Genomic DNA, 243,793 nt, shown 5'->3' with positions numbered 1-243,793 from the left:
AGGGTCTTGGAACATATTCCCCAAGGATAAGGGGGGACTACTCTATAATGAATATTATTCAACCTTAAGAAGAAAGAAAATTGACCCATGTTGCAACATGGATGAGGCTTGAAGACATTATGCTAGATGAAATAAGCACAAAAGTACAAATACTGTATGATCCCACTCCTATGAGGTCCTTCTAGTAGTCAAAAGCAGAGACAGAAAGTAAAATGGTGGTTGCCAGGCATTAGAGGAAAGATAAATGGAGGATTATTGACTAAGGGGTAAAGAGTTTCAGTTTTGCAAAAAAAAAAAAGTTCTGTGGAAGGATGATGGTGATATTTGCACAACCATGTGAATGTACATAATGACACTGAACTGAACTTTAAAATGGTTAAAATGGAAAATTTTATGTCATGTATATTTTACCATAGTTTAAAAAGATAACTAAAAATGTGTGTTCTAATTCATGTGAGATTCTCAAAAGAGGCTATATCTAAAAGACAGATTCATGTTTCATGTTCCATGAAGCTTAGAAATTGGAGTAAGAGACTGATGAAACATGACAAGTGAACGCATCTGAAAACAATGAAGTTTCACACAAATGTATGGATTTTATTGACAAGTGATATTTTCTTACAGTAATAAATATAATGCAATCTTCTTAAGAGTCAGTTTGGAGTTGGGAAGGCAGTGTACCCTTGATGGAAATAGTCAGACTGGTGGTACCATCTTCTTCAGAACTGTATCTAAGAGGGAACCTGTATGCTGGCTGCGAATCATACAGCTGTGGGAAACAACTGCATCAGCCCCAAGGCTTCCCTCCAGACCTAAAGGTGATTCATGGCCCCTGGTTAATATCACCCTAGGTTCTCCCCTGTCCCAGTTTTAACATAATATTTCATAAAAATAGCTAGTGCCATAAAAAGTCATTTCAAATGTAAAAATTATTTTATACAAATGTAATTCATAATCATTCTTTTAAAATACAGCATTGTTATATATGTTTGAAACATTATTAAAATAAATATTTTCTGGAGAAAAAATTTTGCTTCACAAAATTATAAAACAGAAGCATATAAAACTAATTCATGATTGGTGCTTCTTCAGTGTGTCTCTCATAGTGTAGACAGCATGAAGTACATACATCTAGCCTGAAAACATACCACCATCACCCTATACATCTAAATGCTTGGACTTCATGTGTGTCTACCCACAGTGCCCATGGCCTATCTACTTACACACCCTCTACCTGGAGCTTCTGTGGAAAGAAGGGCTTTCCTGTGACAATTTGCACTAACATACTTTTCCAGCCAACCTCTAGTTCAGAGGTCTGTGAGCTTGTCACTTTCTGGAGTTTGGGAAAAGGCATATCAACTTCATCAAGGGAACCATCCTGTCCCCTGTGTAAGACTATAACAGCCCTTTTCCCAGGCAAGGGATGTATTGTGATTATCTGAAATACTGAGATTTTTGGTAGACCTGGACAATACTAACCCTGATTTCCAGGATCTGGAAGTTCTTTTTCCTGACTGCTCACTAGATGTTGAATGGGGCATATTTTGATGTGCAGTCTTGTGGTTCCTGCAGTATTCTAATACTTGCTTGGAAATGAGATAGTTGGAATGCTTAGCAAACAATATAGTTGTGTTTCTAAACATCATGGGGAGAGGATAGAAGAAGGAATACAAGCTTATATAAACCGCTGAAGTTTCCAGTTATCATTACTTAATCATAACCCTAAGAAGTATGATTTCAGTTCTTCTCCAACACTACAAATTAACGAGTTTCACTAGACAATAAGCTGATCAACTAGGCTGATTGACATTTATAGCTGCCTTTCCAATTACTAGCACATGGCAAGGGTTTTCAGGAAAATCTGGCTTGCAAAACACAAGTGGTAAATCTTCAAGGATTTGAAGTACCTTTCACACAATTTGACTATTGCCAGGAAGCCATTTATCCAGACCCATATCAGTGTCCTCAATTCCCCTTACCAAATGTTTCTTTTTTAAAAAAAACATAATTCATCCTTGTTTTCTGAGGCAGAGGTGACTGTTCCACGAGCTCCAATTCCATGAGGTGACTGTCCCACGAGCTCCAATTCCATGAGCAAATGTCCCATGCCAACATTTACGCTGCTCTCTAAAGCCTTGTATCTTGCACCTCTTCTTCTGTCTCCTCTTTCAGAGCAGCAATTTGGGGCTGAGATTTGCCCTTGCTTGAGTTCCGGTGGGGAAAGAGCTTCACCCTGTCGGAGGGGCTGATGGCTTGCCGGAAGAGGCTCCTCTCGTTCAGCAGTTTCTGGATGGAATCGTACTGCCGCACTTTATTCTCTTCTATGACCTAGGGAAATGGCTGTTAGTGAGATCTGGGACAGAAGGCAAGTCAGACCAGAGCAGGGACAGAAACTGGCACAGGCTCAAAGGAAAATAAAAGTCAAAGAATGCAATGTCCAGAGCCTTGCATTTTGAACAATCAGGTATATCACATTTAACTGCTGTGTCCTTTTGCTCTAAGGAGGTTCTACCATCTGTGAAATTAGCTGTGATTTTCTACTCAGCAGCTGGAAGATTCTTCAGGGAGGTTTAATGGAACTGAAGATGCTTTGAAAACAAAATATTAGGTCCCTATAAATTACCTAGAAAATAAGTGTAAGTCTACAGCACCATAAAGAGTTGAGCCTCTTCCACAGTGATCTGAAGCTTAAGAATTCCAAATCGGTCAGGATGTGCCTGAGTGTAATACACCTCCTTGGCTTGTTCAGGTTGAGCAAATCCAAGATCAGACAATAGAGGACTTTACTTAGATTCTTGAACTTGTCCATGGCAGGGCAAGAGGTTGTGAGTCGGCCCCCCTAATTTGTTACTTCAAGCTTAGTGATAATCATGGTAATAACAAGCCTTCAGCAAGGAAACCATTTACCTCCAGGAGGCTCAAAAGCCTGAACAGAAATGACGTGATACATCATCCTCAGAACTTCCTTGTGACTAAACCATAGAGAATTTGTAAACATCACTTGGAAGAATCTATGCCAGTTTTGTTTTGTTTTAATAAAGACAGATGGGGCCTCACTATGATGCCTGGGCTGGTCTTGAATTCCTGGCCTCAAGTAATCCTCCCACCTCAGCCTCCCAAAGTGTTGGGATTACAGACATAAGCCACTGTGCCTGGCCATGTGACAGTTTTTTAAGAACAGTGAGAAGGTGGTTGAGAAAGGTACTACCTGAATGCAAATCACGGCTAGAAAAATGAAATGTGCCTCTCGACTTTGTCATTAATACCATAAATCAGACTGTAAGACAACTAGGCCTGTCCCAGACCACATCCATGGGAGATTTAGTTATTGAAAGAATCATAAGGACCTTTTTAAAAATCTTAAACAGTAGAGTATTTTGTATGACTTGGTCCCCAAATAAAGGGCTCAAAAAGTATATATATCCTATTTATAAATGTAACTTAGTAATATGCTGCTATTTTAGATTTACTGTATTTCAACTTCACCACATGGCTCAGATCAAAGTGAAAAACTTGTGCAGCTATTTTGAGTAAAGCTGGATGGCTGTATGACACATATTTTTGAAAAGAACTTGTACATTGTTGCAATTTGCAGGAACTATCACATGTGAGATTGTTATCAAGAATTACAAGGGAAATGAGATCTTAAGTAAGTTATAAAGACTCACTAAAAATTGTTGACATTCCAGCATTGCTTCTATCCTGTGTTCACAGAGGATTACTGTGCAATCAGCAAATGCTTGTTTTAGAGTTCTTCTAATTATTTGGTATGTTCTAGAAAAGAAAGAAAATACCACACATAATATCACAGAACAGTAATGATCTGTATTTACCTTGATAATATGTCTATTGTTCTATTAATTTATCTCTTTAAATTACTTCTTTCTTTAAGTTCTTTTCACATTATGTTGATATAGCGTTAGCCACAATCAGCTTTTCAACCATGGGGCAGATTCTAAGTATCCATAAATAAACAGGACAAATATTTCAGAGAAACTTTAATAAATGAGTACATTTTTCATTATGTAGAATCACCAGTACTTCTTCATTTGGGGGCTATAAACACGCTGATGGTATAAATGGGATACAAAGGCAAATCATAAGGATCAGATTAGGCCCATGTATTTAAAAGCTTCATCATGTGTTGACAAGGGGGAAGAGTTTGTATGAAACTAAAAACTACCTTCGGAAGAAAACACAAGACTCTTAGCAAGGAAATATGCATTTATGCTCATTTCCACTGGGCAATTATTTCATATCCTGGGGGAGGCCCCCACTCACAGACATGACAGCCTAATAGAAATATGTGTCACCATGAAGCAGGCATAATGATTCTGTTCCCACTGTGCTATTAAGTAACAGAACTTCTGAAACTCACACTGGATCCAAATGAGCACTGGGTTCATCAAGCAGCAAGATCTTCGCCTTACTGAGAACAGATCTAGCCAAGCACATCAACTGCTTGTGGCCATGGCTTAGGACACAGCCCCCATCCACAAGGACAAAGTCAAGCTTCCCAGGAAACTGTTCTATCACAGATCTGAGCCCAACCTGCAGTTAGAGAAGGTAGTTCAGATACCACAGAGTTAAAAACACTGAAGCAGTTGACATTCTAAAAATAAACACAGGAGTTCTGAAAGCTTATGTTTTTCATACCAATCCCTCTACCCCCACTACCTGCCACCATTTGAACTTGATTGAGCAAAAGTCTATTTACAACTTTGACAGCTCAAAAGAATCAGTATATAACTTGTTTTATCTTTGTACTTCATTCATTAGGAAACTTTCAATGAGTGCCTATTACGTGCCAGGTATCCCAAAAGGTAGTAAGGAAACAATACATGGTACATGGCTCTTGTGAGGCTCAGGGTTTATAAAGGTGTACATAAATTATTCCAACACAACTGAATGCATGCTGGAAAAGATAATACGTATATGTTGCAGATATGCCCTCTAGTATGACATCTTATGTAGACAGAAGACAGAATGTAGCATAAAGGATGGAAGTATGACATCATCCTTGGTGCTACCTCCCATCTTCTACTCTGTCATGATTGAGGACAAAAGACAGCATAAAAAAATCAACTGTGGGGTTTTTAAAATTACATATGGAAAATTGCTATTCATCTCTTGAATTCATAAAAACTAACTGTAACAAATAGATGAAACTATGAAGTAAAAAATACTGGAGTTAAAATAGTGGTATAATACTAGGAGATATAAAGCCTCTTAGATATTGGGGTAGAATATGAGGGCTGTATTAGGGTCAATGGCTTTTTTTTTAAGCTAGACAGTAAAAGTAAAGTTTGAAAATGCAAATGAGATATAGAAACCCATTCTATCAAAATATGACAAAGTTATTGAAGTATTGGATCTTACCAATTATTCAAATAAATGTGCATTAAATGTTTATTTTTGGCAAGTACTCCTGAGTGTATGAAGGCCAAAGAGATATACAGATGATTGTCTCCTGCCCTTGAGAAATCTAGAATTTAGTATGAGGAGGTAAGATGGGCTCCACTTGACTGTAATATAGAATGAGATAATGGCTCAGAAAGAATCTTATGATTTCAGAGATAAATTCAGAAATGGCCCATAACACTGTGTTTGTTCATAAAAAATTAACTGTGTGTCCATCATATTACCAGGAGATTTTAAGCCTCTTTGATATTGGGGTAGAATATGAAAGTTGTGTTAGGACCAATGGCTTGTTTTTTTTTTTAGCTGGACAGGAAACAAACAAGCAAAAAACATTTGAAAGTATATTGCAGATGATACTCCTTTCCTTGGTTGGTTTCTCATTAAAGTAATCTCACCTTGTAGAAATTCATTAAAGTTTGAGAAGAGTTTCTGGTATGGTAGGAAATGTAAACACATTTATTAGACAAGGGGGACTACTCTGATGTATCCCTAAAGACACAAACATAAAACTTAGAAATACAAATCCTGAGAATATGAATAACGGGCACTGGGCAGGGAGTTAGAGGACCTGTGTCTTTCTTTGTGCCTTCAACTTTTTTATTGTTTCAGTCTATGAAGCTGCTATGGTCTATCTTTTTTAAAACACAAAAACAAAATCCCTCCCTTGTTTCTGGGTTCTCCTTTAGCTATCATTCAACATCTGTCCATTTAGTCATCTAGAAATCTCAAGAAATTAATGTGCATCTGTCGTCTCTACTGCTTCCCACCGCAAGAATTTTTCTTTCTTAAAACATCTATTCCTTGGCTTAAGAGAAACCACACACTCTATGGCCATTTCTTCCTATTGTCATGTGTGAACAACTCTCCCTCTTCCTGCCCCCTTGAATATTAGTCTTTGTCATTTCCAACTCTCCAGATTCTCCTCTGAGATCCCAGTCATTTTCAGTGTATTGATGACCACCTATAAGCTAATACTTTTCAAATGTTTATCTCCATCCCTAGAATTCTTCCAATTACTTTTTAAATCATTCTCCTCCTTACCAACTCTATTACAGTGACCCCAGTCTGGGTCATCATCATCTCTTAAGCATCATCCTACAAATCTCAACTAGTCAAATTGCAAGGCCACCATACAAACACCCCAGGGATCTTCCTAAGATGTAGTTTTGACCATATCATTTCTGTTTTAAATCCTATGGTAGATCTCTTCCTGGTGGAATAAAATCTAAGGTCTCTCACCTGGTGTATGAGGCATCCAAATGGACCCCCCTTCACTCTTATTCCCAGCAGCACCAAACATTTTGTAGTTCCCTAAACACCTTGATGCTCTCAAGTGATGCCATTGCTAAGCCTGACATATCCTTCTGAATATCACTGATCATCTCTTAAGCCATTCACCCAGGCACCTAGTGATAGCAGTATTTGTGCAAGTTCCCTGGTTAGACTAAGCTTCTTGAGGGTAAAAACGTGCTCTTCAGCCCTGTGTTCCTAATGCCAGTCCTGGGTAACTGTCAACCTCAACAATTCATTCATTTATCAAATATGTACTGAGCTCCTAGAATGTGGGTGGCCAAACAAAACAGAGTTTTGATGAATGATAAATGAATCAAAACTTGAGGATGAACGACTGAGCACTGCCTTAAGCTCTGCCATTGTAAAATGTTATCTAAGACAGATCACTTTGCATGTGAGTATTCAAGATGCTATAAATTTCTCACAAAATCAAATTATAAAATTAAAAGTTCCCTAACACTGATAGAAATGTTAGTACTTTAGATCAATCAGCAGTATTTGAGGGTTTTGTTGTTGTTGTTGTTTTTTTTTTTTTCAGTCAAATTAGCCAGCAAGAAAAGGTCTGGCTAAAGACTGCAGCTCCAGAGTCAAACACAATCTGCTTTGAATCTGCCCTCCTCAGCTCATTTGCTGATGATATCAGGTGCATTATTTTAAGTCTCATTTATCTCATATGTAAAAAAATGGAGAAAATAATAATATTGATGTCAAAGGGTTGTTACAAGGATTACCAGAGATAATTTGTGGAAAGCAGCTCCCACAGAGTATGGCACATGGTAAGCACCTAATGTACAGTAATTATTAGTATTATTGGAGCCTGGACAACTCCAAGGACATGGGCTCAGTAACTGAAACACTACCTTCATGTGACAACAGCTTTGTAAAAATTTTCCTTCACAAGTTGCCTTGGGAAGTAAGTTAGCAGGAAGTACTGCAATACTGTGAAGTTAGTGATGGCCATAGTAACAGGGTGGAGATTTTGGTCAGAATGTGTATGCTCCCTCTAGATTCACCCCAGTCATACACTAAGTTCCTAAGGCCATGCTAGGAAAGCTACTTGACTGTCTTAGACTTTGCACTTGCGGCAAAGAGCTGAGCAAAGTATGTTTTTCCCCAGATGAAATTCTTTATTAGAAGTAAATAATTACATAAATTTATATATAACTGTCAATATTCAGAGAACAGAATTTTTAAAATGAATGACACTAAGACTGACCAATACAGGGGATATTTTGCAATATTCCTATCTCACTGTTTTATTCACTATGAAGTATAGTAAAAAGCTTTTTAGAATCATCTTCATTAGCGAAAAGTCAACATAGTTAATAAAACTTAAAATTGAAGTCAGTAAACATTTAAGAAATTTATTAAGTATCTATTTTCTGCCAGACATGGTAATAGGCTTTGGTGAGATAATGGAAAGCAAGATAGATTAGTAATTGTTTTTGAAACGTACAAAGTTATTGTTACCAATCACATGTGCTGATAAGAATTCTCCTACGGATCTTTTGGATGTAAATGGCTGCTTAGTCATATATTTCTTCAACTGGCTCTTAATGAGAGTTTATTAAATTCTAGGTACTCTGACAGACCCAAGATTCAAAGATGAATAACAGGAGGCCCTGTCTTAAAGGAAATTATGGTCCAAAAGGGGAGAAAAATAGTGGAAAATTACTATTCAAAGAGATAAGCACTATGGGCAAAAAACAAACAGGAAATTGCTAGAGATCATCTGATTTAGTGATCTGTGGCAGCAGAATCCTTTATCCTTTAAATATGTATATATACACACACACACACACACACACACATATATTCCCAATATAATCTTTCTTTCTTTTTGAGACAGAATCTTGCTCTATTGCCCAGGCTGGAGTGCAGTGGTGCGATCTGGGCTCACTGCAACCTCCACCTCCCAGGGTCAAGCAATTCTCCTGCCTCAGCCTCCCGAGTAGTTGGGATTACAGTGCCTGCCACCATGCCCAGCTAATTTTTGTATTTTAGTGGAGAGGGGATTTCTATATGTTGGCCAGGCTGGTCTCGAACTCCTGACCTCAGGTGATCCACCCGCCTTGGCCTCCCAAAGTGCTAGGATTACAAGTGTGAGCCACTGCGTCCAGCCCCCAGTAGAATCTTGTTAATACTATAATTAGAAACCATTTTTCAATAAATTTTTAAAAAATGTACAAACTTTAGCTCAGTCCTGTCCAAACTAAGAAGACTTCAAAATTACTAGAATCTAAAGTTTTCTAATTATTTTCATTACAACCTAGCATTAAAAATAAATAAATAAAAACATCAACAGTTTGTAGATATAAAGAACTTTAGGAAAAAGAATTTGCCAGCTTCATGCTGATGAGCTAATAAATAGTATGTACTTCCCAAACTGCTGTGAAAAAAGAAGAAATTTTGTTTTGTAACATATTAAACTAAAAAAAAAAAAAGTCTAAGAGTTTGTAAAGGATTCAAAATGTTGACTTTTGCTATTGCCGTACTCTGGAATGTTATTATGGAGCAAGAGTTTGCTCTTGTGACAGAGAAACATGAAAAAAATCATAAAAGTGAATTGCGGTTTTACTGAATAATCCATAAGTGACAGTTATAAAAATAGACACAGTCAACTCCTTTTGATACTGTTTGCTACTCTGTAGATTTTTCAGGGTAAATTTTCAACTTAAAAGGCCACTATTTCTGCTATTTAGCTTGTTTTCTAAAATAACTAACCTTACTATCAATGAGTAGGGATGGAAACTATTTTATAAGTAATTGAAAAAGCAAACAATTACCCAAAAAGCCTTCATTCCAAAATCAACAGACATTGTACTTAGATTACGGACAACCCTGAGACAGCCCACCGGGGTGATACAGCTCTGCTCCTGCATCTGCCAGCTGTCCCAGTCAAGGCCCTCAGACATCTCAAGGCTCTGAGTCCTCATTCTAAAGTGAGGATGGTAATACCTGCTGTGTATCGATCACAAGGCTGTTTCCATGATCTATTACATACGAAATGAAAGAACTCCTTATTCATTCAACCAATATTTATTGAATACCATCCATGTATGCAAGACTACTGTAGGCACTGGAAATGCCACAATTAATAAGATATAATCCCTGACCTCCAGGAACTTCCACTCCAACGGGGGACATGGACAAGTTAAAAGGTAAATCTCCAGCCAGAATGAGAAATGCTATGAAAGGGGTGGAGTTATAGGGTACACCTAGGAAACTGAGACCTGGAGTGTCAAGGCAGATTTTTGGAAAGAAGTGATGTGTAAGGAGAGGCCTGAAAGATGGTAGAAGGAGGCAGTGAAGGGCTGGGGGAGTTTCCCAAGTAGAGAACAGCATGTGAACAAAAAGGCCTCTGCAGAACAGAAAGCACATGTGCTTTAGAGAACCAAAGAAATTCAGTATAACTGAATCATGGGACGTAAGGGGAAGTTGGGCAGTGAGTGTAGAAAGCCAAACAAAGACAAAATCATGAAGGACCTGGTAAGCCACCTTAAGCAGTGTGGACTTAGTCCAGAAGGCATTAAGGAGCCATATGAAGGGAAGAAACAAGTGATCAGATGTGGGGTTTGGAAAGATCACCAGAGCTGCAAAGAGCAGAATGAACTATTGGGGTTCAGTGAGGGAAATGAGCCAGGAACCTATTTCAGAAATTCATGCAAGTGTTAATAGTGGTGTCAGGTGGAAATGAAGAAAAGTGAATATATTTCAGATACTCCCCAGGGACAGCATTGACAGGATGTGACATGTGGGTACCCATGGAGGAACTTGAGAGTGAAAGATGAGTCCCAGGTCTTGGCCTTGGGAAACTGGAGGGTGGGATGCCATTCAGTGGAATTAGGAACACAGGACAGGTATGTAGTGGGGCAGGGAAGGAACTCACTTATTGACATAAAGTGCTTTTCATGTGCTGAGATATCAGGTGGAAAGCTCTGGGAATAGGCAGATATGGAGGTCATCAAAATAGAGATATTAATTAAAGCCAAAAGGACACATGAAATTTCCCAGGGAAACTAAGTAAAGTGAGACAAGAACTAGGATTCTGTCAGACACCATTTAAAGGATGACCAAGTGAAGTCCAGATTAAAAAAACATGATTATAGTTATTTTACTTAGTACCTATATTTGCCAGGCACTGTGCTGGGCCCATTTTACATGTAAATTTGAAAAGTCACAACAATCCTACCAATTTATTGGGCCACAATGCCAGAAGTCTTTTTTTTTTCTTCTTCTTGGGATTCAGTTTCTTTTAAAATTCTCTTTGGTCTACACAGCTGGTAATTTCAGTTTGGCACCGATCTTGGAGAGAAGCTGTCTGGGCCTAAGCTGTTTTGGGATGGGTAAATTAAACTATCCAAGTTCTAGATTTTAGAAACTCTCTTTCCTTCCCTTGGACTTGCTTTAAATTCCTCCATCAAATGATAGGGCAGAGTGCCATGGTAAAGGTCTGGACCCAGGAAATAACGAAAAAGGAGGCTCTCTGGACCAGCTTTGGTTCTAAGCCTTCCAGCTAGTAACTAGGCACAAGTCTTCATGGCTTCATGAGATACAGTCCAGATCAGCAAGGATAAGATTCTACACTGGAGTTGGAAGCCAAGTCCAAGCTAGAAATAAAGCATTTCTTGGCCTGGAATTATCACTGTATATATTTTTAATTTCCATTTGGGATAATGAGGAATTATGTAGGAGGTGCTGTTGGGATAAGATTAAGAGTTTGGCTATTTGTCATAACTCTGTTCATTTACCTCTAGAGATACTAGTCACGGCAAGGACAAAGAGAGGACTAAGTGAGATGACATATATCCTGGTTTGCCCCGGAAAGTCCTGCTTTACACTTTTGTCATAATGTCCTGTCCAGTTTAGTGTTTGACACGCCCAAAAATGTCCTGTTTGGCCAATTATATTATCAGCTGTATTAGACTAAAGCCTAGGCCTTGTGACTTTAAAACCCAAATGCCTTTTCTGCTTCTCTAGGCTGATACTTGCTTGTTTGTTTGTATGCTGCTAGCAGGCTTCCTCATCAAAAACCTATCACTACTAATCAAAAAAGCACACTACTACTCAACAAAAACTTAGCATTACTACTCAAAGCACTCATGACATTAAAGTTAGACTAACATCATCATCTTTGTGAATGGTAAATTATTAAAAAGGAGAACAGTAAAAGTATATACCTAAATATGAACTGATTAAATAAAAATCTAAACAGGTAAAAATTTTGCATTATATTAGTATTTAAAATCATAACCACAAGTTCTAAGATTTTAGATTATATTTATGATCCTGCTTTCCTGTAAATTTTATTTTGATTTGGCAATACTTACAGATTTTATAAAGGCTAATGTCTTCCCTCCCAAGTTTCCCTCCCATTGCATTGTGTTCCTATAGTGCATTCTCTGAAGTCACATCAAAGATCTTAAAATGTGTCACTTGCAATTTAGTTAATGTTTTCTTTAAAGCCCCTGTGTTTGTTGGGTAATAAGGAAACTTTGATAATGAAAACGGTTAATCTAAGTACATTTTATTAGGGGAATGTTAAGGTTGGGCACTCAATGGGTAAGTGTTTAACACTTACAGGCATTTCAAAGCTCCTGGCAAGGTCCACTGTGAAGGGAGGCAGAAAAGGGGAGAACATTTGGGATAAACAGAAATTGGGCTACAAGGACCAAAAGTGCTAATAGTGGAATACAGTTGTTCTCTAAGAAGACCTTTGAGGCTCAACATTTTAGGTCCCCTGATCCTATTCTGCCATAATCCAGACCTTTGGACTTAAGTTTAATAAAACAAAATAATTTATGTTCCCTTTTCTTTAACATAATGCTTACGTTTTTAAAATTATAAGTTTATAGCTAGAGTATTCTGTTAAAGAAACCCAGAATTTCGAGAATTTCTCCAGCTCTCCTCCCCACCAAATTCCTCCGTATAATGCCCTCTATAATGAACCACCTGTTGGATAAACATAAGGTGTTATTTAGAAAATTTTATTCCATTTTAGTTAATATATTTCCTATATAATGTCCTAATGGCTTCGAAGGATGGCATATGCCTCATCTAGGTCATATGGCATTTTGCCCGGCAGTGCTCACAGCCACATACCCAAAGGCAGACGATTCCTGGCAACTTCGAAAGAAAACTATTGTCATTTGCAGGTGCTCTAGAATGAGCATCACTCTTTTGTGCTAAACCTATGTTTCCCAGAGAAGTATACCAAGTCAAACCAAAGCCTCCTTCTTGTAGTGGAGAGCTTCAGAACTCAGATAGGGAGTAGATGAGAAAGTGTGGAGAGATGTTACCTTATACTGGGAATAATCCCAGTGTAGTGGAGTCACCTAGGTCTCTTATAACTCATGTTTCATTGATGCAAATTGATTAGGGAAGGACAAAGTAGTGCTACCTATGGGGTTTGCTATAAACTGAATGCTTCTGTCCCCCTGCCAAAGTCGTATGTTGAAATCCTAACTTCAAAGATGCTGGTATTAGGAGGTGGGGCCTTTGGGAGGTGATTTAGGTCATGAGGGCTCTACCCTAAACCCATGATTTGGATTAATGCCCTTATAAAAGACATCCCAGAGAGCTAGCCTGCCCACTCTTCTGCCATGTAACAACACAGCGAGAACACAGCCATCTGTGAGGAAGCAGGCCTTCACCAGACACAAAATCTGTTGGCACCAGATTTTGAACTTCCCAGCCTCTAGAACTGTGAAAAATAAACTTTACTGTTGTTTATAAGACATCTGGTCTATGGTATTTTGTTGTAGCAGCCCTAATGGACTAAGACAGAATATTGGTACTGGGATCTGGGTACTGCTGTAACAAATACTCAATGTGGAAGCAGCTTTGGAACCAGGGAATGAGTAGAAGCTAGAAGAGTTTTCAGGTACATGCTAGAAAAAGCCTACATTGCTGTGAATGGACAGTTAAAGGCAATTCTGGTGAGGGCTCCAGAGAGGAGGAGAGCTGTAGAGAAAGCTACTATCTTCTTACCAGATACCTAAGTGATCACGAGCAGAATGTTTGCAGAAATATGGATGGTAAAGGCCAATCTGATGGGTTTTCAGATGGAAATGAGGAACATGTTATTGGACAATGGAGGAAAAGCTATCCTTCTTACAAAATGTCAAAGAACTTGGCTGAGCTGTTTGTGTCTTGGTGTTTTGTGGAAGGCAGAACTTGAAAGCAATGAAATTGAATATTTGACTGAGGAAATATCCAAGCAAAGTTAAAGGAGCAGCTTAGTTACTCTTGACTGCTCATAGTAAAATTCAAGATGAGAAATGACTTTAAAATGGAATTATTGATCAAAAGGGAAGCGGAACTTCAAAATTTGGAAAATTCTCAGCCTATCCATGTTGTGAAAGATGAGAAAGCCTGCTCAGGAGAGAATACAAAGGGTGTGGCCAAATTTGATAAGTAAATTACTATGGACTAGCCATCTCAACAGAAACTAGGTTCTATGCATTAAGACAGTGGGGATATTAGTCAGCCACCTAAATAGAAGCCAGAATTTATAGTCCAAGACAATGGAAGAATGACTCCAAAGCCATTTGGAGATCTTCCAAGCTGCCTTTCCCATCATAGGTTCAGAGTGCAGAAGCCTGGGGTAGGGCAGAAAGATTTCAAAGGAGGGGCTACAACTGCCCCGTGCCACCTCACATTGCAGACTTCACATTGCCACCTCACACTGCAGTCTTTGCTCCTGTATTAGCACATTTTCATACTGCTATAAAGAGACTGGGTAATTTATAAAGAAAAGAGGTTTAATTAACTCACAGTTCTGCATGGCTGGGAAGGCCTCAGGAAACTTACAATCATGGCAGAAGGGAAAGAGTTATGTCTTACAGGGTGACAGGCAAGAAAGAGGGTGCAAGAGCAGGGAAAACTGCCTTATGAAACCATTGGATCTCGTGAGAACTCACTCACTATCACATGAACGGCATGGGGAAACCATGCCCATGATCCAGTCACCTCTCACCAAGTCCCTCCCTCAACACATGGGGATTATGGAGATTATAATTCAAGATAAGATTTGGGTGGGGACACACCCAAACCATATCAGCTCCCCATACTCCATTGCCATGCATCTCCACCACCCTAGGTATAGCTGTAGCAGACCCCAGCACTCATGCACTACACTCAGCAAAACTGTAGGGGGATGGCTGCCTCCACCTAGATTTCAAGAACCCAGAGAGTCACAGGGCCCAGGTAGAGGCCCAGGGGTGAGGTCACCACAGAGAGCCCACATTAGGGCAATGCCCAGTGGAGCTATGAAGGCAGGGCCACCTATGCAATCCCAGACCAGTAGAACTACCAGGCATGCAATTGCACACTCAGGGAGCCATAGGTGTGGGATTGGAGCACAGACCTGCCACAAAGAATGAGACACTCAAATCCATGAGGATAGAGCCTCCACCCCAGTGTGTCCAGAGGTGAGACACCACCCCAGTGAGCCTGGAGGCAAAGCAAAGCAAATTATTCTCAAACCTTAAAGTTTTAGACTTGTAGAGACCTGTCACTCCTTTTTTCTTTTCTATTTCTCTTTTTTGAAATGGGACTGTCCAGCCTGTGCCTGTTTCACCATTTTGTTTTGAAAGCACATAATAGGTTTGATTTCACAGTTTCATAGTTGGAGAGCAATCTACCTAAAGAGGAATCACACCTTAAGTCCCACTCTACCTGATTTAGCTGTTTGTGCTGATTTAGCTGATAATTAGATGAAACCTTGGACTTTAGCCTTGTAAGTTGATGCTGGAACAAGTTAAGACTTTGGGGGCTATTGGGATGGAATGAATGTATTTTGCACGTGAAGAAGACATAAACTTTGGAGGTCAGGAGTGAAATGCTATGGTCTAAATATTTGTGTCCCCCCACCCCCTCAAATTCATATGTTAAAATCCTAACCCCCAAGGTGATAGTATTAGAATGTAGGACATGTGGGGGGTGATTAGGTCATGAGAACAAAGCCCTCATGATGGGATTAGTGCCACTTTAAAAGAGACCCCAGAAAGGTCTTGCCCCTTCCATTATGTGAGGACACAGCAAGAAAGCACCATGAACGAACCAGGAAGTATGCTCTCACCAGACAACAAACCTGCTGGCACCTTGATCTTTGACTTCTCAGCCTCCAAAGATTGCTTATAAGCAGCTCAGTCTTTGGTATTTTATTTTAGAAGCCTAAATGGACCAAGATAGGGCCTGATGGTTGGAGCCTTACCACTGAGGAGAGAAGTAGGTTCAGTCAAAAGTACCTGTTGCGCCAGGTATTTTAGGGTACTCCATTTTAAAGTTGTGCACAGAAATACACACACACAAAGTGTGTAGAATGATCTTAGCCATATCAACCATTTGTGTTGGTATGAGTTACCTCTTTCAAAATCATTTCAGTTAGGGGTAGGTCCAGTCAAAAGTACCTGTTGCTCCAGGTATGTTAGGGTACTCCATTTTAAAGTTGTGCACACACATACATGCACACAAAGTGTGTAGAATGATGTCAGCTATATCAAGAGCCCATTTGTGTTGGTATGAGTTACCACTTTCATAATCATTTCAGTTAGCAGCCTTACCTCATCTGCAACTTTCCATATTTCTTGATCACTCCACTGTTCATAGGGATCCAAGTTTTTTCTAAATGTTCCAGAAAAGATAAATACTTTCTATAGCAAAAAAGAAAAGAAGAAAAAAGTATGAATAGCCTAAATATCTTTTTATTTTTCCCTTATTGTATTGTAAAATATTTCAAGTAGAAAAATTATTTTAAAATAAGAAACACCCATGTACTTACCATCAAGTTCTCTCAAATTTTAATATTTTATCATGTCTGCTTTGTATCATTCTTTTAAGAAACAAATACTACAGCAATATTTGGAGTCCCTTGTGAACAGTTTTCTAATCCCAATGTCTTTAGAATAAAGAAATTGAGAAAATTGTAAGTTGTAGAATATTAAAAAATTTTATTCCTAGCAATATTCCTCATTATAAGCAAATGTAATATAAAATTAAAAAGTAAAAAAAAAAAACCCAGTAAGTTTATGAGTTATAATTAACCTGCTAGAACAAATTCCTAGTTTGTTAATGTATTCCTTGGATTTCTCTGATAAGCCTAGCTTCCTAAGGGATTTTGAAATTTCTTTAACCTATGCTTATTCAAATACACATGTTTATCTCATCTATAAACCAAGGCACAACTCTACTTATCTGATCAGACAGGCACAAGAGAGAGCCTCAACTTAGAAATCAGTGGAAGAGCAGAAGTCAAATAATTGTTTAACTGAATGCATGTTCCTGGTAAGGAACAAAATGACGATCTAATTCCCTGCATGGAGCATTGCACAGCTATCACCCTGAAACATCTACTTACCAGATCACCATCTACTTAATTCTGTCTATATTATTTTAAAATGTCTTAAAAGAAAATCACTGTCTCATTGGGGAATGCCGGTGCAATAGCAATAATAATATTTAGTTCTCTGTGCCTGGGGTGAATTAAAAATAATATTTTTGATATTAACATTTAGAATAATTTTTTTTCCCTTTTTTCTTTTGCCTTTGGTTAATAACATCCACTAAAGGGAATTAAGAATGAAATTTCTTGAAGTGTAGTTTTTACCAATTGCCTTGAAATGAGAATATTTAATGGCCATCTGGTCCACAAGGAACCACACAAGTCAAGTCAATCCCCAATTAATCGTGTCTGTGTCTCTCAGGCAGATGGAGAGTATCCTCAGCAAGGCAGCCAAGTTTACTGAGGGTCATGTTGGAAATTTCATACCCCGGGGCATAACTTATGACTTAAAGAAAAAGTTGTTGTCAAATGTCTCAGAAACTCTCTAGAGAGGTCAGCTAGGACCTCCATGCTGATATTTCTCAACCTACATCAAAATCACCTTCCTGAAAGGTACCTACATTGCTTTACAGAGGGAATATAAGAGATGAGCATATGACTCATAGGATCATAAGATATGTGAGGGATATGTTTGTGTATCCACCTCCGAACTTCTTTGTAAATAAAAGTAATTTCTGAATAAACTGAAGAGAGTAGACAAAGGTCATTATTGGAGAATTCTGAAAAACTAAAGAGAATTAAACGAGAAGCAGTGCTGAGAACTTGAGTCGGTTCATTATTTAAGCAACTGGATTTATTTAGTATATAAAGTTAAAAAACATTGCCAATAGAATTTTTCCATTTGCTGTTTTTTATATATTTTTCATTTTATATTGTGGTTCTTTAAATAAAAGGTTTCTAGCATTATTGAGAAGAACAGGAAATGATAATTGTAAGGGTTAACCAAGTATCAAACAATGTATTACCTGCTACGGAAAAGTTATCTCCTCCAAAAAGATGGGACACATAGCTCACATTTATGGCAGACTTATCATGAACCATGTCCTGGGACAGGCTTATTCTATATATTATCTCTTTCAATCTTCATGTCAACCTCATGAGGTAAATCCTACTACGTACATGAAGAAACAGCAGGTTAGAGAAGGTAAGTGACTTGTCCAAGGTCACTTAGCTAGGAGATAGTAGGAGCTGGCATTCAAACACAGGAGTGTGTCTCTAAACCTGTGCTCCTCATCACCACAGCAAAATGGCTCAAATTCTTTGTGGACCATTTTTTTCTTCCTATTTAAAGCTCAGGAAAGATTAAAGGTTGGGCAGCGGCAGTCTGATGGGTACATAAAGAGCCCATCAGTACTCAGCAGCATGTTCTTTATTTAAACAATTATCCATCCCTCTAGCCACAGTCTCAGTTCCTGGAGAGATTAGTTTCCTCTTCCTATGCAGGACCTGAGTTGAAGGGTTTCATATGGCCTACAGCCTCATTATAACTTTCAAGGAGACTTACACATCCAATGGAAGCACACAAATTGAAACGGAATAATGGCATTATCATGGAGGACTGCGGGAGGATGGTGGGGGGAAGGCCAAAGATGTTACGGCATCAACACCGACACAGAGTTATGAAAGGCAATGTGGCTTGCAAAGATGTTGTAGTAATGCAGTTCTAGCCTGGAAGGTATGTCTACAAACAGGAACCCAGCCTCTTTGATCTTCCATGTTTTATGAAATGGGGAAATCCTACCTTTCTTCTCAAAGCTACTCTACCCCTAGGCTTTCCCATCTCAGTGTATGGTACCTTCATTTCCTCAATCCAGAAACTTGGGAGTCATTCATGACTTATCTTTCTCCCTGATCTTCCCAAATAAAATTAATTATCAGTCCTATCTGGAGCAGGGCAAGAGCCTCCTAATTGATTTCTTCCCTTTCACTCTTGCATCTCTACCCATCCATTCTCATTCAGCAATCAAAGCAATTCACTACAACAGAAATTAGAACATTTCATTGACCTGTTAACAAACCTTCAAAGGTTTTCCACTACACTCAGTCCTTTAAGATGGCCTACACGACCCTACATGGTTTAGCCCCTCCTACTTCTCTGGCTCATTTAGTGCCCTTCTCCATTCTCTTCCCTTTCTTCCTGCCACCACACTGGCTTTCTTTCACTCCCTCAACTTCTTCATACATTGGATTCCTCTTGCCTGGTAATCTCATTCCCTACCTTCTTCCCATGGCCAACTGCATTCTTTAGGTTTCAAATTAAATATCACTTCCTCAGGGGTAGATCTCCCAACATATGGTCTCATAATACTCACACTCTGCTTTCATAGCTTACAGTGAGTATTAAGATTATATGTGCATTTGTGAGCATTTTGTTTTTAACATCCATCTCTCCTACTAGACCATAACTGCTACGTACCCTGTCCTTAGCAAAAGCTGTGTTCATAATATATGCTCAATAAATTCTGCCCGAATAAATAAATGGACTGATACGAAAATAGGAAGTAAAATACAAAAACATCAAACTCAGAGTTCAGCACATGTTGTTTTTCTTCCTTCTGAAAGAATAGCTATTACAACCTAGTATTTTGTTTTGGCTCAGAAAAAAAAAAAAAATATATATATATATACACATACACACACACTATATATATATGTACAGATATATGTATGTATGTATATATACACATATGTATATACACGCACAGATATATGTGTGTATATATAGATATACACGTATATATCTATCTAGATGTGTGTAGATATATATATCTCTACTGCCATATAATATATATATACACACACACATATATACACACACACACACGCCATGTATAATTCTATTAAAATGTGGCCAAATATTTATTAGTATCACAATCTTTAAAGAAATAGTGCTAACAACCCATTAAAATTTTGATCGTTCTTTATAATTGCTTGGGAAATGGTAGGTCTTTTACTCATAATGCTATAATAGTTTATATAAAATATCTACCAAAGTATATTGATATATATTAAGTTTAGCTAAAATAGATACATATATATTAAACATTATGAAGAAAGAAATCTGTTGGTTGAAATTAGACATCCCAAAGTTTTAAGTGTGGTGAATTTGATACCATTCAGAAATTCTGTAGGTCTTTTGTCTGCACTTTACTGTCTAGTGTTAGGTACTGAAGTAAGCACTCTAATTGAAAAAAAAATTTAACTGAAAGAACTGGCTCAGTTAGAATTCGATTTCATACAATTAGGCATTTCATTCCTGTATTACAAATAGTACCTGGCACTCTCTTGCTTCCAGGGGTGCCGGTGGGTGTCTTAGTTCTATTTTCTAAACTGTTTGAACTTTCCACAAACTCATCTCTAAATTTGAAAGGTCTTTGGAGGTCACCCAAGTCCTTTTCTCTGGTTTACAAATGAAACAGTCAAGGCCCTGAGAAGTTAAGTGGTTTGCCCAACGTGGTACACTTGGACTGACTGTGCAGCAAAAAATATACCTGAAACTATCAATCACACAATGGCCCTTTATCTCTCTTTTAAGAAACTTCACCAACAGGAAAGTTAGGATGTGCAAATATCTGACATTTATTTAACGCCATATATGTCATAAAGAGCACTTCTTGAGACCCAGAGAAAAATAAGGGCACCATTACTCACCCTGTGACAAACCTTTTTGCTACAGCTTGACTCCTCAACTCAACTCAGTGGCAACAGGTGAGGCTATATGGAGTTCTCAGGGTTGCTCATGTATATTTCACTGCAACAGGCATTATGCTTTAGCATTGGATGTCAAACAAAAAACAATAAAGCAGTTTGGCTGGTGTGGTGACTGGATGTAATATAAACTACATAAGTGGGAAGTGTGACTGTTTTTCTTTAAGCATACAGTGCTGTTTGGCTTTGGCTCAGAAGGGAAATATATATACGTGTGTGTGTGTGTGTGTGTGTGTGAGTGTATATATACACACACACAGTAGGTAGGTAAATAATGTGTATATATACATATATAAATACATATATATACATATATATAAATAATGTGTGTGTGTATACACACACACACACACACACACACACACACACTCCATGTATAGTTCTATCAAAATGTGGCCCAAATGCTTATAAATATCACAGTGGTTTGGATCTCCCTTTTTGACAATGTCTGCAACATTTTCTTATAAATTCAATCTGTATAATAGAAATCTGTTCAGTGTGAACAAATCAAGATCCTAAGTTTATGGTAGAGAATGTTTAAAAACAAGTATTGGCCAGGCACTGTTACTCATGTCTGAATTCCCAGTGCTTTGGGAGGCCAAGGTGGGAGGATCACTTGAGGCCAGGAGTTTAAGACCAGCCAGTAGAACATAGTAAGACCATGTCTTAAAAAAAAAAAAATTTTTTTTTTTTTAATTAGCTGGTGGTATGGTTTGGATCTGTGTCTCCGCCCACATGTCATATTGAATTGTAACTCCCAATGTTGGAGGCAGGGCCTGGTGGGAGGTGACTGGATCATGGGGGTGGATTTCTCATGAACGGTATAGCACCATCCTCTTGGCGCTGTTCTCATGATAGTGATTGAGTTCTCATGAGATTTGCTCATTTCAAAGTGTGTGGCACCTCCTCCCTCACTTTGTCTTGCTCCTGATTCGTCATGTAACATGCCTGCTCCCTATTTGCCTTCCGCCATGATTGAAAACTTCCTGAGGCCTCCTCAGAAGCAGATGCTGCTATGCTTCCTGTATAGCCTGAAGAACCGTGAGCCAGTTACATTTATTTTCTTTATAAATTACCCAGTTTCCGGTATTTCTTTATAGCAATGAAAGGATGGACTAATACAGCTGGGCATGGTAGTGCGGGCCTGTAATCCACCTACACAAGAGACTGAGGTGGGAGGATCACTGGAGCCCTGGAGTTCAAGGTAACACACTCAAGCCTAGGTGACAGTGCAAGACTCTGTCTGCAAAAAAGTGTTGCTTTGTTTTCAAGAATATCTATTAGTTAGAACAAAGTAGCCATAAATAGATGAATAAAATATTCCTCAGTCAAAAATATTTAAGGTTTGTAACTAATACAGAATAATTTTGTAATATTTACATATATTTGCATATAAATAATTGCATGTAAAATATCCAAATATTGTTTCCTCTAAAATTACTTAATGCTTTACAACCTTTTTATACTACAACTTTTTAGTATATACATTTTCAGAGATAGCATAAAAGAAAATACTTTCCTGGTCTGACCAAATAATCAAAAATTTCACATTTTTAGGCTCAGAAATAATAAAATTGCATTGTACCTACTTCCATACCAATTATTTTTCTCTCCTCCCTTAAGTTCAGTACTCCACCCCTACTGTCCTTATTTTAGTCCAGACTCATCACTTCATAGTTGGAGAGTTTCCTAGCTCATGTCCCTGCCTCTCCTGCCACCAACACCCCATGCCACCAGCAGCAGCAGGGTCCTCCACCACCCTTTCACCAGCCTCTTCCTCACTCAAAAAGACCCAACCCATTCCTCCTGAAGCCATGTTGGCACTTGTCAAGTATTAACTTCTTTTTCCTAATACTCCCTAACTTGTGGCCTCCTCTGACCTTTTGCCCCTCAACTTTTTCTAGTTCCCATCTTAGTACTTATCCATAATCTCCCTGCCTGGCATCCTGGAATACCCTCTCCACATCCTCATTCCCCCACATTTCTAAAATCTACAAGCTTTATGACCCTTTATGAACCACCTTAATTATCACTTTCCTTGTGAAACTATATTCTTTTGTTCACTACTATGGTATATACCTCCAATATAATACTAAGATGGGGACATTATTTCTTTTGCTCGAGGAACTATAAAAAATAATCACCACCACAGCACAGCATATTGTACTTACTATGTGCCAGGGAGGAGTACTAGTTATTAACTCATTTAATCCTCACAAAAACACAATGAATTAGTTACTACCATTATACTCATTTTACAGACAAGAAAACAGAGGCACAGAGAAATCAAATAACTTGCCTAAGATTACACAGACTAAACTCCAGATAGTGATGAACCACAATCTCTTCTTAAAGAAATCAAGCATTTAGTGATTCAGCACAAAACAACGTATATTGAATTCTTATCAAGCAAGTTATTGTGTTATGCACTCTATAAGGGACAGAAAAATTAGTAAGAAAAAAATCTATGTTTTATCGAGCATTTCTATTACATTCTTTATCTACCCTGCTTTAATCGGTGATGATTTTGTGTTTAAACCTTGCTTTCTTAACTAGGATACCTGCAAGTATTTACAATGCTAAGTGGAAATTAAACAAATACAAGGATTACTCTAATATAAGATATATTAGAAGTGTCAGGTTTATAAACAAGGCTCTAAATCCCATGTGGGACTGGAATGTGGGGGTGGAATGTTGGGATTAGTCAAAAACCCCAAATTCACACAATGTTAATGTTGCTTTGAAAAGTCTAATTTGTGTGACTCATATAACGGAGGGATGCAAGGGAAAAGATGAGGAAGGCACTGCAGTAGGAGTAGAAAAAAAGGAAGGATCACTGATGTGGGGAAGTAGCAACAACAGGGCTTGGGAGCTGGCCTTTCATAATTACCCACATCACACTCCCTAACTAGCCCATGCCTTGACCCATGACTATATTTAATCACCTATATTTAATTTATCATTTTGGTTAAATCCTTTCTTCCTTTGATCTCTGACTTATGACAATGAGTGTAATTTTGAACTTTTCATTTGAAGCTCATAGGTTGGATTGGGACCTCACTGTGACAGATCAAGGACAAGTGCTATGTACACTTTTTACGTAACCACAGAAGCTATCATACTTATAATGTTAAGCGTGTAGGAGTTTAATAGTTAATTATTAAGTTGTTAATTATTATAAAATGAGTGAGAACTGCTACACTGCTGAATCATCATTCAAATCTACAAACACATGTTTTGATCGCATTTGATATCTCCCAGAGCAAAAGATGCCCCAACTTTGAGGTGGGAGTTATGTGTGGACATAGATTCTTTTCAGATCATAAAGACTCGTTGCAAGAATAGGCCTAATCGTTTCCTCAGAATAGTTTGTCACCTTTCAAACTTGTAACTGAAGCTTTAGAAATATACTTAAAAATGTTTTTTCTGTTTTTTATGAATTAAGTGCTTAACACAATTCAAGGCTAATAAACCATTTTAGATCTTGTTGTTCTAATTGCCTAAACCAATGGGGCTCTTATGATTAGCCTCATTGTCTCCTCTTCATGACCTCACAGCTCACAGGTAACACAGAACAAATTAAAGGAGGCTCCACCTTGAAATTTACACAATAGTCTTCCAAGCTGGCACATTCTCCAAGACTGCTGTCTAGCTACAGGAGGGAAGAACATTAATAAAACAAAACAAAACACCTGCAAGGACCTGCCAAAACTAATGACATGTTGTGATTCCACAGCTCTTGTCTCAGGATCACTATGAGAAAAAGAGGGGAAATTTCTTGTTCAAAGTTTCTGTTTCATATGTCTGAAAACAAATGACCCATTGATACAGAGATCTCTAATGTCTCAGTGTCAGAGATCTTCAGAACTATGCCCTTGCAAAGTCCCGGAGTTGGAAGGAAGAAAAAAATGGAAAAGCAAACAAACATAATTTTCTTTGGATTTTTAATTCCTTCTTCCTTCTTTTTTTTTCTTTTTAAAGTTTAAACTTTAGGACAGGATAAAATTACTTAATTTGAACTTTTAAAGAAAAGTTAGGAAAATAAAAGCATCTCTTGGTTTCGACATCAAAAATATAGGAGAAGTTTGCCCTCTTTTGCTCTTTCTTGGACATTCACATAATGTTCAAAATTTGTCACAAAGAAGAAATAGCATATTCTGTTTACAGACATCTTTGTGATACTGAGAGACAGCCCTAGAACCAGCATCATAAACACATATATGAGAAGCATCTATATCAAGATCATCCAGCATTTCTGAAGGAATCTCTGAACGTATTTTTTTTGTTTGGTTTATATAATGCTAGAAACCATAGAAGAGTAGAAATGAAAAAAAAAAAAAAAGACAAACTTGGGAGACTCACTTTGGCAGAAAGGCAAGATAAAGAATTTTCAAAACTCTGGCCCACTAGGTTTTCCTCCATGTCTTGCATATGTACGTTCCTAAGTCAAACATGCAATAAAACAAAACCTCTCTACTACATAGTAGATAAACTAAAGGATTCCCAGTGAAATTGAAATTAATTTTTAGAGCTTGGCTTATTCTAATGGGCAGATTTGTGTGAACAAGAACAACAAAAACCAAAAAGTTCACTACTTTTCATTAAAAATGGGACCAGAAGACTTAAGTTCTACTGAATAACAACACTTCTCTATCAACCAGTTCTTTTTCGCCTTTCAACATTTTTATTTTGCCTAATGCTATCACCTTGGGATACTTGTATTTCCAGTATTTCTTTATTTTTAGATCATCTGACAATCCCTTTTTTCTTTCTGAAGAAACAATACTGTTTTCAAAACTCCAACCAGGATAAACCTTCTGGCAACATGACAAAGTCTAGACAAATAAACTAAAAGCACCAGTTGAGCAGTTACAATATTTAATGCCTCTTTAGTTGAAAGGAGCAAATGTTCCACAAGGTAATCTGTTAAGAAATACAAGCTTTCTTTTCAGTCTAGATTTATAGTCAGTCTACCTGGAGATGCTCCTGGCATTTTAATTTTGTGTAAAAAGTAGAGTAGTATTAGAAAGAACTATGGTAGTGGAATGGATTCAGTGCCCATTAGTACAAAGGGAGAAAAGTGATCATTAAATGTGAATATACCCAGAAAGACTAGAGAAAATACCAGCAAAAATACAGTAAATGCTGTCCAGATTTGGTCCCAGTAAAGACATTTCTTGGTTTCCATTTATATCACTTTAAACTGGAACTGTTGCTATTTCTCTCATATACAAGAAGTACTCTTACACAGTAACACATTCTAATTTGTAGAATGATACTAAGGCAATAAGGCTAGAGATCCTTTGTGACCCAAATCAGAGTGACATTAAAAAAAAAATGACTACAGACTAATCTGACATGGTTCATCCATCCAAAGAACAAAAAACAATCATTACACTTTCTATTTTCAATTCCACTATCTCATGATTCCAAGTGTTTGTTATTTCAGGAGCATCTTTTATGTCTTGCAAAGCATTTCTCAACCTGGCAATTGCTAACTTAGAGGTCAGGCCACTGAAGCAGGAACAAAAAAGAGCTGTTAAAAAACAAAAGCCCAAGGCTCCCACTGTAAATTTGGTCTTCTGAAAAACACTATCAAAGCTATGAACATTTCAATAACCAGAATTTGAGGATTCCAAACTTTTAGAGACATCTTTTCTGCCTATGAGAAAACTGCATTGGAGAAAAAAGACAGCAATGCATAACAAATATATTTTGCACAGTAATGTGAATTTCTTGAGTACAAGTATCAAATAGCAGTAAAAAACAATTTAGTTGCCTTTTTTTCTGGCTAAGTCCTTTTGCTCACCTGCGGTATCACTCCAAAGGCTTTCCTCCACTGTTGCAAAGTTATTGAATCCCAAGACACACCATCGATCTGGATTTCTCCTTCGGTGTTCAGTAGTCTCAAAAGAGCTGATAACAAAGTACTCTTCCCTGATCCAGTTCTTCCCAAGAGGCCCACCTATAAGGTAAAAGTGATGGGATCACTTCTGTGACATATAGATACCATGCCATAAATGTGATTCAGTATTGTACTTCAATAAAAACCACTGGAATATTTTATCCTGTCACCAGTGGAAGATTTTCACTTATTCATTCAAACCTTGTTGCACACTTTCAATCCTGACCAGTGTTGATATATGGAGACAAACAACCTTGGAACAGAATAGAAAAACTGGCCATAAGGAATTGGACCCCTGATGCAGACTTCCTTTATCACTGACCTTTACTAATGACAAAAAGATTGAAAATGGCCATTTTGCATAAAGGAAAAGCAAAGAGTGTCTTCATGCACATCATCTCTAAACATAGGCTCAAGCCAGAAGCAGAGACCTGCAATTTGATCTAGTACCCAAAGTGTATACAACTTAAAAATTAATCTGAAATAGTTCTAATATTTAGATGTTGACCCTAATAAATTAATTTGGTCAAGTTCAAGCCTGGCAATAAACAATGATATGTTCAGGCAGCAGTATATTCCCAGAGAAGGCAAGTTGGGCGAAGGCCTTACCACTACTCAGTGAATGAGTACTTTGGACACTTGTCAAATCACATTCTGACATTCACCCAGATTGGCGAGAAGTGAATGTCAGGAAGCAAAATGTATATTAAGGAAAAGAAAGAAAATTATTCTTGTTACCTAAAAACCATAAGAACATAGCATAGACGTGAGAGCACCATGCACTGCATGAGGAGATCAAGTGCTAGAGGTGGCCCACAGACAGCCCCAACTCTGTGTTCTCATGTCAGCTTAGATGCCAGAACATGAGGAGGGTGCTTTGAGCAAGGTAGAACACTACTGCAGTCATTAACTGACCACTGAAAAAACTGGCTGACAGTTAGTGGCACTGAATAAATGGTTGTTTCCTTCTCCTTACATAATTTCTTTTTTTTTTTAAAGTCGTTTGGCCTTTATATACTATAACTGAGCAAATAGTCTTTTAGTAAATGCTTTTCAATCTGTAGTGAAGGACAGTTTTGTCTTCTTTTTAAATTTCTAATTCACTACATATCCATACTTTAAAAATATATAATAAAAATGAACTTCTAAATATTCACTCTCAATTTCTATACTATGTCATCATAGACAAGTAAGTTTGTAAACCAGAACCAATGAAGGGACCACAATAAATGTTTTAGAGTACACAACAACCCTTAATAAGAATAATTTATTGAACACTATTTGCAATCTGGTAATAAACTAGGTCTTTGGGATAAGCTGATAAGCAATAATGACACAGTTGACCCCCTATCCATCATAAGAACTCTACAATGAGATTTTCACAAATGTTTGTTCTCAGACAACTGAGAAAACCAGATCAATCAAATGTTAAGTACAATACCCTGTTGAATTTCTTCATAGTATTAATCACAATCAGTACTTTTTAAATTTTTTCTTGATTATTGCTTTTGTTTGTACCAAAAATATAAGTTCAACAAGGACAGGGGAGTCTATCTTGTTTTGCATTGAATTATTAGCACCTGGCTTACCCAAAGTGCCCCACAAATATTTATTTGAATTGACTAAGGGACAGCCAGATGGAAGAATGGATGGATTTATGAGCAGATGAATGAACTTATGTAATTTAGCTGATCTAACAAATAATGGATTTAATCAATTTTGTTCAATTGCTAAACTCCTAATTTTAAAATATTGTGGAATTTCAATCCACATTTTCATTTATGAATCAGCCCATGTTGCACAAACACATTCATCATGTGTCATGATTTTTCTAACACAATAGTAAAATGTTGTATAAGAACCTGAATATGCCCAGTGCAGGTGAGGTATAGGGGAATAAAAGAAAGGCAAGTTCAATAGGTGAAAGTAATTTGCTATAAGGTCATATCAAGAATTTTGGTAAGAAGTGCTTGAGGTCTAAATCCTTGTTATCATTAGTCAGGTTTCTAATGAGGACTAGACAAATGTCCATGTTCCCTTTTCTTCAGAAACAAATACTAAAATTTTTAGAGAACTCAGTTTTTAGGTTGGGAAAGACTGGATGAAGAGGCAATTTGCAAATCTTTGGTTTAGCTTTAAAGGTTTTAGCTATTACTCTGGTTTCCTTATATCATTGAACTGCTGGTAATGGATGATATCTGATACATTTTTCAAAGGCAAGGAATCACTGGTTTGTACCCAACAAAGTCTTCTTGTTTATATAATTGGCACATAATAATTAGTTTCCGGGATTTGTTTTTCCAGGCTTCTCAGTGATCTGTTGAATAAGGCTAGAGTACTTCCCGCAAATAAGCTTTTAAGACATACCCTAAATCTAAGTCAGTGTTTTCTAATAACTTCAATGTACCTCCTCCCCGAGAATGTTGGATCAAGATAAATCAAAATAATATGTTGAAAGTTAAACAGTGTTGAATTTGGTGCTAGCTGTAATTGCATTGTACCATGAATAGAACATTCCTTTCAGGGTGTCTTACTCGCCATTTTAATACTTCAACAGATGGAAGACTCTTGTAATTATTTTTCATTACCTTGTGGTCTCCAGAAATCAAGATGACAAGTCAACTGAAATTTAGATCCACAAGGTGATTATAATTGAATCTTTTATGTGTTCATATATCTCTATTAATTATTAATGAAACATAGTATTGAGAATATGCTGCTTATACCCACTGAATGATTCACCTACTTTACACCAATTTTTATCAAGATAGAAAATGGGTTATGTGTTTAACAAAGCAAACAAGTATTTAGGTGTTTGTGCTGATATGATTTGAATCCTTGATATTCTTATAAATTATTTCTGGCATTTCTGTATTTTGAAGAGACTACAAATGGAGAAAGCAGTTAAGTTCATCCAAAAGTATAGACCTTGAAGTACTATCAAATATCTATTTAATCAGAGGACTGTCCAGTACTGTGATATATACAATATACCATCTGAGGAATTTTGATTAAGTCCAGATTTATCATGAAGAATCTGACTCCAAATTAAGTTCCCAGTAGGCATTTTGAGAGGAAAAAGAAAAGACAAAAAGGATGAGATATTCTAGTTGTGGGAAGGTGCTCTGGCTATTACAATTTAGATAAAAAGTCAAAAGATTTTAACAAAAAAACTATTCGAGATTAAAAAGAAAAATAGGTTTTAAAAGTAAAGGTTGTGAAATAGCTGCTACATTTTTCATGCATTGATAATAAAAACTTGTATAGTATAGGTTCTTTAAATTAAAGGCCTCAGTTAAGAGCAAAGAAAGTAATACCACATCTTTTCCATAAAGTAATTGCTATGGAAAAAGTGCTTTCACATGAAGACTGAATAATTTTTCTGCACAGAATATTTATTCTTTTCACCTCTTCACCATAACCAACAATATAGAAATCCATTAAAAATTAAACGAGATGCCCACTTGAGTCCTAAAGTTCAACTGCTTTTTTTTTTCCGCAAGAAGAGCAGCCTAAAGCTGAGCTGGCAGTGTTTTGGGATATCCAAAAATATTACTAGTATACTAAATTTGAGTCGACTTCTTAATTCAGCACATAAGAAGTATGTTTGGAGCATCTTGTGATAGTTTGCAAGATGATCTTATAAGTTCTAAAGGCAAGGCAGTAGAATTTATATTCTTCAAAGACTGCTCAGAATAACATTTTTATTTTATTTTATTATTTTTATTGTTTGTTTATTTATTTATTTATTTTTGAGATGGAGTTTTGCTCTTGTCGCCCAGGCTGGAGTGCAGTGGTGTGATCTCAGTTCACTGCAATCTCCACCTCCCAGGTTCAAGTGATTCTCATGCCTTAGCTTCCCTAGTAGCGGGGATTACAGACGGCCACCACCATGCCCAGCTAATTTTTGTATTTTTAGCAGGGACAGGGTTTTACCATGTTGACCAGGCTGGTCTTGAACTCCTGACTGCAAGTGATCCGCCTGCCTTGTCCTCCCAAAGTGCTGGAATTACAGGCGTGAGCAGAATAACATAAGAATCGATTCCTATTCTAAGGAAGCATATAACCTAGAAGTAGATACAAGCTATGCATTCACTTATTTAAAATGTATTAAGATAGGTAACATTCTAAACAAAGGGGTAAAAAAAATAAAAAAACAGGACTTCCAGATTCTGATCTGGTTTGTAGAAATTCTGTAAGTGGTTGGCTTCATTGTAACAACAATTAAAAAGCAGAGCACTCTGAAAAATCAACAACTTTTCTTAGATCTGTGAGAGAAGTGAGGTCACAGGGCAAACCACTGCCCCCCAAAATGGAACACAGGCAACTAGGTACAGAGAATCACAACTTACAGAACAGAAACCAATAAGCAGAAACCTCTGAGAGAACCAGTACTAAGGTAGGAAAACCTAAACTATAAGTGAAAAATTGCTGGAGATTCAGTGTGCATGATGTGAGAGCAAGAAAATTCCAAGTGGGTCCAAGTCACTGGGGGACTTCTATACTTTCATGAATTTTGCCTGTAGGATGTTTACCAGGTTCTCACAGTGAAGATCAGAGAAAAAAAAAGGGAAAAGTAACTATTTTGAAATATGCCAGAGCATTCTTTTTTTTTTTTTGAGACGGAGTCTTGCTCTGCCACCCAGGCTAGACTGCAGTGGCACAATCTTGGGTCACTGCAACCTCCACTTACTGGGTTCAAGCAGTTCTCCTGCCTCAACCTCCTGAGTAGCTGGGATTACAGGTGTGTGCCACCACACCTGGCTGATTTTTGTATTTTTAGTAGAGATGGGGTTTCACCATGTTGGCCAGGCTGGTCTCGAACTCCTGACCTCAGGTGATCCAGCTGCCTCAGCCTCCCAAAGTGCTGGGATTACAGGTGTGAGCCACTGCACCTGGCCCCAGAGCATTCTATTCTTATAATAAGGCCTGCCCTCAAAAGAGACTATTTTACCATGCCTAACCTATCAGGGTTTTTTCAGAGCCTAACTGACCTAGGGGAAGGGAAATACTCAACTCCTGCTCACACTAGTCACTATGTCCCACCACAAGGGGTGAAAAAACACTTCACAAGTGCTCCTAAGCTGCAGGGGCACAGGCTCACTAAAAGACTAAAACCTAATCATAGGACTATAGAATACTTCCCTCACCCTCTGCTACACCTTTCACTATATTACTAAAGGCCTATTTACTACAGTTCCTTTTACCCAGCACATCATGTCCACCTTTCAATAAAAAATTACAAGGTTTACTAAAAGGCAAAAAAAACACCGTTGGAAAACACAGAGCAAGCATCAGAACCACAGTCAGATATGACAGGGATGTTGGAACTAACAGATCAGGAATTTAAAACAACTATGATTAATACGCTAAAGGCAGGGCATGGTGGCTCACACCTATAATCCCAGCACTTTGGGAGGCTAAGGTGGGCAGATCACTTGAGGTTAGGAGTTTGAGACCAGCCTGGACAACATGATGAAACCCCATCTCTACTAAAAATACAAAAATTATCCAGGCATGGTGGCAGGCACCTGTAATCCCAGCCGCTTGGGAGGCTGAGGCAAGAGAATCACTTGAACCTGGGAGGCAGAGGTTGCAGTGAGCCAAGATCACACCACTGCACTCCAGCCTGGGCAACAGTGAGACTCCATCTCAAAAAAAAAAAAAAAAGCTAAAGGTTTTCATGGAAAAAGTAGGCAAGATGCAAGAATAGATGAAAAGCAGAAGAGAAATGGAGATTCAAAGATGGAATCAAAAGAAATTCTATAGGTCAAAAATTCTGTAATAAAAATGTAAAATGCCTTTGATGGACTCATTGGTAGACTGAACACAGCTGAGGAAAGAATCTCTGAGCTTGAGAATATGTCAATAGAAACTTCCAACACTGAAATGCAAAGGAAAAAAATACTGAAAAAAACAGAATATCCAAAACAGCGGGATGACTACAAAAAGTGTAACATACGTGTAATGGGAATACCAGAAGGCGAATAAAGGAAAAAAAAAAAAACAGAAGAAATATTTAAAGTAATAATGACTGAGAATTTTTCCAAATTTATGTCAGATACCATGCCACATATCCAAGAAACTCAGAGAAAACCAAGCAGAATAATGCCAAAAAAATCCGACACATAGGCATATCATGTTCAAAAAGAAAGGCATATTATGTTCAAAAAGAAAGGCATATCATGCTCGTAAAGAAAAAATCTTGATAGAAGCAAGGGGAAAAAACATCTTACCTATAGAAAGGCAAAGATAAGAATTATATCTAACTTCTCAGAAAGAATGCAAGCAAGAAGACAGTGGAATGAAATATTTAAGGGTTTGAGACGAAAAAAATCACCAATATAGAGTTCTGTGCCCTGTGGAATTATTCTTCAAAACTCAAGAAGAAATAAAGTCTCTATCAGACAAACAAAAATTGGGGAAAATTGTTGTCAGTAGGTCTGGCTGGTAAGAAATGTTCAAAGAAGCTGAAGAGAGAAAAGGAAAATTATACAGGTCAGAAACTTGGATCTACATAAAGAAAGAAAGTGTATTAGAGAATGAATAAATGAAGGTATTTCATTTTATAATAAAATTAGAACTTCTATTTTTCTTACTCTTAATTGATTTAACAGATAACAGGTTTTTCAAAATAATTTCATCAATATATTCAATCATAAATATGATAATGTATATACTTAGGTATACACATATATGTAGGTGAACTAAATTATAGCTATAATACAAGAGACTGGAAGGTGGAACTGGGAGTGTTTTATTAATAAAAGGTACTTGCACTACACATGAAATTATTTAGTATTATTTGAAAATGGACTTAGATTAGTTGTAAATGTATATTGCAAACTCTAGGGGCAACCACTAAAAAATGTTTTTTTTAAAGAAGAATTACTATGCTAAGAAAAGAAAATGGAAACATATAAAATGCTCAATTAAAACCACAATGGAAAGAAAAAGAGTAGACAATAAAAATATGAACAAAGAACAAGTAGTGTAACAGATAGAAAACAGTAATAAATACAGTAGATGTTTATCTAACTATATCAATAATCACTTAAAATATCAATAGTCCAAATATACCAATTAAAAGACAAAGATTGTCAGAGTGGATCGAAAAACAACTCTGAACTATTTGTTGTCTACAAGAAACGCACTTTAAATTTAAAACCACATATAAACTAAAAGTAAGGGGGATAAAGAAAGTTAAGTCATTTTAACTCCAACCAAAAGAGACCTGGAGAGGCTATATTTCTTTCAGAGAGAACAGACATCAGGGCGAGGAAATAATGAGGGGCATTATATGAGGATAAATGGGTCACTCTCAAAAAGACATACCAATTCTTCATGTGTATGTTTCTAGCATCTAGCAACAAAGTATCAAAAGACACGAAGCAGAAGTTGATAAAACTGTAACAAGAAATAGAATATTCACTATTAGAGTTGGAGACTTCAGTGTCCCTCTACAAAGAATGGACAGATCCAGCAGGTGGAAAATCAGTAAGGACATAGTTGAATTTAAAAGCACCATCAATCAAATAGACATAATTGATGTGTACAGACTACCTCATTCAAAAAGAGCAGAATACACAGTCTTCCAAAGCTTACACGGAACATTCACCAAGATAGACCACATTCTGGGCCATACATCACACCTTAACAAATTTTATAAAAATTAAAATTATACAATATATGCTCTCAGACCACAATGGAATTAAACTACAAATCAATAACAGAAAGATAGCTAGAAAATTTTTAAAAATGGTGATTAAACAACACACTTCTAAGTAACACATGGGTCAAAAGAGAAATATCAAGAGAAATTTTAAAATATTTCAAACTAAATGAACATGAAAATACAACTCATGAATATTCGTGAGATGCAGAAAAAGCAGTGCTTAGAGGGAAATTTACATCATTGAATGCATAAGAATGCAAAAGGATCTTAATAATATAAGCTTCTGCCTTGGGTAACTAGCAAAAGAAGATCAAATTAAATCAAATGTAAGCATAATTTAAAAATCATGAAATTGAAATCATGAAATCAACAGAGAAAATCAATAAAACAAAAAGTTGGTTCATCAAAAACATCAAAAATAGAGATATCTCTAGCCTAGCTAACAAAGTAAAATAAAAGATGTGGCACAAATTGCTAATATCTATAAAACGAAAAAGGGGACATCACTACAGATGCCTTGAACATTAAAAGGATAATAAAAGAATACTATTAATAACTCTGTCGACATATTTGATAACCTAAATGAAATAGACCAATTCCTTGAAAGACAATCTGCTAAAACTCACACGAGAAAAAATAGGTAATCTGAATAGGCCTATATCGATTTTAAAATAATTAATGACCTTCCAAAACAGAAAGCACCAGGTCCAGATGGATTCACTGGTGAATTCCACAAAATATTTAAAGTAGAAATTTTACCAATTCTCTTCAATCTCTTCTCAAATGTAAAAGCAGAGGAAATACTCCCTAACTCATGCTATGAGGCCAGCATTACCTTAAAACCATAAGCAGATAAAGATGTCACAAAAAACTACACACCAATATTTTTTCATGAACACCAATGCAAAAATTCTCAAAAAGTATTAGCAAATTGAATTCAACATGTATGCAAATAATTATATACCACAACCAAATGGGATTAATCTCAGGTATAAAAGGTTGATTCAGCATTCAAAAATCAATTAATGTACTTCACATCAACAAGCTAAAGAAAAATAAAGTGCTCAAATCAATAGTTGCAGAAAAGCATTTCACAAAATTTAACACCAATTCCTGATTCTTTTTTTTTAAAAAAATCAGCAAACTAAAAATAGAAGGAGACTTCTTCAACTTTTAAAAAAAAACTTCTACAAAAACCCTCCAGCTAAAATCGTACTTAATGATAAGAAACTTGAAGTTTTCCCACTACGATCAAGAACAAGACCAAGATATCCCCTCTCACCACTACTTTCAACATCATACTGGAAGTCCTAGCTAATGAAATAAGAAAAGGAGATAAAAGGTATACAGATTGGGAAGGAAGAAATAAAACTAAGTTCAGATGATGATCATCTATGTAGAAGATTCAAAATAATTGACAAAAAAATCCTTGAAACTATCAATAATTGATTATAGCAAAGTTGAAAGATATAAGGCTAATATGCAAAAAAGCAATCATTTTCCTATATAACAGCAATGAAAAATTGGAATTTGAAATTAAAATCACAATACCATTTACACTGGCATTCCTTAAAAATGAAATACTTGAACAAAATATAACAAAATATGTAAAAAGACTATATGAGGAAAACTAAATTCTGATAAAAGAAATCAAAGAATCAAATAAATGGAGAAATATTTCATGATGATGGATAGGAAGCTTCAACATTGTCAAGATGTCAGTCCTTCCCAACTCCATCTATAGATTCAAGCCAATCACAATCAAAATCCCGGCCAGTTATTTTGCATACATTGGCAAACTGATTCTTAAGTACATAAAGAGAGGCAAAAGACCCAGAATAGCCAACACAGTATCAAAAGAGAAGAAAAAAGTCAGATAACTGAAACTACTCAAGTTTCATGGGTTTAGCTTATAGTTGAATTAAAAGATTGAGGCAGCACAACACAAATATCTTCAGTTTCCCAATTCTGTGCTCAAAGGTTCTCTTTAACTCCACTTATCTCCTTTCCTCCTATCTTGGAGAAGATAGTTTTCTCCTCAGTGCAGAGGAAAATGCCTCCATATTGCATTTGCTATGACCATCCCCCACATAGCAGTGCTCTTGCTTTCTACTTCCTGCCACCAACACTAGTGTTCTACATAGCTTCTTATTTCAGTAACCACTCATTCCCTAACCTTTTGCAACTGGTCTTTTACCATCACTCCTTTATACCTAATGGTGTTCTTTTTCATTTTCCTTTCTTTTTTCTTTTTCTTTTTCTTTTTTTTTTTTTTTTGCGACAGTGTCTCACTCTGTCGTCCACGCTGTACTGGTGCCATCACAGCTCGCTGCAGTCTTAATCTCCTGGGCTCAAGCGATCCTCCTGCCTCAGTCTCCTAAGTAGCTGGGCCTATAGGCACACACCACACGCCCACCTAATTTTTGTAATTTTTGTAGAGACAGCATTTTGCCATGTTGCCCAGGCTTGTCTAGAACTCCTGGGCTCAAGTGATCCTCCCACTATGTCCTCTCAAAGTGCTCGATTACAAGCATGAGCCACCACATTTGGCCCTAATGGCCTTCTTAAACAAGGGAGGGCTTTCATGCTTGGGCAAGAATGCATCAGCACGGTCTGGAAGTTGTGCTGAAATTCAGACCCCTGTTCACACCCTCAGAATTTTTAATTCTTTGTTGGGGCCCAAGAATGAACATTTCTCATAAGTTCTTACGTGTTACAGGTGATGCTGTTTCAAGGACCACACTTTGAGAAGCCCTGCTCTTGAAGATGACCAAAGACCACTAAAAAAGGAAAACAAACTGTTTTCCCTATCCTACTGACAATACTTCTGACACCAACAATGTGGGTTTTTGACACCAAGCAATGCTGACAACTGTCTGTTATTAGCATAGACCCTACAGGATAAGGGCTCATTCCTCTAAGACTGCCTCCCAACACACTTAAAATGCCAATGGCAAGCCCAGATTGTCATCTGTGCTTCTGACTGTGCATCTGTAAGTTGCACATATCCATGAACTCTTTAGGTTTGATCATTTGCTAGAATGGCGCACAGAACTCAGGGGAACAATTTACTTACTAGGTTACCAGTTTATTATAAATGGATACCACTCAAGAACAGCCAGATGGGAGAGATGCATAGCAAAAGGTATGTGGGAAGGGGAACAGAGATTCTGTGCTCTCTCTGGAATACCACCTTCTGAGCACCCCAATGTCTTCACCAGCCTGAAGGCTCTCTAAAAAAGTTCCAGTTAAGGCTTATCAGGTGGCTTCATTACATAGGCATGGTTGATTAAATCACTGGCCATTGTTGATTGTACACAATTTTCAGTCACTCATCCCTCCCTGGAGGTCAAGGGGGGAAGCTGAAAGTTTCAACCCGTCCCCCTGGCAACCAGCCCTTCCCCACTCCTGTCTTTAGGGACTTCCCAAAAGCCACCTCATAAATAGAAACTGGGATATGGTTGATAGGGGCTTGATATGAATAACTAAGGATGTTATTCACTTATATTTCTCTAGAGCTATTTCAGGAACCAGGGGGGGAAACATATAACAAAAGATGCTCCTGTAGCTCTTATCACTTAGGAAATTCCAAGGGTTTTAGCTCTGTACCAGGAACCAAATAGCACCTAATAGGAAAATCTACCTGGATTATCTGAGTTTTCAACTATATTGCTTTAGCTCTCAAAATCCAAAATTGGAGGTTGGGCACAGTGCCTCATGCCTGTAATCCTAGCACTTTGGGAAGATGAGGTGGGAGGATCACTTGAGGCCAGGAGTTTGAGACCAGCCTGGGCAACATAGTGAGACCCTGTCTCTGTATTTATACAGATAAAAAAGAAAAAAAAAATCCACAATCTCTTATCTATCTTGCTCCAATCTTGTCTCCCATTACTTCCTTTGGCATCCCCCAACCTGACTGAACCAGTCACTGTTTTCTGTGCCTGCCCCTTGCCTCATGTTATGCCCTTTGCCTGGAGCACCCTTTCCCACCCACTGAGACAGCCAAATGCCTAGGCAGAGAAAAAAAAGAGGGTCCCAGAGAATCTCCGAACCACCCCACAAGTGTTTACATCAGATGCTTTTCCACAGATGAGGGAACCTGCCCAGGGCTTGTCTGGGCATGCCCACAGTGGACTGGAGCCCCACATGCACACCAAGGAGAAGTGGGTGGAGCCATGGGCAATTTGCACCTTATGCAGGGGAGAAGCCTGATCTCTTAAGTTCCTGTGTGGTGGCCTGGGATTCAGTCTGTGAGCAAGACTCCATCTCGATTTGCTGAGTTTTTTTTCTTTTTTTCCTTTTTGCCCAATAAAATCCTGCTCTACTCATGCTTCAATGTATCTGTGTGCCTAAATTTTCCGGATCATGTGACAAGAACCCGGGTTTTTAATTGAACTAAGGAGGAAAATTCTGCAACACCACCTTTACTTGTTCAAATACACAGCTCAATTCTCAAAGCTTCATTCTAAATGCCACTTCCTGTATAAAACGTTCTCTTAATAGCCTAACCCTCCGCCAACTGATACTAACTGCTTCCTCCTCTGAATTCCCATAGCATTTACCTGGATATCTCTTATTCAAGGGCATTTCAAAGATTTTGGGTGCCCAAAGCTTGTAAATTTGGAGGCAGGGCTCTGTTCAAGAATAAAGATTATAGCATTATAAATACAAAATTAGATACAGGGCCTTCAAAGTTGGCTCAGGCAAATGAAGTTCTGTGAAACTTAAGCTTTGTTATTGCCACAATAAATCTGCCTCAGGTTTCAGTGGATCTTACGTTTCCCCTTTTAGATTATCATCTCCTGGGACAGAAACTTTATCTGTTCCCCTGCCCCATGTTTTCTGTTCTTCCACCTTTAAAGAGGAGCAATGGTATCTGGGTTTAAGATCCCTGCTCCCTTATTCACTTAATTGAACCTCAGTTTCCTCCATTGTGGAAAATAAAAGCAATCATATCTTCCTTTAGGGTTATAATAAGATCAAATGTAATAGCAAATAAAAGTGTTTAAACAGTGCTTAGGATATGATAAGCTCTCAATAAATATTAGAGTCCCTCTTTGGATGTGTCAAACAAAAATTATAGGAAGTCATTGTTTTAGATTAAGCTCTCTCACAAGGCCTCAACAGACCAGACTAAAAGTAAAAATGGAATCACCCATGTTCACCAAAGTAAAACTGAGTTGTTACCCGGCCTTCCAAGAAATCAAGAAAGAAGACAGCCTGATTTCCCAAACAGGTCAGTTTCAAACTTCAGTCTTAAAGTTCCCTCTGTTTTAATTCTTAATCCAATGTTAACCAATCAGTGACTTTTCTATTATTCTGTCTCCTTGTCCCCACCTTTCAAGAAAAGTAACTTTGAAATGACCAATTCTCTTTTTGTTCTTTGTTTCTGCTTCCTTTGCCCCTTTTTTTGGGTCTATAAAGCCAAGCTCCTTTGCTCAACTTATTGGAACACTTATTCCAATTTATGAAATGAAGGATTGTCCAAATCTAGAATAGAAAATAAAGCTGACTGAGGTCTTTAAACTAAATTTGTTGTCATTTTGTCTTTTGACAAATGGCACAATCCATAGCCTTATGTGAGTAATTTCCAGTTCCCCCAAAGTACCTAGAGAGTGCCTTGCAGTGAATAGTTACTGAACACACATGGCCTATTTTGTATATACAGGTTCAGAGAAAATGAAATACCTAAGCATATTACTTCTTTCTTATTTTGCTACATCTCTAATTACTAATCTCACATCAGGGAAACTTCCTATACTAATGAGGACTCCACAAATTCTATTACTTTACTAGGGCTTGCTTGAATTTAATTTAGTGGAGAAATGAGCATCAGCAAAGCAAAGGGGTGGCAGGATGTCAGGAGGAGAGAAAGTCAATTTATCAAGGCTTTCTACCAGGTTTATACCAACCTATTCTTGCTATTGTTTATAATAATGATATCACTTTTGGCATTCACCTTGACGACCCCAGGAAAAAACACTTTCAGCTACCTATGGTATGCACTGATATGAATACCTATGGTGTTCTGTTTTAAGCCATTTCACATGATACACAGGGACTTTTCGCACATCCTATATATATGTTTTCACAGAATTTGTACAATGCATTAAATGTTTATCAAATATTCTAAAATCCATGGGCAAAATCAAACTCATATATTCTGAAACTCATGAGCAAAACTGTTTCTATGTCAGTGTTAGTAACAGTGACCTAACATCTTTACTAACTGTATCTCTCTATATATTTTTGTATCTGTGTTTGCAAGTAACCACAGAGAGATAAAGTTTTAAAATTCAGTTTTCAATTCAGTTTTCAGCTCCCTTTTATTTTATCTAAAAAAAAATCAATCAAAATATATAATACTCTTGTCTAGATTTATAGAGCAGTCCAGAATTAGGGATTTGAAAGCAATTAAGAACTATGTTTATGGAGCCTGAAGTATATGGATAATGACCATCCCTGTCTCCAAGAATAAATTCCAGAAATCAGTATCTATTAAGTTCCTTCTATGTGTTCAGCCCAGTGCTGGGATCCATAAGAAGGATTTCAAAATAATGTAAATTACTCATGCTTAATAAATATAGTAAATAACTAGGAAAAAATAATCTATATCTCAATTAAAACTTCAAAGAAAAAAAAACAAACAAACTGAAAAAAGCTAGAAAAAAGTATCACTTGTTTGGCAGAACGGAACTTAGATAAAATTTAAGACAATAGATGGAGTCAGCAATAAGATATTTTTGGAAGATATTTTCAAGATGGAAAATCTAAAACATGTTACAATTTTGATTTATTTAATGGCCTCTTTAGTTATTAACCTAGCAATTAATTAGATATTCTGCAAGTACAATCACATTTAAAATAAACCCATTATATAGATTCAGGACTCTGCAGGTTAAATTTCATATTAAAAATAATGACTCCATATAATAAAACATGTGTGTTCAATATTGATTCTACTATACAATAATAATGTTACAAGTAGATTCTACTAACACATTGCTTCAGGCTACTGGGATTCACTTACTGAACACAGTCTAACAAAGCAAGCAGTGTTCAAATCTCACCCTCTGGCCAGGACTTATTGAGAAGGAAATGTTCTCTAATATGGCATTTCCACCTTCTGTGTATTTTGCTGAGAGATCTTTGACAGTCATTTGGCCCCCTGAGGGCCAGATGTCATCTTTCTTCACATGTGAATTCTCAATAATCATAACTTTCGAGAGTTGGCCATTCTTGTATGGTTTGGTTGACTTGGTAGGTTTACCTTCTGTTGGCATGTCAATGAACTTAAAGACTCGGCTCACAGATCGCATCTGAAATAAAAATATCAACATTTTTGTTTTTAAGAATGGCAGACAATTTCACAATTAGTTTGATGCTTCCTAAAAAATAACTTGTAAAATGTGACACTTGCTACTCGTCACTTGGTTATTTGCCGAGCTTTTCGATGAACTAACAGGAAATAATTGGATATAATTAAAAGCTTAACTGAAGAGAAATAACCAGGACTTATATAAATGGGCTCTGTATAGGCCTGTTTATTTTTGTGATCACCTAATTCTCAGTTATGTAAGCCACACATAAATAGCCAAACTATTCTCAAGGGAATAGATGACGTCAAAGAGAAAATTTATTTCTACTATGAGCAGCACTGCACAATGCTGTATAACTGGTATATTATAATAAAATGTACCACACCTCAAAACCACTACTGAAGATTCTTCTCTTTCTCTCAAACTACCTTAGTAACTAACTATAAGTTTACGTGTCAACCAAGTGGTTAAGTGAACTCTTGATGATTAGACAATTTTAAACAACTTCGCTATAATCTTCAAACAATTTAAGTCATTGGCATATATCTGCATTTAAATAATTACACTTTTAATCTAAATTACTTAAATATTCATTTTTAGTGCTAAGGAAAATGTAATTGCATATAAGGGTTATATTTGAAATTAAATATTTATCTGCTTTATAAATCTATTCATGTAACATTTAATAAAGTTTATCTTTAATGCATACAGAAATAAAAGGACTTGATAATTTTTAAAGGTGTTCAATTTTTTTAAAAAAAACATGCATCTCTGAATAATTATGACTTACTGGAATTTGGAATATGATTTTAAAAACAACTTGGCATATAATAAGTACCCAATAAATATTTGAAAAATAAGTGAATAAAGGAATGAATATACTAATGAGTAAATAAATATAAATGAATAAAAAGAAAGAATTTGAAGACTTTGAATTCAATCAACTTCTATTTTTAAAAGATATCATCTTTGATCCTGTGGCTCAATCCTTCCCAGGTATTAGTAGCTGACTAGACACAATTTTACTGCTCTTATTTTTAGTCTTACTAGTAATTATTGATGCTGGCTTTATTCAGTCGAAAACTTAACTAGCTTTCCTTTACAATATTAACGCATCATCTTATTTACAACAAATGTTTAGACTTCAAAAATTATTCTTTTTGGAAAAAATTGTGGGCAAAAGTGTATTTGCTTCTGTTATTTCTATTTTTCATTATCAAAAGGTGAAATGGGAACAATTCTTCATCTTTAATATGGAATGATTGGTGGATAAAGCAGAGGAGTTTAGAGATAGATCCTTAATTCAATGTTAAAATTCCATCTTAGCAGTTCTAACTGTATTGCCTGTTTTCCCATGCCATTGATCAAGCCTGCACTGTTTGTGAAGTTCTTTTTTCATTCTAGTGATTCTATGCTTCAGTTTCCTTCATCTTGAAAATATCTTCAAATTGTCTTCAGCAATTATTCAAGATTCAAGAAAATAATCCTTTGAAGTCAAGCCCACTATTAATGGATGTGAAAAGGACCCAAAGCCCACACCCTAAATAATGATAGAGAAAGTAAAAGCATATAGTCACGATTGTTCCACATGTAATATTTTAAATTGTGAATTATGAGTTACTTTCAGGGGTAGCTAACTCTTGACTCAGTCATTCTTGATTAACTTTGAATTAAAATACACTCTTACACTGTCATTAATTTTCATAGAGAGCTGCTAGTCTATAATAAGGTCTGGGAGATAAAATTACAACTACTATTGAGATGAAACTGCCAGAGATGTAGTTACAATGCATTTAAAATATCTTATTGTATTTATCCTGCATAAAAATAGTATCCCTCTCTTGAAATAATTGAAGGGTATACACAAATGTAGTTAAAGTTGAGACTTGATATTTTTGCGTATTAATTCTATACACAATTCTAAAGTTATATTTTATTAAGCAAAATAGGAAAGACACTATATAACAAAAATCCTTCGCATTTTAATACTTCCAAACAATCTATAAAACTAACTGTTGCTATCTAAATGACTCAAAATTGCACATAGTATTATTAGAATATAAGGACTTTCAAAACCACTATTTTGGTAGCACTGGAATGTAACATACAATGTTTTCTGTTTAGGACTTGTGTTTGAGCATTACAAATTACATTATCCATTAGTGAAGCTCACCATAGAGGGTGAATCCAGAACTTCTAATGTCAAACGTGACAAATGGAATGTACCAATCAAATTTAGAAAATATAACTTTCCAACTCATTGTCTTTCTTACAGTCTAGCTGCTTAATGTGACTCTAAGACAGCCTATTATAGCTCCCTATTACAGCCTATTACAGCATGGCCAAATATGCGTAGCCAAGAACATGTGATTTAATCTTACAACTGGGCACTCATTCACAGCATATGAGCAGACAGTCATTCAATTCAGTGGGTGAGAACATTTTCTGACAGGAAGAAAAAGTGGCTTGTGCAGACACTTTCACCATGGTCAGTTGTGCAGCCACTGAAATGCCATTACTAAATAGATGTGGACAGATAACATTATGAATTACTAACCAATTCCTTGTAGTCGCGGGCCTTCCAGCTTGGATATTCTACCTCCAGTACCTCTGGAAGGAGAGGCCACATCAGAACCAGAGCAGAACAAATCAATTCTGGTCATTTAAGTTTCAAAAACTGGCTTTTGAAACTCAAGTCAGATATAGATCATTTGAAAATTTTGAACCATGTGAATATTGGCCATTAAGCACCAAAAGCCAAAGCCTAAGGACTCAAAACATAGTGTTTATGCAAAAACAGTAGCCATAGACAAAATTATGATGGATTAGAAGCAGTCATTCTCCTCACCCCATAAATGGGGTCCATAAATGGGGGTAACAAGAGGGTTTAGATACTAGGTCCTCTAAGAAAAGTTCTGCCTTGCAACCAAATCCTGGTACTATCCTCAAGTAGATTTGGGGAATTTTAGAACAAAGGAGGCCCATGCCTGAATTCCAAGGCAAAGCCCAGGAAATACTCATGCCATAGTGAAGCTTCCTGTGCCTTGCATGACATGGGAGCAGTAGAGTGAACATGGTTGCTTGGAATGTCTACGCACAGATGACTTGATATAGCTTCAGATTTGAATCTTTTTACCCTTCAGGGGCATGGAAGAAGCTGAAGAAGGTTCAGCAAGGGAGAGTTCACAGTGAGAACAAGAAGGACAGACTCCATCTACCTGGACCATGCCCCTCTAGGTCACATAGGAACATCAGTGCCTCAGAGACAGTGAGCACGGACAAAAGGTGATGTAGGGCAACACACTCCTTAATCCCTAATATCATGGCATTCTGTAAACTCCACTTGGAACCCAGCAAAATCTCTGAATTCAATGATATTATTTCTTTCACTCAGTGGAATGCGTACTCAAATAGAAAATAAACTCAATCACAGAAAAAGTAAAGTCATATTTCTTGTACACTTAATTTCATAGTCAAAGATTCAGAGCTGCTACCAGGGGTGGATCCAGGTTTTGTGGAGCCTGAAGCTTAAGTAATTTGGGGAACTCTTAAAAAAAAAAAGAATCCAAATCCAAATTATGCATATAAAATTAAGTATAGGGCCTTCAAAGGAGTTCCTGCACGTGAGAGGACGTGTGGCTTATGTCTCATAGGCTTCCTGTTAAACCAATTCTGCCTATTATAGTAACCTCATTCAAAGCATTTCTTGTTATATTCAAACAATGGACAGTTCAAAACATCCCTCCCCATCTAGTGGTTAGTACCATGCAGTCACTTAATAAATCTTTGTTAATAATAAATGAATTCATTATTCTACCTCCTATGCAGAAAGCAGTGTCTGTGCAGTAAGAATGACAGTGCTGCAGGTCTACATTAGCCAGTAGTCCAGGCTGCAATTTTACCCCTCAGCTCCTCAGCCTCAAAATATTCATTGCTATTTGGATCAGACCGAAGTTACAACCTATTGAACTATTTTTAGTCTCATCTATTTGTTTTCATTGAGCTTTTAACCTCACTTAACCTTTTCTCTCATTTAGAGTGCCTACTAAACATTTTCACCTGATACATAAAAACTACTGTGCCATTGTAGCTACCTAGATTGTGCTGGATAGAAATTCATATTCAGCAATTATCAGAATGACTGGATTGGAAAACTCCTTAACCCCAGCCTGCTGCTTCCTGTGCACAGAAAAGAGTTGTCCAAGGAGGATCAAGGGATATCTCTGTGTAGAGCAGCAAGCTAGCCTGCCAGCAGCAAAGTCTCATGAGAGCCAACACCCGCTTCGGTAGGAGCACTTTTCTTAGACTTTGAGAAATAGAAGATGAAGCCAAAATGAGACCCAACCAATGACACAATGAACCCCATTCTTCATTTGTGGGGAAGAATACTTGACATAATTTGTGCAGATCTTTGTACACTAGAGTTTAGCCCAAATTTGATGGGATTTTTTCTTAAGGATCATGATCTGGTTTAAATTATTGGTTTCATTATTTAATTTTATTATTCTCCAAAACCTCTTCTGAGCCCCTTGAGAAGGGGTCAATCCTTAAAACTGGACCTCACCATCTTTATAAAAATGCTTAAAGTTACTAACCTAAGCATTAGAAGAACAAAGTGTTTTGGGATTATGACAGTCTTGACAAAAAGATCGCTTCACAGCCTGATATCAGCCTTACTTTATAAGGGATGCATTTAAGCCAAGAAGAAAATAATTCTTGATTTTCCTTGTCACTTTGTGTGACAAAGAGGGAAGAGGAGACTTACAGGCTTTTTCTAGAGTAAGTCAAGAAGCCAGACTCCTCTCCCTCACAAAAATATCTGTTCTATTTCCTTTCATCCTTTTGGTTGTTCAGAAGCCAGAACATCAAGATTAGGCATTAACACCCAAACTATGTGCTATCATACTCCAAAAGCCATAATAGAAAATACACTTCACACACCTGAGACCTGGCTGGCAACACTATAAAGAGACTTCGTGACTGATAGTTATGGAAGGATTGTAAGAAATAAATATGACAAGAGTCATCTACAAAACTGGCACAATGTAAAAAAGTCACACATTTTACAGGAAAAATTTTCTAAGTATGAATTATATAAAAGGGGAGCTTTAGGGCTTTTAAATCATAAATCCTTCCCAGTAGGCAAAAACTATGCTTTTCAATACTCGCTAACACAGACCTGACACCCAAGACCAAGGTAGATCCATTAGCATAATCTTTAGGCCATGAACATAAACTTAAGAGATAATAGCAAGAAAACAGACTCTGCCCAAAACATGTTCTTGAAACTCTGGTCTATGTTTCTACATCTATTACTTACACGACTAGAGCACATAAAAAGTCAGTCAAATGCCATGACTGACTTTTTATAAATGAGTTATTTATATTATACTATAAACCTAGCCCTTTAGTATATTATTACAGCTTGCTCTCTACAGAAATGGTTTACATATTTCAACCTGTGTCAACTCACTTGAGAAGTCAGTGTCTCTTTTTGTATCAGAAGTGACAGAGATGGTAACCTTCACAAAACAGAAACAAAATCTATTTGCAACATGACAAAAGGCATATCCCAAGTTAACACCAACGTTTCAAAATGTGCTGGTGCCCATTTTCAATAACTAAGAACTTTGGTAAACATGATACTAAGTGTGTCAATGGGCAAAGGAAAACTCAAACTTACTCTTCCATGTAAAAGGTCGGACATCACTCATCAAATCTATTACTTACTCTGGAGCTTAATTACAGTCTAGCTTGGTGAATGCAATTGGATCTATATAGCTTCCACTGAAAATATTTCAAAATAATTTGCAAAAAGAGGAATCCAAAACAACAAATCAAAATACCTTCTCACAGTTTTCACTATTTTAATATGATTTTTCTCCAAGCATCTTAATTTTGCAATATTGTGTCTTCCCCAAAGTACTCTGTCATTAAGCCTCATTCTTACATGTCTCATAGAGATTTATGTATGTATCATTGATTGGTACAGGACAAAAATCATTTGCTGGTGGTCCATCAATTCAAAAGGAAATTCTATGACATAGACCAGGGGTCAGCAAAACTATGGCCCACAGGACACGTCTAGCTACTCCCATTAGTTTACATATTATGTACAGCTGCTTTGCCCTACAAAGACTGAGTTGAGTTGTCATAAAGACAATACAGCCCACAAAGCTGAAAATATTTACTATCTTAGCATGTATAGAAAAAGTTTGCTGAGCCTTCTGCTATGACTCACAGAAAATCAGAGCTAAAATGAGTCTTAGCATGTAGTTCAGTGGTTCACAAGTCTTGCTTGATACACACTAGAATCACCTGGAGCACTTTTAAAATTACAAACATCATGGTCAGTCACCCTGCCCCCTACCAAGAGAACTGACTTCACTGGTCTTAGTGGACCCTGAGTAATCTGTGTTTTTGTTTTGTTTTGTTTTGTTTTGTTTTGTTTTGTTTTGTTTTGTTTTGTTTTGTTTTGCTTTGTTTGTGATGGAGTCTCACTCTGTCACCAGGCTGGAGTGCAGTGGAGCTATCTCGGCTCACTGCAACCTCCATCTCCTGGGTTCAATCGATTCTCCTGCCTCAGCCTCCCCAGTAGCTGGGAGGCATGTGCCATCATGCCTGGCTAATTTTTGTATTTTTAGTAGAGACAGAGTTTTGCCATGTTGACCAACCTGGTCTTCAACTCCTATTCTCAAGTGATCCACCTGCCCCAGCCTCTCAAAGTGCTGGGATTACAGGCATGAGCCACCACACCTGGCTACTCTGTGTTTTTATAAACATTCTGCATGTGCTACTAGAATGAGAACTTGTGATCTAATCCATTCCTTCATTGCAAAAATGAGATTATCTAAACCCTGGAAGTAAAATGATAGGCACAAAGACCAGTGAATTTTCTAAACTTTTCAACCTTTTTGTTTGTTTGTTTGTTTTTAACATTCCAGCAATCCCTTAGGGTTCTCATTAAACCTCTTCTACGAATTCAAGACTCTAGAACATCATAATGGCATTTTCTTTGTTAGTTCTAGTAACACACTGGTTCAGAGTTCTTTGATCAGCTCTGATAATTGCAGCAGTGAATAACTTAATCAATAGACTCTAGCATTCAGGGATAGTAGCAGAAATGTGATTCCTATAAGGATGTGGAATAATCCCTGCCTACATGCTAATCAAGAGTTGAAATTTTTCATGGGAAAAAGATCCAGAAGAGAGAGATTGTCAAAGCTGGAAGGAACTTTAGAAAACTCCTCACCAAACTGTTTCATTTTACAAATGAGAAAAATAAGACCTTCAAGGAGGCTAGGACTTGCCCAAGGCCACACGTGGCAAGGCCAGAGTGGAATGCAGGGCTCTTTCCACAGACACTCTACAGGATGAAATGAGAAGAGATGGATGGAAAGAAGTCTTGAGACAGAGGTCATGAGAGGAAAATATACCACAAAGATTTGTGAAAACAGAAAAACAAAGATAGACATGATCAAGAAACCGTTAAAAGGAGACCAAAAAAAAATTGAAGAAATGACTCCTCCCCTCAGATTCTTACAGCAAAAACTACTTTCAGTACAAGAAAATTAGGCATCAGGAGTAATGCAGAAAAGCCAGCTTCCCCTTTTCTCCACACATCAGGCTTCTTGTTGGTCATTGTACAATCAGTCACTTGTCTTTACTGGAACCCAAAATAAACACAGGCAATAAAAGGACAAAGGAGAAACCCAGGGAGTTTGTATTGACAGAAAACTCTTCTCAGATTGCATCAATCTTGGAAGAACTTTCTAGGGCCTCACTAACAGAAATCTATCCACAAGCCTTGCAGATTCATTGCCTTCCCTGCTCACCCTGGTGGCTTTCTTCTTCTTATGTTATTAGAAACACACAGCTGAACAGGGTAGACAGCTAACAGAAACAGGGATGGTTTATCTGCTGCTTCACTTGGAGAATTAAAGAAACAGAATAATATTCACATGCTCAGAATTAGGCATCAGGAGTAAGGCAGAAAAGCCAGGTTTCCCTTTTCTCTACACATTAGACTTCTTGTTGGTCATTGTACAGTCAGTCACTTGATCAACAAAACAAACAGTAAAAGACAAAAAGTAGTCTTTTAGTTGTGCTCAATATGTGATAGTCGTGAAACAAACTGAATTGTCAATGGCTTCTTTCCGACAATGTGATTATGAGCGTGAGTAATTTATCAATCGCTAGATGGCTTGGTATGGTTCAGTTTGAAGCATCACCTTGTCACCCTATCTAGATCTTATTTATTTAATCTTTATTCATTCATACAGATAGGAATCTTAAGTGCTTATTTAAGCTACATAATGCTTAAGTAGCTAAGAATAGGAGAAAGAGAAGACTTATGTTACTAAAAATGGAAGGCATCTTATGAGTCCAAAGAAAATAAACCAGCACATAGCTTTGTTTTGGAGGAAAAAATATAATTGCTTTAGCAATAACAACTATAAATTCATATAGTATTTGAGGTACGAAGTTTTAAAAAATTAACACTTTTCTTTTCACCCTATCTATAGAATGGTGTGAGAAATACAATTGAAATGAATATAGATAGCCACAATTTATGTTAAAATAAAGAGTGAATTAGTAATAGAAATAAACAATTTTTAAAACATTGAGATATCAATTGAAATAACTGGAAATCCCCTAACATGGGGTGTTCCAATAGGAATTATTAAATTAGATTCTGATAATTTTACTATTTTTTAAATTGCAGGGGTGATTCACAAACTATTAAACTATATTATTCATAAAGTGACAATGTTCAGATGACTTTTTATCCAACCTGCCAAATAAGGCCAGACACATTAGTAAGTAGAACAGAAGCTTTGTCCTGTTTTAATAGTCTCCTGAGACCCTGGGTATATTTTAAGGAGATATTGAACAGAAACTCATGCCTTAAAATGTCAAGCCTACTGAAAGACATTCTATAATTGTGTTTTATGAACATATGATGGTGTCAAGATGACAGTTAGATACACATTTAGAGAGCAGGATAGAGGTATAAACTAGAGACACAAATTTATGATTCATCAAGAGATGGTTTATTTTCTTTGTGTGTGTGTGTGTGTGTGTGTGTGTGTGTGTGTGTGTGAGATGGCGTCCCCTCTATTGCCCAGGCTGAAGTGCAGTGGCACGATCTCAGCTCACTGCAACCTCCACCTCTCAGGTTTAAGCGATTCTTGTCCTCAGCCTCTCAAGTAGCTGGGTGCATGCCACCATGGCCAGGTAATTTTTGTATTTTTAGGAGACACGGGGTTTCACCACGTTGGCCAGGCTGGTCTCAAACTCCTGACCTCAAGTGATTCGCCTGCCTCGGCCTTCCAATATTCATCAAGAGATGGTTTCAGAAGCATGGGTTTAGAAAATAACAGCTAGAGAGTGTCAGTAGAACAGGGCTGAGATATAGCTGATGTTTAGAGATCTGAAAGAGAGAAGGGGCCAGGAAAAAGGACCAAGGAGGAGCCAGAGAGGTAGAAGGAAAATGAAGTGGGAGTAGTGTCATGGAAGCAAGAGAGAAAGTATCACAAGAAGAATAATTTGTCCATGGCATAAATACTGCTGGAGCTGTTAAGGGAGACAAGGAAATTGGCTCTGGCAAGATGTTGATCCTGAGTTATGGGGCTGATGGAAATAAAATGAAGTAGATTGTGGAAAGAATGGGTTGAGGAAAACAATGAAATGAAAGTGGATTGAGAAAAAAATGGAAGTAGGTTGAGGAAAACATGGAAAGTGGTCCTTTCTCAAATATTTTGCTATATATAGGTCAAAGAAATGGGGTAGCAGCTGGAGATCAAGAGAAAGTATTTTTATGCTAATGAGAAAGATCCCACAAAGAGGGAGGTATTGCATATTACTTGCTCCTGAATATAGGAGCAAGAACACAGGCAGAAGGTGGTGCATGAGGAGAGGTGCAGTAGGCTGGTGCAACTGGTGGAGAGAAATGAGAAAATTCTTTCTGGTTGCATCAAAATTTTTTTTTTTAGATTTTTAAAAAAGGATATAATAAAGTCACTGGCTGCAGGGGTTGGAATTACTGGAGCACCCGAGAAGGGAGAAGGGAGAAGAAGGTGGGAAAAAGCTATCTTAGGGAATATAAGGAATTTCATAGGAAAATCTAATAAAAAAGGTTGTTGTACAGTTTTGTGTACCAATATTTGAGATATGTGATCATAAACACAATGCAACTCGAGGTTAAATGTTATCTAAACATTACCTTTATTAGTTGAGAGCTGAAGAAAGCTGGGCACTTGGGCATAAGCGCCAGGTGGAAGGTCAAAAAAAAAAGCCACACTGTCATTTTCATAACTTCAGAATTCTGTTGATATTTGACTCTGTGTTCTTGTCTAAACTAGGCCAGATGGGTAAATAAACTATTCTTTCCAAGTATAAACATTTTTTTCTGAAAAACTAAAAGTATACATCAAACTAAACACCTTGTTTACTCCATTGTAAACTCAACTCTAAATTCAGCTAACAATTCAGTAAGTAAAATGACAACACTGAGTTTTTACTTCAGAAGTCACAAGGACCTTTAGGATTAACATCATATAAACGTAAAATTTGAGGGCATAGTCCTATCTATTTCCTACTCTCAACATATGCTAAGGTGAAAACAAAAAAGTTACTGTATAAGTTTAGCAATGGCATGGGTAACAGCAGTATGATGGGAATCATTAACCAGATAAATGCCCATAAACACCCAGGAAAGGCTACTTGTGCTATTTGGCAAGGAAATCACTCACATATTAGCTTTGATATTCGAACAAAAGAATGTGATTTTTTAAATGTGATCAAATGCAAATATTGATATTTTTCATAGACTGTATTATAACATAATAGGTCCTTGCAAAGATCCTTCAATGCCACAAGATGAAAGGCACGATATCAAAGCACAGGTCACGAAGCCAGGATGCAAATGTGAAAAACTAGAGGAATGAAAATACCTTACAGAAACTTCCATGGAGATTGAACATGCAGAGTAGAAATGCACCAAACAGAGGTTTTGCCATCAGTGTGTAGAGGCTACTATGTAAACCAAGAAAATTAATACAGCAAAGAGAAAGGAATTGTACACATCCATGGTGAAAAGATGTTTTTAGGTAAAGAAACATGTAAATGCATGAGGAGCTTAAATGTAAAGTCAAACTTGTAGAAAGTTGGGCAAAGAATTAAATAGATGTAAGCACAATATTTATTTAATATTCTCCTGCTGTTTTCCAACAGAAACATTTCTATACATTTATGAAACCCAACTCCAAAAGCATACTGGAATGGAATTAAAGACAGAACTACAGAAGCTAAAGAGAGCTAATCAAACTAAGAAAAAAAGTTAAAGAAACCAACTTTAGTATAAATCACGTTCCAATTAAATTACAGCTCAATAGGCTATGAAAATGCTTAAAGAAAATAAGAAGACACATGGACCAGAAGAGAGCATTAAAAGGGTTTTCTTTTCCCTGGAGATATTTTTTATAATGATGTTTGTTCTGATAGGAGTTGATCATACAAATTTTATAGCTGAATAAACATGTGTGGTTTGGGAACATGAACACTGCCTCAGAGAACAAGGAAAGAAACTTAAGCAAAAAGTATAATTTTAAAAAGTAAAATAATATTGTTGCACAGTCATTCCTAACTTGGGTTTCTAAACCATCTACAAAAGCAGTGGTGAATGAATAATTTTAAATACAGTAGTACAAAAATACTTTAAAAATTCAATGATGAAGCTATCCAGACCAACCATGTAGTCTGATTGAAACATATGCATTTGGTTTTTTAAACAAAAATAAGTAAATGTGCATCATTTCCTTTAATTTTGCAGTCCGGCTGCAATGGGATTTGTGCCCCTGATATGGTATTAGCACATACGCATTACTGTAATATTAATGGCTCTGCATTCTAGAAAACCAAAACAAGAGAAATAATACAACTAAAATGTGGTCTTTGTACACACTAATAAAGTATACAAATGTGTGGCAATATTTATCAAGCAAAAAGAGAGAAGGCAATGATAAACACTTTAGGAATAAGAAAGGCGCTATCACTAAACAATGTGAAAAAAATTTAAATAATAGTATGAAAATGTTATGCTGCTAAATTTGAGAACCCAAGATAAGGAAGGAGTTCTTAATCAAGATATCAAAAGCACAAAACATAAAGGAAAAGACAATAAACTGAACTTTATTAAACTTAAAAGCTTCTTTTCATCAAAAGACTCTATAAGCCAAGCCACTGACTGAGGGATTATGTTTGAAATGTATAGAGCTGACGATCGATCCATAATTCATAAATTCCTACAAATTAATTAAGGAAGAAAAAACAATCTAGGTGACAAATGAGTAATCAACATGAATAAGAAATTAATGTAAGAGAACAGCAAAAGCCAATAATTATGTATCCAGCTGCCCTATATTTTTAGTAATCACTTCACATCTATCAGACACCAAGTGTTGTTGAAGATATGTAGCTATCAGAACTCTTGTACTTTCTTGATGGGGATATATGTCAGTACAACAGACTTGAGGACAATTTGGCACCACTCAGTTAAGCATGGGTGAATTCTATGACCCAGCAATACAACTCCTAGGTATTTCTCCTAGAAAATCCTGAACAAGGAAACAGGTGAAAGAATGCTCACTGCAGTATTAGATCTTCATAGTGGCTATCTATGAGAAGGAAAGAAGAGATAAGGATTTAATGAAAGATACACAATGACCCTCAATTTATCTGTAATGTTTTATTTCTTGAGCTCAATATAGGGTATATAGTTCTTCCTCATGCTATTACTCATACTTTTTTACTTGTCTGAATTTTTTTCATAAAAGTTAAAAAGATGATAATGACTTACCAAGCTATCCACATCTATGCTGGAGTTTACAGCCCACTGCAATGTACTCATGATATTCATGGCTAAAGTCAAGATAATACCAATTCTTCCTTCTCCTTCTCCTATAGATGCAAAAAAGACATAAATGAACCTCATATTATTTCTCTCTTCTGTGAACGACTTTATTCACACTTCTCCTAGGGCACATATCACATTAAATTTACATTTCAATTTTATGCTAATTTTAACAATTTTTAAGTCTCAGTTCATCACAGCATCTACTAATAGAATAATGCTCTGCATGTAGTAAGTATTCAACCAGGATTTTAAATCAAAGAGTGATTGAACATTAGGAAAGTGTTGCCCTTTTTAAAAAATGTTACTGGCGTTGGAGGTGTTGTTGGTACTGGGTAGGTACCATATTTGTCTCTTCTACTATTATTCTATAAGTAATAGCAGTAACAAATATTAGAATGGGCAATGGGGAAAAGAGATCCTGTATCCAGATGAGCTCCTCTACGAAGAAACCAAAAGCAGGGGAAGAGTGTCCAAACAGCATCTGCAAGATGTTTAGATGTGCTCTGTGCCTTTGCAAGGAGGACCTTTGCTAATTGCATGCTATCGGGAAGTAAGTGGACTTAGAATTTCACCGGACAGTCAGAAAACTAACAGGTCTGCCATTTGGAAAGAGAAAAGATTACCCTCCATGTAAAAAAAAAAAAGAAAAGAAAAAAAAGATTAGTGTTCCTGGGAAGAACAATACTTAAGTGTTTAATTACAATAAATTTTTTTTAGGGCTAAAAAGGACCGCTAATTAAAATTCATAAGTGTTCAGTATTATGGCCATACAAATTCTCTAAGAGGAATGTTCTTAAATTATTATAAAGTTAGACTATCAAGTCCCAATCAAGAGTTCTTACATCTGTAATGCATGATAAAACTGTCAAAAGGTTCTACAATTAGGAGGAATAATTCATCTTATTATTAATTGAAATTTTTGTTTCTGCAATTCCTCTAACAGAAGGCATAATATACACAGCATATATCTGCATGTAGTACTAAATTATTTTAATATAGGTAAGATTTATCTAGACCCCAATATATTACTTGTTCTGAAGGTTAAGCTGAGAAGATAAAATTTTAATAATAAGTCAGATAACATTTATTTAGTATTTACCATGGACCAGGCACTATCCCAAGTGTTTCGGACAAATTATTACATTTACTATTCACCCTACACCCATGGAATAGGTAATATTATTGTGTCTATTTACACTTGAGGAAAATGAGGGGCTTAGAGAGTTAATTAGTGTTTGCAAGTTAACACAGCTGAAGACCAACTGAGCCAGGGATAATAATAGCTGGGTGGCCAACATCCACTCTGGCTGAGCATCTGATTTGATTGGTAAGTTCTGTACTATAATGATTGTTAAATGTTTTGATTATTGCCCCTAATAAATCAAGTCTCAATCACACTCAACCATGTTATAGCATGTGTTATATTGGTTTGAATTAATTGTTAACAAATCTTCATTTATGTAATTCAGGCTTCTTTGATCCTATTTTCAAATAACTTAAAAGATTTTTTAAAGTTGCTTAAAATTACAGTACTGATGAGGATTAGTACATTTGCCTGCCCATGTATATTCCTTTCATAGAGTCATTTCCCACTGCCCTAGCTGAGAGAACAACAAAGGTGGCGAACCCATTATCCTCATAGCAGCAGAGTAGACTGCAGTTGGACCCCTGAGCCAAAAGGAACCTGTTTTCTGTTCTCTCCAAGACTTTGCGTTTGTACAGAGGAACTCTCCTGTTAATTCAGGAGGCCAGAATGGAGACACTACATAAAGTCAATGTGGCATAGCCCTGGTACACCAGAAAAACCAGTCTTCAGAGAGAGAAAGGAATGAAGCAGCCACAAAAAGGAATGGACCCAGGACAGATATAGACTCAAGAAGAAGAGCTGCAGCTGACTCTATTGTGCCTGTTGCAGCTTCTTTAAGAGTCAAATGGCACCACCTTCTCGGTGTTCCACGAGGCCTTCCTTTAACTCCAACAAATGCCTGCTTTTGGTTTGAGTAGAATTCTGTTCTTACAATCAAATGATCCTACAGATTTGGCATTGATTTGGCATTTGCTCTGCCAATATTCACTGTCTCATATAACAAGTTACTTCAACACTTATCATAAATACTCAGAAATTCAAATTCTTAGAGAAACAAATTTACCTACATAGATTTTTATTTTACTTATTATGAAATACTTTCTTTTTCACTAAAGATCGTAAAATCAATCCAGAAAATTTGTATTTGAAAAACATGGCACTTTCTTTTCTTTTTTTCTTTTGAAACACATGACACTTTCTTTCTTTTCTGTGACAGTTTTTCTTTGTGCAAAACTCACAATTCGATAAATTTTAGTAGACATTTAAAAAAACAAAACTTACCGACAAAGGGAACTCTGTGTGTGTGTGTGTGTGTGTGTGTGTGTGTGTGTGTGTGTGTGTGTATGTGTAAATGCGGATGTTTCATTTCCCCTCTTTAGGGATCTATTAATTTTGAAGCTAGGACTCTTCACCAATATGAGTATGAAGAGGTGACATTTTTTCCCCTTCAGCCACAGAATTGCTATCTGACAATCTGTGTGCATCGGTTTTTAAAACTGCGAAAACAGGGATAATACTATATATATATATATGTATATCCAATTTCAAGGAAATTATTTGTTTAACAATAAAAAATGGAAATTCAAAGAAATCATTTGTTCAATAATAAACCAACAAATTTGTTAATTATTAAACTCTAAAGATACCGAAAATTGATAACCTATAAGAATGCAGCATTTTATTCATTAACAAATTTTTTACTTAAATGCTTAGCTAAAGTTAATGAGTTCATAGTACCTGTTGTTAAAATGGAAATGAAGGTAACAGCAATGAAGAACATGACAAAAATCATTTCTATTCTCATTTGGAACCAGCGCAGTGTTGATAGGTACAAGAACCAGTTGGCAGTATGTAAATTCAGAGCTTTGTGGAACAGAGTTTCAAAGTAAGGCTGCCGTCCGAAGGCACGAAGTGTCCATAGTCCTTTTAAGCTTGTAACAAGATGAGTGAAAATTGGACTCCTGCCTGTGAAATATTTCCATAGAAAAATTGCAAACAACATAAACACAAAATGTAATTTCACAATACCTTGTACCTGAAAAAGACTAAATTAGAGTAATCATATCACAAATGCCATTGGTTAAAAAGGTTTTTTTCACGCTGGTGCCATTCTTTGAATAGATGTGATTTGTTATTTTATTAATGAGTTACCCTCCTTTTTCCCTTGGCTACCAGAGATGGAAACTTAAATAATCACCACCAATATTTATTCCTCTTTCTTGGCTACCACTGGGAGTTTCTGGCTAATTCTAAATTAATTATTACTGAAAAAAATTTTCTTTTAAGACAATTTTTTCAAGTATCTAAATTAAGGAAGTTTATGTGACTTGATTTAGCTAATAATCTACAAAGCAGAAATACACTGAAAAAGTATTGCCTGAAAATGCACCCACACTAAGGCTGTCACTGCAAAATGTGATTCCGTAACAGTTCAAGTAGAGTTTGGGGGCACACGAAATGGCAGCTCCAACACATGAAGAAAGGGTGTCTGAAGACAATAAGCCAAAGGGACAAATTTGGTCAAGTATCATTTGGGAACCCAGAGAAACCTTTAGTAATAGCAGCACTATCCTTTTTTAATTTAATTGATATAAGTTTATTATAAATGAATGTCCTGTACACCAACTGTGATAAGATTCTATATACCTATTTTAAAACCAAAATGAAGTCACATGGTCATTAATTAAGAAAAAAAATCCATGTGTACTTTGTAATATAGTTTCCTTTTATATACACATACATGTAGAAAAAAATTATTGTTATATGATGTAAAAGTTTAAAAGCAGAAATTTTTTTTAAAGTAGATTAACAATAAAGAATCTCAAACAGCTCTTATAGCTTTTTTACAAGATGAGTATTGCACATTCACTGTCATACCTTCAGATTCCAGTTGTTTGAGTTGCTGTGAGGTTTGGAGGAAATATGCTCTCAACATAATAAAAGCCACTATCACTGGCACTGTTGCAACAAAGATGTAGGGTTGTAAAACCGCAACAACTGCTATAGCTCCAATCACAATTAATAACAACTGTCAGATCAAAGAAAACATGTTGGTGAGTAAACGTTTTCACACGGCAAAGTGGACAAAGTGTGTCAGTGATTTATTTCTAAATACTCTCCCCATTCTATTCCTAGTCAAAAAGTAGCCATTTGCAAGTATGAAAATTTTAAAAATTGTTTAGGTCACTGATAACATTTTTGAAGTTTTGAAAACATGGTGTTCTTTGATCTTGGGATATTTTCATTTCCCAGACACTTTAAAGTATTGTATGATAAATACATTTTAAGTGAATATTAATTTAAAATAAACTATTTTTAAATAATTTTAGTATGAAGGTGAATCTTAGGATTTATTTTGGTTAGACAGTTTTTGAAAGTTGGGCATTCGTCTTGGAGTCTTTTGATTCAGAAAGTTCTGCTTGAAATATAAGCTTGTCATTTAGGCAAGCTATCTAACCTTTTGGAGCATATTTTCTCATGCTTAACATTGAAATAAATCATACTTAATAAATTTCTATATTTCTACGTTACACCAAATACATACATTTTTAAAAGGTACAAAGTCTGCTAACACTTACTTCACAATAACCCATTTGAATAAAGTGTAAATAAAGTAACTGTCAGCAGAAAGGATTAATAAAAAACCACTTTATAACATCCATATGCTATTCAGTGAGCAGTTCTCTACCTGTTTCCATAAGTGACACATGTATTTTCAACTGATATAACTTTAGAACTGAAAGGGACCATTATCAAGTTTATATTCCCCATTCTACAAGTGACAAACCTGAGACCCTTCAAGATAAGTGTCTGCTCAAGGTAAAACAGTGGGAATCTGCAGAAAATAACCCAGATTTTCAATTTTCACTATACAGTGCTCTAATCCAGAAAGCAAATTTGTCAGAACATTGTCAAAGTTAGAAAATAGAATGAAGATGATATGAGATATCAAAATACTCAAACTCAAAGAAGCAAAGAACAGAACCATGAGTAACAGGATGGGGAGAGAGGGAAATGGGGAGTTACTAATCAACAGGTATAAAATTTCAGTAGTGCAAAATGAATAAGTTCCAGAGATCTGCTGTGCAACATTTTACCCATGGTGAACAATATTGTATTTGACACATAAAAATCTGTTAAGAGGGTAAATCTCATGTTAAGTGGACTTGCCACAGTAAAATTCAAATTTTAAAAAGAGAAAAATAATAGAAAATAGAGTGAACAGAGACTTTATTTTAAAAAAAGAAAATTTATAGGTACGCTTTATTTTGTGCAACAGATCTGCTTCTGAAATGTCATTAATAGAATGAAATTTCATTTGTTTGAAATTAAGTATAATCAGAGGTATAACATAAGTATAACCAGAGGAGCTCACCATTTAAAGGACCCCCGTGATTAATTATTTAACAAAATCAAAATTAACCAAATTTGTACTGTATTTGGATTGTCATATATTATGCTTCCTTAATATGAGACTCTCTTACAAATAAAATAGGTAAATTAATATAAAAGACCTCTGCCTAATCACTTGTGAAACAGCAACAAATGAATCTTAGCATTAAAAGTTGAACAGGGCATGGTGCAGTGGCTCACACCTATAATTCCAGCTCTTTAAGAGGCTGAGGCAGGTGGATCACTTGGGGTCAGGAGTTCAGGACTTCAAGAGCAGCCTGGCCAATGTGGTGAAACCCCATGTCTAGTAATAATACAAAAATTATCCAGGCATGGTGATGGGCGCGGGTAATCCCAGCTACTCTGGAGGCTGACGCAAAAGAATTGCCTGAACCCAGGAGGCAGAGGTTGCAGTCAGCCAAGATTGCATCACTGCACTCCAGCCTGGGCAACAGAGTGAGACTCTGTCTCAATTAAAAAAAATTTGAGCAGAAATGATTCAAATTGGTGTAAAAGAAAAAAATTGAGAGCCATCACATATGTCAAAAATGTTAATTTATAAAATGCATATTTAAAAATTAACTCTTCCAGAGGAGTTCTGAAGTAAGCCTCAAATAATTATGAAGAGGCACCACTGGCAAACACTTTCACAATCAAGTTAAGAGGTTCACATTCCAGTTTTTATCTGATGTAATAATATTATATTTGGGACCAGTTATTTACACTCTTAACATGAAAAACAAATATCAGCATTTAGTGACACAGGACATGTTTCTTTGAATGCATGAATTCAACGCATGGATTTAAATATTCCATCAGCTGCTTCTAAGTTATATCTTTAAACAGAACAACTGAAGGATATCCAAAATGCCAAAGTTCACTTGGAACTGTAAATATATTTGTTTGTGTCAATCATTTCAGATGAGGCAAACTGACAGTCTGGTTTTTCTGCACCTGCCAATGTTGGTTATATATACACACTTATGTGATAATCCTTCTTTTGTTTTATATGTTCAATCAAATACAGTATTACTATTTTGCAGGGGTGGGGAAAGAGCAAGAGGGGACAATGACTCATCCCAATATGGGCAGCATCCTATTCCAACTGTTTCTCTAAGGAGATCACTGAGACTGTGGCATTTGCTCGCTGGAGCTTGACCTGAACCAGTCAGGAAGCTCAGGAAGCTGTGCTTAAACCTGGTCCAACAACCACAGCTTACAACACTCCTTATATCCTGTCACTTATGGAGACCTAATGTCCCAAGGTCACTTTCATCTCCTCCACTCCCCTTTTCTTCTCCACTCTCACCACCAGTCAGTCACCCCAACCCAAATAGTCAGCCTCTGAACCAGCCTGCCCTGGAGGCCTATTCACATCTATCACTCAGGGACAGCCCTCATAAAACCCTAGATTTTTCTTTCCCCTCTCTTTTGTTCAAAAACTTATCTTTGCTTCTGTCCCTTCCTTATGGTCCTTACTGTGGGGGAATGGGCTAGCTAATCTGTGCCAAAGTGTTCACGGGTGAGGCTAGTTTCAAGTGTAACCCACCCAGGGAATCCATCTTCATTCTAATACAGGCCTTTTGGGGGGAGGTTGGCTTCCATCAAATAGTGATGCCAATGCCAAAATGTCACACTTTGTGGCCAGTGATTTCGGGAAAGATGGTCCTTTGTGCCTCTCAAATCACTCCCAAGTAGACAGCTATTACATCTAAATATGGGATTGCCTCAGGTTTGGGCCAGGTAAACAGTTCTGACTTACTATTGAATTTACTAAACTTATGTCTATTTTGAAGGCTTTGGATAATTACAAAATTAATGCAATAGACAGGACTTCAAATCTCAATCAAATAAAAAATGAAAACAATCACATTTGCTTTTGTTATTTTTTTAATAATACAGACATACTTAACAGTACTTATTTTTACATACCTGGATGAAGTCAAATATGGTAAGAGGTAGAAGATCATCCAAAATTGCTATATCTTTGGAGAATCTATTAAGAATCCCACCTATAATATACAAGATGACAAATTCCTCAAAATACAGTAATTTTTTAAAGATATATCAATATATTCAATATTAAATTTGGATAACAGTAGATGCATTCAGAACCCAAATAAGAATTAGCAAATAGAATCAGATAAAGACTTAGAAATTTTCATTTCTTTCCAAACATTCTAAATAATTATGTGTTCAAGTTATTGTCTTGTACTTTAAAACCTTTTAAAAAGTTTCAGATTCCTGTAAGATTCAAGTAACAACCAATGTCTCTGAAATAGCTTTTACTATAAATTATGTCAGGAATAGGTGGGTACTCATCCTGCTATTACAATCTTATTTTTGCAACCTTGCATTTAATGACAACTTAACTGTTGTCATCATTTCCCTTCCATTTGTATTCCATAACATAGGGGTCTCCTTCTCCTCTAACTTCCATATCTTTTTGACATACCTCTTCCGAAACCCTGGCTACTCTCTCTCCCTGCCTGCCACACTGTCTTGTCCTCCTTTGTCATACTCTCTTTCTGCCCTCTTCGCGGACAATCTACATTTCAACCTGTCATCTGAATCACGGATTTACATTTGTAAGGTTGATAACTTGTTGCTTCAATTAAAAAAGGTTATATACAAGTGTCCACTATGTACCAGGCACAATGCTAGGCACTGAAATAACAGGTGAATAAGCCATGCTCCTTGCCCTTGAGGAATTCATTGTCTAGACAGGAATTAAGCAAACAGTTAGATAAAGTGTAACATAATACTGTACAAATAAAATGATATTGAACCTTATCATTTACCCCCCATAAACTGCAGGATAAAGTCCAAAATTCCTAGTTTAATATTTAATGCCTTTCATAATTTGGCCTCAACCCACCTACCTAGTACAAGCTTCCTCTGCTCAAATATCCTGTTTCAGCCAAACTGGTCTATTCTTCAAACACACTCTACACTTTCCTACCTCCCTGCTTTCCCCATGCGGTTCCCTCCACCTGAAACCCCTTTCCCCTCAGCTCTCATTGTCAAAATCTATGTTTTCTCCCTTTCTCAACTCAAATGCCCCTGCTGCAAGAAAGCATCAGTGTTTCCTCCAGCTGGGATTAATCTCTTCCTCCTCTGGACATACTTAATACATCTTGTTTGCACCTCTGTTATAATGACATTATGCATGTCTTATATCACAGGAACTTATAAACATATCTTAACTCTTTTTCTAGGTTATAAATTGCTAGAGGTCAGTGGGTTCATGCCACATTTATTTTGTATCACCCATACCCCAAGCAAAAAGGCCTTATATGTAGGAATTATTTAATACATATTTATTAATACATTCTTTAGCATATTTAATTAAACATATTTGTATCTTTTCATAATAATCAAAAATTGAAAACAATAGCCATTGATATTTATATACAGTGTTTAGAAAATGAAATTTGCTTTGGTAGAAAGAAAAAACCATCCTGGTGCTTATTATATTTCAAATGGTTTGTAACCAACTATGAATAGCGTTAAAGGGAATGAGGATCTTGGAAAAGAAGAGGTGGAATGGCCAGTGCACCCTCTGTGGGAACAACACCCCATAAAAGGGAACCATGGGGAACTTATATTGATTTCCCATTGGCTATGTAGCAGGCAAGTAAATTTCATTCTCACAAAGATCTTCTGAAATATTCTTTTCCCCACTTAACAGGTGAGGAGGCCAAGGCTCAGAAGAGTCACTTGCCCATGATCACTGCTCTTATAGCACCAACTCAGAGCTCAGGTAATGCTCATGTTCTTTCCACTGTGCCTCATGGCTCATGTCTGACTCTTCTAGAAATGTAAATCTCCTGCCTTCTCTGGGTCTCAGATTTCCATGAAAAATAAAATCAACGGATCAAGTTAATTGGACATCTTGAGTCTAAAATCCTTAGCTCCAAAACAGAGGATGGTGATGAGTATATCCAAATGAGGCAAGATTTCTGCGACACACATGGGCTTCAGAATAAATATCGAGATCTTCCTACATGCTAATAACACTGAAATTTTGTAACCCAGAAAATATGATGGGTTTTTCTTATCTTGAGTTTTTTAGATTTCTGAAAATTTTAGTCTTAGAATTTATTCCTTGCTTTATATCAAATGTTTTTGTGTCAACTCCTCCTCTCACCTGTGACCTCCTCCAGGGCAAGAACTGTGCCTTACTCATCTTTTCATACCATAAATGCCTCAACAGAGAAAGTGTTCACACGTTGCTATGAAAAAACTTGGGGAAATCCTTATTAACCTCAGTCTTTAAGTGCAAATTTGTCTAATGAGGAATCAACATAATTTATTTCTTTCAAAGTACCTTATTAGTTTTTAAAATTTTTAGTACCTTTATTCTACTACTCTGACTTTCTATTACTTCAAATATGATGATATAAAAATAGTTTTAAAATGCATTTGGGATTCCCCCCTACCATATAACTTTGAGCATGAAATTAAATTATTCTACCCCATCAAAAGACTTAATCAATAGAAAAAATATATTTTCCTTGCTCACTTCAAATCTCCTGCCCTTTTGAGCAATACTATATATTGGCAACAAGATGCCCAGAAGAGAGCTAGACCAAATATTTGAAAACAGAGGTATGACTGACCCATAAGGGACTTCTTGTGCTGCTACAGTCCCACCAACATCACATTCTTACAAACCAAGCTACTCTATCTAACACAGAAATATTAGGAGCAACAATATATGATGACCTATAATATCTGAGATATGTGCATGCCAGTCCAAAGGAGGTTCAACAAAGGGCAGATGCCTCTGTGCAAAAGCCAGCACTGCCATTAGGAAACCAACAAAACCACAGGCCCTATTGATGGTGGATCAGCAGTTTCATTTCTTAGACCTAGTAAAGTACCTGCTTTCAACGTGTTGAGGGTTGACATAGGTGCTTGAAGAACAGAATGTAACATTTTGTGGTGTAAAATTTTCGACACTGTGATCAGAGTATGCACCAGTGGTAGACCTCTGAAGAATCCCATAGCAAGCAAAGTGTCGGCTACTCCCACGTAAATGTAAAACACATAATACGAACTGGTGCTGGTGATAATCACTGCATAGCTGTTATTTCTACTATGAGTACTATTCCCTTTGTCTTGAAGAGGAGTGCTGTAAAGCAAAAGGGAAATTGTTATTTGGCAGCCAAAGTTACTTACTGAATTTCCAATACATGTAAATGGAACTAAACTTGAGTCTAAAGAAATACAATATATTGCATTAGAAGAGCACACACCTTTAACCTCAAAATCGTACTATTATTGCAAGAAAATAGATGTTTTCTCACTATTGATATTGAGTTGTTCTTTATTAAATTAAAATATTTGAAGAAAACCCTAAATATGTAATGTTATTTCAAATACTTTTATTGTGTTTCACAGAAACTGAACAGAACTATATTCTTTAGAAACTGCAGGAGCTGCACATGCTCACAATTTATTCATTTTATTTTATTTTATTTTAGATATAGGATCTCGCTATATTGTCCAGGCTGGAGTGCAGTGGCTATTCACAATGATACAACACTACAGCCCTGAACGCCTGGGCTCAAGTGATCTTCCTGCATCAGCCTGTGGAGGAGCTAGGACTACAGGCATGTGTCACCTCACCCAACTAATGGTCATCATTTAAACAAAAAACCTTATTTTTCCACTACCATAATGCTTGGGAGAAATGAAACAAAGTGGATTTCAATACATACAAACATAGTGGATTACAATATTTAATCAACAGAAATAAAACACAATCTACCCAATAAGATATGGAATACTCACTTTCCAAGTAGCCACAGCACAACCAAAGAAGCAGCCACCTGGAATGGAACAAGACACAGTTGATTTTTTTTCTAACATCTTCACCTATTCCTCCCATGCCCACATCTAAATTCACATCACACCATTTGATGTGTGTACCAATATCAATGTACACACAATTTCATCTTCCTTTGCTTTGTGTTCCTGGGTCCAGCAGCTGTACTAGTTGTTCTAAGTACTATTATTTGTGATGAGACCACATTAAGTTAATGAAATTCAAATTTCACTGAAGTAAATTCTTTGCCATTTCTCTCCTTTATTCAACAGAAACTATTGAACCTCACAAGAAAGCCAAGATCACAGCTGAATGTTTTAAATAATAAACATTTTTTAAAGAAACTAATCTCAGCCTGCTGGCAGATAATTAATCTGTTTATTTGCTATAAATAATTTCATTTGCCATTCAATGACTATAGGGGACTAATACCTGTGAAATCAATTAATTATTGGAAAAGGTGAGATTAATATTAATGGAAATGAATTACGAGTTTCAGGCCAGGCACAGTGGCTCACACTTGTAATACCAGCACTTTTGGAGGCCAAGGCAGTCAGATCACTTGAGGCCAGGAGTTTCAGGCCAGCCTGGCCAATGTGGCAAAACTCGTCTCTACTAGAAATACCAAAAAAATATTAGCCAGGCCTGGTGGCGTACACCTGTGATCCCAACTACTCAGGTGGCCGAGGCACCAGAATTGCTTGAACCCAGAAGGTAGAGGTTGCAGTGAGCCAAGATCACACCACTGCTGCACTCCAGACTGGATGACAGAGTGAGATTGTCTTAAAAAAAAAAAAAAAAAAGTTTCAACAGTGTAAAAAGTCACAGTTTACGAATAAAGATAAGGTACATTCAGGTTAAAACATATTATTGGTACTAGGACTACGTAGACTCTCTATAGCTTTCTCAAGGTGGAAACATTTGGCTGAGGAACAAATGTACTGCACCATATATAAACAAACAAAAAACCTTTATAAACAACTGTGATTTTTGTAGTTCTTTTTGTATTTAGATCATTTGTGCTCTGTTCTGTTTCAATTTGGCATTCCATTCTCATAAACCGTGTAGAGAAATTTAATCTTGTGTTGATACTATCACAATTGGAATATTAGAAATGACACTGAAATTATACAATTAGCCAAATAATACCTTTACCACAGAATGAAATAGAAAAAACAAACAGTTGTGAGTAAAACAATTTGGAAATGAAGGCAGAATAAAAATAAAATAGGAGAGAAACAAATATGCTTGGAATAAGATATCGATAAGTCTTATTTTATACCTGAATTTGCCTTAAATATTTAACAGTACTTAAGTATATATAAAAAAAACCTTACGGGGAACACTTAAATTAAGAAATTATGTTAGGAAGTACTATACTTTAATGAGGTATATAAGTTTTAGTTAAATTCACATATCAGATAGTATAATGATGAAAAATCTAATGGCATTTTTCTCACCTTCCTACTTTTCTTCATTGTACACAGAGCTTCTATGCACTGTATCAGTAAAAACTATCCTTGTTTCCTTGAAATTCAAGTTAATTCAAAATGAAAAGACACCCAGAAATAATCTAGCTATTTCAAAAGTCTTTGTTCTAGCATAAAAGTGTATTTCCTAAGAATAATCGAATTACTCAGGATCCTAGATAAGGGTGTACATTCTAAGTCACTCTTTATTTGGCTATTATTATGTCTTGTTATTATATTTCCCCTTTGTTCTAACTAGAGGAGTGTTAATAATGTTGGCATTGCCAACATTCTTTGAAGGTGAGTAAATCTCAGAAATAATTATAATATTTACTAATGGAACAATAACCAAAGCAATGTTCAAAGACTGGTCTAGTCATCATAATATAAATTTCCTCGCTGTTTCCACGTAGAACAACCAACCTAAACAGCTTATATTGATTAGAACAAAATATTTTCAAGGACTTAACATACTACTTTTAAAAAATATTTGGTGTATATAGAAGCAATTGAGTAAGCAAGTTCTGTCATTTCCTTTCCAAAATGTTTTGAGGTTATAAAGTTTATGCAGTTTATGATAGAGTGACAGTCGTAGGTGATTATGGTAAAAAGGAAAAATATTTTTATTTTCCATTTTCTCAGGGCTTTAAGAATCATTCCATACCACATAGAAAACAGTGTGCTTAATAGCCAGATTTCAATGCTTCACAAGTCAAATGACACCCTAAAACATAAACCAACTGTCATAAAGCTGCCCTAAAATAATTACTATTAGTCAATAGCAGCAGTGGTGTTATGGGAATATACTACATATCTACTGTACTAATAATGTAAAGCCGCTCAGGGATTTCTAATCAACAAACAGAAGGGAAGTCATAAAGAAACAGGATACAGCAGTTCTATCACATATTCTTAACAATCATAGAATGAAAGCATTAAACAGGATCTTCAGATATTCCAGTCAACAACAAGACTCTCCAGTTGTTTTCAAAAGAACCAGGAAACTGCTTCCTAATGTATTATTTTCATTTCTTCTCCATCTAGTCAATGATGCAGTGCCAAGCCGGGGTTCTAAGAATTAACATAATAGAATTTTTTTGCATATTTATTTGGTGCTAATATCTAAGAACTTACAGAAGATACTGCCCTATAGTAGGGAAAATGTTACAAAATACAAAAGTAGAGTCACTCTCTTTCCAAAATGATAAGTGCTAACAAACTGAATAGACCAAATTAATTTTTTTTTCAGTTTAATAGCTTTGAAGAAATTTTTTAAAAGACTACATATTTCATATTGCAAAAGGGAAGCATATTTTACCTAACCTATAAAAAACATAAATCTAAATGGAAATATGACCCTTAGGAAAACTAAAAATAGACAAATCACTTACATCAAGGAAGAAATGTATCTTAACCTTTCTTTAGGTTCTCTGCTCATGAGTATAAGGCTCTCAATTGGATTTAAAAGAACTAAACTGTCATCCTGGATTAGGAGTTGTACCAGAATGTGACATGCCCACGAGACATTTCAATGGTAATGAGAAATGGGCACCCTGGTATCATAAAGGAGCTTAGTCTAAAAGAAAAACTATGTAAATTTTGATTTAAAGAAGGCAATAGAATTGTGAACACTGGTGAATGAATTGTTTAGTTGTATAATGGTACACATACTTTTAAAAAATTACTATTTTTCTACTATCACCAAGTTTTTATTATTCAAAATTTTGAGAGCCAGTTAGCTGGCAAGGTCTAGAGGATATTGGCCAAAAATATTCATCATATATTATATTATTTCTTTCCCAGAAAAGGGCAATATCAATTGTTTTGTCCACTAAAAGGTAATTTTTTGCAATAATTGTGACAGTTCAATAAATAATAGATATTTATATGGTATTTATAATCTCTGTTGTAATTTAGTTTCTTTCCCTAAAGGACCACTGTTTTCTTGGTTTAGTGAGCTAATAATATTATACATATGTGAAGCAGATCAACAATTAATTAAGTATATACCATTTTAAAGGTGCATAAGTTCAGGAACTCCATGGAGCTGCATGAGACAAAGGTCCTATAAATTTACAGAAATCACTACCACATTCAGATAAGTTGAAGACAATCAAGTAATGTGATCTTTCAAGGCAGAGGTTCAAATCATTAACAATTATAAAGGCTTGGTTAAGATTAAATGGGCAAAGACTGAGTTTTATTCACATTTATGTTGGTCATTTGGCATGACTGGCAGACATTAATGTGGTAAATTTTAAATACATTTTAATACAATATTTATTACTCATGTAAAAATAATAAATTACCCAATCTCGTATTTTTGTTAAAGTATAAAAGGAATTATTAAAATTTTCATTATATTGCTGTTATGAACTTGTTCACCTCGTAGTATCTCAAGCTTTGTAATAATGAGAATTAAGGATATTAATGATAACAGCAACAAACTTTGATCATTATGCGGCAAGCCCTACATTAAGTGTTTTATAATCATGATGTATTTTAAACCGCAAAATGGCCTATGTAGCTGTACTATTAAAATCTCCATTGTATAAATGAGAAAATGGGCCCAACGAGTTTAACTAACTTGCTCAGTTTCATGGTGTTAATAGAAGAGTTAGAATTTACACCCTGAGTAGTCAGAGTCCAGAGTTGGCACTATGCTACACTGCATCTTGCATCAAGCCTCCATTTGGTTTGTTTATTTACAATGGCAGGGAAAATAACATGTATTACCACATTAAGAGATCAAATGGAAACAAATGGTTTATTGGTACAGTAGCATACACAAATTTTTGGTACGTATGTTTAGGTATTCCTTGACCATTCAGATGTTACTGGACCATGGTGGAGGGATCAGATGTTACTGGACCATGGTGGAGTGATGATAGTTTACAAATATCATCAAGCCTTCTTAATTGAGGTTAGCAACAGCCCAATAGGAAAAATGTATAGTTGTAAGTTTGGGTCTCAGTTATTTATACAATTTATACTTCCTTAGGAGAGGTGGTTCTTTTTCTGGGTCATTTATTCTCTGAAGGTAGCATGGGCCTTAAGTTTAGATTTAGGTTTTGTATTAGGACATACCCAGGGGTGTCCTCTGGAATAAATATCTGCAGTAATCATTCACAAGCTGAATCCAAGCCACAGATGTGTTTTGTTGTGCCCATACGGTGTTCATTCGTTTGTTTTTATTTAATCAACTACCCATATTTTAAAATAGGAAATAATTACTCCAAAAAAGCTGGATCTCTGTCTTATCCTGATACATAAAAAGATCTGGGAAACCTGATCCCCAATTCCCTCATGGGAAGGCCTTAGCTGGTGCTGAGTGACAGCTGCCTTCTATAGATAACTGAAGAACAAATGCTCTCCATTCAGCCTCCCAGCCACATCACCCACATCACCCACTGATGCTTCCTGCCAGGCCCTTTTAAGCATTTATGTGGCTGCTCGTGATCCAGAGAAAAGTCTCATCCACTGCTTCAGGCACCTCTTGTGTCGATGAGGATCTGAACTTGTGGTGTACCATGCAATTTTCATTCTGCACCCCCCCACCTTGTTTTTTTTCAACTTGGTGATGTGAAGAACAGTAGAGGCTTGGTAAAGAAACCACAATGGGGACATTGAAGACAACAAAATTTCTGTAAGCAAGTGTGTGATTTGAATCTCTAAAATGGTTGTCTAAAATGAATGCTAAGCCACTAATATATATTAATCTCATTTTGTGAAGAAATCGTCATTTAAACAGTAATTGCCTGCATATTTAATAATAAAATAGCTAGAGCAGCTGTGTCCAACCTTTTGAATCAGAGGACAATTTTGCTTATCTGTGGTGGCAGATATCACAAAGATTATGCATGCACTTTTTTCTTTTCTTTTTTTTTTTAGCTCATCTGCTATAGTAAGTGTATTGTATGTGTGGCCCAAGACAACTCTTTTCTTCTTCCTATGTGGCCCAGGGAAGCCACAAGGTTGGACACCCATTTTCTGGAGTCAAATTGTGTCCAGAATTGGTGGGCTCTTGGTCTCACTGACTTCAAGAATGAAGCTGCGGACCCTCATGGTGAGTGTTACAGTTCTTAAAGGTGGCATGTCCGGAGTTTGTTCCTTCTGATGTTCCGATGTGTTCGGAGTTTCTTCCTTCTGGTGGGTTCGTGGTCTCGCTGGCTTCAGGAGTGAAGCTGCAGACCTTTGCAGTGAGTGTTATAGCTCATAAAGGCAATGGGGACCCAAAGAGTGAGCAGCAGCAAAATTTATTGCAAAGAGCAAAAGAGCAAAGCTTCCACGGACCCAAGCGGGTTGCCCCTGCTGGCTCAGGCAGCCTTTTATTCTCTTATCTGGCCCCACCCATATCCTGCTGATTGGTCCATTTTACAGAGAGCCGATTGGTTTTACAGAGAGCTGATTGGTCCGTTTTGACAGGGTGCTGATTGGTGCATTTACAATCCCTGAGCTAAACACAAAAGTTCTCCACCTCTCCATTAGATTAGCTAGATACAAAGTGTTGATTGGTGTATTTACAAACCCTGAGCTAGATACAGAGTGCTGATTGGTGTATTTACAAACCTTGAGCTAGATACAGAGTGCCGATTGGTGTATTTACAATCCCTTAGCTAGACATAAAGGTTCTCCAAGTCCCCACCAGATTTAACTAGATACAGAGTGCCAATTGGTGCATTCACAAACCCTGAGCTAGACACAGGGTGCTGATTGGTGTGTTTACAAACCTTGAGCTAGATACAGAGTGCTGATTGGTGTATTTACAATCCCTTAGCTAGACATAAAGATTCTCCAAGTCCCCACCAGACTCACGAGCCCAGCTGGCTTCACCCAGTGGATTCCGCACCAGGACTGCAGGTGGAGCTGCCTGCCAGTCCCACGCTGTGCGCCTGCACTCCTCAGCCCTTCAGCGGTCTATGGGACTGGGCGTCGTGGAGCAGGGGGTGGTGCTGGTTGGGAGGCTTGGGCCATGCAGGAGCCCACTGTGGTGGGGGGTGGTGGGGGAGGCTCAGGCATGGCGGGCTGCAGGTCCTGAGCCCTGCCCCACGGGGAGACAGCTAAGGCCCGGCGAGAAATCGAGCACAGCAGCTGCTGGCCCAGGTGCTAAGCCCCTCACTGCCCGTGGCTGGCGGGGCCGGCCAGCCAGCCGCTCCGAGTGCGGGGCCTGCCAAGCCCACACCCACCCGGAACTCGCGCTGGCCCACAAACACACGTGCAGCCCCGGTTCCCGCCGGCGCCTCTCCCTCCACACCTCCCTGCAAGCTGAGGGAGCCGGCTCAGGCCTTGGCCAGCCCAGAATGGGGCTCCCGTGGTGCAGTGCAGGGCTGAAGGGCTCCCCAAGTGCAGCCAGAGTGGGCACCAAGGCCAAGGAGGCCCCAAGAGCCAGCGAGGGCTGCGGGGGCTGCCAGCACACTGTCACCTCTCCAAATGAATTCAAAATTTAGTACAGATTTGCTTTCAATGTTTTTGTTGTTGTTGTTTATTTATTTACTTATTTATTTATTTAGAGATAGGGTCTCTCTCTGGCACCCAGGCTGGAATGCAATGGCACAATCACAGCTCAAGGCAGCCTTGACCTCCCAGGCTCAAGCGATTCTCCCACCTCAGCCTCCTTAGTAAATGGTAGCATACAGGCACACACCACCATACCCAGCTAATTTTTAAATTTTTTTGTAGATACAGTGTCTCACTGTGTTGCCCAGGCTGGTCTTGAACCCTGGGCTCAAGCAATCCTCCGCTCTCAGTCTCCTAAAATTCTGGGATTACAGGCATGAACCACCATATCTGGCCTTTAATTTCAATCCAAATAAAAGCCTTCTACTTTCAGTTTTTTAATCTCTTAACATTTATTATAAAATCTATTAAAAACTCTTATCTTTATATTTAAACATATTTTATATGTAATATGAAATAATAAAATATCAACAGTGATTCTAATTGTTTAATTTCAATCCAAATAAAAGCCTTCTACTTTGAGCTTTTGAATCTCTTAACATTTATTATTAAAAATCTATTAAAAACTCTTCTTATATTTATATTTAAATATATTTTATATGTAATATGAAATAATAAAATATTAATAGTGGTTCTAATTGTTGATTTTTCAGAAGCTAAGAACTATATGAATCTATACCATTATATACTGTAAAATCAAAAATATATGTAATATATACATATATACATATACATATAGTTATATATGTGTGTATATTGCATACTTATACATTTATACATATATGTATATACACATATTTATATGTGTGTGCATATATATGTATACATCCCCAAACTATCTTAATTTAACTTTAAATCCAGTAATACTTTACAATAGAACATTCTTACCTCTGCCAGAAAAATTACTAAGCACCAAATTAGCACAAAAATTAAGCTCTTGTGGACAGTAATATATCGAAGGTATGTGTTCCATGTAGTCACTGCTGGTATGCTCTCCATATCATCAAAAAAGCACTCCTGAATAAAAGAATTATGGCTATTACAATAAGACAGTACAGTTTCAGGCCACCATTGTGGTTTTATTTTTAATATATGAAAATAATAGTATTACTTGAATATAAATGTATTTTAACAAATATAAATCATTATAAATGCCATGTATGATGTCATTCTATAGCCAGAATAATGTCTACTGGAGCAACACAGCTTTATTAAAAATGAGAAACACCGTAATTTTTCAAAATTCTAAAAATGTATCACTGATTATATAACTGTATTATTATTGGACAATTTTACCATTAAAGGCTTAACAGTGGCATACATTTTATCAAATGAATGATACCATCTAAATGAAGTTTCCCAGAACTCTCTTTGATTTAACCTGTTTCTTCAGGGGTCCATGGACAAGTACAGTTCAGTATACTTCTAGCTATAAAGATCTTCCAATAGACTGAAAGCCCATTTGTGTTTGAACATTTCTTAGTAACTTAGGACTCTCTCTCTTTCCAGCTGTGATTTAAATTACATAATTCTCATCCTAGGCATATTCCTCTAGAAATCTTTGTCCTTTGGCATACAGATACATTTCAAAAATTTGAAAAAGAGAGATTCCACATAGTCCAAAGGAAAAAGATAGTTTTGTTTCTCACAAAATCAACAAAACTCATGGGAAAGCACTATGAATCACAAAGAAGGGCTCATATGGAATTGGGATATAGTGCACTGGTTAGGAGTATGCATTTTTTGAGTCAGACAGATCTGGATTTGAACCCAACCTCCACCATTAACATCCTAGGAGTCGCTTGAATTCAAGCATGTTGTGGAACTTCCCTGAACTTTAGTTTCCTTATCTGCAAATGTGAAAAATTTTAAATACCTTCCAGGGTAGTTGTGGGGACTAAATATATGCCACCTAGCACTAGATGCAATCCATAAATAGAAACTATTATTAGTCAAGGATATCATTCTTTACAACTAAATTTTTAGGCTCAGGATTGAGAAACTCATTTAGATTGATATTAAACTATATAGATGGGCTGGGCGCAGTGGCTCAGGCTGGACATGGTGGCTCACGCCTGTAATCCCAGCACTTTGGGAGGCTGAGGTGGGCGGATCACAAGGTCAGGAGTTCAAGACCAGCCTGGCCAACATGATGAAACCCCTTCTCTACTAAAGATACAAAAATTAGCTCAGCGTAGTGGCGCATGCCTGTAATCTCAGCTACTCAGGAGGCTGAGGCAGGAGATTCGCTTGAACCCAGGAAGCAGAGGTTGCAGTGAGCCGAGGTTGCGCCATTGCACTCCAGCCTGGGTGACAGAGCGAGACTCCATCTCAAACAAACAAACACACACAAAAAAACACTATACAGATGAATTATCATTTAGGAAACCTTCGTAAAGTATAGAAATACTAAAATTACACACTTTAGGGATCTGTTTTATTCCCTCATTTTACAAAGAAGGAAACTTCCGCCTACAGATGTTAATGGCTTGTGTCTTGTCAAAGGTCACGTTATTCACAAATGATCTATACTATTAAACATATCAATTCATTACAACCCTGCCCATGGCTCATTTCATCCAAGGCATTAAGTTTTCTACTAAAACAACAAAAACTCTCCTTTTTATATTATTTCCTGTTCTAAAAATAAAATGCTTTTATTCTTAAAACCTAATATAACAAACTTTCTGTCTGAAGACTGGCACTAGTACATGTTAAGCTTCATATACATTCTCTAAAAGAAATCTTTTCAGAAACCCAATGTATAAAGCAAACTCACAAGATAAAAAAAGCCCACACTAGCTAAATTCAGGCAAGGCTGATATACAAACCAGAATGTGAGTTAGTCCTATCAAGAGGCTAAATATTTATATACCTTATATATGCTACTTCCATGCAGATTATTTTGTGAGCTATAAATAATGAAAGCTACTATTTATTTATACAGTTATTTATACTGCACCTCTTCCCACAGAGGGTTCAAGATGGTAATAAAGCAGATGCTTTCTAACTTATAGTCACAATTATCACTGGCTTAGTAAAGAACCGAAAACTAAATCCTTTCCCCTTTTTTTTTTTTTTTTTTTTTTTTTTGAGATGGAGTCTTACTCTTTCTCCCAGGCCAGAGTGCAGTGGCGGGATCTCGGCTCACTGCAAGCTCCGCCTCCTGGGTTCACGCCATTCTCCTGCCTCAGCCTCCCGAGTAGCTGGGACTACAGGCACCTGCCACCGCGCCCGGCTAGTTTTTTGTATTTTTAGTACAGACGGGGTTTCACCGTGTTAGCCAGGATGGTCTCAATCTCCTGACCTCGTGATCCGCCCGCCTCGGCCTCCCAAAGTGCTGGGATTACAGGCGTGAGCCACCGCGCCCCGCCCCAAATCCTTTCCCATTTTATGGGAAGAGATAAGTCCATTGCAAAAAGAAATCATTTGTTATTTTACATTTTAAAGTTGCTTGCATAATTAATGAACTTCATAATTTCTGAGTTTTAAGATACACCTTATCCTAATCCCATGATTTGAGTAAATTTTGTTACATGCTACATATTGCATTCTACTCAATTGCACTCTGTGGGGTGAAATACCCCCAAGCGATGTATACCTACCTTTAAGTCTTCTTCATTAATTTCTTCACTTATTTCCAAGCCAGTTTCTTGAGATAACCTTCTTGAATATATATCCAGTTCAGTCAAGTTTGCCTGAGGGGCCAGTGACACTTTTCGTGTGGATGCTGTTGTCTTTCGGTGAATGCTCTGACCTTGGTTAATTGAGTGTGTCATCAGGTTCAGAACAGACTGCCTCCTTCGTGCCTGAAGCGTGGGACCAGTGCTGATCACACTGATGTGAGGTAGTATCGCCTCTCCCTGCTCAGAATCTGGAACTAAGGACAGCCTTCTCTCTAAAGGCTCATCAGAATCCTCTTCGATGCCATTCATTTGTAAGGGAGTCTTTGGTACAATAGAAAATTTTCGTATAGAGTTGATTGGATTGAGAATAGAATTCTTCCTTTTTTCCCCAAACTCTCCAGTCTGTTTAAAAGATTGTTTTTTTGTTTCTGTCCAGGAGACAGGAGCATCTCCTTCTAATGAGAAACGGCGTAAGGTCTCAGTTAGGATTGAATTTCTTCTTTCTGCACTAAATTGGTCGAAAGAATCACATCCCATGAGTTTTGAGCTAAAGTCTGGCCGTAGATTTTGGAGTTCTGAAAATGTCCCATAAAAATAGCTGCTACCTTCGTGTAAAATTAATATTTTGTCAGCTTTCTTTAAATGTTCCATTTTAGAAGTGACCAAAATCCTAGTTTTGTTAGCCATCAGTTTACAGATACAGCTTTAAGATATAAAAAGATATAAATATCAATTTTATAAATTATTTTAGCATTTTAGCATTTAGTCTTGCATTTTAGCATTGTATTAATGTTTTATTGCATATAATCTCTATCATACAATTTTATTATATTTTAAATGATTCTATAAGTACTCCGTAGTAATTAAATTGGTACCTTGTGAATTCTGATAGCATGAAATAACATGCTATATTGAAAAGTTGCATGTTTACAGACCGAGAATGATATTAAATTTCCTATATTAAGTAGATATTTGACTTTGAGCAAATCATTTATCCTCTGGGTCTCTCAGTTTATTTATCTAGAAAATGAGGAACTTATTAGATGATCTTTAAGGTCCCTAGAGATTTGTACTTCATTTCTTTTAAATGTCAGAGCTTTACTGCTCTTTAAATTTTCTATTAATTTCTTTTTTACATTTTAGGTTGACCACCTATTTATTTCTCAAGTGTTTACATTAAGACTAATCTGTTTCACTAAAAATAAAACAGCAACAATAACAACTGAGAATTCTATAATTAATTTGACTCTCCTCAAATAAAATTTTAATCTATTCTAGAAGTAAATCCTGACTAGAATCATCTAAGAAATATCAGTTTTTTAGGCATTAAAATGTCATATATCATATAGAAAGATACATTGCTCTAGATTATACTGTAACACACTAACACAATACAAATGTAATAAAGTTTATATTGATAGAAGTTACTTTTCACAATCTCAGGGTTGAAAAGATAGTATCTTGGATATTAAATTTAACTAAATTCTAAGAAAGGTATTTCTAGGAATAACCCAGCCATTTTATATACATATACATCATTGCTTAAAATCTTTATTTTTAGAAGAGTATAATAACTGTTCTCCTAATAAACAACTTGATAGTCCGTTAAATCATTTTGAAACTTTGAAATCAAGCCATATAACTGACTGACTGTCTGTCTGTCTAGGGAATTTCATGTACATTAGACCCTAACGGGAGTTCCAAGGAAATATAAGTCCTGAGCTCTGTGTGATTGAGGAGATCTCCAAGGAAGTATTGAGGTAGATGAGTAGTCTAAGCATTCACCTACATTAAACCAGTAAAACACTTAGCATATGTATTTTCTTAAGAAGTTTACTATCTATGGAGAAGACAGAATAAAATACTAACACAAAAAGTGAATAAAAATGTTAAGTATAATAATCAATTAAAGTAATATATATCACAAGGCAATGATACTGCAAAAACTACATAGATAGCAATTGCTATAACAGTATAGCAATGGGAGAAACTGGTTTAGCATGAGGCGGTCAGAAAAGGTTTTAATGGAAGTAATCTTGAATCTTGGCCCGGTAGGGAAGATCAGATTTGAGTTAATACCATGCTACATTCTGCCATACCAACAATGGTGAACATATTTCTCAAGAGGTAAAATGCAATCTATGATGGGATAGTCTTTCTTTCTTGTATTTTAGCATGAGCATTATAAGTAAGGTATTCAAAGAACATACCTTTCAAATATTTCTTTTTCTGTTAAAACATCTAGGTATCCAAAAGGAGAGTCTAATAAATACAAATCAGCATCTTTGTATACTGCTCTAAAAAGAAAATGGAAATTAAATTACATTTCCTCACTATTTCCTTGTCTTTTAGTGTAGATGATTTGCCTTAAACAGTTCACTACGTGCATTACAATATGGTCACCACATCGATTCACTGAAATAACACTATTCTCAGAAGTGGTGCAGAAGTAGCACTTTTATACATGTTTTTACTAGGGCAGATTATTTTAAATGAGGAATAAAGGAATAAGTTGCAGAAGATTTTTATCACTTTTCACAACATTCTAAGAACTGCTGAAGTGGTTTTGCTAACTGTAAGTGGCATAAACTAGCAAAAGTCACAAACTGAATTGTACCATAGCATACACTTTAAAATATTGCCTTAAAAAAAACCTTTTAACAATAGTAGATAATTTAGAGGCAAGTACCATTCTATGTGCTCAAAATACAATGGCAAAAATTATACAGTTCCTGCCCTCAAAGATGTTGGGTTTTGGTGAGGACACCAAGAAGAAAATAAACTATTTCAAACTGTAAAATGTCAGAGACAGCTAATAAATTACATTACTTATGTGAAATTATTTTAAAAATGTTTTTCTAAGTGTTAACCACTATCAACAAATTGATAGCAGTGCTGCCACAACTGTATAATTGATACTGCATTTTGTTCCTTGTAGTTTCAGTCTCTATATCATATTCATAAAAGTTCCAAATAAGGAAAGTATGAGTAATTCACAACAAAATGTATATCCATATTATTTTACTATTTAGCTAAAATATGAAACTATAAGCAAGTAAAATCTACATTGAGTTGACCTTAGAACAGTAATAAAGATGAAGACACAGTTCCCATATTAATAGAAATGAGATAATTTCTTCATAACATTTAAATTTTTCAGGTATGATTGTTAGTAACCTTACTTATATCTCAAGTACATAGGATTCTGTGTTTATACATGTAATTGTTGGTACTTCTGTAAAAAACAAAATTGTATCAGCACACAATTAAGAAATTTTTAAAGCCAATTAAAAAATTTTTTTAAAAACCAACTGCAAAACTTTAAAAGTCTAAAACAACCTTTATAGTGCAATTTATTTTTGAAGACAGTACGCAAGAGCTACATAATGGATCCCATCAAAATGTACAGTTTCTTCCCCACACTCAGTTCTTAATGCTCTCCCTCACATCTATCACAAGCTTCTTATGAGATCAGAAATAAGAAATTCATCATCCAAAACTGGACAACACATTACACATTCTGATCAGAATAAGAATAGACAATTATTTTTAGTTCTTCAAAGTGTGTGCACCTTACAGCAAAACCAAATCTTAAACTGATAACACAAAGTCAATTCTATGTTGGATGTCTAGAAGCCATATACTCTATCTTATCTAAATTTGTGGAATGCTTAGAATAAGTCTTACTTTGGCTCACAGATAAAAATAATCAACTTCCATTTATTTAGAAGCCATTATCTTGTCTGTGAATTAACCATACCTATTGATTTATTACCTTACAGTGTATTTCCAAGATCAAAGCATGGTTTAATGTAAAGAATCAAAAGGACTTGGTTCAAATTGTGACTCTACCTAATTTTCCTGTGTGGCTTTTGGCAAGTTAACATCTAACAGCCTCAATTATCTTATGATCTCTTCTGCAAAGCAGGGAGAACAATTCTTACTTTGCAGAGCTGTAAGAGGATTACATACACACAAAAGCACACCCACAACTAGAATACTACCAGGCAATTGCAGGTGCTCAGTGAGGGTTAGTTTCCTGTCTCAGCTTTTGGAAAGCAACAGAAAGTAAGGGAAAGGAGCCAAAACATCAATGAGTCAATGTGATTTCTTGTTAACGACTTTGGCAACAAAGTGAGAAGAATTTTGTTCAGATAAAGCTTGAGAAACATTTGACATCAGAGTCACCAATAACTGTTTAAACTGAAAGTTACAGTTTAACTACAAAGCTCTCTCCTTGACATACATTATCTATATTTACATCTCTTTGACAGCTTTAAAATGCTTGGACCAAGAGTGTTTCTACTAAGGGACCTCCTCCCCCAACAATGTTAATGCATTTGTCCTGTTTATTTTAAATATTATAGATTTTAAGCCAAGTGACATCATCTGCCTTCCTATTTTGTTATGAAAATTATGATGAAAAATTTGAAAATGTATGTTTATCTATATCAAGAAGCCTAAAGCTGGTGTGTACATTGGAGTGGCAGGGTCTATGATGGAACTAACAGATATTTACATCTTCTCTTTCCAGTATTATGCAGAATCCTAGAGTTTTCCATTTGTAGTAAACTATACTATGAGGCAAACAAATATACAGACACCAAAATATGGGCACGGATTCCGAATAACCATAATCTCTACCAAATCTGGATATTATACCATTATTTATAGTTCTTAAATGTGATTCTTAACCCACTAGCTATAAAACCCCAGGATTTTTTCAATTCCAGAAACAGAATATAAAGCAATAGAGAAATGTCTGTAATTTTTTTACATGAATAACATTTACAGCAAATGCTTGCTAGACCAATAATTAGTTATTCACCTTGCTAAAGAAATTCTTGCTCGTTGACCTCCACTCAGTGTGATTCCACCTTCTCCAAGAACTATATTGTCTTTCTCTGCAAACTTGGAGATGTCCTATTACCAAAAATAGGAAATTAGAGAGTCACTTTTAGTATGCTCAATCTGAATTTGAAAGGCACATCTTCCTTCTAATGTAATCATATATCACACTATTGCTTTAACCACAGTTGAAATTTTGAACATTGCATCTCCATTATTTCAAATGCAATTTATTTAGTTAGTCAAAAACAACATTGCTGAAATTTTAGATGTAAATTTTTCTTTAATTTTTAAAATGTCGTGAATGATCATTAAATAATAATTATAAAATACCAAAAAGTAAAATATGTGTATATTTATGGGTATATAAATATGTGTAGATCATCCATAGGTCCATTTTACAAATTCAAATGTTATCAACATACTAAAATACACTTTTCTCCAATTTAAGTTCACTCTTTTCAAAAGAAATCTCCCAAAATGAACAAACCTCCTAACAAGAGAAACTAAGAGAACACTATTCACACCCCTGCAGGATCTAAGTATCTTCACTGGGCTTCCATGGGTCCAAGGCAATTTCTTTCCATACTTCTCTCACCTATCCTCCCAACTAAAACAGCTTTCTTCCTCATCCATCCTCAGCACCTCATTCTCACGACCTCTCTTCATTCATTCTGCCCCTCCTGTCATCCTTTCTCCCAGGAAATGAACATTTCTGTGGCAACAATCATTCTAGGCATTGTAAAAGAAGACTGGAATTTATGCGAAATAGTCCTTGACTCTTAGGCATTGTATGTCTAATTTAGAAGGTAAGTCATAATCCTGGAGAAAGCTAAATACTATCCCAAAGATTTAACTAACCATTTTAAGATAGTTTATAAAACAGTTCACAATTAATTGGCAAATTAATTTTGTACATAACAGAAGTATACAATAGATAGAATACCCTGGAGGCTTTCAAACAGATGGGATTTGGTCTGAGACTTGAAGAATATGAAGAGTTAGATAGGTAGTAAACTCTCATTAGCCTTAAAAAAAAAAAAAAGCCTCTCTCCCTTTTCTCCTCCCATCCTTCTACATTTGTTTCCACCTCTTCCTTCCTCCCCTCTACTAAAACTTCTCTTCCATAGGCTTCTTCCTTCTTCTTTCACAATCCAGAAATAATACAATATTATCTATATCTAAAGTGTCAAAATGGTTACTTCTGTTATTCATTTGTTTCATTTATCTACCATATGGACATAAATAGGACTTCACATTCAAAACTCCAAATGCACAAAGTAAATAGATTAATAAGTAGTCATTTATACTAAGAACCGTTTGGTGGTTCCTGTTGGCTGGAATCATGCCAGCTGCTGCCCTCAAGGAACTGTTGCTATCAACATTTCTGATCTAGAGTAACAAAAGGCCTGTGAAAAAAATGCTGACATGTTGGAGGAGATGTAGCAGGACTCAGTGGGCTCGGCTACTTAGGCGCTGCAGAAGTAAAATATAGAGAGGTCATTAATACCCATAAGCATTGCTTATGAGAAGGACCTTCAGTGGTTATGAGACATGTAAAACATAGCTCTTTGTTTCTTTCTACCTGGTCTAAATGAGCATGCTTTTGTTCAACTCATGAACTGGACCACATACCTAGGATTCCATCCAAATAACAAGAATTGCAGTAGATTTCACTCATAATTTAGAAGTTAGACTTCACACCTAATTTAGAAGGTAATAAGGTAATTTAGAGGTGTTCATGCAAGTGCTCCTTTAGCGAGGCTGAAGATTTCAGTTTTACAGCAATTACAAGACAGCTCATGTGTGTATTTCTTCTCTCCTGCCTCATATTTTTCCTTTTTCAAATCGTATTCTCTTTTTAAAAACTAAATCTGGTTGGGCATAGTGGCTCACTTATAATCCCAGCACTTCAGGATGCTGGGTGGGAGAAATGCTTGAGATTGGAAGTTTGAGACCAGCCTGGTCAACATAGCAAGACCCATCTCTACATTTTTTTTTTCTTTTAAATTAGCTGGGCGTGGTAGCATGCACCTGTAGCCCCAGCTACTCAGGAGGGTGAGGCAGGGGGATTGCTTGAACCCAGGAATTCGAGGCTACAGCGAGCTATGATCACACCACTGCACTGCAGCCTGGATGACAGAGCAAGACTCAATATCTAAAAAACAAAACAAAACAAAACAAACAAAAACCCCTTAAATCTTTTGGAGAAAAAAAGAGAATAAAGAGAATGGTTTGCTTTTGCCTTGTATGAATAGATTCACTGTAGGCTTTTGAAAAAGAGGCAAATTTTCTAATATATTATTAAAAAGCAGGAGGCTGCTAGAATTATTACAGTTTTCCATTTTTTTTCAAATTTGAACTCAACATTGTATTAATTAAATTGGTTAAAATTTCAAAGTATCTTTAAGTATTAAAAATAAGTAGTTATCTTGACAGTACGATTATAACACAGTTGACTATAGAAAATAGATTATTGATTTAGAGGGTATAGAATCCTAGCCCAGTGCAGTCAATTAATGAAGATTTATGGAAAGAAGGAAGAGAGACAGGGAAGGGAAGTTAATCAAATATTAAGTTAAAAATAAAGAAGTACATAGAAGAAAATAAATAAATATGTGCAGAGGAGAAAAAGAAAGAAAATTGGAAAAGCAAAAATTGCCAGAAGGAGAAGTAGATATCTATATATTAAAAAGTTAAAAAGATAATAGCGGGAAAAAAGGACAAGAATACTGAAGGGAACAGTAAGAAACAGATAGAAGATAAGGAACTACAGTCTATACTTTAGAAAATGTCCCTGCTGACAACAACCAAGCTGAGAATCAAATCAAGAGCTCAATCCCTTTTACAAGAGCTGCAAAAAATAAAATAAAATAAAATAAAATAAAATAAAATAAAATAAAATACATGAAAATATACTTAACCAAGGAGGTTAAAGATCTCTACAAGGAAAACTACAAAATGCTGCTCAAAGAAATCACAGATGTCACAAACAAATGGAAACACATCCCATGCTCATGGATGGGCAGAATCAATACTGTGAAAATGACCATACTGCCAAAAGCAATCTACAAATTCAATACAATTCCTATCAAAATATCATCATAATTCTTCACATAACTAGAAAAAAATCCTAAAATTCATATGGAACTAAAAAAGAGCCCACATAGCTAAAGGAATACTAAGCAAAAAGAACAAATCTGGAGGAATCACACTACCCGACTTCAAATTATACTACAAGGCTATAGTTACTAAAACAGCCTGGTACTGGTACACAAATAGGCAAGCAGACCAATGGAACAGAATAGAGAACCCAGAAATAAAGCCAAATACTTAAAGCCAACTGATCTTTGACAAAGCATACAAAAACATAAAGTGGGGACAGGATACCCTATTTAATAAATGGTGCTGGGAAAACTGGCAAGCCACATGTAGAAGAATGAAACTGGATCTTCAACGCTCACTTTATACAAAAATTAACTCAAGATGAATCAAAGACTTAAATCTAAGACCAGAAAACATAAACATTCTAGAAGATAACATTGGAAAAACTCTTATAGTCATTGGTTTAGGCAAAAAGTTCATGACTAAGATCCTAAAAGCAAATATAACAGAAACAAAAATAAATAGATGGGATATAATTAAACCGAAAAGCTTTTGCACAGCAAAATAAATAGCACGGTAAACAGACAACCTACAGAGTGGGAAAGAATATTCATAAACTATGCATCCAATAAAGGGCTAGTATCCAGGATCTACAAGGAACTCAAACAAATCAGCAAGAAAAAAAACAAATAATTCCATCAAAAAGTGGGCAAAGGACAGAACAGACAATTCTCAAGATATACAAACAAATAACAAACACAGGAAAAAATGCTCAACATCACTGATTATCAGGGAAATGCAAATTAAAACCACAATGAGATACCATCTTACTCCTGCAAGAATAGCCATAATTAAAAAGTCAAAAAATAATAGATGTTGGCATGGATGTGCTGCAAATGGAACAGTTTTACACTGCTGGTGGGGTTGTAAACTAGTACAACCACTGTGGAAAACAGTATGGAGATTCCTTAAAGAACTAAAAGGAGAACTACCATTCGATCCAGCAGTCCCACTGCTGGGTATCTACCGAAAGGAAAAGAAGTCATTATATGGAAAAAAAAATGCACACTCATGTTTACAGCAGTACAATTCATAATTGTGAAAATATGGGTCCAACCTAAATGCCTATCAATCAACAAGTGGATAAAGACAATGTAGCATATATACACCATGGAATACTATTCAGCCAAAAAACGGAATGAAATAATGGTTTTGCAGCAACCTGAATGGAGCTGGAGACAATTTATTCTAAATGAAGTAACTCAGGAATGGAAAACCAAATATCGCATGTTCTCACTTACAAGTGGGAGATAAGCGATGAGGTTGCAAAGGCATAAGAATTATATAATGTGCTTTGGGGATGATAAAGGAAGGGTGGGGTGGGGGGGATAAAAGACTACATATTGGGTACAGTGTACACTGCTCAGGTGACAGGTATATCAAAATCTCAGAATCACCACTAAAGCACTTATCCATGTAACCAAAAACCACCTGCAGCCCAAAAACTATTGAATTAAATTTTTAAAAAAGAAAAAGAAAATATCCCTTCTGGATTTAACTGTCCAAAGACTACGAATGCAATTTTATTACATTATTTTTTTAAGACAATAATTAAGAGGCTGTTTCAGTCAAATTTCTATCTTAGGTGTCTATAACACTTATATTTTAAACAAGTCAAGGAAATGGGAGGAGGGAGAATGAAAATAAAGTATTCCCCTCCTTCTTTCCCACATGAATAAGGTGTAAAAATATTAGAGAAAGAGATCAGAAGAGCTCATGTGAACTCAGGCTTTGCACACTCAGATCGAATGGAACATCAAATTCCTCCAAAGACCAGAAACAGCCCTCCTTTTAGTCTTATTATTCTTCAAATCCTAACTTAAAGCTTGTTGAGGAAAAGGAGAAAATGCTTTAAGAAAATGAGGGATTTAGGGAAGGAATTGCTAATAGTTTCTTGGTACCATGTTAATCTGTCCATTTCAATTATAACCACAAGCTACTCTGATTCTTTTTTATTTTAAGAGTAGTGTCGTGTGTCCCAGTGCCTGGTCTTTTCAACACTTTCAGTCAGTAAGCCATGGTATGCATTCCAGGAGGGTCCAGGCCTCCCTGGGGAGATGGCTGATAAGAGACAGTACTCTCCTCCCCCTTGTCCCAGATTAGAGGGAGTGGGATTCCTCAGGGTGAAACCTTCCCCCGTACTTGGGAGATCTTCCAGGTTGTTTGTACCCTGGGAAAAATGCCATAAAGAAATGCATCCAAGTGTCCTTGCTCCTGAGTCACTGCTGAGTTGAAATCTGAATTATATTTGTAAAATCCATTTTGAGAGCTATCAGATGTCATGTAAACTGTGCTTGTAGTGGTTGCTCAATAAGTAACAAAGCTGGAATATTGAATTGGATAATGTGAGACCCAGAATTTGAACCCTGGTCTGTCTGGCTTATTGTGAAATCTCAGTTACTTAACAGCTCTTTGACTCAATTCCTCTAACAAAAACGTGGGTCCAATAATAGTTTATGTTTCATAAAGAGTGCTAACTATGAAAATTAAGAAAGTGGCATTTATAAAGTAATTCTATAAATATAAAGCAATGAGATAAAATGTAACATCCAAGTGGAATTTTTTTTAATTCTAAAATAAAGCTTGGCCGGACATGGTGGCTCAAGCCCGTAATACTGGCACTTTGGGAGGTCAAGGCAGGTATATCGCTTGAGCCCAGGAGTTCAAGACCAGCCTGGGCAACATAATGAAACCCTGTCTCCACAAAAAATGCAAAATTTAGCCAGGTATGGTGGCACGCACCTGTAGCAGTCCTAGCTACTCTGGAGATTGAGAGGTGGGAGGATCGCTTGAGCCCAGGAGGTCAAGGCTGCAATGAACCGTGATCACTCCATTGCACTCCAGCCTGAGTGACAGAGTAAGACCTTGTCTCAAAAAATAAAGTAAAATAAAATAAAACTTTAAACAAAATACAAAACATGAGTAGTAACATTAGTCAAAGAGCAAAATGACCTGTTTTCTAGCCCTGTCTCCATTACTGGACTAACAGCTTTGAGGAAGTCTTTTCTGGCCCTAACTTGTCCATCTATAAAATGGGTATAATAATATCTTCCTTTAACAGTTGTAAAAATTTGAAGTAATTTAATATAAAGGGCTGGCCCATAATATACACTCAAATATTGGTAACTCATAATTTTGTAATGAGATGTTTGTCAGTGATCTATATATGACATTCATTTCCATTTATCCTTGAATAGAATGTTTACCTGACGTGATAATATGTCCCATTCTACCATTACAAAAAGAAGCAGATTTTTAAGGCCTGATCACATAGCTTTTAATAGCATATCATCATAAAAAATATACAAGAGATGATGTACAGAAAAAGCACTGGACTTAGAATCAGAAGCTCAAGTCCCAGGTTTGCATGACCTTGCCAGATGTACTGTTGTTGAAGTTGGTATGTATGTAGCCATGTGATTTTAAACTAAAGGCTAGGATTCTTAAGGGTGAGGTCAAGGTAGACATGATGTTCCCAGACAAGATCTTGGCTTCTTTCACCTTCCAAGCACGACCACACTAGAGATGACCAATTAATTTTATTTTACAATGCTAAATTGTGCTATATTTTTATTCATCTTATTACCTTAGAAACGAATTGAGGGAGGATATACAAGTTCTTTACCTTGTCTTTTCTGAGAAAATGTATCTTGCTTTTAGGATGACTAATCGTTTTTTTGAAATTTCCACTAGAATATGTTTCAGCAGTAAAAACAAACAAGAATATCTTTAAATCCCCACACTTGTTGCTAATTGAATAACATACTACTGAATGAAAAATACCTAGATACATAAATATTTTAATAATCAACACCACAGTAACCTTCTTGATAAGTCAATATCAGGATACTGTAAGAAAGTAGATTGATGATACCTGCCTTCAAGCACTTCTGTGCTTGAATTCACTTGCTCACATTTATTTGCAGTCTGGACTAGACTAGACTGAAAGTGTAAGCTTTTGTAGTTCATAAATACGTTTATTAGATGCTATGTGATTTACCCTGGCATTTACTATCCACACCCCTCCTCATAAAAAAAACCTACTAATAATATCATTGCACATAAATCTCTATGATTTTGTGATCTTATTTTTCTAAGACATACTCTCATGTATGGGATGGCTAGGTCAAAAGTATGCATTTTCTTTATTTTTAAAAGATATTGTCAGGTTCCTTTACAAAACAACCAAAAGAATTATATTTACATTAGCAAGCTTTGAAAGTACCCTTTTCACCATAATCACCACCACCAATAGATATTAATATAATCACACCTCAATTTTTGCTAATTTGCCATTTTAATTTGTATTTTCCTTAATACCTATGAAATTGTAAACACTGGCCATCTGAATTGCTCTCCTGTGAAATGCCTACTTTTATTTAAGTCTGTGTTATACATTCATTTTTATTTGTATGTAATAGATGTTAAAAACATTTTTTGCTGCATATGTTAAAAAACATTTTTTCTTTTCTCTTTTTCTTTTACACTATCCATAGACCATCTATCATGTGCACAGTTAACATTTCATGAAATCATTATATCTGTTTGAAATTGGAATTCCTGTATTTGTTTGCTGTCTTTTTCTCTTCTAGTATTTCAAGTGACAAATTCCTATATTTGTTGAAAAGTACTACCCAACCTTCAGGTTATACATTGAGTATCCTATATTTATTTTCAAATATTATTGCTCTTTTTTAATTAAAAAATTTAATCAAAGTACAATTTATGTTATATTTGGTATGAGATATGAATCTAATCTCATTTTCTTTTACTTGGATAGCAAGCATGATTTATTAAATTAATATTTTTTATACTGAATTCATTTAGCATCTATTATATATCATATTCTCATATTTCTTAAGATCCATTTCTGGCTTTTCTGTTTGTTTCCTCTGATTCATTTTTTTATTCCTATATTGACATTGTGCTAGGTTTTTTGGCACTTTGTTTTTTTTTTTAATGGCTCTAATATCTAACAAAGTATAAATCTTATTCATAAATTTCTTGACTCTCTTTTGTCATTTAGTCTTCCATATAATAACAAATATTAACAATACTAATAACAATAATAAGAATAGCTAATGGATATTTAGTGCTTACTATATGTCAGGCACTGTTTTAAGCATATCTATAAGAAAAGATGAATGTCATCCCAAAGATAACATAGCTAATAGATAATAGAGCCAGGATTCCGACTAAGGCAATTTGTCTACAAAGCATGTACTCTTTTCTTTATTTTTTCTTCTTATATGAAATTTAAGTTCCAATTAACAAAATTTCAAAGCCAACCTCATTGGGATGTATTTATAATTTTGTTAAATGTGCATATATTTGGATAGGGTTCACTTTTTAAGATGCAAAATTTTATTAAAAATTATGATCTTTCTACTCATCCAGGTCTTATTTTATATACTTCAATAATGGTTTATTCAATTGAATTTTCTCCATATATGTCTTATAAATTTCTTAGTAGATGTATGTCTAAATATTTTATGGTTGGCTACTATTATGAATCAAATAGTTATTAGGTTTCCATTTTAATTCCCAAAGGGTTATTGCAAGCAGAAAATAAGCCACATTTTCTATATTTACCTCTTATCCAGCCATATTATCATATAGCTAACATGTTTAGTCAGACATTTTCAATAGCAACCTTGTTGAAGTATGACTTTGAAAGAAGAAGCAAAGCAACTGTTAAAAAAAAAAAGTTTGACTGAGAGAAGAGTTATATTAGAAGGGTTTAACATATATCTTAAATTTTTAACAGAAATTTAGATATCTTCATTAGTGGAATTTAAATATTTGGCTATTTGGTTGTGTTAAATTTAGCTTAAAAGAGAGATTTTCAGAATTACTTCAAAAAGATCTAAACTGACAGGAAACTGAAGATGTTTCAAGCATTAGACAAGATTTTACCCTTAGAAATGCTCTCCTCAATAGTATTTAATGGCCTATAAAATGTGAGTTTCATTTACAAATATAGTACATCTAACCAGAATTTACCACAGCTGATATCCAAAATACCAATTACAACTGACCCTTGGACAACGCTCTTGGACAACACGAGGGTTGGGGTGCTGACTCCCCATGCAGTCGAATATCTACATATAACTTGTAACTACCAAAAACTTAACTAGCAATAGCCTACTGTTGACCAGAAGCCTTACTGATAACATAAGCAGTAAATTAACACATATTTGGTATATGTATTACATATTATATTATTACAATAAGGCAAGCTAGAGAAAAGAAAATGTTTTTAAGAAAACCATGGGGAAAAAGAAATGTATGTACTATTCATTAAGTGAAGGTGAATCTTCATAAAGGTCTTCATCCTCACAGTTTTCATGTTGAGTCAGCTGAGGAGGAAGAGCAAGGGGAGGAGTTGGCCTTGCTGCCTTAGGGGTGGCAGAAATGGAAAAAAATATATATATGTATAAGTGGACCTGCATAGTTCAAACCCGTGTTGTTCAAAGGCCAACTGTACAATAACTTGGCTATATAAACATATACATTTGAATATACATACATACATGTACATGTATATACACATATAAGCAAGTGTATATATGTATATGTGCATGCATGTGTCCTATATAGCCATATATATGTACATGTGAATGTATTCATAGAGCTTGATTCCTATCATTCACTATTATGGTGCTAAGATAGACTTGGTATCCTGCATAAGTAAAAGGGGATGATTATTTTCTTTCTGAACTAGGTTACTACTTCTTATCAAAAAAGTAAAACATATGTGGAAGATATGGAATTCATAAGAATTTATTTGCCCCACTTTCCAAAGATTTATCATCTTCAATCCTGTTACATAATAACAATGGTTATGTATTATGTTATGTAACATGTTCAACTACATGGGGAATCAGCACCCCTAACCCCCACATTGTCCAAGGGTCAATTGTATTGGTATTTTGCAGAGCAGCTGTGGTAAATTCTTGTTAGATGTACTATATTTGCAAATGAAAGTCACATTTTGTAGGCCATTAAATAATACTGAGGAAAGCATTGCTAAAGGTAATTACAATGGTTATTATGTTATGTAACAGGATTGAAGATGATAAATCAAGAATGCTTATCATATATCTCATGACTGCAAAATTCAGGAAAGCCATTTTTTCCTCAGTTAATAAAGAATATCTTGGTCAAAGAATAACTGTAAAACAGTAGACTGTGTGATCCACTTTAAACAATTCAAGTTGTTCATCATTCAAGCTGATCATGTCATGCTTCTGCTTAAAACAACACAAAACAAAAAATATTGGATCCATGTGAACTTCAGAATAAAGTCCAAACTTTAAAAAATGGCATAAAAAGACATTTCCTAGCTTATTTCTTCAGCCTCACCTCCCAGCACTCCTCTATATCCACCTTACCCTTCAGCCACATTGAAGTTTTATAGTTCTCCAAACTCACCATGCCTTCCATCACTTTGTGTTTTCACATTTCCTGTTCCCTTTGTCTAAAATGCCTGTCCTCTACTTCATTTGGCAAACTCTTTCAAGATCAATAAAAATTTAATTTCTTCTGTAAAGTCTCCAATGACTTCTCTGACAGTCATGCATTTCTGTTCTCGTGTCATCCATTTTCTTATCTGTTCACATATCTCTACCTTCGAAGACTGTGAGCTTCTCAAAGGCAAGGGGAGAAGTGTGATTTGCTCTATGCTTTGGAAGCCAGGGCAGGCTTAATTATTGCAGGCAATATGTTCCAAGCAGTGAGTGAAGTATTGTAGATAACAGAGACAATTAAGGTATAGCCTCTGATTTCAAGAGCTTACAATCTAGTGAGGGTATAGAGGACAACTTAATGAAAGAGCTGGCTTCTGAGCTGCACTTTTGCTTCATGCGTAGGAGATCTGTTGTATCTTCCTCTGCCCAGTCTTACTGATCCTAGCCCTCACTTGTCTTTATGGCCAGCTTGAGACACTATGATGCCTCACCAGAGGAAATTCTCTAATCCTAAGTGATAAAAAAAGTTAAATAATAAAGTTATTGTTATTTCAAAAGTAGATACTGATGTGAGATTAAACAAGTAGATGATAGAATAAATACAGTTGTGCCTTGGCATCTGTGGGGAATTGGTTCCAGGACTCTCTGTGGATACCAGAATCCATGAATGCTCAAGACCCTTATATAAATGGGGTAGTATTTGCATGTAACATATGCACATCTTCCTGTATACTTTAAATCATCTCTGGATTACTTATAATACCTAATACAATGTAAATGCTACATAAATAGTTGTTATACTATATTGTTTAGGGAATAATGACAAGCAAAATGTATGTACATGTTCAATTCTGCTGCTTTTCTAAATATTTTCTATCTGTGGTTGATTGAATCCATGGATTCAAAACTCGCAGATACAAAGGGTCAACTCTTCCATAAAGAAACACATGCATAGATCAGAACCTAGAAAAAAGATGTCAGAATGACAATTAGGGGAAGGAGAGACTACTCAAAAAATTATCTTGGGACAAATGGCTTTCCATATGGAAAACAATGAAATTAGATTCTTAACTTACACAATATACAAAAATTAATTCTAATGATTGCAACTTTCAAACTTTTGGCAATATAGAATAATATATTTATGAATTCTGTTAGAAAAGATATGTTAAAGACATAAAAATATAAACCATAAAGAAAAATATGGATAAAAGTGACTACATAAAAATTTTAAAACTCTCTACAACAAAAGATCCCACTCTAGAGAATGGTAATGCAATGTATAGAACTGTGTTAGTCCAGGACCTGCAGGTTGCAAATAGCAAAGTGGTACTAAATGTACAAGGATTTATTAGGGGAAATATTTGTATAAAAGGAAATAAGGAGGGAGGCAGAGGAGGCTATGAGACCTCAATGTAAATTCAATCCCCTAGTAAAGGAAAGAAGGGTAGAAGGCTGGATGGAAGATGTTAGAACACTGAGCAGTCTGAGAAAGGTTTGGCAAAGTCATTATTAGCCAAAACTCAGCCACTAAAGAAGTCTCATATCTCCCAAATACACATCTGCTTTAGTATCCCAGCTGTACTCATTCATTCATGTGCAAGGAGAAATCTTGAGACAAAGGATTTTAATACACAGCATCTGGGGCTCTCATTCAATCACATTCCCTCCAGCAAGGCCTCTGTAAGGCACATCTCATGGCCACCACAATAACTTACCAAAAAGATAATCGGCAAAGGATATGAAATCAGAATGACTAACAAACATGAAAATATATAGCATCTTACAAGTAATTGGAGAATTGCAAATTAGAACTAGAGATAGAACAATAGAGATTCTGATTTACAAATCAGAATGGCAAGAATTAATATGTCTGTTAATAACAAGAACTTTCAAAGATTTGAGGAAGTGGGAACTTTCATAAGTGGCTGGTGGTACTATAAATTGTATGGCTATTTCAAAGTGTAAATTGGCAGTATCCAGTGAAATTTAAAATGTGTGTATGTATCCTATGAACACACAATTCACCTATAGATATATATGTCAGAAAAGTCTCTTGAATATGTGCAAAAGAGAAAAATTCAAATATTTTCATTGCAGTATTGAGTAAAATCCTGGAAGAATCTAAATATCCATCAGGAACAGAAGGTATAAATAAAATGTGACACGTTATGGGTACAAAACAACAATGAAAAAAGAATGAAATAGAATTCTACATACCAGCAGCATAGCTAGATCTGAAAAAGATAACCGTAGCCAAGAAGGCAAATTAAAGAAGGATGTGCACAAATTATACAATTTATGTAAATTTTAAAGCCACACATAAAAAAGCTACTAAATATTGTTCATAGATAACTATATGTATATATGGGTGTAAATTTATATAAATGGATTGGAAAAGTACATGTCAAATTCATAATAGTGATTGTCTAAAGCTGGGGGTTTTGTGAAAGAATGATGGTAAGAAGAATAGGGTAAAAAGTCCTTCTTAGAATTTGTCTTGGCCCCTGTCAAGGCAGTTAAGAAAATAGGAATGTTGTCATATGAAAGTTTTCTGTCTATAACAGACACTAGGAACACAGATTACCTTTAAAAGTGTGAAAATAAAAGATTCCCACATCTGAGAAGATTTGTTGTTCTGAGCTAATGTATTTGGCCTCCTTTTCTGGACTGAAACATTTATATAAAGAGAAATGTGTACATTTGGATAACTTTAATAATAAGTGTTTCAGAGATCATGACATGAAGCTGCTGAATCTGGAATAAAATAAAATAGTGGGGGTAGGATGAAGAGAATTGTAATTAAGTTCATTATTTTTAAACAAAATACATTAATAATACCAATATCCTGCTATTAATGTCTGTACCTGTTCTGATTACCTAATTTATTGTTCATTTGTAACCATGTTATTAGTGTTTGGCTTTCTCTATTTGATTTAACATAAAACACTTCATTTTGTATGCACTGTTAAACATTTATCTTTGCTGATTACTAAGAGCGCTCAAATCTGGTAATGTATTTATCTTAAGAGTGTTGGTTTTCCAGCCTTCACAGTAGATCTTCCCTTCCATGAAAGTATAATCTAAAAAAAATTAATTCCACTTGGTGCTATCATAATTTTTTAAAAAAGCAGTATGGGAGCCTGTGCTGCTTAGAGAAGCCTTACACACAGGGACAAGTTCTACTTCTCTTTGTTCACACTACAACTTCCTTTGAGTTCCCTTGGAGTTATCCACAAAAATTGTTGTGGGAAATCATTCACTGGAATTAAGATGCTGGGTATGAATTGACCTGTTACATAAAAATTACTGAGATTTAAAAACAATGAAGGCCTTAGTCTTAAATCAAATATAGAGTTTTAATATTGTGTTCAATTAATTTGCTTGTTGAAAGGGCCCTGAAAAACCTTTCTTTCAAACCATCCTCCACTGCCATTTCAATTTTTAATAATTTCCTCAGCATGGTTTAATCTATAGATAAAAAGTCAAATTATTTGGATCATTAGTTCTTAGTATGTGGTCTTTGGACCAATTTCAGAATCACCTGGGGAGCTTATTTAAAAATGCTTCACCTACTCTTACTCAGTAGAATTTGGACAGGATAATCTATCTGCATTTTGACCTGTGATTACTATGTGTACTAATGTTTGAGCTACTCATCTAGATACTTGTTTTTTTGGCTGATTTCCTTTACAACAAGCTGGTCAGAAAGGCAAATGTCAGCTTCAAAGGATTCTGTGCATACAATACATTGGGTCTGTTTGAGATTGTAAAGCACTTGAGAATACTTAGATAAAGAGTACTAGAGAGGGTCAAAGTAATATAATAAGTGTGCAATAAAGATTAACTTACTTTATTACTAAGGAGTGCATAACAACATATCCAATGTGATATATGCATTTTTCACATAAATGTTTATAATTTTATTTTTTAAGTGCTTACATTATTCGGCTGGACCAAACAAACCAGAAGTTGTTAAGGAGTAATTGCTAATATAAAGCTTATTAACTCTGATTTGCACATACAACAGGGCAATGATATAGGGTGTTGCTATATTGACAGAAAGAGAGACAGAGAGAGAGAGAAAGGGTGGAGTGTTACATTTAATGGTCCTGTGTAATTTTGCAATATTTACTGAGTACATTTGAGCTTCCTGTGACTTTGTAGATAGGAAAATACCATAAACCCTCTTTTAATGGCTGGCTTATTACTCTTTATAACAATCTTGACAATATAGATGCTTGTGGTAAGGGAGGAGGGTAAGAAGCTTGGTTGGGTAAAGGAAACATGAACTTTAGAGGTAATGCCATTCAATAAAGCATGTCATTAACACTAAATCATTGGGTGGTTAGTGTCATTGTTATTAATATTTAATAATTACTAAGCACTTGTGTTGTCCTTTATGCACAAGGAAAATGGACAAGGGGGGAGTAAGTGTGGTAGGAGCAGAGGGAACAGGTAGAAAGAACAGAGGAAGGGAAGAGTAGAGTGTGTGAGAGAACGTAAGAGAGCCAAGAGAGTATTATAAAGAGAGAGAGAATGAAGTAACATTTTTGTATACAGCTACTATACATGTGAATGTGTAGCTGAGAGTGTTACATGGCCCTGTATGATATATATCAACATAATTCAACTTCCACAGCAGAAAATAGATAATAAATAATTCAGAAATTAAAATTGGGGTTCTGTTTTTTAAGGAAAGATCATTTGTTGACCTAAGTCAAACATGATTACAAATAGCTGTATATAGAAATACTGGCTAAAGATTAATCACCACTAGAAAGCATGAGAACTAAGAATCTTCAAACAGCTTAAAAAATAAAAAGGGGCCAGGCATGGTGACTTACACCTGTAATTCCAGCACTTTGGGAGGCCAAGCCAGGCAGATCGCCTGAGGTCAGGAGTTCAAGACCAACTTGGCCAACATGGCGAAACCCCATTTCTACTAAAAATACAAAAATTAGCCGGACCTGGTGGCAGGTGCCTGTAGTCCCAGCTACTCAGGAGGCTGCGGCAGGAGAATCGCTTGAACCCCGGAGGCAGAGGTTGGAGTGAGCCAAGATCATGCCACTGCACTCCAGCCTGGACAACACAGCAAGACTCCATCTCAAAAAATAAGAAAAATAATAAAATAATAAAAAAAGGTTTTTCCTTCACTGATAGGAACTGACCAAATATATAGCAGAAAACTCAAATTCGAATGCAATTTTTACTAGACCAAACAAAAAGTACAAAAAGCACTAATATAATGGATGTTACAGATTTTGTCACTAATATCAAACACTTAATATTCGGTTTTATATATAATATATGTGTATGAAGTTGTAAGTATATATAACTCTGTTTAATATCTTTATGACTCTAATGTTTATTTCTGTATGTGTGCAGATCTGTATTTGTTTTTGAAAACTAATAACCATTTTTAAAAGAATGGCTATAGAATGCAGTGATTAGGTGTTTGGGGTAGGTTCAGAAGTAATATTGGAAAAGATACCTGAAATAAACTAATTATTTTATTTTTCTTATTCTGGCTCTACCTTAAACTTACCTAGCTATAGATTTCTGGATTCCAGATTTGAGAATCTCTCAAATGGCCCTTAAAAAGTTTGGTTTCTGAAAGCTTTTTAGATGATTTTGATTCAACTGGTCTAAGAATTGGCATTTAGCAGCTGCTAATTCCTTAGCTATCTCCTCTAAGTCTGACCATTTAGAAATGCCCAAATGCTGCCTAAAACGCTAGAATAAATCCAATCCGTGAGAAAAAACTCTTTTATCAGTACTTCATTGCTATATTATTGTGCTATCTTGAAATCTGTTCCTCCTCTGGATTTCCTAACATGTTTTCCAGCTCCCTAGTAAATAAGTCTTCTGCTTTGTAATTTAGATCTTAGGAGCTGGCCTTCATACTTACCTACCCATTACTTCTGAAGTTCCTACCAGATCCTTATTCTGTCAAGAGCTGGCTTTGTAACACAAGCTTCTCATCTTCCCCTTTGCTGACTGTCCACCACCTGGACTTCCATAGTTTAAATCTGATATTATGAGGCACGAAGAGATTCTTTCCCAAGGGGAGAGGAAAAAGAAGAAGATAATGTGGGAGAAGATCTGGAAAAAAAATTCCTGACTTATTTAAATTTCAAGTGTGTTAGAATGGGTGGTTTTCCCAAATATACACTTACTTAGGATTATGGTAGCTTGAAAGCACCCTTTACACAAAACTAAATATCCTGCAAATATTTTTCAAAATTATGTCAGAATTCTCAATATCATTAGTTCACTAATCTTTGGTATCATAATCTCCTTTATAAATAGAAAATTTATACTCTTGATAGTTTAATAATACTGCTACCCCATAATTAAATTAACTAGTATGAAGTTCTAACTTAAAGTCATTGGTGTTCAAAGAACAAATCATTAGTGTCTGAGATAGAATTTCTCTTCTAATATGAACACTAATAGGGCATAGCAAAAAGATAAGTAGTGAGATTTGGATTGTATTGCTGGTCCCACCAATTATGAGACATGTGATCTTAAACAAGTCTCTTAACCATTCCCCCTTTTTACTTTAAAATGTGAATAACAATATTTCATAAAATTCTAACCACAACATTTTCATTGTCCCCTTCCAGTTTGCATATTGACAATAGATGAAAATTCCTAAAATATTGTTTGGGCTATAGAACTTCCCCATAAAGAAAAGCAACTGCGGGGAGAAAATTTTCGCAAATTACTCATCTGACAAAGGGCTAATATCCAGAATCTACAATGAACTCAAACAAATTTACAAGAAAAAAACAAACAACCCCATCAAAAAGTGGGCGAAGGACATGAACAGACACTTCTCAAAAGAAGACATTTATGCAGCCAAAAAACACATGAAAAAATGCTCATCATCACTGGCCATCAGAGAAATGCAAATCAAAACCACAATGAGATACCATCTCACACCAGTTAGAATGGCCATCATTAAAAAGTCAGGAAACAACAGGTGCTGGAGAGGATGTGGAGAAATAGGAACACTTTTACACTGTTGGTGGGACTGCAAACTAGTTCAACCATTGTGGAAGTCGGTGTGGTGATTCCTTGGGGATCTAGAACTAGAAATACCATTTGACCCAGCCATCCCATTACTAGGTATATACCCAAAGGACTATAAATCATGCTGCTATAAAGACACATGCACACGTATGTTTGTTGCGGCACTATTCACAATAGCAAAGACTTGGAACCAACCCAAATGTCCAACAACGATAGACTGGATTAAGAAAATGTGGCACATATACACCATGGAATACTATGCAGCCATAAAAAATGATGAGTTCATGTCCTTTGTAGGGACATGGATGAAACTGGAAATCATCATTCTCAGTAAACTATCGCAAGGACAAAAAACCAAACACCGCATGTTCTCACTCATAGGTGGGAATTGAACAATGAGAACACATGGACACAGGAAGGGGAACATCACACTCCGGGGATTGTTGTGGGGTGGGGGGAGGGGGAAGGGATAGCATTAAGAGATATACCTAATGCTAAATGACGAGTTAATGGGTGCAGCACACCAACATGGCACATGTATACATATGTAACAAACCTGCAGATTGTGTACATGTACCCTAAAACCTAAAGTATAATAATAATAAAATATACTTAAAAAAGAATTAATTAATTAATTAATTTTTTAAAAAAAGAAAAGCAACTGCTGAAGACACAATTCCTTTCCTTCCAGGCCCTTTCCTGTGCTACAAAGGCTAGAACAGTAAGCACTACGCTTCCCAAACCCTTCTATAGCTAGAGTGCTGTAAAATAATTGGATGTCACTGGTTACATGGCACATGAAAGTTAGTGGAGGACCTTCTGTATTTCTGCCTCTTTTTTTTGTTTCTCGAGTTTTTTTTTTTTTTTTTTTTTTTTTAAGTAAGGAGATGGACACCTTCACCCTCATCAGGTAGAAGGCTCTATAGTAATAATGTGATGAGTACTATACTGGAAACATAAACAAAGAGAAGTGGCAGCATGGATGAAGGAGTAGCTTATGACACCAGGAGAGGAAAGAATGAAGAGGTCCATGAAAGCACTTTCCCTGGCACTCTATACATCACCCTAATTTTTTATTGTTAATGCTGAAACATCATATTATTGACTTTTTAACCTATTTATAATCTGTCTTCTCAAAGTAGAATGTAAGTTACATGACAGTACAAACTGGCTTGCTTATCACTGTGTCCTTCGTTTGTAGAATGATGCTTGCCACACAGCAGTAGCTCAATTAAGTATTTTTGAATGAATGATTAAATATGAATTCGCTTAACTTCCCATTACATCCTACCTCATATTTGCATCCACACACATTACCTGTATTCATCCTACTCCAGAAAATGGTCCCCACTACCTGTTTGAGTCTTATCCTCCAAACATGTTCTATGGTTTCTGTCTCCTTTTTCTATAAGTCACCTTTTCTCTTCCGTACTGAAATTTCAAATGCTCCCTCTCCGCAGCCTCCCTCATGCTGTTATTTAGTCATGCCCATTGTTGTTTTACTTTTCTTTCATTATATATCAGATTGAGCACATTTGTATATGTTGAATACTTTGAATACTTTTAATTCATTTTCTTCTTATATGCTTTATCTATTTTTGATTATCGGGTTATCATCTCTTTATTACTGATTTGCATAAGTTTTTGTAAGATTAAGGACCTTGATCCAATGGGTACTTAGGAATCTTACTTGGCCTCTCCAAAGTGGATACCATTATTGAGCATTGCGTATCATTTAAAATGTTATCTCTTCTTCTCTTCCATGATGCAATACTCTCTTGAAAGTTTTCCCTCCTGGCTCTTAGTCTCCTTGGTGTCCTTCACAGCCCCTCTTTTCTCTGCATACTTCCTAAGTATTGAAATTCCTTGGAAATCTGTCCTCAGTCCAGTCTTCTTATATTACACTCACTGTTGGTGATATCATCCACTCCTGTGACTTTATTTACAATCCACATGCTGAAGATTACCTGATGTCTGTTTCCAGCCCAAACATCTCTTCTAAGCTCTAGATCCAGACAGATTCCCTTGGAAGTTCCCTGGTCACCTCAGCATTTCCAAAAGGGAACACATTGTTTTCACCCTACCAACTTGCCTCGGCAGATAGTACTACTATCCATCCAACTGACCAAGATGGAAACTTGGCATGGGGAGGAGAGACGAATGGGAAGATGTTGGTCAAAGAGTACAAAGTTTTAGTTAGGCAAGATGAATAAGTCCTGGAGCTCTATTGTACAATGTGGCCACTATAGTTGGTAACAAATGTATTCTATACTTGAAAATTGCTTCAAGAGAGTAGATCCTGATGTTCTCACTGCACACACACAAAATGTTAATTATGTGAGTGATGGATATGTTAATCAGCTTGACTATGGTAGTCATTTCACAATGTATACATAAATCAAAACATCATGCTATAAATGACATATACCTACAATTGTTGTCCATTATACCTAAATAAGGCTAAAAAAATATTTAAAAATAAATAAGTTAAATTACTTTTAAAAATTGGCATCATCTTTGACATCTCCTTTTTTTCCCCTTCTATACCAAATAGTGACCAAGTCCATCCATTCAATCTTCTAATTATCCACCAGGAAGCAATTTACTCCTTCCTATCTGGCAAGTCATTATCACCCCTCACCTAAAGCCCTGCGACAGCCTCCTAAATGATCTCCCTGCCACCAGCCTTGCTGCTCCTCCAATACTCCATACTTCATGTTGCAGTCAATGACAATCTTTGTAAAATGCAAATCTGGTCATATCACCACTCTCAAATTTAATGCCCTTCAGTGAGTCCCATGGCCCCAAATGTAAAGTTCAGTCTTCTTACTGGAGCATATAAAGGTCCTGATATAACTGTCCTCTCCCAATTCAGATCTCACAATATACCCCTTTCTTTCCAGACTCCAACCTTACTGTAATACCTACAGCTTCCCCAAAGGGCAAAGTGCTCTCTTGGGTCCAGGCTCATTTCATTCTACATCCCAGCCACACAGAACTGACTATAGTTCCCCAATGCAATGAATGTTCTCTCTTGGCATCAGGCCTCATACATTTTGTTCTCTTTCTGGAATGTTCTCCCTGTTGTTCACTCAGATGACTCCTATTTATCCATCCTCTCTCAGCTTAAATGTCACTTCCTCCAGGGAAATCTTTCCTGACCTTCTAAGACCAGATTAAATGCTACTTCTCTAGACTTACATAAGAACCCCACATTAACCAATATCATCTAATTTACCAAACTGTACTGGTTTTCATCTTCTCTACTAGAATGAAAGCTCCTTGAGGACAGGGATTGTGTCTCTATCATCAAATATGTTCCTAGAGTTTGGCCCAGTCCCTAGTTCAAAGTTTGCACTCATAAGTATTTACCAAATGATATCTTTGCCCCCCAAATATCTGTAAATCATAAATTCGTTACAAATACGAACTCCTGTTATACTTGGAGGCAACATCCCTGGTGCCAAACACAGTGTGTCCATACTAGGAACTCAACAAGCATTTATTGAAATCTATTTCTTTAATTTATAAAATCCAATTCAAGGATAACTAAACGTGGTAAATAAAAAGTAGGTATTAATGTCTTGATTCTGAAATATAATAATGGGAATACAATCTGCCATTTCAAGAGCTGCTTTGTCTAGAGAATACTTGTACTCAATTTTTAGAAATACCAACATTCCCTTCCTGAAATGTCTTCATGAACATTTATCTATGGCTATAGAGTCAGAAGCCTAGTGACATGATCATCTGCAGATGTAAAGATTCAGCCAGAGATTTCTGAGGTTCCTTCTATGTCTAAGGTACCATTAAAAAATAAGTATAAGATTTCTCATGACCTCCTTAAATTAGACATCTGTTCAATATAGAAAACGCTAAGAGTGTAGAGTCGAGAATCTCAATTCTTCAAGAGGGTTGAAACATCGGGCATAGATATATGTGTCATGATACAGTATGGCTTTTACCTTTGGAAAACAATGATTTTTTACTTTGTGTTTTAATATGAAAACATGGCTTAAGTGTCTTAATTTTATTATCTCTTCATAGGATAGTTTGCTCCTAGACAGCTATAATTATATTTGTATACTACTGTTCCATTGACTGGCCCAAATCCTACTGGGAGGGACAGACTTAGGGCTATTTTGGTTTTAGAGACATAAGAACTCTCATTTGTTAAGCTAATAATTCGTTCCAGAATTGTGATTAACTTCTAAAACCTAGCTCACACTTTTGGAATTCAGCACATTTTCACTTTGACTGCAAACTCTGGGTGAAGTTTTCACTAAATAAATGTAAAGTGAGGATTTAATGACCAGTTCATGAAAGGTGCTTAGCACAGTACTGATGGGTATGTTCTGTTCACAGATGTTAGCTAGCATTTATTTTCAAGTTCTAGGGCTCAAATGAAATAGCAGTTTAGTTCACAAAATGCTGTGGCATTCCTGTTTGGTTCTGGTTCAATAGCTTTATTTTTTAAAAAAAAAGTTTTTGCTTCATATTACAGTAAATAAGTGTTAGTGCTTTCAAGCTTAATTACCTATCAGGAGAAAATTACAGGTAGTTCAAGGTACAGTCATTTAGTGATGTTTATTCTTGTTTAAGGGACATAGTTCAATGTGTTTCAAATATATGTTTTATTTTATTTTTGAGACAGAGTCTCACTCTGTCACCCAGGCTAGAGTGCAGTGGTGCAATCTCAGCTCACAGCAACCTCCGCCTTCTGGGTTCAAGCTATTCTCATGCCTCAGCCTCCCAAGTAGCTTGGACTACAGATGTGCACCACCACGCCTGGCTAGTGTGTGTGTGTGTGTTTGTGTGTGTGTGTTTCAGTAGGCTGGTCTTGAACTCCTGGCCTCCTGTGATCCACCCACCTCGGCCTCCCAAAGTGCCTTTATTACAGGCATGAGCCACCACACCTGGCCTCAAATACCTGTTTCAGATGTCCATTATGTCTTGGCTACTGAATGCAAATGTTAATTCCTATGGTACTTCTTTATTTTCAGTTCTCCCCATTGAACATTCATAAATTCTCCTACAGTGGTGGATTGACCATCCAAAGGCTAAGTTTCAAGTTCTTACAGATTAGTTTTTACCAGACCTGGAAAGCAGGAGGTCAAATTCAAATTTAATCAGTCATGTGATATCTGCATGATAGAGTTTATTTTCCAGAACAGTCATTAACTCATTTATTTGCTTACTTCCCTCCCAAGCTTTTTCATACTTCTTGCCAATTTCCCTCCCAAGTATTTTTTTTCTTTCAGTAAATTCTTGTCAGCTTCCCTCCCAGTTTTTTTCTTCTAGTGGCTTAAATATGAAAATTGCCAAGCAGAGTTTAGAAACTACATCCAGATTTTACCTTCTTCAACTTACACAGTAAATAAATTTTTATTATAATGCATATGTAATGGCTGTCATGACAGACATTTACTTAATGAAGACAATTATGTGGTTCCAAAAGTATCACAACAACTTTGTGGAGACCAATTATATATCCTAAAGCTCTGACCTCCTTCTCACTCTCCCCACCCCAACCCTCCACCCCGCACCCCTTATAAAAGCCAATTACTTCTCCAAACTCAGGTACATTTACAGAACAGTGAGTTGCTGGGTAAAGACAGTCCAATTACTCACTCCTCAAACACTGGCCTGCCTAGAATTCTCCTCCTGTCAGCCACGGGACTACGTGGTAGACCATGGTATTGTCAAGTGCAAGAGAAGTGGTAGTCTGGAAATTAAAAAGGCAAGAGCACAGTGTACTCTGTCCCCCTTTTAATAACAAAATACAATTATAATCTCCTAAGAGATAAGTAAATTAACGAGGGCTTAATTATGTTGATTTCTCCTTTTAAACTAGCAAAGTCTCCAGTGCTGTTTACAATAGCTACAAATATTTAGGAGATTCTAAAGGTGGTTTGGACACAGGGAAGAAAAATGGTAGGATAAGTTAATGGGCACAGGGACACATAATAGTATTTTTAAATAAGTGTCACTTTGCCTAGAAATTCATTCTTCTATAATCTAGATTTAAAGTAGGATATGTAAAACAGGACATGGAGCTGTTTATGAAAGAGGAGGACTGAAGGTGAAGAATCTGAACCTGACTTCTCACTCATGGCTGTACATTACAAGTTTTCTATCAACACAGAACTATCTCCATGCCTTTCCCTGTGATAACGTCTTTAAGCTATCTCAGTGAGTGAATAATTTGGAAAAACAAACTGAAATCAGAAAACTATGTGAAATATGTTGTGCATGCTTTCTCCTATCCAAATTTACAGTTACCTGCCTGCTCCTATGACACCAAGCATCATTACATACGCAAGTGATTTGCAGACATTAGAGTTGAACAAAAACACGAAAATGAGGAAGATAATATTCTGTTCTCATCTCCAGTTCCAAGTCTAGATGTAATATATTAAGAAACAGATCAACTTTGGCAGTCAAAATGAAAATATATTGAATCATGAATGTTTGCATTTGGTGATCGGGGCTTCATAGAGAACATATTGAGGGATTCTTGTGCTGGCACCAGCTGCTTAACCATCAAGGATTCTGTAGGTATTTCAAGTTCTTATGATCAAAACTCCTCCACACTTAAAAAAAAGGGGGGGGAGCACCTTCATTTGGCACACAGGCATTATACTGTATTGAATTCTTATTGGCCTTTTCAAAGGTGAGAACACTTATTTAACAACAATACCAAAAACACAAAAAGAAACTCTTAAGTCACTGAAAATAGGGGACACTTTTGATTTTGACTGTCAAGATAACCGAGCACTTTTGGTTACTTTTGTCTGTTACTCCCAGCAATCACGTGCTGCCATGTAATCATCTGCCCATTGTCTGAGACTGGGAGACAGAATAACATTTGCTGAGCAAACTTTTTGCAACTGACATGCCTACTTCAAAACACTTTTGAAACAGTCATCCAACAAAAGTTTAAAACTCTCTCAATGTGCTATGTGGAGTATACAAAAATAAAGAGTTTGGAGTTGATATTTTCAAGCAATTGACTGTGTAGTTGTATAGAAAAGAACATGTATGAAACATCCAGCATAGAGAAGAAAACAGCATATACTAAGTTGCTCATTGTATTCATTACATTTGCTTAAAATTCATTACATCCATTACATTTTTTTAAAATACAAGGAATGTAGGAAATACCTGGGTGATTTTTTCTATCATAAGATGACTAAGGAAGCCTAAATCAGTTCCAAAAGCCAGCAGGACAAAAAAGGGAACAGGGACTCAGGGATACTTTGAAATAAAAAGCTGAATGTTTTATTTGACACTTAGGCAAAGAAGAAGCATAAATTGTTTATTTTTTAAATGGAGCTTATTGTCAACAATTATTTGTTAAACCTCACCTAGTGGCATCCTCCACTAGTACTTTGTTAGCAAAAGCTGTGATCCCTCTGTCTTGATCAGATGTCTCAATTCTAAGCAATCCACCTCTGCATTCTTCCTTCCTAACCCCATAGCATTTCTACCTGTCTTCCCTCCCAATTTCTGTTATGCATGGAGTTCTTAATCTTAAACCAATTTCTCTCCTCTTCTAATTTCTTGAAGGAAAATAATCACTCTTTCCTGAAGGATCATTTTTCCTGATGCCTTTTCCGATGGATGCAAACAGTACATAAACATGACATTTCTTATCTTCCCATAATTCCTCTATGTAACTCTTGTCTCTTCCTGTCCATCATGACTACATCTGGATTCCTGAAATAGCTTCCCATTAGTCTTTCTCCTTCTAGTCAGCTATAGCAAATAGTACCATCAACAATAATAATAATAGCTGTTTTATTTTCTATTATATATGCCAGAAGAATCCACAAAACTCTACAAAATAAGCAGTATTATCTCCATATTGCAGAGGATAAAACTCAAGACATAGCAAGGTTAAGTAACTTTCTCCAGTAACCTAGGTCTGTCAGCTTTCAAAATCTATGTTCTTTCTGCTATTCACAAAGCTTCTAATCATGTCCACCTTAATTCTCCTCCTCACTATCACAGTCAGTGATATATCTACATTTCCAAGCTGATTACATCATTCCCCCGATAAAAACTCTCCACAACCAAATTCCTGAGACTGGTATACAAGGCCTCCATGACATGGCCTTCTGGCTTATTTACACTCTGGTTCTGTCTGGTTCTAGGCTGATGATACCCTGCACCAACCAAGTAGTTTCATGTCCTGTGTTTCTGTTCATACAATTTCCCCTGTCCAAAATACATTTTTGTCTTTGACTGAGCCTTCAAGGCGTCTGCTTTTAGAGATCCCTGAACTGTCTAGCCAGGCTAAAAGCCATCAGCTAGGCCTCTGTAGTGCCCTAAGGGTACCTCTAGCTCAGCACGTCATATTGAAATGGTCTCTTTCCGCCAACCAGCCTACAAGTTCTTTGACAGAAAAGACAATAAAGTTGTCATTTCATACCCACCATGCTCACTACACAGTGAATAGTGTCTGGCATAAGATACTCACACAAGTAATATTTATGTGTCTGAAAGGGACATAAGGTGAAACCACTTCCCAACCCCATTGCCATTTCTTGAGCATGGAGCCAATGTACCCACAGTTCAAACCTTCAGGATCTTATGCTGTTTTATTCCACACGATATACCAACTTCTGTAAATTTTGTCACACAGAACTACCATATTTATAAGTGACCATCCTTATAATTATCTTTTATAACCACTTTGTCAACATGAAAATTCATATTGATGCTTTTTCGTAATACTTTGGCTTCATGGCTTTCCTTCACTTTAATTACACCAACCTCCATCTTTTCTGCACAGTAGTCACTAATAAGAACTGGCTCTCAGGGGTATTTCTCCTACATCATGTTTTCTAACAGTATTCTTCACCTCAAAGGGAGGCATAAGCAGAAGAAATACTATCAGTAGTAGAAATACTATTTCTAACAGTTTTCTTTACCTCAAAGGGAGATAATACAAGCTAGTCTCTACTGAACGGCTACTTTGTACAAGACGTTGTGTTAGGTACATTATATGTACATCTCATTTAATCTTCTCAACAAGCCAGTGACCATTTACTCATTAATCTCCTACTTCTTACCATCAATCTAATCTTCACTCTGCTTTATTGGCAGCTCTTAATCAAAATATTCCTTCAAGGCCCTAAATTTCATTCTTGTCACCCTTAGAATTGCATGGTGAATCATTCCATCAGAGGACATTAGCCTTGTGCCTCTTTGTGTAAGGAGGTTACTCCTCACATCATGCAAACCCAGATAGAGTCCATGCTACCTCCTTTTACTCCTGTAAAAATGCCTCTGTCATTTTCTATTACATCACCAATTCGACTTGTTATTGATATGTTAATCTTTCCCACTAGTCCACGAATTCCTGAAGTATATGATTCATGTTCTACACATATTTTCATCTCCAGCTCCTAGCACACTGTATAAAATATAGCAAGTCTTAATAAATATTTGCAGAATGATGATTCCTTACCTTCTTCTTCTTTAGAAGCTTATTTAGGCACAAAAAACCCTATTGTATTATTTCATTTATGTGAAATGTCCAAAAGAGACAAATTTATAAAGACAGAAAGTAGATGGGTAATTGTTTAAAGCTGGAATGGGGGAGACTCAGCTACAAAGGAATGGTAATTGGATGCTAATAGGCACAGGATTTCAAGAGGCCAAAAATATGGTGAGGATCATACAACCCTGTGAATATGCTAAAACAACACTGAATTGTACACTTCAAAAATAATTTTAAGGCTGCCCATGAAATCAGAAAAACAAAGATGTTCTTCCTCTTCTCCTTTTTTCATTATTTTTAACAACCTTATTGATATATTATTCATATACCACACAATCCTTCATTATTAACACAGGGGACTCTGCTATAAACCCTTCAGAAAATAGACTATGTCTTATTCAATTTGGTATTCCCAGGACCTAGCACAGTGTTCAGAAATTAGTAAATGCTCATTTTGAGAATGAGAGACCCACAGTACTAAATTTATTACTAGTAATATATTTAAGCTATATTTTGGCTAAATATACTTTCAAAGGTTGACTTGAGGAAATCAAACCACCATTTATAAATTAATTACTATGGGAAAACACATACTTAACGCAAAAGAAAAAAAAAGTCTGTAAGGCACCTTCCAAAATTTTTCCACTCGCAAGTAAATAAAGCCCATGATTTATCTTGCAAGGCACTACCACTCCTACAACCTAGTCCCCTCTTAGACGAATATCTGTGTCCGCTAGAAACACTCAGATTTTTTGGTAACAAATCCAGATTTTTCCAACCTCCGGGTTATGAAATACTATTCTTGGAAGAAGGCCTTTTGAGGAATGAAGCATATCCTCTTTGAGGTAAGTCCAAAACTTTTGCAGGATATCTTTTCTTTTCATTTTGCTCTCAAAGTGTATAAAAAATAAGAATGGGGCTCTAAAAAAAGCTGTTGAATGACTAAGTATATACGTGGAAAGCCATTCATATAAGCATGCAACTCTTTTTAGAAGAATTGCCATTTCTATCTAATCTACGGTTTGCCCTTTTCCACTTTTTTGGATACTGTATTTTAAGCTACATTTTATTTTCTCTGCAATTTTTTTCATAAAAGATTATACAAAAGAATTGCAAATGCCATCTATCAAAGATATTGCTTTTGAATCAAAAACACTATTTGGAGTATACTGCCAATAAACTAAATAGTAACATATTCCCTGCCCTAACATTTACAGCAATAATTACTGAACGCACTATCACACAATTTACATAGTGAAGAGCACAAGATCCATATACTGGTTTCTCTTGGAATACTTCATGTAATTTTCAGATAATTAGCTCATTCTCCAATATTGTTGTGAAATGAGTAATAACATCATCTTCATTTTGCCTCTGCATCAAAGAATTGCAGTCACTAGAAGTTATATGGTTATTTGTTCAAAGCCAGGGATACAATATCATCACAATTTTACCCTTCTAATTCTCTGCTGGCAGATCAATGCTCATTCCATTAGGCTATAGTATTATTAAAATTATTAAAATCATCTTAATAGTTTTTGGAGTATATTTTTAAAGATGCCTATTTTGTGGTATCTTTTAAAAAGATACCACATATCATTTATATGCATGCCATATAAATAACCATTGAGGACGTCTGTCTCACTAATGAGTGAACAAAATTCTCACCATTTCATAAAATGCATTTATTGTGATCAAATGAACCCATTATTTAAAAAATAAATTGCATTTATTTCATGTGTTTGCAAGCTTCTTAAAGCATAGGTCATGTGTTTTATTAATCGACCCATTCACGGTAGCTTACCCATAGAGGAAACATAAATATATGTAGACTAACTGACTGAATATGGAGCCAAATATATGATTTGGGTAGTGCGAAGGGTTCATATGCATAATCAAAAATTTTTCACATAGTTTCTTACCTCTTCTAGTTGGCATGCTTTGATGACACTTCTGTATCTATATTCATCATAGGAAACACCAAAGATGATATTTTCTTTAATGGTGCCAGGCATAATCCAGGAAAACTGAGAACAGAATGAAATTCTTCCGCTGTGCTTAATTTTACCCTCTGAAGGCTCCAGTTCTCCCATAATCATCATTAGAAGTGAAGTCTGGAAATAAAATCCATCATTATTAGGTCATTATCAAATCACGCTCAGGATTCACTTGCCCCCAATTATCATCCTAAGCAGAAGTGTATATTCTTATTTGTAAAGATTCTATTAACTCATTTGATTCAAAATATTTAAAATACTTCCTGTTTCAGGTACTCTGCTATGCACAAAGATACAAAGGAAAGTAAAAGAGACAATTACAATACAGTGTGAGAAGTATTATGATAGAGGTTCACAGAGAAGGGGCACCTGATTCAGATAGTTGGAATAGGTTTGGAGAAAGAATGGGAAAGGTTAGTAACAGCTAACAGTTGCTAAGTGCTCACTCTGTGTCGAGTGCTGTTCTATGTGCTTTAACTATATTAATTTATTTAATCTTCACAGAAATCCTACAAAGTAGATTCATTATCTTCATATTATTAGGTACAGATTAAGTAATAGAGACATATTCAGGTAATATTGTTCCCATGAGCTTTTCTTGGAGTATAAAGTCATCTAAGAGATGATAGTACAGAAGGACTATCAGTGAACAAAGATTTATATAACTGTGAACAAAAATTAAAACCAATGGCAGAATTAGAGTTGAAGAACAAAGTTTAAATATGTTATATGTCCTGACAATAAGAAAAGTTAGAAGTAAAAACCAAATAAACAAACAAAGGAAATGAGGTGTAAGTGTGGAGTGTAAAGGAAATTTGCTGATTGCTTTATTAAGAAAAGCTGAAAGTCAAATGGTACCATTTAAAGCTAATAAATAAAGTAATAGAAGCATAAGCAGGTTTAACAACACAAAGATAAATCTGAAAAAAGATAATACTACTGACTAAAATTGAGTAGAAGGAAAGGAGGTAGCAGAGGAAGAAAAAGCACTGACTTTATTTATTTATTTATTCATTTATTTATTTATTTATTTTGAGACAGAGTCTCACTCTGTTGCCCAGGCTGGAGTGCAGTGGCGCGATCTCGGCTTACTGCAAGCTCCGCCTCCTGGGTTCACGCCATTCTCCTGCCTCAGCCTCCCGAGTAGCTGGGACTACAGGCACCTGCCACCACGTCCGGCTAATTTTTTGTATTTTTAGTAGAGACGGGGTTTCACTGTGTTGGCCAGGATGAGACGTCTTGATCTCTTAACCTCGAAAAAGCACTGATTTTATCAGAGCTCATATTAGTGAACTAGAGTCACATGGAATGAAAAATTTAACATAAAGTTATTCGTATAAATATAGCCACTGGAACACAAATATAGACTTTTTTAAAAACCATAATACACACATATACACACACACTCACAGATACACATAGCCTACAGACAATACAGTGACTTCATAATAAAGGAAAGAAAAACATAAAACAAAACATGATAAGACAGCTCAGATGAAACAAATTTATAAAATTAGTAAATAAAAATCAAAAGGAGGTGATAGTTGCACAATTATGTGAGTATACCTTATGCCACAGAGCTATGCCCTTAAAAATGGTCAAAATGATAAATTTTATGTTATGTACATTTCACCACAATTATTTTTTATAAAAATCTTTTTTTTAACAAATTCCAAAGTATATTAGCTAATCTATTAAAAAAAATTTGTGGAGGATATACTTGAAATAAAAGTATATAAGTCAGTTTTATTTTTCAATTGGTTTAACCCATCTATTAAGAGGAAAAGACTTCAGGTGAAATTAAAGACAAACCTAACTTTATGCTAACTGAAAGAGACACACCTAAAGCAAAGAATGCATAAAGGTTGAAAATGGAACTTAAAACTGTAAATACAAACAAAGAAACAAAAAAAGGCTATAATTTTCATGTTAGACATATGCAGGCCCAAATTACATTCAATGAAAAAGAAAAGGCTATTTATAATGCTAGAGTGTAATTATAAGTATCTACACATTAAATTTAAAAAGCAATATTCTTGAAGCAAAAATTACAGAACCTATAAGGAATAGCAGGGAGAAACATATGTAGTAGAAGCCTTTAATTCAACTTTATCTGTTAATGACAAAGCAAGTAGAAAAAAGATAAGTGAAGATGTAGAAGACCTAAATATCATGAATAATGATGTACATTTAATATCTGAATTGAACTGTAATCTATTAATAGAAACTACACAAATATATTCTTTTATGTGGTCAGAGAGCAAGTACAAATATTGACTATTTACTGGACACACAAAAATGATAAAAATTCCAAGCAGCAGAAATAATTTGAACAACATTCTTGGAAAACAAAGAAAATTTGTTTTCTTTCTGGAAAATGTTAAACTTTTCCTTAGGATATCTTAGGTCAAAGAGGAAACAAATATAAATCAAAGCCACAGATTTTCTAGAAAACAATGTAATGGAAACACTATATATCAGAATCCATAATATACAGCTAAAGTATTACCCAGAGGAAAATTCACAGCTTTTTAAAAAAGCATCAAACATCTAACTCAAAAACTAGAAAAACAACAAAAAAGCAGAAGAAAAATAGAATAATTAATAAAGATAAAATTATAAATTAATGAGTTACAATACAACAGAACAGTTAAACTAATAAGTAAATCTAAAAGCTAATTCATGGAAAGCTTGTTTGGTTTTAGTAGAAACCTAATCAGGAAGAAAAGTATCATTAAAGGAGTTGCAAAAATACAATATAAGAAATGAAACAAATAAAACATAGAGAAAACTCATAAGGGACCGCTTGGAAAAAAAATTCAAAACAGGTAACTCCAGTGCTATTTAAACAGAATCAGGGGAAAAGAAGACAAGTTTCCAAATTTTTTTTATTGGGTAATAATAATATTAATGGCTGTGCACAGTGGCTCACGCCTGTAATCCCAGCACTTTGGGAGGCCGAGGCAGGCAGATCACGAGGTCAAGAGATCAATACCATCCTGGCCAACATGGTGAAACCCCGTCTCTACTAAAAATACAAAAATTAGCTGAGTGTGGTTCAGCATGCCTGTAGTCCCAGCTACTCAGGAGGGTGAGGCAGGAGAATTGCTTGAGCCTGGGAGGCAGAGGTTGCAGTGAGCTGAGATCGCACCACAGTGCTCCAGCCTGGCGACAGAGTAAGACTCCCTCTCAAAAATAATAATAATAATATTAATAACAAAATCTTATGGAGATTACTTGGAAATATAGATTTAATCTTATTTATAAATATAAATACAAAAAAATTAAATAATATACCGTTGACCCTTTATCAACATGAAGGTTAGGGGTGCCAACCCACTGTATAGTCAAAAATCCATGTATAATTTTTGACTCCACAAAAACTTAACTACTAATAGCCTATTGTTGACTGGAAACCTTACGGATAACATAAACAGTCAATTAACACATATTTCATATTTTGTATTTTGCAAAAAGTGCAAGACTTCACACCTGCTGGCATAGCTGCACTGATGGTTTCACATTTTCTTTTCTTTTGTTACAACAGTCTTTATACTGGGTTCATTTATCTCAAAATTGCAGGCACCTGTAGCTGCAGACCTCAATATATGGTAAATACCAAGCAATTCAACTTTTTTCTTGTACTGTTACAACTTCTCCATGCTTCCTGGAAGCACTCCCAGCATCACTAGTGGCACTTTGTATGGATTGCTTGATGTTATTCAAGGTTTATGGCATTGCACTAAACATGATGAAAATTATGTGAGAACCACTAGAGATCACTTTTTACTGCAATACGCAATTTACTGGAGAGAGAACTGCTCACATGGAGATGATTAGCATCACGTGGTGTTTTAAATGGCTACCCACGACGTTTGGGCTTACCGTAACAGCAACACGAAGTGGCTACCAAATTATTACAGTAGTACCATATGTACTACAATTAGTTTTATGCCTTTATGATTTAATACTACATTTTTATGTTTATTTACATTTCTCTTGACTGTGAATGGTGCCAGGTAGGGTAAGTGTTAGTGTGTGTGTTAAGTTTTGATAAATTTTAACTTTTATAATAGATTGTGTATATTTTATAGTAGTAAATGATAAAATAGGCTAGTGTCTACATATATTTTATGCATTCATGGTATATCTTACTTTTTCTTAATTTTCTCGATATTTGTAGGCTACACAGTTTGTGAGTTTTTTCAAATTGTCAAAAATCTCCAAAAATTTTCCAACATATTAATTGAAAAAAAATTCACAAATAAGTGGACCCATGCAGTTCAAGCCTGTACTGTTTAAGGGTCAATTGTATTAGCAAGGGGACTCCAGGAGTATATCAAAAGAATAAGGCATCAATGGTTGTCTGTATTTGGTCTTTTCTTTCCTCTTGTTCTTTCTAATTTCATTCCGGTCAAGTTTGACCTTCTCTACTATTGCTTTCATTAAGTCACGAGTTATCTCCGCATTTCAAGACACTGGTTAATTATCACAGTTTCATCTTACTTGATGAATGAGCATTTGACCCTTCTGCTTGACATCAGTTGAGTTCCAGGATACCACATTCATTCACTAGCTTTATCTTCTCAGACTTTTATCTTATTGGGTTTTCTTCACCCACCTCCTTAACCGCTGATACTTAGAATGCCCTTAGGCTAACCCTTACACCCCTTTCTCTTCTTATCAACCCTCTTTCCTTTGGAATCTCATCCAGCCCCATCTTCACACTACCAGCCCCCTCTTCCTTGAAACTAGACTTGTATATTCAACTAACATCTCTATTTGGATGTCAAATAGGCATTTCAAACTTAATATCCCCAATCCAATCTCCATCCAAAACCTGTTTCTCCCATTATCTTTCTAGTAAACGGCACCTTTATCCTTCCAGTTACTCGGTCCAGAAAGCTTGGAATCATCTTTGACTCCTCTATGACTTTTCTTATATGCCATTGTTCAACTTATCCATTAATTCTACTGGATCTTCCTTCAAAGCATGTCCTGAATCTGATCACTTCCTACTATACTACTTCCACCACTACCTGGATCAAGCCACCATCATCACTTGCCTGAATTGGCACAATAGACTCCTAACTCATCTCCTTGCTTCCTCCCTTGTCTCCCTATAGAATAGCCTAAAAACATTAGCCAAAGAGGCCCTGTTACTTCTGTTTAAAACTCTCCAGTGGCCTCTAATCTCACCCAGAGAAAAAAGCCTTAGTCTTTACCAAGCACTTTATGGTTTACCCCCTACCTCCACCACCAATTACTTCTCTGACGGTATTCTACCCTCCCTGTCTTACTCTATGCCAGCCTCAGTGACCTCCTTACTGTTCTTCAAACCAGACAGGTATAGGCAGTCCCATCTGAAAGCTTTGCACTTGCTTCACCTGCTACTTGGAAGACTCTTCCCAGAGTCTACATTCCCTAATCCCTCACCTCCTGCAAGTCTTTGTTAAAATGTTACCTTTCAATGTTTAAAGGCCACTTATATTTTTATTTTTGATGAAATATCTATTCAATCCTTCGTACGTTTTCCTAATGAGTTGGTGATATTTTTCATTATGATTCTAGGATCACTTTATATAGAGAGAAATTCCTCTTGTGTATAAGTTGAAATGATATTTTACACTACTCATAATAAAAGAAATGCAAGTTAAAAATACATTGACATACCATTTTCCCTATAAGATGAGAAATTTTAAATTAGATAATATCATCTGTTAGTAATGCTATGGGGAAATCAGCACTTTATTTAGAGTGTATGGCATGAGTATGAATTGGTACAAGTTTCAGGGAAGGACATTTGACAACATCTACCAAAATCACAAGTACACAAATGCTTGACCACTTATAGGAAGCCTACTGATACAATTGCAGATGTGCTAAATGGTATGTATATAAAGTTATTTATAGTGTTGTTCTTTGTGTTAACAAAATATTGGAAACAACCCAAATGTCAATCAATAGTGATTAATTATATCATAGAATATCCATCCATATGATAGAATACTATGCATCTATTTAAATGTGTGTGTGTGTGTGTGTGTGTGTGTGTGTGTGTGTGTGTGTCCTTGTTCAGGCTGCTATAACAAAATACCATGAACTGTGTGGCTTATAAACAACAGAATTTATTTCTCACTGTTCTGGAGGCTGGGAAGTCCAAGATCAAGGTGCCAGCAGATTTGGGTCTGCTAAGAGACTCCTGATTCCTGGATGGCCAGCTGTCTTCCTCCTGTGTTCTCACATGGCAGAAAGGGGTGAGGGTCTCTCTAAGGGGTGAGTGTCTCTCTAAGGCTTCTTTTATAAAGACTCCACCTTCATGGACTAATCACCTCCCAAAGGCCCCACCTTGCAATACCATCACCTTAGGAGTTAGGATTTCGACATATGAGTGGCAGGGGAGAGACACAAATATTCAGCAGTGTGAACGTATGTGCAAGTCCTCTGTGCTTTGAATATGGAAAGTTGTCCAAGATAGTGGGAAAAGCAAGAAACAAAACTCTGCATATTGTTACATAAAAAGAGAGGTGGGGAACAACAAACAATAGGTATTGATTATATATAGAGAGAGAAACATCTCTGGAAAGATACTAAAAAAAATTACCTGGATTGGCTACCTTGGTTGGATGAGAGAATGCAGGAGAATGGAAAATGGACAGATGAGAGACAGTAAAGAGAGGAATAATTTTCAACATTTTATATATTTTAATTTTCATTTTTAAATTTTAATAAATAATATCACCTAAAATATATTCAGAAGAAAGGAAGGTCATGTAATAGATATCTTCTTGATATTTGTTTCAGTAAATTTTACAATTCTTATTACATGGGAAAAATCTGAATTACCTCATTTCTATGTAAAATTCTTTTGTACAAAATTAAACCTAGAAGTGACATTTTCACCTAGTACAGCTTTATAAACCTAAACACAATATAGCTCTGATAATCCAGGTTAAAAATATACATATACATATTGGACCAGACACAGTGGCTCATGCCTATAATCCCAGCATTTTGGGAGGCTGAAGCAGAAAGGTCACTTAAGCCCAGGAGTTCAAGGTTACCGTGAGCTATGATCACAACACTGAAGTTCAGCCTGGATGACAGAGTAAGACCTAATCTCTAAAAAGAATAAAATTTTAAAAATTAAATAAAATAAATCATGTATAGTGTCACAGATATATGTGTGTGTGTGTGTGTATATATATATATTCAATGGTGTTTTTAACTTCATATCTCCCAAAATTCCAAAATATTGATAAAACTCTTTGCAGACATGTATTCTGTATAAAAAACAAGCAAAAACATGAACTAATAGCTTATTTTATACATATGAGTCCCAGTTATTACAAGAATAAGCTAAAACTCAGCACCATAGTGAGGCAATAATCGATAATAGAGACAAGGTGGTGTCAGGAATTGTCAGCAACAGCACTGCTTCAGCTGTGATGCGGACAACAGAAGGACTGAAACTCCCCACGCACTGGTGAGATGCCATAAGCCAGCTTTCAGTCAAGGGCATCCAGTGATGCAAAATTCTATACTAATATTGCTTCACTAAAATAATTCAAGGAAGTTTCATAAGTGCAAGACACTTAATGTAGACTAGAAAAACTGCAAACAAAAATCTATTTCCTAAAGATATTCAGTTAAATTTCTATAATATACCTGTCAAGTGCTAGGCACTTGTTGACAGTCCTTGGAATATAAAAATAAAGAAGACATGATCCTTTTGCAGCCTACATGATTATTAATAGGGGAGAGTGATAAAAGTCAACAACGTTATTACTTTATCAGTAAAGTAACAAAGTAACAGAAAATCTAGAAATATAAAATATACCCAAAATTTCAGAGATAACAACTTGATAAATTTATCCTTCTAGATACACATATATACATAGACATATGATTTTATGAAAAATGGATCATAATGTACATAACATTTTGTAACTTGTACATAACATTTTGTAACTCTTTATTCACTTAAGAGTATATCATATACATCCATCACAGTCATTCTTTAACAACCCTTTTACTGGCTGAATAACATGCCATTATAGAACTACACCAAAATTTATCTAATCAAACCCCTATTATTCAACATTTATGGGACTCCTCCTAACCAATTTTTGGCTTCTGAAAGCAATGTTATAATGAAGAGCTTTACATAAAATCTCTGCAAACATATTTGGGTAAGTTATAGAAGTAGAAGAATTATTAGGTTATCTTTTAAGCTTCTGATACAAATTACCAAATTGTATTGAGTGGGTAAGATTTAACTTAAAATGTTAATATTTTCAATTATTCAATCTTATATTCTAGCTAGATTTTTTGTCCAAAAAAAACTATAAAGTGTTCCATTCCTAATACTACTAACAGGCAGTCTCCTAGATTGAGTTGGTAAACTCCATTTCTCGGAAGTGTTTAAATATTCCCAAGGGACCACTGCCTTCCTCTAACTCTGCCTTCATAGCTGCTTTTCATAAGATACAATTGCAATGTCAGCCAGTAATTATCTGCTCATGAATTTTTAATAAAACTGCCTGAAATTTAATTGCCAGTAAGTCTTGGAATTTGTAATTCCAAAGCTATTTTTGCACATCTATCATAGAATTGATCTTGAAGACATATGCAGAATTAATTTTAAAAATTCTATGAAACACAATTACTACCTTTTTATAAATAAATATCCTTGTTTAGATCATTGCTAACTTATTTAGTATCAGCCCCTCCTATGGTATAATTTTTTAATAGTGAAAACTGCTAGTAATAATACACAAGATATAGAAGAAAAATAATAACATTTTAAGAAAGAAAATGTTTTTGTAAGAAAAAAATGCACAATTCCAGCTACTTTGTTTTAAAAGCCTGTTTCATATGCAGGAAAACAACCAGAGAGAGAAACAACCAAATTGTATTATTAGAATTGTGAACAACAATTTTTTTTTATTTTTGAGCCTATCACCTAGGCTAGGGTACAGTGTTGCAATCATGGCTCACTGCAGCCTCCACCTCTCAGGCTCAGGTGATCCTCCCACCTCAGCCTCCCGAGTAGCTGGGACTACAGGCACACACCACCACACCCAGCTATTTTTTTTTGTTTGTATTTTTTGTAGAGGTGGGGCTTGCCATGTTGCCCACGCTGGTCTCAAACTCCTGGACTCAAGCAATTCACCTGCCTCTGCCTCCAAAAGTGCTAGAATTACAGGTGTGAGCCACTGCACCCAGCCTGACACCAAATTTATTGAGTGGAAATTTTTTGTGGCATTTTGTTTCCCAAGTCTCATATTCAATTCTTCAAAACATAGTTCTCCTCATCTTAGATATTGATAAATAATTGCCTTTCAGGAGTCTTTCTTAATTTCTATTTTCATTAACATTTTTACCTACAGCAGCAGCACTGCTTCCCTCTTACTTACTTCCTTCTTTCCTTCCTTCCTCCCTACTTCCTTTCTTCCTCATTTCCTTCTTTCTTCCTTCCTCTCTTTCTTTTTCCGTTTGTCTTAGATTATTTGGTATAATTCTAGAAAGTATTTTGAAAAGCTTCAAGAGACCACTAAACTTTTTCTTACATTTCTACAAAGTACCACAGCTAAAATGACAGTCAAATGGGAACAAGGAACCATTTTATAGACTTCTGAAGCAAATACCTATTGCCTTTTAGCCCATTCTAATATTAGAAAGCTCTTTCTCATCTCTAATTTGATTCTTTCATGTCTTTTAAATTTATTTCCTTAACAGTTAAAAGAGAGCAAGTGTTTATCATTATCTACACAATGGGTTATGTTCTTGAAGATCACTACAAAGTCTTCTCCTGACAATAAAGTTTGGTCCTTTTGCTGTTTTTCCTTTCTAATCTACTAGTTTTTTCGGATGTATCTCCAAATATGCCAGGTTAAGTTGTTCTTAGGGTAGGATATGGAGAAGAGGTTGAGCACTGAATAAATTAACATTCCTATGTATTTCCTCAAAAAACTATCCCACTAAATAATTTTTCCTTATAATATATCATAAGCAAATCTAAATCTATTCTGAAAATTCTAATGTTAACAAAAATGGGGACCTTTTGCTTATGTGGTTACTAAGGCAAAATGTAAGTCATGATTTTCCTAGACCAGCTCTGAAAAAATGTCTGTTCTGGTTAAGACTGGGTAAAATGGATGATTTGTTTATTCAATAAAGTTATTCAATGCTCGCCATGTGCAAGACACAGTGTTGAATGTGGTGCAAAATATAAAGATGTGGAAGAAAAAGCCACTGAAAATAATATGAGGAAATAAAAAACTAGAGTAAATTATCAGTGGAATAATTTCTATTATACAAGACATTATACCCATACATTCTCCTAATGCTCATGTAAGAATTTCTCCAAAAATACCTTCCAGCACTACAAACTAGAAAAAAAAAAGAGACATGGATACCAAATTAAGCTCTTAATAGTGAAGAATAAAAGAGACTACCTTGCCTGCTCCAGTAGATCCAGCGACCGCCAACAACTGTCCTCTTTCTATCTTGAAATTAATATCTTTCAGGACAGGAGTACCAAGAAGTGAGAAATTACTGAAGAAGAGGCTGTCATCACCATTAGAAGTTTTTCTATTGTTATTGTTTTGTTTTGCTTTCTCAAATAATTCCCCAAATCCCTGTTAAAAAAAAAAATACACACACACATCAAAAATAAAAGATGAGTTTGTCAAATATTTTCAATAGATGCTTGTTTTATGTACGATTAGTTTGGAAAGCACATGGCCCATGATCCATTACACTGTATACATTATTACTTTATAGTACATAATTATATAGCATACGGTTTCTAGAGGACATGATCTAAAACTCAGATATTTGCCCATTATCAAGTTAAAGATTTTTTAATTTAAGACTGAATACATACATGTATACATACACACACACACACACACACACACACACACACACCCTCTTCTCCTATAAGCATGGTACATAAACACTATTATTTAATCTTCAGCATTAACATGAGATAGATTTTATAATCCTCCTCTTTCAAAGCTGTAGACTGTGACTCAGCAGTTAAATGACTAAAGTCACATAGCTTTAAAGTCACAACCCAAATCTTAATTCTACTCCATCACACTGGTAGCACCCTCCTCTGAGAAGCTCAAAGCATTTCTTTAAGTAATTATTGTTGAATACAAATATGAAGAGATTGCCAGATAATTCAAATGAATTCATTTCACAAAAGTAGCTAGGAAGTAGTTCCCTTTTAAAAATTCCTTGCCTCACTATTGCCCCCTTGGGAAGCTTTAGCATAGTGGTCTTCAAATCAAAGTAAACAGTCCTAAAAATTGATCAGGAGGAAGCAGATGCACCTTGTTATAAGGGACTCTATTAACTCTTTCCTAAAATTAACCTGCCTGAGAATCTATCATTTCTCCTGACCTACTTCCCTCTCATGAGTCCTTCCCTCATTTTATACAGACAGCCTTCTCACTTACCATTCAAGGGAGTATAGTACTAGTCTTACTACGTTGCACTTTCTTTTTTTTTTTTTTTTTTTTTTTTGAGACGGTGTCTTGCTCTTTTGCCCTTTTGCCCAGGCTGGAGTGCAGTGGCGCGATCTCGGCTCACTGCAAGCTCCACCTCCCAGGTTCACGCCATTCTCCTGCCTCAGCCTCCCGAGTAGCAAAGACTACAGGCGCCCACCACCGCACCTGGCTAATTTTTTGTATTTTTAGTAGAGACGGGGTTTCACCGTGTTAGCCAGGATGAGTCTCGATCTCCTGACCTCGTGATCCACCCGCCTCAGCCTCCCAAAGTGCTGGGATTACAGGCGTGAGCCACCGCTCCTGGCCACTACGTTGCACTTTCTGGTGTAGGAAAACCTCTGGGACTCAAACAAGGGGACCATGAAAGAATGACTTTTTCTTGAAAGAGGCTCCCATAAAAGCAAAGGCAGAAATACTGACGGAGGCAGTATCTTATTTCACCCAGATTTCAAACCTAAGGCAATCTATGTGTCTTATCTATTCTTAGAGTCAAATTGCAGAAATAAGTAGGGGAATAAGACATTTTAATTAACAAATTATTTAATTATTTTAATTTTAATAATTTAATAAATTAATTAATAATAGTTATTACTTATCTGTATTTTAAAGTCAGACTTTTCCTGACAGAAAGCAAGTTATATTTAGCTGATTGACTTGACAATGAGAACCAATTTCATAAATTCATTTCTTTTCCATAAATTGAATGTACTGAAACTGCAGCTTCAAGGTTTTGAAGAAATCCATGTAGCATACTTAAGCAGTATAAAATACATAAGAGCCGGGCGCAGTGGCTCACGCTTGTAATCCCAGCACTTTGGGAGGCCGAGGCGGGTGGATCACGAGGTCAGGAGATCGAGACCACGGTGAAACCCTGTCTCTACTAAAAATACAAAAAAATTAGCCAGGCGTGGTGGCGGGCGCCTGTAGTCCCAGATACTCTGAGAGGCTGAGGCAGGAGAATGGCGTGAACCCGGGAGGCGGAGCTTGCAGTGAGCCAAGATCGCGCCACTGCACTCCAGCCTGGGTGACACAGCAAGACTCCGTCTCAAAAAAAAAAAAAAAAAAAAAATAAGAAACTACACCATTTGCCACCACTTAAAACTATGTTGAAAAATTTATAAGTTAACTTAAAAGTGTGTCAGGGGTACGTAGGTTTTCAAAATTCTTTTAAGGCATACATAAACAATCATGCTTGAAGACTACTGCTTTTAGTTTTTTATTATATGGGTAGCTAACAATGAAAGCATTTTAAAATGAGACAAAGGCATTTGTTATTCCCTTATTCATATTGAGTATAATCTCTGTATTAGAAACTACTTCAAACATCCTACATGGGAGAATGATAAAAGAATTAATATTGCAATGTGCTTGGTGCTACAATTGAAATCACACCACGTCATATGGCAGTACATTCAAGAGAACAACCGACTCACCCTTGACCAAGTAAATGATATACATGCTAGGCTATGAAGGATGTAAGTAGGATTTCACAAGACTAAGAAATGGTTATAGGTGTTCCGGGAAGATGGATCTGCATGCACAGTGATTTAGGCACAAAGGAACAAAATACATCTCAGGAATGGTGTGAGTGGCTGGATCAGATATATATGGCAAGGTGACAAAGGCTATTAACTTAAAAGTTGTGAGTGTCATGCTTAGAAGTGGGACTTTTATCCAATAAGCACTTGTACCAATGGAAGACTATTGTTACTAATAACTTTTATTTCTAATTACAGAAGACACATTTCAAGACATTTGGAAAACATAGAAAACCAGAAATAAGAAAAGAGAAATCACCTGTAGTTGTACCACTGAGAACTATGTTTAACATTTCAATGGATATCACTCCACACATTTATATTTATATTTACATTTAATAAATATGTATATTTACATTTAATAAATATGTATATTTACATATACTAAAAATCATATATACAGGCCAGGTGCAATGACTCATGCCTGTAATCCCTGCACTTGGGGTGTCCGAGGCAGGATTGTTTGAGAACAGGAGTTCAAGACCAGCCTGGGCAATGTAGTGAGACCCTGTCTCTACAAAAAAATTAAAAATTAGGTAGGTGGCCAGGCGTGGTGGCTCACACCTGTAATCCCAGCACTTTGGGAGGCCAAGGCAAGTGGATCACGAGGTCAGGAGTTCAAGACAAGCCTGGCCAAGATGGTGAAACCCTGTCCCTACTAAAAATACAAAAATTAGCTGGGCACAGTGGCAGGCACCTGTAATCCCAGCTACTCAGGAGGCTGTGGCAGGAGAATCGCTTGAACCTGGGCAGCAGAGGTTCCAGTGAGCCGAGATCACACCACTGCACTCCAGCCTGGGTGACAGAGCGAGACTCCGTCTCAAAAAAAAAAAAAAAAAAAAAAAATTAGCTAGGCATGGTGGTGTGTGCCTGTAGCCCTAGCTACTCAGCAGGCTAAGGCAGGAGGACCACTTGAGCCCAAGTTCAAGGTTACAGTGAGCTATGACTGTGCCACTGCACTCCAGCCCACGTGATAGAGCAAGATTCTATCTCTTAAAGAAAAAAAAAATAAGTGATGATATGCTGAGTGAGAAAGGGCTTTGGAGTCACAGAAGCCTAGCCTGACATTTTAGCTCTGCCCTAGCTAGTTGTGTAACCATGCTTGAGTTACTTAAACTGTCTAAGCCTCAGCTTCCTAATATGTTAATAGGAATGTTACTTACTCTGAGGTTTGGAGCCAGGGAGGACTCACCAGGGACTTGCCTCTCAGGGATGCTATCAAAGGAGATGGAGAATACACTAAAATGAGTGGGTTTATGAAGCTTGGGGAGTGATGAACAAGAACCTTGAGGTACACGCAGGAAATCTGGAAACATGTATGATGTTCAAGGAAGAAACTGAAGCCAGAGATGTGCATTTGAGAGTCATCAGCACATTGATATCACTTGAGCCTGGGAGAGGTCACCCACAGAGAACATAAAAAGCCAAAAGGAGGCTGATATGGTTTGGCTATGTCCTCACCCAAATCTCACCTCGAGTTGTAGCTCCCATAATTCCCATGTGTTGTGGGAGGGACCCAGTGGCAGATAATTGAATCATGGGGGTGGGTCTTGCCCATCCTATTCTCATGATAGTGAAGAAGCCTCACAAGATCTGGTGGTTTTATAAAGGGAAGTTTCCCTGAACAAGTTCTATGCTCTTATCTGCCCCCATGTGAGACATGCCTTTCATCATCTACCATGATTGTGAGGCCTCCACAGCCACATGGAACTGTGAGTCCCTCAAACCCCTTTCTTTTGTAAATTGCCCATTCTTGGGTATGTCTTTATCAGCAACGTGAAAACGGACTAACGCAGAGGCCTAGGTGGGGACCCAGTGGCCCATCATCACTTAAGTGGCAAGCAGGGCAGACTTAGGCCAAAATAATCTGGAAAGAACGGTTCACTGAAGCTAAATTGAATGATAAATTCCACAAGAGTATAACAGTTTTAATAGATTGGTGATGGCAGAATCTATGTTGTAGTGGGAAGAAGTGAAGAAGTGAGAACAGCCTTGACAGCAAAGGGAAGAAGAGTGATAAGGTTTTGGACATGAGGTCGCATGAGCAAAAGTCAGGAAAGAAATTGTTTAACTTGAAAATATTTAAACATGAGAAGGAGTCAGTTGACAAATGACATTAAAGCTTCTGGAGGAAGAATAATTGCTGGCCCCCTGTTCTGAGAAGATGAAGCAAAATAGAATAGTTTAGACAAGGATAAGAGGAAGCATACATCTTTCTCTTAGACACAAAAGAAGAAAAAGATAATTCCAAGGGTGAAGAGAGAACTTAGAAACATTCAAATATGATGGTGGCCTCTATTTTCTCTATGTATTGTGGGAGACAAGGCTATCTACTGGGGGTGAACAGATCCTGGGAAAAGATGGGAATTTTGTGAATGTGATAAAAATCTGGAATAGCCTTTAGGGAAATGGTAAAGGAAATTAAAGACAAATGAAAGGATTTCCCAAGAAGGATTATAGATCCATATAAGGTTTAAACAATAAATGTATAAAACTTACAGTTGACTAGAGTCAACAGATAGCACTATTGTTTCCCAGATAGCACTTACTTCTCCAAAACTGATAAAGTAAGTGTTCTGTAGGAAAAAAAACAAAAGGAAAAGGGAATTGAGAGTGCAGCTGAGAGAATGAAATTATTGTTCTTCGAATAAGCAGAGGTTAAATCAGGAGGAGTCCAAAAGGAAGAATTAAAGAGACTAGAAATCCTGATGAAATGGAAAGGCAGTAAATGTAGAATTAAAAGACTCAAACAGTTGGAAGATTAGGAAATTCCAAGCTGAGAAAGAGATTTCAGAGTGCAACATTCCCAAAGTGAGGTAAGTCCAGGTGCTAACAAAACTCAGGATATGACTAAGAGAGAAAGCTTCTGAAGAAGTCACTACAAAATATAAGTTCTAAGTACAGTATTGGAAGACTCGTTTATATGGATGTTGAAGTCTCAAACAGGAAGTTTAACAAGCATCGCCATCATAAGTAAATGCCATCAAGGGGTGCCCAGAGTTTAGGTGACAAAGACTGGAGGAGGAGGATGCCACCAGATGGAAGACAACAGTTTAGTGAAAGGGCTCTAGCCTATGACATTTGGGACTAAAATCCATTTTCAGTCCTTGCCAGTTGTGTGAGCTGAGCCAAGTCCCTAAACTTTTTGAAGCCTCCATTGTATTATCAGTGAAATGAAAATATTAATTTTATTTAGGTCATAGAAATGCTGTGAGAATTAAGTGGGACAAAACATATAAAGTGCTTATCCCAGTACCTGGCACACAGTGAGGGCTCAAGCATGCTACTTATTTGATTAGATGGAGTGAGACAGGAATTGAGGATTTTTGCACCAGTATAGGAAAATAATGACCTGAAAGTAGTAGAAAATGTCAAACTGCATATTTTTCCTTCATGCCTACAAAGACACTTGAAATTTCTAAAATCAAAGTAAAATAAATCTGATCCACAAACTTTTCTACAAAACAATTTTGCTAGGCAGATGGGAATTACTCTTACTATATCTTTAAAAAATGAAGTAAAATGAAGCGCTAGTGCTCAAGTTACTTATATAAATGAATCCAAAGTATGACATTAAGAAAGATTTAGACCTAGGACATTGGTTTTATACCTCCTACCTTTACACAACCCATATAAGTGAGAAGAAACTAAAACTTCAACAGCTGTGCTCAATAATCAAATATTGCATTTCAGAGACTAAAAATCATTGATAATATTTTTATGTGGAGCAGTATGATAGAATTTGTAACAGTCTATGAAAACAGGTTTAAAATGGTAGAAACAATACACTGGTATATCTCTCCCGCATCCTTTTATTGACTGGTGTATATAAAGCACTTTGGACTGGAACTTGCAATCAGAGAAGCTAATGTTTATTGAGGAACCACTGTGTGCATGGTACTCTGATGAATGTTTTACCTAAATTCTCTCCTTCAGTCCTCACAACAAATTTGCAAGGTAAATATTAATATTCTCCATTTTACACATGGAGAGTCAGAGGGCCCACAAAGTTAAGTAACTTGACTTAGATTACACAGAAAGTAAATGGCAGAGCCAGGATTCAAACCCAGCTCCAAAACTTATGATCTCTGTATTATTTCCTGATCTGTTATGTGAAACAAATTGTATGACTTAAAAATTAAAAAAGCTTTTATATTGCATTTAATATTCCTCTACTTCTTTTTTTTTTTTTTTTTTTAGACAGAGTCTCGCCTTGTTGCCCAGGCTGGAGTGCAGTGGCGTGATCTTGGCTCACTGCAACCTCCGCCTCCCGGGTTCAAGTGATTCTCCTGCCTCAGCCTCCCGAGCAGCTGGGACTACAGCATCTGCCACCATGCCCAGCTAATTTTTGGTATTTTTAGTAGAGACCGGGTTTTACCATGTTGGCCAGGCTGGTCTTGAACTCCTGACCTCAGGTGATCCACCCACCTTGGTCTCCCAAAGTGCTGGGATTACAAGCATGAGCGCCTGGCCATTCCTCTACTTCTTAATCTAGAAAATAAGTGAGTGATCCTCCTTCCAGTTCTACCAGTTATATCATCATTCTAATTTTATTCGCCATTAGGATGAAATCCATATTCACAAAGAAGAAAACAGTTAGGTGTTTAGAGCAAACAATTTTTTAAAAATTCTGACCTCCTCCCAGAAGGCTGTTACATTCTCCATCACTACTTCTGTAGTTGTTAAGTTATATTCCAATGTCTTATATTCTTGCTTTTGTAAGAAATCCTATTTATAAAAGAGAGCAAAAACATATTACAGAATCAGAATAGCATTAATGCATTATTACATCTACTTTATACTCTCATTGTGCTACATCTTATATATGAATTTTAATAATGAAATAGTAATTATTTCTTAACAAAACAATTTTATTACAGTGTTCTAAAGTTAATTTGCCAAGCGCTAGGATTCATCGTATTTGAAATATACTCTCTAAACATATGATACTTTATAAAACTTTTTATACATTAGATTTAACATACAACTGATTCTTCCTTGTACTATTACATGCTAACCTTAGTGATGAATTTATAAAGCAACCCTGAATTACCCACTAAGGTGCCTTAATCCAACATTAGATGGAGAAAAAAATGAATGTCTTCATCTTAATAGCACCCTCCTTATTAAGGGCCTCATTAGCATCACTTCTGTGGGTTAAAGAAGCATGTGAAGGTATATAACTAGTTTTAAGGCATCAAACTGTGATTCTAAAAGAAGGGCTCTATTAGAGACTCTAAATCAGTTTTCCTAGGGAAGGTACGAGCATAAGGAAGAATTAAGTCCACACATCCTGAAGTCTTGGCCATAAGAAATAATGAAAAAGCCTGGTCCTTGCCTCGCTTCTTCATTTTCTTCTCTGCTCCTCTCTACCTCTCTTTTGGTTTCTCTCATTTTCTCCCAGTTTGGTTTTCTAGATCTGTTTCTCTGTCTCTATGCTCCCATTCAGTGATTCTCCCCAGATCTGTTTCTTCTTTCTTTCTCTCTCAATGGGTTAACAGAAGACAAGATGATTCCCAGAGCTACTTACTATGATTCAGAGCTAGATTCACCACTTTGTCTAAATCACAGATCTCAAACTCACTTAGTCTCAGACCAAATAGGTGATATAATTAAGAAAAGGGACTGAGAAGAGAGCGTGATGAACTGGAGAGGGCAGGTGCTCTGTGAGCAGGGAGCTGTCACAGCTTGTGGAAAAGGAGGACGCAGTTGACTAGTTATTCCAATTCTTCAAAAGAGGCTGCACACATGAGTGTGTGTGTTTATGTGTGTGTGTGTGAGACATCTCCCAATTTTTAATTGCTGGCAACCAATACAAATTTTTTAAATGAAAGGTTAAATAAAACAGGTCTAGGAGCCAAAATTAGTTCTATGGGCCACCATTTGCAAGCTCGGGCCTAGATTTAAAAATGCCAGAACTACCTAAAAGTGGCTCACCCTTCTCTCTCATTTTTATTTCTGTCACAGTGACTTGTTTTCTGGGTTAAATACTTAAATAAACAGCAAAAAAGCATAAGTATTTATTTGCTTCTTAATCATACACAAGTTTATCCGATTAGCTTTGTATAAATTGTGTCTTATCACCTGAAAACTTTAGAATTTCTCAAAGCTGCTAGCTACATCAGTATTATTGGGATTTTAAGATAATTTGGCATAAAAGGCCACTCTCATCCATCATGCTGTCCAGAGAAATGCTAGGAAAAGTTTAAGGTGAACATTCCTAGTATTAGCTGGCAACTTTTATAACTTCCTAGTGAAGGAAATTTCTTTTTCTATCTTTTTGCACATTTGCAAAGTTCATTAGAACTGATCTATTGACTGATTATTTAAATCATAGTATATAATGCAGCATTATGGTACATTACCTGTATTTTGTTTATTGCTCCAAGAGAGTCATACCATGTTTGTACAGCCCAGGGAAATTGCCGAGTGACCGCCATGCGCAGAACAATGCAGAATGAGATGGTGGTGAATATTTTTCGGAGGACGATTCCTTTGATTAGTGCATAGGGAAGCACAGATAAAAACACCACAAAGAACCCTGAGAAGAAGAAGGCTGAGCTATTGAAGTATCTCACATAGGCTGCCTTCCGAGTCAGTTTCAGTTCTGTTCTATAAAAAAATAATAATAATAAAATTCAGGATGTTATTTTATTTTTCAAATATCAGGGATCTTGGAATGTAAGATCTGAGCATGGTCTCTAGAGTCTTTCTGCCTATATTTTTAACCTGGCTCCACATCGTATGACCTGTGTGACCTTGGGCATGTTATTTAATCTCTCTGGGCCTCAGTTACCTTATATGAAAGGATAACAATGAAAGTACCAGTGTTTTGCACATAATACTTGTAAATATTATCTTTAAATTATAATTAATAATTTGTTATTAACATTATTATGACATTATTTTTAAACCTTTACTTCATTATTAACTTGTAAGATTAGTTAGACTAATCATTTTTTGCTTGTTGGTTGGTTGGTGTTTTAAGTAATTAAGTATGGAAATGAGAACAACGTTGCAAGATTTATAAAGGAAAAAGACAATTCTGTGATTGTCTAATGGATTCTTAACACTTTGGAAATTCTAACTTGGCTTTGAGGAACATTGAAAATAACATATAAGCTACAGAGAAGTGGTTCTTAAGCCTTAGCATGTGTAAAAATCACCTGAAATGCTTTTTAAAAATACAGTCTCAAGCCTGCCTCTTAGAGATACTGATTGAATGAGTCTCAGTAGGTTTCCAGGATTTGAGTTTGAAAAAAAAAAAAAAACCCAAGTGGTTCTTTTAATTCAAGTTGCAGGTGGGTTTTGAAAAATTATGAGAGTAAATACTACATCTTCTCTGTCTCATTTCAATATAATTATTTGCAATCACATTACACTACATGTTCAATCTTCTAGTCTGAAATGCAAATGGAAATTTTTTTTTAATACATATGTGAGGCTTCAATGCTCCAGGAGACAGAAAACAGGGAGTGCAGAGGACAACACTGCCTTCAACTCAGTCCCAGTCTTTCCGAAGCCATACAAATTGGAGTCACTTGTGATTCTCCCCACCCAGCTCTTGCCCAAGGAAAGGTCAACCAGGATACAGAGAGAGGGCTCTGGTGAAAGGGGGCAACAGCTGTGCCACGGCATAGTGCATGTGGGTACCTGGCATTTGGGCATTAGTTCTTCTTCCTTGTATAATTCAGAAAAGCTATTCTCATTCTCAAGTGCAGAACTAAGAGGGAATCTTTTTTTCCATTTTTAGTCTGAAAAGTAAAATGTAATCTGAGCACATTGATGAAGAAAATGGAGTTTAATGTGCCCAACCCGGATTGCAATTCAGTCTATTTAGGTCTAATGTTTACCGATTTCAGTAACTTGACACTGAAGACAGATTATGATTTTGGCATCTCACCTGGCTTTGAATCCTAGTTCTGCCAGTTACAGCTATGCCATCTTAAGCAAGTCACTCTTCCCTCTAACTTTACAGAATCTACCTCTATAGAAGGAAAACATGTCATCTCCTTTGTGGAGTTGTTGCCAAGATTAAATAGCACAGTAGAGATCTACATTTGAATTTACAGTGTGTGTCCTTTCTCCTCAACAAGAAAAGGAGTAACATGGACTAGGCTGTTATTTATAAAATGATAGAAAATACTTTTTATAAAAATGTTAAATTTGTTGAACTGTTGTTGAAATATATTAACTAGAGTTGAGAAAAATGGGAAGAATAGGTACTATAAGAAAAAAAAAATGGATCCAAGAACATTTGTAAGAATCACCCAGAAAGTAGATTCTCCATAATATAATCGCTAACATTTTATGAGTCATAAAAATATTATATCAGTTTGTTATTTTTAAAATTGAAAGTGACTTTATTACTAAAGAGCAATAAAAGAGTGGATTTTCAGAGAGCTTTGCACAGCCTTTTGACCAGTACAACAGTGGCCCAGGCTGAAGTAATAACTCCTTTGATGTGAATTCTGCCAATCTCTTCCAGAACATTATATTTACTCTCTTGAGTAGGAGCAACTCTTGCTGTCCCATATATACGTCAACACTTTCTAGCCTTTTTGAGTGACAATTTCATGCCAGATTACACAGGTTACAACCAAACATTCCCTATATATCAAACAGAAATTCCAAGTAAGGGGGATAGATTTCATCTTTTGAGGAAGAGGGAACAATAACAACAAAAACCAAAGTAAAATCAGCACCAAGAATGACCCAGCCATGAGTTTATCATGAGTTTGAGAAAACCAGACCCTCTGATATCCTTGTCATCACCCTTGCTATATATGTGTTTGCAGAGAGAAGAGTAATGCAGAGAGCAAGTGTGATGGAGCACTCACTTGTTAATGAGAAAAACAACATCTAACAATTGAACAATTCCCCCAAGAACTTCTTTTCTGGAAAGAAAATGCAATTCCTTTCCTGGATTTATCTTGAAAGGCATAACAAAAACAGGTGACCAATAATGTTTTGGAAATAAATACTCTTTTACTCTTTCTATTTACATGGCAAAGGACTTAATATTTCAGCATTTCTTTTGTTGTTCCAATCACACACCTGCAGCTCAGTTACCATTGTATACTGGACTCAGCAGCCTGAATTCCTCATAACCCATATTGACACCATCCAAAAGGGTACTTCTCTTTTTAGTATATTTTTCCCTGTGAAATTCCCATGTGCTGAAATTATTTGTTCCTTGAACAGTGTATCAACTTTCACTGAGTCTCCTAGAACCTTTTTTGCTTGGAGTTTGTAGAACATGGAGCTCAACTGAAGAAAAATGGTCTCATTGCTACAGAAATGCTGTAGTTTATATTTTGCCCAAATTTATCTCAGTAATCATATCTCAGTCTGTGCTGTACTTTCTTTGTTAGATATAATCGTTACTAATCAGTGGAAGGTTATATGAGGTGAAAGAACACTAGAGATAGGTGCCAAGTACTGATTCTATCTCAGGAGGTAGCTTTCATTACTTGAACTGACTTCATTTCAAGTGGAGGATTTATAGGAACCCAATCTGTGAATATTACCCTATGTCATTCCCAAGTTAAGGAAGAGCAAACATATTCTAACCAAATACAATTTTTTTCATGGTTAATATACCATAACACATAAATTAAGATATAATAATAGAGAATCATTTATTTGGTTCAGAATTGTATACTCTACCAGTTCCATCTGAGTTACCAATCAGCCTTCAGTATCTTGATAATTATTTTAAGGAAATAAATGTATTGAGCAGCAGTGAACATATGTAGGAAATTCTTTAATAATGAATCAATATAATATACTTGCAGCACAAAATAACACCCTGGACCAACTACATAAAATTACAGCCCATGAAAGTGAATTTATGCAACTAATGCATGAATATTGACAGAACTTAAATGCAATCATTTGATTGTCAGAAACATCAAATATGAGGTGGAAGTCTACCATGATAAACATATTTTTAAAAAATTAAGGACAGAATTACTAACAATATTGAAATTATTGGAACAACTTACTGTCTTAGGTTTTCAATCATTTTTTCCATTGCTTCTTCCCAGCAGTATGCCTTAACAGATTGGATATTTTCAATCATTTCTGAGGTAATCACAAGTCTTTCACTGATCTTCCCAGCTCTCTGATCTCTATAAATCAATCAATCAATCAATCAATCTAATAGTAAAAACAAGTCAAATTATCTATTAAGAACTTCTCAAGGTTTTAAGTCATATTTCTTTTATTCAACAGATGGGCATTTATTTTATTATCAAATAGATGGTAACAAAAATAATAACTACTGTTTGGTAAATGCCTCCTATGTGCCAGACGCTGTACAGACTCATTCCATATGCTATCTCTATCCCTTATGACAGCCTATGAGCGGTGGGTATCTCTATTTTAGAGATGAAAAAAGCAAAGACTCAGTGAGGTGAAGTGGCTTGACTAAGGTCACATAACTAGTAAGTATGTAATCTGGGATTCAAACAAAGTGCTATTTGACTCCAAAACTTAGATACTTTCTGTCATACTCTAGCTGACAAACTCAAGCCCTTTATCGTAAGCAGTGACTTGTGTAAGTCATTCATTCACTCGTATTAGTTATTCTGTAACACAAAGTAACTAAGGCTCTGGTGTGATGATCTATAAACCAGAGTAGTAAAAGCTAATAAACGCTACACAAAAATTAGGTATTCCCTTTAATTCACATAAATGTTTTCTCCTTTTTTACCTGTTTTACAATCTACAAAAATGAACTGAATCAACATATTTATAAAGAAATTCTAGAGACTGACAAGCAAAAAATCTACCATTGATACAGGAAGTAATATTTACACCATCTTAAAAAGTCTTTTTTAGGCCGGGCGCGGTAGCTCACACCTGTAATCCCAGTACTTTGGGAGGCTGAGGTGGGCGGATCACCTGGGGTCAGGCATTCGAGACCAGCCTGGGCAACCTGGTGAAACACTGTCTCTACTAAAATACAAAAATTATCCGGGTGTGGTGGCATGTGCCTCTAATCCCAGCTACTCCGGAGGCTGAGGCAGGAGAATTGCTTGAGCCTGGGAGGCAGAAGTTGCAGTGCAGTGAGCCGAGATCGTGCCACTGCACTCCAGCCTGGGTGACAGATCTAGACTCTGTCTCCAAAAAAAAAAAACAAACAAACAAACAAACAAAATTTTTAATGACACTGAAGATCACAGTTCTATCTATAGAGCAGTCCTGGTTTTACTAAAGTGGGCTTTTTGAAAACATAATTTTTAAAACTTTCAAGCTATGAAAATAGGTTGCTACCTGTACTTCATCATCATTCTCCCTAGCCCAGCCTGAAAAAGGGCAAGGACTATCAGGAAACCAAGTCCACAGAAGGCAGAGGCCTGTAACAACTCCCAGATTAGCCCCATGAGGAGTGCCACTTGCAAAGGAGCGATCCACACGAAATGTGCCAATGCAAGTCCCTGGAAAATAAAAGCACAGCAAAAACAGGTGTCATTTTATCTTCCACCCCTAGAAACTAACAATCATATGTGAAAGAAAGCGAGTAAAAAGAGCTTATATGATCAAACACTTCGTGGTTCTGAGCACACTAAAATCTAAATAATCATTACATGGAGCACATAGCAATGTGCTTAAACATTCTACACATAGAATAGCTTTTCCCAAAGAACAAATTTCAAGTCAGTGCATTTTTAAGCATATTTTTATTCAGTGGAATTGAGATTGGACATCTTAAGTATCATGTCCAGGTTTTAAGTAACTTACTTCTTTTTGCATAAAGCAAGAACCACAGCATAGAACATGAGAGAACAAAGAACTCTCTCCAGAGACTCAATCCACACAACCACAACTCTGTCATTTGACAGAGACACTTAGAATAAATATTTGCTCAATTCAACAGTAATTAATTTTGTACCAGCTGTGGGTCCAATGCTGTTTTAAGTACTAGATATGCAAAGATAAATAAAACACATTATCTGTCCCAAGGACCTTGAATTTATTTTTCACATAAGACAACACAGAACAAGAATTGCTCAGAGTATCATATCCGGCCAAAGTATATAACAGATTTAAAGTTTTAAAAAGAAGCAAGGTCTGATAAGAATAAAGTTTTGAAAAATCTTATTAACAACAGGCTAAGGTGCCTTTGAGTTGGGTGGTTCTACCAGACCCCAGAATGGTGCTCTGCTATACAATTGACCTTTCTCAGTTTCCAGGATAGGGAAGCTAGAGCTGAGCAAGATTTAACCACTAATTACTATTATCTGACCCAGGAAAACTCCACCTTTCCAGTTGTATAATTTATAACAATAGTGCCTAAAAGATTAAATCAATAGGTACATACTTCATCAAATTTGTTCAGGTTGTTGGAAAGGAGACTAACAAGTTGTCCAATACTTATTTTATCTAGAACACGGCTTGACAGCTTTAAAGTCTAAAAGAAAAATGGGAAGTTAGATAATTTCAACAAACAAAATACAAATATATTATAAGTAACATTATAATATGACTAATTCAGTTATTATGCATTCATTATTAAGTAAATGTAATGAAAATTATGTTCTATTCATCTAGCTTACTATCTTCTCAGATTCATAAATGTTTCTTTCAACAGTCAATATTATACTGGCATGCTTCTAGTTGTTTTATTTTCCAGCATCTAGAGAGAAATAATTATTTTTTCTCCTCACAATGAGAATGATATTATACTTAAATATCCATTTATATCATGTGGGAGTTTTTCGTTTTGTTTTAAAAGATAGAGCCAAAGGCAGTGAAATTTGAAATTAAGCCTTGGCCTTGAATTTTTCATGTAGTCCTATACTAACTCTTTTGAATATAATTACTTTTAAAGTCAATAAAAGTATATGATGAATAACTGAATAATTAATACTTTTGTGAAAAAGTTTATTAATACAAAATCCTTAAATTTTACAAAGAAAAAATGCAATGCTATACGAAACATAGTTAAGCAGGTAAATTATTTTTTATCTACTTATTTATCTACCAATTAAATTTACTTAATTAAAATTATAAAGTTGACAAATTAATTATGATTATGTTAGATCAGAGTCATACTTTGCCTATAAAACTGAAGAATTGATTTGTTATTAGATCACTTTGACTGGGAATTATCTAATATTAGTTTCAAGTGAATCCCTCACATATTTGTTGAGCATTTAGTAAATGCAAATCACTCTACTTGATGCCTCAGGGATTATTAAGATTTATTAAAACACAATCCCTTCTTCAAGGCGACCTAGTATATAAATAACTAAATATAATATGATAGATGAGTTAAGGAAGTAGAAAGTAATAGGGTAGTTAAAAGAAAGTTAAAACTCCTGGTTAGAAAAATCTGGAAGGATTTTCTTGAGGAGTTAGAATTTGAGATGGTGTAGAATAATAAATAGTGCATAGATAAGCAGAGAAAAGAAGGAATCAAGGCAGTGAATTCCAAAACATTATCAGAGCAATGTGAAGTGGGGAAAACCACTGAGCTAAATTGCACATAACTTAGTAACAGGCTTAGTCTCGAGTGACTCTGGGTTCTGCACAAGGCTTAACATGGAGCTGTGTGCACAGTAAGGGCTCAATGAATATTTTTATTAATTTATTTATCTCTGCATTCTTGAAAAGTATAGGCAAAGCTCAAGTTTGTTTGTATTTAAATTCATTATTTAAAGTAAAATGTTGCAGAATTTGGAACAAAGCAGAGAAGAGCTCTATTACAAACTTTGGAACATTGTAGGAAAGGTCCCACATATCCTAGCCATGAGGATGAAACAGGTCAGATATGGGAAAGCATGAGACCTGGGAAGAGTAAACACAAGGTTCACATTAGGGAGCAAACCAAAGCCACATGGAGATAGGATTGCCTTCTTTGGTGATGATGCCATTGTAGGCCAATAAGTGTGGCTAGAGAGATAAAGCAAACTGGGCAAGAACACAGATACGCAACATTGAGAAAGGAAGACAAATACAACACCACCTAACTTTTTATCAATGCATCTGGGTCTGAAAGCACCTATATCCTGTATTTGTGCTAAATGTTACATATGGACTTGTTTACAAACTAACCTGCCCCTTATTTGATCTCTACCCCTGTTTAGCCCATGCCTGTCTCTTCCTGCATTACAGTCTGCCCACTAAATATCAGTACTCTATTGTCCCTAGTGGTTGGACAACCCTCCAGTTCAGAGATCATGATTTACCTATTTTAGAAATATTGAAGCAGTGTTCACACCATGTTCTGTACTTTTTAAATCTTAGTTTCCTTATCCATAAGATAGGGATAATAGTACCTACCATTAATAGTTGTGCGGAAGATCAAATGAGATAGTGTACCCAATCGCTTAAAAGCTTGTCATGCACATCCTGAGCTATTATCATTATGATAACAAGCACTTTCTATAAACATTTATTAAACTGAATTCAACTTTCTCTCATATGCCAGCTGTGTAGATTCCACATTCTGAATGATATCTAACAATGTCTTCACTTATGTAAAATGTTCAGATTGAAATAAAACATTTGTTGACTTATCACATGTTTTCCTGGTACTTGTGAACTGATGAGATTGCAGCTGAGGTGATAACTGTGGACTCTGTTTTTTTTTTTTTTCCTTCTGCCTTCATAAAAGGCTTTTTTGAACAATAGAGTATGGTTATGAAGGTTTTAATTGACCTTGCAGGTATATCTTAGAAGTGTTATGGGTTATTTGCTAGAGGCAGATTTCAGATCTATGCCCTTAAAAGCCAAGTATTTAACATATAACATTTTTACATTGATAAAAGAAAAGAGAGAAGAAGTGTAAAGCAATATCCAAATGAGTCCATCAAAAACAGCTTTTTATAATGACTTTGCAGATCCAAGTTAGTCACACATGGTAGTGAATCAGGATGATGCAAGCACATGCCTTTGAAACAACCTTAAATTGTGTTTGTAAGGTAGCTAAATGTTAATTAGAATTCACCTAAATGATGCCTCGGCAACTTGGTCTCTTGTCTGGACAATACACGCAGAAAAGCAGAGTAGGTTCTTATGGTTTCAATGCACGTGCTGTTCCAAAAACTTTAAATTTGTAGGGCTCATACGATGATAAAAATCCAACTCAAAATAAGGCAGTGGATGCTACTACTTATGACAACCAGTTAAGGTGAAAACTTTTATTGTTTGGGTTATCATTAACAATCATATACTATACTCTTCTTACTGAACGTAAAGATATGTGGCATTGTACTATAAGATGATATTTTGTCACTTTTATGTAGGCTGTGCGAGTCATCTTAACAGGAAACCATGGATTCCAAAAAAATGATAACGATTAGGAGAAAAAAAAAACTACAACAGAGGCAGTTTACAGAAGATACTCAATAATTATCAGTTGAAGTTAATTAAATTAGCAAGGATAATTAAGAGCATTAATTATTCCTGCCATTTATTTAATAGGCATATTAAATTAATTTCAGCATTTATCCCTTACTTGTACCAGCTCACTACCTAATTTATGACATTAAAACATGTACGATACAGAATATATGTGCCATGGGGCCTGTGCAAGGAAGTATTACCTTCTTATAAATCAAACTAAACATAGCTATTCTCATCTGCATTCCAATGTGATGAAGGCCAAAAATGGCTGGGTGTAGGAGCAGTGTCCTCACGATAAAGAGAAGGCACAAGCCTATGCCTAGATAAATCGCGATAGAGCGTTCCTCCTTGTTATCTGGGTCATAGGAAGCTATGATTCTTCCCAGTAAGAGAGGCTGTACTGCTTTGGTGACTTCCTGCAAAAGGGAAAAACAGAGAAATTAAATTTCATGTCTTTCTCATAAAATACCCTGATAATTTCAACACAAGACTTTTCATCTTTAGAGGAGAATTAAAATAAGTTTATATAGAGGGTCATACCATATGTGAAACTCTTAGCACTATTTTCAATATCTTGGTACTTTGAAATAAGATTTGGGATTTGTTACAGCAAAAGTCAGTGGGAGATGAGTTTACATATGAGGTATTTTAAGTTAAACAGTGAATAGTGGCCATAAAATAAAAAGTATAGTTTCTGAAATGGTTTAATTAGTAACATCTAAATAGCACTTGACAGTTTCTAAAGCATTTCCCTTTTTTATTTTTCATAACAACTTTCAGTATCAGAGTGGGCTTTTTTTTTTGTTTACTATAGAGACTTTATTTGCTACAGAGTAGGCATTATTATTTTCACATGGCAAATGAAGAAACTGAGGCCAAACAGACCAAGTGACTTGATGTAATTTTAAATTAGAACTTTCAAAAGTGTTTTGTGCAATGGCATTATTTTCAGAATGAACTTAGCTTCTCAAGGCAACCACATAAAGCAGAGCTGGCAACGGGAGGGAGGAGCACACCAGCATTAGTGGTATTTAAAATCAGCCACTTCCAATGCTAGTCACTTCTCATTCAGCAATAGGAATGGACTTTGGTGAAGGAGTTTGTCAGCAGCCAAACCCTCAGGCCAGATTCCAATGACTTCTGGACTCCTCAAAGGCCCGTGAGTCAATGAGAGAGAGCGGAAGTTATGTTTTCCCAAATATACCTCATCAGGGTCCTCAATCGACTACTAAACCAAATTGTCCATCGAATTTATTACCACTTCTCCTGAATATACAGGAACAGATCTGAGTCCAGGGATTTTGAACTCAGGAGGTCTAATTCTTCCCCATCTTGTTAAATTGACTTCAAAGGGGAAGGACACATAATTCCTCATTTTGTTTTATAATGACTTAGTAAAATAGGGATCAGAGGGTAACCCTGAAAGGAAATGATGTTATGAAAATTAGTTCCATTTAAAATATATATTTCCAAGAAAGAATGCCCCCTACCCCTGGTATTGCCAAGCATTATTCTGCCTCATCCCTTAATTTGAGGGGTTTTTGTCCATTTTCTACAATGTATTTTCTAAGCCTCAAGTATCCAATACCTCCAGCCCCGTCATTCTCAATAGATGACCATGCTTTCTACCTCAATGTCATCCGCACAAGAAACCCTAATCCATATAGAGCTGTCTGTGATTGAGTAGCTTTGTGTAGCTGCTCATTCTGTGCTTTATACAATGTTTTATTTTGAATTAACTATGTCAACCAAGGCTCTGAATGCAAGAAAACATTCAAACTTTTAAAAAGTTTCCAAACTAATCACAAACCTGGAATATTATAGTTCTCTCATCTCACATAGCCACATTTTAAATGTGAGTTTGAATGATAGCAGACAGGCAGGTGCTAAAAAGAAAATTGCCAACCTCCTACCCAAATATTACATGTTAACTGTTTGCTATATCTACTGAAATATTCTTGGAAAGTAAGTACACAAATGACTGCATACTGTATATTATTTTATGTATGTTTTGTACTTCTATTACGTATATGTTTATCTTTAGAATATATATCAAAGAAGAATGGTTTTTGAGGTTTTTAAATTTTATATAAATGACATCCTACTGTGCTTTTTACAACTTTTTAAAAACTTAACACTGTGTTTTTCACATTTATCCTTATCGATACTTGTATAACCAACTCATTTATTCTAAGCGCTGCCTAACATACCACTCTGTGAATAAATCGGGATATTTGCCCATTGCCATACATTGGAGCAGTTGTGTTGTTTTCACTCCTAAGCTACTGCAGTCAGTGAACGTGCTACCCTGGATGTTTTTTACAAAGTTCCATATGTATTTGCCAACCTTTCTCTAGATTCGAGTATTTTTTTTTCAAAATAACTTTCTTAAATTAGGAAAATCTACAATTAAGGTAAATCTTGGATTTAAAATTATAAATATATCTGCATTACAAACATAATTGCTCATAGTATGCTTACAGTGGCAATATTTAATCCTTAAAATTATTTTAGATCTATATTTTATCCCAGAATTGTTCTATATTATGCTGTTTTTCATAGACAAGTGTCAATACCATCAATTTACTCTGACTTAGTTTTTTTTTTTTTCCATGACTAGTGGGTTTGTACTTGGCCAAAATGCTCTCTGAAGTTGCAGTCAAGGCCACTGGATTTACATGTGCTATCTATGTTAGAAGTATCACATGTGGTCATGAAGCAGAGGGCAAGGGGCATTATTTACCATGCATACCAGATAAAGCATCATTTCTTGTTCATTGTAAGACAATAACGGGAAAGGTATGACCTGTGAACACTGCTGATAAAGTCAATTGTTTATATCATGATTAGCATGAACACATTTCTCCCCTTTCAGACCTCATTTCTCTGCTAATATATATCTATACAGACATACGATAAATACAGAGACACTGGATAGACTATCTCAAAGAATATAGAACTACTGATAAACAATACATTGCAAAGCAAGTATGTAAATATTTTTAAAAGTAACTTGTGTCTGTAGGATGCTAAAAAGAAGCTTCTGAGAAAAAAGAGAAATATTTTAGCAACCAAGCTAAACTTTAGCACAGAATTTTTCAAGTTAGAAGTGTAAAGACTTGTATAAGATTTTTTTCTTTTGAGTAATGTGAACTAAAATCTCTTCCACTGGATTTCTCCATTATATTTTCCAGATCACAATAGACCTTTCCCTACCACAATAGACTTATTTGTTGAATTTTTATTCAGTTGTAATTTACAACAAAACACAATTAAAATGTGTATTAATCTGAGTGGAATGCCTTTTTTAAAAATTCAGAGACAGGGGCCAGGCGTGGTGGCTCACACCTATAATCCCAGCACTTTGGGAGGCCGAGGCAGGCGGATCACGAGGTCAGGAGATCGAGACCATCCTGGCTAACACGGTGAAACCCCGTCTCTACTAAAAATACAAAAAAATTAGCCAGGCGTGGAGGCGGGCACCTGTAGTCCTAGCTACTGGGAAGGCTGAGGCAGGAGAACGGCATGAATCCAGGAGGCGGAGCTTGCAGTGAGTGGATATCGTGCCACTGCACTTCAGCCTGGGCGACAGAGCGAGACTCCGTCTCAAAAAAAAAAAAAAAAAAAATTCAGAGACAGTCTTGCTTTGTTGCTCGGGCTGGAGTGTAAGAGCTATTCATAGGTGCCATCACAACACACTACAGCCTCAAATCCACAGATCAACAGATCCTCCTGCTTTAGCCTCTCAAGTAGCTGGGATTACAGGCTCATGCCACCATACCTGGTTTGTAATACCTATTTTACATGTCATTACTGAGTTTGTTGTCATCTTTCCTCAACCAAAGAGGACATAGTCATCCTTTGAACAACAGTAGCTATTTCACAAAGAACTGGTAGCATTACTCTGGAAGGGCATATGTTTACAAACTAAAATGCAGTTTATTTTCGGTATGAAAAATTCTAATAATAAGATCATCTGCAAACAGCAAACCAACATAAACCTCACCACCATATGGAGCTGTTACCATTCAAGGACAAAATTAGCACTCCGAAACCCCACCCCTTCTATAGTTTTCCCTAATCTGTTTTAAGCATCATGTTCTTTAATATTTACAATGGAACCATTTACAGATATCACCTGATTTTTTTTTATTTGGAAAAAACACTGGTAACTGATACCTAGCTTAATCTATGAAGTGCAATCCTTCACAAAAATTATCCCTAGAATGACTGGGAGAAACGTAGTCCCTATATTCGTGGTACAAGAAAGCTGACTGTACTCCGTTATTCAGAGTATTTTCAGAGACACAAGAAATGTCCTGATTTGCTACCACATGAAATAGTACAAGCAAACTTAGGCTTGCATGTAAGAAGGAGGAATGTATAATTATTTGGATATTTAATAAAATAGTTTATTACTCTGTATTAGACACAAATCAAGATGGAATTCACTTAATGGCTCACTTCAATAATAGAAGAAGCCCGATACCAATGTGTAAGCCAGCGTAATGGTGAAATAAATACTGAATTCAAAATCGTGAATTCCAAATTCTTATCCAGCACATTACCTACATAGGCTGTGTTACTTTAGTCACTTCTGTGCTCTGGACAGTTTTCCTCACTGATAAACTAAGAGGTGGAGAAAGCTAATTGTAATGTCCCCTCCAGTGCTAACATCTCTGATTATATGATCTGAGTCTGCAGAATCCCATGGCAGAGGCCAAGAATTCCTTGGGTAATTGTCCTAGCCCTCATCCTGCCATGACTATGGCTGCTTTCTACTCCGAAGGATGAAAGTCTGAACAGTATGAGTTCAGAAGATCACCTGGGTAGAGAGGCTCAGATTAGAAAACAGCTCAAGCTATTGCATTCCTGGTGGGAATAATTTTGTGACTCAATTTAGATCAGCCTCCCAGGGAAAATTTGGAAGCCTAGAAATATCTCCTATATCTTCTAGGAGTTATATCTCATTTCTCACAGGATCTTCAAGACCAGAGCTTCAAAGTTATTGTAGATGAGTCTAAATTCTTTAACCATGTATGGTTAAAAAATTGTAATGCATACCTAGAGATCAAATGTGTAGTCTAGAGATAGGAAAGTCTTCTTTTTCTAGATATTCAAACCATGAAGGAAAGTTCAGGTGAAAAAATAGAAACCTGAACTCATGCTTGCAATTACATTAAATGAATTAATCCCAGATAACTTTACTTTAAAAATTACAGTTCTGATCCCAAAGCAGAGTTGTTTCTAAGTAGAATGATCACTTGGAAAACTTCTAAGGCTACACTGTTTTCTATTGTGTGAGGTCACTTAATAAAATCACCATTATCATTTTAACTTGTTTTAAATATACAGTACTTTATATGTCGTTATCCCAAGAATACTAGGACAGTTTAATTTTGAGAAATTAATTAACAGAATACAGAAGAACCTATGATTATCTCAGTAACAACTGAAAAGGAATCTGATAAAATTTCAATGTTTCCAATAAATGTTCTTAATAAACTTGAATATAAAGATATATTATTAACCTGAAAAAGGATTTCTTCCTCAAAATAACAATCAATGCCATAATTAATAAAAGTCTAGATGCATTACATTTAGAGTCAGGAAAAAACAGAATACTAGCTATTACTACCATTTAACATTTTTCTAGAACTTCTAGCTAATACAACTCAACAAGAAAAATGATTGAGGTACAAATATTGGAAAGAAGAAGCAAGAAGTATCATTATCAGCATAGAATATGATTGTGTAACAAATGTAAATGAATCAAGAGTTTAATAGATCGAGGTTTAAAAAATAACTATGTTAAGAAAATAGATTTCTATATACTAAAAATGACATCTAATTAAATGAGTATCCCATTCATAGTAACAATATAACAAAAGATACACAGTAATAGCAATAAGATATATATCTTAAAATATACATTTCACAAAACATTATTGGGACATATTTTAAAAGTCTCAAATAAATGGAGAGTCTTAAAACTTTCTAAAATGAAGAACTTAATGTTGCAAAGATTACATTCTCCTCCAAGTTATTTTATAAGATTAGTGCAATCTTCTTCAACATTTACAGATTTTTTGGAAGTGAATTTTTAGTACCATAAGAGTAGGGACTGTCAGTCCCAATTTTTGCAACAATCCTAATACCATGCACAATACCAAGCACAGAATATCCATTCAACAAATATTTGTTGAATCAATGAATAAAATGATTATAAATTTCATTTGGAAGAAAATTCATCAAAAACATTTGAGGAATAAGAATAATGTATCAGAGGGTTTACATTACTGGATATTAAATCAAAAAGCCATAATAATATGTGACATGACAAAGAAACAGACTGATATATCTTGAAAGTCCAGGAACATGTCCAAGCACATGTAATACTTTAATATATTATAAAATACGGCATTTTAATTCAGTGGAGAAAGAGATCATGCAATAAATGATGGACAAACTGGATACTCATCTTTTTGAAATTAGATTTCTACCTCATACATGCATCACAATGAATTCTAAATGGAGTAGATATTTAAATGTAAAAGATGAAGTAATAAAAACATAGACGCATGCTTACATAATATTTGGGTGGCATGGGCCTTTATAAAAGAATAATGTCAAAGCAGAAAACAAAAAGATATATAGATTTGCCAGCAAATTTTTCAAAAATTAAAGCTTTTAATTGTAAAAAAAAAAAAAAAAAACTCACTAGAAACAAAATTACAAGGCAATTGACAGGCTAGGGAAAATATTCTCTCATGTATCAAGAAAAAGACAAATACGCCAAAATAAAAACACACAAAGAACATGAAAGGCAATTCACACACAAAAAGAAATATAAATGCATAATTAATATACAAAAACAGAGTAAACTCACTAGGAACCAAAAGTAATGCAAATGAAAATAATAATATGCTCTTTTTCACTTAGCATTTTTAAAACATTTTTTTAAATATCTATTGTTAGGACTGAATTTTCACAGTTCAGTATCAGGAAAGTAAATTAGTAGTGCACCTTTTCTGGAAAGCAATTTATTTGTATTTGTACATTTAGGTAGAGAGTCAAGAACACCTTCTAAGAGTCAGTTTTTAAAGGGGTGTGTACTGAAGGACATTTTATAGTAGTAAAAAAATTGAGGCAATTTACATACTCAATGATGAGGAACTGATTAAATAAATCATGGTACAGCCATATGATTCACGAAAGTAACTAGGTAGAAAAACATCTAATGACATGGAAAGGCATTCACAACACATTAAAGGGAGAAGCAGATTAATAGCACATTATGTAATGATGACCTCTCCCCTTTATTAAGTATAAATTCCCATGGGAAAAAGCTGGAAGGATTAACATCAAACTTATCAGTAATTATTTGATTATTCTGATTATTAATCAGAAAAAAATAAAAATTTGGATAAAAATTTCATATAACTTACAATAATAAATAAAAAGAAAACATGCATACAAAAAATGGAAGAAAGCAAATACACCTACACTCAGAACCTATCATAGGATACAATGAATGCTGGCTTATATACTAAAGCAAAAGTTTAAGATTTTGCTTTTGGCAGGGTAAAAGTGAGTGTCAATTTTTTGTCTATTTCTATACAGCAGAGTCTGACAATAGTTTTTGGCTTCATACAAATTGCTAAGGAAATGAATTTTTCCATATTCATCATAGAAAATAAAAACATATTCATGCTTAATCCACCGAAGAATTAAGAGGTTTATTTTTAAATATTTCCTTCATTTTGCCACAATTGTTTATAGTTTTTGCAAAAATACACATATACCACACCTAGAACAGAATCTCAAAAAAAATCTACCTTTCTTTTAGATTCAATGACTAATTCAAAATATTTTGGTTTTGGTATTTTCCTTTTAGTGCTTACTGATTTTATTAATTATTACTGGTAACATCTTCACTAGAAATCTAAGCTATATTCTTCATATTTTATAAGGAAAAGCCCCTGGATTTGCTGAAATAGCAGCAATAATAGGTTTGGTTCAGATAATACAATAACGAAAGATGTGTTAGAATATTAATTTTAATTTCTAAAGTAATACTAGAATCTAGCTGTCATTTTAAAGCATTAGTAAAATATATTCTTGTGCCTTATAAAAATCAAACTGCTGCTACAAGATTTGCTTATAGCATATATACAGAAATAACTAAATGGAAATAACGAGTATTTGTGCACTTAGGTAGAGAGTCTATTTAAAAATATAGGGACCGGACTGGGTGCAGTGTCTCACGTCTGAAATCCCAGCACTTCAGGAGGCCAAAGCAGTAGGATCACTTGAGCCCAGGAGTTTGAGACCAACCTGGGCAACATGATGAGACTCTGTCTCTAAAAATGAAACGCAGAAAACATATATATATATGTTTTCTATATGTATATATGTTTATATATATATATGTTTGCTATTTTCTAACCTATTATTGCTGCTATATATTTAAGTCTATGAAAGACATATATATACACATATGTATATATGTATATATTAATAATATATAATATAGCCTATTATATATTATAGTATAATCATATATATAAATTATATTATTTACAGTATTATATATTTATTTAGAATAAATATTACTATATTATTATATAACATATGTTATATACAATTATAACTATAACATATGTTATATATTATAATAATAGGTTAGAGACATATATGTGACATATTATATATAGGTTTTATATATACATTCCTTTCATATATTTAAATTGGTGAAAAGGTAATTATGGTCTTTGCCATTACTTTCAATGGTGAAAACCACAATTACTTTTGCACCAACTGTATATAGCACTCCATATAGAGAGAGCACTTGCTATGTGCCAGAATCTATTCTATGTGCTTAATGCATTTAATTCTCACAACAACTCTATAAAACATGTTCTATACAGCAAAAGAAACTATCATCAGAGTGAACAGGCAACTTCCAGAATGGGAGAAAATGTTTGCAATCTATCTACCTGACAAAGGGCTAATATCCAAAATCTACACGGAACTTAAACAAATTTACAGGAAAAAAACAAACAACCCCATCAAAAAGTGGGCAAAGGATATGAACAGACACTTCTCAAAAGAAGACATTTAGGCGGCCAACAAACATGAAAAGAAGCTCATCATCACTAGTCATTAGAGAAATGCAAATCAAAACCACAATGAGATACCATCTCACACCAGTTAGAATGGCCATCATTAAAAAGTCAGGAAACAACAGATGCTGGAGAGGATGTGGAGAAATAGGAATGCTTTTACACTGTTGGTGAGAATGTAAATTAATTCAACCATTGTGGAAGACAGTGTGGCAATTCCTCAAGGATCTAGAACCAGAAATACCATTTGACCCAGCAATCCCATTACTGGGTATATACCCAAAGGATTATAACTTATTTGACTAGAAAGACATATGCACACGTATGTTCACTGCAGCAGTGTTCACAATAGCAAAGACTTGGAACCAACCCAAATGTCCACCAATGATAGACTGGATAAAGAAAATGTGGCACATATACACCATGGAATACTATACAGCCATAAAAAAGGATGAGTTCATGTCCTTTCAGGAACATGGATGAAGCTGGAAGCCATCATTCTCAGCAAACTAACACAAGAACAGAAAACCAAACACCACATGTTCTCACTCATAAGTGGGAGTTGAACAATGAGAACACATGGACACAGGGAGGGGAACATCACACACAGGGGCCTGTGAGAGGGTGGGGAGCAAGGGGAGGGATAGCATTAGGAGAAATACCTAATGTAGATGATGGGTTGATGGGTGCAGCAAACCACCATGGCACATGTATACCTATGTAACAAACCTGCACGTTCTGCAAAAGTATCCCAGAACTTAAAGTATAATAATAAAAAATAAAAGAAAAAAGAAAAAGAAAAAAATGTGCTATCATTATCTCCACTTTACAATAATGAAATCGAGATAAAGAGAATTTAAGTAACCTACCCAAAATCACATGGCTAGTAGCTGGCAAAACTGTGATTTGATAACTTAAAGAGTGTAACTGGATTGTTGGTAACTGAAAAGATAAGTGTTTGAGGGGATGGATACCCCATTCTCCATGATGTGCTTATTTCACATTGCATGTCTATATGAAAACATCACATGTACCCCATAAATATATACACCTACTATGTACCCACAAAAATTAAAAATAAAAATAAACAAAAACTAATATTGAACTAGACAGTTGGACTCCAAAGTCCCCTCCCAACCACCACCCTTATTGATAACCCTAAATCAAAAATAAACTGTTATAACACAACCTGGTTACTTCTCAGTTGCTCATCAGTTCACACATTGTTATCGGTTCAACATGACCTAGCAAATTAAGTTATAAGCTAGTATCACTGTAATTTAAGATAAATACCATTTCTCTAGGCCCCATGTTACATACACATAATTTAAAAGATGGAAGTGACAGGTAGAGATGGTATACTGTACTATAGCTATACTATACAGTTTCCCTCAATTGTACAGTTAAGGAAACTGAGGTCCAGACAAGTTTTTTTATTTGCTTAAGATCATAAAATAAGTTTATGTTATCAGTGCATAAAGCAGATCCCAGAAGAGTTAACGAAAAAAAAAATGCTGAACCTTTGGAAACGATGCATACTTAGTGCATCATATATATTTTACTTTGTTTCACCATGTCATATTCATTAGTCATTAAAGGACACTAGTTAGCTAAAAGAATGCAAGATGCACCATATTCCTACAAAGGAATGAAAGAACTAATATCTCATCATCTCATATCCAGTCTAAGTTGCAAAACCATTATCACAAGCAATTTCTAATTTGAAAATAGATTTGATTCCAAAATTTCACAAATTAAGAACAAGAAATGAATTTTGTTTACACCAACAATAGGAAGCAGAGAGGCAAATCATGAATGAACTCCCATTCACAGTCACTACAAAGAGAACAAAATACCTAGGAATACAGCTAACAAAGGATGTGAAGGACCTCTTTAAGGAGAACTACAAACCACTGCTCAAGGAAATAAGAGAGGACACAAGCAAATAGAAAAACATGCCATCCTCATGGATAGAAAGAATCAATACCGTGAACATGGCTATACTGCCCAAAGTAATTTATAATTTCAATGCTATTCCCATCAAACTACCATTGACATTCTTCACAGAATAAAAGAAAATTATTTTAAATTTCATATGGAATCAAAGAAGACTCCATATAGCCAAGACAATCCTAAGCAAAAAGAACAAAGCTGGAGGCATCACGCTATCAGACTTCAAAATATAAGGCTACAGTAACCAAAACAGCATGGGACTGGTACCATAACAGACATATAGACCAATGGTGCAGAACAGAGACCTCAGAAATAACACCACACATCTACAACCATCTGATCTTCGACAAATCTGACAAAAACAAGCAATGAGGAAAAGATCTCCTATTCAGTAAATGGTGGTGGGAAAACTGCCTAGCCATTACGCATAAAACTGAACTGGACCCCTTCCTTATACCTTATACAAAAATTAACTCAAGATGTATTAAAGACTTAAATGTAAAACCCAAAACTATAAAAACCCTAGAAGAAAACCTACGCAATACCATTCAGGACATAGGCACGGGCAAACACTTCACAATGAAAATGCCAAAAGCAATTGCAAAAAAAGCCAAAATTGACAAATGGGATGTAATTAAACTAAAGAGCTTCTGCACAGCAAAAGAAACTATCATCAGAGTGATCAGGCAACCTACAGAATGGGAGAAAATTTTTGCAATCTATCCATCTGACAAAGGTCTAATTTCCATAATTTACAAGGCACTTAAACAAATTTACAAGAAAAAAAAACCCTATTAAGGTGGGCAAAGGATATGAACAGACACTTCACAAAAGACATTTACATGGCCAACAAACATATTTTAAAAATATCAGCATCACTGATCATCAGATAAATGCAAATCAAAACCACAGTGAGATACCATCTCATGCCAGTCAGAATGGCAGTTATTAAAAAGTTAGGAAACAATAGATGCTGGTGAGGCTGTGGAGAAATAGGAATGCTTTTACACTGTTAGTGGGAGTGTAAATTAGTTCAACCATTGTGGAAGACAGTGTGGTGATTCCCCAAGTATCTAGAACCAGAAATGCCATTTGACCCAGCAATCTCATTACTGGGGATATACCCAAAGTAATATAAATCATTCTACTATAAAGACACATGCACACATATGTTTACTGCAGAACTATTTACAATAGCAAAGACATGGAACCAACCCAAATACCCATCAATGATAGACTGGATAAAGAAAATGTGGTACATATACATCATGGAATATTATGCAGCCATAAAAAGGAATGAGATCATGTCCTTTGCAGAGACATGGATGAAGCTGGAAACCATCATCCTCAGCAAATTAACACAGGAACAGAAAACCAAACACCACGTGTTCTCACTCGTAAAAGGGAGTTGAACATTGAGAACAGGTGGACCCAGAGAGGGGAACAACATAAACCAGGGCCTGCTGGGAAGTAAGGAGTGGGGGAGTGAACTTAGAGGATGGGTCAATAGGTGGAACAAACTACCATGGCACATTATACCTATGTAACAAACCTGCGTGTTCTGCACATGTATCTCATTGTTGGATTTTTTTTTAGAAGAAGAAATAAAAAAAAATTAAATTAAACAGTTCTTTCTATGGATACCACTCTCCAATTTCCTCACCTTAGATCTAGCAAAAGTCAAATCATTAAGTGATCATGCTGATGCCTGTCTACAAGTAGTTCTCAACTTTGGCTATATAATTAGAATTGCTTGGGGAACATTTCAAGAATGATAGTGTCCCAGGTTTTATCCCAGACCAATTAAATTACATTTTCTGGGGTAGGGCCGAGTTGCATCATGGGAACTAAGGGGAAGATGTACAATGCAGTAGGCAGCACAAGAAAGTGCAGCTGTGTTAGAGATGGAGTTTAGGATGGGGTAAAATATTCAGGACATAGGAGATTGTAGGGAGTGCAGTGTCACTCTAGGGTTAGAGAAGCAGCTAGATAAGGGAGTGAGACAGAAAGATGAGAAAGGAATTCTACATGGCAGAAGATTTGCTGGAGATAGCAGTCCCTAGATAGCCAATCACAGGAAGAGATATACATAAATCAAAGTGCCTAAGCCACAGGCTCTCTATCACAGAATTCCCGAGAGAACACCATCCCTTCTTTAGTGAAGTAAATAAAAATAGTTTACCCCCACATATATTTCATTCACATATTTTGAAATGGTTGCCACAGGCCCAACAGATAGAAGTGGACCTGCAAAGCTTTATTTTGTGGGAGAAATTTGCATCTGTAGAAAATGCATTAGTGCAGCCAGGTTCTCCCTTTCTAGACCTTTTTTTTTTTTTTTCAAATCTAGGAGAGATTAACTGTGAATCTGACACCTGCCAAGGTCTGAAAAGAAACATTCACCATCTATGTTCTCTGTGGGCTGCCAAGGATTTATCTACAAAACAAGACCCCCTTTGCTACCCAAGTCTCTTCCTTTCTCCCTCTCATAACCTGTCTTGCCACTGAAACCTGTTTTACAAAGATCCAAACCCCCATTCTTTCTGTAACCTCAAGATGGCATACAAGCTTCCATATTGCACTGAGAGGGTGGGTCTTCATCCTGAAGGCTCCCATGTATACATGTCAAATACATTTATGTGCCTTTCGTCTTATCAATCTGCCTCCTGTCAGTAATTTTTTAGCAAACCTTTAGGGGGCCAAAGACTTTAGCCCCATATTAGCAGTAGGCTTATATTCAAATGCCTACCCAATGTTTTTATCCAAACATAAGGGACAGAGATCCTCCTTTGCCATATAGACTGTAGTCTGCAACATGAGTACCAGGACTTCTCCTGTATGTCCTTTAATTTTGTGAGGTTTAATGAAAAAAGGTAGTCTGACCTAGGCTGCACTGACGTGTGCCTCAATTTGTTGGTAGAAATATGCCCAGAGCTGCCTAGGAATCAAGAGTATTTTTGAATGAATGCTTGTGAATTTCTTATCATAATAAATGCATTGTATAATCATATTCTCTCACCAATCTGCTTACAGAGCTCCCTCTACTTGGCTTCCCTCAAACTATCCTTGATTGACTCTCACATTCAGGTTTTCAACAGCCAGTTTCTCTTCCATGCTAGGAGTCTTTTTTTTTTTTTTTTTTTTTTTTTTTGAGATGGAGTCTCGCTCTGTCACCCAGGCTGGAGTGCAGTGGTGCGATCTCGGCTCACTGAAACCTCCGCCTCCCGGGTTCAAGCTATTCTCCTGCCTCAGTCTCCAGTAGCTGGGACCACAGGTGCCCGCCACCACATAACCACACCTGGCTGATTTTTGTACTTTTAGTAGAGACAGGGTTTCACCATATTGGCCAGGCTGGTCTCAAACTCCTGACCTTGTGATTTGCCCACCTCGGCCTCCCAAAGTGCTGGGATTACAGGTGTGAGCCACCATGCCCGGGCTTGCTAGGAGTCTTAAATGTTAAAGACAATGTTGCATCTATCTGGCTGCTGAGTCAGATGAAGAAAAAACAAGTGCATAGTTAATGGTGAGAAGTCATAGCTAATAATGTTTAAAACTACAGCAGTACTTCAGAAAGATTAGCTCCTTCATGATGGCACTTCCTTTTTTTAACCTTTCACAGTCAACAGCAAATTTTATAGTACTTTTCTCTATCAGTCCTGAAACCAACCAAATATTTTTATGCCACAACTATCATTGTTTAGAGGGACTAAGAATGTGTAGACATTCTGAAAGAATGACCATCTATTTCTAAGAGAAGTGTTACAGTAGTTTCAAGAATCCCTGGCTCATTTATCCTTGATCAATGAAAGAAAAGAAGAAATATCCATAAAGAATACTATAAATAGGAAGGCACTGGTGTAAGTTATGTAAAAGGACGGAGAAAATGTAGAGAAATACCATAATGGCTAAATTTTCTCCCCCTCTTTTATTCTTATAAGAGACAAAAAGAATGAAATCAAGAGATCAGATTTCCTGAAGAAACTGCACTAATCTAAATGGCCACTATGGTTATCTAAATTATTTAAGACCTAACAATTTGCAAATTTCTCACTATTTAAAACTGCATGGTGTCAGCGTGGCTTTTTCTCTATGACAAGGGTGAAAAACCTGCAGCCTCATCACACTTGTGCCATTCCCAATATAAATATTCTTCTCTCCACCTTCTCACCATACACATTTCAGCTGCTTCTTCCCCCAGGATCCTTTACTCACCAATATTCCATTGGTTATCAGTAAGAGTTGAGATAGTGGACACATGCTTTCCCCTTCAAATGTGCTTTTAATTCCAAAGCTGTAGCCTTTGAGGTACCTCTCCACTCACCCCCATGGAGTGGAGTACCTCTCCACTCACCCCCATGCATGGATAATTAATACGCCATGAAGGGCTTTTACGATCTCTTTTGCTGGGATATTTTTAAGCTTGAGAAGTTTAAGAACAATTTAGTCTTTCTCCATACGTACTCCATTCTCCTATCCCTTATTTTTGTCTATAAGTTTGGCCCTTAGCATAACTGGCTCTTGGGTGGATTTCATACAGTTCCTCCCCCAGGTATAAGTAAGTGAGAAGATCTCGCTGATTCCTGTCCTGAAGAAAGTTGTGAACTTTCTTCAGATTTGCCCCTGAAGTGACCCTGGAAGAATCCTCAGCCTTCAAGCTCTGTAGCCTGTGTCTCCTGAGAAGATGCAGAGAAGCTCAGCAGAACCAAGGCTGGTTACTAGAGTCACCATTCTGTTGAGTACCTAAATACAATCATTATAATTATAATTATATATTAATAGCAATCATAATCTGGTATGGTGAAAGGGTCAAAGGCTTTGGAGCTAAAGAGACTGGGATATCTCTCAAATTTACCATATGTGTAACTTTGGGAAAGTTACTTAATTTACCTCACGCTCAACTTCCTATTATATAAATTAGAGACAATTTTTGCTCCATGGAGTTACTAGGAAAATAAAGTAAAATAATCTGCATAAAGACCTTCATATTGAACTGGAACAGATTAGGTACTCAATAAATATTAAATTCTTCTATATCATGTTTATTTTTTGGCATGCACCAGACCAAAAAAAATTCTATAGATATGTCCATGTATCATACAAACTTTGACATTTAGGTGGGTGTTTTTGCTTACATGAAACTACTATGTTGGTGGGATCTAGAGAAATAAATTATTTTACAAGCCAAGCAGAGCATAGAAACGGGCCTTCTAATTAGACCCCTCTTCCAGCTTCTACTCAGTAGTGCTTATGTTAATCAATAGAAGCAGCATGCAATGGAGACCACAACCAGGAGAAATTTTGAGTTTCACTGAAATCTTGGCCATGACGTAATAATTACTTGAAATATCATTCACTTCAATCCAGCAATCACTTACTGAAAATATTATATACTTACATGATTTATATGATAGGATCAGAGTGAACTGTACTCCATACCCTGATTCAAAGCAACCAGCAAAACTTGTTTTCTAAAAATTATATCAAATAGAATCAGAAGCGGTGAATAAAATTGTTTCTCAAAGCTCTGAGTGGTGCTCTGATTGAGAAAAATCATCTCAAAGGTAACTTAAAAGACATTTAGTTATACAGCTACCTCATTTAAATTTACTAATAAAATGTCTTTTACCCCCAAATGCCCAAATGGCTTCAGATTTCCATAGAATATATATTATGGATCTATTATTTCAAAAGTCAGAAAAATTTCTTCTAGGAAATTATCAAGAGCATTAGAGAACATTCTGGACCTAAGTGTAGTCATCTTGGTTAAGATAAGTTTTAAATGTATTTTTCATGGGGGTGTATGAACTGAAATTTTTTAAGCAATGTAACACAAATGGCATTTCTTTGGGAGACACTGTTTAACTCCCTGAGGCATAAAGATCAATATAAACACAAGTCAATCCATATGATAAGTAAATGCCCCAAAGCAAATATTGTGCACAGCTTTAACAAGAAGATTAAACAAGTCGTGAATCTGTCTCCTTTTATAGGTTACAACCAAGGATTCAAATAATGCTTTCATGATGTAGAAAATAATAAATCGGAGTCACATTGGACAGCAACTGGGGAACATACAAGGCACTTAAACACCACAAAGCCTGGATTTTCAGGTGTGCAACTCTTCACACTGATGAGATGTAAGATATTAAGAAAATATATTGCAAGAGAACTTTAAATTTTTAGTATTATTTATTTAGTATTTAAAGCTGCTATACTTTAAATTTTTAGTATTTTTCTTTGAAACAATTCACCATGCAGATATGATTTCAAAATATTACAAACATTCATATGTGTAATTAGCTGCATTTGACCTAATTCTGCTGACATTGTCTCCTGACATTCTCCTGTTGAATACAGCAAAATAAAGCCACCAGTAATCTCATGTACTAGTAAGATAATGTGATTTGGAATCATAACAGAAAATAATTTTTTAAGCGAGCAATTTATTTTGCTGAGCCCATTGAGATTGTAAATTGCCACTCGTGCTCCAGGACATTTTAGTTCCAAAGGATTTTTACTTATCCTTACTAGAGTTTTAGGTGGTTTCTTAGTGTTTGGAATTGGATTCATCCTTTATGTTTTTACACCTATTCACCAGATTTCCTAGTCCTTTAATAATCACAAAAATGAATATAGTTATGTGATACATAATGAATGTACAAATGAGATCCTTACCCCTAAATATAAAAAGATTCCATAGAACATAAATCTCCAGAAAAAGCATCGCCGAAGGGCATTAATGAGTTTGGGATTTTTCTTTGAAGCCAGCTCTCTATCCCATTCTCTGCAAAAGAATAAAAAGTGGGACCAATAAGTTGCATATGCAAATATTTTAGTTGTTCTATTTCCCTTAACATAGTTTGATTCACACAAGTATATCCAAGGAGATTAACCCAAGTATTATAGAGACAAAATCTCATGGAGACCATCCAACACCAAACACTCAGCCAGATAGTTGGCAGAATTCAATGCTCTGCCATATATCACTGTGCAGGGAATTGATTTCATGAAAAGGCCACATTGTATGTGTTAAATAAAAGTGTTGGGCTTCTAAAGAACAATGAAAAGGGTGGACAAATAAAGTAAGGCTTTTATGAATACCCATTGCTGTGCTTAGAACAAGGTGGAAAAAATAAACACATAAATATTCTACATTTTTCCCTTATACCTTGATCTTTATTGGTTTAGAACTGTGGCAGATTTACAAGATTTCACTGTCAAATCAAAAACAAGTTAAAATGTCAGGTGGCTTTTTCTGTGATTTAACATGAGAAAAATCTGTTAGACTTTGTTTTTAAAAGTAGAGGCATAAAATATCATTAAACTTCATTTTCAACTACTAAAATAATTTATTAGAGTAAAGTTCTTTGAAAAATGAGAACAGGATCAAATTATATATTTTCTATTATAGTAAGAATAGAGATTAAATAGTCTGAAAACTGGCTGAAATCTAGCAAACTTTCTGTTTTCTTTTAAATACTATAGGAACACCAGCTGATTGTATTTATTAAGTTATTGCCACTGATTTCTGTTAATAAAAGCCTTTTTTCTCTTCACAAAGGAATAAAATATCTCTAAATATTATCATCTTAATTTTCAAACTGTACAGAGATGAAAAATTTCATGAACCACAAGCAAGAACTAGGTAAACAATTAGATAAAGGCTTTACATTTCATCAATTGTTATTCCCATTACTGTCAAGTTACCATAAGTAAACATGGCCCTAAATCACTCTAAAGGAGTAATAGGCCGGGGCAGTGGCTCACGCCACTAATCCCAACACTTTGGGAGGCCAAGGCAGGTAGATCACTTGAGGTCAGGAGTTCAAGACCAGCCAGCATAGCAAAATCCCGTGTCTACAAAAATTAGCCAGGCATGGTGGCACACGCCTGTAGTCCCAGCTACTCACGAGACTGAGATTCGCTTGAACCCAGGAGGCAGAGTTTGCAGTGAGCTGAGATCACACCACTACACTCCAGCCTGGGCGACAGAGCGAGACTCTCTCAAAAACAAACAACACAAACAAAAAACATAAAGGAGTAATATACAGCTGAGATTTGAAGACAAGCCTGGCAATCTCTGAGCATGGATCTTGGCATCCCCTAGAAGCTTGCTAATGAGAGCCTTTCTATAAAGCCTAATTACCTTTTCCCATCTACTTCCCTCCCCACACTCTTCTCCACCTTTCTCTCACACACAGAGCTAACCTCCCATCCATAACATTTGGTTACTCAGAGTAAGAAGCTAAATATGGAGCAGACTCACCTTCTCCATCAAAGGAGAAATGGATCAGACGGGAAAGCCAAGGAAGGGGTGTGTACATAAACCAACAAAATGGGTTCAATGTGAAAAAGTGGTCCACACCGAAGTAATGTAGAAAGGTGTCGTTATATTTTACAAGAGGTCTCTAGTGACCCTGGGCAATGAAGTTTTAGGAACATGGTGGAAACCGTACTTCAGGAGCTGAGATGTAAATGAAAGTGAAGTAGAGAGACTAGGAGAGCAGAGAATGTTAGCTATGAAAGAAAAAATAAAACGGGGTAGTTACCTGAGGAGAAGGCAAGTTCAGGGAATTTCTTTAATGGGTGAAACTTGAACAACTTGGTGCCACAAATTGTTAGCACCAAGAGTAGGTGATGTGGTTCTAGTAGGACCACATACCAGGCCCAGATCAGAAGGGAAGAAGTTTTATTCTTAAAAAGTTCATATCCTGACTACAATCTTGGAATGGATATGTGGTTTGCACACTGCAGTTATGTAGAGGATTCAATCCATGGTCACAAAATTGAGCCAGATAGGTTAATGTTCTTCAACCATCTGGCAACCACTTGAGGGCCATTGTCACAAGGCAGTTATGAAATATGAAGCCAGGGTCACTTCCCAAGGGTGCAGAGGTACAAAGTACCAAAAATGGTATGTCACTCTTCCAAAATATTTCAATAAATTTCAAATACCAATTTTATAAGAAAAGAAGTAACAGGGTGAAGAGATACAAAAACAAAACAAAACAAAAATAATAGAATGTATGGGTTTGTACTGGCATAGCATTGTTGAATTGAAGTAAAATAGGTATATTTTTAAAATTGAATCAACATAGGGGATACAGTGAAAACTGGAAAGAAAAAAATGTTAAGCCATGATACTTCTGCAAATTCAGATTCATGTTCTCTATCTGGCCATAAATACAAATGTACCACATTTTTCAATTAACCCAGTCCTACTCTGATTAATCATTCCCTTAGCATCCAATTAAAACTTAGATATTCAAAGCTGGGCACAGTGGCTCACACCTATAATCCCAGCATTTTGGGAGGCCAAGGTGGGCGGATCATTTGAGGTCAGGAGTTCAAGACCAGCCTGGCCAACATGGCGAAACTCCATGTCTACTAAAATACAAAAATTAGCCAGGCGTTGTGGCGGGTGCCTATAAATCCAGCTACTCGAGAGGCTGAGGCAGGAGAATCACTTGAATCCAGGAGGTGGAGGTTGCAGTGAGCCAAAATCGTACCATTACACTCCAGCCTGGGCAACAGAGCAAGACTCTGTCTCAAAAACAACAGCAACAACAACAACAACAACAACAAAAACTTAGATATTCAATATCCATTATATTATTTTGAACTTGTCAATATACCTGCAATGGATTATGTTTATAGATTTTATCTCTCCAGCAATGCTACAGGTTTCTATGTAATGCTAGCCATTTCTCATTCCATCATGGATTCATTCAACAAATATTTATTGAGTATATACCATATGCCAGGCCCTATTCTAGGCACTTGGGGATACATCATAAACAAAAGAGATCGAACCCAATAAAAAATAAAAAACAAAACAAAGTATCCCTATCTCATGGCACTTGCACACACCAAGTGTTCAATAATAGAAGCTGGCCCTTGATCTTAGAAGTGTGAATCCGCTACTCCCACTAGCTTAATTCTTTGAATAAAATCAATAAAAATGAAGTTTAATATCTTACTTTGCCTTCAAAATGCCAAAAAAAGGAAATGAATTTAATTAAAAGAAACAAATTGCAAGTCAACTCAATGTTTTTACTTTGGTGCAATAATTTAGTAGCTATGTCTTATCTTTTATCCCCCTTCACTCTCTCTTTTATCTGGCATCAGGCCTGTGCTGTTGGCACGAGACTCAGCCTAGCTCATTCTAGACTATGAGTGGCCCAAGGGGTAAGCATTGTGACTCAAGAGTCTCTGGGATTTTTCACATTTAGCCAATGACAAAGGGCTCCTTCTTTCGTGGTCCTTAAAGATAGGAGCAAAGAGTTCTAACCAGGGGCCCACTTTATGTAGAAAGCTGGTCCAGTCTGAGAAAATAAAACCAGCATAAGGCAAATGCCACCAGTTGGCATTTGAGTCCTTGGTCTCATTGAGTTCCTAAGTCCAGTTCTCCACCTAGGTCTTCACACAGTTCAGGCTTCATGAGCCAATAAATTACTTCTTTTTATTTACTTTAACTAGTTAATTGGGTTTCTGTCACTGGCAATCAAAAGGGTCCTAACCTTTTAACTGGAAAGGAAATAGAAATTCTTTATGGGGGGGAACTACCATTCCTAGAGAGCAAGGCAATACAGACCTCAGCTGGAATCATGGTTTCATCATTCATTAACTGGCAAAGTATATCATCTTTCTGAGCCTCAGTTTGCTTTTCTGTAAAATAGAGATAATGATGCTTTCCACTCAGAGTGGCTGAGAGGAGATATTCTACCTGGCATGTAATAGGTACTCAAAAATATACAATTTTTACATTTGTTTGATAGCCAGTAGCCATTACCTTAAGACTTCCCAGGGAGTACATTTGTATTCAAATATAAAGATTTTGAAAGCAAATATACACAATTTACTTCATAATGGTGTTACTTTAGTTTTCACAAAATCCATCTCATGGTCTCTAATGAGACAAATTCTCTGAAACCAAATGTGTACTTTCCAGGAAAAAAAATCATTTCTTAGGAAACTCATTATTTTTCTTTTATGACTTTATTGTTTAATGATTTCAGTCAACATTTCAGTGTGAAAATGAGATGTTCCTTTTTTTTTTTTTTTTTTTTTTTTTTTAGAGAGAAGGTTTTGCTCTGTCACCCAGGCTGGAGTGCACTGGCACAATCATAGCTCACTGCAACCTCTAACTCCTGGGCTCAAGTAATCCTCCTGCTTCAGCCTCCTGAGTAGCTGGGAATACAAGCATGCACTACCATTCCCAGCTAACTTTTTTATTTTGTGTAGAGATAAGATCTTGCTATGTTGCCCAGGCTGGTATCAAACTCCTGGTCTCAAGCAATCCTCTCATCTTGGCCTCCCAAGTAGTTGGGATTACAGGCATTAGCCACCATACCTGGCTCCTATTTTTAAATATAAGAATTAAACTTACAATATGTTTGCTTTCTCTTCTCTAAATAATTAATAATATGAATTTCTCTCTTCAACTAAGCAATGTACATGAACATACCTTTCCAATTTTTCAGATAGATTGTCAGCAGAATCAGCAGAAGGGATTTGGTATATGTCTGACAATTCCAGGCGCTGTCTGTATCCTTTCCTCAAAATTGGTCTGGTCCAGCTAAAATAAAGAGAGGAGGAACAGATATTCACTTGATTTGGTCTCCAATACAGATTTGGAATCTGATACTATTCAAATTTTCTGGCACATGGAAAATTATGCACATGTAAATATGAGAATAAAATAAGTCAATTTCTATAAATACCAGGCTTCATCTTTTACAGGCTACACCTGTATAAAACATCAATATCTCTGAACTAATGTGACTGTCACTTTGTCAAAGGGATTGGGAATAATAGTATGGTTTTTCCCAGGTAAAAAACAAACTGCTAAACATTCCATATTTAAATTATTCTTTAAAAAAATAACTGCCCCCAAATAATCATATACTAGCAGTTTATAGCAAATTACTGAAGTCCAGCATCTTCCATTTCAAATATAAAAAAACTCTGAATAAGACATGCACTTAATCAACAGCCTTATATAATTTTGTTACTGTAGCACAGTATACTCAGTAATGAGCTATTCATTGAAAGAATGACTATAGCCAGAGAGTTAGTGACTAGTTTCTATCAATTTGTTGACTTAATTATCATGTCTGAATCATTACTTGAGGGTAGGATCATAACTTTCTTATGTTTTGTCTCCTCACTCCATAGCAGCTACACTCATCTGCCCTCTAGGCATCAATAAATAATAATTTATAATGGAAATTAGTAAAGTTGGCATGGGAAATCACTATGCAGGATACCCTAGTGATTTTCAAAAATACTGTTTCTAACTGTTGAGGATAAGGCAGAATAATCTTCATAAAGATAGGAAAATCTAGAAAGAAGAAAGTAGAAGAGGAGGCAGAAGGATTGTGAAATCAATCATGTACAAAGAGAAATTTCTAAATAAAATTCGAGAGCATGAGAGCTTTCTCAGGTAAAATTGAATGTATTTATTAAAGAAAGGAATTGAACTGGGATTTAGTGAGTCCCAAACCTATGCTTTTTCCCTCAGCATCTTTCTTTTCTCTGGAGAGTTCTAAAATTTGTGTCATTCAGACCTTATTTGGTAATGTATCAAAATGCATGTTAAAGCACCAAAATTCAAAAGGGAGTGCTTTAGCAATATCTGAGAAGCAAGATAAATTCATAATAGAAAAAATATTTTAGCAAAGCCATTCAGAACAAAAAGAGAAAGGGCTATGCCAAATGCAAACATTTTGACACTGTTCTGGGGCAAAGCTTCGCAGGCGGCCCTCATATCCAACCTCATTGCTTCCACCCTAAGGGTCCAGGTCCTTCTTTATACTTCCTTGGTCTGGAATTTCTTCAGTAGGCGCCTGCCCTGGGTTCTCGATACCTCTACAACTTGTCCCTCATTAAAACTTAACTGAATTAGGGCTCTAAGTTTAAGTAACTTCATCCATTATTCCTTACTAAGATATTAATAAGTGAGTATGGTTTACTATGTCATATTTTTTCCATTAATTTGCAATATCTGCATTTTAACAAGAGCTGTCTTTAACAAAGAGCGATAATTAGGTTTAGCCTTCATTGCCCAGTCTGATTCATTTGTAATTTTTCCTGGAGAGCAATAAAGAAAATAGTTGAGGCCAGTCTGAATACAGCAGGAAAATGAATGCCACAATCATGCAGGGTCTTCAGTGGACATCGTCTGAGAAAATGATGGCACACCCACCTGGTATATACTATCCCAGTATCTAACATAAAGAATAGAAGGAAAGTCGAACATACAGGTGGCAGTTAGGCTGTAAAAAAAATCTGGGACAGCAATTTATGATATAATTTAGATTATGAGCCCTTGTAAACTAAAGCCAAGAAGTGAAAAGGTAAAGTAAGTGTTTACTACTAATAAAAAACTGTGTATTTAGCGCTTTCCAAAGTGCCTTCATAAACATGAGCAGGTTGTGGTTTTCATTTGAAAATCTTCTTAAATGGGTAGAACTAAAAGGGATCATTGCCCAATTTTATTGATAAGGAAATGGAGGCTTAGAGATGCTAAACTTTATTAAATGGCAAAGCCTAGATTTTTCCACATTCTTTTGACTTCATTCATTCTTTTACCATGTTCAGCTTTCCCTATTTAAGAAAATTTGGTATGCAGGGTTGTGCTAGACAGAGAGCTGGGAGAGGAGCCTGAAAGCAGGAAGAACAAAAGATAGCAGACTGCAAGTAGTGGTGTTGCATGCAGGCAAATATTTAACAATCCCCTCTCCGGGAAACAAAAACAAAAACAAAAACTGACTTACAGCATTTGCCAATTTCTATGATATAAATACTCTCATCATCACCATTTTAAAGCAACCAAATATAAAGTCATTGAACACAGAGTTGGGAAGGGATACACAGTTGCATATTAGAATATAGTGCAATGAAAGTACAATAGAATACAGTCCACCTTTCAAATACAATGAAGGCAAATAACCTTAATAGCATAGACAATAGTAAAATGTAAAATAATTAGGAAGTGATAACTTTTGTTTTTTTTGTTCATTTGTTTCCTTTTCGTTTTTGGTTTTTGTTGTTGTTGTTGTTGTTTCGTTTTTTTTTTTTTTGAGACAGTTTCACTCTTGTTGCCCAGGCTGGAGTGTGATGGCGCAATCTCGGCTCACCACAACCTCCACCTCCTGGGTTCAAGCAATTCTCCTGCCTCAGCCCCCGGAGTAGCTGGGATTACAGGCATGCACCACCATGCCCAGCTATTTTTTTATGTTTTTAGTAGAGACAGGGTTTCTCCATGTTGGTCAGGCTCGTCTCGAACCCCTGACCTCAGGTGATCCACCCACCTCGGTCTCCCAAAGTGCTGGGATTACAGACGTGAGCCAGTGCGCCCAGCCAACTTTTGAGTTTTTAATACTTTTGTTTTAATATAATTTATTTAATTATAAGTTGAAATAATTTAATTTTTAACAATGGCCATGTTTAACAATTAGCTCACAAATTTTCTGAAAATTTAAAAATCAGCTCAGCTGGAAACAGCTAAGTGCAGCAGATCACTTACTGCCAGATGTTTGAAAGGCTTAGAATAAGGGTAATGGCACTGTGTGTGGATGGAAAGAAAAGAACCTGTAGAACATTTAGTAAAAAGGAAAATATGCTCCCACTATTAATAAATTCTGCATTTTCAATATGTTTGAAAGTATTAAAATATGAGACTATATTTACAAATGAGCAGAATTTCAATATCTGTCAATACCACACCAAAAAAAAGGCATTTTCAAGAAATTTAAAAATAAATCTCGTCAATCTCTTTAAAAAAATATAAACGTAACTCTTTTGGTCCATATCTACAACCCAGTGACCATTCCCATAAATGGACAGTTCAGTTCAAAGTAACACAATTTGTGAGCTGCTTTTATAAAAAGCTTCCTGTGTTATCTGTGCCCATTTTAATAAGTTATGTTACACCATGACACACCGTTTTGATTAGCAAGAATGCCATAGCTTAGCATCATCAAACCAAATTCAGTAATATAAAGACTTAAGTTCACCATCTATAATTGTTAGTATCACTTAGTATTTCCTGGAAGATTCACCACAATAAGCCTCTATTTATATCCTGAAATAGAAATTGGGTTTAAGGTAAATTATGATAACTAAAATCCATTAAGTTTACGCTGCCCAACAATGACCACAGAATCACCTTAAGGAAATATTTTATTTTGTGAGGTTAAATCAATAAAATTGAATGAAAATTATGTCCCATCAGGCCGGGCACGGTGGCTCACGCCTGTAATCCCAGCACTTTGGGAGGCCAAGGTGGGTGGATCACCTGAGGTAAGGAGTTCGAAACCAGCCTGACCAAAATGGAGAAACCCCGTCTCTACTAAAAATACAAAAAAAGTTAGCCAGGCCTGGTGGCACATGCCTGTAATCCCAGCTACTCGGGAGGCTGAGGCGGGAGAATTGCTTGAACCTGGGAAGGCGGAGATTGCGGTGAGCCGAGATTGTGCCATTGCACTCCAGCCTGGGCAACAAGAGCAAAACTCCGTCTAAAAAAAAAAAAAAAGAAAAGAAAAGAAAACTATGTCCCATCAAAGAATTCTCCATGCCTACCTCAAACCAGTCTTAGAAATACAAAAAAAAAAAAAAAACAGACATCTATACCTAGACACTTTATGAAATGTTAGTTAGTGCAAAACTCCAGCCACATTTTCTTTTGAAAAGCCCTGAGTATATTAAACCTAGAATGTTTAAATGCACAGTAAGGACTTTTCAGCATTTCTTCCACTAGAAATCAATGATCATCCAGGTGTTTCATGAGACAAAAGCAGACACACCTGGAATAAACAAAAAGCAATAAACTCGGCTCTGCCTTTCACTTGCCCCTGCTGTCTTCTCCTCTCACCTCTGGTTCATCTTATCCTTCTCCTTCATTCGTAACTTCCATTCATAGCCACTACATACTGATGACGGACTTTTACATTGGTGTACTTAGAAATTTTGTTCAAAGCTCTGGCTATTTCTTTCTTTCTTATTGTCCTTTGTTTGTTTGTTTGTTTTTGTAGAGATAGGATCTCACCAGCCTGCCCAAGCTGGTTGCAAATTCCTGGGCTTAAGAGATCCTCCTGCCTTGGCCTCCCAAAGTCCTGGAATTACAGGCATGAGCCACCACACCCAGCCTAGTTCTGGCTATTTCTAACAGAAACTAATTAATCATTCATTATGGGATAGCAAACAGAGATCCCTAAGGCATACAGATTTTACTATTTATAAGTTTTAAACTAACTTTGAAAAAAAAGTCTAGCATCCTCGATACACTGTTCTGCTCACTTAACTATAAGAGATTTCAGATTTTATTGAGGAAAAGTCCTATCACTTGATTTTTTAAACACACACACACACACACACACACAGATGAAACTATAGTAAATTTCATTTCTTAGGACAAAAATTCCAATTTTTGTGTAGAGTGACTTGTAATTCCTTATAAAAAAAGAACTTGCCAATTATAATCACTATTAAAGCTTTGATTTTCATAACATATCCTCCTAAAGTCATATAATTAAAGCTTATACTCATTTTTTGATTTGACATTTGCCTTTTATTAATCCAACAGAGGCATCTGACATTTTCATCTGCCAAAACTTCAGATGAAGGTCATGGATATCAGATCTTTTCAAATCAAAATGATTTTTAGTGTAGAAAACAATCATGCTTCCATGTATTTAACATTACTTTTTATTTGACTAGGCAAATAAAATAAAATAGCAAATTCAAACCACTAGTAGCATGACACTTCTCCCAAATACTGACATACTAATACACTTAAAGACTAATAGCCTTTTTCCTTTTTGCATGAAATAATTAACACTTGAGGAATTAATAGAGATTACTCTAGTTTGTGTAGACAAATTCAAATACATTAGAAATTTTCCCATCATCCAATGTATTTGCCATGAGTTTGAAATAGGCCACACAATCTAGATAGTCCTAACCAAAAAAAAAAAAAAAAAAAAAAAAAAACAAATGTTGAAGGCAGGCAGAGGAAAAAGGGGACTCATTGGAAAAGATTGTGATCATAAATCCCAAACTTCTAGATCACAGCTCTACCACTTTGCTTTAGTGATTTTGATAAGTGACTATGATGGGGAGGATTGATTTGAGACTAAAACTCATCTAGTGTCTGTAAGGATATTTTTCTAAAATCATAAATAACATTTTGAATGTCACAGTTATTTTATCCAATTTAGATTCAGAGTTATTTAGTCAGATGTATTTTTCTCAAAGAACCATAATAAAAGTAAAACTTGACAAAGTGATACTATCCAGCTCTCCAAAGTCCTGTGTAAAACTTGTAGGCTTCAAGAATTCAATTTAAAATCACAGTATTGGGGTCAAGTTACTAATTTCCCCTCCTCTGATTCCACAAAGTATTTAGCAGTGTTTGCTTCTTCTCCGTAAAATGGTGAATTTATAAGCAACAACCACTTGGTCAGCTTAATCAACTTTAGGGAGTATATGCTCGCTAAAGATAAGCCATGTGTATATTTGAATTAATTGTTCATGAGGCTTAATTTTACCAAGGGACTTGTAGAAGTTCGTTTTCTTTCTCTAGGTAGGTAAACACCATTAAAGTGGTCAATTAATTTCAGAAGCTCTGGAGAACTAATTATTTGCTGCTAAACAAAAGACTACAAACCAATACTGCAAAATCTTCTGGAGGTCCAGGATTTACAACCATACAGGCACCCTAATGGAAATTAATTGGCTAACTTCCTGCCTAATGAATCCAAACATTAAATAGAAAATTGATCTACCCATTTCATGAGATGCTTCTAAAATATAAACATTATTAGGAACAGAAGTATATTAAGAAAATATCAAAAAAGATATTTTCTTTTGGCTTCTCTATATTCTCTAATGTTTAACAACAGCATGCATAACTTTGGAAGCAAAGAATTCTTTTTCATTAAAGAAAAGGTATGTGTAATTATAATGCATTAATTGCCATGGGTAAGTACTAATGTAAATTTTCTGGCCAAATATGTTCTAACTTCATGATTTTCATATAATGCTCACTATCAATATTAATTTTCTATAAAATCACTTTTTCTTTCTCAACATGGTTGTCTCATACATGGTTTCTTTCTCAACAAGGTAATATTTCAACTTGAAGAATATAAATCCCCAGTCACCTGATGCCTACTACAAATCTGTTACTGAAAAAACTGAACTAAAGATTTTAAGAAGAAAACACAGTCCTAGCTTGTAACCTTGTCTGTATTATTTCCCAGCGATATTGCCTTGGAAAAAGCTCTGAAGATCTCTCAATTACAGTTCCTGCTGGAGATAATAACTCCATGACCATTATTCCTGATGTTCATGAGAGCCAAATTCAATGTTGTCTATAAAGCATTATGTCTGTACATTATTACATGCTTCTTCATATTAACTGCTTGGTTTTGGTTTAATTTTCAAAGCACCAGAATTTATTATTGGGATTATGACAATAATGATAGCTAACATTAGTATTCATTACCACAGACCTGCAAAATTCTAAATATTTCACATACATTATTTCATCTGATCCCCACAACAATTCAAGAGCTAGGTCTTGGTAATATCTCCATCTTACAGTTGAGAAACTGAGGCTAAGGAAGCTTAATTAATTTGTCAAGGGCAGAGTTAGAATTTTAAAATTAGGATTGTGACACCAAAGCCTACACATGTATCCAATTTGCCATATTACAACTAATTTTTTTAAGTAGCATACACTTAGATACAACACCAGAAGCACAAACAGCAATAACAAAAAATAAATTGGAAATTATCAAAATTAAATACTTTTGTGCTTCAAAGGACACCATCAAGAAAATGAAAAGAAAATCCACAAACATTAGCAAAAAAAAAAAAGGAAAAAAAAACCTCACAATGAAATACCACTTCGTGCCCAGTAGGATGGCTGTAATTTTTAAGAGTAGATAATAGTAAGTGTTGCAAATATGTGGAGAAATTGAAACACTCACACAATGGTGGAAGGAATTTAAAATGATGCAGCCACTTTGGAAAACAGTCTGAAAAATCCTCAAAATATTAAACATAAAGTTACTATATGGCCCATCAATTACACTCGTAGGTATATGCCCAAAAGAAAGGAAAATGTATGTCTGTACAAAAACTTGTACACAAATGTTCATAGCACCATTATTTATAATAGACAAGAATTAGGAACAATCGAAATATCTATCAACTGGGGAAAGGATAAATAAAATACATATTCTTACAAGTGGAATATTATTCAACAATAAAAAGAATGATGCAAGCCAGGTGCTGTGGCTCACACCTATAATCCCAGCACTTTAGGATGCTGTGGGAGGAGGACCACTTGAGCCCTGGAGTTTGAGACCAACCTAGACAACATAATAAGACCCTGTCTCTACAGAAAATTATAAATTAGCCAGTCATGTGGTGCAAGCCTGTAGTCTCAGCTACTCGGGAGACTGAGGTGGGAGGATCGCTTTAGCCTATGACTTCAAGGCTACAGTGACTCATGATCATGCCATTGCATATTCCAACCTGGGCAACAGAGCAAGGCCCTGTCTCTAAAAAAATAAAAAATGATGCACTGATACATGCTACAACAGGGATGAATCTTTAAAAAAAAAATATGCTAAGTGAAATAAGCCAGTCACAAAGAACACTTTGTTCTATTTACATAAAATTTCCAGAATAGGCAAATCTATAGAGATGGAAAGTACATTTGTAGTTGTCTAGGGCGAGCAGGGGGATTTGGAATAAGGAATGACTGCTAATAGGAATGGAGTTTCTTTTTACAGTGATGAAAGTGTTCTAAAATTGGTTATGGTGATAGACAACTCTTTGAAGATACTAAAAAATCATTGGATTGTATGCTTTAAATGGGTAAGTTGTTTTGAATATGAATTATATCTCAATAAAGCTATTATTAAGAACAGTAGCATACAGAAATCAACTGTCAGTGTTAATTTTAGAAAGTTTTACTAAACATTTGATTTTTCACTCCTAGAACTGGTGAAATCAAAATTTTCATTATAGTGACTTTGATACACTATAGTCTTTCAAATATGTTAATGGCTGGGTGGCTACAGCAAGTGATTTAAGATTTCATGCATATTTCATGAGATCTAAGGACTGGTGACATGCACCATGAGTTGTGTAAATTGTTTGTTTTCTGTCCTCTAGAAGCAAGGAACTTAACTTCTGGGACAACTATGAATTTATGACTTCAGATAAAAGTTGTAAAAGCAATAGTATCGTAAAGAAACCAAGGAATGTGTACCATTGGCATTGAAAGGCCACTTCTAACAGCTGTTATCTAATTCACTCACATGACTTGGATTTCAAAGACTCAAGCACTTGAGAGGCAATAATAAGCAATGCTACAAAAAAAAATCCCACCCATCTTGAAAGATAACAGAAGATACAAAGCATTGTGATTTATAGTTGATGCCCATCTACTTTAGAGAAGCATCCTCAGAGTTCCTTTCCATGATTTTGGTTTGATTTTTATTCTATCTGGGAATGAAGCCACTAACAAGAGCCACAAAACTGTAGCTGGAACAACTGGCTAGAAAGAAGAATGATTAACTACCCTATAAATTGCTGCATCCTGTATAACTTCACATTTAGGAGCTCTTTATTCATAAGACAAGGGATGCCATTGCTCTATAATTTAGGATTTTTATTTCCATTGGCAATAAAAATATATTTGAAACCAAGAAAATAAGGAAGAGGGGAAATGGATTGGCCTTAAGATTTTATGGTAGAAATGCCACTGGGTTACTGGCTGGCATTTTTAAAAGCTTAAAGAAAGAAACTTGTGCAACTGTCAAAACGTCATCACGGTTACTGTTAGACAATCACATTTTAGAGAACAGAAGCAGAGCAACAGTTTTAAGCATGTCCATTCGTAGCTGAGAGGGAAAAAGGAAAGCAAGTTCCACCTCTCTTTGGCCTAATATAGAAACAAAATAGAAATCACATGAGTGATATAAGGATATCTCCCATATGATATATTGATTTAACTTTGCTGGTATTTATTTTATAATTATTCCATTTATTTGGTATTTCCTCTCTTTTTCTAGACCTCAAAATCCCTTATTGAAGCTCTTTGTTCACCTAGCTTGTTCAGATACCATCACTAGGACCCAAAGTAAACACTCTCTACTGGGTTTCTCTGTCCTTTGACAGAGAAATACCCATATTTTTCCGAGCCATCGTTGTTATTCTGGAATTAACTCAAGATTTGGAATTAAAGTACTTGATTTTTCTTTGCTAAAGTGTTTACTGAAAGGTGGAGGTAACATTTCTCTTTGGGGACATAAATCCTCTCATAAGCTCTGGGTTATACAGTCAGGGATCTGCCTGGCATGAACCACTACAGGCAAAGCGCATGCTAGACTTCCTTATGACTTTCAACAATCAAATGATGTAATGACCTCTCACTATGTGTACAGAAAAACCACTATTTATTAAATCCTTTCTAACACTAGCTTGCAAGTTACTGCCTTGAATCGACTTTCCCCAAAATTAAAAAAAATACTGTGTAACTCCACCTGATATAGTCTGGGGATTTTTGTTTGTTCACTGGTGAAATAGAGACTAGAAGTGACCTCAAAAATGTTCTAAGATGAAGATGATTAAGAATTAATACTCCAAGGATAATACTGAAACTGATGCTGCATCACAATGACAAAGCTGATGATTTTTAAAATTCAATTGTGATAAAGTTGATCTCTAGGATTCTGCCTGAAAGCATCTAAACAGATAAAAATGATCAGTCAATTCTGGAATTTTTCTCTTCTGTCTTAATCTTCCCTTCACCTTCATTTGTTTATGTTCTCTGCTCTGTTATACAGGTATGTTATGGCTACGCATGATTATTTCTCAGAAGGATTCAAAGAACATCATGGCATTGGATTCAGACTTCCCAGTGGCAGCTGATTTCCCACTTTCAAACTACACATGGAATTGGGTTCTTGGTGTCATTTTAACCCTTTTTTCTTCCACTGTTATTACTTAACCCTCAAGAAAACAAATTGCTAAGTACTGCAAATCAAAAGGTAAAGTTAGCATCTTCTTTACTTCTCTTTTTAGGGAGCAGGGGAATGTATGTAGACACAATTGCATGACTCAAGATTTAAGTTTCATCCTGTTCTTGAGTTTGAGGACCAATACTAACGCTACTTTCATTTTCTTGAAGCTTTATTATCACTGGGAGGGAGATCAATAGCAAAGCTTGAGGGAGGCAGGATCGGACAGCACCCCCGGATTAACAATCCCCCATTCCCACAGTGAATCCCAGAAGGAAGGTGCAAGATAGAGGCAGAGAACATAGACTACAATTGGCTCAAGGTTTACCAAGGAATTAATAAGACTCTACTGCAAGAGCCTTGCTTTAAATCCCTTTTACTTAATATTTATGTCTTTTTTTTTCATAAAAGCAACATATCCCTAAGGTCTGCAAAACACTTAAGTTGCTATTTTTTCCAATAGCAAAACATACAGTAATAGATAATTGATTCATTAACCAATCCTAATAAGCAATTTAAGAATTCAAAATGTTCACCTTTGCAATCAGGTCATTAAAAGCACAAATCATGATAATTTGGAGAAAATAATTTTTATAGGCATTTCAGAATTTTTTTGACCTCAAAATGTTATAATCTCTTGCTTCCATTCACACTCTGGGAAAATGAACTTTAAAGGAAACGTTGTGCCAGATTCTCTTCTTTTTGAACTGTGCAGGAGCTCCCGCTGAATGAAACAATTGATTTATTAGGTGGCTCTTAATTTTTAAAAAGATTATCTTATTACCATCACTGGACATGGCATTCTTTGGTTCAACCACATCACACTGAAAAAAACAAAAAAAACAAATGGTAACTTCCTTAAAATAAAACCTAACCTCTATTTCCAAGAAACCTCAAATGCATTGAAATAGTCACACATAAATTATGTATGTGTGAGCCTTTCTGAAGTCTAGATTAATTCCCCATGGTGCACTCTATTCTATCCTGTACTTCTTCTACCTGAGCCTTTACCACAAAATATGTATTTACTTGTCTGCCAATCCCCCATGTTTCCAAGCACCCTAGACTGTAACGTCCACAAGAAGAAACACCATATAGATCTTGTATTTTTTTAAACTACTGTATCCCCTGTGCCCAGCATGGAACATGGCACATAATTGACATTACAATTTGTTTGCTAATTCCTTTCCCTCAGAAAACTAACTTCTTGAGGACAATGTAGGTGTAATATTTATCTTTTATCTCCATCATGTTGTTCAGTGCCTGGAACAGAGCAGAAATTGAACAAATTAATGTGTCAATTAATTACACAAACATGATATGTCTAGAGCCCACATGAGGACACTGATTGCAAACAGGTGTTGCTTAGCTGTTTCTCCTGGTCAAATATATTAAAAGCCAAAAAAAATGTCAAAACATTTTTCAATTCTATAGTAAATGCAATGCAAATGTGAGGGTGTCTATACTTGTTCAGGGACCATTCTTTAATAACGTTTCTTCTCTTTTTCTCAGTCCTAAAGATGATCACCCTAAAACTTCCAGCCAACATTATTTAATTGTTCTCAATAAAATGTTTTTATATGCGACCTTCTCCATTATCAAAATATTCTTCCTAATGTTTGGCCTTCATCCTATTTTTAGTGGACATGTATCAAAATTTCATAAATAGAAAGTCATTCTTCAGTCCTCTCAAGAGCAAAAGGTCCTTTTTCTTATGACCCTCTTGGATTGTTCCTGTATCACTTAACATCCCCTGCAGTGTCTCCATGCTATTTATGGACCACTATACATGAGGTACATATGGCTTTCAAAAGGTTTCATAGATTAACTCCCTACATGTATATACTTTATGGTTTCAAATTACTTCCATATCTCATTCTGCTCCTAAAGACTGTTATTGATTGTTATAGGTTGAATTGTGTTTCCCCAAAAAAAGGTATGTTTGAGTCCTAACTCCCAGTACCTAAGGATGTGACCTTATTTAGAGATAGGATCTTTACAGAGGTAATAACATTCCAATGAGGTCATTAAAGTAGACCCTAATCCAATATGACTGGTATCCTTATATTAATAGTAAAGAAGTCTGGACGCAGAGACAGGCAAACAGGGAGAACGCCATGTGAAGATGAAAACAGAGATCAGGGTGATGCCTCTGCAAGTCAAAGAATGCCAAGGATTTCTAGCAAACCACCAGAAGGTAGGGGAAAGGCATGGAATAGACTCTTCCTCATGGCCCTTAGAAGAAAATCCTGCCAACACCTTGATCTTGTACTTCTAGTCTTCAAAACTGTAAGATAATAAATTCCTGTTATTTAAGCCACCAAATTTGTGGTATTTTGGTATGGTAGCCCTAGCAAACTAATATGCCGGCCCTAAGCAACAGAGAAATTCCACGTTGGGATGATGCACACAAGGGGACAAACGAACAAAGGTGATACTTTGAGTATTTAAGATACAGTCATGCACTGCATGACATTTCGGTCTACAGCAGACTGCATATACAATGGTGGTCCCATGAGATCATTACATAGTATTTTTAGTGCACCTTTTCTGTGTTTAGACATGTTCCGATATGCAAATACCACTGTGTTACAGCTGCCTGCAGTATTCAGTACAGTAACAACCATACAGGTTTGTAGCCTAGAAGCAAAAGACTATGTCATATTGCTTAGGTGTGTAGTAGGCTATACGATATCTAGGCTTGTGTAGGTATACTCTATAGTATTCTCACAACGATAAAATTGCCCAAGGACATATTACCCAGAATGCATTCCCATTGTTAACTGACATATGCCTGTAAATTTAAAAGCTAGGGATAAAAGTCAACGGCAAAGAAAGCCGACAGATGTGGAATTGGGAAGGGGCATTTGTAGGAGTGTGACCTTCATAATTCAGAGAAAGCACTGGATCTAATTCATAGGAAAGGAGGGATAAATTTAGAGAAGAGAGGTACTTTCTCAGAGCCCAGACAGAAAGATGAAAAGGTGCTAATTATAATAATCCTGTTGTTGCTGATAACAGTGCTCACCATTTATTAAAGACACCCTATGTCTGGCATTATTTGCTATCACTTAACGCATAGAAAAGTGCTTACAGAGAGTGATGGTTAATTTTATGTGTCAACTGGGAGGGTGTTTTTGGATGAGATTAACATTTAAATCAGTAAACTTTTGGTAAAGCAGATTGCCCTCCCTAATAAAGGTGAACTTCATCCAATCAGTTGAAGGCCTGTATAGAACAAAAAGGCTGGCCTCCCAGAGAAAGATGAAATTCCCCAACAGACTGCCTTCGGACTCAAACTGGAACATTGACTCTCCTGGGTTTCCTGCCAGCTGACCCATACTGCAGATTTTGGACTTGCTAGCCATCATAATCATGTAAGTCACCTTCCTTATAATAAATTGTGTGTGTGTGTGTGTGTGTGTGTGTGTGTGTCTGTGTGTGTGTGTGTGTCATTGGTTCTACTTCTCTGGAGAACCTTGACTAATATGCGGAGTAAATACTCAATTAATTTTTGATTTCATAATAATACTGTGCCATGTTAAGATAAGGATAACTCATTGTACTGATGAGAGTAGCTGAGGTTCAGAGAGATTAAGTAAATTGCCTAAGATCACATTGTCAATGAGTGACAGAATTAGGATTCCAGCCAGGTCTGTCTGATTCCAAAGTACATGCTTCTTCCATCATATATTGCTACCTGAGAGTTGACAATGAAGATAAAGATGAAGTAGAATATGAGATCATTTTCTAAGGATACAGATGGGTGAAACGAGGGACACAAGGGAAGATCAGGAACAACCAAGATAGGGGAAGAATTAAGTCAGTGGTTTTCACACTGTGAGCCCCAATACCTAGTGTTCCCTAGAAATATTTCAGTGAATTCACCAACTTCTGATTTGAAATGTATGTATTTTACAATATTATTTTATAGATAGGAACCAAAAAAATCACACATTCTCAAATGTATGACTATATGTTAATTTTAGCACACTAGATTCATCCAAACGTGATCCTGGGCTGTCAGGCTTACTTGTTTAGTATCCACTATGTAGGAAAGCTTCTGCTGACATCTCTTTGCTCATATTTAAACCTGTTATGATCTGTTATTTGTTATCTCTGCACTGCATTAGTGAGCATGTCACTACACCATATGTGGGCCAAGCTCAGTTAACAGCCCATCATATCTTTGACATACCTGTTTGCATGAGGTCTCATCACAGCATAACACAGTTGTACAACACTCAGGGAACAATAATAAGCCACATATGATATTATCATGGTTTTATAATACTTTATCACGCGTACTTGCTTTAAGGTGATATTGGTTATAGAATTTACCATCAATTTAACAATAGCCTTTCCAAAAAGAAGCACTACATTAACTATACACAGTTGTTAGAAATTAACAATATTATGTACTTATTCATGCAATCACCTACCACTTTCTTCTTCAGCATCATAATTAAAGTTTTAGTCTAAGCGTTCTTCATATTCAGAGCAAAAATATTCTTCTGAGTCACTCTCAGCCTTTCAGAGCTACGAATAGGGTTACAGTGACAAGCTGCATTCATAACACCTTCACCTGTAGGACAGGCAGTATAATTTCAAGGCATAATAAAGTGCCGAGCTTAAGCAACTTCTACTTTAATTACATTGCTTAGTATGTCAGACAAACTTCAGACTAAATATTACCTGTTTTTTTTTTTTTCAAAACTAGATCACAAAGTAATTTATCCCAAGAAATTTCAAGCAACAAACTAAATTTATTTAAGAGTCAACCTTGTGGGATGCAACCAATGCAAATAATTCAGCTGAGGTCACAGGAGTATATACCTTTATGTATTGCTAAGTTCCCATATTACAACTTATTCCTGGGCCTGGTGGCTGACAGGTTTCTTTTGACATCAACTATAAAAGGCATCTCAATTTCAGAAATATAACACTGTGAAAAACACAAGCATGTAGGATCAAGAAAATTACATATAAATGTTATACAAAATCACTGTAGCCTTTAGAGCACTAGGTTAACTGTTTCTTTGTATTTATGGGAGAGTTATTATCTTTTATTGTCACTGCTATTTGTATATACTGCGGTCCCATGGAAAATTTTATTTGAAAATTGATTACAGTATTTTTTTAAAAAATTGTGAAAAACATTGCCCTGGGAAAATGCAAGACACAAGATAGATAAGATAGCACACATTAAAAGATGCATATTACAAAAAAAGAGGCAATGAAATGGTCAACAGAGGCTTGTAAGTCAAAAATTATTCTGGACAATAATCTAGTAACTGTTAAGCTACCTTTTTCTTCTCCTGAAAAGTCCATTTTGCATGTCTAAATGTTTCACTTACTTTTAAAATTATTCAGTTACCGAAAAAAAGTTATAAAAGTCTTAAAATTTTTTCCAGATTTTATTTTAAACTAAGAAAGACTAAAAACTGTATCTTTTAAAGCATATTGCAATATAATTTAAATAAAGAATATTTTGCAACATGTAAAAGTTATATGAAATTCAAATTTTAATGTTCATAATAAAGTTTAATTGAAACACAGCCATGCTCATTTGTTTGCATATTGTCTATGGCAGAGACTTATGTGGCCCACAAAGTTGAAAACATTTACTATCTAGCCCTTTACACAAAAAAGTATAGCAATGGACTTTGGTCGAAAAAGTGATGCTTTTGTGTTGGTATTGTTGTTTTAATTTCTAGAGTTTATAGAGACGTTTAAAATAAATAAAATGTACAAAGGGAGCCCCCTATATAGTTTCTCCACCTTGCTTGCTCTAGAACTGGGGTTGCTAATCCCAGCCAACATAGGCTTCATTTTCTTGTCACACCCATAAACAATGCTGGATTCTAAGGTTTGGCCCTTGAATCACCTCTTAACACAGCTGTTAGTACCCCTGGGATTCTGCCTATTTTGCTTAATTTTCACAAATTTGTCTGACTGGTACCAAATGAAATTCTAAAGTACCTTTTTGAAATTATTAAGCCTTCACTAGGCATTTGGGAATAGATGTGAAGTCAGGTAGGAGGTAGTTGCATCTCTGTAGGCCATGCTAAGAAAGAGAACTCTGCATATTTAACGAAGCTCAAAGTTTTAACATAAAACAAGGATACATAACCTTTTCAAAAGTAATGAAAACCTTCTTTTAACACACACAGAAACCTCACCATAGTAAGTGAGCTCCTATTTTTATTCAATCACTGGAGACAATATCTGAAGTCCCAAGCAGATTTTCATATCTCATTGAATTTCTATGATCTCTCATATGTTGTGTCCCATGATGTGAAAAGCACTGCCTAAAGGAGTGAAGTTATCAGGAGGTTTAGACATCAGTTAGCAGGTTATATAGGAGGGTTACATAGGAGAGTTCTAAGTATAATTTCTAAGTAGAATTTAACCAGTAGTGTCCCTAGAACTCAGCTTCTTCCTAACACTCTCAGGTCACACTGTGCCACACTAAGGCCAAACAAGTGGGCAGTCTACATATTTATAAAACTGTCACCTCAGACATCTTGTATCTCTTACCTAAGACTAAGCTCTAAATCACTTTACTACATTTTCAAATAACCATATTACCTGACCCTGAGCCATATACATCATTTCCATTTCTGGTTTTGAGAGAAGTAGAGTCACATAGGTCTGCACTCCTACTCCATGCCTTCTTCTCCGATTAAATTTTCTCATTCAGTAAGCAGCACCACTGCGCCCTTTATTATCCAAATCAACAAATATAGATGTTATCCTTAACTCTTCTCTTTCCTTCACCTTCCACTGCTAATTGATTACCAAACCAGTTGATTTTACCTCCTAAATGTCTTTCAAATCTCTCTCTCTCTCTCCCAGCACCCCCCACCCCCGCCCCACCCCACCCACCTCCACCATGGCCACTCTTTCAGCTCATCTTTTCTTTTACAAAACTGCAACAGTATATGAACTGATTATGTCCCTCTCCTGTTTAAAAGACATGGCTTTTCACTTCCTGTATGATAAAGCCCACACAAAGCCTACAAAGCCTACAAAGCCCCCTTACGATCTGGCCCCTGCTAGAGTTTCCAGACCCATCTCCCACAAATCTCTGTCACATATTTTATGTTCCCATCATAGGGAAATTCTCAGGATACTTTGAAGGTGCCATGCTTACTTATGCTGTCAGTCCTCCACACTACCTGTTTAAATTTTTCCTAGCCCATCCCTACCCTGTTTGGATAATTCTAATTGAATAACCTCCTTTAGGAGTGAATGCAAAAGACACTTCCCCCAGCAAGCCTTCCTTGACCAGCCTTAGACGGGGTTAAGTGCCCCAGTTGAGTGCTTCTATGAAGCCCTCGAGAAAACTGGCTTTCAGATAATTTGTTCCATAAAGGCAGCAACAATTTCCTTCTTGTCCACCTCTACCTTCTTAATGTCTCACACAGAATACAGAATATGAATGAGGTCATCTTCCAAGTTATCCAGAATCATGACCTACAAAGGAAGTACTGCTCTATCTCAGCTCCTTGGAACAAGCTATGGGAGAGTTTTCTGGCTATATCCAGGCATAGCTTCAGGCCTGAGAGTCCTAATAATCCTACGGACCTAGCAAAAATCTTCATTTCCTTACCTCATGAGCAAGAAATTAGCAAGCATGCTATCCTACAAAGGCTAAGGCAGAAGGGACACAAGAAAATTTTGATGGAATAATTGTTCCAAGTATTAAAAATCTGCCCACAGTCCCACTTGCTTTGACCCCTTTTTATCAAAATGATGCCAGCACTGCAGGACAATTGAATGTCATCGATCTATAATAGACACAGGTCTCTAGGGTTGATCACCATGAACTCATTAACCGTCACAAAAAAATCTTTATTAAATCGTTCCATGGAAGAGTCTTGAAATGGTCTGAATATCATACTAAACAAATTAGTAAAGGCCCTGACATCCAGAGCTTTACAATTTGAAATCATAATTTATGTCAAAAGATAGTAATAAGTTAATAGAGCTGCACAGAAAATAGCAAACTTGACAAGCCTTGCAACTTGAATACAGCTGTGAAAAACTCTGAAAAAAGATTTTTCAGAGCTCTGTAGGAATGTAATTCTCCACATCAAGCAATCTAAGAGTAAATTAAATTTTTACAAGCTTTTTGCTAAAAGAAGCCTAAGCTCTTTGCTGACACAAAGCCCTACAGTAAAGCCACTTTGTAATGCTAATTTCACACTGAAACAACTATGTGGTAAATTGATTCTAGAGCTCTGAAGAGAACCAATAGAAATAGCAATGTTTTCCTCCATAATAATGCACTTGACATATTTGTAAATTAATCTTTCTACAAGATCTCCAAACAACCTGACCTTTATCATAGTCTATTTTCCCCTTTTGACCTCATTGCATCTCAGAGGTTTTTCTCCAGGAAGATGCCCTACACAGATGCATCAGGATCAAAATTGCCAAAATTGCTGCTGAGTCAGAGATGTTTTTAAAGTTTTGACAATCAACACATACTGCATGCTAAATAGTTAACACCCTTCCTGATGGTTTTGCAATACTATACTTACATAGTAGCTCTATCACACTGAAATTATAGGCTCTTGTGAAATGACACGCAATAATAATGCATTTTATAGCGGTACTCACTCAAGGACCTTTAAACAAGTGTTAACATTTATGTATTGAATATTATTACACTAAGTTCCACTCCCTCCCATAAAACATAAATGGAAAACTGGAAAACCGTGATTTCCCTAGTGTAACAGTTAGCTCTGAGGGATATTTTGACTGTCACATCAGGCATAAAATATTGATGAAGTAGCTAAGAAAAATAGATTCCACTTCTCTCTTTAGCAAGGAATTAAATATTAAAACTACACTATTCCTTATAAGTATATAAGAATATTCCTTGAATCAAGTGGTTAATAATTGAACTAGCATATAAAAAACTATAGGAATTAACTTCAAAACAAAGGAGAACTTTTTAAAATTTGCAAAATTAACTAAAAGAAACAATTATATAATTATATATACACAGCTATTTTATATATAAATATATGTAATTACAATTTTAGTCATATATCATGTACAGGAGGTACTTTTAGAACTCTGAGAGTTAAGCTAATCAAAATTAATACAAAATTAACACAGATTCCCAGTTGAAAAATCTCAACTGTGTAATAACAAAACATGGTCAGCAAAAGGAAGATAAATAGAAAAGACTATTGAAGGACTAGTGTAGAAAGTCAACATTTGTTAGTGTTCAGACAACATTGTTCAAGACAGAAGGGCTCCTATCCCAGAGGTGGGCCCCTCCAATTCCTACAGGATGTAAAGCCAAGAGAGAATATGGAAACCCTGGGCTGTCCTCATTGATGGCATTTGCCCATGGACTGACTAAATGGACTCATGGTAATCGGGAACCCTTGGCAGTTGTATATCACAATACAATTGTTCAACACATATTGGCCTTTGTTTTATGCATCTATTTTATTTTGATTTGGATAACCTAAGGTTTTTCTGATAGACAAACCTGAGACAATGCATATGTATTGATCAGACCTAGACTAAACCCTTGTTTGAGTAGCCAACTGGTCTTCCTTGGCAACACTTTTACAAACACCCTCAACAAACTGCAAAAATATTTATGGCTCAGCCATAATTTTAGCTTTCCTCACAAATTGCAAACATGTAAATAAAATGTAAATATAAAATCATCATGATGAATTTTTAATAGTGTATCATAATTTATAACCAAATAAGTGTGGTCCCATTCAAAATGGTCTTTATAAATCTTTCATAGTATAATTTTAATTATATTTCCATTGCTCAAAGCACTTGCATTTCTCTTCATTAAGCACTGTCTTTAGGCTGACAGGGTGAGGTGGCTTACGCCCGTAATCCCAGCACTTTGGGAGACTGAGTGGGAGGATAACTTGAGGCCAGGAGCTCCAAAAGCAGCCTGAGCAACATAGTGAGATACTGTCTCTATATAACTTTAAAAAAAAAAATTAGCCAGGCATGGTGGTACACACCTGTACACCTGAAGACCCAGCTACTCGTGAGGCAAGATGGAAGGCTCACTTGAGCCCAGGAGATGGAGGTTGCAGTGAGTTATGATCGTGTCACTGCACTCTAGCCTGGGCAACAGACTGAGACTCTGTCTTTTAAAACAAACAAACAAAAGAATTGTCTTTAAAGTTCGCAATGCATTTTTTTTTTAATGAAAACACCTAAAATTAGGTAGCATTTGGCTGTTAACAAAGGAAATTATGATGAAAATCTTTATATTTTCAGAATGAGTTTGATTTTATGATACAGTCAAAAGTCACTTGGAAGCAAGTCCAAGAGACCAGTCTGGGTAATATAATTTTTAATCTAAAGCAAGCTATGAATATAAAATAATAACTATAAAATAATGTGACTAATATATACTTATGAAAAGAAATTTATGTATTATTTAGAAAGGCAATTTCATAATAAGAGACCCAAAATTATTTTGATCAAAGGCAAATGTTTAGAATACGAGTGTGGTTTTTATTAGGTAGCTATTTTGAACCACCTGATATATAAATTCTGATATATAAATTCTGATATATAAATTCAGGTGTATTTGTTTGTTTTAAAATCTCTCATTACTTTGTGTTTAATAATTACAAAAGCATCTCAAATTATCTTACTGTTAACTTGAGACTTAGACTATGTGATTCTTTGCTGAATTTCCACCTTAGATCCTAACAATATTTTACTCTTTGGTCTTACTTGAGACTATCTGCAGAGTTTACAGGAGACCCCACATCCCTTGTAAGAAATCAATGGCACTGTATACTTGGATTCTGTGGGGTCCCCACAATTCCTCAGTATAGACCTAGACATAGCACAGATATCATGACGAAAATTCAAGTTATGTCATGTGACACACGGTTTGATATACACTCTTACAACTAAACGAAATATGAAAAATTCAGGGCATGAGAGAAGAGACAGAGAGGAACAAACTGAATAACTACCTTAAAAGTCGTGAGAAAATGTAAATTTAAAAAATTTTCCCAAATTAAATAGCACAATCTCTGGTGGTGACCATTTATAAATCAATCCCACTTGTATATGAATTATAAATTATATGCTAATATATCACTTCTAGTTTAAAAATAGCTTCCTATTTCATAAATGTCATTTTCATAAAAGTTTCAATTTAATGTACTTGTTTGCTGTGATAGTCACGAACTACCTGAATTTTTTATGGTGAAATTCTCTCTTAGATTATGTTTATTTTATATATATACATGGATTATGATAGTTCAGATGTTCTTCAAATTTTATACTTGATCTGAAATCCACACAAAATTAAGAAAGTAAGAAATAACTTAGATTTTTTTCCAAACTTTTTTGGTTTTCCAACGACAAAACCTAGACATATAAAGAGATATTCAATACAATCTATAACTCATACTATAATAATTTTACTCTTTTATGACTCTCAAACTGAAGGGATCCTATTCAGAAAGTTAAATTCTAAGGCATTTAACAACATACAATAGAAACATGTGACATGTTTCCTGTATATCTGGTAATGCCATGTGAAACACAATTTTTCATAAATTAAATTCTCATACAGGCCCACTCATTGCATATCCAGATTGAGAGTCACAAAATTATACTCAAAGATGAATTGAGCATCTTATATTAACAAGGTACATGTACTGTAATGAATGTGAAAATATGGTAATCCATAATAGCAGCTAACTCTTCACATTCATTTTCTCAAGGGATTAACCCCTATGACAGTCTCCAAATTTTAAAGGTCAAGTCACACACAGAGATGTTAAGGGACCTGCCTCAGGCAACAGAGCTACTAAACGGTAGATGTAGGATCTGAATCAAAATAATCTGACTCCAAAGCCTACCACTTTTGAAAACTAAGCAATACTGCCTAACTTCATGCAGAAAATATGTTTTTTACACTTTTAGAATTGCAGTCCAGAAGGCCAGAAGGAAGTTTGTAATCATTGGTATTTTAGGTGATCGTCAGTTCCTATAAATAGTAGAAACTTAACTTTTAAAAACATACCTATTCTTAGAGCAACTTACGAAATGTTTTGGAGAACAGAAATGAGTATGCTCTTAATACACTTAGCAGCCTTTGTAATACATTTTCTTTGCAAACCAGCCTGATAGCATTTTTTAACCTATACTAAATGTGTCAGGTGATTTGTAAAAAGAAAATTATAAAAAACCCACTTTGACAGATCAATAGTAAGCTATTTTAAAGTTCATTAATATTTAGAACTATCCATGGAATATTCATTCTTCTGAAAACTGCATTTTTAGACTGATTGGCATTTAGGTTCCTCAAAGTTCTCTGCTTAAAAAGTCTATAATTTATGCCAATTAACATTTTGACTTTATAAGGAGTAGGAAAACAGATCAATAGATAAGCCGATTTATAGATGGAGTAACAAAAGGTGCTATAACATCAACACAAAAAGATAATTCTAAAGAGTAAAGTCCTTCTCTCTCATCCACAGGGAGGAGCTCTCCTTCAAAGGCCAACAGTCTCTCCTTAGCACCAGAGTTCCAGGATTAACTGCACATGCAGAGAACTAAACATAAGAGAGATGTGAAAGCTAAATTCCTTCCCCTCTACACACATATATGAGCTATTTATAACATATTTGACTTTTTTGATATCTCAGTATGCTTATTCATTGGGTAATTATGAGTCAAGTAATGTCCCAAGAGAGAGCAGTACCTATCATTCATTCACACAGCTATAATAACAGGAACAAAGTAGATGCAATATCCAAAGAACACTTCAAATATGAAGTGCTACATCTAATAACACTTTGCCTAAGATTCCGAACTTAGACGCTATTTTAAAAAATCTCATTAGATAAAGTTGGCAAGTTTCTATGGCTCATCAGATTAGGCTATGAATACAATTTATTAAATGTCAGTTGGATATAACTTCGGTATCTATTCCTATGGCTTTTAAAATTTATAGCTTGTAAAGTTAACTTTTTTCAAAATAAATATTTCTACAAATTTGCTTTCAATTTTTAAAGAATCATTTACTTGTGACAAATACTAGATGTATCCAGTCTCATAACAATAAATACTTTACGCACATATTTTCTACCTACCCCCAAATTTTTTTGGCTGAATTCAGTCAAGAAATGTTTTCTGAGCACTTACTATAGGCAGGCATGGCACCCGTATGTGCCAAGAAGACAATCAAGTGTCCAAGACATGAAGGGGGAAAACCAATAAACCACACTTAAGTATTCATTAACAAGTTTTTTTAGTTTCTTAGAAAAATGAAATAAAACAACTGCATAGTAGCATACTTGGGTCTTGAGATTCTAACTTTTCAGTTGCAGGTAGATGTGACTCTTTATTCTATCAGCTTCAGTTCATTCTTCCATCTCAATGCTTTCTGTTTTATTCTACAATACCCACATTTTCTTTCAAAACAATGAATGATAGCGCATCTTTTTAAAAACTGCTTATTCCTTTACCCCAAACCCAGCCTATACACACGCCCTCCTCTTTCGTGGGCACGTGTCTTTCCAAAGCTCGGTTGGCCACCCTCTCACCTGAAAAAAAGTTTGGAGACAACGCTGGCCTTTTCCAGAGGCGACCTCTGCATGGTCTCTCGGGCGCTGGGGTCCCTGCTAGGGCCGACTGGGCTCAAGCTCCTAATGCCAAAGACCTACTACTCTGGGTGCCTGCCGCTCAACCCTTTTTCTCTGACCTGCTGTGATGTCATTTGCTTCCAATTCCCCCCACCCACCCCTACTCCACACACCACCCCTTCCTTTTGCTCCTTCCTCCGCCTTCCCTGCCCAGGTTAAAAGCCCAGTGCTGCCTGGTCCGGCCCCAAATTTGCTCTAGCGGCTTTCTCCACCCACTACGCACCCCCGCCAGCACCCCGCCCGCTCCTTCCTCCTCTCCTTCGCTCCCTCGCCGTCCCCCACCTCCCTTTCCCGATTCTGACTCCCAGCCTCCCTCCCTCGCGCGCGCTCCTTCCAGGTCCGTGTCCTTACCGCCCAGCACCAGGCCCATCCCGCAGGTGGGCGACAGTCGCGGGCGCTCTTTAGGTCCAGTTGGCAACGCTGGAGGACAGAAGAAGCCACCAGCAGGAGAACCGGCTCTTCGGAGAGCCTCCCGGACCCTCCTTCGCGTCAGGGTCCGCCAGACCCAGGACCCGCTGCCGCCAGCTTCCCCGGAGCCTGCCTTCCTCCTCTTCCTCCTTTTCCCGATGATTCTAGCTGGGTTCCTGTTACGTTTGCAAGGTGCATTTTGAAAAGGGAAGGAAAATGTGCCTTTCGTGTATCAAAATACAGCCTTAGAGAGCCGAAAAGTTCCGCGGCAGTGTGGGTCTGATGCATTTACCTTAGCGCTTCCTTTGCGTGTCGGAGAAAAGAACCAAGCTTTATTAGTTTCAGGTTTCGGTGAGTGAACTCCAAGGGTGGCACAGAAATCTTAGCACACGTACTTAAAGGGAAAATAAATCTACAAGGAGGTAAGAGGAGATAATGCTTTGCCTAATTACCGGCCCAGGATTTGTTCCTTGTGTATCCTTTTTAGTCCAGTGTGCATTTTTAAGGAAGGCTTTGGAGTGTTTTAGCGATAATGACAAGGAACAATGTAAACTAACCCGCCCTCCTATAGATTTCCTAGTCTCAGTCAGCAAAACATCTTGACTAATCCACCGAAAGGAATCCAAGCAGTCTTTGAAGCGAAGGTAATGTGTTAACTTTGACCTGACTCAGAGAAACGCCATCTTCAACTCTCTGAGGGCATCTGGGCATTCCCAGGCGTAGGCGCCTTCCTTCTGAGAATTTGGTGTAGGATTGCCTGTGTCTCTGACGGTTTTTAAAGAGCCAACCCTCTAATCCCTGAACCCTACTGTGTAAAAGCAAGCACACATTGTATTTGAATTGAAAAATTCAGAGGAAAGTAAAAATTTTGGCCTGATTACTTTATTGCTGACACATCTAAGGCAAGGGTCTTGTGAATTATCTTGTTGTTGACTTGTGGTCACCCAATTACGGTACAAATAAAACGTGCATTTCATGATGGAAAGACAAGAACCTGTGTTGAAAATAAAGAATGTGTTCAGCAGGTTTTCATAGCTCTGCTTTGCCCTTCAGTGGGCAAAAGCATACCTTTTTTTCTTGATATTGTAAAGTAAGATTTAGAAACATTTAATCTTTATTATCCTACATTTGAATAGTAGAGAAAAGAGCAAAGACATAAACCACATTGCATTAAGTTAGACACCAGGAAAGAACTTCAGCATTTTTAACTCACCATCCACTGTGTTGTTTGAAATCCCCTACCTGTGTTTTCATCTCTCCATTATGACAAAAAATAGTGAGACTCTGTCTTCACTATTGACTTTTCCCAGACATGTGATTGAACTCACTCCATCTACTTCCCCATTCCCAATCTGTTGTTTGGTTTATAACTATTAGTGTGGTCCATCAAATATAATACATGCATTTTGAAATAAATTAATAATTAGTTCTTCTTTGTTATCAACAAGCAAGTGAAAATAAAGGGATTAAGAATTAAGCTCCAAAGAGGATCACAGAAGCTGACCAAGGAATATGGCTGGAGGAGACTCCAAATATTTTTCAGTCAATCTCCTTCTGGAAAGAGTGAAACAGTTACTTGAGTTCTTACTATTTGCCAGACATTATTCATATAACCCTTACAACAACCATGTAAATAGGTGTTATTATCTTCAGTTTTCAGTTGAGTAAGCAAACAAGAAAAGTTAAGTAAATGCCTATAATGATAGAGCTAAGATTCAAACCTGAGTCTAGTTCTAAACCATTACTCCTATCACTGTGTAATACTGCTTCTAATCAAATCATCCCTCATGTATTTATATAATGTCACTTATACATCAACATAGTCTTTTTCCTCACATTAGTTTCATGAAATAATAACTTCTAGACCTGTTTAACAATGAAACAGGAAAGCAGAAATCTACAAACCAAGTAGCCAAACTAAGTAGCCACTGGAGTTACATACTTTTAATGAATTACATTTAACTATAACATTCCATTTTAAGCATGTACACATACGTGTACATAGGAAGACCATAGATTTTTATCATAAAACATTACAGCCCGGCCGGGCGCGGTGGCTCACGCTTGTAATCCCAGCACTTTGGGAGGCCGAGGCGGGCGGATCACGAGGTCAGGAGATCGAGACCACGGTGAAACCCCGTCTCTACTAAAAAATACAAAAAAAATTAGCCGGGCGTGGTGGTGGGCGCCTGTAGTCCCAGCTACTCGGAGAGGCTGAGGCAGGAGAATGGCGTGAACCCGGGAGGCGGAGCTTGCAGTGAGCCGAGATTGCGCCACTGCACTCCAGCCTGGGTGACAGAGCAAGACTCCGTCTCAAAAAAAAAAAAAAAAAAAAAAAAAAAACATTACAGCCCAAATTTGTTTTGGTAGAAATAAAACTTTACCATTATTCAGAGCTTTAACACAGTTAGCAAGCATGTCCAAATGCACTAATTGCTACATGATATTCAGGATTTGCATCTAGGTACATACATAATGTGGGAATGAGGACTTATCCACCAGAAAACTGTTCAAATGTGGCTTAAGGTCATGATTGAAATCCTAGACGTATCTTTGAAATGTCAGGAACAGGAAAGAGATTAATGGGCCAGGGTGAGAGTAGGTGAAACAGTGAAGCTCTTCTTTCATGCTGCTCAATGATAGCTCATATCATTTTATAACAATTTTATAATACCTTATGGTTGTTGGGCACTTACCATATATGCCAATTATAATGACAAATACACAGCCTAATTTGCCTTTTTTAATCTTTACAACACCTTCATGGGACAGGAAACTTCTTCATTCACTATATATTACAGATAATGAACCTGAGGAAAAACAAGTTTCATGTTTTCCCAAGCAAGTTGCACAATTAATAATAAAAGAGGAAACTGGGATTTAAACCTAAACAATCTGTGACCACAGCCCAAGCATTTAATGACTACACATACTTCCAGTATAGAATTTCCTAATGCAAGAACTGACCTTAAATATGGAAGACTGGGTGGCCATTTCCGTGGCATCATTTTAAACGTATATTAAAAAGAAGAGCGAGGAGGAGTAGGAGAGAAGGAAGCCAACATTTATTTAATACCTACTTTGTGTTCAGCAATGGGCTGGGTGCTTCTTACAAATTATCTCAATATATGAAAGATTATAAGTGATAACCTTCTCATCAAAGATTACTCACCCTGCCAGGTTTCACCATTAGAAATCATGAGAGTGAACTTTCACAATACTTTACTTATCCATCATGTTCAACTTAATTTGAGAGTGTTTCTCAGATTCTCTCCTGAGTAGACTTTAATAGTGATGTGGGTAGCAATCACAAGTACACTAAAACCTGAAAATGTGGAAGAAGAAAAGAAATAGTCACTCCTATCGGGAAGAAAAGCTCATTAAAAAAAAAGACAAGTTCTCTTCAGCTTCATATATGTAGTCTGGTTGTGCTTGTAAGTTTATCTAAGCTAGAAGAGTAAGAACAGCCACAGCTCTTCAACAGTGGGCCACAGTGATTACCTAGGATGTAAACACACATTACAGTCTTACAAAGATGTTTCAGGACTTGAAAGAGGTGTCCTCGGACATGACTAGACCAGATTCTAGTTTACTTTTACTGCTTCCAAAATAATGTCTGGTATGACAATTCTGTTTATAAACACACACGCACACCAACTTCTATTTACATACATTCATAACCCCTCTTCCCTACAACCTCCTTGGAGGCACGAATTGCATCTTATGTTTTCCTTTGAATTCACCCCTTATTTTGTAATACAGTATATACACTCAAACAACCATTTTCTCTTGGGGTTACTGACCTAATAGTTGAATGTCATTCTAAAGGGGATATTTGAAGATGCTCAAGAGATGAATGTTTACTATCAATTTTTCACCAAGCAAGAGTTTGGGTGCTAAAGCAGATACACAGAATAAGGCAGTATCTCCATCCTTCAAAGTTCAGAATCTACTGATGGACATCAACATTCTCTGAACATGACAGAGTATAGTGGAAATAGCTTGTGCTAAAGCAATAAAGAACTAGGTTTTCAATCCTGGCACCACACTTAGCTCTGTGACCTTAAGTAAGCTACTTAACCTTTCTGTGTTTTGTCTCCTTGCCTGAAAATGAGGTTAAATACACCCACCGTGGTCAGGTGCCATGGTTCATGCCTGTAATCCCAGCACTTTGAGAAGCTGAGGCAGGAGGATTGCTTGAGCTCAGGAGTTTCAGATCAGCCTGGGCAACACAGTAAGACCTTGTCTCTACAAAAAATAAAAAAAATAGCCAGGTGTGGTGGTGCATGCTTCTGATCTCAGCTACTTGGGAGGCTGAGGCAGGTGGATGGCTTGAGCCTGGGAGATTGAGGCTGCAGTGAGCTGTGATCATGCCACTGCACTTCAGCTTAGGCAACAGAGTGAGACCTTATCTCAAAAAAAAAAAAAAAAACCACCTCATAGGATTGTTGAACAGATTAAGTTAGGGTCTCTCTACCTCAGTATTATTGACATTTGGATGTGGATAATTCTTTGATGTGGGGGTTGCCCTTGTACTGTAGAATGTTCAGCAGTATCTCTAGCTTCTACTCACTGGATGCTCGTAGGACCACATACATCCTAGGTTGTGACAGATAGGTCTGGAGATCCAGGACTATCTCCAGAAATTGCCAAATATCTTGGGGAGAGAGGTACAAAATTGTCCCCAGTTGAGAACCACTGGATGAAATAAATTAAATGTGATACATATATCAGACATAAAGTGCTTAGAACCCAATAAACACTTAATAAATATTAGAAATTATCATTATACACCACTGGTTATAAATTAGAAATTTGTGTAGGATTGCAAAATGGAATGCTACAGAAAACTGAACTCTCTAAAAGCTATCAGAACTCTCAGGAACATTGGAATTTCTCATTCCTTAAGAAATTGTTGGTATTTGAACTAAATGAAAAGGGGTAAATCAAGTACTCTTGCAATTGTAAAATCATTTTTATTTAGAGGCAAACTTCTATTTTTATATGGTGAAAATGTCCCTTTGTATTGAAATAACATTTTAAAGCTCTCTTGTTTGGTTGCTGTAATTTTCAGCTCATCAACAGTGGTGTATTTGTAACTGTGTCCAGATGGAATTTGGCACCCTGATGGGTCTTCTGTAACTTAAAGGTAGTTTCTCATTAAGGAAGTCTTAAAGATCTTCAAGCTGTACAAAACAGGAGCTTATTAATGCTGCTAATGAACTGAAATAATTATGAACAATATCAAAAATACAACTTTGTCATAAATGTAAAAGCTACCAAATCCTGTAAGATTTTCTAAAGCTACCATTCATGAAATGTTTTATGGTTCTTATGGGTTCTCTTCTCATTTTCCTGCTGAAGCTTTTCTAGAAACAAGGGAATTCATAACACAGATTAAATTTTCATTGGTGATATCATGCTAAAGGCCAGATGCCATCTATAGAATTAGATATTATAAATTTGAATTCTAAAAAGAAAAGTAGTGATATTTTTTCTGAGATGATTCTGTGATCATTTACACGCTACATAGAAGAGTTATATTTAGAAAGGCAGGGGTGCACAGTAAATAGAACAGTGAATTATTTATTTATAACTGTCTCCCTCTAAATAGATAATTAGTAATCAAAACAGGTAAAACAGGGCATTTGAAATAATAATAAGAGAAACATGATAGAAAAATTTTATTGCACATGGGCACTAACAGCAATTCTGAAAGTCTTGGCTGTCAAAGCCCAGTCCATTGTATTATTCTCATAATCTGATATCTGAGAAAAGGCAGTATGTAAGTTCACCTGGAAAGAAAAACCATCCTCCCTCCACCCCATTCATGGAAGAGTTTGCTGTTTAGAGACTTATATCACTGAGTGGCATCATGGACAGTATTTTCAGCTATAATTTTCTCAAAAACATTTATTTTATGGTCATTTCTTATACCAGTCTATGATCAAAAACCAAGGACAGGACATGAAATCACTTAAAGAAGGCTTGTTGACCTAGAAAACTGAAATTCAAGAATTCACAGGTTTAGGAACTCCTTTCTGATTTGCTTTAACTTCCACTATATAGAAAGAGTCTATGAAATCTCATTGTTTTAGGGTCATTTATTGATCTTCAAGTTCAGTGTGATTGGTGAAACTACAGTGATTAATCTGTATGGTCAAAAAAAGGACAGCCAATTCCCAGTTCGGTGACTATGGCTTACTGGCCTCCACAGCCTGCATCCTTCTGTCTGAGACAGTGACTGGCATCTCCTCACTTCAAAGGCTGTTGAGAGGCAATACTGATGAAGTGATGGCAAAATACTTTGGAACTCTTATTTACATGTGCAAAAATTATATTTAAAGACATGTATGAAATTGCCTAAGTCCTTTCTAGAACAAAGTGTATCATGCTAATGAAGCAAAATCAAATTGATAAATTTGTATCATGTTTTTCACCCAAAAAAATTAACTTACAGAGTTTTACCTAAAAATATAATTTTTCAAAAAAGCAAATTTAGTATGGTACCGTCTTTGTAAGAAAAATATGTCTGTTATATATACTTGTTTGTTGTTTAAATTACATTATGTGCCTCAGGAAAGACCCTATAAAGTTAGTACATTTTATTATTAACATCCCAATTTAAAAATGAAGAAACTGAGGTACAGAAGGTCAAATGCCATGCTCAAATTCAAGAAAGAGTGCCAGAATCTGAACAAACCCAGTTCTCTGTCTCCAGAGCTGAGTAGTTAATCACTGTGATCTCTGTGTAACTAGACCACATAGAACTCTTTTGTTTATTTAATTAAGAGAAGGTGCCTTATATAATTTATGTTCTTGCTTCTCTGTTTAGGTGAAAACAAGGACTTATCACAAACCAGACTTGTATTTTTTTCTTCATTTCTTCTGAATTTATTGAATGGACCCTCTTCGTTAGAGGAATAAAAAGTATGTAGGTGTCTAGGAGGAAAAGAAAGAAGAACAAGCTCTTTTCTATGGCTTGACAAAGACTACTTCTATTTCCTATGAGATTCAGTGTAGTTAGAATCTGTTTGGTGCGTTGAGATGACCCCAACTGAAGTATGCAAACAGAAATACCAAAGATCCCAAGGAGAACACATTACATCATAAGAGAGAACTTTAATGCCAACACCTACTATGTGGTGGGAGATGGGTTCTTGTTTCTGCAGCTGAAACTGGAAGCTTGTCTTTACTCACCCATCCTTAAGTGCTAGGTGGGCTTTGGAAACTACTGTAGCAACTTTGGAAGTCCAAGAATAAAGTATTCCTGGCTGATATTAAGGCTGGGAGAATGAGTTTCATCTTCCAGGAACTGCTGTGACCGTGCAGGGATCTGTTCCAACAGGGTGATAATAGTAGCAATAGACTGGGATGCATCTGACTCTGTGGGAGGACCTATTTTCATCAGTGACACAATGCTGTGGTGACAGAGGCTCTTGCAGCAGAAAATGGGGTGGGGCATGTGACAATAGTCAGATCTTCATATTCTCCTTTTTCTAGTGTTTAGAAACAGAAATTACCTCTTTGAACCAAGAAAACTTGGAGTTCTTGGACAATTAGGGGTAGAAAAAGTTCTTTAGAAAAAGTTTCTGGGCTTCTTGCTAACTTCAATGTTTTAAACATTTAAAGTTAGGAAGAGATGTGACCTTATTTGTACTCCAAAAACTGGGTAAAAGGAGACCTACAGGTCACATATACATGTTTGCATAAGCATTGAAAAAAGCCTGGAAGGATGTATGTCATAATTATGTCAAAAATTTATAAACTTTTTAAATATTCATCTTTCAAAATAAAGAATTGCATCTTGGAAAGTAAAGTGACTTTCTGATTCCATTCCACAAATGTTTTTGGAAAGCTTATAGTGTTCCATCTCTGTGCCAGGCAGTGGACTTAGTAAACAAGACAGGACTCTGCTACAACTTCCAACGAGCTTCTTAGATCTAAATTTTACTACAACTCTGACAAAGCAAAGCATTACTTCTCTGAGCCCAAATAAAATTACCAGCATCATTGTCTCTTGTATTTATTCTGACTTTCCTCAGCCCTGCAAAATCTACAGTAACTCCCTAGTCTCCTTCGATTTCCCTTTTTTGTACTCACCCAGGCCTACATTTTTCCCCCATTCCTGTTTTACGACTGAAAACAAAATCTTCTCTGGAGTCATTATAGTTACAAAGATGCCCTGTTGGGAATAGAAGACAAACACTTCCTTCATGTAACTTTCAATGTTAATTAGATCCCTCTACTGTTCATTAGCAGTTAATATTCTTATAAATCTTTTAAGTTGTATTATCTTGCATAAGTGCCAAAGTTCCACTGCACTTTACTTTTTACATGTTAAGAGCATTAATTTTGGCTGGGTGCAGTGGCTCACGCCTGTAATCCCAGCACTTTGGGAGGCCGAGGCAGGTGGGTCACCTGAGGTCAGGAGTTCGAAGCCAGCCTGGCCAACACGGTGAAACCTCGTCTCTACTAAAAATACAAAAATTAGCTGGGTGTGGTGGCGGGTGCCTGTAATCCCAGCTATTCAGGAGGCTGAGGCAGGAGAATCGCTTGAACCTGGGAGGCAGAGGTTGCAGTGAGCCAAGATCGCGCCATTGCACTCCAACCTGGGCAACAGGAGCAAAACCCCACCTAAAAAAAAAGCATTAATTTTTTAAATGCAAATTTAAAATCTAAAAATTTTAAATTTTTAACACTCATTTTGGCTTTTTTTCTTAACAAAAGGTACTGGGAAACTAAAAAATGAAAGTGCCTCACTCAGTTCTGTTTCTCTAAGAGGAAACTCAAACTCCCACTCAAACTCCCTACTCATCTCAAAGGCCAGGCTAAGACATGTGAGGTATAAGAGCAGGTTCTTGAGCCCCTGTCAATGCAGATTCCTTACCCAAAGCAAAGCAGGAACTTCACTTCTCATGCCCCTCATGTCAGACAACCTGCATGCCCTCAACACTAACGGGGAACAGAAACCTTCATCCTTTCTGCACCTGCCTCATGCTTGGCCCTGTGGGAACCCCAGCGACTGAAAGCTCCCTGGACAACAGCCAAGCTGTGGTGGAACACCCAGTCCCATGCTGCAGGCTCATCGCCAGCCACCAAGCCAGCCATCGGCTGTGATTGCACTGCTGTGTTTTCAAGACCCAGTTTGGTCATGATTCTAATTGTCTTTAGGAATTCTTTTTGTTAATTACTTATCCAATAACAAAGCAAATGCCTCTTGGAATTATTTATCTGCTCTAAAATGGGGTGGGGGAAAAGCCTATTTGATTATTACATTCTATCCTACTTGCCTTGAAGAAAGTAAAGATGAAAAAAAGTTGATGTGAAATAAACATCTGGGAAAAACTACATACTTCTATCCGATCACCTAAATGTGTTCTCATACAAACGACAATGAATTTGAGGCTTGTAACAATTTGGATAATTCAAGAAAGATGGACTATTTCCTGTAATCTGTTTCTATAATCACTCATTATTAAATTTAAGACATACTGTCCTTTAGCTCTGTAGGTAAACAAACCTTAGATCATCTCATTTTAAAATATATTTTCTATCAGACAGCACCACATAGGGGTTTAGAACTCTTTCATGGAGTGTGATCTAAGGTTTCATCATTTATAAAATGGTGGGAAGAACAGCTTCCATTTCACAGGGCTGTAGTGGGAATTAAATGAGTTAATATAAAAGAAAAAAATTTATGGCACTGATTGACATAGGATAAGTGCTCGATAATTGCATGTGTATCAAATTTTACATCCTCACATTAATGATTCACTGAATATTGAACTGACTCTTCCATGATTTTTCTCATAAAATAATAGAATGTGTATCATACAATTCATTATGATTTTTTTAAATGCATATCTTCTCAACCAGTTTTATTGTGCTTATTTACTCCATTCAAAAATAAAGGAATATAAAACTCAACAATAAGAAAACAATCAGCTGGGCATAGTGGCTCACGCCTATCCTACTTGTAATCCTAGCCTGTAATCCTAGCTTTAGGAGGCCAAGACAGGCGGATCATCTACAGTCAGGGGTTCAAGACCAGCCTGACCAATGTGGTGAAACCTTGTCTCTACCAAAAATACAAAAAAATTAGCCAGGCATGGTGGTGGGCACCTGTAGTCCCAGCTACTCAGGAGGCTGAGGCAGGAAAATTGCTTGAACCCAGAAGGCGGAGCTTGCAGTGAGCCAAGATGGCGCCACTGCACTCCAGCCTGGGTGAAAGAGCGAGACTCCATCTCAAAAGAAAAAAAGAAAAAGAAAAAGAAAACAATCAACTCAGTTTTAAAAAAGGAAGCAAAACATCCGAACAGACACCATACTAAAGAAGATATACAAATGGAAAACAAACATGAAAAGAAACCCACCATCATTTGTCATTAGAGTATTACAAATTAAAACAACAATGAGATACCATCACTCACCTTTTAGAATGGCTAAAATCCAAAAAACTGACAATATTGGATCACTGGCAACAGTTGCTGGTGGCACAATGGTACAGCCACTTTAAAATACAGTTTGGCAGTTTCTTGCAAAGCTAAATATAGTCTTACTATACTATCTAGCAGTCATGTTCCTAGGTATATTGATATACTTCAATCAGCGAATGGATAAACAAACTGTGGTACATTTCTATGATAGAATACTACCCAGCAGTAAAAAGTAATGAACTACAAGCCACATAAAGACATGGATGAATGTTAAATGCATATTGCTAACGAAAGAAACCAGGGTGAAAAGTCTACATATTGTATGATTTCAATTATATGCATTCTGGAAGAGGCACAGCTCTACGATGAACAGACTGGTGGTTGCCAGGAGTTTGGGAAAGGAGGGGAAGGGTTGAATAGGCAAAGGACAAGGGATATTTTTAGGGCAGTGAAACGATTCTGTATGACATTGTAATGATGGGTACATGACCCTTTGTATTTGTCAAAACCTATAGAACTTTACAGCACAAAGAATAAACCTTGATGTATATGGATTAAAAAAATAATAATTTAGAAGATTGGAGAGGAGGGAACCCTAAAATGGAATGCAGACTGCAAAAAGGAATCTGCGTTACTAACATATGAAGCAACTTCACTAGGAGGAGTATGAGTGAAATGTTCTGGACTAAGCAACTTTGGAAATGAGTAGAGTCAGTAAAACTAAAGATAAAAGAACCTACATAAGCACCACTCTAGTTGACAAAGTTGTATCCCACAGGGCTATATGTAATAATTCTGAAACCACTGTATACATAAACTGGAAATGAGAAATTAGGTAATCAGATAGTAGATGGTGGAAGACAGATTTTTCACTGTTTGAAATAGGAAGTTACAGATAAGCAAGAGGAAGAGGCTAGAATAATCTATACAGTAATTGATTAGAATTGAAGACACCATATGAACTCATATTTAGCTTAATAAAGATACAGATGTTACATATCGAAATAATCATAGATGTATGTGTACACATAGGTTAATATACACACATATATTTCTTTGCTCTGTCAGCTGAGAGAGAACCTAAAAGTAATGACATCTCAATAGCAACCACCATACCACAGTGCCCAGACCTTAGTTTCTAACACCATTCTCCAATAAAAGGAACCCTGACTTTAGTTAATACTAATGTATCAATATGGGTTCACTAATTGTGACAAATGTAACATACTAATTTAAGAAGTTAATAGTAAGAGAAACTGGGTGGGGGTTGTACAGAACCTCTTTGTAGTATCGTCATAATTTTTCTGTAAATTTTTATTTTAAAAAAAGGTTTTTTATTTACTGACATTTGGCACATTTTCTATGCAATAACAAGTTACTAACAATTTAAACCTTTAACAATTTTAATACTTAATATCTCAAGCCCAGTGAGATCCCTTTATGTCATTTTAGCACTTTCAAAATTAATACTCTTCATATTTTTTTTTTCAGTTAGTTATTTCTCTTGCAAGGGTGACCATGAGATCTAGGGCTTACAGCATGAACTGCCTAAGTCTGAAAAACTAGCTTCAAGTTGGGTTACTCTGTGACTTAAAAAAATACATTTTATGCCCAGTGGGATTTATTTTTCAGTAGGAAATAAATCATGTAAAAAATAGTCAATAAATATTTCTTAAAAATTAAAAAAAAACACTAAATTTCTTCATCCCAAGAAAGCTCACAGGAAAAAGTAAATCTTCATGTTCTTATGCCAACCCAGGACCATCAAACTGGTCCGCAGTTATTCAAAAATCTGTAGCAATTATTAACAGGATGCAATTCATCAACCATACCAAACTTTCAAGGTAATATTAACTACTGGCTATGAGAGTTGTATGACTTAAAAATAAAAAGTGTTAAATTTAAAATAACACATTTACCTATGTAACAAACCTGCACATCCTGCACATGTATCCTGGAACTTAAAGTAAAATTTTTTTAATGTAAAAATAAAAAAAGAAAGAAAAAATGAGTTTGGCCACAGAGTGGTGACAAATTTCTACTCCTATTGTATAGTGTAAAAACACTTGGATTCGAGAAAAACATTACAGTAAAAGAGATTCAACCTCAAAGTTCTATTTTCTATTTTCTCTAGGAAAGTATTTTACTTAAATAATTATTCAATCTGTGCCTTTCCGTATCTCCACTCATTTTATCCTCTAATTCTTCTATATTTACCGTTACTGACTTTCAATTTTAAATATTTAAGTATTATTGCAATGAACTAACAAAGAGGTGTAACATTTCACTCAAAAAAAGCATTTTAGAAGTAGTCAAAGTTGACCATTAATAGTTTTTACATCCTTATTGAAAAACTTTTAGTAAAACATGTTTTGAAAATAAAATATTTGTATTTGTAGAACAACTAATACATGGAATGCAGTGGCATAAACAAGGCTCACTACAGCTTCAACCTTCTAAGGTCAAGCAATCTTCCTGCTTCAACCTCTCGTGTATCTGGGATCACAAGTGCACACCACCATGCCTGGCTACGTTTTTTATTTTTTGTAGATACATGGCCTCACTTTGTTGCCCAGTCTGGTCCCAAACTCCTGGGCTCAAGCAATCATCCTACCTCAGCATCCCAAAGTGCTGGGATTACAGGCGTGAGCCACTGCACCTGGACAGAACAACTAATATTTTAAGTCACTGAAGCATGAAACATGGATCTTTGTTGCTGTCTTGTTTTCCAATCTGAAGCAAACCCACGATATATCCAGGATAAGCAAAATGCAAGAAATTCATTTGTATTAAGTCTCTAATATGCTAAGCCTTTTATGTGGTTGTTATTCTCCCATTTAATGCCTCAATGTACTTATGAAATAATTATTACTACACATACTATTTTACTCTTGAGTAAAATAAGATTCCAAAGAATCTTTAACACACCTGCCTATAGCCTCACATCTAGTATTGGTAGTCCTGAATTAGGTCTAACCAATCCAATGACCACACTTTTTCACTATATTGTTTTAGGGTAAAATGTGAGTAAATAAAAAATAGGAAATTGTAAAATTAATTTTCTTTAAATTTGTAACAAGAAACCTCAAACTGAGACAAAAAAAAATGTTTTTTGTTTTGGTTTTTTTATTATTGTTGTTCTTTTTTTTTTTTTTTTTTTTTTTTTTTTGGAGATGGAGTCTTGGTCTGTCGCCCAGGCTAGAATGCACTAGTGGCGCGATCTCGGCTCACTGCAATCTCTGCCTCCTAGGTTCAAGCAATTCCCTACTTCAGCCTCCCCAGTAGTTGGGATTACAGGTGCCCGCCACCACTCCTGGCTAATTTTTGTATTTTTTGTAGAGACGGAGTTTCACCATCTTGGCCAGGCTGGTCTTAAACTCCTGACCTCGTGATCCACCCACCTCGGCCTCCCAAAGTGTTGGGATTACAGGCGTGAGCCACCAGAAAAGTTTTCTACTGTGTAACACTTGTGAAATAATTTGGACTGAAAATTTCAACTGGCTTCTTGATTTTTGGCATTTAGCAAAAGAGACGGTATGGTTTGTTCCCTTGAGTCCCAAGAGAGTTATGTTATAACGCAAATAGTAAGAAAGGAGTGAATAAAAAAGCAAAACCCTCTTACCTTTTCAACACTCAGGAGAAGTCCAGTTGATGGGGCACCTCTCATTCAAAAGTTCAGGCTAAGACCTCAAATCATTGTCCAACACCTGTGGTTGGCAGAAAGAGTGAAGGATAAATTATGGATGTGGAGGGTAATGGAAGTTTTGCTGGGCTTCAGTATGAAATTCCATGTGGTTATATATATAAATCAAGCCATGTAGTGGGTTTTGTTTTATAACATTGCACAGAAATATTAAAATTTATAGTCCTTCCAAATAAGATAAATTTTAAATTTTCACTGGAGACTTTGACATGGTTGGGACTATGTTGCATGTTTCACAATTATATAATTAACAGCATTTTGTCCATAAATAAGTGTGTATTTTCAGATGCCTGTTGGACATATACATGCCTACTCAACTGAAAAGTACTGGGCAGTATTAAAACTATCCTTTCAGGCATATTTTTTGTTTGTTTTTTGAGACAGAGTCTCACTCTGTCGTGCAGGCTGGAGTGTAGTGGTGTGATCTCAGGCCGCTGGAACCTCGACTTCCCTGGCTCAAGCAATCCTCCCACCTAAGTCTCCTGGGTAGCTGGGACTACAGGCATGTGCCACCACACCCAGCTAATTTTGTTTATTTTTTGCAGAGATGAGGTCTCTCAATGTTGCTCAGGCTGGTCTCAAACTCCTGGGCTCCAGTGATCCTCCCACCTTGGCCTCCCAAAGTGCTGGGAGTACAAGAATGAGCCACCGTGCCCAGCCTCAGGCATATTTTTGTATGTACAAACTGTCCTCTTGAAATTTTTCCTTAGGTTTTATGAAACTGTCCTCACCTTTTTCCATAAAATCCTATTTTTATCACTTCTGCATATTGATATTCAGTTTTCCCAAGGTTAAGTTCTATTGTGATTTATTTAAAATGCTTTTGTGTGCTTTAGTTAAAAACAAATTGTAGGTTAACAAAATGCTTTTTACTTTTGGTGAATATAAAAATTTGTGGATAAAAATGAGAATATGAAAGAGGTGTGAGGATGGGTTATTCAAATTACAACTTACTTCCAGTCATAGAAAAACCTTTAGTGCTATTATGGATTTTTAAATGTTTTTAACATGTGATACATTTTAAATAAATGTAAATAAATTAACATTTAAAATAATAAATTTCACAAATAACTTCATATTTCAAGTTTTTCTGTATTAAATTATGTATCTCTTACAAGTGATTCTTGCAGAGGACATTTCAGAAGCACCTGCATTTAGTGTAAGTTAATTAGTTCAAACTGCATCACCCCTTAGGTCCAATCCATCTCTATCCTTGCTCCTTAAATCAACCCTGCTCCTTGAAAAAGCATCAGATCTCTCAGTTGCATGGAGGTAGGAGAAAAACTTGATGCCTAATGTTTAAACAACCAAATTTCCTTTCTTACTGCTGAATTACAACAACTCATTTCTTGTTCTCCTTTTCACTATAAAATAATTTTATCGGAAAGGTTGGGTTCATGTTAATTTAGCAAAGTAGGGCTTGAAACAGATCATTCTACTAACTAGTCTAAGGGAATGAGATTATATCATAAAAAAATCTAAATACATACATGTCAAAAAAATAAACAATGGTAATTCTTATGATGAGTTCTTACTCCCAGGTGTGCCTAATTTATATGCTCTATACTAGAAAGAGAATTACAAATATACATAATTCATGTATTTATGCTCCTCAGGTATCCCATACCTCTAACTATGCAAAATTAAGCTATATTGTCCAATAACAAAGAATGATTGAGTATTCATATCAGTTTGCACGCTTATGGTAATGATTTCTAAATACATTGAAGTGACAGAATTCTTCATTATTTTCCATCTGTAGGCTAGTTTTGAAAAATAAATTATACTAATTCTCATGAAGCATTCATCTTTGTTACTAACTCAGGAGAGTCATGGAGAATACAATTTGATTCTTCATATGCCTCATAGTGCAGGGAAATACTTAATTAGTTAATCAGGTAGTAAAAATGTGTACCTTTTTTTGAAAAGTGTCTGTTCATATCCTTCACCCACTTTTTGATGGGGCTGTTTGTTTTTTTCTTGTAAATTTGTTTAAGTTCCTTGTAGATTCTGGATGTTAGCCCTTTGTCAAGACGGATAGATTGCAAAAATTTTCTCCCATTCTGTAGGTTGCCTGTTCACTCTGCTGATAGTTTCTTTTGCTGTAAAGAAGATCTTAATTTGATCCCATTTGTCAATTTTGGCTTTTGTTGCCATTGCTTTTGGTGTTTTAGTCATGAAGTCTTTGCCCATGCCTATGTCTTGAATGGTATTGCCTAGGTTATCTTCTAGGGTTTTTATGGTTTCAGGTCTTACGTTTAAGTCTTTAATCCATCTTGACTTAATTTTTTATAAGGTGTAAGGAAGGGGTCCAGTTTCAGTTTTCTGCATACGGCTAGCCAGTCTTCCCAACACCATTTATTAAAGAGGGAATCCTTTCCGCATTGCTTTTGTCAGGTTTGTCAAAGATCAGATGGTTGTGGATGTGTGGTGTTATTTCTGAGGCCTCTGTCCTGTTCCATGGGTCTATATATCCATTTTGGTACCAGTACCATGCTGTTTTGGTTACTGTAGCCTTGTAGTATAGTTTGAAGTCAGTTAGCATGATGCCTCCAGCTTTGTTCTTTTTGCCAAGGACTGTCTTGGCTAGATGGGCTCTCTTTTCGTTCCATATGAAATTTAAACTAGTTTTTCCTAATTCTGTAAAGAAAGTCAATGATAGCTTGATGGGAATATCATTGAATCTACAAATTACTTTGGGCAGTATGGCCATTTTCAGGATATTGATTCTTCCTATCCATGAGCATAATATTTTTCCATTTGTTTGTGTCCTCTCTTATTTCCTTCAGCAGTGATTTGTAGTTCTCCTTGAAGAGGTCCTTCACATCCCTTGTAAGTTGTATTCCTAGGTATTTTATTCTCTTTGGAGCAATCGTGAATGGGAGTTCACTCATGATTTGGCTGTTTGTCTATTATTGGTGTACAAGAATGCTTGTGATTTTTGTGCATTGATTTTGTATTCTGAGACTTTGCTGAAGTTGCTTATCAGCTTAAGGAGTTTTGTGGCTGAGACGATGGGGTTTTCTAAATATACAATCATGTCATCTGCAAACAGAGACAATTTGACTTCCTTTCTTCCTATTTGAATACTCATTATTATGCAGAGAACAAACATGGAAAAAAGCCTCATCATCATTGGTCATTAGAGAAATGCAAATCAAAACCACAATGAGATACCATCTCATGCCAGTTAGAATGGCGATTATTAACAAGTCACGAAACAACAGATGCTAGAGAGTATGTGGAGAAATAGGAACACTTTTACACTGTTGGTGGGAGTGTAAATTAGTTCAACCATTATGGAAGACAGTGTGGCAATTCCTCAAGGATCTAGAACTAGAAATACCATTTGACCCAGCAATCCCATTACTGGATATATATCCAAAGGATTATAAATCATTCTACTATAAAGACACATGCAGATGTATATTTATTGCAGCACTATTCACGATAACGAAGACTTGGAACCAACCCAAATGCCCATTAATGATAGACTGGATAAAGAAAATGTGACACATCTACACCATGGAATACTATGCAGCCATAAAAAAAGAATGAGCTCATGTCCTTTGCAGGGAATGGATAAAGCTGGAAACCATCATTCTTGGCAAACTAACACAGGAACAGAAAACCAAACACTGCATGTTCTCACTCATAGTGGGAGTTGAACAATGAGAACATATGGGCACAGGGAGGGGAACATCACACACCAGGGCCTGTCGGGGGGTGGGGGGCAAGGAGAGGGATAGCATTAGGAGAAATACCTAATACCTAATGTAGATGACGGGTTGATGGTTGCAGCAAACCACCATGACACATGTATACCTGTGTAACAAACTTGCAGCTTCTGCACATGTATCCCAGAACTCTTCCTCAATATCTAGTTCTCTGACCTTCAAAGTGTAAAACAAACTGAAAGTTAAATTTAGATATTAAATCAGACTTTAATAACTTTCAACCTTATTTCTGAATAATATGATTACACAAAAATAGAAATTTATTGCATAATATTTATATATAGCATCGTTTTGGTGTGTAATTAAACTGAACTCATTTCAGTGAACATTTATCAGAGATCTACATGTGAGGGCCCCTCATAGAGAGTCCAGAGGCTCCGTTGGCCAAGGCCTCAGATTAACAGTCCTAGAGGTGAACTGACAAGACAGAAGGAAGAAAACACGCAAAACATACCACACCACACTTGTGTACAGTTATCAGACTATGCCAACTGAAAAATACCATGAGTTAAATATTTTAGAAATCCTATAATTATCTTACGCAGCACACAATTACATTGGGGATTATTGTGGGCTTGTACGTGTTTTCATCACATCCATTTTTTGACACAACATTTAAAATATGCCACAATTTTGTAACCCTGGCATTTTTCAGTTTTTAATATACTGAGGGCCTGAAAAAATACAAAGGGCCCTGGTGTCTCTGAATGACTCTGCCAGTTGCAGGACATCATGCTAATCCCTGGGGACACCAAGACACAGTCCCTACTATCGAGGAGTTTATAGTTGGCATATAAAGAGAAACAAATCTACAAATACCAATAATAGATAATAAAATATGATGAGGGCCACTCTAGAGATGCAAATAGCCATGAGACTTAAGGGCACCAAAGATCATCCAGTTAAGAATAAGATGTGTCTTCAGGAGAAAATGTCATTGACAATGGATTTTGAAAGACAAGGGGCCACTGCACATACACACCATGGAATACTATGCAGCCATAAAAAAGGATGAGTTCGTGTCCTTTGTAGGGACATGGATGAAGCTGGAAACCATCATTCTGAGCTGACTGTCGCAAGGACAGAAAACCAAACACCGCATGTTCTCACTCATAGGTGGGAATTGAACAATGAGAACACTTGGACACAAGATGGGGAACATCACACACTGTGGCCTGTGGTGGGGTTGGGGGAGGGGGGAGGGATAGCATTAGGAGATATACCTAATGTAAATGATGAGTTAATGGGCACACCAACATGGCACATGTATACATATGTAACAAACCTGCGCGTTGTGCACATGTACCCAAGAACTTAAAGCATAATAATAATAATTAATTAATTAATAAATTAAAAGAAAGACAAGGGGCCTCTGACAGGCAGAGATGACTGAGAAAGATACGAGTGGAAAGGGACATACTTTTGAAATAGCACTGTTTGCATGGTTTGTGAAAAGCAGAGGAAGGAGTAAATGGGGAAAATCAGATTGAGACCTTGTTCAGAGTCTGAAATGGCAGAAAAAGAAGTCCCACACCTACTATCATTGGCAAAAGGGAGTTAGTATGGGGTTTTGAGTAAGGAAATAACATCAACGTGCTGCATTTTAGAAACAAAAAAGTTGAATAAATACACATGGTGGCCTAGTGGAAAAGGAAGACATTGTATGGGCAATCAGTAAAGAGGCTGTCACAGCAACCCTAGGCCTGAAGCTTCATCACTCTGCCTAATTGGAAGAATTTCCTTTTTGCTTAGTCCCGGGGATTCTTTCTTTGTTTTCTCCCCTACACCTATGTTCTAAGCTATAGTAACTGTAAGCTTGTATTCATTAGGTGACCTGAGGAAGTTCATTTTTGTCCAGTATTTGGAAATATTCCTTAGTATGACCAAGGGGAGTCCTCATACATAACCTTGCTTGACAGTTAAAAAAAGATTCTTAAAGATGAGGTTCTCAATAAGCAAAGGAAAGAAGTAATTTCTAGTACTTGGAATAAGCAATATGGGGATTTATCTTCCCAGGAATTACTCAATCTCTCTCCACTACTGTACTTCCAGAACAATGCCATTATTCAAGCTGAAAAGGCAAAAATCCAGGTTGCCACCTGACTTTTGATTTAACAAAGGTTACATGCAAGCTGTTCTGAACTGTTGAATTACATAGTTTATCATATCATCTAATGTTTTAAAAAAGATGTTTTATTATTAATTAAATTTAAAGTTTCAAGAGAAAACATCCTAATATACCTACTAAAACTATATTTAAACATTCCTGTAAGGTATATTATTGAAAAAAAAAAACAAAAAACAAAACTCCATCACATCCCATTTGACCTTCCTTCAATTATGTTTATAAGATACATTACTTGATTAATAAAACTGAAAACCATGCTTAACAAGTCTGCATGTTGAAGGAAATGACCAAATGGCTATATTAAGATGTCTATGGAAAATATTCACATAAACTTACCCATAATTGAATTAGAAAACCATAAAAGGAAAAAGTCTAATTAATTGAATTACCCAAAATAAAAGGGGACATTTTTTATCACTTCAAAATATAAAGAATATTCAGACTTTTCAAGTCTGAATTTATAATTGGCTTATAAACAATTAAAAATTCAAAGTACTAATTTCATTGGAGATTCATTAAACCAAATATATACAAGAAATTAAAATTTATAGTTAGATCAATTATTTTCAAAATAGCATAACTAAAGAGAAAACAAAATAGCTCACTTTGTAAATATATCAGAGAAGTGTTTTAAATAGTTGAACAGAGGACGAGATACTTTTACAGTATTTTCTTCTCCCTTACCTGCCCTCTGCTGGTGAGAAGAGAAAAGTGAAAAGTAAAGAAGCTTCAAACAACATCCCAGAAAAGCACACTTTTATACAAAAAAAATTAAGTGTTATAAAATTTTTCATTATACCAGATTAATTTGCCATCATATTATCCCACCACTCTTCTTGGAAGCAATATTCATACATTAAATGTTGCCTGTGAGTTAGGATTGGAGTAAAAATAATTAGGAGGCTTTGGAAATATTTCACTATTTTAACAAAGTTTAGGTAAATGACCATGCTAAAATAAGAGTACAAACATCTAACAGACATCTAAAAATATTATGAAAGACATATGAAAGATATTTTATGTCATTTCTTTTTTTTTTTTCTTTTTTGAGACGGAGTCTCACTCTTTGTTGCCCAGGCTGAAGTGCAGTGGCGCAATCTCGGCTCACTGCAACCTCCGCCTCCTGCGTTCAAGCGATTCTCCTGTCTCAGCCTCCCGAGTAGCTGGGATTACAGGTGCCCACCACGAGGCCTGGCTAATTTTTGTATTTTTAGTAGAGATGGGGTTTCACCATGTTGGCCAGGCTGGTCTCGAAATCCTGACCTCAGGTGATCCACCCACCTTGGCCTCTCAAAGTGCTGGGATTACAGGCGTGAGCCACTGCGCCCAGCCATTTTATGTCATTTCTATCTTTACATTCTTACTGACCAAATAAGCATGGACTAGATGTGAGTTCCATTAGCAGTAGTCATAACTGACTGAATGACCATGTCCAAAAGGGTCTAATGGATCACTGTGAGCCAAGATAGAAGTTAATAAGGATGGTCTACAGAGCTTTATCTTTAGTCCTCCCTGACCAACATTTTCACCAATGTTGAATATAAAATTAAGTAAATCCCAATCCATAAAGATTTCAACAGACTGGAAATTGAACAAATTGTACCAAAATAAAACAGGAATTACTACATAGGTTCAAAATTTGCACAAGTATGAGGTTTGTAGTGGTACCATTTGTGAAAGAGACTCTGATATTTCAGTCAGTAGCAAACTCAAGAGTTAAGTGGGATGCAAATATCAAAAAATTGATAATAATTTATATCTTAGGTGCTTGATATGTGCCAAACCTACGTTGAGCAGTTCATATATGTTCTAAAACCCCAGTCTAAAACAAATTTGGATCAGCAATTGACTCATTTACTGCCCAGCTTTCATGCTAAAAAAGGGATGAGCTAGAATTCTTTTACTGGGGGAAAAGGATTAGGAAATGACTATCTCTGTGTATTTTTCAGATTGTCCCAATACAAAACTTAATTTTTCAAGTGCAGCATGAGTTTCAGTATTTTTATATTGTGCCTATTATGAAAGTACAGACTCACCAATTACACAATATGGCAGTCCTACATTTTAGGTAACTGGAATTTTTAGACCCACCTAGGGCCAATTTTTCCTTCTAAAGTTAGTTTTTTTGAAATTTAATATACATACAGAAAAGTATACAATTCATATATATATGAGCTATATATGTATATATGAGCCATATATACATATAGAGACAGATACATAGATATACATAGATATCTCAACAAACTTTTACAAAGTGAATACATCCAAGTAGCTACCACTAGATCAAGAAATAGAGTACAAAATCAGCAAAACAGAAGACTCCCTCCCGTCATCTTTCAATGATTATCTCCTCCCAAAAGAAACTATTCTGACTTCTACCACTATCAATTTGTTTTGCATAATTTCAGGTAAGTGAAATTGCAGTATGTACTATCTAGTGTCTGACTTCTGTCACTAAATTCGTGTTTGTGGGATTCATTCATGTTATTGTACATAAAGGTAGTTATTTCCTTACTACATAGTGTTCCATTGTATGTGTACTCTTGATAAATATATCATTCTACTGTTAATATTTGGATTGTTTTGTTTTTGCATTTTAAAGAATATGCAAGGAGGAAAAAATCTGTGTCATAGGATTTACATAGGTTCAATTTTAGTAACTATTTCCATCATTTTCCAAAGTGTTAGTACCAATTCATAATTTACAATCTACCAAGAGCATATGGGAGTTCTAGTTGTTCCACCTCTAAGACAATAGTATGTATTATCAGGGAGTTTGTTTTAATGTCAGTCCTTGTGGTAAGTAGAAGTATTTTGTAGTTTAAAATTATATTTTCTGATAATTAATAATTTTGAGTACATTTTCATACGTTTATTGGCCAACTGAATGTATTCATTTGTGAAATACCAGTTTAATTCATCTGCTCATTTTTCTGTTATCTCGTATGTTACCTCTTATTGATTTTTAGGAGTTCTTCATATATTCTGGATATAAGTTCTTCATCAGACATAGTATATTGCAAATATCTTCTTTCTCTCTGTAAGTTGACTTTTCACTTATATTAATAGTATCATTTGATGAAAAGAAGTTCTTAATTTTAATGAAGTCTGATTTATTCATATTTTCCTTTATAGTTAAGTGCTTTTGTCGCCTGTTAGAAATCCATAACCATCTTAAGAGCAAAATCTGAACTTTATTCTCTAGTATCTTGGCCCCTCTAGTCGTGGCTACTAATCTTGAGCCATGATTAAGATTAAGAGGAAGAAAGTAGGAAATATTTGACATTGTCTTCAAATATTTGAAATGCTCATGGGGTGAAAACATTAGACTTGCTCTGCATAATCTCGTGAAAAGAATAAGACCCTAGGCTGGAAAGTAAAAGGATGAAGATATACTCTCAACATAAAACAGTATGTCCGGCTGGCCGCAGTGGCTCACGCCTGTAATCCCAGCACTTTGGGAGGCTGAAGCAGGCGGACCATGAGGTCAGGAGATGGAGACCATCCTAGCCAACACAGTGAAACCCTGTCTCTACTAAAAAAAAAAAAAAAAAAAAATTAGCTGGGCATGATGGTGCATGCCTGTAATCCCAGCTACTAGGGAGGCTGAAGCAGGAGAATCGCTTGAACCAGGGAGTTGGAGGTTCCAGTGAGCCAAGATGGTGCCACTGCACTCCAGCCTGGAGACAGGGCGAGACTCTGTCTCAAGAAAACAAACAAACAAACAAAAACAGAATGTCTGAATAGTCCAATGATGAAATGAAATTGTGTTCTTCCTAACATTGGAAGTGGTAAAGTACAGATTAATGAACAGTTTGTTGGAGATTGAAAGTTTAACAGATAACCTTTAAGCTAATTCATCTGGCTTTAAAGATGTGACTACAGCATGTGATGTGGGACAGTATAGTTGCCTTACATGCCATCAGCTTAAGGATTGCTTGAGGCCAGGAATTCAAGACCAGCCTGGGCAAGATGGGAAGACCCTGGCTTTACAAACAAATTAATGAAAATTAAAAACAAGTTAGGGTTGAAGTCTCATAATATCCTTATTTTTTCTTAGTAGAATACGTGAACCTATATAAACCCTTATTTACAACTATCTATATTTTCAGTCTCCATGACTTCTACTTCTTAAATAATACAGCAATTCTCTTAAAATTTTTCTTTTGAAAATTTTTAAGGGAAGATCTCTATTTCTAATATTCCAGGATTTATCAAAAAAGATTCTATTTACCCTAAACACATCCTTCAAGATTTAACTCCAATCATTTTGCCTTTCTACCTTCATCTATTCGACGAAAAATTCTGTATTTGTTAGTTACTGCAACAGCAAAATCCTTCAATTCTGTTTACTCTAAAATTTCATTCCCTACATGTTCTCCTATAGCTTTATATATTTCTTTTTAAAATTTTTTTGTGGGTACATAGTAAGTGTATATACTTATAGAGTACATTAGATATTTTGGTACAGGTGTGGAATGTGTAATAATCATATTGTGGAAAATAGGGTATCGATCCTCTCAAGCATTTATCCTTTGTGTTACAAACAATCCAATTATGCCCTTAGTTATTTTAAAATGTACAATTAAATTATTATTGACTATAGTCTCCCTGTTGTGCTATCAAATGGTAGGTCTTATTCATTCTTTCTAATTTTTTTCTTTGCACCCATTAACCATTGCCACCTTCCCACTTCCCAGCCTCTGGTAACTGCTATTCTATTCTCCATCTCCCTGAGTTCAATCGTTTTGATTTTTAGATCCCACAAATAAGTGAGAATGTGATGTTTGTCTTTCTGTGCCTGACTTATTTCACTTAACATAATGACCTTTAGTTCCAACAATGTTGTCACAAATGACTGAATCTTGTTTTTTACAGCTGAATAGTGCTCCATTGTGAATAAGTAACACAATTTCTTTATCCATTCATCTGTTGATGGACACTTAGGTTGCTTCCAAATCTTAGCTATTGTGAACAATGATGCAACAAATATAGGAGTGCAGCTAGCTATCTCTTTGATACACTAATTTCCTTTCTTTTGGGTATATACGTACCAGTGGGATTGCTGGATCATATGTTAGTTTTAAGTTTTTTGAGGAACCTCTGAACCATTCTCCATAGTGGTTTTACTAATACTCATTCCAACTGATATAATACAAGAGTTCCCTTTTCTCCACATCCTTGCCAGCATTTGTTACTGCCTGTCTTTTGGATAAAAGCCATTTTAACTGGGGTGAGATGATATCTCATTATAATTTTTATTTGCATTTCACTGGTGACCAGTGATGCTGAGCACTTTTTCATATGCCTGTTTGCCATTTGTATGTCTTCTTTTGAGAAATGTCTATTCAAATTTTGCCCATTTTTAAATCAGATTAGATTTTTTCCTATAGAGTTAAGCTCCATACATATTATGGTTATTAATTTTTTGTCAGATGAATAGTTTGTAAATATTTTCTCCCATTCTGTGGGTTGTCTCATCTCTTCACTTTGTTGGTTGCTTCCTTTGCTCTGCAGAAGCCTTGTAACTTGATGTGATCCCATTTGTCCATTTTTGCTTTGGTTGCCTATGCTTGTGGGGTATTGCTCAAGAAATTTTTGACCAGACCAAACTCCTGGAGATTTTCCCCAAAGTTTTCTTGGAGTAGTTTCATAGTTTGAGGGCTTAGATTTAAGTATTTAATCCATTTTTATTTGATTCTTGTAAATGGCAAGAGATAGGGGTCTAGTTTCATTCTTTTGCATACGCTTATACAGTTTTCCCAGTACCAATTATTGAATAGACTGTCTTTTCCCCAGTGTACGTTCCTAGAACCTTGTCAAAAATGAGTTCACTGTAGATGTGTGGATTTGTCTGTGAGTTCTCTTTTCTGGATTTTCTGTTCCATTGGTCTATGTGTCTGTTTTTATGCCAGTATCATGCTGTTTTGGTTACTATAGCTCTGTAGTATAATTTGAAGTCAGGTAATGTGATTCCTCTAGTTTTGTTCTGTTTGCTCAGGATAGCCTTGGCTATTTTGGGTCTTTTGTGATTCCACATAAATTTTAGGATTCTTCCAATCCATAAACATGGAATATCTTTCCATTTTTTGGTGTCTTGTTCAATTTCATCAGTGTTTTATAGTTTTCACTGTAGAGATCTTTAACTTCTCTGGTTAATTCCTAGGTACTTTTTTGTGGCTATTTTAAATGGGATTACTTTTTTTAATTCTTTTTCAGATTGTTCACTGATGACATATAGAAATGCTATTGATTTTTGTATGCTGCAATTTTACTGAATTTGTTTATCAGTTCTAATAGTTTTTTGGTGGAGTCTTTAGGTTTTTCCAAATATAAGATCATATCCTCTACAAACAAGGATTATTTGACTTCTTCCTTTCCTATGTGGATGCCCTTACTTTCTTTCTTTTGCCTGATTGCTCTAAGACTTCCAGTACTATTTTGAATAACAGTGGTGAAAGTGGGCATCCTTGTCATGTTCCAGATCTAAGAGAAAAGGCTTTAAGTTTTTCTCCATTCAGTTTGACACTATCTGTCGGTCTGTTGTATGTGGCTTTTATTATGTTGAGGTATGTTCTTTCTATACCAAGATTTTTAGAGTTTTTGTTATAAAGGGATGTTGAATTTTATCAAATGCTTTTTCAGCATCAATTGAAATGATCATATGCTTTTTGTCCTTCATTCTGTTGATATGATGTATCACATTGATTGATTTGCCTATATTGAACCATCTTTGCATCCCTGGGATAAATTCCACTTGGTCATAATGAGTGAGCTTTTAATGTATCATTGAATTTGGTTGCTGGTTTATTGAGGATATTTGCAGCAATATTTGTAAGAGATATTAGCCTGTAGTTTTCTTTTTTGATGTGTCTTTGTCTGGTTTTGGTATCAGGGTAATACTGGCCTCACAGAATTAGTTTAGAAGTATTCTCTCTTTGTCCATTTTTTGGAGCAGTTTGAGTAGGATTGGTGATAGTTCTTCTTTAAATGTTTGGTAGATTTCAGCAGTGATGCTACTGGGTCCCAGGCTTTTCCTTACTGGGAGACTTCTCATTACGGCTTCCATCTCTTTACTTGTTATTGGTCTGTTCAGGTTTTGGATTCCTTCGTGGTTCAATCTTGGTAGGCTGTATGTGTCTAGGAATTTATTCATTTCTTCCAGATTTTCCAATTTATTGGAACATAGTTGCTCCTAGTAGCCACTAACAATCATTGAATTTCTATGGTATCAGCTGTAATGTCTCTTATTTTATTTATTCATCTATTTTATTTATTTGGGTCCTCTATTTTTCTTAGTTTGGCTAACGCTTTGTCAATTTTGTTTATCTTTTCAATAAACCAACTTTTGTGTCATTGATCTTTTGTATTGTTTTATTTCAAATCCATTTATTTCTGCTCTGTTTCTTATTATTTCTTTTCTTCTTCTAATTTTGAGTTTGGTTTGCTTTAGCTTTTCTAGTTCTCTAAGATGCATCATTGGGTTATTTATTTGAATTTTTATTCATTTTTGATGTAGGCACTTGTAGCTATAAATTTCCCTCTTAGTACTACTTTTGCTGTATTCCATAGGTTTTGGTATGTTGTGTTTCCATTGTTATTTGTTTCAATAAATTTTTCAACTTCCTTCTTAATTTCTTCACTGACCCACTGGGCATTCAGGAGCATATTGTTTAATTTCCAAGTGTTTATATAGTCCAAAATTCCTTTTATTATTGATTTCTAGTTTTATTCCATTGTGGTCAGAGAAGATGCTTGATATTACTTCAATTTTTTTCAATGTTTTGAGGCTTGCTTTGTGACCTAACATATGGTCTATTATTAAGAATGATCTGTGTACTGAGGAGAAAAATGTATATTCTGCAGACATTGGATGAAATGTTCTGTAAATATCTATTCGGTCCATTTGTTCTACAGTGCAAATTAAGTCCAATGTTTCTTTGTTGATTTTCTGTGTGGGAGATCTGTCCAATGCTGAAAGTGGGGTGTTGAAGTCTCTAGCTATTATTATACTGGGGTATATCTATCTCTCTCTTTAGCTCTAATAATATTTGCTTTATATATCTGGGTAATTTGGTAGATTTCAGCAGCGATGCTATTTATATATTGTAAATATATACGCACGTGTTAGGTGCATATATATTTACAATCATTATGTCCTCTTGCTGAATTAATCCCTTTATCATCATATAATGATCTTGTCTCCTCTTACAGTTTTTGTCTTGAAATCTATTTTTGTCTGATATAAGTATGGCTACTCCTGCTCTATTTTGGTTTCCATTGGTATGGAATATCTTTTTCCATTCCTTTATTTTCAGTCTATGTGTATCTTTATAGGTGAAGTGTGTTTCTTGTAGACAACAGATCATTGGGTCTTGTTTTTTTCAGCCACTCTATGTCTATTGATTGGAGAATTTAGTCCATTTACATTCAATGTTATTATTGATATGTATGGACTTACACTTCCAATTTCATTATTTGTTTTCTGGTTGTTTTACAGTCTTCTCTTCCTTCTTTCCTTCCTGTCTTCCTTTCAGTGAAGGTGATTTTCTCTAGTGGTATGCTTTAATTTCTTCCTTTTATTTTTTGTGTATTGTCGTATGTTTTTCTATTTGAAGTTACCATAAGGCTTGCCAATACTATCTTATAGCCCATTGTCCGTTATTTTAAAATGATGACAACTTAACACTGATTGCATAAAAAAACCCTGCCTTTTAACTTTTAGTTGTTTCTTTATGTCTTATTGTACTGTCTAGGCCTTGAAAAGTAGTTGTCATTATTAGTTTCCATTAGTTCATCATTTAGTCTTTCTATTTGGATTTCTTCATGGTTCAATCTTGGTAGGCTGTATGTGTCTAGGAATTTATTCATTTCTTCCAGATTTTCCAACTTATTGGAACATAGTTGCTCATAGTAGCCACTAATGATCATTGAATTTCTATGGTTATCAGCTGTAATGTCTCTTATTTTATTTATTCATCTATTTTATTTATTTGGGTCCTCTATTTTTCTTAGTCTGGCTAAAGTTTTGTCAATTTTGTTTATCTTTTCAATAAACCAACTTTTGTTTCATTGAAGTCAAGAGAAGTTTACATACCACAATTATATGTCATACTATTCTTTGTGTTTCTATGTGCTTGCTATTACCAATGAGTTTTGTACCTTTTGGTGATTTCTTCTTGCTTATTAACATCCTTTTTTTTACAGACTGAAGAACCCCCTTTAGCATTTCTTGTAGGACAGGTCTGGTGTTGGTGATATCTCTCAGCTTGTGTTTGTCTGGGAAGGTCTTTATTTCTCCTTCATGCTTAAAGGATATTTTCGCTAGATATACTATTTAGGATAAAAGTTTTGTTCCTTCAGCACTTTAAATATGTTGTGCCATGCTCTCCTGGCCTATAAGATTTCCACTGAAAAGTCTGCTGCCAAACATATTGGAGCTCCATTATATGTAATTCACTTCTTTTCTCTTGCTGCTTTTAGGATCCTTTTTTATCCTTGACCTTTGGGAGTTTGATTATTAAATGCCTTGAGCTAGTCTTCTTTGGGTTAAATCTGCTTGGTGTTCTATAACTTTATTGTACTTGAATGTTGATATGTTTCTCTAGGTTTCAGAAAATCTCTGATATTATCTAATTGAATAAACATTCTACTTCTATCTCTTTCTCTACCTCATCTTTAAGGCCATTAACTCTTAGATTTGCCCTTTTGAGGCTATTTTCTAGATTCTATAGGCATGCTTCGTTTTTTTATATTCTATTTTTCTTTTGTCTCCTTTGACTGTGTATTTTCAAATAACCTGTCTTCAGGCTCACTCATTCTTTCTTCTGCTTGATCCTTTTTGCTATTAAGAGACTCTGATGCATTCTTCAGCATGTCGATTGTATTTTTCAACTCTAAATTTTCTTGATTCTTTTTAATTATTTCGATCTTTTTGTTAAATTTATCTGATACAATTCTGAATTCCTTCTCTGTGCTATCTTGAATTTCTTTGAGTTTCCTCTAAACAGCCCTTTTGAATTGTCTGAAAGGTTACATGTCTGTTTCTAGGCACTAGGATTGGTCCCTAGTGCCTTATTTAGTTCATTTGGTGAGGTCATGTTTTCTAGGATGTTGTTGATGCTTACAGATGTTTATATGTTTCCTGGATGTTGTTTATAGATGTTTCCTGGATGTTGTTGATGCTTATAGATGCATAAATAAGGCACTAGGATTGGTCTGTAGTGTCTTATTTAGTTCATTTGGTGAGGTCATGTTTTCCTGGATGTTGTTGATGCTTATAGATGTTTGTCAGCATTTGGGTATTGAAGAGTTAGGTATATTTATTGCAGTCCTCATTGTCTGGGCTTGTTTATGCCTGTCCTTCTTGTGAAGGCTTTCCAGGTATTTTGAGGGAATTGGGCCCAAAGCCCAATAATGCTGTGGTTTTTGCAGACTCATAGAGGTACCACCTTGGTGGTCTCTGATAAGATCTGGAAGAAGTGTCTGGATTACCAGGCAGAGACTCTTAATCCTTTCCCTTTCTCCCAAACAAATGGAATATCTCTCTCTGTGCTGAGCCACCTGGAACTGGGAATGTGGTGATATAAGCATCCCTGTGACCACCACCACTGGGACTGTGTGGGGTCAGATGAAGCCAGCACAGCTGTTTGTCCTTGCCTAAGGCCTTTCCCTTCAGAGTAGTGAGTTCTCCCAGGCTGTGTGCAAGTCCAGAGATGCTGTCTGGGAGCTAGGGATTGGAGTCAAAAAACCTTGGCAATTTACCTAATCTTCTATTGTACTGTGGCTAAGCTGGCACTCAAACCATAATACAAAGTTCTTCCCACCTTTCTCTTCTCTTTCTATAGACAGAGGAGACTCTCCCTGTGGCCACTAGCACCATCGGTCCCCAGGGAGTTCTGCCAGGCCACCGCGATGTTTAAAGCCCAAGGACTCTTCCACCCAGCTTGTGGTGAATGTTGCCAGGTCTGGGACTTCTCCTTCAGGTCAGTAAGCTCCTCTTCTGACCCAGGGCAGGTCTACAAATGCTGCCCAAGAGCCTAGGCCTGGACTCAGGGACCCCTGCTTGTTGCTCTGCCCCTGCTGTGACTGACCTGTTGCCTAGGGTGCAAGACAAAGTCCCCTTTACCTTCCCCCTCTGCTTTTCTCAAACAGAAAGAGTCTTTCACCATTCCCACCACAGCCAAGAATGTGTTGAGTCACCCCTGAAGCCAGCATGTCTCACAGCCCAAGGCCCATGGCATTCTCCCAGGTTATCACTGGTGGTTATTCATGGCCCAAGGGCTCTTTAGTCAGCAAGTGATGAATCCTACCAGGGCTGGTCCTTCCCTTCAAGGCAGCAATTCCCTTGAAATATCAAGAAATATCATCCAGGAGTTAGGGCCTGGAATGGGGGGCCTCACAACTCTCCCTGGTGCCCTATCCTACTGTGGTGGAGCTGGTATCCAAGATGCAAAACAAAGTCCCTTTTACTCTTTGCTCTCCTCTCCTCTAAGCAGAAGGAAGGAGTCGCTTTTGTTGCTGTGAGCTGTGTGGCCTGGCGTTGGGGAAGGGATGGCTCAAGCACTCCCTTAACTGCACCAGCTGGTGTCTTCCTAGGTCAGGTGCCACCCTAGTTCACTGGCTGTAAGCCCAGCCTAGCACTAGGAGTTGCCTAGGAATTGTAGTCCTGTGCCCTAGACAGCCTTTCTAGTATACCTAGACCCCAGGGCACTTAAGCCCACAGTGGCAAGGCTTGCCAAGAAACTCACATTCCAAAAGCTGGGATGGTGATTTGCCTCTGGCTAGGGCTGGTCCAAATGCTCCCTCCTTGTGCGGGCATTGGCTGAGCCCAGCGTGGCTTTATTCTCTGCTGTGACAGGGCAGCACTGAGTTCAATGTAAAGTTCCCCATTCGCTGTGCTCTTCCCTCCCCAAAGTGCACAAATTCTCTCCCTGCACCACACTGGCTGCTGCTGGGGGACGAGGGAGGGGTGGCATCAGCGATTCAAGACTGCCTTCCTCAATGTCTCTTTCCACAATACGAAGTTAAAATCAGGTACTATGATTGCTCACCTGATTTTCAGTTCTTGTGATGGTGCTTTTCTGTGTGAAGATTGTTGTTAAAATTTGGTATTCCAGTGAGGGGGACGAATGGCATAGGCTTCTATTCTACCATCTTCCTCTGCCCTCACATAGTTTTTTAAGTTCAGGATTGGCAACTGAACAGTAGAGATAAACAGACCTAGTTTAAATCCCATCTCTACCACTTACTAAAATATGTTATTTAAACTTTCTAGGGCAAAGCGTTCTCATCTATAAATTGGAGATAATAATATTATCTACTCTATTCGCTGTTGTGAGGATTAAATGAGATATTGGCCATAAAATATTTAACATAGTGCGTGGCTGATAGTATGTACCTTCTTTTTAAAGAAAACATATAAGCCAGGCACGGTGGCTCACATCTGTAATTCCTGTGCTGTGAAAAGCCAAGGCAGGAGGATCACCTAAGCCTAGGAGTTTAAGGTTACAGTGAGCTACCAGAGTGCCAGTGCACTATTATAGCTTGGCCAACAGAGCAAGATCCTGTCTACAAAAAGAAAAATAAAACATACATACAATGGAATATTATTCAGCCATAAAAAGGAATCAGGTTCTTATACATGCTACAATATGGATGAACCTTGAAAACATTATGCTAAGTGACACAGATCAGACATGAAAGGACAAATATTATATGATTCCACCTATAGGAGTACCTACAACAGGCAAATTCATAGAGACAGAGAGAGTAGAGGTTACCAGGGGATAAGGGGTAAAGGGGAATGGGGAGTTTCTGTTCAACAGATACAAAGTTTCTGTTTGGCATGATGAAAAAGTTCTGGAAATGGATGACACTGATGGCTGTACAATATTGTGAATATACTTAATACCACTGAAATATATTTAATGCCACTAGAATTGTTATAATGGTAAATTTTATGTTATGTATATTTCACCACAATAAAGATAAAATTAAAAATGTTTTAAATGTGAACCATCATTTTTAACTTCCAAAAATCTGTAGGGAAGGTCTATGCTCTCATAAGATCATGTCCCCACAATTATAATTTGAATTATTTCTAGCCATACACCTTATCTTATACTTAGCCATACCAAAGTTCAACTCTCTTCTTTCTGTTCTCTCTCCTGGCATCTCAGCCTTTTAAAACCTCTTTGTTAACTTTTTTCACATATAAAAATCACTTGTTTAATACAATTGTGAACTCAGAGATTTAATATAAGTGCTCGATTTGTAAACATTTTAGATTAATGTCAGTATCTCTTACTGAGGAAGCCAACTACCAGTTTTCTTTTTTAAAAAGCAACTGCTCCAACTCTTCATTCCTGGTTTCTTAGTGAATTTCTAGATAGAATAAAGCATTTCCTCCAATCTTATAGTGTATCTTTTTAAGACACAGTTTGCAGGGGATGTGTGTGTGCTGGGATGTGTGTGGGGATGATAGGGTACAGCAGGGAAAAAGGAAGACTTTGTCAAAGGAATTTTTTCTAATGTTAATAAGTTACATCTAATTGTTCCTCTTATTTTTTCAAATAGCTATTTATCATTTTATTAAACCAAACCTGATCGGTTGGCATGATTTCCCATTACGTAAATCATACTGTTCACCTCCAAATAGACTGTGTTTGTTTAAATGTTCAACAATTATACCATTCATTACAAATTCTATCCACTTCCCTGACCTTGAAGTAAAAATGGGCAATCTGTAATCAACAAGGACCTCCACTGGAATGCCTTGTGTGGATTGATTACACAGAAGTTATTTGTAATGATAAGATGTACATTTCACTCAGTCAATGGTAGAATATTAATGTGTGCTTGGAAAAATAAAGTTATTTATGAATATAATCTTGCTAAATAATTTTATTTCTTAATCTTCTTTTGTGTTTCCAATTTCTACCCAGGCATTTTATAGTACATTCTTATTACTGTAGAGTATATATTTTTAATCCTGGATGTACATGTAATTTGTTTCACAAAAACTACATATTACTTCCAGTACTTAAAGAGCTCCTGAAAAGCTGGAGGTAAAACCCATAATACTCTGGAATAGAGAAAATACATGCTCTTTCATGGAACCTATAATTCTGTTATCAAAAAGTATTCAAATTTTCTAATTTTGCAATTTTTACCATCAGAAAAAAATGTGAAGCATTAAACTTAATTCTATCCAAAGGAATACAATCTAAAATTTCCACTAGAAATCCTTGGGCCAGAAGTTCACAAGACTGATTACAAATATTTATCTATGTTCAACTTTAGAATACTGTCCATGAAAAGAATAGAGTGTAAGAACAACCGAACCCGATCACAAGATGCATTCATCATACAGATTTACTGTATTGTACTATCCATTTATGTGAGCAATTGAGGCACTTTATAGCAAGGAAAGAAATAACTGAGTAAATCCTCTTGGTCTTATAAAAAAAAAAAAGAGAGCAGTGTACTGTAGTAGTTAAAAAATTGGATCATGGGTCTGGTTTAAGTCAGGTTTCCTGGGAAAGCATAAGATGAGTTTTCTTGTCCAAGTGATTTACTGGGCTATACTCTCAAAAGAAAAAAAGTGAAGGAAATAGGATAGGTCAGGAGAGGCAAGAATGTGGCTCAGTTAGAGACTAGTTTCAGTTTGATCCCACAGGAATGCTCTGGAGCACAAATTGCACCACAGAATTAGCCCTACCTTGAAGCAAGTGGCTAGCCCTTTGTAACTCTCTATCATTGAGTCATTGGTCAGGATCTGCTGGTAGGAATTGGAAGAAACATAGTCTTTCAGAAGAGAGTAACTCTCTGAATTATCAGCCCACAGTCATATGAGCTGGAGGATGAAATGGACAGCAGGGTAAGGTAGATATAGCCGCACATCATCTTCTACAGAGTTTCATTGTTCTGGCTTTTAATCACCACATAGCTATTACCTATGTGACACCCGGCGAGTATTTAAGTTCTCTGCTCTTGGGTTCCTTATCTATAAAATTGAGGAGAATAACCCTTATTTCTCAAAGTTATTTCAAGGATAAAAAGAAAATAATGCATATATAGCACTAAGGCTGGTGCTGATAAATGTGCTCAGTAAATAGATGCTTTAAAAAATGCTAAATGGCTAGAAGGCAAGAATGATTTAATGAATGATATGATTTCTTTCAATAAGACATTGTCCTTGGCAAAACTCAACAAGTAAGGAAATTATTTTTGGGTCCCCTTCCAGCAAAGCATGACACAATAAAGACATTGTTGCCTGTTTTTACAGATGTCTGTGCAATTGCCTAGTCTCCAGCAACTCAGTGGTAGCACTTAGTGAAAAAGCCCAAGTGGTGGGGTGAGTATGTGATTCTCATGAGAGCAGCAGCCTTGCCAGGAAGATATGGAAGAACTTGCAGAAGTCATATCATTTAGCATAAGGGAACTAGAATGGAAAGAAAGAGAAAAATGGTTGAACCCTTGCAGTAGCTGACTAAACTTGTTTGTGAGGATATGAGACACTTGGTGGCAGTGGTTGGGCAGGCAGTAGAGGGTTAATACACAAGACTCAGATCCTGTAACAGTAAAGAGGGTTGGTGGTGAGCTAAAGGAGAATAGCAATAGGTACCTAAGGACCACAGCTTTGTCATTTTTATTCATGTGATGTATATTAGACTAGGTTAAAGATACAAGTACAGGTTCAGGGTTGACATCTGTGATTGGCATTAACTTGGGCCAGCTTGCCTAGAGCACTATTCTATGGTATTAAAATATATCAGGGAATAAAACACAAATGCCTGCTATACGAGCTTATACTTAGCAGAAAATATACATAATATATAAGCAAATAATACACTGTAATATGTTAGAAGGTCGTAACCACTATGAATTTTGAAAGTATGTAGAGTAGGGTAAGGCGTGCTGGAGAGTGAAGGTGGTAACCACTATGAATTTTGAAAGTATATAGAGTAGGGTAAGGCATGCCAGAGGGTAAAGGAGCACTTTGCTGTATTAAATAGGATGGGCATGATAGGCCTTACTGAGAAGGTTAAGCAGACACATGGAGAAGGTAAACCAATTAGTCTAGTGAAGATCACCGGGAGAGCATTTCAGACAGAAGGAACAGCTACACCAAAGGACTTAAAATAGGAGAGAATCTACCATGTTTAAGGAAAAGAGAAAGAGGAGTGAGCAAGGTGGAGAGTGGTATGAAATGAGGTCACAAGGGTAACAAGAAGAAGAGGAATGAGTGAAATAGGGGGATTAAAAGTAGAGGAATGCTTTGCATGGTTGTTGCTGACCCTCCTTTTGCGGCCTGGCTCCTGCTCTACATACCTGCCAGATTGGAAGAAGCCACCACTGTTCACTTCTTGAGTGTCATCTATTGCCTGCAATTACCTTTTGTTGTGCCTTTCCTGGAATAAACTTAGCACTCTCTCCCCCATCTCCTAGTGCTAACTCCTACTTAACTTTGGGATATTCTTAGGATTTTCCTACAACTAGGATATTTTTCTTCTTAGCCTTTTCACCTCACCCCTTTCTACCTCACCTTCACCACCATGACCACTACCACCCTCGCATCCTCCTCTGATCCAAGGGGCTTTTTTTTTTAAGAGACAGGATCTAGCTCTGTCACTCAGGCTGTAGTGCAGTGGCACAATCATAGCTTACTGTAACCTCGAATTCCAGAGCTAAAGTGATCCTTCTGCCTCAGCCTCCCAGTGGGCTGAGATTACAGACGTAAGCCACCGTATCCAGCCCCAAGAGTCTTCTTCTGTTGTATGCATTCCCATGCTACTGAGTGGATCCTGCCATCTGACTCTTGAGGCCATTCCCATTAAAATGTAATTCAGCTTAACAAGGCTTTTATGTTTCTTATAGGTATCTTCAACCAGCACATAACAACTCAGCTTTGTTATCTAAAAAAATAGAGAATTTTATGGTATGACTATATTCTGAAAGACAATGTTTAAAGCATAGTAAAGACATTTACAACACAATATTCCTTCTTTGTCTTTCTCAAAGCCTAGTTTGGTGTCAAGAAATATTTGTTGAACAATTGTGGAACAAAAGAGACCTGGTTGCAAATCCAAGTCAAACTTAGTGATTCTTGGCAAGGTAATCAAACTTCCTGAACCTGTTAGGCTGCAAAATCAGCCTAACACATAATTCTCAGGGTGATTTTCAGACTTAAATAAAATAGCATGAAAAGGCCCCACATTTTATAGGTGCTTAATGATCATTCCATTTCCATCTTAAATATGCTTTCCTCTTCGTGTTGCTACTTCAGTTTACCTTGCTCACAGTACTCAGCAAGAACCTATGAAGCTTCAGAAAATCTATTTTTAAGCTCATTACAGTTTAATAAATCACATAAGTCTGTTCAACCTGGCTACAAGAACATAAGAAAAGTGTTGGCCATAAAGTCAAGTCAGAGCAAGGAGATAGCTGCTCCTCTTTCCCAAAATGTAATAAATACCATTCAATTATCCCATTTTTGAAGATGTTTGTTATCCATATAACAAATTATGAGAGACATGTTTCTAAAATTTTTCTTGGATGTCAAAAACACCCTATCTATATTACTGTTTTATTTTAATGTGACAATTCCAAACATGGTTTTAAACCAAATACATGCAGGTTATAATTAGCTTAAATTACTGTGTACATATAAATAAACATAAACTATTCTAAATAAAAATGATATGTACCAGAGGTCATTTTCTTCAGGTTCATAAAAACTGTTTTAAGAGCATTCTATGGCAGCAATAACTGCAAAAATCTATTTTCTAGAGTTAAGCTGACATTTTCTACAACCTTGAAACACTGAAAAATGAAAGCTATTTTGACATGGTAGTAAACAATCAAGTCTACTAAAGAGAAATAATCACCTCATTTTGTTTATTTATAAAACATTGTAGAAATGTTAAAATTGGTGCCTCACTTCCTGGTAGACCCTCACCATCTAACAACTCCTGGGTCTGTATAGGCAAGTGACCTCAGGCCAAGCCCTGCAGGTCAGACTCCATCATGGGTCCCAGAATGGGTGGAAGTGGCTTCTCCAATCTTGGCTGTTAGGAAGGCTGCAGGCAGAACTCCTAGGCCTATGAGTGACCAGCTAGTGGCACAAGACTGGAACTGGATGCCCTTTTCCCTTGCTCCTGCTCACCAGACCCTGTAGTTTACAGGTTTTTATTACCTACTTCCCCTTACTGTTGCCCCTGGATCCTTGGGTTCAGAACATCTCTACTGCTTTGTGCTTAGAGCAGTAAAATATTGTGTAGTGAAAAATAATGTGGAAACTTTGAATTAGAATATCTGGCCTTTCAGTTCCATTGAAGGGTCCTTGATTTAGGGCAAGTTGTTTTAATCTATCCAAACTTCAGTGCCTTCACCTGTTGATATGGTTTAGCTCTGTGTCCCCATCCACATATCATCTTGTAGCTTTCATAATTCGCACATATTGTGGAAGGGACCCTGTGGGAGATAACTGAATCATGGGGGTGGGTTTTTCCCATGCTGTTTTCATGATAGTAATAAGTCTCATGATAGTAATAAGTTTCACGATAGTAATAAGTAATAAGTAATAACCACAAGATCTGATGGTTTTAAAAACAGGAATTTTCCTGCATAAGCTCTTTGCCTGCTGCCATCCATGTAAGATGTGACTTGCTCCTCCTTGCCTTCCGCCATGAATGTGAGGCCTCCTCAGCCATGTGGAACCGTAAGTCCATTAAACCTCTTTTTCTGCCCTGTCTCAGGTATGTCTTTATCAGCTGCATGAAAATGAACTAATACATCTATAAAATGGAGTTTATAGCCCCACCTGTCACTGAGTTGTTTGTGATAAATTGACATAGTTCACATCTCTCCCAAAATGGAATATGCCCTTTCTCCCAAAATGGAATATGCCCTTGGGAAAGGCATCCTATTACTGATAGAATATCAGGAATATCATCAAATCTTGATGAATAAAATAAAGTAGATATAACACATCTCTAGATAGATTACTTATACTATTTATACCCTGGTATTTGAAGTACTTTTTATTTAGAACGGTGGTAAAAATGGATAAAGAAAGTGAATGATGATGGAAAACCAGACCAAGAGAATTCCTTGGACTTTTATGAATACTTTAATCAAATTGAATTGTTAGAAATACAAGAATACCTTATTCCCACTGGTACTCAAAGTCTCTGAATAGGGAATTCTGATGAAGATGAGGAGCAAGATGAAAAAAACAAAGAGTGATATGAATTGCAAGAAAAAAATGTGTGAAAAGATCTAAGTAAATTGCTTATTTGGGCTACTTAAATAAATCCAATTTTTAACAGGAGCACACCATAACCCACCAGATGTCCGTAGAAAAAACTGAAAATCATGAACTGAAGGCATGTTTCTAGGCTTACTTTCTGAGAAAGCCAATCATGTGAACACTAGGGACAAGGATGAATATACCCTTCTTCATCGAGCAGTCTACAATGGACACTTAGATATCATCCATGAGGTAACTGCACAAGGGGCAGATGTTCATGCAGTGACTGTGTATAGCTGGATACCCCTGTACAACACCTGTAAGGGTAATAACACCAGAGTGGCTTCTTTCTTCCTTCCACATGACGCAGCTATGCATGCCCAAACAAAAGGCCTCTGAACTCTGTTGCATCTTGCTTCTGGGAACAAAGATAGCAAAGATACCCTAGAACTCCTCCTGATGAACCCTTACATCAAACCAGGCCTGAAAAACAACTTGGAAGAAATAACATTTGATATCACCAAGAGGAAAAGTATCTATTACTATCTCTTTACAACTGTGGAAAGCTGTACAAATTTTTCACCTCAATCTTTACAGTTCTAGTAATTTTCACAAATTTGTGAGTACCAGTGCCTCCTTTGTGTGAGATGTAAAATATTCCCATTATGCAAAGTCAAGCCTACTTGATGGTGGAGGGTGAGAGGAGTGTGAGGGTTGAAAACTACCTATCAGGTATGACTACATTCAATAACTAGGTGACAAAATTATCTGTATATCAAACCCCAGTAACATGCAATTTACCCACATAACAAACCTGCACATGTACACCTGAACTAAAATAAAAGTTGAAAAATTAAAGGAAAAAAAAAAACAGTGTGGATAGAAAGAAAAAGCATAAATATAAAATTCAAGAAAAATGAAGTATAGCAAAAAATAAATTTTAAAAAATCAATGTTGCCTATTATAATATGAAAAAACTTAATAAAAAATGACTTAATTTTATTATAAGAAACAAAATAATAGATTAATTTCAACAGAAAAATACTTGACATGAATCATATCTGTGAGTTTTAATTTCAAAATATAACAACAAAATGTACATTACTTCCTGCATATAATTTCTAATTACTCAGGGTAATGCATTTTATAAAATAGAGCTATAAAAATGTGTCGGAATTTCCAACATGCCAGAATCTCTGGGACACATTCAAAGCAGTGTGTAGAGGGAAATTTATAGTACTAAATGCCCACAAGAGAAAGCAGGAAAGATCCAAAATTGACACCCTAACATCACAATTAAAAGAACTAGAAAAGCAAGAGCAAACACATTCAAAACCTAGCAGAAGGCAAGAAATAACTAAAATCAGAGCAGAACTGAAGGAAATAGAGACACAAAAAACCCTTCAAAAAATTAATGAATCCAGGAGCTGGTTTTTTGAAGAGATCAACAAAATTGATAGATCACTAGCAAGACTAATAAAGAAGAAAAGAGAGAAGAATCAAATAGATGCAATAAAAAATGAAAAAGGGGATATCACCACCGATCCCACAGAAATACTATCTACCATCAGAGAATACTACAAACACCTCTATGCAAATAAACTAGAAAATCTAGAAGAAATGGATAAATTCCTCAACAAATACACCCTCCCAAGACTAAACCAGGAAGAAGTTGAATCTCTGAATAGACCAATAACAGGTTCTGAAATTGTGGCAATAATCAATAGCTTACCAACCAAAGAGAGTCCAGGACCTGATGGATTCACAGCCGAATTCTACAAGAGGTACAAGGAGGTACTGGTACCATTCCTTCTGAAACTATTCCAATCGATAGAAAAAGAGGGAATCCTCCCTAACACATTTTATGAAGCCAGCATCGTCCTGATACCAAAGCCTGGCAGAGACATAACTGAAAAAGAGAATTTCAGACCAATATCCTTGATGAACATTGATGCAAAAATCCTCAATACAACACTGGCAAACCAAATCCAGCAGGACATCAAAAAGCTTATCCACCATGATCAAGTGGGCTTCATCTCTGGGATGCAAGGCTGGTTCAACATATGCAAATCAATAAATGTAATCCAGCATATAAACAGAACCAAAGACAAAAACCACATGATTATCTAAATAGATGCAGAAAAGGCCTTTGACAAAATTCAACAACGCTTCATGCTAAAAACTCTCAATAAATTAGGTATTGATGGGACGTATCTCAAAATAATAAGAGCTATCTATGACAAACCCACAGCCAATATCATACTGAATGGGCAAAAACTGGAAGCATTCCCTTTGAAAACTGGCACAAGACAGGGATGCCCTCTCTCACCACTCCTATTCAACATAGTGCTGGAAGTTCTGGCCAGGGCAATCAGGCAGGAGAAGGAAATAAAGGGTATACAATTAGGAAAAGAGGAAGTCAAATTGTCCCTGTTTGCAGATGACATGATTGTATATCTAGAAAACCCCATCGTCTCAGCCCAAAATCTCAAGCTGATTAGCAACTTTAGCAAAGTCTCAGGATACAAAATCAATGTACAAAAATCACAAGCATTCTTGTACACCAATCACAGACAAACAGAGAGCCAAATCATGAGTGAACTCCCATTCACAATTGCTTCAAAGAGAATAAAATACCTAGGAATCCAACTTACAAGGGATGTGAAGGACCTCTTCAAGGAGAACTACAAACCACTGCTCAATGAAATAAGAGAGGATACAAACAAATGGAAGAACATTCCATGCTCTTGGGTTGGAAGAATCAATATCGTGAAAATGGCCATACTGCGCAAGGTAATTTATAGATTCAATGCCATCCCCATCAAGCTACCAATGACTTTCTTCACAGAATTGGAAAAAACTACTTTAAAGTTCATATGGAACCAAAAAAGAGCCCGCATCGCCAAGTCAATCCTAGGCCAAAAGAACAAAGCTGGAGGCATCATGCTACCTGATTTCAAACTATATTACAAGGCTACGGTAACCAAAACAGCATGGTACTGGTACGAAAACAGAGACATAGATCAATGGAACAGAACAGAGCCCCCAGAAATGATGCCGCATATCTACAACTATCTGATCTTTGACAAACCTGAAAAAAACAAGCAATGGGGAAAGGATTCCCTATTTAATAAATGGTGCTGGGAAAACTGGCTAGCCATATGTAGAAAGCTGAAACTGGATCCCTTCCTTACACCTTATACAAAAATTAATTCAAGATGGATTAAAGACTTACATGTTAGACCTAAAACCATTAAAATCCTACAAGAAAACCTAGGCAATACCATTCAGGACATAGGCATGGGCAAGGACTTCATGTCTAAAACACCAAAAGCAATGGCAACAAAAGCCAAAATTGACAAATGGGATCTAATTAAACTAAAGAGCTTCTGCACAGCAAAAGAAACTACCATCAGAGTGAACAGGCAACCTACAGAATGGGAGAAAATTTTCGCAACCTACTCATCTGACAAAGGGCTAATATCCAGAATCTACAATGAACTCAAACAAATTTACAAGAAAAAAAAAACAACCCCATCAAAAAGTGGGCAAAGTACATGAACAGACACTTCTCAAAAGAAGACATTTATGCAGCCAGAAAACACATGAAAAAATGCTCATCATCACTGGCCATCAGAGAAATGCAAATCAAAACCACAGTGAGATACCATCTCACACCAGTTAGAATGGCCATCATTAAAAAGTCAGGGAACAACAGGTGCTGGAGAGGATGTGGAGAAATAGGAACACTTTTACACTGTTGGTGGGACTGTAAACTAGTTCAACCATTGTGGAAGTCAGTGTGGCGATTCCTCAGGGATCTAGAACTAGAAATACCATTTGACCCAGCCATCCCATTACTGGGTATATACCCAAAGGACTATAAATCATGCTGCTATAAAGACACATGCACACATATGTTTATTGTGGCACTATTCACAATAGCAAAGACTTGGAACCAACCCAAATGTCCAACAACGATAGAGTGGATTAAGAAAATGTGGTACATATACACCATGGAATACTATGCAGCCATAAAAAATGATGAGTTCATGTCCTTTGTAGGGACATGGATGAAACTGGAAAACATCATTCTCAGTAAACTATCGCAAGGACAAAAAACCAAACACCGCATGTTCTCACTCATAGGTGGGAATTGAACAATGAGAACTCATGGACACAGGAAGGGGAACATCACACTCCGGGGACCGTTGTGGGGTGGGGGGAGGGGGGAGGGACACATTAGGAGATATACCTAATGCTAAATGACGAGTTAATGGGTGCAGCAAAACAACATGGCACATGGATACATATGTAACAAACCTGCACACTGTGCACATGTACCCTAAAACCTAAAGTATAATAATAAAATAAAATAAAATGTGTCAGAATTTGTAGTAACCAAGGGAACTAGCTTTCATAAAATGTATCTCAGAAAACATTGTTAAGACATTAAGAAGCATTAAATGTTGAATTTTAAAGTTTCAAACCTTTGCCTTGATGAGAAAATTTGTAATGTTAACATTTGTTTCAATTCTTCTGCAATTTAATTAACATTTATCTTAAAGTAAAGACATCTATAATGGCAGGTATCTAATGAAGTACAAATGGCCTGGCTCTACGTAAATCTAGGTTTAAGTCCCAGAGCTTCTTGACACAAGCTTGATCTCATATTCCCAATTATCAAATGCAAATAATCGCATCTACCTCTCTCTATTTCTCAGAGGATTTAAGAGGAAATCAGAAGTATATAATATGTATGAAAATACTTAGAATTTTTTGAAAGGATGACTTTACAAATGCGAATTAACCATGTGGTTTATTATTATTGGTATAATTAGAGAGAATAAGAGCAATAGCACACATTTATTTAGTTTTATCATTAGGTAATGTATTGCCTATTATAATAAATGTATCATTCATGAGAATGTAAGGTAGTTATATGGAAGATCATTCACATGAGAAGGCTCAGTGTTAAATCTGTCTGTGGCTTTATTTCTATACTATAGTAGAGTGGCTGAGAAGAGAGTAGATTCTGGAGACAGACCACCTGACTTGATTTCTGGTTCTACATTATTTAGTTGTGTGACCATGGGCAAATTTCTTAACTTCTCACTCTTAGTTCCTCATTTGCAAAATGGTAATAAACAAAAGTACCACTTTGATAGGGTTTTCATAAGAAAGACATGAATTTGTGGCAGTCACTGTTGGCTGCCTAATTCAAAACCCATTCTCAACCTTCTTTTCCTTTCTCCTGTTCCTCTATAAAGGCAGGAAAAAAATGTCATACCTGATTTCCTAGCCTCCCTTGCAACTAGGGGTGCTAAATAATAGTGCCAGCAGAGGAGACCTAAGCAGAAATCTGTTGGAGCTTCTAGGAAAGCTTTGGCTTTCCTGATAAAAAGAGACAGATGTACCCAGGTCTATCCTTTCCTACCTTTTTCTTGTCTTTAACACAAACATGCTTCCTGGACCTGGGAGTGACATCTTGCAACCAAGAGGATGAGGCCAAGAGAGCAATGTAGATGCTATTAGAAACCATTGTGCCACTGAACCAATGCCAGTTTCCAGACTCCTTTTAACATGAAAAGTAATGAACCATAGTTTTTAAGTGACCAATATTAAATACTGTCACTTGTAACTAAGAGTATTCCTTAACTGAGTTAACATATTTTGTAAAATGCTTGGAATTGTTCTTAGTCATTGTAAATGCTCAATACATTTTAGCTATTAGTATTATTTTCCAATTAATGACATTTTGATATTACAATTGATATTATACTTGAGATTACAATTGAATTTGAATAAGCGATATATATTTGTCTAATTTATGTATTCTTTCTTATAATTTCAACATAGAGCTATGTTATTTAAAATTCATTGTATTTTATACACATGATAAATGATTCTCTCTTGTAGTGACTAATCTGTCTAAAAGCCCATTTTTTGCTATCTACTTTAATTCAAGAGCCCATTAAATCTGTTGAGTTCTTTTTGGTTTTCATCAATATATTAGAATTTTAAACTGTTCTACAGTGAGGAAAGTTTTGGAAATGATGTTCTAAAATATCATTAGTTATCTTTTAATCCATTTTTTAAAACTTATAATTTTGCAATATTTTTAACACTAAAACGTTCATGCATTTATGTGTTATTGTTCTTCCCCAGCAGTCTATTAGGACTACAGTTTACAAAATTATAATGTTTTGTTGGAGTAAAGGTTAGCATAGTCTTAAAACACTCTTCTACCATACCTGTATGCAATGTAGCAGGGTATACATTAAAAATCTAGGCAGAAAAAAAATAAATGAGATAAAAGTAAATAAGTTCCCTAGTTATTCAAACAATAAACAGACATAAAATCAAAGAAAATTATTCCAGGAAACAAATCATTCAAATTGTGAATCCATATCTCACTCTCTACTTACATTCATTTTAGAGTTTAATTAGCACTCTTTACATTATGAAGTCCAAACTGATACTCTTAATTTCAATATTCGACCTCCTCCCCCACACAGATACTCCCTACTTTTCCACCTACTTTCCCCCAACGAAGTAAATGCAACAATTCACCCAATTGCTCAGGCCTAAAATTTGGATGTCATCCCTGACCCCCTTTCCCTGTCATCCCACTTCCAATCTATCAGTGAATCTTAACTGCTATCTCTACAAAATGTATAAATCCTGAATCTGACATCTAGCCACCTCCATAGATAACTGCCAGAGACCCAGTCTCCTACATCATCCTTTCACAAACATTTTCATCCATGGACTCCATACTAGAATATTTGAAGAAACAAACATGACAAACATTTTCATTTACCACTACTTCCTTGTAGTATATTAGTTAATGCTTCTTAGCCAAAATCCATCTTCATCATTTTCTGATAAATTTTTTCCTCTTTAAGAATTTGCTTTGTTCTCTGACCTAACCATATTCCTTAAAGAAGAAAATAAATCCAGAAAAGAAGCCAGTCCTGTTTTAACAGCTTCCGTGTTCCTACTAGATTTAGAAAACTGCCCTAGACTTGTTGTCTGATATCTTTCTTCCACAACCTTTTCCAACCTTGGCTATATATTAAAATCATCAGAGGAACCTTGAGAAATATCAACTCCTGGACTCTACTCTCAAAGATTTTGACATACAGTAACTGGTTTCAACTGGGGCTGGCTAAAATTATCTCCAGGGAATTCCAAGCAGCAGACAAGGTTGAGAACCTAGACGATTATAATAGACTCTTAACTGGTGTTCCTGATTCTACATTTGCTCCCATAAATACAGTCTTTTCTCCTTGTAGCTAGAGTTATCTTTTAAAATGGTAAAATCAGAGCCATGAAACTTTCTATCACAATAACAATAAAACCTCAAAGAGGCCTTCTCTGAAATTCCTATTTTAATTCTGATTTGCTTCCATTATTCTCTATCCCCTTCACTTGGTTAATTATTCTTTATAGAATTTATCATTACCCAGTATTTAATTATATATTTATTAATTTATCTTGCTAGTGGAGGTCAAGGATCTTGCCTTGTCTTCCTCACAACTCTATCCCTGATGCCTAAAAAATACAGTAGCAGCATAGTAACTATTTGTGAAATCAATTAATGCTGTATTAAAAAAGCAGTTGCTAATCTTTCCCCTTGACTATTTTGTGCACATGGTTTCTAATAATTGAAAAAAAAATTGATTTACCATTTTTATGCCTCTAAAATTATCTCCAAAACAGACAACTAATCTCACTAGATCTCAGTCAAAATTAAGAATTCGGGATCCCAACAGAACTTTTTCAAACTATTGAAAATAAGAATTGTAAAAATATGATAACATTAACTTTAAAACAAATTCCCCGCAAAATCCGCCAGCATCATTTGTAATATTAAAACAAACTGTATTAGCTAATCATTGCATATTGTCTGAGTGAAAGCTTGAAAGCTAAAAAAAACTCAGGAACTAGGAAGAAGAGCCTAAATCTGAGTAATATTTATTACTGTGATACAGCTGGTTTCTCATCCTCTTTGTTTTACCAGTTTCCTGTCATCAGTGAACCAAGCAGAACACTGAAGTCATTAACCCAGTGTGTAGGTGGCATTCTGACCCACTCCAGGAAATCATCTTGGGGGAATTCCCAAGTCTCTTCAGACAAAACCAGATTACTGATTTCTTATCTGGCCAGGAATAAAGCTTGTGACTTACCTGTAAATGAATCATAGCTCATTCTGAGTCTGATTTACTAATCAGAAGATGAAATCTCCTTTGGAAAGGAATGTTTCCCTCTACAGAGAGTAAAACAAATGGTGGAAACAAGTATTCCCCTAGAGAGAGAGTGCTTCTGTGAGTATTATACTTTCCAAGTAACATCTGAGCACCACTATAGGGCCCAATAGTCTGGTGTTAGTTTAGAATGTTCCACATCTATGACCTTGGGCAGTTTATATGATCTTCCTGTTCCTCAGTTTCCTCATCTATAAAATGGAGATAACGATAGTATTTACCTTAAAAAGCTATAGTGAGAATTATATGAATTAGTGAATACAAAGTGTTTAGAAAAGTGTCAAGGCACATGGACGTGCTATTTAAGTGTTAGTAATCACTAGCCTGGTGCAGTGGCTTATGCCTATAATCCCACCACTTCGGGAGGCTGAGGCAGGAGGTTCATTTTAGACCAGAAGTTTGAGATCAGCCTGGGCAATGCAACGAGACTCCATCTCAATAAATTTTAAAATTAGCCTGCATAGTGGCATGCATCTGTAGTCCCAGCTACTCAGGAGGCTGAGGTGGGAGGATTGCTTGAACTCAGGAGGTCGAGGCTGCAGTGAACAGTGTTCATGCCACTGCATTCCAGCCTGGGCAGCAGAGTGAGACCCTGTCAAAAAAAAACAAAAATTACTAAGAGCATGGACTGCGGAGCCAGCTGTTTCCTGCCCTCCTGGATAGATAACATTGGGCAGATAACATTACCTTTCTGTGCCTATAATTCCTTCTGTAAAATTGAGATAGCATGTACCTAAATAGGATTGTGTATTACGTGACTTAATATAAGAAAAGCCCACAAAATGAATCTATTATCATTATTATTGCTGTGATTGTTATGGTCTTAGATTATAATTCAGTGAAAGATTTTTGAAGCATTGATCTCTTCCATGTCTCCTGCTTCTTTGGTTACTATTTCTTAGGCCCCTGAAGTGATCCCTTTCCTTTGGTGGCTTCCTAAAGAAATAGTCAATCCCTAAGAATATATTCTTGGCCCTCTCATCTCATCCTATCCCTTCTCCTTTGATAACATTATTACTTTAATATGTCCATTATTACTTCTTAGGAAGATGACTTCTAAAGCTGGATAGCCCAGGCCTCTCTGGGGAACTTTGGACCTCAACTGGACATGGATGTTCCTTAGCTTTTTAGATGTGTCTCTGCAGAACAAAATTTGCCTGTTTCCTCAAAAACTTTTCCTCCTTCTTGTTCTTGTCTTACCAGCTTTGACTCCTCTCTCCCGCTCATCCTTTATATCCAGTCACCAAATCCTATTTTTTTTTCAGCTTAAAATTTTAATTTATGCAGTTCATTCAAGAGTAAGTGTACCCTTGGGGTTAGATTACATCACTGTAACATGGAAATGAGAAATGTTGGCTGGTCTTTTGAACACACAATATATAAACTTGAGAGTAGTTAATTGCTTAGTATTATCCACTATTTGGATTTGGAAACAGAGAAAATAAGTATTCAGCAAGAGGGCAAGGCATGTAAAAAGCCAAAGAGAGACAAAATATATTTTTGAGTTCAATAATGCATGCCAATCCAGGCTTGTTCCTGGAGGCTTGCTGAATGTTGAATCCTTTGCTTGGTGCCTAGAAATGTTTTTTTTTATTTATAACTTTTATTTTAAGTCCAGGGCTACATGTGCAAGATGTGCAGGTTACAGAGGTAAACATGTGCCATAGTGGTTTGCTACACAGATCATCTCATCACCTAGGTATTAAGCTCAGCATCCATTAGCTAGTCTTCCTGATGCTTTCCCTCCTCCCAACCCCCACCCTCTTGACAGGACCCAGTGTATGTTGTTCCCCACCTTGTGTCCATGTATTCTCATCATTCAGCTCCCACTTATAAGTAAGAATATGCAGTATTTGGTTTCCTGTTTTTGTATTAGTTTGCTGAGGATAATGGCTTCCATCTCCATCCATGTCCCTGAAAAGGACATGATCTCATTCCTTTTTATGACTGCATAATACTCCATGGTATATATGTACCACATTTTCTTTATCCAGTCTATCATTGATGGGCATTTAGGTTGATTCCATGTCTTTGCTATTGTGAACACTGCTGCAATGAACATACACGTGCCCATATCTTTATAACAGAATGATTTATGCTCCTTTGGGTGTATATCCAGTAATGGGATTGCTGGGTCAAATCATATTTCTGCCTCTAGATATTTGAGGAATCACCATAGTGTCTTCCACAGTGGTCAAACTAATTTACACTCCCACCAACAGTGTAAAAGCATTTATTTTTCCCCATAACCTCACCAGCATCTGTTGTTTTTGACTTTTTAATAACTGCCATTCTGACTGGCTGAGATGATATCTCATTGTAGTTTTGATTTGCATTTCTCTAATGGTCAGTGATGAGCTTTTTTCAATCTGTTTGTTGGCCACATGTATGTCTTCTTTTCAGAAGTGTCTGTTTATGTCCTTTGGCCCACTTTTTAATGGGAACTTTTTTCTTGTAAATTTAAATTCCTTGTAGATGCTGAATATTAAGACTTTGGTCAGATGGATAGATTGCAAAAATTGTCTCCCATTTTGTAGGCTGTCTGTTCACTCTGAAGACAGTTTCTCTTGCTGTGCAGAAGCTCTTTAGTTTAATTAGATCCCAGTTGTAAATTTTTTATTGTTGCAATTGCTTTTGGTGTCTTCATCATGAAATATTTGCCCATGCCTATGTCCTGAATGGCATTGCCTAGATTTTCTTCTAGGGTTTTTATAATTTTAGGTTTTACATTTAAGTCGATAATCCATCTTCAGTTGATTTTTGTATGTGATGTAAGCAAAGGGTCCAGTTTCAATTTTCATATATGGCTAGTCAGTTCTCCCAGCACCATTTACTAAATAGGGAATCCTTTCCCCATTGCTTGTTTTTCTCAGGATTGTCAAAGATTAGATGGTTTTGAGTGTGCTCTCCAGCAAGGGCTCAGAACTAGGCTGAGGCTGAAATGGCTGAAATGGCAGAAGTAAACTTCAGAAGGTAGGTAATAATGAACTTTGCTGAGCTAAAGGAACATGTTTAACCTAATGCAAAGAAGCTATGAATCATGGCAAAACAAAACAGGAGCTGACAGCCAAAATAGCCAGTTTACGCAGGAACACAATCAATCTCTTAGAGATGAAAAACATACTACAAGAACTTTACAATGGAATCATAAGTATTAATAGCAGACTAGACCAAGCGGAGGAAAGAATCTCAGAGCTTGAAGACTATCATTCCGAAATAAGACAGGCAGACAGGAATAGAGAAAAAAGAATGGAAAGGAATGAACAAAACCTCTGAGAAGTATGGGATTATGTAAAGCGACAGAATCTATGACTGATTGGGGTACCTGAAAGACATGGTGAGAATGGAACCAAGATGGAAATCATACTTCAGAATATCATGCGGGAGAACCTCCCCAACCTAGCAAGACAGGCCAACATTCAAATTCAGTAAATGCAGAGAACCCCAGTAAGATACTCCACGAGAAGATCATCCCCAAGACACAAAATCATCAGATTCTCCAAGGTCGAAATGAAAGAAAAAAAATTGAGGGCAGCCAGAGAGAAAGGCCAGGTCACCAACAAAGGGAAGCCCATCAGACTATTAGCAGACCTCTCAGAAAAAAACCCTGCAAGCCAGAAGAGATTGGGGGCAATATTCAACATTCTTTTTTTTATTTTTAACTTTGAAAAATGTTTGTGGGTACATAGTAAGTATATACATTTGTGGGGTACATAAGATGTTTTGATACAGACATGCACTGTGAAATAAGTACAACCTGGAGAATCGGGTAGTCATCCCCTCAAGCATTTATCCTTTGAGTTACAAATAATTCAGTTACATTCTTTAAATTATTTTAAAATATATAATAAAGTTATTGTTGACTGTAGTCATCCTATTGTGCTATCAAATAGTAGGTCTTATTCATTCTATTTTTTTCTACCCATCATACAACTGTATTTACCAACTATAAAAGCTCACCTGATGTGAAGCCCTTTCAGACACCATTCAGCCTTTCTCAACTCAGGTTTCTTTCTTTTTTTTTTTTTTTGTACTTTAAGTTTTAGGGTACATGTGCACAATGTGCCGGTTTATTACATATGTATACATGTGCCATGTTGGTGTGCTGCACCCATTAACTCGTCATTTAGCATTAGGTATATCTCCTAATGCTATCCCTCCCCCCTGCCCCCACCCCACAACAGTCCCCGGAGTGTGATGTTCCCCTTCCTGTGTCCATGTGTTCTCATTGTTCAATTCCCACCTATGAGTGAGAACATGCAGTGTTTGGTTTTTTGTCCTTGCGATAGCTTACTGAGAAGGATGATTTCCAGTTTCATCCATGTCCCTACAAAGGACATGAACTCATCATTTTTTATGGCTGCATAGTATTCCATGGTGTATATGTGCCACATTTTCTTAATCCAGTCTATCATTGTTGGACATTTGGGTTGGTTCTGAGTCTTTGCTATTGTGAATATTGCCGCAATAAACATACGTGTGCATGTGTCTTTATAGCAGCATGATTTATAGTCCTTTGGGTATATACCCAGTAATGGGATGGCTGGGTCAAATGGTATTTCTAGTTCTAGATCCCTGAGGAATCGCCACACTGACTTCCACAATGGTTGCACTAGTTTACAGTCCCACCAACAGTGTAAAAGTGTTCCTATTTCTCCACATCTTCTCCAGCACCTGTTGTTTCCTGACTTTTTAATGATGGCCATTCTAACTGGTGTGAGATGGTATCTCATTGTGGTTTTGATTTGCATTTCTCTGATGGCCAGTGATGATGAGCATTTTTGCATGTGTTTTCTGGCTGCATAAATGTCTTCTTTTGAGAAGTGTCTGTTCATGTCTTTCGCCCACTTTTTGACGGGGTTGTTTGTTTTTTTCTTGTAAATTTGTTTGAGTTCATTGTAGATTCTGGATATTAGCCCTTTGTCAGATGAGTAGGTTGCAAAAATTTTCTCCCATTTTGTAGGTTGCCTGTTCACTCTGATGGTAGTTTCTTTTGCTGTGCAGAAGCTCTTCAGGTTAATTAGATACCATTTGTCAATTTTGGCTTTTGTTGCCATTGCTTTTGGTGTTCTAGACATGAAGTCCTTGCCCATGCCTATGTCCTGAATGGTATTGCCTAGGTTTTCTTCTAGGCTTTTTATGGTTTTAGGTCTAACATTTAAGTCTTTAATCCATCTTGAATTAATTTTTGTATAAGGTGTAAGGAAGGGATCCAGTTTCAGCTTTCTACATATGGCTAGCCAGTTTTCCCAGCACCATTTATTAAATAGAGAATCCTTTCCCCATTGCTTGTTTTTTTCAGGTTTGTCAAAGATCAGACAGTCGTAGACATGTGGCATTATTTCTGGGGGCTCTGTTCTGTTCCATTGATCTATGTCTCTGTTTTGGTACCAGTACCATGCTGTTTTGGTTACTGTAGCCTTGTAGTATAGTTTGAAATCAGGTAACACGATGCCTCCAGCTTTGTTCTTTTGGCTTAGGATTGACTTGGCGATGCAGGCTTTTTTTTGGTTCCATATGAACTTTAAAGTAGTTTTTTCCAATTCTGTGAAGAAAGTCATTGGTAGCTTGATGGGGATGGCATTGAATCTATAAATTACCTTGGGCAGTATGGCCATTTTCACAATATTGATTCTTCCAACCCATGAGCATGGAATGTTCTTCCATTTGTTTGTATCCTCTCTTATTTCATTGAGCAGTGGTTTGTAGTTCTCCTTGAAGAGGTCCTTCACGTCCCTTGTAAGTTGGATTCCTAGGTATTTTATTCTCTTTGAAGCAATTGTGAATGGGAGTTCACTCATGATTTGGGTCTCTGTCTGTTATTGGTGTACAAGAATGCTTGTGATTTTTGTACATTGATTTTGTATCCTGAGACTTTGCTGAAGTTGCTTATCAGCTTAAGGAAATTTTGGGCTAAGACGATGGGGTTTTCTAGATATACAATCATGTCATCTGCAAACAGGGACAATTTGACTTCCTCTTTTCCTAATTGTATACCCTTTATTTCCTTCTCCTGCCTGATTGCCCTGGCCAGAACTTCCAGCACTATGTTGAATAGGAGTGGTGAGAGAGGGCATCCCTGTCGTGTGCCAGTTTTCAAAGGGAATGCTTCCAGTTTTTGCCCATTCAGTATGATATTGGCTGTGGGTTTGTCATAGATAGCTCTTATTATTTTGAGATATGTCCCATCAATACCTAATTTATTGAGAGTTTTTAGCATGAAGTGTTGTTGAATTTTGTCAAAGGCCTTTTCTGCATCTATTGAGATAATCGTGGTTTTTGTCTTTGGTTCTGTTTATATGCTGGATTACATTTATTGATTTGCATATGTTGAACCAGCCTTGCATCCCAGGGATGAAGCCCACTTGATCATGGTGGATAAGCTTTTTGATGTGTTGCTGGATTCGGTTTGCCAGTATTTTATTGAGGATTTTTGCATCAATGTTCATCAAGGATATTGGTCTAAAATTCTCTTTTTTGGTTGTATCTCTGCCAGGCTTTGGTATCAGGATGATGCTAGCCTCATAAAATGAGTTAGGGAAGATTCCCTCTTTTTCTATTGATTTGAATAGTTTCAGAAGGAATGGTACCAGCTCCTCCTTGTACCTCTGGTAGAATTCAGCTGGGAATCCATGAGGTTCTGGACTCTTTTTGGTTGGTAAGCTATTGATTATTGCCACAATTTCAGAGCCTGTTATTGGTCTATTCAGAGATTCAATTTCTTCCTGGTTTAGTCTTGGGAGGATGTATGTGTCAAGGAATTTATCCATTTCTTCTAGACTTTCTAGTTTATTTGCAGAGAGGTGTTTGTAGTATTCTCTGATGGTAGATTGTATTTCTGTGGGATCGGTGGTGATATCCCCTTTTTCATTTTTTGTTGCGTCTATTTGATTCTTCTCTCTTTTCTTCATTAGTCTTGCTAGTGGTCTATCAATTTTGTTGATCTTCTCAAAAAACCACCACTTGGATTCATTAATTTTTGAAGAGTTTTTTGTGTCTCTATTTCCTTCAGTTCTGCTCTGATTTTAGTTATTTCTGGCCTTCTGTTAGCTTTTGAATCTGTTTGCTCTTGCTTTTCTAGTTCTTTTAATTGTGATGTTAGGGTGTCAATTTTGGATCTTTCCTGCTTTCTCTTGTGGGCATTTAGTGCTATAAATTTCCCTCTACACACTGCTTTGAATGTGTCCCAGAGATTCTGGTATGTTGTGTCTTTTTTCTCATTGGTTTCAAAGAACATCTTTATTTCTGCCTTCATTTCGTTATGTACCCAGTAGTCATTCAGGAGCAGGTTGTTCAGTTTCCATGTAGTTGAGCAGTTTTGAGTGAGTTTCTTAATCCTGAGTTCTAGTTTGATTGCACTGTGGTCTGAGAAACAGTTTGTTATAATTTCTGTTCTTTTACATTTGCTGAGGAGAGCTTTACTTCCAACTATGTGGTCAATTTTGGAATAGGTGTGGTGTGGTGCTGAAAAAAAATGTATATTCTGTTGATTTGGGGTGGAGAGTTCTGTAGATGTCTATTAGGTCCACTTGGTGCAGAGCTGAGTTCAATTCCTGGGTATCCTTGTTAACTTTCTGTGTCATTGATCTGTCTAATGTTGACAGTGGGTTGTTAAAGTCTCCCATTATTATTGTGTGTGAGTCTAAGTCTCTTTGTAGGTCACTCAGGACTTGCTTTATGAATCTGGGTGCTCCTGTATTGGGTGCATATATATTTAGGACAGTTAGATCTTCTTGTTTAATTGATCCCTTTACCATTATGTAATGGCCTTGTCTCTTTTGATCTTTGTTGGTTTAAAGTCTGTTTTATCAGAGACTAGGATTGCAACCCCTGCCTTTTTTTGTTTTCCATTTACTTGGTAGATCTTCCTCTATCATTTTATTTTGAGCCTATGTGTGTCTCTGCATGTGAGATAGGTTTCTTGAATACAGCACACTGATGGGTCTTGAATCTTTATCCAATTTGCCAGTCTGTGTCTTTTAATTGGAGCATTTAGTCCATTTACATATAAAGTTAGTACTGTTATGTGTGAATTTGATCCTGTCATTATGATGTTAGCTGGTTATTTTGCTCATTAATTGATGCAGTTTCTTCCTAGCCTCAATGGTCTTTACAATTTGGCATGATTGTGCAGTGGCTGGTACCGGTTGTTCCTTTCCATGTTTAGTGCTTCCTTCAGGAGCTCTTTTAGGGCAGGCCTGGTGGTGACAAAATCTCTCAGCATTTGCTTGTCTGTAAAGTATTTTATTTCTCCTTCACTTACAAAGCTTAGTTTGGCTAGATATGAAATTCTGGGTTGAAAAATTCTTCTCTTTAAGAATGTTGAATATTGGCCCCCACTCTCTTCTGGTTTGTAGAGTTTCTGCTGAGAGATCCACTGTTAGTCTAATGGGCTTCCCTTTGTGGGTAACCTGACCTTTCTCTCTGGCTGCTCTTAACATTTTTTCCTTCATTTCAACTTTGGTGAATCTGACAATTATGTGTCTTGGAGTTGCTCTTCTCAAGGAGTATCTTTGAGGCATTCTCTGGATTTCCTGAATCTGAATGTTGGCCTGCCTTGCTAGATTGGGGAAGTTCTCCTGGATAATATCTTGCAGAGTGTTTTCCAACTTGGTTCCATTCTCCCCATCACTTTCAGGTACACCAATCAGACGTAGGTTTGGTCTTTTCACATAGTCCCATATTTCTTGGAGGCTTTGTTCGTTTCTTTTTATTCTTTTTTCTCTAGACTTCCCTTCTCACTTCATTTCATTCATTTCATCTTCCATCGCTGATACCTTTTCTTCCAGTTGATCGCATCGGCTACTGAGGCTTCTGCATTCTTCACATAGTTCTCGAGCCTTGGCTTTCAGCTCCATCAGCTCCTTTAAGCACTTCTCTGTATTGGTTATTCTAGCTATACATTTGTCTAATTCTTTTTCAAAGTTTTTAACTTCTTTGCCTTTGGCTTAAATTTCCTCCTGTAGCTCGGAGTAGTTTGATTGTCTGAAGCCTTCTTCTCTCAACTCGTCAAAGTCATTCTCCATCCAGCTTTGTTCCGTTGCTGGTGAGGAACTGCGTTCCTTTGGGGGAGGAGAGGAACTCTGCTTTTTAGAGTTTCCAGTTTTTCTGCTCTGTTTTTTCCCCATCTTTGTGGTTTTATCTACTTTTGGTCTTTGATGATGGTGATGTACAGATGGGTTTTTGGTATGGATGTCCTTTCTGTTTGTTAGTTTTCCTTCTAACAGACAGGACTCTCAGCTGCAGGTCAGTTGGAGTTTGCTAGAGGTCCACTCCAGACCCTGTTTGCCTGGGTGTCAGCAGCGGTGGCTGCAGAACAGCGGATTTTCATTAACCGCGAATGCTGCTGCCTGATCGTTCCTCTGGAAGTTTTGTCTCAGAGGAGTACCCGGCCGTGTGAGGTGTCAGTCTGCCCCTTCTAGGGGGTGCCTCCCAGTTAGGCTGCTTGGGGGTCAGGGACCCACTTTCGGAGGCAGTCTGCCTGTTCTCAGATCTCCAGCTGCGTGCTGGGAGAACCACTACTCTCTTCAAAGCTGTCATACAGGGACATTTAACTCTGCAGAGGTTACTGCTCTCTTTTTGTTTACCTGTGCCCTGCCCCCAGAGGTGGAACCTACAGAGGTATGCAGGCCTCCTTGAGCTGTGGTGGGCTCCACCCAGTTTGAGCTTCCCAGCTGCTTTACCTAATCAAGCCTGGGCAATGGTGGGCGCCCCTCCCACAGCCTCACTGCCACCTTGCAGTTTAATCTCAGACTGCTCTGCTAGCAATCAGTGAGACTCCGTGGGCATAGGACCCTCCGAGCCAGATGCGGGATATAATCTCCTGGTGTGCCGTTTTTTAAGCCCATCAGAAAAGCGCAGTATTAGGGTGGGAGTGACCCGATTTTCCAGGTGCCGTCTGTCACCCCTTTCTTTGACTAGGAAAGGGAACTCCCTGACCCCTTGCGCTTCCCGAGTGAGGCAATGCCTCATCCTGCTTCGGCTCGTGCACGGTGCGCTGCACCCACTGTCCTGCGCCCACTGTCTGGCACTCCCTAGTGAGATGAACCCGGTATCTCAGATGGAAATGCAGAAATCACCCGTCTTCTGCATCGCTCACGCTGGGAGCTGTATACCGGAACTGTTCCTATTCGGCCCTCTTGACTTGACCCCCTCAACATTCTTA

General features: G+C 36.3%; 1 protein-coding gene and 1 pseudogene across 1 annotated transcript; one reads left to right on the top strand and one right to left on the bottom strand.

Annotated features, from left to right (window-relative positions):
* Positions 1–576: 576 nt before the first annotated feature.
* CFTR (CF transmembrane conductance regulator) lies at positions 577–185,771 on the bottom strand. The gene is made up of 27 exons (XM_003261240.2): positions 185,587–185,771; positions 161,434–161,544; positions 156,642–156,750; positions 139,089–139,304; positions 135,860–135,949; positions 134,812–134,975; positions 133,539–133,664; positions 129,897–130,143; positions 128,167–128,259; positions 120,932–121,114; positions 110,397–110,588; positions 81,275–81,369; positions 78,657–78,743; positions 76,426–77,149; positions 73,709–73,837; positions 65,861–65,898; positions 64,948–65,198; positions 61,994–62,073; positions 58,547–58,697; positions 57,407–57,634; positions 54,526–54,626; positions 41,418–41,666; positions 26,577–26,732; positions 16,281–16,370; positions 4,379–4,551; positions 3,669–3,774; positions 577–2,328 (listed from the first exon to the last, which is right to left on the bottom strand). Exons 1-27 carry the CDS (start codon positions 185,637–185,639, stop codon positions 2,128–2,130), a joined length of 4,443 nt encoding a protein of 1,480 aa, XP_003261288.2. The 5' UTR covers positions 185,640–185,771; the 3' UTR covers positions 577–2,127.
* Positions 185,772–220,972: 35,201 nt separating this feature from the next.
* On the top strand, positions 220,973–225,961 carry LOC100607446 (annotated as a pseudogene).
* The last annotated feature ends 17,832 nt before the right edge of the window (positions 225,962–243,793 follow it).

Source organism: Nomascus leucogenys, chromosome 13 (genome assembly GCF_006542625.1).
Source record: "Nomascus leucogenys isolate Asia chromosome 13, Asia_NLE_v1, whole genome shotgun sequence".
Classification (NCBI taxonomy): Eukaryota; Metazoa; Chordata; class Mammalia; order Primates; family Hylobatidae; genus Nomascus; species Nomascus leucogenys.
Note: the sequence above shows the minus strand (reverse complement) of the source record. Positions and strands in the feature narration are given on the sequence as shown.

Excerpts from the sequence above, each read along its gene's own strand:
- CFTR (XM_003261240.2), bottom strand. The coding sequence starts at position 185,639 with ATGCAGAGGTCGCCTCTGGAAAAGGCCAGCGTTGTCTCCAAACTTTTT. Across the intron at positions 73,838-76,425 it reads TTAATGAAGAAGACTTAAAG|GAGTGCTTTTTTGATGATAT; the intron begins GTAGGTATACAT and ends TCTTTTATTCAG. Across the intron at positions 57,635-58,546 it reads CAAACAACTGGAATCTGAAG|GCAGGAGTCCAATTTTCACT; the intron begins GTATGACAGTGA and ends AATATTTCACAG.